The sequence below is a fragment of the Lepus europaeus genome, chromosome 15 (assembly GCF_033115175.1).
Source record: "Lepus europaeus isolate LE1 chromosome 15, mLepTim1.pri, whole genome shotgun sequence".
NCBI classification, from domain to species: Eukaryota; Metazoa; Chordata; class Mammalia; order Lagomorpha; family Leporidae; genus Lepus; species Lepus europaeus.
In genome coordinates, this window is record NC_084841.1 from 72,908,581 (window position 1) to 73,196,938 (window position 288,358).

Here is a 288,358-nt window from a genome sequence, read left to right on the forward strand (position 1 = left end):
GATAATATATGCTAATTAACTACCTGTTTATGCTACCTACATGTGCTGAAATTATGCACTGTACCCTATAAAATGCACAAGGGTTACATGCTAATAAAAATGTGAAAGAAGGTTCAAAGATATATTTCTTTACGAGATTGGTTGGGAGACACAATCTATCCAGTTATTAAAAAAATGGATATGTTCTATTTTAGGGAGAGAAGTTGGACTCTGTATAAATAGATTCAGTGAGAAAAACACATAAATAAAGAAATACAAGCTGATGTCCGGAGCTTAAAGCCAATGACACCTTCTGCTGTGGTGGTAAAGTATTAGATAAAATCAGCCTAAACTCCACTCTGTGTTAAAACTTTCTTCAGTTAGAGGACTGGATAAGCAGAGGATGCAATGAAACTAGATACATTTTAGGTAACAATAATAGAGGGGGGCCTACGTTGCCCCCAAAGAGACAGTGGGAGATTAAGGAAAATAACTGTCAGAGATTTTGAGCTTGGGCTGCCTTCCCAGATGCATTAGCTGGAAGCTGGGTCAGAAGTAGAGCAGCCAAGACTTGAACCAGTGTTGCAAGCAGTGTCTTAACCTGCTGTGCCAAGACACTGGTCCCAAATATCTTCACCTTTGCCTCCTACCTTGCAATGTGGCGTTGCTACAGTAAGATAAAATATGTGGAGACTGGGGATTTGAAATGTTCAGCCTCTGATGTAGAGAACAAGTAAAGTGAAATGAGAGGACATGTCAACACCTAACTTAGTAAATCATGCATAACATCCGTACTGAGAATAAATATTGTTTGGTTCTTTTAAGTCACAGAAGTTAAAGCTGTTTATGGAAAACATTCTTGAAAATGATTGGATAACTAGTGAAAAAGTGCTCCCATTGCCCAAGTGTATGGTGTGGATAATTTCACTCTAGATTTGATTTTCTTATAAGCTCTTTTTTATGCTTCAACATGAGATACAAACTACTTTTCTTTTATTGCTTTACTTAACAGCAGTAGTTAGAGAATTTTTTGAAAAAGAATGTTAAGAATGATAAAAATGTACTGAATAAATGAAAATGGACACAATTCAAACTAAAATACCAAGAAAAGTTAAAAAACAAAATAAGAAGAGGAAGAGAGGATAGGTAAACGTGTATAACAAGTTATGTTCTTGTAAAAACAACTAAACTCCCAGAGCAGCTGGAATCTGACAAAGTGCAAGCAAACAGTTTCCCTCCTTCTGTTCTCTCAAGCTGAGGTGGACTCTAATTTCCTTGCCAATACTTCGCAATTTCCATCCCAAGTTCTTTTGAGAGGTGTCTATTGAAGTCCTTTGACTATTTTTTAAACTGGAATTATTTCTTTTTGGTTATTAAATTTTTTAGGTATCTCTTCACTCTATTGATTTTCCCCTTTGATATGTGGAAGCATTTGAATTTCTGTGTGTGTGTGTGTGTCCCTCTTTCTCTCTCTTTGTAACTCTGTTTTTAAAATAAAAAAAAAGAAAACTAAAAAAAAAGAGGACAGGGTTGGGGCAGCATTATGGCGCAGTGAGCTAACCAGCTGCCTGTGATGCCAGCATCCAATATGAGTACCTGTTTGAGTCCCAGCTGCTCCACTTCTGTTCCAGTGTCCTGCTAATGTGCCTCAGAAAGCGGAAGAAAGTGGCCCAAGTATCTGGGCCCTTGCCACACACCTGGGAGATCCAGATGTAATTCCAGACTCCTGACTTGGAGCACTGGTCATTGTAGCCATTTGGAGAGTGAACCAGTAGATGAAATTAATCCTTCTCCTCCTCCTCCTCCTTCTTCTTCTTCTTCTTCTCTCTCTCTCTCCTTGCAACTCTGCTTTTCAAATAAATAAATAACCTTTTTTAAAGAAAAGAAAATAAGCTTAAGAAGCTTCTGAGTTTGATTCAATGTCATTTGGTTAGTTTTGCTTTTTTTTGCCTGTGCTTTGGGTGTCTTATCTGCAGTCATCACTTACACCAATGTCTTGAAATGTTTCCTCACCTTTTATTCCAGCAAATTCATAGTTTTCATGCCAGTATTATGTTGCTTTACTTAATATAGGATAGTAGTATGCTTTGAAGTCAGGTCTTGTGATGTCTGCAGCTTGATGTTTTTTGCTTAGGATTCTTCTGGCTATTTGGGGTCTTTTGTGAATCCATACAAATTTTAGGATTGGTTTTCTAATTGTGTAAAGAATGCCATTGGCATTTTGATAAAGATTGCACTGAATCTGTAGATTGCTTTAAATGGTATAGACATTTCAATTCTGTTAATTCTTCCAATCCATGAACAAGGAATATTCTTCCATTTTTTTGTGTGTCCTTGATGATTTCTTGGATAAATCCTTGAATACATATTACTTATCATGATTGCATCAAGATGATATAGAAAATCTAAACAGACCCATAATAAGCAACAAGATTAAATGAGTGTTAAAAAGTCTCTAATCAAAGAAAAATTGAGATCCTGATGGCTTTAGTACTGAATTTTACAAAATATTTAAGGAGGAGCAAACTCCAATACTTTCAAACTATTCCAAAATACTGGACAGGATGGAACTCCGCCAAACTGCTTGTAGGAGGCCAGTATCACTCTGATTACCACAACTAAACAAAAACATAACATGAATACTATAGACCTATATTTTTGTTGATCAAGGATGTAAAATTTCTCAACAAAATACTAGCAAATTGAATCCAATATCACATCAAAAAATTATACATCATGGTCATGTGGGATTTATCTCAGAGATACAAGGGTGGCTCAGCATTCATAAATCAATAAATATCATAAATCATGTGAACAAAATGAAGAACAAAAACCATATGGTCAACTCAGTGGTTCTATACAAAGCATTTGATAAGATTCAACACTCACCTCATGATAAAAGCCCTCCACACACTAGGTATAGAAGGAACATACTTCAACATTATAAAGGCTATATCAAAAGTCAATATCATACTGAATGGAGAAAAGCTGAAAGCAGCTCCACTCAGATCTGGAACAAGACAAGGATGTTCACTTTCACTATTCTTATTCAATATAGTATTGGAAGTATTAGCAAGAGGAATTAGGGAGGAGAAAGAAATAATGGGCATCAAAATTGTAAATGAGGAAGTATCCATGTTTATAAATGACATGATGCTGTACATCAACACTCCAGCAAAAAGTTGTTAGAACTGATAAACCAATTCAGTAAGATGCATGTTACAAAATAAACATACAAAAATGCAGCAAAATTTTTATACATCAATAATGAATTCACTGAAACAGAAATTAATAAAGAAATTCCATTTACAATAGCCAGAAAAAAATCAAATATTTAGCAATAAATTTAATCAAAGAAGTGAAATACCTCTGCAATGAAAATTATAAAACCTTGATGAAAATTATTTGATGGTCTAGCCCAACACAGTGGTTGGTCATCAGTTTTCAGTTCAACTATAAAACATATAAATTACACTCATGCCGATCCTTTTTCTCCATTTATTCTCCTTGCTATTTTGGGTTCAAATATACTAGCTTCATTGATTTCCAATTCCTAGGTTAGGTTTTCACCAATAAAACAAGTAATGAGAGTTACAAAAATGTAAAATGTAATAGTAATGTATTTTTATATCACCTAAGATATTGTCAGTTATTTTAAAATGTACATACAGCTTTTTATGTGAAAATCCTTATCCTTCAATCAGCTTGCTTGTTACATATCTAATGAAACTCCAGTTCAGCAAATCAGCCTTGTAGGAGGTAGGTGTAATACTTGACACTTTAATGGAAGAGTGACTTACGATGATTGTAACTGTAGATTTGTAGTTCAGGTATAACTATATGAAAATAATGAAATAAGGGCATTTTAAAAAGAATGCCAGAATTTTCATATCCCATTGAAGGCTAGCCTTTTCTGAGTAGTTAATGTTAAAAAATAAAAAAACATTTTATATACGAAATCTGGGCTCTTGGTTTCTCATGAAAATAAAAGCTAAGAGATAACATCTCTGGGAAAGTATGTCCTCAAAATAGGAGCTAAAGAGAGGCTTATCCTTTTAAAAGAAGAAATGTTCTCCACTTTAGTCTGTGATTACATATTCTGCATATATGTACTATCATCAGGGCGATTTGATTCACTCTGGAAAGCCAGTCATCACACACAAAAAACTAAGCTGGCATTTTGAATGGCCAAGTTAACTAATTTACTTATGTGCTAAGTATTATCTCATCTTATCTCACTGAAACTTTGTTTTGGCCAAAAAATATTCATGGAGTTGAAACTTAGCACCTCGAGGCAGGAGCCTATGAGCAGCATAAAGTTCATTTTGTCTGGACATTTCATCAGGAGGCGACAGTGGAGGTAGAGGTTTCTCCAGCAGCTTTGGTAAAAAGGTAAAGAAGAATCACAGCCCACAGAGCATGTGCAGCAGGAGTGAGAACTAAGAAGCAAATCTTTATTTTAACCTCTGTGATATGAGGATGATGTGTTAACTCTGTGTTATGGTTTACAAATGCCCATGTATCCAGGGCAGTGGGTTAACACCCTGGCCTGAAGCGCCGGCATCCCATATGGGCGCCGGTTCGAGACCCTGCTGCTCTACTTCCGATCCAGGCCTCTGCAATGGCCTGGGAAAGCAGTAGAAGATGGTCCAAGTCCTTGGGCCCTTGCACCCGCGTGGGAGACCCGGAAGAAGCTCCTGGCTCCGGCCGTTGCGGCCAATTGGGGAGTGAACCATCAGATGGAAGGCCTCTTTCTCTCTCTCTCTCTCTCTCTCTCTCTCTGCCTCTTCTCTCTTTCTATAACTCTTTCAAGTAAATAAATAAATTTGAAAAAAAATAAACAAATGCCCATGTATCCCAAAATGCTTATGTTAATGGTGGATAGATTGCTAATAGAGTAGGGGTGAATACTTGATCTAATTATGGCATCTAGGAGGCAGTCATTGGGGTGTGCCCTAGGAGGCAGGTTTCATAGGACGGTTGGTTGTAAAATCTGAGATGGACTTGGTTGCTCTTTTTTTTTGACAGGCAGAGTGGACAGTGAGAGAGACAGAAAGGTCTTCCTTTTTCCGTTGGTTCACCCACCAATGGCCACTGTGGCTGGCATGCTGCGGCCGGCGCACCGCACTGATCTGTAGCCAGGAGCCAGGTGCTTCTTCCAGGTCTCCATGCAGGTGCAGGGCCCAAGCACTTGGGCCATCCTCCACTGCCTTCCTGGGCCACAGCAGAGAGCTGCACTGGAAGAGGGGCAACTGGGACAGAATCCGGCACTCTGACCGGGACTAGAACCCAGTGTGCCGGCGCCGCAGGTGGAGGATTAGCCTCTTGAGCCGTGGCAACGGCTTGTTGCTCTTTTCTTGATTTCTCATTTGCCATGTGATCATCTCTCCATCATCCTTTGGCCCCATCTAATATTTAACCAGTGGAGCTGATTGATCTTGCAATATGAACCTCTAAGCTATAAGCCAAAATATACCATTTCCTTCCTAATAATCTCCTATCAGGCATCTTGGTTAAAGTGTTGAAAATCTGACTTATAGGGGTCGGTGCCATGACGCAGTAGGTTAATCCTCCATCTGCAACATCAGCATCCCATATGGGCACTGGTTTTAGTCCTGGCTACTCGTCTTCCAATCCAGCTCTCTGCTGTGGCCTGGAAAGCAGTAGAAGATGGCCCAAGTCTTTGGGCCCCTGCACCCACGTGGGAGACCGGGTGGATGCACCCGGCTCCTGGCTTCGGATAGGCGCAGCTCCAGCTGTTGTGGCCATTTGCGGAGTGAACCAACAGACGGAAAACCATTCTCTGTCTCTTCCTCTCACTGTCTGTAACTCTACCTCTCAAATAAATTAAATCTTTAAAAAAAAAAAAAGAAAAAGAAGAAGAAGAAAATCTGACTTACACAGAAAATTGGTACCAAGAAGTAAGGGTCATTATTGCTAACTATACCTAAAGATGTGGTGGAGCCTTTGGGAGTAGTTTCTCTGAAAAGGTTAGAAGACTTTGGAGGATCATGGTAGAGAAAGTTTAGAATGATGTTAAGCAATGAGTGTGGAACCATGGCAGACAGAGTTATACTGCAGGCGTGGAGCCCCCTGGTAGTGCAGTGCCTCCCAGAGCCTTGGAAGTGAAGCTGCAATAGACTTCCCAGAGGTAGGAGCACATCGAGACACCCACCAAGAAAACTGAAAGTAGTGTGTGACGGGAAAGTCTGGGACAGCCACCATCAACATGCAGCCTCAGAGAAGAGCTGTACTGGCAGAGAATGAAGCAATTGTGAGGGTTGTGAGGAGCAACAGAGACATGTCACAGGGGCAGAACCATCGACAAAAGGCTGTAATAGTGCAGAGCCAAGCAGAAATGTGGGGTCAGAGTCCCCAAGTGTGCCCAGGATGCAGGACATGTTATATTGAAATTAACGTTTGCCCTGATGATTCATCACCTCATTTTGGTCTTCTTAATTCTCTTTTGCAGTCTTCCACTTTTGGAAGGGATATAAATATCCTTTGTGCTTGTCTCACCATTGTAGCTTAGTAGGATGTAACTTGCTTTTGATTGTATAGAGGCTCACATTGAAGGGAGGTTGTCCTGAGTCTCAGATTAGGCTTAGGCTTTTGAGAAATGCTGGTACATTAAGGTTGGAATTTATTGGGGCCGGCGCCGTGGCTCACTTGGTTAATCCTCCTGCAGCATCAGCATCCCATATGGGCAACAGGTTCTAGTCCTGGTTGCTCCTCTTCCAGTCCAGCTCTCTGCTGTGGCCCAGGAAGGCAGTGGAGGATGGCCCAAGTGCCTGGGCACCTGCACCCGCATGGGAGACCAGGAGGAAGTACCTGGCTCCTGGCTTCAGATCGGTGCATCTCCGGCCATAGCGGCCATTTGGGGGGTGAACCAACGGAAGGAAGACCTTTCTCTCTGTCTCTCTTCCTCACTGTCTAAATTAAAAAAAAAAAAAAATTAAAAAAAAAATGCTAGAGGAATCAGCCCATACAAGACCTTTCAATTCAAAGCCACCTGAAAATGTTTCCAAAAAAAAAAAAAAAAAAAGATTGGAACTTATGAGGATTGACTGAACGCATTTTTGCATTGTGAGCTGGGTGTGCACTTTTGGAAGCCCATCTTTGAGATGGAATGGTATGGTCTTGATAACAGTTTGGGTATCCCTCAAAGATCCACATATTAGGGGATTTGTCCCCAAAGTCTTACGTTAATGGCTTTTTTTTACTTTTATTTTTTGACAGGCAGAGTGGACAGTGAGAGAGAGAGACAAAGAGAAAGGTCTTCCTTTTCTATTGGTTCACCCCCCAATGGCCGCCGTGGCCGGCGCGCTGCAGCCAGTGCACTGCACTGATCCGAAGCCAGGAGCCAGGGGCTTCTCCTGGTCTCCCATGTGGGTGCAGGGCCCAAGCACTCGGGCCATCCTCCACTGCACTCCCAGGCCATGGCAGAGAGCTGGACTGGAAGCGGAACAACCGGGACAGAATCCGGTGCCCCGACCGGGACTAGAACCCAGTGTGCCGGCGCCGCAAGGTGGAGGATTAGCCTATTGAGCCGAGGTGCCAGCACATTAATGGCTTTTAGATTAATGCTGGACTTGGTCTAATTACAATGTCTGGTAGGTGGGCCCAGTGGGAGGTCTTTAGGTCATCAGGGCATGCCCTTGGAAAGAGTTATAAAAGCTGAGTTGGGTCTATCTGCTCCCTCTCACTCTCCTTCCTGGCTCGCTGTGTGATCATCCCTCCACCTTCCTCTAGTTTCATCAGATGCCTAACCTTGGACCACGAACCTCCAACTGTAAACTGAAATAAACCATAATCCAAGATAGCTTCTCTCAGGTGTTTTAAAGTAATAGAAAGCTGATGATCGTACTATGAATGCTGGCCTACCCTGACTGACACACATGTTAAAACTATCTCCCTGAGACCAGGAGAAGCACCTGGCTCCTGGCTTCGGATCAGCGAGATGCGCCGGCCGCAGCGGCCATTGGAGGGTGAACCAATGGCAAAAAGGAAGACCTTTCTCTCTGTCTCTCTCTCTCACTATCCTACTCTGCCTGTCAAAAAAAAACAAAAAACAAAAAACCTATCTCCCTGGTGGTATAAGCAACTGAGTTTGTGATCCATGCTTTTCCAGTAAATTTTCTAACTTTCATTTTGTGAAAATTTGAAGCTCAATGAGGTTAAATCTTTTGTTCAGAAAGTCAGTTTTTGCATACTGGTCTGTGACTCTGAACATGATGCACTTACTTTGACCCTCACTCTTATTTCCTAACATTATTGAAACTTTGAACCTTCTTACTACTTTGGCCATAAATTATGTGTTCAACTAAACTATAAACAAATAAAATGACTGTGAAGTCAACGATTTTGGAAGTATCTAATCAAAGCAGATATCTCACTTTTAAATGGAAGTTGTTAAATATAATATTATTGCCAGATTTTTCTAGCAGTCATGTAAAATTTGTATTTTAATGTATATTGCTATTGTGTTTAGGTTTGTTTTGTAAACCCATGGGACCACTTTAACAGAATTTTAAATTGTATTTATTGTTTTGCACACAATAACATTTATTAGTATTTTAAAAAACCCAAACAAAATAATACATTTGGCTTTCTCCCCTCAAAAAGGGAAATATATCTCAGCAAAGGAAAATTTAATTATTTTTACATACCAGATGGTTCTCAGATTTTATAGTTCTTTAAAATACATCAGCAAAAATAATTAGCATTAAGTGATTAGTACACAGAACAGTTTATAATAATATGGTAAGCAAGAAACAAAAACTGATCAGTAAATACTCCATGTAAAAGTAATTTTCAAAAAGATAAACTATTATAGTATAGTTTATCTCCAACAACTCTGAACCAATTAATACATCACTTCTATACAAAGATATAACAAAATGATTCAATAGTCACTGAACAAAAAATTAAAAATTTTCATAATATGTATAACTTAAATACCCCCCCCCCAATGATTAAAGTGGCTTCTTATTCCTTAAGCATAGAAACTCTGCTCTTCACTGTATAAAGATGAAGTTGTTTCAACCAAAGGCACATTCTTATCTGTAAGAGAAAAAAACAATATCATAAATACTCCATGGGAGCACATTTAAGTACATTTTAACCTAGAAAGACTTGGAAGATAAAGAAGAATATAATTAAAGTACTTAATCTAAAAGAATTGGAATGAAAGACACTAGTAAAATACATGATTATTTTGTCTGCACTAATTATTTCAGATACTATTCAGATACTACAATCTCTTGAATTGTAACTCGAACTTTTTGAAGAATACTTACATATATCTATAATGGGTAATTAACAATTATGTCACATTCATAATGAAGTTATACCCTCACACAATATTTCTAAATTACTTTAATTGACCTAAGAATAGAACATATAGTTGTTTCTACAATTTCCATAAATGCAACTCTTTAACTGATCCTGCTTCTAACCTGTATATACCAGGATTAATTAAACTGCAGGCCTGAAAGTATATTCTATGAATCAGAAAGAGTTTGTATATTTATGATAAAAATAATTTATTTATGCAGAAGACAAACCTCTCAATAAACACATATCATAAAGCAAATTTGGGGGCTGGTGGTGTGGCACAGCAGGTTAACGCCCTGGCCTAAAGTGCCAGCATCCCATGTGGGCGCCGGTTCTAGTCCCGGCTGCTCCACTTCCCATCTAGCTTTCTGCTATGGCCTGGGAAGGCAGTGGAGGATGGCCCAAGTCCTTGGGCCTCTGCACCTGCGTGGGAGGCCCGGAGGAAGCTCCTGGCTCCTGGCTTCAGGTTAGCACAGCTCTGGCCGTTGAGGCCAGTTGGAGAGTGAACCACCAGATGGAAGACCTCTCTCTATTTCTCCTCTCTCTGTGTAACTCTGACTTTAAAATAAATAAATAAAAATTTAAAAAATAAAGCATATTTGCCCCCTCTTTCCTCTTCTTGATAGTTTATGGAAATATGAAGTTGTATTTTCATGATGCACATTGTTATCAAACTTAAATCTAATTATACAAAATTTTTTACTGTTACTTAACCTAAATCTAGGGTTCCAATAAACTTCTGCCACTAAAAACTATGACAATCAAAATCATTTAGTCAAACTAAAAGGATAGCCAAACTGTGCAATTTTCCTAATTTGATAAATCTTACTTTATAATTATCAATAAACAATTAGAACTTCATTGGAGATATCTGAAAATCAGTAACTTTCTTTTATATCTTTTACATCTTCTATTATTATCTGAATTTTTCATAAAGACTTATTTACATAAAGTTACAGAGAGGGAGACAAACAGAGAGGGGGAGACAGACACAGAGAAGGTGGGGGAGAGAGACAGAGTGCATTTTCATCCAATGCTTCACTCTGCAAATGACTACAATGGCTAGGGTTGGGCCACATTGAAACCAGAAGCCAGGAATTCCATCCTGGTCTCCTACAGGGTGTCAGGGGTCCAAGTGTTTGGGCCTTCTTCCAGCATTAACAGGGAGCTGGATTAGAGGTAGAGCAGCCAGGACAAGAAATGACACCCAAATAGGATGCTAGCATTGCAGATGGTAGCTTTACCTGCTATGCCACAAATCTGACCCCCCATACCTATATATTTTTCTAAATACTTGCAAATCAAATAAAACTTCCTCAGTGAAATCACCTGTGTTGCTCTCCCTAACTCAGTTGTTCCTTCTTAGGAATCCCGTATCAGTTTGAAAAAATGTCGGTCATTAATGTGGGAAAAGCCAAAAGTTCCTACTACTTCGAAAGGTAATATTGATGTTCAGAAGGTAGACTGGTAGATGCAAAGTCTTGGAGAGAGAAGCAGGGGGCACTTTGGTAAAAATAGCAAGGACAAAGGTAGAGGCCTCAATCCAAACAGGATAAGCTCTATATCTGCTATGTCCAGCAAAGATGGAGTACCGCAAATACATTCTGTCTGAAGAGTACTGCATTTTAAATCTTATAAGACACACATATTCCATGTTTTAACTTCTCTGAACGTGAGATGGATGGTATCTTACCATTTCTATCAGACAGGCGATTTGTTCTAGCATAGTTGCCATCACCTGCATGAGCATATAGTTGATAAAAGCTCTTTATTACCTGTATTACCATCACTTCAAATGAATCATGAATTATGGTAGGCATTAAAAGGAACAAGTTTAATTGTGTTTATACCTTCAAAATGACTACACTAATAACCATCACCTCGCCAAAGTTACTGTATATAAAGAAGGATATGAAAGACAATTGTGGGGCCAGCGCTGTGGCGTAGAGGGTAAAGTCACCAACTGCAGTGCTGGCATCCCATATTGGCACTGGTTTGAGACCTGGCTGCTCCTCTTCCGATCCAGCTCTCTGCTATGGCCTGGAAAAGCAGTAGAAGATGGCTAAAGCCCTTGGGCCCTTGAACCCGCGTGGGAAACTCAGAAGCTCCTGGCTTCAGATCGGCCAATTGGGGAGTGAACCATCGGATGGAAGGCCTCTCTCTCTCTGCCTCTCCTCTGTGTGTAAGTCTGACTTTCAAAGTAAATAAATAAATCTTTTTTTTTTTTAAAGAAAGAGAATCATAAACTATAATTTGATTATCAGTGAAGCAAATGGGTATCATTGGAACAATAGCATCAACACCACATATTCTTGCCTGGAAAAAAAATAGTCCCTAATGATAAGAAAATACTCCTAAAAAATATTCATAAATGCTGGCGAAGATGTGGGGGAAAAGGTACCAAATACACTGTAGGAGATGGAATGTAAACTAATAAAACCATTATGGATTTACAGTATGGGGATTCCTCAGAAATTTGAAAATAGATCTATATGACCCAGCCATCCCACTCCTGGGAATTTACCCAAACAAAATAAAATCAGCATATGAAAGAGTTGTTTGTACCCCCACGTTTATTGCAGCTTAATTCACAATAGCTGTCATATAGAAACAACCCAGACGTCCATCAACTGATGACTGGATAAGGAAAATGTGGTATCTACTTCAAATGCACAGTCTTATGTGAAAATAAGCATGAGTAGCCACAAAATTTAATGCCTCAATTGCTTCCAAATTATTTAAAATAGGTAAGCATATAGAGGGCCCAGACCATGTAGCAGTGTGTTAAGCCATTGCCTACAACCTTGTCATTCCATATGAGCATCTCTTAGGAGTCCTGACTACTCCACTGCTGATCCAGCTCCCTACTTATGTGCCTGAGCAGGCAGCAGAAGATGGCCCAAGTATTTGGGCTCCTGCACCCACATGGGAGATCCAGATGGAGTTCCAGGCTCTGGGCTTCAGCCAGACCCATCTCAGGCTATTGTGAGTATTTGATGAATGATTCTCTCTGTCTCTCTCTGTCTCCCTCTCCTTCTCCCTGCCTCTCTATAACTCTGTTTTTTCAAGTAAATAAATAAATCTTTAAAAATAAATAAATAAATAAAAGGTATGCATATTGGGCTATGTGTTCTACCTAAATAGTTTAAAACATCAAAAAAAAAAAAAACCCACACTCATTCACTTAATCACCAAATATATATTCAGCTTTTATCAACTGTTAGGAATGTTGCTTGGTTCTTGGGAGGATGGTGGTGACCAAAAGTAAGTAAATAAACAGAAAAATAAAAATATAATGTCTTGATGCCCTATAGGATAACTGCAATTTAAGCTTGAAAATTACTCAGAGAACAAAAAGTCTTGCCTCGAAGGGAAGCCTGAATTCCAGTAGCATGTTGGTCAGTTGTTCTCTGGACATTCTAAAGTCTTTTGTTTTATAAAAGGGGAGGGGGACAAATAGTTTCCAAAAGAAGTCTAAGGGTTGTCTTTTTATGGTAGTTATTAACCTCTTCCATTTCTCACAATTAATGAAGCACATCTAGCTTTTTCTATTTCTTTTTATCCAAACTGTCTCTATCTCAGCTTCTAGTAATCACCAGTCTGTGCTGATGCAGTTTTTTGGTGTTATTTTCGTCATATGAGGGAGACCATGTGCTATTTGTCTTTCTGTGACCATCTTATTTCAGTTAACATGATGAACTTCAGTTCATCTATTTTGCTGCAAATGACAGTACTCCATTTTCAATGAATAATATTCCACTTTGACCTAATCAAAGATGTCAATAGTGGAAGAAGCTGGGTTGGGTGTATATGAGAACTTTTTCTACTACTTTACAAGTTTTGTTTTGTAAATTTAAAACTATTCTGAAATGAAAAGGCTTATTACAAATAAAATGAAACAGATGAACACAGTCTATGATTACAGAGCACAAAAGCCAGGAAACAGCTTGCTGTCCAAATTTATCACTAAGATGATTTGGTAAGGATAAGAATCAGATTCAAGAACCTCTTCTAAGATCATTCAGTCCATCAGTGACAGAAGCTCGAGCAATAACTGAGTCTATGGTCTTATTGAAGTACTCGTTATTTTACTGATGTATTTTGCAGTCATGGAGTGTTTAACAATTAAAATTTAAAAATCAAACCAGAGGTTAGATGCTCAGTTTTCCACCATCTCTCAGAATTCTGACAGTACAAAAATAACTATTCTGGTAATGTCAATGGATTACAATTCCTAATCTTTCCAAAAATAAACAAACAAATAAATATACAAGATATGCTTTGGGTATGCTCTATGTTGTATCTTCTAGTGCTATTGTCTTGGATACTTTCCATTTCTCTGAAAAACTGATCCTTAGGAAAAATAATCTCTGAGAATCCACACCTTCATTCAGGGAACCCCAATCCCAGATATTTTTCTCTCATACATTGACAAATTCAACCCTTAAAAATATTTTGAATAAATAGTGACATACTAAAATCAATATACTATACAGTGTATATTCATTCTCTCTTTCCTGTTTGCTAAGAAAAATAACTTTTTTGTTTTTTTGGTCAGGGAAGCATAATTCTCTTTGGAGGGGACAGTTCTGAGAAAGTTTGATACTGTGATAAAGGGGCAGATGTGATGTGGTTTCTTGCCTCTTACACTCTTGTTGCCTAAAAGAAAATGTGATAGCTGACACTATAGCAGCCATGTAACCAGATTAAGACAAATGTAAGGTAAATTCTGCAAAAATTACATAGATGTGGACTCTGTCATCAAAAGGCACTGAGTTACTATCTGGAGTCAACCACTACAGACATCTCATGATGTGAGAGAACCCCTTGATCCTGTGTAATGCTGGGTTTATTACTACTTATTGTAAAAGACTTCACCCACCCTGCACTTGTCTCAAATCATTGTTTTTCTATGAGACAAAGGAAAAATCCACACATATACACATGAGAAGTATATAGACAAGGGAAGCATATATATTTATTTATGTATATATACATACATGTATTCATAAATTCCATGGAAACTTTACTTTGCTTTCATGCTTCAATAATAACTCTCTTTACACAAAATAAAATGATACAATTTAAAAAGAATGCATTATTTTAAGGATAGCTTAAAGCTAATTCAGAAAGAGAAAATATCAAAATGGGCATAGAGTCATGTACCTCATGCCTATATTTTGTGTATAACAGACTGCATAAACAAGTAGGAGTCTATGGTTAGTGATGTCGTAGCAATCTTGGTTTGTGTGAGTATACTCTAGGTTGTTCTCACAATCATGAAGCTGTCTAAAAATGTTCTTCTCAGACCGTTTCTCCATTGTTAAGCAGTGCATGACTGTATATGCAACTTAAGTTTGAATGGAAAAAAACATTTTTGGGCAATGAATTGTTATTATTTGTTCATTTAATGTAAATGTGCAATTTGTTCATTTAAATAAATATGCAAATATTACACTCTTTTGTTTCCCAGGTCCTTTTAAATATGTAAGATACACTGCCTTTCAATTTTAGATAATCACCAATATTGGGTATATGGAAAAGGTTAATGCCCTAATAATTGTGTTTAGGACTTTTCCTATTTTTACACTTGAGGTCCTGGCCCCAGTGTTGTCCTATAAGTGAACCATGTAGACAATTATATGGCTGGTTATGATCCACTTTCCCCAAACATTCATATCACTACAATCTGCAATCAAACAGAGTGCGATGTAAATTCTGAACCAAGTTACAACCATTTAATTAGATGGGGCAACAAGTATATGAACAGAAACTTGCAATTCTATCCCTATAATAGTTTTCAGATGACAGTATTACTTTGAACCAGGTCAATAAAAACATTTTTGTTCTAAATCTGTGCTGATCACCACAATTGGCACTGGCTACCTTTGACAAGTTAAATTAAAATTTCAATTAGTTAAAATTAAAGAAAAACTAAACATCCAGATATACAGTCATACCAGCCTCATTTCAAATGCTTGAGAGCCATGAATGCTTAGCAGCTATCAGATTAACACACTGTGATATTGATATATCAATTGAACCAGGAAAACTTTCTTTCGTGGCTCCACATCCACAGAAAAGTAAAACATTGAAAAAAAACAGAGAAAAATCCCGTCTGAACATTTTTTTGTTATTTTTTTTTCAACTTTTATTTAATAAATATAAATTTCCAAAGTACAACTTTTGAATTATAGCGGCTTTGCCCCCATAACCTCCCTCCCACCCGCAACCATCCCATCTCCCACTCCCTCTCCCATCCCATTCACATAGATTCATTTTCAATTATCTTTATATACAGAAGATTAACTTAGTATATACTAAGTAAAGATTTCAACAGACGGCACCCACACAGAAACACAAAGTATAGAGTACTGTTTGAGTAGTAGTTTTACCGTTAATTCGCATAGTGCAACACATTAAGGACAGAGATCCTACATGGGGAGTAAGTGCACAGTGACTCCCGTTGTTGATTTAACAATTGACACTCTTATTTATGACGTCAGTAATCACCCAAGGCTCTTGTCATGAGCTGCCAAGGCTATGGAAACCTCTTGAGTTCTCCAACTCTGATCTCATTTAGACAAGGCCATAGTTTAAGCAGAAGTTCTCTCTTCCCTTCAGAGAAAGGTACCGCCTTCTTTGATGGCCCATTCTTTCTACTGGGATCTCACTCACAGAGATCTTTCATTTAGTTTTTTTTTTTTTTTTTTTTTTTTTTTTTTTTTTTTTTTTTTTTGCCAGAGTGTCTTGGCTTTCCATCCCTGAGAAACTCTCATGGGCTTTTAAGCTGGATCCAAATGCCTTAAGGGCTGATTCTGAGGCCAGAGTGTTGTTTAGGACATCTGCCATTCTGAGTCTGCTGTGTATCCCACTTCCCATGTTAAATCATTCTCTCCTTTTTAATTCTATCAGTTATTATTTGCTCTAGTTTTGTTTATATGATCCCTTTGACATTTAATCCTATCATTATGATCAATCATCAGTTATCTGTTTAAATAATGAAAAATGCAACAAAGTTTCTTTTAAGAGGATAAATAAAGTAGAAACTATACTCCTAGTAACACAACACTGGAATCCTAAGATATTACAAATTTCTTTCCAAATCAGGAGTTAGTATGTTAACACATTCCTGTATTCTATTTACTTTGAATAACCTTAGTGTTTATTCTAATAATATGTTACAGCCACCAGTTAACACAGTATTTTAGAAATTATAACTGTTTTAAATAGGTAACTATTTGAATACAATCTTGTTAGGGCTACTGGTTAAACACTTATATCAGATTTGCTTTCTGATTCTGATATGCTCATGATGTTAATGACCAGAAAATACTTTATGGCCAAGTAACATGGAGCACAAAATGCAATGAACACATTCAATGCAATATTAAATTTAACGAAGCAGAATAGAAGAGTCTGAAAAGCATAGTTAGGGTTCCTTATATACTTGATAGAAATCGCTAGAGCAGTCTTTAAGCGACAGAAGTACCAGCTTTTAGAAGTTTTTACCAAGGTATTTAAAATGTCCTCTAGCATATATCATTCTAAAATAATAATTTTACTGTTCAGTAGAAATAACATAATGGAAAAAGGTATTGTTTCCATTGTTCTTTTATGTTATAAAGATCAGTTTTAAACTTGTGCTTTTGAGGTTGGTCACATTTGTCTCCAACATTTCCCATAGAGAAAAGTGAAGGTAATTTTTGGTCAGTCATGTGCTATATCTGATTCCTAATCAATTTTTCTGTCCAAGGGAACTGAAAATTCCACAACAGTTAAGAAGTAGAGATTTGTTTTCAGTTTTATAATTCTTTGGAGTAAAACATTTTGGTAACCGTACATACAAGCTGCCTTTAATATACAATACTAGGATGGTAATATCACATTCAATGGAAATTATACATTAATCAAGTGACTCAAGATTTTTTCTACATACCTTCAAATTTTTCCCATTTGAGTGTACTAACATCAAGGCTAAACATACTAGATATTGGGGTAATGGAGGATAACCTGTCTATATCCATTCTGTCTCAAATAATAATTTTGAACTAATCATGATATGTCTATTTTCTATTCCAGCTTTCACTTTACAGAAGATCCCAAGAGCTATCCTGGCCAATGACATGAAAAAAAAAATAAACATACAAAACAACTATATTTGAGGGCTTCTGGGGGAAAGTTTACTTATTCTTAAGATATGCAGGACAGCAAATCTGACTCTCTTAACTTCCACTGAAAGCAAACACCTGACTGTAATACAGCATAGGAATGAACAAACCTAGGATGATGGGCTGAACGAAGGGAGCCACACAAGAGAGGATCCTGAACCACGAGGTATTAATGTGCTGTTGGCCCTATTCATCACATCCTTGTATAGGAAATAACAAATTTTCTTTAAGAAATTTAGGTTAAACCAGTTTCATATGGTTCAATCTTATACAAAGAAATAGCAAAAAAAAAAAAAAATCACATATCCTCATGACCAAGAATCACTGCTAATATTCTGATGTAGCTAAGGACACATTAAAAATACTACTCAGAAACAGGTGACTACACAAAACTAGTTTTATGAAATTGAAAGCAAGGAAATTCATTTGCCTCTTTGGAAATGACTTTGCTTCCTGTAATTTTATAGACAGAATTTGGAAAATGAAGAGGAACTATTTTTGGAAACATTTAAACAATGAAGACAGGACCAGTGTGAGATGATTAAAAAAATATATAGTATTTATCTTGGAGACTAATAAGATTCTGTACTAAGATTGGAATGGAAGAAAAATCTTATTACTTATATTCTCCATTTTTGGGATCTGCATCTGAAAACTACTAAGAGGAATAGCAAGTCTGGAATGTATGGAGTTTAAATTCTTTTTTTTTTCCTACAAACATGAAGGAAATAAATGTTAAACAAATGCATTGAGAACACAGCAGGAGTGAAGCTACTTGAACTCTCTGAACTTTAGTTTTCCTATCTGCCAAATGAAAGCAGTAGAAGTACTTTGCAAGACTGTTTTGATGATTTCATAGTGCACAGAAATAAGTGAACATTGTGCCCAATGCATGCTATATTAACACAGGTATTTAACAATGGACAGATATTACAATTTCTCCTACTGTAACTGTATCCTTATAGTTGTGTCCTCATTCTACTCAGACCAGAAATTAACACTCCTAGGAAAATATGCACCTTTATTGAGATAGTCCTTTCTACCCTGCTTTTGAGTTATTGAAATATAATCTCATCTGTAGAATACTTTTATTAACTTTTATACACCATGAGTCCAATTTGGGTGAAGAGTTATAACAGGAGAGAAGTAAACAGAATAAAAGTAAAGTGAAATTTAAAAAGATAGGTGGGATATAGCTTAACTAATTTCTTTCTTTCTTTCTTTCTTTCTTTCTTTTTTTTTTTTTTGACAGGCAGAGTAGACAGTGAGAGAGAGAGAGAGAGAGACAGAAAGGTCTTCCTTTTCCGTTGGTTCACCCCTCTATGGCCACTGTGGCCAGGTTCTTATCCTGGTCTCCCATGTGGGTGCAGGGCCCAAACACTTGGGCCATCCTCCACTGCCCTCCCGGGCTACAGCAGTAGAGCTGGCCTGGAAGAGGGGCAACCGGGACAGAATCCGGCACCCCAACCGGGACTAGAACCCAGTGTGCTGGCACCGCAGGCGGAGGATTAGCCTATTGAGCCACGGCGCCGGCCAACTAATTTCAAAATAAAATATTAACCTTAAGAGCAAAATGGTATCATGAGTTTAAAAGTTACATTTCATGCTTAGAGATCTGTGGAATGGCATATTTCTTCATCCTTCAGAATTCAGTTTAACAGTATACATACATATACACACATACTGGCATATCAAAAGTTTGTAGAAAATAGAACAAAAAGAAAAGTATATATCACTGTAAAATATTCTGAAATTCATGCATAGCTTTTGACAATATGAATTTTCCATAAAAGCTGTAAGTACCTTTGTGTATTGTGTGTATTTCATTAATCAAGGGTAATTATCGGTTTGTGGAGAGCTGTCTTAATCACGTATTTAGGAAATTTTCATAGAGCTGGGAAAAGTCACATTCCTTTAAGAAAAAGTACTTTAAACCATCTTCACTACAGTTAATTTGATAGATAAGTATGTCTAACTTAACCAGGTACACTGTTAAAGCGGTTTATTTATTAAATCATTTTGGAGTTTGAGTGGGTTGACAATGTTTTAAAGTACTTCCATAAAATTTATAACACTTCTCAGAAAAAGCTAATCAGGAACATCAAAGGCAGGAAAGGACTCATCCGTTAAGTTTATTTATAAGTCCCAAACTGCAACAGTTCTGTTTCCTGATATTTTCTGATGGCTGACTTTAACTTGCTTTGGTTGACAAAATATTTGGCTAATATAATCAGTACAGGAACATATAACATATGCAACTATAGTCACCAGGGGCTTTGCTGTAAAAACGATTGTAAAACTTCTTGCAACCCTTGCAGGATATTTGTAGCAATCTTGGACAAGGAAGGAAGAGTTATTCATAACAGAAGCAATAGCAAAGAAGAGGCCACATTTCTCAAACCTCCTACTACTTTGCTCTGTATCTTTCTAAAGATTAATGTAGCTATAAGAATGCTTGGTTTTAAGAGTCAACATAATCCAAAAAGGAGCAATAAGCAATAGTTGGAGAAATACTAAAATGGGAAAAAAGTTAGAGATAAAAAGAAGGAAATAAAATAAATAGCAACAGTAAATACTGCTTCTGAATACTTTCAATATGTCAGGCATAACTAACATTACAGCTTTTATTAATAAAAAGCATTCTGGGCAACCCTAATATTTTTCAAGTATTTAATAAGTACATAACAAATATATTCATATATATATATATACACAAACATATACATACTTATATAGAGTTTTAAGTATATAAGTACTTCATTTTATATATATATACATATTTAAATTATCTTGGGACTGGCACTGTGGCATAGTGGGTAAAGCCACCCCCTGCAGTACTGGCATCCCATATGGGTACTAGTTCAAGTCCTGGCTACTCCACTTCCAATCCAGCTCTCTGCTATGGCCTGGGAAAGTAGTAGAAGATGGCCCAAGTCCTTGGGCTCCTGCACGCACGTGGGAGACTTGTAAGAACCTCTTGGCTCTTGTCTTTGGATTGGCCCAGCTCCAGCAATTGCAACCATTTGGGGAGTGAACCAGAGGATGGATGACCTCTCACTTTCTCTCTCTCTCTGCCTCTGCCTCTCTGTAACTTTGCCTTTCAAATAAATAAATAAATCTTATAAAAAAAAGAGAGCACTCATCAATTTTTCAAATATTCAAGGAAAAAATAATACCAGTGTTATATATACATTTAAAAACAAGTGCAAAGGGATCACTTCTCAAACATTTAATCAAAATCAAAATTGACAAAAACACTACAAATAAAATTTAGACAATTATCTATCAATTCATATATGTATGACTATAGATGAAAAAGACCTTAAGAAATCAAAAGTAAATTCAACTCAAAACTGTATACAAAGGATATCACAACAAACTATAATTTATCTCAAGAAAGTTACCTTGCTTTAACATTCAAGAATCAATGAACTCACCATATTAACTGACAACCAGGGAAACACAATCTTTTCAGTACATGCAGAAAAAGGAGTTGACAAAATACAACACTATTCCTGACAAAAACTCAAGTAGAAGTAAGAAGGAAGTTGTGCTAACTAATAACCATGTGTACATAAAATGAAACTGGTAGCTAAAACTGTAATTAATATAGGGCCTAGCCCTATTGATATTAGGAATGAAAATAAACCTATTACAGCAATCAAAACAACTTGGGGATAAGTGTTTAGTGTAGTGCTTAAGAACAACTTGAAACGCCCACATTGCATGTCAGGGTGCCTGGGTCTGAGAGCGGCCTCTGCTTCTGACTCCAGCTTCAAGTGCCCTTGAAGGTAGCAGGTGATGGTGCAAATATTTGGGTCCCTGCCAGCCATTTGGGAGACTGGACTGAGGTCCTGACCCAACGCTCAGCCTGACCCAGCCTCAGCTGTTGCATGCAAACCTTCTGTGAGTGACAAATGAAAAAGAGATCTCTATATGTCCATCTCTATCTTTCAAATAAATACATAAAAAAATTAAAAACCTTAAAAGTTGATTTGTATATAATCAAGATATTTTTAGGTTTTAAAATCAGCTGATTAGCAACCTTAATTCTACCTGCAATCTTAATTCTTCCTTTGTCATGCAGCTGAATGGATTTACAGGTTCTAGGGATTAGACCATAGATATCTAGCTATCTGTCCTGAGAAACCCTTGGTCAAATTCTTCTTTCAGCACCTAAAAAGCTCCTATAATGCAACTTCTATGTAATTATAATTTTTATTCTATTTATTAATAGAAAAAAATGGCATTTGTTATAAAAGTGAGAAATGGGGGGGCTGCCATTGTGGTACAGAGGGTTAAACAGCTGCCTGCCTCACCTGCATCCCATCTAGACATCTGTTCAAGTCCTGGCTACTCAACTTCTACACCAACACCCTGCTAATGCTCCTGGGAAAGCAACAGAAGATGGCCCGAATACTTGGGCCCCTACACCCACATGAGAGACCTGGATGAAGCTCCTAGCTCCTGGCTTCAGCCTGACCCAGACCCAGCCATTGCAGCCATCTGAGGAGTGACCCAGCGGATGGAAGAGCTCTCTCTCTTTCTCTCTCGCCCTCTCTCTCCCCCAATCTGTGTCTTCCTCCCTTTCTGTAACTGCCTTTCAAAAATATAAATGATTAAAAAGTAAATAACTAAATGAGAAATAAGTTAAAATATCAAATACATTGTTCATATAATGCATTTTAATTTCTAACATCAGCATTAAATATTAGTCTTGCCCTCTGAATCAGCTTCAAGTGGAATAATGGTGTGATCACTGTAATAAAATATTTTCCAAGCTAAAGAACACAACAGAAATCAACACACCTACACCTACCCTCTTTGAAACTTCTTGCCAGTAGTAGAAAAGAAATGGGGCCACTTTCTCCAAAGTGAAAGACAGAAAATGGATCTATGTTTGCTTAGATTCTGAAAATAATCACAGCAGAGGTTTAGAATCATTGGGAGTGTGATCTAAGTGATTTTACTTGTTTACAAGAATAGAATGAGAATGAAAAACTGTATAATGGGTCTTTGCTTCTTTGTGTGCTGAAATCTACATCTTTAATGATTATTTTAAAAGAGAAAAGTATACCCTAGAGAAGAACATTATCCCTGGTGTTGATAAGGTTGAAAAACAAAGATGGTGATCCCCAACTCTATTGTCTCAGAGACAATAGTTGTGCTGTGAACCTATGGATATCTACCAGATTCTTAGCTAAATGAGGCTAGCATTTTGTCCACTCTTGTTCCCTATATACCCAGAGATTAGTACATGGGACATATGGCAGATAGTTAATCATTGCTTTTAGTGAAAGAATGAACCCATTAACTTCTGCTTTATTCATAGGGATATCTCAAATACCTTTAATTCCTCATGGTTAGAAACTTACTTCACACCATTTTAGTCCATAACACCACTCCTATGAATATGCCCCCAAATACACTTCCAACTACACAGAAATACACAGCACGAGGTTACTCATTGTGATATTATTTATAATTGCAAAATAATTTTAAAAATGTACCTTCATTAAATTTTGGCACATATCAACCATGGAGTACTAGGCAATGGTTTAAATACATACTTACATACATAAATACCAAGAAATAGCTGTATTAACATATATGGCTTGAATTAAAGGAGATATTAAGCACAACAAAAGCATGTAAGAGCTCATATAGTATGCCATCTTTCATAAGAAATGAAAGAAACAAGAAATGCATTTTCTGTGAAACTTTTACCACAATAACTACTGAAGGATAATAAAAAATGATGAAGTTAATTATCTGCAAAGAGTAAGGTAGGAAGAATGGGGTGAAGGGGATATAAGATACAGTGGTATTTTTCTGAATGGGTGAGTGAGAGACAGAGAGAGAGAGAGATTAAGTTTTACATATGGTATAATTAACTTCTGAAAGACAGCATTTTTCATATTTTAAAAAAGATTAAAAATGAGGAGAAACCTAAAGCTGAAATGAATTAAACTATGTAAAAAACTGTTATGAAAACTCTGAATGAGGAGATAACTTAAACACAGTATCTGATTATATACCTTCATCTTAGACATGATAGAGTTGTGAAAGAAAATTGCAAACTTCCACAAACTCTTTTTAGAAAGTTGATTTATTAATCAAAGCAACCATTTAATAAGCAAGCAGTTCAAAAGCTATTTAGTTCATCATTGCATTGAGTACATAAGTAAAAGCCTGGGATCTCATGATACAGGGAGAACAAAGGATACAATGGGAAAAGGCAGAAAAGAACCCAGTGGGTACAGACTGTAATGGGAAGTGTGAAATGATAATGAAATTGGAGATAACCCCATAAAATCTACACAAAAATGTCGCCCCTTAAAGTTCCCTAGAAGTGCCATCTGGGGTGCCACATATGCTACCGGAATTTGGGGTGCCATACGATTTCACCACGGGCTTATTACTAAATCCCCAATATTAATAAGCCCAAGAGGGTTCTTGTCTAATATTTAGAGAATTCTAAATACCGGCACAGATAAATGAGGCAGCATGGTACGTTTTAGGCTTTTATTTAGTGAGAAAAATGCATAGGAGAGTGAGAGCTTTATCTAAGAGAGAGAGGGGGTAAATCTGGGTTCATTCCAAGAACAAGGAATCAGCCACGTGGACGAGCATCTAGGCCAGGAAGCCTAGGGCACATGGCACAAAGGCCATGCGGCGTGGAGGCACAGGGCTACAGCATGCCCCCTCCTGGCAAGAGGCCAGGGAAGAAGAGAAGGGCTGGGACACACCGTGTCCCAAGCTTATAACCCTGATTGGCTGGTGGGCACCCAGGGGTGGCCAGGCAGGGACATGAGATCACACAGGGGCGTGGCAAAAGCGTGGTCTTCCAGCTCACAAACCTAATCAATTTTAACCTATATGCCTACCTCAATATCTGGAGTGTGTGTGCATATGCAAGCATATGGGTTGATGTAAGTAAATGAAAATAAACATTTTTGGCTGGCGCCACGGCTCAATAGGCTAATCCTCCGCCTGCTGCGCCGGCAGCCTGGGTTCTAGTCCTGGTCAGGGTGCCGGATTCTGTCCTGGTTGCCCCTCTTCCAGGCCAGCTCTCTGCTGTGGCCCGGGAGGGCAGTGGAGGATGGCCCAAGTGCTTGGGCCCTGCACTCGCATGGGAGACAAGGAGAAGCACCTGGCTCCTGCCTTCGGATCAGTGTGGTGTGCCGGCCGCAGCGGCCATTGGGGGGGGGGGTGAACCAATGGAAAAGGAAGACCTTTCTCTGTCTCTCTCTCTGTCCACTCTGCCTGTCAAAAATTTTTTTAAAAAAAACAAAAGAATAAGGCAATTAATCTTTAAAAAAAAAAAAAGAAAATAAACATTTTCACAGACCAGTCTGGTAACGGGTTCAGAAGCAAAGGCACCCATTCTCAAACAGCTTATCTAGTGCCCCTCAAAGGAATCAGGGCTCTTTGGAGAAATGACTGATTTCATAGCCTGGCTACAAAATGAGCCTGGAATATTTTATTAGACTAGAAATTAGGGAAGTGTTTAAAAAAATGGGAGCAAGGCACAAAGGCACAGAAACCCCCTGGAAGAGGCTCCCTTACCCTCACCTGGGACCACTAGAATAAACAAGCACAGCATAAATTATAAACCTTGGAAAAGAGGAAAATCAGGGTGGGCACTGGGCACAGTAGTTAAACCACAGTCTGGGTTTTTTGGCTCCACTTCTGAGTCTAACTCCTGGTTAATACACATCCTGGGGGTCAATATCTGATTTTCAAGTATTTGGGTTCCTATTACCCATGTGGGAAACCCAGACTGGGTTCTTGACTCCTGTCTTGAGCCTGATACACCTCCAGTTTTTGCAGGAATTTGGGGAGTGAACCAAGAGATGAAAGATACTATACCTGTTGGCCTTTGAATTTCTCTATGGAGCTCACTGCTTTTCAAATTAATTTTAAAAATTAAAACAAGGAAAAAAAATCATGATTCTATACTGTTGATAGGTCCACTGATAGATAAACAAAGAAAAAGGGAGAATATCAATGCTGACTAGTAAAACTGAAGTAAACATTGCAGTCAGGAAATAATTATTTTGTAACTATCACAGTGAAGCTCAGATCAGAAAAGAATCACTAAATATTCGGAAAAATTTTGATAAATTGCAGAATATTTCTATGATTTTAAAATTTGTCCTTATCAGTTGTAAAGGGGAAAAAATCAGTAACACTCTGGAGAAATTGGAAAAAATGTTGAACAGGTGCATAAAAAGTACCACTGCCAATGAAGGACAGATGGACACCCTGCATATCCAGATTATGGCATCATTAGGAGACAGTGTGATACATGCAGTATTTCAGCCACGAATGCATAATCTAAATCTAATTATGAAGGAGCATCAGAACATCAGGTAACTCTAAAGCTAGGGAGATGAATATTTCTGTAACCATGCTATGAAAGGGAAAACATGCAAAACAACAAATGTAATGTTAAGACTAATCGTATCTGGGTAAAAATCATAAAGTCTTCTTTGTGCTGTTTTTATCCTTAGAATTTTTCTGTAGCTTTGAAATTATTTTTTTTGACAGGCAGAGTTAGTGTGAGAGACAGAGAGAAAGGTCTTCCTTCCATTGGTTCGCCCCCCAAATGACCGCTACGGTTGGCGCTGCACTGATCTGAAGCCAGGAGCCAGGTGCTTCTCCTGGTCTCCCATGCGGGTGCAGGGCCCAAGCACTTGGGCCATCCTCCACTGCCTTCCCGGGCCACAGCAGAGAGCTGGACTGGAAGAGGAGCAACTGGGACAGAATCCGGCGCCCCAACCAGGACTAGAACCCGGCGCCGCAGGTGTAGGATTAGCCTAGTGAGCTGTGGCGCTGGCCTTGAAATTATTTCTAAACAAAAGATTTTCTCAAAAAGTGAATATAGGGTCTTAGAAGAAAAAAATCAAATGGAAGGGTATATAAGGAAAAATGAAACTTAATATGAACTTCAACCTATCAGTCTCACTTTTTGCCACTAAAAGCTAAACTTCACCAAGGTAAGATTTTTTTTTTTCTTCTGTGGTTGCTCTAATTATATATTCAAGCACCAAGACCAGTGCTTAGTACTTCAATAGCCAACAGATCATTCCTTTATTGCAAGGACGAATGAATAAGTAAACATAGTTAATAATTTGCTGTTTTCTTTATTTTTCTTTCTTTAAAAAAGATTTATTCATTTAATATTTGAAAGGCAGAGTTACAGAAAGGAGAGAGAGAGAGAGAGAGGAGGGAGGGAGGGAGGGAGAGAGAGAAATATGAATGAACATCTTCCATCCACTGATGCACTGGTTCACTTCCCAAACGGCTGCAATGGCCAATGCTGGGCCCGAAGCCTGGAACTTCATCTGGGTCCCCTATGAGGGTGCAGGTACCAAAGGACTTTGGCCATCTTCTGCTGTTTTCTTGGATACATTAGCAGGGAGTTGGATTTGGAAGTGGAACAGCTGGGATTTGAAACACGCCTGTATGGGATGTCTGTGTCACAGGCAGTGACTTAAGCCACAGCTCCACAATGCTGGCCCCAACTGTTTATTTATTAAGAAAACTGAGTCAGACTACTAAAAATTTCAAGATGACTTTATGATCCTACTCTTAAAGCTTGCTTCTCATTACTACCATTTCTCTCTCATACACGCTGGAAACAGAATACTTACATCCTGTTTATAATACCTTCTAAAACCCTTGAATAATCCAAGTCATCCTAGCCACAAACTTCTTTGTCACCCTACTCCTTATCTTGGGCGCCTCCAAACCAGGAAGTCAGAGTATCTACAAAATACAACTTTGGGGGTGGATGTTTGCTGCAGCAGTTAGGTGCTGGTTAAAACACCTGTGTCCCACACTGGAGTCCTGAATTTGAGTCCCAGCTCCAGTTCCCCTTACCAGCTTCCTGCTAATGCAAATACAGATCCTAGGGAGCAGCAGGTGATGGCTCAAGCAGGAGTTCCTGCTACCTATGGGGAAGACCTGGATTGGGTTTCCAGTTCTCAGTTTCAGTCAGGCCTTGCTTTGGCCATTGCAGGCATCTGTGGAAGGAATCAGCAGACAGGAGCACTCTTTCTGTCCCTCTCTAATAATAATAATAATAATAATAATAATAATAATAATGCCCAAAACTTTGTTTCTTGCCTTGAAATTTTCAAAATGAATTTTCACAAATTAGGGAATAACTGATGATTAGTATAGACTAAAATTGTTTCATAATCTATCTTCTTTTTTCATGTTAAAGAAGGTATAATCAACAAATAAAAATTGTATAAAATTACGGTGACTTCCTTAATACATACATATATATATATATATATATATATATATATATATGCTATAAGAAACAATGACCAGGGGTGGCGCAGCAGGTTAAAGCCCTGGCCAGCATCCCATATGGGCACCAGTTCTAGTCCTGGCTGCTCTTCTTCTGATCCAGCTCTCTGCTGTGGCCTGGGAAAGCAGTAGAAGATGGCCCAGGTTCTTGGGCCCCTGCACCTACATGGGAGACCCAGAAGAACCTGACTCCTGCCTTCGGATCAGCGCAACTCCGGCCACTGAGGACATCTGGGAGTGAACCAGCAGATGGAAGACTTCTCTCTCTGTCTCTACCTCTCTCTGTAACTCTTTCAAATAAACAAAATAAATCTAAAAAAAAGAAACAATGACCAGGGGCCAGCGTTGTGGCGGAGCAGCTGCCTGCAGTGGCAGCATCCCATATGGGCGCCGGTTTGAGTACTGGCTGCTCCACTTACGATCCAGCTCTGCGGGCAGTGGCAGATGGCCTAGGTCCTTGGGCCCCTTGGGAGACCTGGAGGAGGCTCCTGGCTCCTGATCAGCACAGCTCCAGCTGCTGTGGCCAGTTGGGGAGTGAACCAGCAGATGGAGGAGCTCCCCCTCTCTCTGCTTCTCCTCTCTGTGTAACACTGACTTTCAAATAAATAAATAAATCTTAAAAAAAAAAAAAAAAACAATGACCACAATAAAGAAGCCCATCATCTCACAGATTTAATATCTTTTCTTTCTCTGATGAGAATGTTTATGATCTATATTCTTAATAAATTTCAAGTCCACAATACAGTATTTTTAACTTTATTCACATTGCTGTACTTTAGGTATATATGTATATTGTGTAGTATGTACTAGTATAGTGTGTGTGTGTGTGTGTGCATTAGCATAGTGTGGAACTAAGACAATAGTTCCTACCAACTGCTGTCTTTGTTCTGTTCTCACCATAGCCCTAATTTTATTATGTTCTATTTTTTTATTATTGAATTCAATAATTTTATAAATTATTTTTTGGTAAGTTGATAGTATTTGTATATCCAATAAACTCTAAATAATAGACCAACTGGCCCCATACAAAATCTAAAAATAAATACCTCAAGAAATATGCAAATCTAAATGTAAAAAACTTTAGAGGACTCCTGAAAGATAGAAGATTTGAATGAATGCATAAACACACCAAGATTTTGGGGGGCTAAATGGTAGATCTACTTTTAGATTTCTGAGGAGCTGCCATACTGTTTTCCATAATGTCTTTGCCAATTTTCATTCCCAAAAACAACATACAAGTGTTCTCTCTCCTAAACATCCAGCATTTGTTGTTTTTTCTTTCTGAGTATTTAATTTTTTTTATAAAGGAGCTATCTAAAAATCTATCTTTTATGTTTTTAATACAGAAATATACAGCACATTATCTATAGTCATCCTGCTATATGCAACAAAACCCCTGAACTTCTTACTCCTAAGTAGCTATAACCTAGTACCTGTAAATCAATCTACACTGATTTCTGATTCCCTTTTTGACCAAAGATTGGTTTGAAAAGTATTATTTTTGTCTCCAGTGTAAATTTTCCTGTTCTCTTGATTTTAATGACTTTTAGCTTTATTTATTTAAGTTCAGAAAGGTACTTGGAATAACTTCATTCTCTTTAAAATTATCAAGACTTGTTTTGTGACTTGACATGTGATCCACTCATGTGTTGACAGGTAGCTGAGTATGGGTATGCTTTTGCTGTTGAATAGAAACTTCTGCTAAACCTAAAAAGTTTTTGTCCTGTTTCTTTTTCGATGTTCTGTCTGGATGTTTATTCATTATTGTAATGGAACACTGAAATCCTTTTATACTTAGTGAAATAAGCTAGACCCAAAAAAGATAAATATCACATGTTTTCTCTGATTTGTGGTAATTATTATTTACAGAGAATCTAAAAAAAAATTACTATATTTCAGTGAAATTGACATCTTTTGATTTGATTATTTTTTATAGTCCTTGCATATAATCCTAATTTTTTAATTTTTTATGTTTTACTTGTTGAACTCTTTATTTAGTGGAGCATTAAGCCTTAGTCTATAAATTAAAAATGTTATCTCAAAAATTAAGAAATATTCATGTTCTTAGAATTGTATCTATAAAGTGCATTAAATCTCTTTATATAATAAAAAGATAATACCTTTTCATAGATTCATTCAGACACTTTTCTTCCTCCAGTTTTTTGCTGGAGGAATTTAATCTATTCATATTTAATTATTGAACATCAGGACTTACTATTGCTCTTTTGTTAAGATTTTCTATTTTTCAGTTTTATCTGTCCCTCTTCCAACCTTCCTTGTTCAGTTGATGTTTTGGTAATGATTTTCTTTATTTTCTTTTTATCTTTTGTGCATTGTATGATAGGTTTTCTTTTATTTGTGGTTAGTTTGAGACTTGCATAAAATATCCCCTAGCCATAACTATTCCTCTATGTTGGTAACAATTTAACTTTAATTGCATTTTAGAAATCTACATTTTAACTCTCTATCCCCCCTCAATTTTGTGTTTTTGAAAGTTTCTTTTTATACTGTATATCCGTCAGCAAAGTTTTACCTTTTAACTTTAAATTAAGGTTTACCTAATTTACACAGAACAATAAAGCATTAAATTATTCCATGTATGTCTATGAATTTACTCTTACCAATGAAATTTTGCTTTCATCTGCCTTCCATTTGATATTTAGGGTGTTTTCATTTCAATTTGAATAATCAGAATTTTTAAGGCATGTCTAATAATCATACTCCCTCAGTTTATTTGTTCTAGAAATACATTATCTTTCCTTCATTTTTAAAGGATAATTTTGCTGAGTATAGCATTCTGGGTGGACAACTGTTTTCTTTGAGTATTTCGAATATAATGCCTCATTATGAAGTTTCTGCTGAAAGATGCACTGGTAGTCTTATGGGGGTTCCCTTTTATACACATCAGTATTTCTTTGTTCTCTTTAAAATTTTATTGTGTCTTTGATCTGAAAATTTGGTTATGTGTTTCCTAATAGTCTTCTTTGGTTTGAATCTATTTGAATTCCTTTGAGATTCATGAATCTGGATGTGTATTTCCCTCTCAAAATTTGAGAAATTTCAGCCATTATTTTTGACTTGATCAAATCTGCAGTTCAAGTTCTCTGTTCAACTTTTCATTTCCTTCATTATATTTGTCAGCTCCAGAATTTGGTCCTTTTTTATGATTTGTATTTCTCCTTAAGCTTCTCATTTTGTTCATTATTTTTTTTCTTGAATTCTTGGCATTGTCTATCTGTCTTATCTTGTAGTCACTGAGTTTCTTTGATAAGTATCTTTATATATGTATGTATGCATGCATGTAAGTCAGAATATTTGTAGACCTAATTCTTTGGGATCAGCTGCTGGGATTATATTGTGTTCTGTTGGTACTGCCATGTTTCCTTGATTTTTTTTTTTATGTCCCTGTTGCTGTAAATTGAAATCTATGCATTTGAAGTAGTCCTCTCCTCTGGGTTTAAGGGACTGGCCTTAATGGCAAAGGACTCTCACTTGAACCTGGGAGTGAGGTGTGGCAGGTTCTGCTCCAGGGCATGCAGTGTCATGGACAACATGCAGCTCTGTCAGTGATAGCTGCTGGGGTTCTCAGTGGTAGAGTCTTCTAGGGTCCTCTTGCTCTCATTCTGTCCTTCACAAGGAGACTATGTTCCATAGGATCCTGCTCAAGGCTGAGCTGTACTACAGTGGAGTAAGAGGCTGATGCAGGTTACATGCCCCCTACATATTTTTATGCCATCATCCTTGTTTTTTGCGCTCCACTGCTTTGCTTTAGCTTTTTTGTCATATTCAGAAGTTCTCCCATAGTTACCTTTTTTTTTTTTTTCTGACAAGCAGAGTGGACAGTGAGAGAGAGAGAAAGGTTGTCCTTTTCCGTTGGTTCACCCCTCAATGGCCACTGCGGCTGGCGTGCTGCGGCCGGCGCAGAGCGCTGATCCGAAGCCCAGAGCCAGGTGCTTCTCCTGGTCTCCCATGCGGGTGCAGGGCCCAAGCACTTGGGCCATCCTCCACTGCACTTCCAGGCCACAGGAGCAACCAGGACAGAATCCGGCACCCTGACCGGGACTACAACCCAGGGTGCCAGCGCCGCAGGCGGAGGATTAGCCTATTGAGCCACGGCGCCGGCCCTCCCATAGTTACTTTAATAGGTAGATTGCTGCTATACCATTGCTTTTATGAGGAGAGATGAGCTGGGACATCTTAGGCTGTTATTTTCCCAATATCACCACCACATGTTCGCCTTCTGACTCCTTCCTTGTTCTGCCTTATGTATCAATCAATTTTCTGTATCCAGAAATCAAAAATGTTATTTATTCTCACAAATATTGATATAGCACCTATTTAATTTCTTTTAGTTCTTTGAATTCTCTATATTCTCTTTGTCCCAGTACTTTGTATCTCTCCTGTCTCCAAACCTTGCCCCTATATTGACTTTCACATTGCTGATTTCTAGTCATCTTTCAGTTCTCAATTTAAACATCACTTCCTAGATCTCCTTGATCACACATTCTTGGTGAAGTGTCCTATGTACCCTCCAAATGTTCTCATACCACCTTATGCTTAATTCTTTCATTACTGGTGTAACTGGGTAGTGTTTAGGTCTCTAATGGCATGTGCAATTTATGAAACATAGGGCACAAAAGAAGAACAAGTAATGGGGGAAGGCCTGTGATGAGTCAGGATATAGAATGAAAGATAGTCATAAGTAATTATATCTCATGGAAACTGCTAGCATTTTTGAACCTACCTGTTCCAATTCTTTTTGGATTCTCCTACCTCCCAATCTCACATATATAAATACACATGTTCACACAACAGATTGTGTTTTAGATAATCTAAGTGGCTTGAATTCCCCAAAGTATCACCTTTCACAACTATTAAAATTTGGGTGGTTGCTTCTGTCTAAAACAATCTTTGTTTGTAATCAGCCATGCTAGAAATATATGGACTGGGGTTCAAATTCAATTCTTCTTTGGTGACAATGCTGAGTTCCTAGATTAATAACTTCCTTTTCTTTCTTTTCTATGTATGTAAATAGGAGATGCCTTAATACAACATCTTTATCAAAAATTTAAATTAGTTATTATAATATACAAGTGATCAGAGTCCACCGCCATCCTGCTAAATAAGCACATTCTTACAGTGAACCCAAGATGAGATACTTTATGTGCTATTCTCCCAGTCAAGCTCAGTTTTCAATTGTTCTCCACATTATTCTTCCTGTAATTTAATACAGAAAGATAAATGTCTGCTACATACAATGCTCTTAAATTCAAATCAGCAATTTCATCTGGCTCACTCCTAAAACACAGTCAACAACTGGTAATATTATACTTACTTAAAGCCATACAAAAGTTATAGGCAATTATTGTTTTTCCAGGGGACAAAATCAAATGTTATAAACTTTTTAATTTATGCATTTTATTCATGTGTGTTTTCACTAAGAAACTGAGTCCCTTAGGAGCAGATACAGCTGTTTTTTCAGGTTGCTTACCAAGGCTTGAATGCTTATAATTGCATAATTGGCATTTCACAATTATTATATTTTATTAAATGAATGAATTACCAGCAATCCTAAAAGCTCCTTTATACATATGTATATATACAAATATATGTACTGAAACTATTTTAAAAATAAATTAAACATATATTCTATAAACATATATCTATATATCTCTATATATGTACATTGCTTTAGCAATAGTGATAATACATTACTTGTATATATATATATGTACACATACACATATATATATATATATCTAATTTAATAACCTAAATATCATTGTTGTTGCTTGTAATCTTAGGATTTCTGTATTGTTTGTATTTATACTTGATAATGGACTCTAATTTTCCTTCATCTAATAATCCCATCCATCCTAACAAGTCTTTCCTTACTGACTAGAATCTTTGTTGCCTCTTTTCCCTGACTCTGTTTACATTGGAATTAATTCTCTACCCATGTAATTATGTTTCTCCAAACCACTTAGAAAAGGTCTTAACACTCAGGGAACATAGATCTGATTGTAAACAATGTAGCTTCATTATCAGACCATATAAACTATCAGCCCTATAATTCTGCTGAGTAATACTGCATGTAAATGCAATAACTCAAATTACAACAACAAAATCTTCACAATACAAGAAAGTCAAGTGTGCTAAACAGTTCACACACACACTCTGACACACACATATGAGTTAATATATATCACAGGGATGAAGAAGTTAAAAAGCAAAGCTGCAGTGAGATCTTCAATGGAGATTTCTTCAGGGGATGGTACTCTATTGTTTACATTTATGTCAGTGCAGTATCATGAATGTAAGGTATTGGATAAGTACAAAGGACTTCATGAAAGAGAATTGGATAAAATCTGCTAGAATAAAAATTGTTTTACTTCTTCAATTTATTTGCCATGCTTTTCTTCTTCCTGATTCGTGTAATTAAACTACTGATCGCTTACCTTCGAGGATGATTAGCATCAAACAATGTGTTATCCTCATCTTCATCATCTTGTTCTAAAGGTGTCAATTCCATGTTTTCTATGTTAGTGTCCAAAACACCATATCTTCTGGTCTTTCGATTTCTTCTCCTCATCCTATAAAAAAGAACAAGTTAATAAATACTTTAATATGATATAAGTGATTGTTAGCTTATTTGCAAATTAAAAATAAACTATCCCTGTGTTCCTGAAAAAGGAGGCACTTAAAACCAGAATGGTTATATTTCAGGAATATAAAAAAACTTACCAACTAAGATCACCTATAATTCTTGAAACAGAACCTATTTCTATATGTTTGTGTGCTATCAATATGTCTTCTTCTGAAATATTTTCTTCTCTGCCAATTGTCCTGGCACCTCTGCTTTCTTTTTTTTTTTTTTTTTTTTTTTTTTTTTTTTTTTTTTTTTTTTTTTTTTATTTTTTTTTTTTTTTATTCTTATGATATTTTTTTTTTTTAACTTTTATTTAATGAATATAAATTTCCAAAGTACAGCTTATGGGTTACAATGGCTTCCCCCCTCCCGTAAATTCCCTCCCGCCCGCAACCCTCCCCTCTCCCGCTCCCTCTCCCCTTCCATTCATGTAAGGATTCATTTTCAATTCTCTTTGTATACAGAAGATCAGCTTAGTATATATTAGGTAAAGTTTTCAACATTTTGCCCATATAGCACTACAAAGTGAAAAAAACTACCATTGGATTACTAATTATAGCATCAAATAGCAATGTACAGCACATTAAAGACAGAGAACCCACATGATTTTTTTTTTTTCAAATTAATTAACTTTCTATGCCATTTCCCCTTCAATACCAGGTTGTTATTTTTTTTTTCATTTCCAATTCTCTTTATATACAGAGGATCACTTCAGTATATCATTAGTAATGAGCTCATCAGTTTGTGCCCACACAGAAACGCAAAGTATAAGGATAAAGTATTACATTCTATATCTAGAGTCAGGACCTAAGCTGATCAGGTCATTGTTTCTTATAGTGTCCATTTCATTTCCGTAGGTTTCCCCTTTGGTGCTCAGTTAGTTGTCGCCGATCAGGGAAAAGAAATGATATTTGTCTCTTTGGGACTGGCTTAAGTTTGGCAAAGTAGCAGGATATAAAATCAATCCACAAAAATCAACAGCCTTTGTATACACAGGCAATGCCAAGGCTGAGGAAGAACTTCTAAAATCAATCCCATTCACAATAGCCACAAAAACAATCAAATACCTTGGAATAAACTTAACCAAGGACGTTAAAGAACTCTATGATGAAAACTACAAAACCTTAAAGAAAGAAATAGAAGAGGATACCAAAAAATGGAGAAATCTTCCATGCTCATGGATTGGAAGAATCAATATCATCAAAATGTCTATTCTCCCAAAAGCAATTTATACATTCAATGCAATACCAATCAAGATACCGAAGACATTCTTCTCAGATCTGGAAAAAATGATACTGAAATTCATATGGAGACACAGAAGACCTCGAATAGCCAAAGCAATCTTGTACAACAAAAACAAAGCCGGAGGCATCACAATACCTGATTTTAGGACATACTACAGGGCAGTTGTTATCAAAACAGCATGGTACTGGTACAGAAACAGATGGATAGACCAATGGAACAGAATAGAAACACCAGAAATCAATCCAAACATCTACAGCCAACTTATATTTGATCAAAGATCCAAAACTAATCCCTGGAATAAGGACAATCTATTCAATAAATGGTGCTGGGAAAACTGGATTTCCATATGCAGAAGCTTAAAGCAAGACCCATACCTTTCACCTTACACAAAAATTCACTCAACGTGGATTAAAGACTTAAATCTACGGCCCGAAACCATCAAATTATTAGAGAGCATTGGAGAAACCCTGCAAGATATAGGTACAGGCAAAGACTTTTTGGAAAAGACCCCAGGAGCACAGGCAGTCAAAACCAAAATTAACATTTGGGATTGCATCAAATTGAGAAGTTTCTGTACTTCGAAAGAAATAATCAGGAAAGTGAAGAGGCAACCGACAGAATGGGAGAAAATATTTGCAAACTATACTACAGATAAAGGGTTGATAACCAGAATCTACAAAGAAATCAAGAAATTCCACAACAACAGAACAAACAACCCACTGAAGAGATGGGCCAAGGACCTCAATAGACACTTTTCAAAAGAAGAAATCCAAATGGCCAACAGACACATGAAAAAATGTTCAAGATCACTAGCAATCAGAGAAATGCAAATCAAAACCACAATGAGGTTTCACCTCACCCCGGTGAGAATGGCTCACATCCAGAAATCTACCAACAATAGATGCTGGAGAGGATGTGGGGAAAAAGGGACACTAACCCACTGTTGGTGGGAATGCAAACTGGTTAAGCCATTATGGAAGTCAGTCTGGAGATTCCTCAGAAACCTGAACATAACCCTACCATACAACCCAGCCATCCCACTCCTTGGAATTTACCCAAAGGAAATTAATTTGGCTAATAAAAAAGCCATCTGCACATTAATGTTTATTGCAGCTCAATTCACAATAGCTAAGACCTGGAACCAACCCAAATGCCCATCAACAGTAGACTGGATAAAGAAATTATGGGACATGTACTCCATAGAATACTATACAGCAGTAAGGAACAATGAAACCCAGTCATTTGAAACAAGATGGAGGGATCTGGAAAACATCATACTGAGTGAATTAAGCCAGCACCTCTGCTTTCTAGCTCTCAAATAGCTTGTACTTTATCGCCACTTGCATTCACATGATGTTTATGTGGGCGTTTATTCAACTGTCTCTTTCACTAAATTCTACTAGGTTAACAACCATGCCTGTTTTATTCACCACTGTAAAACCACTTTTTAGCACACTGTCCTACTGATTAAGATGATTCTTAAATATGTTTGAGGTTCTTAGTGATTTTCAGCTCAGTGATCCAAAACCATGACCCTGAAGTCAAGGCCTGATTTCCTTCCAATACAACAACCTCAATGCTACACATAAGAAAATGTTTCTCACAAACAGATCTATTGGAATTTTTGCAATACATACTAGCCCCTGAGTATAAAGCACTTGGTCTTGGTGACTGAAATTTATAAAATATTACTAAATCAGGACAAAAACTAACATAACCTCCACCAGCCACTAATTATAGATCTATCAATATATCAAGTTAAAGATAAAGAGGAAACAGTGGTTGTAGTCACAGTATTCAAAGTTAGAAAGCTAACCAATGGAAAAGTTAATGCAAAACAGAAATAGCAAAAATGAGGCAGTATGAAGTATAACTAGGTCTTGAAAATTGTTTTTATTTTTTATTTATTTGAGTGGCAGAGAGAGGCACAAAACAGAGAGAGATATCCCCCATCTGCTGGTTCACTCTCTCAACGCCTGCAGTGGCTGGGCCTGACCCAGGAAAAGAAAGGCGCTAGAAATTCAATTCAGGTCTCCCATGCTGTTGACAGGGACCAAATGATTGAGCCATCTCCTGCTGCCTCCCTGGGTATTATTAGGAAGCTGAAAGTGGGAATAGAGCTGAGACTTGAAACCAGGCAGTCAGGTATGAGAGGCAGGTGCCCCAAGTGGCTTTTTAGCTCCTCAGCCATATACCTGCCCCAAATTAGTCTTTTCTTAATAGTGCATCAGAAATAAATTATGTTTAGGTTGTTAAATCAATGTGTATCAATGTGTAAGTATGGGTATATGTGTTTATGTATGCATGTGCACATACCCACAATATTGCTAAGGTTTGCAATCCAATTTAAATGAATATCCTACTTGTGTACATGTATTAATCAATACAAAAATGAGTAAAAAGAAGTGTTGTATATTATTATGTAGAACTTAAACTTGACAAACTCTTACTTAAAACATCCTTGCCCCATCAAAAGACATAGTTAGCAATGGTTTCATGGTCATGACAAGTACTTGACTATAAAAATAACAAATACTATGAAAACATATGTATTACCATATGCAATGATTGTCTCAAGGAAAATCCAAACACTTATACACTATTAAAATAACTGGGCTCCAAAAAGACAAATACCATATGTCCTCCCTGATCTGTTAACTATAGAGTACTTAAAAGGTATTCTATAGAAGTGAAATTGACACTTTGAGATGCAATGAATTTGAACAGCCTTTGTCTAGACAGTTGAGAGATGGGTCTTTGTTTTTTTCTTCATACTATTTGTTGAATTCTTTACTTAGTGTATGGTTAATCTTATGTGTATAAAGTTAATTGAAGGGGCCAGTACTGTGGTGCAACAAGTTAAAACCCAGGTCTGCAGTGCCTACATCTCACATGGGCGCCATTTGGAGTTCTGGCTGCTCTACTTCCGATCCAGCTCTCTGATGATGTATCTGCGAAAGCAGTGGAAGATGGCTCAAGTCCTTGGGTCTCTGTACCCACGTGGGAGACCTGGAAGAAACTACTAGCTCCTGGCTTTAGATCAGCTCAGCTCCGGCCATAGTAGCTATTTGGGGAGTGAACCAGTGGATGGAAGACCTCTCTCTCTCTCCCTCTCTACCTCACTCTGTCACTCTATCTCTCAAATAAATAAAATAAGTCTTTAAAAAAAAGTTAATTGAAAATAGATCTTAGTAAAAAATAAGAATGAGAATAGGAAAGGGAGGAGGAAGAAGGGTGGAAGTGAGGGTGAGAGGGAGGGTAAGGTGGGAAGAATCACTATGTTCCTAAATTTGTATATATGAAATGCATTGAAATGCACGAAGATTATATATCATAAATAAAAGGTTTCTAGGTTAAGAAAAAAGAAAGAAAAGAAAAGAAAAAGGCCAATTCCAAAACTAAAAAGAAAAATGCATATCTTGAAAAACTATAGAGCTTTCAAATTGTTTTTACACCAAAATAATCACATCTTGAAATTCCATTTTCTGTGAGATTTTTCAATATCCCTATATATATATATATATATCACTTTCAATTTTTTTGCAAAAAAATTAACTTCTCACTCTATTTTTCTAAAATAAAATAAAATAGCTGGGTTGATTTAATGACATGTAGTTTAAATGTGAACAAGCATAAGAACAAGTGTAAAAATATAACTCACTAGAAATGTATTGAAATTTTAAATAAAAAGTCAACTTTTATCTTTTGACATGCAGTATATATTATTTTTAAACAAAAGAGTAAAGGAGGCTTTAAAATCCACACAATTTTTACAGACATGGTACTTTCCTTACCAAACAAAAAGTGTTCATTAAGCTCATGACCAAATTCATCTGCTGATAATTACATACATGTAATTATAGATATGTACACTTTTTACTAGACATCATAAATGCATATTGAAATATTAAAACAAACTGTGTTGGCTCATAATTGAAATAAAAATAGTGGCTTTATCTACAAACAGGTAGAGAAGAAGGTATAAAAGCCTGGAAGGGCAAAAGAGAAAGCTAAATGCTTACTTATTAGATTACATTCACTCAAAACATAGCATGCACAGATAAATGATCCTTATCAGATACCTTCTAGGTATTCACGTTAGTACTCAAATAACTGTTCTTATACACATGCAGATTCCTTGATGCTCTTTTATGCTCAGGTTATTTCCACTCCAATGATATGTGCAAGTTATACTATCAACATGAAACTGCTAAAATAAGCTTGATAAAATTTTATGGAACAATGAATGATATCACATAAAATAAACACAATAGGATAAAACTCCATTTCATTTTACTATACGAAAGAGAGAACACTGATCAATGTAATATGCTGTAATTTGCTATATGTACCCAATTTGATTCATATCTCTTCTCCCTTTTGCTTTATTTCAACTGAATGTTTGTAGGCCATGTATTAACTGGAATAATATTATAATATATATTATATAATGTTAATTCCTACAAGTACATTCAAAATTTGAGAAAAACACACATACACTCTCCAGTGATGTTAGACATAATGATAAAGCAGTGTAAATGTTAGCAAATAAACAAATGTACAATTACTGATGCAATTTTTATCGACTATTTTTCAGCAAAACAGTGATAAAAAATGAACTGACCCAATTAGTGACTGAAAATAAATTTGAAGCTAATTTATCATCACTGAATATAAGCAAATAAAAATTAATCAGCTACACTTTAGTATTTTATAACTTTCATCAGGAAACCAATCCAACTGGATACATGGCATATAGTAAATTTTTTTATTCATCTGACATTTCTCTATTTTTAATTACCCAGTACCATAAGTTGATTCATCAGTTGCCAGTCCAAGTTCATTAAGAAACAAGCATCAATTAAAGTATGTTATCGGTTTAACCGTGTCCTCAAAAAACTATATGTTGAGGTCCTAACATCCAGTGCCGCACAAGGCAACCGTGTTTAGAGACAGGGCCTTTACTGCAATAATAAAGCTAACATGAGTTTAGTAAACTGGGTCCCAACCCATTTATGACAGGTGAGCTTCTAAAAAAGGCCAAATTTGGAGACAGACAGACATATGGGCAGAATACTGTGGGCATGCAGACTGTCATCTATAAGCCAAGCTGACGGCCTGAATGGATCCTTTCCACACAGTCCTTAGAAGTAATCAACCCTTCCAGGACTTTGGTTTTGCATGTTGAGACTCCAGAACTGAGACAGTAATTTTCCATTGTTTAACACACTCTGTTTGTGGCAGTTGCTTACAGCAGTTCTAACAGATAAATACACAATGCAAGATTTTTATCAGGGGAAAGGCCTGTGAAGTATAGAAAGGGGATTGCAAAAGAAAGGGTGACTGAATAGGAAGAGCTGGAGCCTGCAGTGAACTTCTGAGTTCGATCAGGAAAATGGCAAGCCCACACGCTGAGGCTGCCCATTAGAGGCACGCCTTATTGGTCAGGATGACCAGGTTGTGCTGCACTCAGCTGTTGGATAGGAACTGTGGTCCTGGCAAGGATGCTGTGATGATTTTACAAGTGCAGCAAGCAGAGGCAGTGGCGCTCTTGAAAGGAGGCCTGATTAGTATATCACTATGGTTGTCCAATCACAACATCCTATGGTATATACTTCCTGATACTGATTGAAGTCTTTAATACTGCACCACACCACTGCTATCAAGGCTTCCTCTCTTTAATCTGATTAGCAGAGGAAGGATGATACTAACATCTCTAACCTCATCCTGCTCTTCACACCACATTCTACCTCTCTTCCTGAACTCTGACAACACAGCTCTCACTTGGTCCCTCACAATGAACATATTCCCCCGGCCATTTACCTCACACCCTCCTAAATCCCACCATGATCTCATTGTGTTAAAGCCTAATCTTCCATCTTCAGCTCAAGTAACACTTCCTTAGGAACACCTTCTCTGATCTACCTACCTAGGGGAAAAGCATTTTTTGAAAGTCACAGTTACAGAGAGAGGAGAGGCAGAGAGAGAGAGGTCTTCCAACTGCTGGTTCACCCCCCCAGTTGGCCGCAATGGCCAAAGCTGTGCCTATCTGAAGCCAGGAGCCCAGAGCTTCCTCCGGGTCTTCCCATGCGGGTGCAGGGGCCCAAGGACTTGGGCCATCTTCTACTGCTTTCCTAGGCCATAGCAGAGAGCTGGATTGGAAGTGGAGCAGCCAGGACAATGACTCAGCGCCCATATGGGATGCCAGCACTGCAGGCGGTGGCTTTACTTGCTATGCCACAGCGTCGGCCCCATGAAAAATCTTTATTATTGGCTTTGGATGCAATCATGTACATCTCTGTTAGTCTTTCTCAAAGGTGCATTTTTATACTTATGTTTAAGTTACTATCTGTCTTCCCTACTCATCCATTAGCTTAATGTGAGCAGGAGCTATATCTGTTCTTTCTCATCACTATATCCGCAACACACAGGTTCTACCCAGTCCAGTAAATTAACTAATATATAAGGATTCAAGATATATTTTGTATTTTGTATAAGATAGACATCTAAAATTTTATATGTAAATCTCCTCTGGAATAAGAGAAGCCTGAAAACATTCTCCCCAGACATACCAGAGTGGAACCTCAGGTAGCTAGCCAACTTTCAAATTATAATGCAGGTCTCTGGAGGTGAGTTATAGCCTTGTGGCTCAGGACAAAGTACTCAAATATTTTAAAAAATTAAACAAGTGCTCATTCCAGGACCTTTATACGATTCTTGTTTAGGGTGATTTAAGGACAGTCGGGTGATTGTCAAGCTCTACCCAAATTAGAACCACTAATATTTAACTTGTCTTCTGTGCTTAGGAGTTGTTCCATGCTGTGCCTTTTAGATATGTAAAATTACCATAATGTAATACATAGTTATCTTTTACTCTAAATAATTGATGTTATTTTTTTTTTCAAAAGCCAAACTGGCATTTTGTTTTAACTTCTTAGCATTCTATATGGAATCATACCCAATGCTAGAGATACACCTGCCTTCCTATAGAGGATAAAATGAGTTTCTTTAAATTTCTTTTTGAATTTCCCAGGGTCATTATGATTATTAGTCCACCTTGATGTAAAGCAATAGTGCCCTCAGGAGCTACTGTAAGCCTTTGTTGGAAGTTCTCTGAATACCATCATTTGAATTCCTTTGGCTTCTTTTCAACATTTTTCTTGGGTCCTTTCTGCTGGTCTGCCAGTTGCCATGCTCCATTACGATCACAACCTTGACCAAGTACAACATTAAACGGAGGGTTCCCTCAGAAGTTTTCCTGCCATGGCTCATCTCTAGTAAAATGTCCACTGCTAACATTCAAAGATCAAAAAAGAAAAGAACAAAAGCATCTTTACCTATGCTTTCGATCTTGCAACATTGCTTTCTTTGCTGGACACCTTTTCTCACCTGTCTCCTTATAATTCAGCACGTATATCAGTACTTTTGCTTAGATTCATCTCTTTCTTCCCAGGAGAAAAAAATTCCAAGCTAAATGTCACATAGCTTGGCTTCAAAGGTCCCTCATGAAAGTGAATAGAATACTGTTTCTTCATCATCTCCTTTTTCTGCTTTCTCCGGATTTTCTAGTCTTTTCTTTTTGGCCCTAAAGCTAGGGATATGAGTCTTGGTAATCCTTCTCCATTCCTAAAAGTTCAGCATGGATTTATCCTTCAACCAACCTCAGAGTATTATCTATAGTACAACACCCCCAAGATTGATCCTACCTAGTCTCAGATGGACTACATGACTAACATTTTCAGTCCCTTGATGATTTCCTTTTTTCTCTCTTACTCTCCAACCACTGAAGTTTGAAACACATATGTATATGATATAAATGTGTATATTTATATATTTCAAATATACACTTACATGTGCACATACATATATACACATATATTTAAAGCCTCTATTTTATGTGAGAAAATTAAACTATAGAAATAGTAATAATATTTTATAACATGCAGGGGAGGCATTGGAAAATATATTATAGGGGCCGGTGCCCTGACACAGTAGGTTAATCCTCCGCCTGCAGCACGGGCATCCTATATGGGCGCCGGTACTCATCCCAGTTGCTCCTCTTCCAATCCAGCTCTCTGCTATGGCCTGGGAAAGCAGTAGAAGATAGCCCAAGTGCTTGGGCCCCTGCACCCATACGGGAGACTGGGAAGATGCACCTGGCTCCTGGTTTCAGATCGGTGCAGCTCTGGCCGGGTCATTGTGGCCATCTGGGGAGTGAACCAATGGAAGGAAGACCATTCTCTCTGTCTCTCCCTCTCACTGTCTGTAATTCTAGCTCTCAAATAAATAAAAAAAATATTTTTTAAAAAAGAAAATATATTATAGTAAAATCTCCTGAAATACATTAAAATTCTAGATAGAAAAATATCCCAATAAAATAGTTACTATTTACAGTATACTCACATATGACAAACTTTGAGCTAAGAAGCTTATAAGCATTACCTAATATAATCCTCACAACAATCCTATAAGGTAACTAACCACATTTTACACATAAAAAGCAAGGTTTGGAGAAATGCAGATTTGGAACTTAAACAGTAGATATCGAATGCCAACATTCAAGCCCTGTCTCTATCTTCTGATTCCAGCATCCTTTAAATATGCACCCTGGCAAGCGTCAGGTGATAACTCTAGTCAAGTTTCTGCCACTCATGTGGGAGACACAGATTGAGCTTCTACCTCCTGGATTCAGCCTGGCCCAAGCCTGGTCTTTGAGGGCATTTGGGGAATACACCAGCCGACGGGAGCGTTCTGTCTCTTGACTGATTTTTAAAACTTTAAGCTGTAATTTATTCTAAAGAATCAAAGTAATTTTAACCAAGGTCATAAAATTAGTTAACACCGTATTCTTGTGAACCCCATCACAATGATCTCACATTACATCAAGCAGATTATTATCTAAGGTTAATCATACAAGGGTATTCAAAAAGCTCATGAAAAATGCATAGTAAAACATACTGTGCATGGACTTTAAATTCTTTTGTACTGAAATAAGTGTTTGGATTTTATTTTTTTCATGAATTTTTTGAAGTCTCCTCATAGTGTATAATTCATTCTTCTATTGTGAAGATAACTTAGGATCTACTTGCATTACTACTTCGCATTAACAAGTATAATTGCCTTGTTCTGATTTGTCCATCTCTTAGTTTTGATCATTGTTAACAGAATCTACTTTTTGATTAGAGACAATGCTCTCTTATTGGCTTAACAGAACCATCATGTTGTTTAGAGAGCAATTGGGCCCAACTCTAAGGAGTACAAAATAGTAATAATTGGTGTAAATCAATCATAACAATATAATTTTCCTTCCACCAGTCATTGTATTGGGGCGAGCAGATGAAGCAGTTTTCATAAATGAGACAGAAGGGGCTATCTCTCATAGTGGGGTTTTGAGAGATTTTCCTCCCTGGTTTTAAAAAAGAAAATAAAAAAGAATATAGGAAGAAAAGGCCTCATTTTAGGCCATCTTTCCTGACTGGGGTACAATTGTTTAAGAACATGCTTAGAGCTGAGATAGCTATCCTATAGATAGACACAGATGGATTAATCCAGAATTCTTGATATTCTCACAAAGACATTGGAGCAAACTTGAACTGCTCAAAGTCTCGATTAGTAAACAACAAAATAGGTTCATATGCTGAAGTCATTTCTAATTGGATATGCTCTTACTTAACAGCTAAAATTATAGCTGTAATTGCATATTCTATTACTGAGGTTTTTTTTTAAGGGTACTTGACATCTTAGCTTCTTTGAGTTTTTCTCTGAGCCTTAATTACATACATGTGCATTTCCTTCCACACTGCCTCTTTATTTTTAAATATTTACTTGAAAGTTAAGAGTTGGAGAAACAGAATGAGAGGAGAGAGAAAGAGATAGTCCATCCCCAGATGGCTGCAGAAGCTGGGGCTGAGTCAGGCTGAAGCCAAGATCCAGGAACTTCTTCTAGGTCTCCCATATGGACAGCAGGGGCCCAACCACTTGGGTCATCCTCCACTGCTTTTCTCAGGCCATTTAGCTGTTTCTGATCTGAAGCCACAGTAGCACATAAAAGTCCAAACTTTTCATAGCTTCATTTTTACTTTTTTTTTCAAACTCATGACATAGTCCCATTTATGCTTCATCTATATTTTTAAACTTTTACATATTTATTCAAGAGGAAGACACACACACAGAGAGAGAGACAGAGAGACAGAGAGACAGAGAGACAGAGAGACAAACAGAGAAAAAGCTCCCATCTGCTTGCTCACTCCCCAAAAGCCTGTAATGCTCAGGGCTGGGCTGGGTGTAGAGCTGAAGCTAGGAGCGGGAAATTCAATCCAAGCCTAAATCCTAGTTGACAGGAAGCCAATGACTTCACCATCACTGCTGTCCCCTGGGATCTTTATTAGCAGTTAGCTGGAGTTAGGAGCCAGAACTGGGCATTAAACCTAAGTACTCTATCCAATGTGGGACATCGGTATCTTAACCAGTAGAACAAATGCCTGCCTGCCTCACCTCCCCATCCTCCCCATCCCCATATAGATCACGATACCTTTTTTTTTTATCATATTTTCCCTCAGAGATTAGGCAGCCCACATTAAAGAATACAACTCTTTTCTAACTGGACTCCTCAAAGGCCAAGGTTTCTAAGAAGTGAAGACAATCAGTGCAGTGTTGCTTTTAGCTAATTTACATATTGGGAAAAGATGGAAATCTGTGTTAGAACAATAACAAGCTGAAAGTATGTCTTTGTAAAAATTAAAAAGAGAGTAAGAATGGAAGGAGAAGGGAGGGTGGGAGCATAGGTGGGAGGGAGGCTAGGGTGGGAAGTATCACTATGCTCCTAAATCTGTATATATGAAATACATGAAATTGTTCACATTATACAAATAAAAAATATAAAAAGAATACACATACATGCTATCCTATAACCTATCATGTTCACTACCTCTAGTCCTTTCTATGAAAAATTTCTCCACCCTTAACTCCCTTAAGTTGGTATTAATGTAAATCATGTTTTCTATCTATCCTGCAAAAATCATAAGTACTCTGATTTTTGTGGCCTTCTGTATACCAGGACTGTCAATTTCTAGGCTGTATCATAACCTACAAAATAGTCTGGTCTCCAGAGATTAAAGTACACTAATTGGAATATCAACTTTAGGAAATCAATACGGAAGAAAATGCCTGCACCCGTATGCACATATGAGCATGAGGCAGTTGGGATGAGTGATGAGGATTAAAGGATTCATGAAGGCCTACAAGGTACAATAAAAGGAATGATGAGTCATAGATCTAAATTTCAAGATAGCAAAAATCTACAGAAGTCAGAAACTCCTTCCCTGGATTCTTGAGCTGTGTGTGGGACAAGGAGACAAAAATCTACTGTGAACCCATGCAACATAATGTCACTGCAGCTTTTCTGATACCTCAAAATTATTCCAATGAATTCCCTTTAAGTTTGCCAAGCTTTTTTTGTTTCAACCAAAACAGTAATTGATACAAGGAGTGATCTAATCTTTAATATTAGATGCACTAAATGGAGGTTTAATATGAAGAGAAGAATAAGATAGGTCATTTCTGTTGAAAAACCTAGTAAGTACTATTTTCCCTACCTGAATGTTTATTTTCTCAGTCTAATTAAGCCAACTTCATTTACCAAAAGTTTGGGTGTAGCACTATGATCAATCCTAAATGAAAAAATGATATTTAAAATAGCCTCTATTCTATAGTTTTTTATCTTCTCTGGTAAATTCACTATACACGGATCTCTAACATATCTGACTGTCATAGCACAATCATAGTGACATTTTGGCAGTCAATCACATGACAAACAACTATTTAAAATATTTCAGTGTATATGAGCAAACATTTTTAGGAAGGCAAGTTTCATCTCTGCAAAGAATATCTATTCTTTGAGAACATGTAGTTGTTAAATGTATTTCCAAGCTTCTGGGTCTATCAATAAACTAAGCACTAAATATAAACTGCCTGGTTGAATGCATGTTGTCAAATCAGGACAATTTACATTTGTTGTAAAAACTCTACATTCAAGGGGATATATGAGGGGCGGCGCGTGGCTCACTTGGTTAATCCTCCGCCTGTGGCGTCGGCATCCCATATTGGAGCTGGGTTCTAGTCCCGATTGCTCCTCCTCCAGTCCAGCTCTCTGCTGTGGCCCGAGGGGGGGGGGGGGGCAGTGGAGGATGGCCCAGGTGCTTAGGCTCCTGCACGAGCATGGGAGACCAGGAAGAAGCACCTGGCTCCTGGCTTCGGATCGTCGCAGCACTGGCTGTAGCAGTCATTTGGGGGTGAACCCACAGAAGAAAGACCTTTCTCTCTGTCCCTCTCTCTATATCTCTACCTGTCAAATAAATTTAAAAAAAGGGGGGGATACATGAGAGAACTTGAAAAAGTTCATGAAAAAGGGGATTATATTTTATTGTTATGTGCAATAGTCTTGAAATCCATATACTGTTTTTTCATATTAGGCATTTTGCATGTATTATGAAAGTAACTTTTACAATAAGATGCTCATACTTTTAATTCTATTTTTACATTACCTTTTTGAATGACCCCTTTATAAACAACTAAAATGGAAGTTCTACACAAGCAAGGCAAGGGCATTCTTATCTTTTGTACTGCTAGTCCTTATAACAAGGGCCAAGTACTAGCACTAATAGGTACTCAATAATAGTTACTGAATTAATGGCAGTGACTACATGTATGGTTAAACAGTCAAAGTATTTCTTGTTTTTGTATAATTTCTATCAATGTCTCACAATTTTAAAACTAGTGCTAAAACATGTCTTCAGGGAGAAAAAAAGTATAATCAATTCCTAAACTCATATTCTTAAGCAACCAGATGGGAGAGATGGTTACCAATCCCAAATTCATAATTCATTAGTGACTTGCTTCAAGAGGAGTTAAGGTAGAAATATATGATCAGATTAAAATAGCATTAAAATATGACTACCCACTGACTATGTCTAGCAAATTAAAAATACATATTTCTCTCTCTTCCTGTTACTCTGCCTTTAATCTTAATAATTAAGATTATAAGATAAATAATCTTAATATATATGTGCATATATATGCAAATATATTTGTATTGGGAAGGGATGTTGGGATCTGAGGTAGGACATAAATTATTTCTGCTTGGCATAGACATGATATTCAATAAATGCTAAGGTTGAGTCACTTTTTAAAATGTAAAATTTGGAGATTTAACATTCAACAAGAAATCTTATGTTTTAAATAGCAACAGGTACTGGGTATATAATACTCATTTTAATTTTCTCCATAAATCTGCTATCTGTTTTTATGTGCAATATCACTTTTCGTTACTTTAAGTAGTCATTGGCATCAGTACGGTGGTTGAGCATTTTAAATAGGTTCAGACAGAGCTGGGTTTGGACAGGTGCTGTATGTGTGCCATTGCACAGATTATTTAAACTTGTTTAGCTTCAACTTCCTCAACTAGAATAACCTTACTAACTTTAAAGGTTTTTGCAAGCATTAAATTAAAAATGCTCATAAAGTATGGAATGCTATATCTGACACCCAAAATAGCGATTACTAACTGCTAGCAATTGGGATGATGAGTAAAATCTGAAGGTAAGGTTTCAGTAAAAAAATGAGTTTCTTTGAAAGACAGCTTATAGCTTTGGGTAGCCATTCAACTGAAATTAATATTGTGTATTTCCTATATACTAAATATTAATAGGGCCTACATTTAAGTTTTTTCAAAGCATCCTGTAATTCTTTATTATTATCTATGTGATTATTTAGTGACTGTTCCTCTGTAACTTCAATGTGTATGTGCCACGGAAGAAGGAATATTTATTTTGCCAAGTACCCAGTACTGGGCTACTGAGCAAATACTGCCTGGACCTGTGTCCCAAATGTCATGTTTATCTCGACCATATCAAATACCTTTTCATCCCCATTCTACAGGAGGGATTCCAAAACTGGACAGGTTAAAGCTTACAAAGATTTGTAAAGCTAAAAAAGTGAATGGGTTCTGATTTAAGCCTTGGTCTCTTAATACAGAACACAATAAAAAACAAAAAAGCAGCAATGACATGCACGACAAAGAATACCCTGCTTTTGGGGCCCACACTGTGGCACAGTAGGTTAAGCCTCTGCCTGTGGCACGTCTTATATGGGTGCTGGTTTGTGTCCTAGATGCTCCTATTCTGATCTAGCTCTCTGCTGATGACCTGGGAAAGCATTAAAGATGGGCCAAGTGCTTTGGCCCCTGCACACACATGGGAAACTGGCTCCTGGCTCCTGGCTTCAGATTGGCACCGCTCTAGCTGTGGTGGCCATTTAGGGAGTGAATGAGTGGATGGAAGACCTCACTCTCTGTCCCTCTCTAACTCTGTTTCTCAAATAAATAAATCATACTGCTAAAAAAAATTTTAAATCAAGGTCCATTATTCACAAAATTATGCCTCAGATTGCTAATATAATGTGCATGCTAAAAAAATAACAAACCTCTAGAGTGATTTCTATTTTTCTAGCCTTATACTATAGAAAGTGTACTAGAGAGGAAGGAAATAAATCAAATCTGAGAATTGAGATCTTTACACTTCTTTGTTCTATCAGTAAGTTGTAATTCTTAAATTTCCAGTCACCACCTAACTATGCAACCATAAGGATAATTATCTAAGAAGGCTCATTCATTAGGAAATCGCTTATTCAGTGCCCATAATAAGTTGTACATAATGTTCAGTGCTGGGAATACAGTATGAAGATAGACAACGGGCCTCTTCTGAAAGATATGAAGTGTTATCTTAGGAAGCCTCCTCTGACTCCACTGTGTTCCAGGCATGTACTTTTCAGTGCCCACAAAGAGGAACTGACTGTTCTTTGGACTATTTCTAGTCTAGACCCTAAGTGGGAGTTATTCCTCGTGCATCTTCATTATGATTGAATTACATTAAAGCAAAAACAATTTAAATGTCTCTTGGATATCAATATGATGAAATTTCACAAGCAAAATATTCTATGTATCACCTCACATTGATTAAGGAAATGATGACTTGGGCTCATTCTGCCCCCTTGGCACAAATAACTAATGCTGATGTGCTGTCATACATACTTTGGAAGTGGGGGCCAAAGTGAGAATTTACCAAAATGAGAATGAAAACCATAATCTGGAAGCGAAAGTATGAGTTCTGAACATTGCCCAGGCATTGTTAGCATCAATCAAGCTTTGGAAGTTCAGCAGCCAACTAAATTTAGGACTTGGATGGCATGGATGTGTGAGATACTGGTTAAAGAATAGCTTTTATTAGCCATAGTTCAGAATTTGGTTGTTCTCATATGCCATGTTACAGAGTCACCCAATAGAATCTGATTAAAAAGATTATGTCCTTCCAAGTTTCACAACAATGAAGAATGAAATCAACAACAACAAACATTTGTATATAATATTATAAACAAGGCAGAGGCAGGGGATGCATTGTGGTGCAGCAGGTTAGGCTGCTGCTTGATACACTAGCATCCCATATCTGAGTGGTGATTTGAGTCCCCGCTGCTCAGCTTCTGATCTAGCTCCTTTCTAATGTACTTGGGATAGCAGGGGAAGATGGCCCATGTATTTAGGTCCTTGCCACCCACATGGAAGATCTGGATAGAGTACCTGGCTCCTGGTTTTGGCCTGGGCCAATCTTGGCTGTTGCCAGAATTTGGGCAGTGAATCAACAGACAGAAGATCTCTCTCTCTTTCTCTGCCTCTCCCTGTCACTCTTCCTTGCAAATAAATAAATAAATACTTAAAAAGAGTTGGAAGCAAAAATAATTGAGGGGCACAGTCTCCCCAAATTATCGTCTTACTCATATATGTAACAAATATAACACTCAGTTTTTCTATGCCTATAACAGCTCCAAAACATTTTTTTTCAATTTCCCCATTAAAAGTGAGTGGACCTACATTTGTTGGTCTTTATGAACCAATAGTATCTTGCTCAAGTAATACTGTTCACGACAGCAGTTCTAGCATTTTGAATTCCTTTACATTCTCGAAAATTATTCAGGATGTCTAAGGAACTTTTATTTGTGTGAATTTTATATATATTCAACATGTTATTTATATGAGAGAAAACACCTAAATGCTTGTTGATCTAAAATAATATTAAATACAGGGTAATATAATATTTTATGAAAAATAGCATAAAAAACAATATGCTGGAAAGAATGGCATTAACTTGGGCTTTTTTCAAATCTGTTCAATATCTACTTGAACTGACAGAAATGTAATAGGAACAGAAAAACAAGTAATTTCCACATTTACTTCTATATTAAATAACTTGCAGTGTGTTTGGTTGAAAGATGTGAAGAAAGCCCAGCTCCATATAGATAGGAACTTGGAGAAAGGGAAAAGCATGTTAATGGCCTTTTCAGATACTCGACAGTATTCTTGTAAACTACACCAAAACTGAACAAGAAGTTTCTTAACTGGCAATGTGACTCTAAGCAGCTATCAATGACCTTTTTATATCTTATAAAGTCGTAAGAGAGCGATTTATTTTGAAAACAATTTGACACTCTTGATGTCATAAACGCGTCTGGAAGCCAGCACCCAGGGGTTCCCTGGACCACGTGCCGGAGACCACTAGTTTACACTGCACTTCTTCATCAGCAGTTTAAAAATCAAATGCTGTCCCTTTTCCATTCCTAAGAATGACTTGTTTAAATGGAAGCACTGCTTAAATCATTGATTTTAACTATATATTTAAAAAAAAAAAAAGGCAACAGAGACTAGGTAGGTAATTATGGGGCGAAAGGTGAATCGCTTTGGAAAACAACAAGCCATTGCAATCCTGAAAATGTTCCCTCTGCGCTTACAGCGCTGGAAACCGCTCAGCAGCTGGTCCCCAACTCCCCTCCTGACCGGCTCCGGCTCACGGGGAGGCCTTGGTTCTGTGTGTGAAGGCTTCCACGGAGCCCCACTGCATAGCTGACAACCCAATCACTTCAAGGGCAGATTAACGGCCAACACTAAGAAACAACGATGGCAAGGCAGGGCTGCTCCTCTTCTAAGCTTTATACAGATAACACAGCCAGGAGGCCCTCTGCATGACTAGCCCAAAGAGAAACTTTGTACTGAGTGGCGACACCGTGCAAAGACGTCTCGAACCAACCACGAAACAGGAACCCTGCCTTTGAGGAGTCTGTAGGCAAGATTTCGGCCAGGTAGGTACCCAGGGACACGAACAGGGTAGCAAGGCGGGGCGCAGCATCGCCAGGGCGAATGGCCGAAACGCAGGGCACCGCAAGAGCACTTCCAGCGCAGGGACTGGGGCGGGCCTCGGGCAAGAGGAAGAGACGCGGGGCGCGGATTCACCCACGAGAAGCTGCGGCCACTACTTGGAGGCTCAAACTTCTCCCAAGGAAACGCCGTCCACCTCACATTCTCGGCCGCAGCCGCCAGCGCAAGCAGGCGGCGGGAAGGCGGCAACGCTGGTCTCGGGGCTCTGCCTCAGGGCAGCCCCGGGGAACCCCACCGAGGCTTCGCCTCACCTGACCGTCCTGACTACGAAGTACACCAGCACCGCGCCGCTCACCACCATCAGCACGGTCAGGGCTCGCTGGGTCATGGGCTTGTCGCCAGGGTTGGGGCTCACGGCGAGGCCGCCCCCCACGGAGCCTTCCCCGGCCTTCCCCGCGGCCTCGTCGGCCACAAGCCCCGCCCCGGGGCTGCTGCCATTGCCGCCTTCGGGGCCCCGCGGCCCGGCGGCCTCAGGCCGAGCTGGGGTGGGGCCCGGCGGCGGCGTGCGCGGCCGCGGCTCCGGAGGCCTGGGGCCCGGCGCGGCCTCGGCCGCCTGCAGCAGCACCGCCGGGGGCCCGCTCAGCGCCGGCAGCAGTAGCAGCAGCAGCAGGACCAGGACAGGGGCCAGGAGGCGCCCGAGACCGCAGCAGCAGCAGTGCGGGGCCTTCATCGTCCCCGGACCGCCCTCTCACCACGCGGGAGCCGCCGGGCCCGCCGCCCGGGCTGCTGGAGGCACCATGGGCGCGAAGGAGACCGAGGCGGGCCGGGCCCTGACAGGTGGCACAGGCGGCGGCGCCGGCAGCTGCTGGGAGAACCGGAAGTTCGTGCATCTCAGAGGCCGCTGCTGCTAGAGACGCTTTCGGTTGCTATCCTGTCAGGGTGGGGCGCGCTCAGTGACGTCAGAGGCGCGGGGCCGACTGCGCACGCGTCCTGGTGGAAGCAGGAAGGTGCAGACTTTGACGTTGGTTTTGGTGCTCTGGCTGAGTAGGAAAAGGAGTGGTTTAAGGTGGGTAACAAAGAAAGCGGACAGACAGGATTGTGTAACGTTTGCAGCAGCTCTGCATGCGGAAGCTGAGAAATAGGAAGTTTATTATTTGAATTCTTTGGTGCAAATCTGCAGGAACAGATTAAGTAAGCAAGATGCTTAAAAGGTTCCGCACAGTCAGCTTAGTTGCGAACTTTAAACAGGCTCTGTTCCTGCCTCCAGGCCCTGGCCCACTTTCCTCAGAGCACTTCCTGTCGAAAATTTAAGTTTCTTACCACAGCCGAGGACCTGAGGGTCCTCTCTCTGCAATGTAATGCAGCTGGGAGACAGTGTCTCCATCTCCTAGTTTCTGGGTGTGTTTAGCGGACAGGGAGATGGGAATCGAACCTCTCCCTGGCGCTGGCTTCAGGTTGTAAAAATCCTCTCCTGTGAAAAAAATAGGAGAAGCTTTACTTTTCCTTTGGATAGAGTCACTTAGCGAGCACAGGTGGCGTATGATCCTGCCATCTCAGCTCCTGAAAGCTCTCCAGATCTTCGTTTACAGCGAGTTGCCCCACTGAGTTCTGGCCTCTCTCCCCTATTGCAGTGGTCTGGAATAAAGCCTTCTCTGAGGTTTAACTCGGGCATCCACAGTAACCCTGACGTGAGCAGGTACTGACAAGCAAACATCTGGGTAGGGACAGAGTTAATGTTTGTTGTTTTTAAAAACCTGTGTATTCAACAAATTGTTTAGATTCCCCCGCTCTTTGCTTAGCTCTGCACCAGTTGGTGAACTGACGGGATGTGGTCTCTGCCTTCATAAAAATTTAGGCTCAAGTGAGGATGAAATTAATTGAACTCAGTTTGAGTTCTGAAGTCTGTTACATTAGAAGGTACAAGATGCAGTTGCCTTTATCCGGTAGTATTGCAGGGACCAGGAATCTTAATGTTAGATTCCAGGGTGAGAAGCCCATTTGTGAAACACCCCTAATGCCAGCTCCCAACTGCCATTTACCGGTAGTAAAGTGCCATTTCTTATTCTTCATTTTCCTTACTCCAAACCTTATTCCAAACCGTATGTGGAGGACAGTTGGTATTTAGTGCCACTGTCTCCCACATCCAGGAAAGTCCAGCACTCAACTCAATAGAAAAGCAAGGAGGGAGGGAACCTACATTCTCTTTCTTCCAAAATCTGATTTTACCGTTGTGTTCTTCATTATGATTAATGACATCATTCTTCTCTGAAAGGCTCAGATAAGAACGGTGTAGTCATTTATTTCCTCTGACTTCTCATCTGAGCAACATTTGCCAGTAACTAGGACATGCAGACTGAGTGAAATCTCAAGAGTCGAACTAATGTTCCTAAATGGTTAGAGCAAGCTAAGGTCTCTTTCTGGAACTGCAATTCCCAACCACTTGAATCAGAATCAGAAGAAGCAATTTATTTTTTTTTTTAAAAGAAAAGTCAAAGTCACTATTCCAGAAATTCTGAGACAGGAGTTTTGGGAGTGGGGACATGAACCACATGTTCATTGGTATCCTCAGGGGATTGGTCCCAGGAACCCATGAAGACACCAAAATCCATGGATTGTAGTTTTTCTTATATAAATGATGTAGTATTTACATGTAATTAAGCACTTCCTCCTATGTACTTTAAATCACCTCGAGATTACTTATAATACCTAAATATCATGTAAATGCTGTGTAAATCAGCACATTGATTGTGACAAGCATACTAATAGAGTTTAATAATTGAAGTAGGTTGAGGGGCAAAGGAGAACTCTTTATTAACTGCCTCAAAATTTTGGTTTGTAAATTGGATATCCTGAAATAAAATGTTCAAAAATAAATAGTTGTTCTATATTTTTTATAGGATAAACCTGTACATGTTTAGTACAGGTGTGATTTTTTCCCAGCTATTTTCCATGCACAGTTGGTTGAATCTTCCAGTGAAGAACCTACAGATAGATTTGGAGGGTAACAGATAGCTGTTCTGTCTCCTGAGGTACTGTATTGCTTAACAAATTGGAATATTGAATGTACATAAAGTTAAGTTATTCAGTGTTAAGTTATTAAAGTTAAGTTATTCAATGCAGGTTTCTTGTTGAAGACTACTTCTATGTATATTTTAAAATCTCTAGTGTTTGATACAACTGTTTTCAAGCCAACTGGTGATGAGGAAATGGATATGTTAATACTATTAGAAAAAATTATACTTAGTTTGACAACTTGTACTGTAATATATGTTTTACTCTCAGAATTGTCACTTTATCTTGCACAAACACAATATAATATCTTGTCCTGGGCAAATTGTTTTTATTTCTATGAGGAACAAGAATATATGATTGTGATTTAATGACTTGCAAACATTAAGGTATTCTTCAAAGAGCACAATAATTTCCACATGTTTTGCCTGCTAAGATCACTATTGTTGAGGGCTGGAAAAATTTACTTATTTCTTATTTGTTATTTCGAAAGATGTCTGAATTTGAAAAGTTTACATTGGCTATAATATGTAAGCAAATATATGCACATGAAAGCAGAAAGTGCTGAGAACCAAGCAGGTTAATATATAGCTCTGGCAAAATAAAAATGATTAGTTGTCACATGTAGGAAACAGAAAAGTGTGAATTCATGGGAACAATGTTAGAGATGTGAATAGGGTGTGACAACTTCTGGATGCAGGTTGTGAGGAACAGGAAAGAGAATCTTAAATTTTATTACAAATAAAAATATCCATAGAGCTTGTTAAAAATGCATATATATGACCCTTCTAATTCATGGTTTCTCTATCTTTGGATTCAGCCATCTACAGATTGAAACTGTTTGGGGCAAAAAATTGCATCTGGTCTGAACATGGACCTTTTTTTGTCCTTACTTCTTAAACAATGTAGTATAATAAGTATTTATATAGTATTTACATTTTGCTAGGAATCAAGCCATGGTTTAGAGAGGATTTAAAGTTTCCTGGAGGATGTGTGTAGGTTATATGTAAATGTTATGCCACTCTATATAAGGTAGTTGAGCATATGCTGATTTTGGTATTTACAGGATGTTCTGGAAACAATACAAGGGGAAACTGTCCAGTTAAGCCCTGGACTGCTGAATAAAACCTGAAGTCTTCAATATTAGATTGAATAACGATGGTGAATATTAATTAAATATCTAAAATGTGCCAGATATCATGCTGTCAAATATGAAGTGATTGTCTTAGTTAATTCTTAAAATCTCTCATAATTATTTTTATTTAACAGTTGAGGAGACTGAGACATGGGGTAATTAATTTGACCAAAACTCATGTGATTAAAAGTAACAGAGCTGGATGTTGAACTCCAATAGTCTAACAGTTGAGACGGGCTATTAATAGCTGTGAGATTTTATTTTCTTAATTAAGCATTTTTCATGGTTTGATTCTAGTTTATTTTCTCAGCCATAAGATTCTCTGTGGAATGCAGCCAATCAATGTTTCCTTTTCACGTGTCTTTGGTCAAGCTAGAGTCAACTGACTTAAGCTGACTTTGGCTGTGCTTAGTTCCAAGCCACAGGTTTAGTTCAAGTTTACTACAGATATCTCTCACATTCTTCTAGGATTAGAGGGATACCTGGGTCAGGACTTTCTAAGGATGTGTTTAGAACTTCCTGGACAGTGAGGGAGAGCTGAAAAGGGATGGAGAAAAGGCATAATGAGGAGCTATGTGTGTATATATCTCTAGCAATGGGAACTGAAACTTGTCCATAAGCCCCACCTAATGCCCTAGACATGCAACTCACAGAACAACTTCTAGATTTCAGGGAACCTGGGGGTTTTGGCATACAATTGGAAATATTCTAATCTCCAACAAAATTGTGTTTATGTTAGCAAGGAGAAAGAACAACATAAAGAGGTTTCCATGTTCAGTTCAATGTACTAGACAACAGAGGTCAAATATTCCCTCGTGTCAACATATCCTTGTTTTTTAATAACGGATGGGGCTCAGCTGTAATGGTCATTCGTAGTCACACCTGATGGAAGGAATCTCATACTCTCATACTTTAAATGGCAGAAAACTTCCATATCAGGTGACCAAAGTCCAAAGGGAAGAGTTCAATGGACCAGAAAAGATAATGTGAAGAGACTGTAAAGCAGGAGGCAAAAACTAAAAAGTATATGAAAAGCCAGAAGCGAAGGAAGAGTTGGAACATCAGAAAGAAATCTAAAAAACAATAGCTCAAAATTCTGAGTAGAAGAATACTATTGGAGTAAACATAGAATAACTAAGAAAGAATAAACATGCATTTTAGGATTAGATATCTGTGAGACAAATTGAGCATCAGCATGAGCTATGGTGCTGGAGGAGAAAGAAATGTGGGAGCCTCACTGTTGCTCATGGTTTGCTTGAGAGCAAAAACCACAGTACTGCTCTAAATTCACTTTCACAAAGCTTAAAATCAAGCCTAACAGGATTTTTAGAGGAAACCAGGTTTAGAGATAGTCTCCCATCAATTTACGGAAATTCAGAAAAGAGATCAACAAAAATTATAATTTTCTCAAGAACAGAGGTAGAAAATGACTCCACAAAAGTAAATAGGATGGTCCATGCGAAACTATGGAACAGTATTACCCTGTTAAAGCCCAGTTTATTATATATGTTTTGAAGGAGAGAAAGAGAGACGGGGGAGAGAGGCCAAGGGAGAGAGAGAATGAGACAACAAAAATATCAAAAAAATCAAGATCAGAGACAAATGACCAAAATAACTAAAAAGGAACACATTTAGTTATATCAGAGTGACACGGAAAGTCATGGACATCAAATTCTAAAATGGAAAAATCTTCAAAGCAGCCAGAAAGAAAAGATGTGTTACATACAGAACAGTAATACAAATGAAGGCACACTTTGTCAGAAAATATGGCCACCAGAAAATATTGCAGTAGCACCTTTAAGGGGCTAAAAGAAAACAAAATGTTATCCATCTTGAATTCTATATCCAGTGGAATTATTCTCCAAAAAATATGGTGAAACAAAGATGTTTTCAGACATGTGAAAGCTGAGGAAATTCATCTCAAGCTGACCACATTACAGGAAGTAACAAACAATATTCTCATGCTGAATGGAAATGCTATAAGATACAAACTTCAATTTGCAACAAGAGGCTAGCAAGTAGATAAGAAAAATCTGTGTATAAACATGAGGACCACTTTTTTTCTTCCCTTCCATTTTGTAAAAATAACAGAATACTTCTCAAAATAATATTACAAGGCCACATTTTCAAGGCAAATTTAATACAATTTAAAATATGGCAGTTACATAAAGGAAGAGACAGAGTTACAGTAAATGAACATGTACTGCTTTCTTGTTTTTAAGAAGGATGGAGGAAGAGAAGGAGAGAGGCGGCGAGTGAGGGAGTGAGAAAACTTTCTTGTTTGCTGATTTGTCTCCCTAACGACAAGACCTGGGTAAGGCAGAAATTAGGAATCAGGAAGTCAGTCCAGGTCTCCCACACGAAAAGCATGAACCCAATTACTTGTGCCATCATTGCTTCTTCCCAGGGTCTGAATTAGGAAGTTGAAATCAGGAGCTGGAGCAGGGGATTGAACCAAGGTACTCTGTGTGCAATGTAGGTGTCTTAAACTCTTGACCAAACACTTATTCTGTATACTGCTTTTCATTTGTGTAATATGACATGATTGGCATGAATTTTCAAATGTTAAGTGAGAAGTAGGATGTTTACAAATAGGACCCTGCTGCCTTACTGCTACTATATTTGTGAAATAGGAAATGTCAGATATGAATTAGAATTTGTGAATTAGGGAAAATCAAAAAACTGGGACTGAAGAAGATTGAAGTGGCACAAATATTGGTTCTAAATAGATTTCTAAAAAGAGAGTTTTTTATTTGAAAGGCAGAGTAAAAGAGGTAGAAAGATAGATAGAAAGAAAGAAATCTTTCATTAGCTGGCTCAATCCCTAAATGGCTGTGATGGTTGCTGCTGGACCAGGTTGAAGCTAGGAGCCTGGAACTTCATCCGGGTCTCCCACATGGATGGCAGGGACCCACGTAGTTGGGCCATCTTCTGCACAATAGCAGGAAGGTGGATTAGAAGCAGAGTAGCTGGGACTTGAACTGGCTCTGCTATGTCACCAAAGTTGCAGGTGACAGCTTAACCTGAAGTGCCACAATACCAGCCCCAGACTTCTTGTTAAATGAAAGAAGAATATCATTAGAGTTACAGTAAGCATTAGCAAATGATGAAAAAAGGTATATCTTTAAAAAAGATATAAATAACTAAAAGTAAACAAAAAATCCTTTTTATACTTTTCAGACAGTGGATCATACAAGTGTCATCTTCCTGTTAAGATTACTGAGTCATTGACTTACTTTATCAATGTTTGGAAATTTGAAGTGTAAAGAAGCAATAATTCTACCATCCTGAAAATTTCAAATATTCCATGTGAGCCTGTAGATATATGTATATTTTACTCATATATTTTAATAGTATATGGTATATATAATTGGTATTCTGTTGTTACATTTTATATCAGAAATGTACTATTTGTCTAAAATATTTTTGTGAAAATATTTTTCACTTTTTTTTAAATTTGAGAGGCACTTCCATCTGCTGGTGCACTCCTCAAGGCATAAAACCTTGGGGCTGGGGCCAGTGCCATGGTATAGTAGGTTAATCCTCCGCCTGCAGCACCAGCATCCCAGATAGGCACTGGTTCTAGTCCCATCTGCTCATCTTCCAATCCAGCTCCCTGCTGTGGCCTGGGAAAATAATAGATGATGACCCAAATCCTTGGGCCCCTGCACCTGTGTTGGAGACCGGGAAGAAGCAACTGGCTTCGGATTGGCACAGCTCCAGCTATTGCAGCCATTTGGGGAGTGAAACAACAGAAGGAACACGTTTTTCTATGTCTTTACCACTCTTTGTAACTGTCTTTCAAATAAATTAAGAAAAAAAAAATCTTTAAAAAAAGGAAAATGCCTGTTAAAGTCCTTTGCTCATTTCTTAACTGGATTGTTTGTTTTGTTGTTGAGTTTCTTCAGCTCTTTATAGATCCTGAATATTCTTATACAATGCATAGTGTGCAAATATTTTCTCCCATTTTGTCAGTTGCCTCCTTGTTGACTGTTTCTTTTACAGTGCAGAAGCTTCTGAGCTTGATGTAATCATATTTGTCAATTTTGGCTTTGATTTCCTGTGCTTTTGGGGTCTTTTCCAAGAAATCTTTGCCTATGCTATGTCTTCCAGCACTTCCCCAATGTTCTCTAATAATCTGATGGTATCCGGTTGTATATTTAGGTCTTTGATCCATTTTGAGTGGATTTTTGTGTAAGGTGTAAGAAGAGGTCTTGCTTCATACTTCTGCACATGGAGATCTAGTTTTCCCAGCAACATTTGTTGAATAGATTGTCTTTGCTCCAGGTACTGATTTTAGCTCCTTTATCAAAGATAATTTGGTTGTAGAGGTGTGGACTGATTTCTGGAGTTTCTATTCTGTTCTGTTGGTCTACCCATCTGTTTTTGGCCAGAACCAGACTGTTTTGTTGATTATAACTGCCCTGTAGTATGTCTTGGAATATGGTATTGCAATGCCTACAGCTTTGTTCTTATTATATAAGATTGCTTTAGCCATTTACAGTCTCTTGTGTTTCCAATTGAATTTCAGCATCACTTTCTCTTCACCTGAGAAGAATGTAACTGGTGTTTTAATTGGAATTGCCTTAAACCTGTAGGTTGCTTTTGGTAGTATGGGCTTTTTGATGACATTGATTATTCTAATCCAGGAAAAAGATTTTTCCAATTTTTTTGGTCTTCTATTTCTATCTTTAACGTTCCATAATTTTTTTTTTTTTTTTGGACAGGCAACGTTAGTGAGAGAGAGAAAGACAGAGAGAAGGGTCTTCCTTCCGTTGGTTCACTCCCCCAAATGGCTGATATGGCCAGCGCGCTGTGCCAATCCGAAGCCAGGAGCCAGGTACTTCCTCCTGGTCTCCCATGAGGGTGCAGGGCCCAAGCACTTGGGCCATCCTCCACTGCCCTCCCGGGCCACAGCAGAGAGCTGGACTGGAAGAGGAACAACCAGAACAGAAACAGCACCCCAAACGGGACTAGAACCCGGAGTGCTGGCGCTGCAGGCAGAGGATTAGCTTAGTGAGCCACGGTGCCAGCCTAACGTTCCATAATTTTTATCATAGTGATCTTTGATATTAATATCTTTGATTAAATTTATCCCAAGGTATTAAAATTTTGTAGGTATTGTGAATGGGATTGATCTTAGAAGTTCTTTTTCAGCCATGGCATTGTCTGTGTATATAAAGGCTATTGACTTGTGAGTGTTAATTTTATATCGTACTACTTTACCAAATCTCCTATGAGTTCCTATAGTCTCTTAGTGGTGTCTTTTAGATCCCTTATATAAAGAATCATGTCATCTGCAATAAGGATAGTTTGACTTCTTCCTTCCCAATTTGTATTCCCTTGATTTCTTTTTCTTGCCTAATGGCTCTAGATAAAATTTCCAGGACTGTATTGAATAGCAGTAATGAAACTGGGCATCCTTGTCTGACTCCAGGTCTTAGTGGGAATGCTTCCAGCTTTATCCCATTCAGTAGGATTGTGTTGAGGAATGTTCCTTCAATACCCAATTTGAGATTTTCATCATGAAAGAATGTTGTATTTTATCAACTGTTTTCTCTATATCTATTGAGATATTCATATTTTTCCCTCGGTTTGTTAATATGATGTGTCACATGTGTTGATTTGTGAATGTTGAGCCATCCTTGCATACCCAGGATAAATCCCACTTGGTCTGGGTAAATGATCTTTCTGATGTGTTGTTGGAATTCATTGACTAGTATTTTGTTGAAGATTTGCTTTTGGGGTTAGGCTGTTTGTGTATCAAACACAGGTAATTTGATGAAAATATGTATCAAATGTTAACAACTTTGGGATAAGTATTGACCATTTCCTCATCTTGGAATGGCAGGAACTGAGTTGATCCAAAGCTGGGAGCAAGGAGCTACTTTGGAGTCTCCCACTTGAGTACAGGGGCCCAAGGACTTGGGCTATCCTCTGCTGCTTTCCCACACAGTAGGGAGCTGGATTGGAAGTAGAGCAGCAGGGACTTGAACCAACACACATATGGGAGGACAACAACACACATAAGCACAGGAGGCTGGGACTTTAATCCTCTGTGCCACAGTGTCAGCCCTTGAACAGGCATTTTTCAAAAGAGGAAATCCAAATGGCCATCAGACACATGAAAAAATGCTCAGGATCACTTGCCATAAGAGAAATGAAAATCAAAACCACAGTGAGGTTTCATCTCACCCCAGTTAGAATGGCTTTCATACAGAAATCAACAAACAACAAATTCTGGTGAGGATGTGGGGAATAAGGTACCCTAGTGCACTGTTGGTAGGAATGTAAACTAGTAAAGCCATTGGGAAAAACAGTATGTAGATACCTCAGAAATCTGCATATAGAACTGCCATATGACCCAGACATCCCAGGGAATTTACCCAAAGAAATGAATTCAGCATATGAAAGGGCTTTTGTACCCCCATGTTATTGCAACTCAATCCATAATAGCTAAGATATGTAAACAACCCAGATGTCCATCAACTGATGACTGAATAAAGAAATTATCTGTATACCATGGAATACTACATAGCAGTAAAAATAAATTAAATCCTGTCATTTGCAAAAAAATGGATGCAACTGGAAACCATTATACTTAGTGAAATAATCCATTCTCAAAAAACAAATGCCATATGTTCTCCCTGATCTGTGGTGAATAACAGAGTACCTAATAGGTAATCTTTGAAGTGGCATTGACACTTTGAGATGTGATGATTTTAAACAGCCGTTTTCTTGACTGTTGAGCAACAATTTTTTTCTTGTGCTACTTGTTGAACTCTTTATTTAGTGTAGGATTAATCTTCTGAGTATAAAGTTAATCAAAAATAGATCTTTGTAAAAAATAAATGGGGGAGGGGGAGCTGGTGCTGTGCCATAGCAGGTAAAGCTGCTGCCTGCAGTGCCAGCATCCCATATGGGCACCAGTTGGAGACCCTCCTGTTCCACTTCCAATCCAGTTCTCTGCTATGGCCTGAGAAAGCAGTAGAAGATGACCCAAGTCCTTGGGCCCCTGCATCCACATGGGAGACCCAGAAGAAGCTCCTGGCTCCTGGCTTTGGATGGGCTCAGCTCCAACCGTTGCAGACAATTGGGGAGTGAATCAGTGGATATAAGACTCTCTCTGTCTCTCTATCTCTCTCTCCCTCTGCCTCTCTATAACTCTGCCTTCAAATAAATAAATAAATATTAAAAAATGGATATAGGAGAGGAAGGAGGAAGAAGGATGGAGTGAATGCAACAGGGTTGGTAGGGTGTGAAGAATCACTATGTTCCTAAATTTGTGTACGTGAAATGCATGAAGTTTGTATACCTTAAATAAAATGTTTCTGGAAAAAAAGACATGGAATCTTTTGTCAAATTGTCTTTTACTTGGGTTCTCAAAATGCATTATGTCTTTCTCTTTGTTGTATCCTTTATGCCAATCTCTTTACAAAATAATTTCTTAGATGCATATGGTGATATCTTAGCTATAAGTCTGATAGCTGACGTAGTTCAATATGCAGACCATGGGAGGCTGTGGTAATGCTCAAACTGACTTCCTGCCACCCATATGGGAGATTTTAATTGAGTTTCCTGTTCCCTGCTTAGGCCCGGAGAGGCATTTTGTGAGCAAACAGTTCTTTCTCTCCTTCTGTCTCCCTCTTGACTCTCAAATAAATTTTGAAAATATAAAAAGAAAATATAGAAACTGCTATTTCCAGTCATTTTTTACACGAATAAAAGATAATTCATTTTTCAAGATAAATCAAATCATTAAAAATCATACTTTAATTAGCAAATAATAAAAAAGTAAAAAATACCATGCATTAAGCTCTTGTAGATCAAATTATAACTATCAGCTACAGAATTAACAGGTGGGCAGTTTAAAGCTTCTGTATAAGTACTGTGGGGACAGGAATTTCCAACTGCCTCTGATATCAAAAAGAAGATCCTGCATGTTATTGGTATTCAAGAATTTTTGGTTAGTTGACAAAACGAATTAGAAAGTAAATTTCCAATTTTGAATTTAGAATACTATTTATAATATTTCTTTTCTTCATGTGTTACAACTCTCTGAGAAATAAAAATGATGAAAAAATACTATGTAAATTCTTCTTGTTAATCAACTTCCATATTTAAATAATAGAAACTAACACTCGAGAGCAGCAAGATGGCGGAATAGGAAGGGAGCATACTGATAGGGAAGACACAGTTTAATAAAAGTGGAGATACTGCAGGGTCAAGAAAGAGTAGGGGAAGAAACAGCAGAGGAAACTCTTCCGGAACTAGTGATTCACAGTGGACCTGCGTGGAGAGCGTGGGAGCCCAGGTTCGGGACATCAGTGGCAGAATCAACACACCAGCGTGGGAACGCGAGGTGAGCTGAACCTCAATAGCCCGAGACACCAGCGGGAAAGTGGAAAGAGGAGACTAGAGGGAGTGAGGCTTGAAACTCCATGGGGAAAAGTTCACCAGGCTAACTAGAAGAGAGAGGGGAAAAAAAAAAAAAAGTGACCGATACGGACACGAGTTTCTCTCTCTCCGCTCACCCCTCAAAGGCTAGCAAGACAAAGAGCAGGCGCCATTTTGAACATACGTCATAAGCAGGGCGACCTCAGGTCTGCACCAGCCCTGAGCCTAACAGAAAAACCTGACTCTGGGGGGAGGGGTGAAACAACAGGAGATTAGGATCTAACTTGGCAACCCACTGGGAGACTGCAAGAGAATTGGAACCCACACTGAGGGCAGCAGAGATTCCCTGTGTGGTCCTTGGGAAAGAGCTTCCAATCTCTGGCTCCTGTGGGTATATCATTTGCCTGCTAACTACCTCCAATTACATTCAGCTGTGTGGAATTACTTCCCTTTTGAATCAAAAAAAAAAAAGAAAGAAAGAAAGAAAGAAAGAAAGAAAGAAAGAAAGAAAGAAAGAAAGAGAGAGATTTACCACGCCTAACCTGGGAGTGTCATCTCAACCCTGAGGAACCAAACAGAGCTCTCAGGCCACACTCATCTCAAGCCTCTAAGGCTCCACCGAAAGCAGGCAGTACACTTAATATAGAGCCATAGTGTAACAAGAAAAAACACCAAGTGAAGAACCAAATATCTCCAACATGCCAAACAACAAACGCAAAAACCAAGGTAACAAGAACAAGGAAGACACTATGATGCCCCCAAATGAAAAAGACACCCCAATTCAAGATTATGAAGATGATGAGATAGAAGAAATGCAAGAAGCGGATCTCAAAAAATTGATAAGAACATTAAGAAGTTCTCAAAAACAAATTCTTGAACTACAGAAATCCTTAATGGACAAGATACAAAATCTCTCTCGTGAGAATGAAATATTAAGGAGGAATCAAAATGAAATGAAACAACTAGTAGAACAAGAAACTGTGATAGTGACAAAAAATCATAATGAAATGAAGAATTCAATAGATCAAATGACAAACACATTAGAGAGCCTTAAAAACAGAATGGGCAAAGCAGAAGAGAGAATATCAGAATTAGAAGACAGAGAACAGGAAAGGAAACAGGCAAACCAAAGAAAAGAAGAAGAAATTAGAAATCTAAAAAATATTGTTGGGAATCTACAGGATACTATTAAAAAACCCAACATTCAGGTTCTAGGAGTTCCTGAAGGCATGGAGAGGAAGAAAGGATTAGAAGGCATTTTCAGTGAGATACTAGCAGAAAATTTCCCAGGTTTGGAGAAGGAAAGTGGCATCTTAGTACAGGAAGCTTATAGAACCCCTAATAAACATGACCAAAAGAGATCCTCACCACGACATGTAATCAAACTCACCACAGTGAAACATAAAGAAAAGATTCTAAAAGGTGCAAGAGAGAAATGTCAGATTACTCTTAGAGGATCTCCAATTCGACTCACAGCAGACTTCTCATCAGAAACCCTACAAGCTAGAAGGGAATGGCGAGACATAGCCCAGGTACTAAGAGAGAAAAACTGCCAGCCCAGAATATTATATCCTGCAAAGCTCTCATTTGTGAATGAAGGTGAAATTAAGACTTTTCATAGCAAACAGAAATTGAAAGAATTTGTTGCCACTCGTCCTGCCCTGCAAAAGATGCTTAAAGATGTGTTACACACAGAAACACAGAAACATGGTCACCAATATGAAAGAAGGTAAAGGAAGGAAACCTCATAGCAAAAGATCATAGGAAGCTCAATTTCTCCTTGACATAGAATTAAACTCTGATGCTCTGTTAAAGCAATGTGTAAAAGTAATCTATTATGTTCTCTTGATGTCTGTTAAATTCTAATTGTTCAAAAACAGCTGAATTTTTATTAAGAGCTATGGGTTATTTAAATATGTGCTTATTTTCAAAGATTTGAATAATCACCTTGTAACAATGATCAAATTTGGTCTATGTTATGTCATGATTTTAAGGTATCTTATTTCAACCAGATTTTTTGCATTTTGAGCCTTCTTGGCATTCTTGACAGGCATTCAAAAAACAAAGTTTCAAACAATCTGGACTCTAAAATTTCCAGAAAATGTTGGACTTTGGTTTTTCCAGTTTGGGCCCAACTGAAAAAATCGAAGGACCTATGTCTCTCATCTTATAGAGACCCCAACTAATCAGGGCATTTGGATTATATTAGAAGTACTGTCAAGATGTGACGTGGTACCAAATTTTAATTTTCTATAATGGAAAATGCTATTAATACAAATGTTTGAGAATTAAAATCTAATGATCTTGTGTTACTAAACATGATAGTTATCTTAATGAGAAAGCCCCAGAGGTCTCTAGGGTTAAATACTTGTAAAATCCTGCAGGTGCTTTCAAAAATGCTGTGAAGTAAGCAAGTGCCTCTTGTTGGTTGATGAGTTTATAATTTTAAACATGGCGACTTAAAGTCTTTTGTCATCCACAGTTATATATGATGTGCTGCTCATAAAGCTAAAGCGTTGTTGGTTCTGTGTTTAGCTGCCTCCTATAGGTTCCTATGGACTTTTTCCAGCCACTTCTATTGTATTCAGTACTTTGGGATGTCTCTGTAAACAGATGAAGCCAATAATGTATTAACAGTACCAACTGAGAGAAAGTATGGTTAACTGAGGTTACTAAAAACAAAAAGCAATTCAAATCAATTGGCAATCTACAAAAAGAGTTAAAGATTTTAAAAGCTATTATTAAAATTGCTATATTGGTCTATTATGTTATGTTATATCTGTGTACATATTGTATGTCCACATGGGAAAATTTTATTAAGAGTTTTATTTTAATTGGCTTATAGATAAGATTGTCCATAAATTTAAGCTGCTAAGATTAATCAAAGATACATTTTAATTTTTGTGACCTGAATCTCTTCATCATATGTTTTATACTTGTTGGTAGAAAGAAACTAAAAACATTCTATATGGTTGTGCTTAAGTTTACTGGTTAAACAAACTACACCGTGTTAGATTTTAAGAGGTGTTTTCAAATACACGATTCTTAAAATTTATAGAAGGCATTGGACCTTCTGGTAAATGTTTTCTTAAGTTGTTATCTAATGGTTGAAACTGTTTGCTAAGTATTCATGTGATATTGCTATTGTCAGCAAGCGATCTAGGACTTGCTCCCTCATTTCTCTATTCTAAGCCCAACTTGTTCTTTCATTTCTCTATTTTCTTCAAGATAGGAAACTAATTCTATTATGAAGGAATCTGTAGGATGCACAATTTAATCTTTAGACCTTATAAAAGAGATGGTTAACATTTTTCTGTAATAGCATAGACAAAATAAGAACTTAAATACTAATCTCATAACTAGATTTACTTCGCCATCAGAGAAGTATACAGTAAGTAGAAAAAAAAACCTCCCTTTCAGACCAAAGGGAAAGAAAGTTTTAAAGTGAGAATATAATTTTCCCCATGGGCATTGTCTACCTTAGAAAAACTACTACAGAACGTGCCTGTGACTATAGACTTGTAGTTCAGGCCACCGAAGATGAGAGATGGGACTTGGGCACTCCCTTGACTTGCATCCTCTGGTCTACTTTAACACAAACCAGGAGGAAAAGAAAGCTCGGCATCAGAAGCAATGGGTGGCAGGCCTATTAATGGCTGATCTGTACAGTGATCTGCCCTCAAGGAGACCCAACAGGCCAGTCCACTGCAGTGGCTTTCAATGTGGTAAGCCTGGGCTTCAGCAGAAGTCAGTTTGTGAAGTGCCCTGACAGCTTTGCCAAGAGTTGGATCACTGGAAATGGACCTGCCCTGGAGTAGAAGGATGCCCAGGTCAGAGCCACAGATCTTATTGGCTCTAAGCTGAAAAGCCCTTCACTCAGCCCAACTTCCAAAGTGACCACTGCAGCTGAGGGATGTCCAAGTAGGGTCAGCAACATTGCAGGCAGAACTGTAAATTTCTTGTTAGAGATGCCACCTGCCTTTACCTGGCCAGCTCTTCTCCCAGGCCAGCTAAGTAATGAAAGTCAACAGAGTGCCTTCCCCTAGGAGGTTCACACCTCCCTTAAGATGTACCCCATGTGAAGAGATAGATAGGTCTGGGCCTCTTACAAGGCCTAAAGCCCACCAGATTATTATCAAGCCCCTTCTGTCAGGTTCTATTTGCCTCTCAATCAGAAAACTTAATTGTAGCTTAGACAGCACCTTTCTTGGCTCCTCTAATAATGACTCTGTCCTTTGTTCTAGACCCTGTCTAGCGCACTTGGGCCTCATTCCTTTGTAATCATAACCTCTACTCTACCACCAATGGCTCTACTCCCAACCTGTGTGTACTGATGGTCCTCTTCCCCACTTAATGCTGTATAATTGTTCAGACCTGGTAAATGCCACTCTTAGGATCATTGGTTACTATCCTCACCCTGTCTTTTATGACCTTGTCTAAATATGATCAGAGTCAGCAAACTTGGAAGGCTTCCATAGCCTTGGCAACTCATGACGAGAGCCTAGGGTGGTTACTGGCACCATAAACTAGAGTGTCAATTTGTTGGTTCAACAACAGGAGCCACTGTGCACTTGCTCCTCATGTGGGATCTCTGTCCTTAATGTGCTGTACATTGTGATTTAATGCTATAACTAGTACTCAAACAGTATGTTTCACTTTGTGTTTCTATGTGGGTGCAAACTAATGAAATCTTTATACTAAATTGATCTTCTATATATAAAGAGAATTGAAAATGAATCTTGATGTGAATGGAAGGTGAGAGGGAGGGGGAGAGGGGAGGATTGCGAGTGGGAGGGAAGTTATGGGATGGGGAAGCCATTGTAATCCATAAGCTGTACACTGGAAATTTATATTTATATTTATATTTTATTAAATAAAAGTTAAAAAAATTAAAAAAAGAAACTAACACTAAACATTGAAATATACTAAATATAATGGGTACTTGTAAAAGGTGAACACCTTAAATTCTGTAGAAGAGAAAAGGGATGGCAACCTATCTATCTGCTCCTTCAGGAATACCCTGGAATTGTTTTAAATCTGTTGGGTGAGGTTAGGGTTAGGGAGAATGGATTAACCTGTTTCTAAAAAAAACATTGATTCAGCTGGCTTGTCCACATACCTAGGCACAGCAGAGTAGACAAAAGACACAGCTCATAAAGCGGTTCAGAATTTTACTCTGCACTGCCTCTGAGTATGCTTCTTGGATTGCTTTACTTAGGTTGCTATTGAAGATGCATACCCTGTACTTGGCTTGCATCCTATCCTAGTGCACTGCAATATCAAGAAAGAGCTCTGTAGATTACAGAAAATGTAACTATTAACTAAAATTTCCTTGTTCCTTGCTGCATCTGTGTGATACATCATTGAATAGAGAAAAAAAGTAAGTTAAAGGAGGCAGATACTGGGAATTCTAATGCTAGCATCTGCATAGTTCCTATGTTTTGTTTAAAAACATCTCTATTCAACATGAATCCCTGGAGGACACTGATAAATATAGCAGTTTTAAAACATACACTGGACATCCTGTTTGTGCAAACTACATATTCTCTCACAGTGAAAGCAAATAAGAGGAAAAGCAAATTCAGTACTTTAAAGGCTTCCTGTTGAATCTGAGGACAAGGAGGTTTAGTAACTAGTTTTCTAAGATGAGCTGAGAACAAAAGGAGGTCAAGGCTTCTCCAAACTTATTTGAAGAGATTCTCACTCCTGACCTAATGTAGACCCAAATATCCTGAAGGATAGAGAAAGAGACTTGATTGAGGGTGGCTGAAGGCCAAGACAAAGAAAAAAACGCAACCCATTTCAAATCTGTATCCTTGCAAGGTTAGATTCAATAAAATGGTTGCAGTACGATGCAAGTTTTTTCCTGATGGTTTTTGGAAAACCTGCTGTGAAAAGGGACTATTAGCAGTGTAATGCCACATTGCCACATACCTAGGTGCTGGGCTGCCAGGTCAGAGAAAACTTACGTGCAGAATTCCTCTTTGGAAAATGAAAGTCATATTGGATGCAAAGTTGAAGCATTTGTTTCACAAAGCATAAATAATCTAAAAAATTTGGTTAAGCGATAGTAGTTACATCTATAATATTCAGATATTACTAGCATTTTCTTAGCCTTAGCTATGTAAAGCTATGCAATATAGTGGTAAATCATACAAATCTATATTATCTGAAGTTAATTACATAAATCAATTTATGGTTTAGCATTATTATATTAAACTTATGATGTAATCTAATAGAAAGGCATCTCCAAGATGGTCTAATTAAACTTTATCAAAATGATTATTTATTGCTTATTAAATGCTGAAAAATTAAACCAAAATGCAATAGCTTAAACTCCACTATTATCACTGAAAAAATTAAATTTATGCTTTCATTTGGTTTTATTGGAAAATGATTCGTTCATATTTATATTTTAATCATTAAGAAAATTAAGATAATATTAATAGAAAAATTATAAGTTTGAATAATTTTACTACCTTTGTGATTTCAGAGCAGTAACTTCAAATGTGAATTTTTCAGCAATCTATAATTTTTCCCTAATTCAGTGAATACTCCATACTGTCAAGCCATTTCCCTAAAATTTTAATTCATTTAAATTTTAATTGAATTTTCATATTATGCTTATTTTCTTAACTGATTCTCCCTGAAAATTGGGAAGATAATTATCAACACCATATTAATTTTCCTTTTAGGAATTAAATTTATATATGTATAATTATATAAATATAAACACATATTTATATTAAGTATAATATATTTAAATGTATTATTTATATAATTATATATTTTATTAATTATAAAATATTTATATATATATGTATATAAAGAGAAAGAGTGAGTGAGAGATCAACTCTAGGACAATCCTTGAGAGTAGGGGCAATAGTACCAGTATCACTTGGGGACTTGTGAGCAATGAAAATTATGAGATGCCAATGCAAGCAATTAAATGAGAAATAATGGAGTTGTACTCAGCAATTTGTGCTTTTAGAAGCACCCTGTGGTTCTGAAGCTTAAGAGCCACTGCAGGTAGAATATTGTTAACTGTGAGAAGAACAGAACAGTATGAAAAGGTTAGTTGTCTCTGTAAATTAAAACTTAGGGTGAAAAATGTTTTCAACCTTGGCTACCCATTATAATTGGCTTGGTAGTTCTAAAAATACTCTGACGCCAAGGCCACAATTCCAATCCACTAAGTGAGACTCTCTGAGGAGCGCGTCTCAGATATATTATAAAGTATCCCAGATTGTTAAAAACTACAGTCAGATTTGGGAATCTATGGGGTGAGCTTTGGAAAGAGTAGAACCCTATAGCAGCTATAAAGATTCTTTGTAAGGATTTCAGTCACCATTTCAGGGACAGCAGATATAAGTATTTTAATCCTCTTCAATAAAGTATGATTAGTGTCTTTAACTTTATTGGCTGTGTAGTGTTATTGTTTTACATATCTATGATGATTATTGATATTAATATCTTTTAGATATTAAAAAGTAAAATATATAATTATTAATTATTAAATTGCAAACAGAAAAATAAGAATATCAATGGAAAGAGATATAGATTCCAGAGATTTACTAAAATAATGAAACTATAGAAACCCTTGAGGGTGATTGATTATTAAACAGATGGTTTTGATAAAATCAACTAATGGGAAGGAGATAACTACACATTTTATAACACATGCACCTAAGTTAAATCCAGATACGTAAAATTAATCTAGTCTTTTTAATGAAAAGTCTGCCACAGGTGAAAATTTATTTCATGATAAGTAATAGTTTTTTTCAAAGAAAAACAGTCTAAATTATAAAAGAAAATACTGGAGCATATTGCCACATGAAATTCATGAGCCAATAAACTTAGTAAAAATGCAAACGTAGAAGATAGCATTTAACATTCATAAATATATGAAGATCTTCTGTATTTACAGCAAAATATTTCAGGATCAAAGATTATAGTCAGCTAACAAATTAGCCACAAGTACCAAAACTATTCTAATCTTGCACGACAGAGTCTGCAGATCAACTTCACTGTCTTTTTTTTTTTTTTTAGATTTATTTATTTGAAAGGCAGAGACAGACAGACAGAGAGAGAGAGAAAGAGAGAGAGAGAAAGAGAGTGAGTCTTCCTTCCACTGGTTTACTCCCAAAATGGCAGCAATGGCTGGAGCTGAACCAATCTGAAGCCAGGAGACAAAAGCCTCTTCTAGGTCTCCCATGCCAGTGCAAGAGCCCAAGGTCTTGGGCCATCTTCTATTGCTTTCCCAGGCCACAGCAGAGATCTGGATTGAAAGTGGAGCAGCCGGGTCTCCAATCCGCGCCCATATGGGATGCCGGCACTGCAGGTGGCAGTTTTGTCTACTATGCCTCAGTGCTGGCCTGGAATACTCTCTTTTGTTAAGCGGCTGTTCATATTTGTTCTTCATTTTTTTTCTGATTTGATTGTATTTCTTATATAGATGTAATAACTATCTATAAATATATTTGGATATTATAGTTGTTGCCTTGGACATTTTACATCCTTGAAACCATTTAAAGTCAAAATAAATGCATGCCTACATTTTTCTCTACTTTATGTTTACAGGAAAGTAAGCAGATATCTGAAGGACAGAACTATGAAAGAAAGATTACCCTGTAAGCAACACAAGCAAGGAACCAAGGAAGCTGGTTCAATGATTTAACATAAACATAATAAAGATATTTCTAATGTAAAAAAGAAACATGAAATATTGAAGAAAAATAAAGCAGAAATAATGAAAATAAAAGCAAATTTGAAGCCTTGTATTCTCCTTTTCCTTGTAAATGCCCTGTAGTGGTTTTGCCAGAGTTTTAATTTTGAATTCTATCGGAAAGTTCATCAGTCATTAATATCTGAATGTATTTATAGAAACCTCTTATATCTCTATAGAGACAGGCAACTGAATCAGAAAAAATGTGAGCAACAAATATGAATAGCATTCTTAACAAAGGAGTGTATCCAAAATGGACAATAAACATATGAAAATATGCTCAACATCAATAGTCATGAAGCAATCATTAAAACAATAACTATATAACACTACACACCCACTGAAATTAAAGACACTAACAATACAGAGGGTTAAAGAGGTATGAAACAAGCAGATTTTTTCATTGTCAATGAAACACTATGAAACTTCTATAGCTGATATAAGTGATGAATATTTGAGTTTACAACATTATCATTAGAAACAATGCAGCAATAGCACTCTGATACCTTCATCTTTATACCACCAGTGAGAATTGCCTCAGAAATTTTCTGTAGGCATTTGTTTCCTTGGCATGCCCTCATGCCCAGATTCAAGTGCCTGGGTGTGAGTCCTGACTCTGGTCCAGATTCCAGATTCCTGCTAATACATACCCTGGGAGGCAGCAGATAATGGCTAAAGTACTTGAGCCTCTGCCACACAAATGGGAGGCCTGGATGGTGTTCTGGACTCTGGACTTCAGCCTGGCGCAGACCTGACTGTTGTGGGCATTTGAGGAATAAACCAGATGATGGGAAATATCTCTCTCTCCCTCTCTCCTTTTCAAAAAAAACAAGTAAATAAATAAAATTATCTGTTTCACTTGAACTTGTAGTAGTTAATATATCTTGAACCTGTAGGAGTTAATAATATCTTGAATATTAAATCTTGTGTTCTATATTTTTAAAATATTTTTCTCATATATTCTTTTAATTTTATTTATAAGATTTTTTTAATATACAAAATTTTTAAGTTTAATGTCCAATCTACTTTCTTTTACAAAATCTTGTCTATAATATGGTTAGAAAAGTCTTCCCCCTGTAAAGAGTTAAAAAAAATTGCATAATACTTTAGTATGTATTTTTCATAAAAATTTTAATTGCCATTTATGTTATTTTTAAGCAAAATGAATTAAAGTATTTATATATAATTCATTTTTTAAAGATCATTTATTTGAAATGCAGAGTTACAAGAGAGAGGGAAATACAGAGAGAGAAAGAGAGAGAGAGAGAGAGATCTTCACTCCTCAAATGACAGCAATGGCCCTAGGCCTGGACTTGGTCGAAACCAGGAGCCAGGAGCTTCTTCTGGGTCTCCCATGTTGGTACAGGGGCCCAAACACTTGGACCACGCTCCCCTGCTTTCCCAGGCACACTAGAAGGGAGCTGAATTGAAGGGTAGCAACCTGGACTCAAATCAGAGCCCATATGGGATATACAAGGCGGTAGCTTTACCCACTACACCACAATGCCGGCCTCACAGATAATTCATTTCTTGTTATGATATGAAGCTGGGATAATCCCCATATTATTCATTAATGAAGTGAAATTCTATCTTTTTTTTTACAAGTTTGCATGTGTGCATAAGACTCTTCATTTGCTTCTTTTGGTCTGTTTGGTCATCATTACTATCTTTTTAAAAAAATCCAACTTTCTCTTAATACTCTACTTTTCAAACTTTTTCTGACTACTCCTCTCATTAACTCATCCAGTTAAGATTTAGAATAAATGTGTTGTCTTTAAAACAAACTACTCAGATAAGTTGATTGAGTCTTTCATATTTTTATGATAGAGAATCTTCTAATTTTAAGAGTAAACTATATATTCTATTAATTTTATATAACTTAGAAAAAGTCTGAAATTTGTTTTCAGATCTTACATAATTCCTGTTTTGTTTATCCTTCTATGTTTTAAGGTTCTTGCTACTATTGTTTATGGAAATATCTTCTATTTTTTCAATCACATTTAGTATAAGTCTATTTATTTTAGTACACTGATACTCTTTCTATAATTTAACTAAAATATCCTCTGACATGTAGTGGTGTTTTTTTTTTCCTGTTATAACATAAAACAGAATTTTTTTGGTAAAGATTTATTTATTTACTTGAAAGAGTTATGTAGAGAGAGAAGGAGAGGCAGAGAGAGAGGTCTTCTATCCAATGGTTCACCCCCTAGTTGACTGAATGGCAGGAGCTGTGCTGATCCAAAGCCAGGAGCCATGAGCTTCCTCTGGGTCTCCCATACAGGTATAGGGACCAAAGGACTTGGGCCATCTATTACTGCTTTCCCAGGCCATTGCAGAGAGCTTGATCGGAAGTGGAGCAGGTGGGACTAGAACCAGTGCCCATATGGGATGCCAGCACTGCAGGCAGCGGCTTTACCTGCTACGCCACAGTGCTGGCCCCATAAAGTAGAAATTTTATTGTATTTTTCCAATTACTATATTTTTTGAAATGATGACAATTTGTTCATGACTTCAATATTTTAATTAATATATTAATTCAATCATGGCTTCCATTAAAACTTCAATGTCTAGTGATGATAATGGAATCTATGTTTTCTTCTTCCTGCTTTTTTTTTCTTAATGAAATTCGTCCTTGTGTTGTATTTGTAAGTACATGGTACATGGGTTGGGTTTTCCTTTAGTTTGGGGAATATGGTTGTATCATAAGTAAATTTCTTTGCTAAATATTGATTCTACTTAAAAAATTTTAACAATCACAAAGATATTTACATATTTTTCCTTTAAATAAATGGTTGCCATATTAGCCTTTTCATACTTCTTAAAATTATACTAACTTTGCTTTTCGTAATAACCAACTTTCCATGACATTTGTATTTGAATATTTTGTTGAGGTAGATATCCTTATATGCCACTGAGTATTTTATACTGAAATTACAGCTTATCTGCTTTTAAGTTATGTCATATTTTTTCCATGAAAACAGTGAGAAAAAGAGGGGAAAAAAAGGCAGAGGCATGAGAAAGAGAGAAGGAGGAGGGGGGGTGAGGAAGAGGAATAGAGACAGAAAAAGTGTGAACCAGCATGAGTCCTTTGTCCTACCATACACCCAATGCATGAGTCCTCTGAAAACAACAGAACACAGGAAATTAAAAAGGTCTATTAAGGTGGATTCATTTCCTGTCTGCTTCTCGTAATGTGGAAGATCTAAGATAGCTTCTTTTTCTATAAATGTACATATTTTTAAATTGAGTCCCTAAATGTCAGTTATTTTTTAAAAAAATAAATTAATTGTCAGCAAGATGGAGAGATAGAGATGATAGAGATAGAGATAGAGGCAGAGAGGGATGGAGAGAGGGAGGGAGAGATAAAGAGAGAGAAAGACACACACAAAGAGCTTCTTTCTGCTGGTCTACTCCCTTTATAGCCACAACAGCTCCAGGTCAGGAAAGAGTGGGGCTGAAACTGGGACCTGGAACTCAGTCCAGATTTCTGATGTGAGTGTCAGGGGCCCAACATACTTGAGCCATAACTGTCACTGCTGTTTGCCACGGTCTACATTAGCAGGAAGCTGGAGTTAAGAACTGGAGCTGGGAATCAAAACCAGGCACTCCAATATAGGATGCAGTTATCCTAACTAGCATCTTCACTACTAGACCCAATGCCTACTTTCAATTTTTTTAATCTGTTGTAATCTGGTAAATATAAAGAGTAATGGGTTGACTGGATTTGACAAGAGAGAACAATATATTATGTTGTTATAAGTGGTTTTCCAAATGTATTTCCAAACATTAAACAGATTTTCAACTTAGAGGCTAATTTCAGAACTAAATTCTCCTGAAAAATATTAATCTGCAGCACTTTTGTAATGAAGATTTTCTATTTTTGTACTGTGTGTATCAGTGTATATCAGAGATCTTCCATCCTCTGGTTCACTCCCCAATTGGCTGCAATGGCAGGAGCTTCTTCCGGGTCTCCCACACGGGTGCAGGGACCCAAGGACTTGGACCATCTTCCATTGCTTTCCTAGGCCATTAGAGAGCTGGATCAAAAGAGGGACAGAACTCCCTTAACAGAAAGTACTACTCCCCAATCCTGGATGTTTTAGTTGTAATAGTGATCAAATGTTTCTAACAGGGATTATTTCCATATACATTGTCACATGGGAAGTCAGACTAAACCTTTCTTCGCGTGGCTTCAGTTCTACAAGCAGTAGTAATGCCATCTGTAGAAGGCAGAGGCAGACCAGAGCTTCAAAAATAGGGGCAAGCATTTGGCCTAGGAGTTAAGTTGTTGGTTAGGACACCCATATCCCACAATGGAGTACCTGAGTTTGATTCCTGCCTCCAACTCTTGACTCCAGCTTCCTGATACTGCAGACCCTACAACATAGTAGTGATGGCTTCCTGCCACTCATGTCGGAGACCTGATTGCATTCTTGATTCCTAGCTCCAGCCTCTGCCCAGCCTTGGCTAATATAGGCATTTTGGGAGTGAACCAGCTAATGGGAATTCTCTAATTTTTTTAAATTACAATTTTGAGTTGTTTTTGTAAGGATGCCAGAGAACCTAGATCACTCATAGACTGCTGGTAGTATATGACTGTAGATCCCCTCTGGAAAACATTCCCAACAGTTTTTCATATAACTTAACATGCATTTAATATACAGCCCAGAACTTAATGCTCTAGGACATTTATCCTTGATAAATGAAAACTTAAAACATCTCAAATGTACATCGAGTGAATGCTTAGATTTTAGCATGCCCATAGTATGAAATCATATGCAATAAAAGACGTAAACTCTAATACATGCAGCAGTTCCCTTGGACTTCAAAGAAGTTAGGCTTAGACCAAAAGAAAAGAGAGAGAGAGAGAGAGAGAGAGAGAGAGAGAGAGGGAGAGAGAGAGAGAGAGAGAGAGAGAGATTGATTGCCAGGCATTAGGGTTGGAGGAAAGCAAATGTAGATTTAAAGGACCCTTATTGTACAACAGTCCTACATCTTGATTACACAAATCTATATGTGACAAAACTGCACTGAACTGTATACACTATATATACACAAATGCATGTAAAATTGGTAAAACCTCAATAATCTCTAAAACTGTACTGATAGCAATTTTCTGGATTTGCTATTGTACTATACCATTGGGAGCAATTGTAATGACTGACCCAATACTCCCTTGTACAGTTTTTTGCAACTCCCACGGATCTATATTTCAAAAATAAAAATGAAATAAAAATGTTAACAGGCAAGAAAGGGAGGGCAGCTGGAACATGAACTGGCACCCTATTTTTTAAATTTGTTTTCTTCTTTTAGGAAAAATTATTTATAGGATATATCTTCTCATTTTCTGTTTTGTATTAGTCATTAAATTACATTTTATTGCTCTGAGTTAGGGGATTTTGCCTTTATAGATATTTGGAAATTTTGCTGACATGTCTTTGTGACAAAAGATAATTAATTTTATAACTAATTTTTATAAGTTTTAAAAGAATATGTACTCATAATATTGTGTAAAAATTCCAGAAATATTGAGGGTGGTATTCAAATTCCTGGTGTCATTTAAAATATTTCCTTAAACTGTTGAACTTGGAGATGAATCAGTTAGTGTGTATTAATATGGATATTTTTAGGGGGAGGTGCTGACAAACAATCTTTTCTGAGGTTCTTCATATATTTTGCTGCTATATTAGAGGGGACATGTGTTTAAAGATCATCAAGTATAAAATGTACAATGTTTTTATTGGATTTTAATTGTTATCATTTTATTTATTCATTCATTCATTTTCAGCTATCCTAATATAAATTAACTATAACTGAATTTACATTTCTTTTTTTTAACAATTAAGGATTTTTTTTAATAAACTCTGTGGTTTGTTTAGTGACAAAAGGCCACAATACAACATGCACAGAAATTGTTAAAATGTTTAAAACTATGATATATGTATGTGTATTTTATATGCCTAACATACTGGAAAAAATATCTTTAGATTGGGGATTATGAGTGACTTTTTTCTTTTTTGACCTTTTAGTATATTCTTTTTTTAACTTTTATTTAATAAATATAAATTTCCAAAATACAACTTTGGGATTATAGTGGCTTTTTCCCCCTATAAACTCCCTCCCACCTGCAACCATCCCATCTCCCGCTCCCTCTCCCATCCCATTCACAAGATTCATTTTCAATTATCTTTATATACAGAAGATCATTTTAGTATATATTAAGTGAAGATTTCAACAGTTTGCACCCACACAGAAACACAAAGTATAAAGTACTGTTTAAATACTAGTTATACCATTAATTTGCATAGTACAATACATTAAGGACAGAGATCCTACATGGGGAGTAAGTGCACAGTGACTCCTGTTGTTGATTTAACAATTGACTCTCTTGTTTATGGTGTCAGTAATCACCCAAAGCTCTTGTCATGAGCTGCCAGGGCTATGGAAGTCTCTTGAGTTCGCCAACTCTGATCTTATTTAGACAAAGTCATAGTCAAAGTGGAAGTTCTCTCCTCCCTTCAGAGAAAGGTACCTCCTTCTTTGATGGCCCATTCTTTCCACTGGGATCTCACTCACAGAGATCTTTCATTTAGGTTTTTTTGTTGTTGTTGTTGTTTTGTTTTGTTTTTTGCCAGAATGTCTTGGCTTTCCATCCCTGAGAAACTCTCATGGGCTTTTAAGCTGGATCCAAATGCCTCAAGGGCTGATTCTGAGGCCAGAGTGCTGTTAGGTGACAACTAACAGCACCTAAAAGGAAACCTGTTGAATTGAAATGGACACTATGAGAAACAATGCCTTGATCAGCTGTTGTCCTGACTATTGAGGAACAACTTACTGCTTTATTCCTTTTACTATTTTTTTTGTTCTACTTAATACTATTGGTTGAACTCTTTAATTAACACACAATTATTCTTAGGTGTTTAAATGTAACTGAAAGTGATCCCTCTTAAATATAAGAGTGGGAATAAAACAGGGAGGAGATGTACAGTTCACACATGCTCAATCGGACTTACCCCAAGGGTAGAGTTAGAAACGTGCCAGGAGATTCCAATTCAATCCCATGAAGGTGGCATGTACCAGTGCCATCTCACTAATCAAAGTGATCAGTTTCAGTTCATAATTGATCATAATGATAGAATTAAGAGTCAAAGGGATCACATAAACAACAGTAGTGTTTGCTAATACTAACTGATAGAATTAAAAAGGAGAGAACAATCCAACATGGGAAGCGGGATACACAGTAGACTCATAGAATGGCAGATGTCCTAAACAGCACTCTGGCCTCAGAATACATTTCTTTTTTAACATGCTTAAAATTTGAAAAGATATATATTTTTTAAGTCTTAGCATTCAATTATCATATAACCTTTTTCCATCTCATTTATCTTGATTTACTTCACACTCCATGGCTTTCTTATGTATTCTTTATGTTATTTATGAATTTTGTTAAAATATGAACATTTTATTCCATCTGTTCCTTTTCATGATTTGAATAGTTTTTGTCACATTTACATTTTCCCAGTGGGGACTTTTAATTTTTGGAAAACATTTTTTTAACTTAGTTTTGAGATATGTGATGCTTTTCTGACCTTCCATCCTTTGCATATAAACCACTTTTCCACCTCTAAAATACTGTAAGATCTATTCTGCAGTATAAGTGATCTGAAAAGTTTCTATGTAGTGCTGTGAATTTTTGCCTATGCCATTGTCATATTGATTGGCTTAGGAGTTACTATGGTTATTCCTACTCATATAGTCTCCCCAGGATCTCAAAAACTTCATCTATGGATATTGAAACTTTTTATTATCTTACTTTGGCTGCAAATCAAAGAATTCAACCAGAGCTTTAATTTGCAAGAAGTGGGGTCTCTAGGGGAAAATGAGGAGGCTTATGAAATGAGTCGTTGACTTTTTCCCTGAAAGCCTATCACTTTGTTTGTGAGACAGACACATGATCAATGATTTGAATCTAAACATACCAGTGATGAATAGAGGTGAGGGAAGCAAATAAGAACAGGAGGAAAGGAACAGGCAAAGGAATCAGGAAGGAGTGAAAGTGACTAGTGGGTTCAGTATTTCTTCCATTTCCTCCTAGTATGTCCTGTTATGAGGTGGGTACATCCCTTTGGCAGTCTTCATGAGTATGACAAAAGCTGTAATATATTCTTTTTAATTTTTTGAATCTTCTTTTAACTTCTCTCATCATTTGTTATGCCTCATCAATACCCTGTCTATCTATCTTTACAAAATGTGCACATTTCACAAAGAAATGTATTTCTATTTTTGGTTACAGGTACAATACCTGTAGACTACATTATATATTAATGCAACCAATAGGAACATGAAAAGTCAGTAAGTCCTGTAGGACATAGAAATAGGTTAGACAATACTGAATGAAATGCTCTGTATAATCTGTTTTCTGCCACTTCCCAACTGCAATTTGGAAAAAATAAATATTACCATCTTTGAGAAAGTTTGAATTACCAAGTTCCACATCTGATATATGAATATATAATATATATCTAAAATGTATGTATATATACACATGCGTCTCTCTCTCTCTCTCTCTCTCTCTATATATATATATATATATATATATATATATATATAATGAAATTCAATGTTTTCCTTCTGTCTATTCAATGGTCAAATATTTACTGTGTATGATTAAGTTTATTTTTACAATACTACTGTGAAAATATCAATCAAAGAACATAGAAAGCCATTAACTGTAAGAGTGTGAAATCATCAAATTTGTTTAATTCTAGATAACTAAAATTATTTTACCCAAATTTTAAAAGACACCAAAATTGTAATTGCATTTTTGGACATTTTTATTATTTTGCCCTTGACATTCCCTAGGCCCAACATTTCTAAATGCCATTCTTTGAGTTAATTTGAAGTGTATAACATTTCACTTACCAATATTGAGCTATAATGATGTGAAAAGTTTCAATGCCATAGTCATGTAATATTTGTTCAATAGCCAGCAATTGCCATTATTAAGAAGTGAAGCACCTACAAGAAGTGCCAGGTCAGTAAGAGAAACAAATCAAAGGGAGATGAAGTGATCTCTAATGAGCAGAGAAAAATCAATGAAGGGAAAAAAATGAACATATCTCTTAAAATGAATGAAGAGAGACTGGCAGGTGTTTGAATTACAGTTGTTCCATGTAAGTAGTTTCTCTGAGCATTATAGCCTAACTATACTTCTTGTTTGCACTAATTGTCTTGATTATGAACCTATTTTAAAATATAATGTGTTCATTATGCTTGGAAACACTTTGAAAAATATTAGTTTTTTTAATTGTATTTAAGGAGGAAAATTTAGCAAAACCTAACTATGTGAATCTTTCTCTGTGTACAATAGTTAAGCCAAGAAATTCCTCCTACCCCAATTCAAGTAGAATAAAACAGACAAGCAAAAACAAACAAACAAACAAACAAAAAAATGTGTGAATTCTCAGCCTAGTGTGTAGTTTAGCTTTGGAGCTAATTTACTGCGATGTTCTACCTTGAACCATATATAAAATTTCTTGGGAAAACATCAAAACAGGATTCATATGCCCTTGAAAAGCAAAATTATTTTATAGGTCCCCAGAAGATAAATGCAAGCCTCAACAAGAATTGATAATGTGGCACCTCAAAGGTGTAGTTACAGCGATCTTCTGTTCAACTGCTTCAATTAAGTAAACTGCATTAACTTCAACTTAAGAATAGATCTTTCTAGAAAACTACTGAAAGAACCTGAGAATACACAAAAGCAGAACACTAAAGATTTGAGGAGGACATTAAGTTCATCTCTTCACTGCTTAAGTACACTACTGCTTTATGTCTCCCAAAGTTGAGAAGGTATCAGGGGAGTATTCAATACCCCTAAGGTACAAAGGAAATCATTTATACATTTATATTGTCACTGTTTTTAATACAGCTTTTCAGGAGGGCAAAGGAAAGAGTTTTTTGTTTTTGTTTTACAAATATCTTTACTAAAGTCTCAAATCTTTGGATCCCAGGTCAAAGGTTCTATGTTATTCAGATGTAAAGGTTCCCCACCCTGTGCCTCAGAATGCTTCTGTGTTCTGTGGGAGGGTTGGTGTATGTGATCCATCAACTAAAGCAGAAGAGGTGGCATGCCACTTTTGAACTTAGGTTATAGGAGATTTAATTTGTTTCCTCTTTCTCATAGGTAAGTCTGTCTAGAAAAAGCCCTACAAATTGAACAGAGAACTAATACTTCTTTTTTTTTAAACCTTTATTTAATGAATATAAATTTCCAAAGTACAGCTTATGAATTATATTGGCTTCCCCCCTCCCATAACTTCCCTCCAACCCGCAACCCTCCCCTTTCCCGCTCCCTCTTCCCTTCCCTTCACATCAAGATTCATTTTCAATTCTCTTTATATACAGAAGATCAGTTCAGTATATATTAAGTAAAGATTTCAACAGTTTGCCCCCACATAGCAACACAAAGTGAAAAAGTACTGTTGGAATACTAGTTATAACATTAAATAACAGTGTACAGCACATTAAAGACAGAGATCCTACATGATATTTTTTAAAAATTAATTAATTTTCTATGCCATTTCCAATTTAACACCAGGTTGTTTTTTTTTCATTTCCAATTATCTTTATATACAGAAGATCAATTCTGCATATACTTAGTAAAGATTTCCTCAGTTTGCACCCACACAGAAACACAAAGTGTAAATATACTGTTTCAGTACTAGTTATAGCATCACTTCACATTAGACAACACATTAAGGACAGATCCCACATGGGATGTAAGTACACAATGACTCCTGTTGCTGACTTAACAATTTGACACTCTTGTTTATGGCGTCAGTAATCTCCCTAGGCTCTAGTCATGAGTTGTCAAGGCTACTTCTTAATAACACCCACATGAGTAAGCTTGGAAACAGTTTGTTCAGCCCCATAAAAGCCATAGCAATAGTCCATCCAAAAGCAAGATGACAGCCTCATGAGAAACTCAAAGCCAGAAACACTTAACTAAGCTGCTTTTGTATTACTGACCCTCAAAACTTTATACTATTCCTAGGCCGGCGCCGTGGCTTAACAGGCTAATCCTCCGCCTTGCGGCGCCAGCACACTGGGTTCTAGTCCCGGTCGGGACGCCGGGTTCTATCCTGGTTGCCCCTCTTCCAGGCCAGCTCTCTGCTATGGCCCGGAAAGGCAGTGGAGGATGGCCCAAGTCCTTGGGCCCTGCACCCGCATGGGAGACCAGGAGAAGCACCTGGCTCCTGGCTTCGGATCAGCGCGATACGCCGGCCGCAGTGGTCATTGGAGGGTGAACCAACAGCAAAGGAAGACCTTTCTCTCTGACCCTCTCTCACTATCCACTCTGCCTGTCAAAAAAAAAAAAAAAAAAAGCTAAGAAGTATTACACTAATTTTGGGGTAATAATATATAATCTGTGCAATTTCTTTCCATCTTCATTGGAACACAACCCTTTTTCTTTGGGAAATAATTGCTTACTAAATAAGTGATGTCAAAATTTCTCATCAAGTGAGATTTATCCATGGGATGAAAGGCGAATTCAGCATATGTAAATCAATAAATGTGATATACCACATTAACAGAATAAAACAATTAAAAATTATAAGACATTTCAATAGATGCAGTTTTATAAAATTCAGCATTGTTTACTGATAAATGCTGAACAAATTAGGTATAGAGGAAGGTATCTCAATGTCATTTATCAGAAATCCACAATTAACATCGTATTCAATGTTGAAAACCCAAAAGTCTTTCCTCTAATAATAGGAATACAGGAATATGATGAGAATATTTATTTTTACATTTCTATTCAATATATTCTTGGAAGTCCTATTCAAAGCAATTAGAAGAAAAAGAAAAGAAAACTCATCCTCACCTGGAAGAAGAAATAAAATTGTCTCTATTTGCAGATGACATAATTTTGTATATAGAAAACCCCAGAACCTCCATCCAACAAAAGCTGGTAGAGCTAATAAAGAAATTCAGTAAAATTATGGGATACAAAATCAAAATATATAGATCTGTTTGTTGTATGAGATAGACATTAAGTCTTTTGGGTAGTATGTTGGCTAGGAAGCCCATGACCCACATCAGAGTAGTTGGGCTTGGCTCCTGTCTCTGCATCCTAATTCCAGCTTCCTGATATTGTAGACCCTGAGAGGTAGCAATACTTACTCAAGAATTTAGGTTTCCATCACCCATGTGGGAGACTTGGATTGAATTCCTGGCTCCTGGCTCCCACACTCCCACTATTGCAAATATAGTGGGAGTGAAGCAAAAGTTGGGAGCATGCTCTCTCCCTTGTGTTTAAAATAAATGTTAAATGCTGAGTAATCTAAAAGAAAGATGTTTACAAAATCAGTTATGTTTCTATACATGAAAAGTGAATAATCTGAAAAAAATAAAGAAAAATCACTTTCTTACAATATTCAAAACAACAAAAAAGTTAGGCATAAATTTAATCAAGGAGCTAAATGATCTGTATGCTAAAAATAATAAAACCTAGGAAAAAGAAATTGAAGAAAACACAATGGTCATGGATTGGAAGGATTAGTGGTGTTGGAGCTGGTGCTGTGGCATAGTAGGCTAAACCTCTGCCTGTGGCACCAGCACCCCATATGAACACTGGTTCATGTCCCAGTTACTCCTCTTCCAATCCAGCTCTCTGCTATGGCCTGGGAAAGCAGTAGAAGATGGCCCAAATGCTTTGACCTCTGCACATGCATGGGAGACCTGGAGGATGTTCCTGGCCCTGGCTTCAGATTGATTCAACTCTGGCCATTGCAGCCATTTGGGGAGTGAACCAGTGCGTGGAAGATCTTTCTGTCTCTCCCTCTACCTGTCTGAAATTTTACCTCTCAAATAAATAAATAAAATCTTTAAAAAAAGAAAAAAAGAACACAAAATATACAGCAGGTATCCATTAAAAAGAAAATAATTAATGTTATTACAATTTCCTTGCAATTTATTGAATCGTTGAAATAATTATACAAAATACTATGACATTTTTTGCAGAAACACAAAAATAATCCTAAAGTCAAACATTGCCACAAAAAAGTCCCCAAAAGCTATAACAGTCTTGAACAAGAACAAATCTGGAGACATCACACTTCCTGATTTTGAAATATATTTAAAATTGTAGTCATAAAAATAGTCTGGTACTGGCATATATATAGACCCATAGACTAGTGGGGAAGGAATCTAGAAACCCCCGAATTAGCTCACACACAGTCAACTAGTATTCAAGTAAGGCACATGAAGTGCAAAATAGGGAAGAGGAAACCATTTTAATAAATGATGTAGAAAATATTGAATATCCACATTCAGAACCATGAAATTGGACCCTTTTACTACACACAAAAGTCAGCTAAAGATGGGTTAGAAATCTCAATGTAATATTTGAAATCACAGAAGAAAATATGAAGAAGAATTTCAATGAAATTGGGAAGTTATTTTTTTGATATGACACTAAAAGCAGAGTTAACTAAAGTCAAGATAAACGATTGAGGCTATATCAAACTAAAAAGCTTCTGCACAAAGAAAAAATCTCCAATTATATGGAATAGGGAAAAATATGTTCCATCTAAGAAGGGATTAATATCCAAAATGTATAAGAAACATATACAACTCATTGCAAAAATTAATAAACTAAAACAAATTAAACATTTATTTAAAAATACATACAAATGACCAACAAGAAATGCAAAGGTGTTCAACATCACTAATATCAGGGAAATGCAAGTCAAAACAACAATGAAATACAAAACCTACTAGTATGACTAAAAAAAAAAAGTCAAAAGCCAAAATAGGGGTGGGTGTTTGACCTAGCAGTTAATATTCCAACTGAGATGCCTGGGTTCAAATCATAACTGCAATCCTGATTCCAGCTTCCTGCAAATATGTACCTTGTGAGGCAGCAGGCAATGACTCGAGTAGTTAAGTTCTGTTACCCACATGGGAAGTCTGGACTGAGTTCCAGGCTCCTGGCTATAGCTTGGCCAATTGAGGGCATCTGGGGAGAAAACTAGTGGATGGGAGCTTCATTATCTGTCTTTGTCTGTATGTCTGTCTTTATATTTCTCTGCTTCTCAAATTTTTAAAAGGCCAAAGTAAATATTGGTGAGAATATGGAGAAAAGGCAATCATGGTTTTTGTTTTTTTAAGATTTATTTATTTATTGGAAAGTCAGAGTTACACAGAGAGAGAAGGAGAGGCAGAGAGAGAGAGAGAGGTCTTCCATCCGCTGGTTCACTCCCTAGTTGGCTGCAATGGTAAGAGCTGCGCAGATCCAAAGCCAGAAGCCAGGAGCTTCTTCTGGGTCTCCCACGTGTGTTCTGGGGCCCAAGGACTTGAACCATCTTCTGCTGCTTTCCCTGGCCATAGCAGAGAGCTGGATCAGAAGTGGAACAGCTGGGACTTGAACCGGTGCCTATATGGAATGCTGACACTGCAGGCTGTGGCTTTACCTGCTACACCACAGTGCTAGCCCCAAGGCAATCCTTAGTTTTTTTGGGGGGGAATATATATTGATATAACCACTACGAAAAACAATATAGTGAAGCTATCCCCTAAAATTAGAAATACAACTACCATATGATACAACAATTCCACTTCTGGGTATATAGTCAAAAGAAATAAAATCAGCATCTGAAAAGCAATTGGTGGGCGGCACTGTGGCTCACTAGGCTAATCCTCCACCTGCAGTGCCGGCACACCGGGTTCTAGTCCTGGTTGGGGTGCCAGATTCTGTCCTGGTTGCTCCTCTTTCAGTCCAGCTTTCTGCTGTGGCCCGGGAAGGCAGTGGAGGATGGCCCAAGTCCTTGGGCCCTGCACCGGCATGGGAGACCAGGAGGAAGCACCTGGCTCCTGGCTTCAGATCGGCGCAGCACACTGGTCCTAGCAGCCATTGGGAACCAATGGAAGGAAGACCTTTCTGTCTGTCTCTCCCTCTGTCTAACTCTGCCTGTCAAAAAAAAAAAAAAAAAAACAACAAAACAAAACAAAAAACATTGGCACTCTCACTTTCATTGTAGCCATATTCACAGGTATCTATCAGTGATAAATGAATAAAAGGAACAGGATTGAGTACTAATTAGTCCTTAAAAGAGGAGGGAATCCTGACATTTGTGGGAACATGAATGACTTTGCAGTAGTATATCATGCTAATTAAAATATCATTTTTTTTTTTTTGACAGGCAGAGTGGACAGTAGAGAGAGACAGAGAGAAAGGTCTTCCTTTTTGCCGTTGGTTCACCCTCCAATGGCCACCGCGGTAGGCGCGCTGCGGCCGGCGCACCGCGCTGTTGCAATGGCAGGAGCCAGGTGCTTATCCTGGTCTCCCATGGGGTGCAGGGCCCAAGAACTTGGGCCATCCTCCACTGCACAGAGAGCTGGCCTGGAAGAGGGGCAACCGGGACAGGATCAGTGCCCCGACCGGGACTAGAACCCGGTGTGCCGGTGCCGCAAGGCGGAGGATTAGCCTACTGAGCCGCGGCGCCGGCTGACATTATTTTGATTTGGATTACATTGAGTCTGTAAATTACTTTTGGTATTATGAACATTTTGATATTAATTCTTCCAACCCATGAACAAGGAAGATTTTTCCGTTTTTTTTGTGTCTTCTATTTCATCTTTACTATTTCGTCATTTTCATTGTAGAGATATTTGACTCCTTGATTCAATTTATGCCTAGATATTTAATTTTTTGTAGCTATTGTGAACAGGATTGATCTTAGAAGTTGTATCTCAGCCATGGTATTGTCTGTGTATAGAAAGATTATTGATTTTTGTGTATTGACTTTATTTCCTGCTACTTTACCAAGCTCTTCTATGTGTTTCAATAGTCTCTTAGTGGAGTTCTTTGGATCCCCTGTATATAGAATCATGTCCTCTGCAAATAGGGGTAGTTTGACTTCTTCCTTCCCGATTTGTATCCCTTTGATTTCTTTTTCTTGCCTAATGGCTCAGCTAAAACTTCTAGGAGTACAATGAGTAGTAGTGGTAAGAGTGGGCATTCGTTGTCTAGTTTGGGATCTTAGAAGAATGCTTCCAACTTTTCCCCATTCAATAAGATGCTAGCTGTGGGTCTCTCAGAAATTGCCTTGATTGTGTTGAGGAATGTTCCTTCAATACTCAATTTGCTTAAGGTTTTCATCATGAAAGGATATTGTATTTTATCAAATGCTTTCTCTGCATTTGATAGTATGAAATAATCATATGGATTTTGTTCTTCATTTTGTTAATGTAATGTTTCACATTTATTGATTTGCATATGTTGAACCATAATTTGAAAATTTTATACCTAAAATCTCAATCAGGTTTACAATTGCAATTCATTATTAGTTTGTTTTATAACAAATTTATTTTTAAATGAAAAATCTTATTTGAGATATAGAGAGATAGGCAGCAAATAAGTGGGTCTTTTTTAAACCCATTCAGCCAGGCTGTATTTTTTAAATGGAGATTTAAGGTCGCATACATACAAGGTTACTATTGATAAGTAACAACTCGGCCCTGCTATTTTTCTGCAAATATTCCTATTGTTTGCTTTGGATTTCCTTTGTATTTTTTCTAAGAGATTTTCTGCCTTCACATTCTTTCATAATGATGACTATCTTTCTGTGTTTCTGTGTATAGTACATCCTTCAACATTTTTTGTAAGTGTCCACGAGTGGAGACAAATTCATTCAATTTCTATTTTTATGGACAGTCTTTATTTCACCTTCATTCATAAAATAGAGCTTTGCAGGTTACAATATCCAGGGCTGACAGTTTTTTTTTTTCTCTGAAGACTTGGACTACAGCTCTCAATTCTCTCCTAGCCAGTAGCTTGCTCTTTTCTTTCTTTCTTTCTTTCTTTCTTTCTTTCTTTCTTTCTTTCTTTCTTTCTTTCTTTCTTTCTTTTTCTTTTCTTTCTTTCTTTCTTTCTTTTTTTCTTTCTTTCTTTCTTTCTTTCTTTCTTTCTTTCTTTCTTTCTTTCTTTCTTTCTTTCTTCCTTCCTTCCTTCCTTCCTTCCTTCCTTCCTTCCTCCCTTCCTCCCTTCCTCCCTTCCTCCCTTCCTCCCTTCCTCTCTCTCTTTGCCTCCCTCCCTCCCTCCCTTCTTGCATGCCTGCCTGCCTGCCTTCCTACCTTCTTTCCTGCCTTCCTTCATTAGAGTTACACAAAGAGGAAAGGCAGAAAGAGAGAGAGATAGGTCTTCCATCCGCTGCTTCACTCCCCAGTTGGCCGCAATGGTCAGAGCTGCACCGATCCAAAGCCAGGAGCCAGGAGCTTCTTCTAGTCTCTCACACAGGTGCAGGGGTCCAAGGACTTGGGCCATCTTCTGCTGATTTCCCAAGCCATAGAAGAGAGCCGTATCTGAAGTAGAGCAGCCTGGACTTGAGCTGGTGCCCTTTTGGGATGCTGGCACTGAAGGTGTCAGCTTTACCCACTACTCCACAGCGCTGGCCCCAGTAACATTTCTGATGAGAAGTTAGCTGCAAGTCTAATTGGAGATCTTCTGGAAGTAATCTGGCATTTCTCTCATGCATGTTTTAGAATCCTTTTCTTATGTTTTATTGTTGAAAATTTGACTACAATGTGTCATGGTGAAGATTTTTTCTGATCATGTCTAAAGGAGATCTGTTTACCCATTGTATTTTTTTTTAATTTTTTTTTTGACAGGCAGAATTAGTGAGAGAGAGAGAGAGATGGAAAGAAAGGTCTTCCTTCCTTGATTCACCCCCCAAATGGCTGCTACGGCTTGCGTACTGCACCAATCCGAAGCCAGGAGCCAGGAGCTAGGTGTTTCCTCCTGGTCTCCCATGCAGGTTCAGGGCCCATGCAGGACTTGGGCCATCCTCCACTGCCTTCCCGGGCCACAGCAGAGAGCTGGACTGGAAGAGGGGCAACCGGGATAGAATCTGGCGCCCCAACCAGGACTAGAACCGGGGTGCCAGCGCTGCAGGTGGAGGATTAGCCTAGGAGCCGTGGTGCCGGCCTACCCTTGTACTTGAATGTCCCATTCTTTCTCCAAATTAAAGAAGTTTTCTGTAATTATTTCACTAAATAGACCTTCTAATTCATTCTGTCTTTCCACATCTTCAGGAACTCATAAGACCTGTGTGCTGAGTCATTAAATAGTATGCCATAAATTTCCAACACTGTTCTTAATTTGTCTAACTTCTTTTTCTTTTTATTGTCTGATTGGAAAATTTCTGAAGATTTGTCTTCCAGCTTGAATACTCTTTCATTTGCTTCACCAAGTCTGTTGTTAAGGCTTTCCACTATATGTTTTATTTGACATATTGAATTCCTCATTTCTAATATTTCAGTTTGATTTCTCTTCAAAATTTCAGTTTCATGGGAAAATTTTTTATCCGTGTCATGTATGGATTTCTTTAACTCGTGAATTTCTTGTCATTGCTTTTGAGTAATCCTATGATGAATCTTTTGAATTATGTTTCAGACATTTCATCAATCTCTTAATCTTTGCATTCTAGTATCAAAGTGTTGTTGGCTTCCTTTGGAGGCATCATGCTGTCTTCTATATTCTTGTTTCTTGAGTTTTTACATTTATTTTTAGTCATCTGTGGAAATACTTGCTGGGTTTTGCCTCTGATGGCTTTTATCTTTGAACTATGCCTCTGTGGCATAGCGAAGTGTCTGCTCTTGCAGTGAAGACCCAGAGGGTGCTGGGTATGCCCAGGAAGCTCTGGTCAGTGCTCCAGGGTGTGGCTAGTATCCAGAGTGACACCCAAGTTGGGCATGGTAGATCTCCTTTTGTTAGCAGGAAGGAGGTCATGATCTCCTCTGTTGGCATAATCACACTCCCTCAGCTCCTTTCTTCCAAGGTGATCAGTGCCTGGATATTAGTCTACAGTGGGTGTAATACTCATCCATGCTACCACATGAACCACAGAAAGGATCTCTGCAGTCCTCAATGTGAGCACGGATCCCGCTGCAATGACCCACCGAGACCATCAGGAAGCTCTGAGTGTGTGGAGCCATACACAGTGCTTGCCCAGAAACCCAGTTATATCCTTCACCCTCTTGTGCAGTCAGAGTTTCCAGTCTCAGCACACAAGGCTCCTATAGTCATGGGGCACACAGGGTCCACTCCTCTCCTCTGGACTGTCTCTTCCACAGAGAGGCAGAGACATTCCCAAAGCCAACTACCTGTGTTGCTTGACCTAGGTGGTTTGAGCCCTGGACTCTGTGATAGTTGAGAGGTTGGGGACATCTCACAATACTACATGGGTCCCCAGCCCCTGTCAATCCTCCCAGCCAGATGCAAAGTCATTGGGGAATGCAGATTTTTCCCTTTGGTAAAATCCTTGAATTACACAGATGTACAAGAGCAGGCTCTATCCGTTTCACCATGGTGGCTTCTCCCCACTAATTGCTGGGTGTGCACAAGAGCCTCTGTAGCTGGTACTGATGTAAGAATGGCTCCTTCTTCCAACCTGCTACCCATGTGCATACCCTAGCTGCCACAACGGCTACTGCTGTCAAGATGGTATCTTGTTCCCACCAGTTGCTAGACACATTCAAGAGCTGGCACAGCTGCTATTTTTGTCCAAAGTGGTCCCACTCTCTCAGCGGATTGACGGCCTCTGTTGTGGGGAGAGGGATGGAGAGAGAGACACGTGCCCTTTTCTTTTCACTGGGTTAGCAGGTACTCTGTGCCCCTTAGGGCTCCAGGCTGGACTCAAAGACAGTGTAGTCCACCAGGTCTCCCTCCAGCTATATCCCCAATGGTCTGTTCTCACCTCACTCTCTAATGCTGGTGCTTCCTCAGGCTCTTGGCTGCTGGGGTTTTGTGTTGGGTCCATGCTTGTTGCTATGCATCCACACATTCCACACTGATCCACAGCACCCCTCTTCCTTCTGTAGAATTTCCCCTGCAGTTTTCTCTCTTATTCTCCCCTGAGAATGTACTTCCTGCACTTTTTAAAATGTTTTCCCCTAGCCTAAAGCAGTATTTCTTTTCCCTATTGTACCATCTTCTAGAATATGTCTTCCCTTTAAGAATTGTATAGATTTATGTTCTGCAATTAAATACATTTGTTGACCATTACTCAAGATACTTTGTCTTCTAACTTTCAATTCTCTGTATAAATTGGAGATAATAATAGTACTAGATTGTTGAAGAGACAAATTGAGTAAATATATCTGAAGTACTGAGATAGTGGTGGGATTTTGTAATTACTGCATACATACTTCTTCCTGCTTTATTCCTTCCCTATCACCCTGGCAATCAGGGATAGTACCAAGGGTATCTCATCCTGCTGTTAGGATCCTCACCTCTAATTTAGAGTTTATTGTCCTTAATTGTAATCTCCTCTAGTCCTATAGTGAACTTCTTATTTCTATAGGCTATTAGCTGAGAACCCCAGATTTGGGGCTCATCTGTTTGCCAGCATCAATCTATTAGACAACATTCAAATTTAAATATAACTCACCTATTCAATAAGAGACTATCTTAAAGTATTTTAAACAAAAAGTAAATATCAGTAATTGCTGGTTGCTCAGTTAGAGGGAAAAAGAAACACTAGTTGCTGTAAGGGCCACAGTAGCAAGTGATCCAAGAGTTACAGAGAAGAAACATAGGCCAAGCTGGTTTAAATGCAGTCTTCTACTTAAGCAAGAAATCCAGAACACCTCCTATCTCTGCCATAGTTATCTTTAGTCATTATGTATATACAATTTGATTTAATGTTTCATTTCTTTTAAAAGATAGCCTTTCATTATTATAAACATGTTTTAATGATTTAATTAAAAAGTGGTAAGGAAGTAAACTTTTAAAAGAAGTACAAAGTCACACAAATCCACATCTCCAGCTTGGAAATAATTCTCCCTAGTGTTTGTCATTCACATATATTATATTTCAACCAGTTTAAAATGCCATCGATGTTAATATGGCCCATTATTTTATGAGTCATAAGATAGAAACAAAAATATATTATCTAAACTATGATATAATACTTACATTCCACATATAATAATTTTTATGTCTTGAAAAGCTTTTTAAACATGTTTGTACAAATATTTTTATCACATGTCACACTTAGAAATATATAAAAAAGGAAAATATATACCAATAAAATTGATTAAGATATTCCAAAAATTGCTAGTGCATGAGATATTGACTGACTTAGATTTTTTTTTTTTTGTCTAAGAGTGGTCAGTGTACATTTCTCCCCCTTAATATCTGCTGCAACAAAATAACAGTGTTTCTTAAAAGAATGTTCTACCATCTTCTCTGAGAAAAATCCAGCTACATATGATACGTATTATGACATTTTTGATGTCTATGCATAGGCAATGATGAGTCAGTTATGTTACCTCATTGATAAAACTGATAATATCAATTCATTATTCATAGATATTAGGACATCAGAAAAGATAAAGAACAGTTAATTTCTAGTCTGGAAATAGAACTGATACATGGAAATTTAATAGCAACAAAGAAATGCAGAACCACTTAGAAAACTGTTAAAGAACTTAAAAAGGCAAATAGAGGTAGGCAAGAAAACCCAGAGCTTAGCTACTTAGTGAAACTGTTCCTATTTTGAGGATGAAAAGAGGAAGGAATGAGACATAGTTATCTGTGCGTATGAGCCAGGCTGCCTGGTAGACACTGGAATTATGTAGAGTTTAGGCAGTAGACTTGGAGAGGCGGGCTTGACGTAGAGTGATGGGAGAGGTGTCACTGCTAGAGATGCCTTCTACAGTCCCAGGAGGAGGAGAGAGATGTCTTACTTCTTACCTCCCCTTCCACAGTATCTTTCTGGTTGGAAGGTAGAGGAAGGTAGTTCAGCAAGAACCCAAAGAAATTTGAATGCCAGGTCAACAGTGCAGGGGAAGAGGGGAAATGGGCCTGAGAGTAAATGTATTAATAGTCAGCATTTTAGAATGGATTAAATGTAGTATTTCTCTGTCACTTTTACTATTTCTGCAATGAATGCGGATGCATGCCATTTTGTTACCCAGCTTTTACATTCACATTCTAGTACTTTTTTTTTTTTTGCTATATAGGGACTGCATTATTTAAATATAGTTATTAGAGACAATCAAAAACTATGTGCATTTTTATGTAACTATAAATTTCCATTAATTTTGTGTTTTCCTTTCTTAACGTAGCTTTTGTTGCCTTCCTTATAAAAATATGTGCCCTCCAGAAATTGGCTTGAATAAAGAAACAAATATGCAAGTTACAATTTTTCTGAGGAGGCCTTTTTTTAGAGTGGAGAGCTTGTGTTTGTATTTAGAGGCATATGAATGTTTCAGTGCATTCTGTAATCCCACATGTACCTACTGATTAGTTATTTGGATGAGTTATCTAAACTTTGAATGCCAGTGTCTTCTGCTACCAAATGGGAGTAACTTCAACTTCTTAATTTATTGTGAAACCATACAAAGTTTACCTGCTGCATAACCTGTGTTCAACACATATTTTCCCATCCCTCCAGCAACAGTCTTAAAGAATTTCATACAATTCCCCGTTCCTTTTTTATTTATAACAAATGACATATTTAAAACTAATTTACTCCCAGTGAGTTTTCACTTTGTTCCTGCGACTGCAATTTAAGAATGTGCTTTGAAGCAAACAGTATGATCAATGTGGTCTACAAAAGAAAGAATGCAATCTACAAAAGTTGTTTTGTTGAAAGCAGCTGAATTGTCAATTCCTGCTGATTTATATTAAAATTCAATGGCAGTTTAACCACTGCCTTATTTTGACATTGATAATGCAGGGCTCCAGACCTGAAAATGTAAAATGATTATTCATTGACTCCATCCATTCATTGACTTCATCCATTCATTCATTAATGTAACAGATATCTAATGCTCACTGATGTCAAGCAGTATACTAACTTCTGGAGATACAATGGAAATAAAAACAAACACAGAAAAATTTCTTACTGATTGTTTCATATACCCTTTATTCCTTTCTATATATCATATTATTTATTATGGGTTTTGGTAGTTCTTGGTCACCATAAGTTTCAGTTCTCTCCTCAAACTTCTTTGTGTATCTGCTCTGCTAATGAGTGTTATACTTTGATGTGTTTCCATGATGGTAGTTATCATTCTTTCACTTCTTATGTAAGCATTTTTTGTATTCACCTGGTGATGATGAATTTCCATAGTTTTTGTTTGCCTGAGACTTTCTTGTTCATTTCTGAAGGGTAGCTGCTGGAAACAGTTTTCTTTGTTGGAAGTTCTTTTTCTTTCAAGTATTTAAATATATCATTTCATTTTCTTAAGTAAATGTTACTCTGTCTTAAGAATATGCACAATTATTGTTAATCAAAATGTGTATAAAGTGAAGAAATGGAAATTATAATTACTGTGACTTGATTTTCACACATTGAATATATGTGGTGATTGTACATTTTACCTCTCAAATATATACAACTAACACAATAAAAATTTAAAAATCATTAGACACTGAACAATGAAGAAAAGAGAGTAAATACAAAGAAAATACTCAGGGCCAGCATTGTAGCATAGTGGGTTAAGCTGCTGCATGTGATGCTGACATCTCATATTGGTGCCTGATCTAATTCTAGCTGCTCCACTTCCAATCCAGCTCCCTTATAATGCACCTTGGAAAGCAGTGGAAGATGGCCCAAGTACCTGGCCCCTGCACCCAAGAGCGAGACCTAGAAGAATCTCATGGCTCCTGTCAACAGCCTCTGCTGTTGCAGCCATCTGAGGACTGAACCAGCAGATGGAACATCTCTCTCTCTCTCTCTCTCTCTCTCTCTCTCTCTCTCTTCCCTCCATTTCTTCCTCTCTCTCTGCCTTTCAAATAAATAAATAAATAAATCATTTTTTTAGAAAAGAGAAAATACTCATGTGGATACACTCACAGGATTCAGTCAATAGGGGTGAGAGAAACTTCTATTAAATAACTACATGGAAGTATAGGCACATATTAATTACAAAAATCTATGAAAAGTAAAATTAAAAAAATACTACTAGAAATCAAAACAGGAACCCTACTTTAACTTGCCAATTAAGAGAAGACTTTTTAAATAAGAGACATTTAATCAGAGATCTGAGAGATTAGTAGAAGTTAATAAGGAAGAGTAGAATAAGACTATGGATGAAAGAACTAACTAATTTACCCATTTTTTTAAAAGTGGGCTTCTACTTCCACTGAATTATGATACTATTAACTTAGTAAATTCCATTTAAAATATTTAGTAAATTCCATTTTGACAATTAGTAATCTGGGATTTTTACTTCAAGTTTTCTGTTTGTGTTAATTTGAAGCACATGTTATTATTGAAAAATGTATTCATAAGTTTGTGAAAATATCTCCAATTTTATATGTTGGACTTTTGTTGCTTGCTTGCCCTTTATCTTGGTGACTTGACTCATTTGTGCTCTACATATATGCACTACTTGGTTAAAAGGAAAAGAAACTGCATTTACAATAGTTTAATAAAAAAAGAATGTAGTGGCCCTTGTATATTAAGGTTTATTTTAAGAAATTAGGCTTTGGATGAAGATAGCAATTAAAATGCTATCACACTGTTTTTAAAAATGATCTCACTTATATAATACTTGAGAAATAAGCTGTTTGGGATCATAATATATACCTCATTGTTGACTTTTATAGAGTAGTACCCATAGTTTAATAACTTTGAAAAATCCAGGTTTGGTAAGGACTTGACTTGCAGCCATTTTTTCATGAACTAGAAACGTGTTCATTACATGGAGAGCATAGAAAGATGTGCATTGTTTTGTATGCAGTTCACTGAGAGTATATTTTCTTAAATTTGAAACCAAGTGAATTTGTTACATAATTACTGTCAGGAAGAATGACTTCAGATTAGCTGTTCCAAAACCAAAGATAACATTTTTTTTTCTTTTTACTTTTTTAAGATTTTTTTTTATGTTTTTGAAAGAGTTAGAGGGAGGAATAGAGAGAGAGAGAGAGAGAGAGAGAGAGAATATTCCATCTATTGGTTCACTCCTCAGATGGCCACAATGACCCAGCATTGGACCAGGTTCAAGTACGGAGCCAGGAGCTTCTTCCCAATCTCCTATGTATGTGGCAGGGACCCAAACATTTCAGTCATTTTTCTCTGCTTTCTCAGGCCACTAGCCAGCAACTAGATCAGAAGTGGAGCATCCAGGATACAAACCAACACCCATATGGGATATGGATGTTGCAGGTGGCGGGTTTAACCAGCTATACCACAATGCTGGCTACAAAAAGGTATCTTTCACCTTTGGTAGATGTGTTTAAAGAATATACTACCTTGGCTGGCGCCGCGGCTCAATAGGCTAATCATCTGCCTTGCGGCGCCGGCACACCGGGTTCTAGCCCTGGTCGGGGCGCCGGATTCTGTCCCTGTTGCCCCTCTTCCTGTCCAGCTCTCTGCTGTGGTCTGGGAGTGCAGTGGAGGATGGCCCAAGTGCTTGGGCCCTGCACCCGCATAGGAGACCGGGAGAAGCGCCTGGCTCCTGGCTTTGGATCGGCACGGTGCGCCGGCCGCAGCGGCCATTGGAGGGTGAACCAACAGCAAAGGAAGACCTTTCTCTCTGTCTCTCTCTCTCTCTCACTGTCCACTCTGCCTGTCAAAAAAAAAAAAAAAGAAAAAAAAGAATATACTACCTTTCATCCATAAATTCACAGCATATCTGAGTTGAAATCTTTAATGTGACCTTGTATTATTAAATATCTGTAGATACCTCACTGAAGAACACACAAATACAAACCCATGCAAGTACACAAATTCACTGCATATTTTCTAGGCTAATTTTTCTTGTTACTGTCTCTTTGGCACGAACTTTAAAGCTTCTATATCTATGGATTCATTTGATGTTGGGACTTTCCGGTGGCCCTGTGGAGACACTAGGGTGAGCTCTCGGAAATTATTTATTGTTCTACCTACGTGCAGAGGAAGAGGTATTCTACTAAGTTAATTGTTTTTTGTATTTATCACATTTATTCACTCTTTTCTGAAGCTCTCTCCCCAATAAAACATTGTTATTTCTGCACCTTTCTTAGCCTGTTAACCCCTGTCTGGCTTGGGTTTGAGCACCAATAAAGAATGCATGCACTAGAGGCTGTTCCAGGTATGCGACCTTAAATTCACTACTGCTCAATGCTACAGGAGCTTTATGGCAATTAATATATATATATATATATATATATATATATATATATATATATGGCTGGCACTGTGGCACAGTGTGTTAAGGCCCCAGCCTGCAGCACCAGCATACCATATGGGTGCCAGTTCTAGTCCCAGCTACTCCTCTTCTGATACAGCTCTCTGCTATGGCCTGAGAAAGCAGTAGAAGAATGGCCCATTCATTTTTCTTGCTTTACTTGGAGTAAAGCAGGATATAACAGCACCTTAAAAATGAATGTGAATTTTTAGATATGCATTTTAATGGCAGTCTATTGTTTTCATCAGGTATTCAAAATGATCTGTAACAAAGAACTGGTTTGCTATGTCACCTGATATCTTCATTTACTTATTTGAAGGGCAGAGAGAAGAGGAGGGGGAGAAGGACTGGGAAGGAGAGAAAGAGAGTGAGAGCAAAGAGAGAGAGAGAGTGAGAGAGAGAGAGAGAGAATGCTCATCTGCTGATTCACATCCCAAATGCATGCAACAGCCAGGATTTGGCAAGGCCAAGGACTAAAGCCTGAAACTGGATCTGGGTCTCCTGTATGGGAGGCAGGGACACAAGAGCTTGAGTCATCACTTGTTGCCTCCTAAGGTGCACATTAATAGGAAGCTGGAATCAGAGGTGGAACTGGAACTTGGATCCAGCCACACTGATACAGGCTGTGGGCATCCCAAACCTTGCCTTAATTGCTACCTAAATTTTCAAATCCCTTACTTGATATTATCAAAGCTATGTTTAGTTGAATGAAAAAGTCTAAAAGGTTTTACACCTGGTCATTGTAACTCGCATAATTATAAATATGCCTATGTAACAATTTAAAACAAAATATCAAATACATTAGTAACAAAAAAACATAAATCATAAAATTTGGTCCAGTGAATATATGTATTTTTGGTGTTTGAATGTTCAAAAAGTATGGCTCTTGAGAAACTGACTGGTCTTTATGTTGTGGAAGCCATAGCTCAAGAAATATTGTATTTCCCTTTTCTTTCTTTACTGTAAGACATTACAGTGCCAAATTGGAGGCTCATTGCTACCTATTCCACTCTAGGGCATACATTTCATGTCACTTTTGAATTTATTCTTTTGTTTCTACTTGTTTACTTTTGCCACAAATTCTTCCCTTCTTCCTGATGTGTATTTTGCTGCCCTATGTATTTTTATAAGCTGCTCTAAATCATTTCAGAAAGCACTGAATGTACAAATATAAATGAATAAGAAAATAAGTAATAATAGTGACTGTGGCAGCATATATATCTTTTTGTTTTATCTGTGGCTTTTTGCATGATTTACAGTTTAAAGTCATTTCACAAATGATTTTTAAATTATAGCATGTTTGTAGTTAACTTGTACTTATTTATTATTGTATTTAAAAAAGCTGCTAATATATACTTAGTAAATATTAAGAGAAAAAGGAACTAATATTGAAAAATGAATTCAGGATTCAGTGTTTTGGTACAGTAGGTTAAACCACTGGCTGGTTTGTCAGTATTCCATTTGAACATCTGTTTGAATCCTGGATGGTCAACTTCCAATCAGGCTTCTTGCTAATGCACCTGGAAAAGCAGCAGAAGATGGTCCATGGGCTTGAGTTTTTGCCATCCTTATAAAAGACCCAGATGGAGGTCCAGGATCCAGGATCCTGGCTTCATTCTGGCCCAGCCCTGGATGTTGTAGCTATTTGGGGAGTCAACAAACAAATGGAAGATCTTCTCCTTTGTGTCTCTCTCACCTTCTCTCCCTGTAACTCTGCTTTTCAAATAAATAAATAAATCCTTCAAAAATGAATTCAAAGCATATGAAGCTCTCCCTTACCTACCCTTGAGGCTTGAAACCACACTTTATCCATATTGCATTTGGCAAAGGCATTTCTTTGCAGCCATTTGTTCAAACAATCTAATGAAATTGAATATGCTACCAAGAATGTGTCTACCCTGCATTCCACTTATAAAAATGCAAACAAGTCTCTGTCTTGGATTTTTAAAAAAATTTTATTAATATAAAGAGAACAGATTTCATAGACACAATTCTGTGAAATACCATAATTCTCTCCCTCCTCCTTCCTTCCTTTCTTTTTTATCCTTTAATTTTTGCACTAATATAATTTCAATGAACTTTATCATCACAGGCTTACTGCACCACTGTCCGTAATGTACAACAAGTAAAAAGCAGAAAGAACACTGTACAGAATAGACAAGGACCATAAGCAGTAATCAAATCATAAGATGCAATTTTTATTCTTGTACATTTTTTGGTATTCTATATTAATTACCACATATCAAAGAAAAGATGTTTGTGTTTTGGAGATTGGCTTCTTTCACTAAGTGCAATGATCTCCAGTTGGATTGGATGTATCTTAGCACATGCCACTGTGCTTTTGTGTGTGTGTGTGTTGTGCACTTGTTTTAACTTCTGTTAAAATTGCAGGGACTTATATAGTCCCATTTTTATTTCATTTAGTTTTAAGCTTGCATTTGTAAAAAGTTAATAAGGATTGCTTTTTTGTTGCTCTTTGATTGACTTTCTCCCCTTATTGCATTGTGGTAGAAAGTACTGATAAGGTGCCAGCGGCGCTGTGGCATAGCAGGTAAAGCTGCTACCTGCAGTGCTGGCATCCCATATGGGTGCCAGTTCAAGTCCTGGCTACTCCACTTCCAATCCAGTTTTCTGCTATGGCGTGGGAAAGCATTAGAAGATGGCCCAAGTCCTTGGGCCCCTGAACCTGCATGGGAGACCCAAAAGAAGTTCCTGGCTCCTGGCTTCGGATTGGAGCAGCTCCAGTAGTTGCAGCCAACTGGGAAGTGAACCAGAGGATGGAAGACCTCTATTTCTTTCTGCCTCTCCTTCTCTCTCTGTGTAACTCTTTCAAACAAATAAATAAATATTTTTTTTAAAAAAAGAAAGTACTGATAAATGGGAAGAGAGTGAAAGAAGAAATTGATTTTTCTCATTATGTTCTCAGTAGAATTCTGCAGTCTACAATTCTGTCTATAAAATAATTATTTGAAGATATATTTTGTAGTGAAATGGAAAGCCCAAATCTTAGGCATAACATCTGTAAGGAACCAACTCTATAGACCTGCTGCAAACTATTTCTTCCCAGTCACTTATTCAGCATTCTGTAATGGAATCACCCCAAGTGTTAGCCACACACACACACACACACACACAAAACAAAACTGAGCATTCTCTTTAGGTTACACAAAACTCCATCAGTGACAGCTTGAGTAAAATTTTAAAAGCACCATTACTTATTTTTTTTTTAATTCCAACTAAAGCTACTACAACTCTTCTCTTTGAGTAGCATTCATGCCTAAGAATGCCTATGTGCTCACACAAATTGGAGAGGTTTTTTTCTGCATCCCATATCTCATTCAAACACAGATTTAGTTCTGTGTCTTCAGCATGGTAAATACTCACTGAATACTTGGAGAATAAATGATACGACCGTTAAGGGGGAAATAAAGGCCCTCTGCACTGTGACTCAGATACATCTGTCAAGGGAAAGAAATTCAGTGCCCAAGCTGCCAAAAACCTGCAGGAACAAAAGAAAATGCCTTGCTGGTAGCTGCTGTTCAGACAGCTGATACGCCCTGATCCTTGTGGAGATTCTGCTCATTGTTGTGCTCAGCTTCTGCCAGGTCTAGGTTGACTCCCACAGTGGTGGAAGCAAATGTGAGCATCACTTTCTGCACAAGTCTGCAGTGGATTGTTAAACTGTAAAGTCTCTACTCTTAATATGCAAGAAGAAAAAAACTGAGATCATCTCTTTAAAAAAAGATTTTATTTTATTTATTTGAAAGTCAAAGTTACAGAGAGAGTGAGAGTGAGAGAGAGAGAGATTTTCCATCCAATGATTCACTCCTCAAAATGACCTTGGCTGGGCCAGGTCAAAGCCAGGAGGCAGGAGCTTCTTTTGGGTCTCTCACGTGGGTGCAGGGGCCCAAGCGCTTGGGCCATCCTCCACTACTTTCCCAGGCCAATTACCAGGGAACTGGATCAGAAGTGAGGCAGCCACGACATGAACTAGCACCCATATGGGATGCTGGTGTCCCAGGTGACAGCTTTACCAGCTATGCCACAGCACCATCCAAGATTATCTTTTAAGATTTATTAACAGATGGAAGACAAACTCCCCAAGTGCTCAGCAGATAGGCAGGAGTAAGTATAACTAAGATGCTTGAAACTGGAAAGTCCATTGGTGTTAGGAGTGAACAAGTGGAGCAATGGTTAATAGAATCTATATTCTAACTTTAGGGAAACTCAGTGTTACTTTGTAAAAATACTCTCTAAGCTAAAATAAGGACAGAACTATGTACTCAGAGAAGTTGAGACAACACAACAAAGATAAAGGATTGTTTCTAGGATCTTCCACTGAATCCTTGTGGAGAATGTTTGGGCATTAAATTCTTTTCTGAAATTATTCATATCTCTGCATTACTATTTTTTCTGTCAGGATCCCACCTGAAAAGGAAAATCAATATTACTGATATGCAATAAGAAATTTACTGTGGAGAATTTCACCTTACATAATTGTAGGAATTGGTCCATGCAGGGGTGTTGCCTGCACATCTTATGGTAGAACTCAAATCTCAAAAGCCAGCAATATCAGTGGGTAGGAAGGAACACTGAATATACAGTATAGGCAAGCAGAGAAAAATTGGAACCTACAAAGCCAAATAGGGCCTCACATCAGTTTCTTACTGTCACATGACCTATAGGAGAAGCTGGTGCTACTGACCATAGAACATAGAATACAAAACTCAAAGTTCATTGTTAACCTAAAGCTCTTCATTTAACATAATCCTGTTAGATTATCTCTAGCACCCATGCACACTCTTCAACTGTCTGCAGAATATTAGACAGTTCTCTGAAAGACTAAACCAAAGATAGCAGATCGCGATCTGGAGTCAACTGCATTATTTATCTTCAAGAAGCAGGGCCTTTTCTGAGGGGACTTTTCAGCTAGAAGTACTTTTTTGAGAGGATGATTCTCAAAACAGTAAAATAGAATTTTCTCTGAACATTTTTTTTAGAATTGCAAGTAGCAGTGGTAACATTAAGAGAATCATTGGCTACATGAAAAGGAGGACTTTTTCCATCCCTACTTCTCCAGAATTAAAGGTGTATCTTGTGACTGTCTCTACAGATGCCACATGGACCAAATTAATCGCCAATCACAGGAAGACTACCTATTCACGGCCATCCAGGTGACCTGCTGTAGCACTCTGCTCTTCAGGCATTTGCCACCAGCTGACACAGTGACTGGCTGAGCATTGCAGCTTTGATGTATATGTAGTAACACTGTTTTCATTCTTGCCCTGGAGAGGAACATTGGCAATTGGCTGTTTAAAAATAACCAATTTAGAATGAAGCAGCCATATGGCTGATTACAATGATGCTTTCCATTTTAGCTTGGTTTTCCTTCAGTTAGAATCTGATACTATACGCACAGCTTCATTAACAACAGAACAAAGCCTGGACACCTCAGTTTTAGCATTCATGCATGTTTATAAATCTTGAATTTTAACAGATAATGTGAAAGACCAAAGATTATATAATTTTGTGTTTTAAAAATTTTGTATTACACAATGTCTTTTTTTCCCTCCCCAGAAAACTTTTATTTAAGGAATACAAGCTTCATGCATTTCATAAATACAACTTTAGGAATATACTGATTCTTACCACCATACCCACCCTCTCACCCACACTCCCACCCCTCTTCCTCCTCCCTCTCCTATTCCCATCTTATTTTTTACTACAATCTATTTTCTTTTTTAATTTTTTTTTTTATTTGACAGGTAGAGTTAGACAGTGAGAGAGACAGAGAGAAAGGTCTTCCTTTTCCATTAGTTCACTCCTCAAATGGCCGCCACGGCCAGCGCTGCACCAATCCAAAGCCAGAAGCCAGGTGATTCTTCCTGGTCTCCCAAATGGGTGCAGGGACCCAAGCACTTGGGCCATCCTCCACAGCAGAGAGCTGGACTGGAAGAGGAGCAACCGGGACTAGAACCCGACACCCAGATGGGACGCCGGCGCCACAGGCGAAGGATTAACCAAGTGAGCCACAGCACCGGCCCCTACTACAATCAATTTTCAATTAACTTTATATACATACATATAACTCTATACTAAGTAATGAGTTCAACAAATAATATGAAAAAAAAAACTGTTCCTTAACAGTTGAGACATTTACATACTCTAAAATTGTGGAAATTTAGAGGGAAATTGAAGGAAAGAATTATTCCATAAGATAGGAATTTATGGCATAACTTACCCAATGCAGGTGAAACTAGAATCAAGTAATCAATATACTACAGGTTCACCCTTTTAGGTTCAGTTAATGTTAATAAGGACACCAAAACATAAATCCATTGTTCACATAAAATAAATGATTTTACCATCCTTTCTCCCCCAAGAACCAGTGTTGTATTTAGTAAGATGCTGTTATCTTTTTCTTGGTGATGTCTCTTCATAAAATAAAAGATGTAGGAATTGGAACAAAAAGAAGAAACCAAGGAACCATAAAATCCATGCCAAATGCTTCCATGATTTTCAATGTTTCAAATTGTTTTTTTAATCAAAATCACAAAAAACATCTTTTCTCAAACATGATTGCCAGAATAAAGCATGTCTACTTGCTATAGTAAATTTTCAATAGGAAAAATTAGTCTTAAAGTTTATCCTGAAAATTTGCCTTTTTGAAAGGCATTGTAATATATTAAAATCTTGGAATATCAAATTTTATTTGTGAGTCATATCATATTAGTTGTGGAAAATGAATTTGGGGTTTATGTTGAATTAGTGTATAATTTCATCCCTAGACATGGATATAATTGAATTTAAAAAACAAAATGTGTGTTTTTGTGCAAAACAAAACTGGGGCAGGGGGATTTTAAAAGATTGAAGAAGCTCTCAGTTACATTTAGAAAGCTCTTTAATGAAAGCTGGTCAGTGACTATGTATTCCAGAGCATATTTGTCAATTATGTTTCACATTGGCGATTTCCTATGGAGGTCCATGGAGAATGATGACCTTGACCCTCCCTGAGAAGCCTTCTGTCAATCGGTCTGGAGTCAGTCAGCCAGTCAACTAATTAGTATATTGTTCTAACGTGGAGCATTTCAGAACTTAAAAGAAATAATCCCACCTCTCATCTAAGCTGTTACAGGGATAAAATAGAGAATCTTCTGATGGTTGAAAATTTTCATGCTGTCCCACAATTTGCCTGATTTAAGTATGTAAATTCAAATACTGTACTTGTCATTATACCCAAACTATTTTGGGTCTGCTTGAACCTAGGCAAGACCACAGCATTAGTGGATAATGCTAGATTCAAAACTTAGTTCAGGCCAGCACCGCAGCTCAATAGGCTAATCCTCCGCCTTGCGGCACTGGCACACCTGGTTCTAGTCCCGGTCCGGGCGCTGGATTCTGTCCCAGTTGCCCCTCTTCCAGGCCAGCTCTCTGCTGTGGCTCGGGAGTACAGCGGAGGATGGCCCAAGTGCTTGGGCCCTGCACCCCATGGGAGACCAGGAGAAGCACCTGGCTCCTGCCATCGGATCTGCGCGGTGCACCGGCCTCAGCACGCTGGCCTCGGCGGCCATTGGAGGGTGAACCAATGGTAAAGGAAGACCTTTCTCTCTGTCTCTCTCTCTCTCACTGTCCACTCTGCCTGTCAAAAAAAAAAAAAAAAAAGAAAAGAAAAGAAAAGAAACAAAACTTAGTTCAGCTGCCAATGCATTGTATTTTTTTTTTTTTTTGTAATCTACTTTTTGGTCCATGGTCTATTTAATTAGAGTATAAACTAAATAAATCATTTATCTTTTGTTTCTGGAATTGTTATCATTTTTTCACTGTATCAATCTATACAACAAATGATTCTCAACAATTTCCCACATCTTTTTGATGTGCTGTCATTTTTCATGTTATTACATCAACCTGATTTTTGTAAGACATTTAATTTTCCTACAATCAAGATTACAAACTATTTATTAGTATCCATCATATACATCATTAAGTTGAGTGAATCATGCTGTAAAATGAGATATGGCTTTTTTTTTTTTTTTTTTGACAGGCAGAGTTAGACAGTGAGAGAGACAGAGAGAAAGGTCTTTCTTCCATTGGTTCACCCCGCAAATGGCCAGCGTGCTGCGTCTATCCGAAGCCAGGAGCCAGGAGCCAGGTATTTCCTCCTAGTCTCCCATGCAGGTGCAGAGCCCAAGCACTTGGGCCATCCTCCACTGCCTTCCCGGGCCACAGCAAAGAGCTGGACTGGAAGAGGAGCAACCACGACTAGAACCCGGGGTGCTGGCGCTGCAGGCGGAGGATTAGCCAAGTGAGCAGCGGCGCAGGCCAAGATATGGCTTATTACAAGTAAAAAGTAAGAAGCACAGAATTATGTTAATCTGTCAAAGAAAGATCATATATTTCCTTGGGAGATTATTAGACCAGTCATAGTAAGATAATAAGCATTTGTTGATTGAGTTTCACAATGCAAATTGTGAAAACATGCATGGTAGAATAACTATAAGTGGTTTTATATGAGAATGTTTTTGGTGAGAACTTACACTTCAGTAATAGTTACATCATCATAATCATCATCATAGTTTTCATCTAAAAAGTGTTCCACTGCATCTTTTCTTTTTTCAAAGATTTATTTATTTATTTGAAAGAGAGTTACAGAGAGATGTAGAGACAGAGAGAGGTCTTCAATCCACTGGTTCATTCCCCAGATGGCTGCAACGGCCAGAGCTGCATTGATCTGAAGCCAGGAGCCTCCTCTGAATCTCCCATATGGGTGTAGGGGCCCAAGGACTCCCAGGCCATAGCAGAGAGCTGGATGGGAAGTGGAGCAGCCGGGAATAGAACCGGCACCCATATGGTATGCCAGCGCTTCAAGCCAGGGCTTTAACCCACTGCACTACAGCGCTGCTTCCCCCTCCCCCCGCCACATTGCATCTTTTAAACTTTTCCAGTGAGCCATCGGATAATTCTGGGATTCATGAGAGTTTTTACAGTAACAAAAATTTTAGCATTTATCTTATTCACGGTGAATTGAACTCAGATTAGGTAGAACTCTCTGAACCCAATCGTGAAGTTAAAAAAAAAAAAAAACTAGAAACAGAATACTTTGAGTCCCCTATGATTTATTGCAGCATGTACAAACAGCAAAGTTTGAGTATAATACTTTGTTATGGCATTTCGTTTTGAGAAATGTACAATCCAAGTTGATACGTGAAATTAATAGAATTCTTGCAATGACATTCAGATTTTGAGGCTGATTTTAGATGAACAGTAAAATTATTAATTATTAATCAGATATTTTTGCAACTTGTGAGATTAATAATCAGTAGGAATTAGTGCCTGGGCTCAGAGTCAGAAAAATGAAAAATGTGGGATCAAATTCTACAGCAACTCTGTGACAGTTTAACATGATGCCAGTGGCAAGAGTTTACACTAAATTTTGCTTTAAAAATGCAACCTTTAGTGTTACTTGACTTTTTCCTCAAGCAAACTAAGATGTGAAATTTAATAATCCCTTTTGACAATTTTATAAAAATGAGCTGCCATGGTTAATTGATGAGGAGTCCCTTCATCTGCCACCTCCAGGCATTTGCTGTGAGTTATTGATACAGAGTTCACAGCCTCTTTCCATCAGATCTTTGACTGCATCTGTGCTATTAACCTCTGGGTTGATCTAAGAGTGGCATCGCCCTGACTAACTGGCTGTCATGTCGCCTGGCAGCTGGGCCGTACATGTTCTCTTTCACTTTCGTTTTGTCTCCCAAGATCATCTGAACAGATAAAGACAAAATGATGTAGCCAATTACCTTGTAATTTCTAGATTGTACAACATTTCTCCTGAAAGAATGCCTGTAGGAAATAAAATTCTGAAATAAATGCATACTTCATTTACTAGAACCATACAGTCAAAAGTCTTTGAGACATAGAGACCTAGGTTCGAATTTCAACCTGAAACCCATGCAACTTTTTGCAAGATAACCTCTCTAGACCTCATTTGTAAAATTGACAAAATGATTTGGGGGTACAGAGTGAATTCTCCTCCGGCACTTGTGCTTCCTGTGTTTCTTTTGCACATGGGTTTTACCTACCAACTTGGATTGATATTTGGAAGTGTTAAAAAATTATAAAATGAATAAATGAATATTTTGCTAGCCACCCTTGCTCCAGGGCCCAAGAAAGACTCTGTATCAGCAAAGGCTAGAAGGTTATTCTACATTAACTTCACAGTGAATCCTTGTATGTCTATCTCTGTTAACTCCCTTACATGCAGACATATTTTAGTAAGGTCCCTGTTCTTCCAGACAGAGGCTGCATAACTTATTCCTAAGGGTGATCTGCTGTACAGATTCTGGCTAATAGGAAAATTCAAATGATGTATTCCACTTGCAGATATATCCTTAACAAACTGTGCTTATGCAACATTTTCTTTTCTTCCAGTTTTCACTGTCTGGGAAATGACCATAGCTAGAAATGGCAATTATCTTGCACTCAGCAAAGTTCTCCCTTGAATCAGCCAGAGTGCACTCTGGAAAACTCCATGAGTGTCTATTTATGTAGTCCTTAAGAGAGAAATAAATCTGAATCTTTTTTTTATGTCAATGTATATTTGGGTCTCCTTGCTTAAGTAGCTTAACTCATAGCTTAGAAATATAAATACCTAAATAATAGTATTTCTGTAAGGACTAAATGCTAGAATGCATCTGAAATGTTTGCATGTGGCACTCAGCAAATATTTATTCTTTAATTGATTGAATTTTCACTTATAGAGTTTTGTCTAAGCAAAGAAGTAATCCAAAAATCAACAGACATATTTAACTTCTAGTGTTCTGATGAAAAAATATGTAATTATTAATTTATTTTAAAAATAATGGCTCCCTTCTGCAGTAGAATGTACAAGGTAAAGTGTTGCCCAGTACTATCTCATTTATCTTCATGTGTGTTTTCCTTTATGCATATTTGAGTGAGTTCATAATGTATATAAAGTCTGTAGCGTTTACGTTGTAGTAGCTGTTTCTCTGGTCTTCTCATGCTCTGTTTTATTTGCAAAATGCAATGCCATTCCAACTCACCTGCTGACCTGCAGTTTCTTTTCAGAAATAGTACCACCTCATCACATTCTTCCCATGTGTTCTGAGGGGGGCGCTGTTAGGATCTTGATTCATTATTCTCAGTCCTTCACGGGCTTGTGAGTATTCCCCTAGGAATTTACTGACAGAGAGATAGTCTTTTCCCTCTGATTCCAATGTCTCATGCACATGAAAATCAAAGTGTTCCTGCAACTCTCTATACTATCACACTAGAAAGAATTATGATAATACTTGATTTATTTGTTATAAATGTACAAGACAAGTTTCATCCTAACTTGTATTGTGATTCACCCTCATGAAACAAAATAATTGTCTTTAATTAAGGTGATGTAAGGTAGGTTTCTTTCACTTGTTATGACAATAATCCTTAATCAGAAAGAATCTTCAATAAAGCAATAGGTTTTGCATTTACTATTCTTGGGAGAAAGTCTTGAATTCTGTGTCAAAGCAAATCTGTGTGCAATGTGTTTCTATTAAAATAGTTGTTTTCTTTTTTTTGACAGGCAGAGTGGACAGTGAGATAAAGAGATAGAGAGAAAGGTCTTCCTTTACCGTTGGTTCACCCTCCAATGGCCGCCGCGGTCGGTTGGCGCGCTGCAGCCGGCGCACCGCGCTGATCCGAAGCCAGGAGCCAGGTGCTTCTCCTGGTCTCCCATGGGGTGCAGGGCCCAAGCACTTGGGCCATCCTCCACTGCACTCCCTGGCCACAGCAGAGAGCTGGCCTGGAAGAGGGGCAACCAGGACAGGATCGGTGCCCCGACCGGGACTAGAACCCGGTGTGCTGGCGCCGCAAGGTGGAGGATTAGCCTAGTGAGCCGCGGCGCCGGCAAAATAGTTGTTTTCTAAGATAAATTCTTTCCTCAATGAGTTTGCTGTTGAGTTGGAAATAGATGATAAGAAAATTACATATTTAGCGGCCAGCGCTGTAGTGCAGTGGGTTAAGCCACTATCTGCATTGCCGGCATCCCATGTGGGCCCCACTTTGAATCCCAGCTGTTTCACTTCTCATCCAGCTCCCTGCTAACGTGCCTGGGAAAGCAATGAGAGGTGGCCCAAGTCCTAGGATTTCTGCATTCAAGAGGGAGACCCAGATGAAGCTTCTAGTTCCTGGCTTCAGCCTATCCCAGCCTTGGCCATTGGGGCCATTTGGGAGTGAACCATCAGTTGGAGGATCTCTCTATCTCTCCCTCTCTCTTTGTCATTCTGATTTTTGAATAACATAAGTAAGTCTTTTTCAAAAAAGAAAAATACATATTTAAGCAACAATAAAAGAATTAATTATATTTTTCATATTTTATTAATTTTTAAAATTTTTTATTTATATAAAGGGAACAAATTATTTCATATATCCAGTTTTAAGAACATAATGGTAAATATCTCTATCTCCCCCAATTTTTTTCCTTCCTTCTCCTTCCTTTCTTATTTTTTTCATGTTTGCAAGGACATACTTTCAATTTATTTTATAATCATAAATTTAACCCTCCACTAAATAAAGAATTCAACAAGTAAGTAGAAAAATTACTGTTCCTCAGGAGTATAGACAATGGCTATAAACAATAATCGAATCTCAAAATGTCAATTTCACTCATGTACATTACTTTTTTGTATTCTGTATATTGGTTAACACAAATCAGGGAAGACATGATATTTGCTTTCTTATTTTACTAAGCATAATGGCCTCCAGTTTCATCTGTTTTGTTGCAAAAGACCAGATTTCATTTTTTATGGCTGAGTAGCATCCCATTGTGTATATATACCACAATTTCTTTCTCCAGTTACAAGCAGGGTATCACATGTAATCTTCCCAAGGGACCTGAGGACTAGGGCAGTAAGAAAAGTGAAGAACATTCTAAGTCACTAAAGGAAGAGTTTTTGCTAAGCCTCTAGGAACTAGTACCTGCAGGAATGTGTTCCGTTTCTCTACAGCTTGAAAGGGGTAAATAGGATCAGGGCCCTGTAGCCAACCCACATCCGTAAGCATGCAACCTGCAGCGCTGTCCTCCTGCTCTTCCAACCCACCCAGCTCTCAGCACCCCTTGCCTCTTTGAATAGCCTTCCTCTTGTAGCTCTCTTGAGACTATTCTCATCAATTTGGCTATACAGTGCCAACACTGGCTAAACACTGATAGTGGTGTCTTCACTCCAAGCAACATAAAATGTCTGGAGGTTGTTTGTGCTGTACAGTGTTCAGTGGAGTATAATGGAGCCTGGCGTGTTCTCTAACCCAGTGGTGGCAGTTTTTGTTTGTTACCCCAAGTCTTAACTGACAGTCCTAGGGAGATGCTCCTGAACCCCAACATAGTTTTCTGGAAGAAAGCATTCATTCCACACCTACTGCAAGCCCTCTCACAGGTGCTGATCTGTTTTCTAGATGCCAGCTGTTCACATATTTTCCTTTAGGGGTTGTACCTGTAACACTCAGTACTTATTATTTTTTGTTTGTTTATATGAAGGGAACACCCACAACTTTTCCTGTTATGAATGAACTGGTTCTTTAAAACCATGGTATAAACACTGGTTGGACTGAGAATATCTATCACCAGACTTTGGAGCAGATACTGTGAACTCTGACTGATTGAGGTTTAGATTTGGCTCCACCAGGGCAGGCATTTTGCCTGCAATTACACACCCCATATCAGAGTTACTTGCGTTTGATACTGGGCTGTGCTACTGACCCCAGTTTCCTGCAAATGTGGACTCTGGGAGGCAGTAGTACTGGGTTAAATAGTTTGGTTTCTGTTATACATCTGGGAGATCTGAATTGAGTTGTTTTCTTTTAACTTCAATGCCAGCTAACTTCTTGTGAGCATTTGGAGAGTGAACCAGCATGAAGGAGCTCTCTGTGTGTGTGTGCGTGTGTCTGTCTGTCTGTCTCTGTACTTTTTGAATAAAATAAAACAAGTGTGACTCTAACAGTTCTTATCACCCAGGTTAAGTTTCTTTTTTTCTATAATTTTTTTTTTTAGTTTCACAGTCTGTGATATTAGACTAGTCAACAACACCTTAAGGAGTTTTGTGACTTAAGAATGGTAATGATCACAGTATGTTTACTAAATGTACTGAAAACATTCAATAAATGGTGATGATTAGCTGTGATAGATAACATTTTAACAAATAAATGTATAAACACCATTCTGTGCCACTTTTCATGCACAAAAAAAATTCAACAAATTAAAATAACCATTGTTTGTGCTTAGCTTGAAAGTTAGTATCCTATGGAGCAGAAAATATAGACATGATTAACTTTTGGCTAAGTTTAAACCAAAGTCATCCAAGATTCTACCCAGCAAATCGTTACTGGGATCTGTCTCTATGTCAAGAGATATGCAATTTTAAGGAATACAAAATCAATTATAGTTTAGTGAGATGATTATAGAACATAGCCTGAATGCAAAAATGAGAACTATTTTACAATAATTCAGACAATGAATAATGAGATAAATATGTGTTATTTCCTTGTCTGGAGAATTACGATTTTTTTAAATTTCTACTTTCATGTATTCAAGTTGTAGTATCTCAGTGTGTAATTGAATGCCTGCAATGTGAAAGGGGAAATCTTTTAATTGCCATCAAGTTCTAGGATATGCATTTTTCACTGGAACAATCATGTTCTCATTAAGCTATTAAGAGAAATATGGTGGGACAGCATTGTGGTACAGAGGATAAAGCCACTGTATGCCATGTCAGAATATCATATGGGTGCCAGTTTGAGGCCCTGCTTCTCCACTTCTGATCCAACTCCCTCCTGATGCACTTGGGAAAGTAGCAGAATGGCCCATGTTCTTGGGCACCTGCAGCCAAGTAGGAGACCTGCATGAAGCTCCTGGCCCCTGGCTCCTGCCTGACCCATCCCTGGCTATTGCAGCCATTCAGGCAGTGAACCAGAAGATATATGTCCATCTCTCTCTCTGCTTCTCTCTTTTTCTGTGAGTGTATGTGTGTGTCTCCCTGTCTCTCTATAACTCCTCCTTTCAAAGAAATAAATAAGTCTTTTTAAAAAGAGAAAGAAATAAGGTATACTGTTAATTCAGTTTGATCATGATTGTTTATCTTAAATAATAATTGGTAGACATTTTCTTGTATATGGATAGTTCTATTGTTTTCTTCCTGTAAATTTATAGTCTCTTTTCTGCCTTTCATACAGTCTCTTAGAGTACTCTACAATTCAAATTTTGAGAGATAATATTTTATGAGATAAAAGATAGTTAATTTTATGTAAATTTTTTACTCTTGATATGTAAGATATAAGGATAAATATAAGTTGGAAATAGGCTTACTTTCTTCTGTGAAAAAGAAAAAACCTACACTCCTTTTTTAAGATTTATTTTATTTTATTTGAAAGGCAGAGTTACAGAGAAAGAGAGAGAGAAAGAAAAAGAGAAGGGGAGAGAGAGAGAGACAGACAGAGATCTTTCATCCACTGGTTCACTCCCCAAGTGGCCACAATGGTCGGTGCTGGGCCTGGCTGAAGCCAGGAGCCAGGAGATTTTTCTGGGTCTCCCACATGGGTATAGGGGCCCAAGTACTTCATCCATCCTCCTCTGCTTTCCCAGGTGCATTAGCAGGGAGCTGGATCAGAAGTGAGTAGCTGGGACTTGAACCTGTGCCCATATGGGATGCCAGCACTGCAGGGAGTGGTTTAACCTGCTGTGCCACAATGCCTGCCCCCCTATACGCCTTTCTTTGAGGCATTTACATTACTTACAGTTGTGTGATTTTCTCTGTTTTGTAGAAACATGTAAGATTTTTTATAAAAGGCTGAATTAGTCTTTTGTTGCCAGTTTTATAATGAAGGAATACCTTCCCCCAGGACCTGAGAATCATCCTTGAAGCATAACCATCAATGCAGATCTTACAGCTCCCCTTATGGGGAGCCTAACCTTGTCTAAGTCCCCAAACCACCTCCTACCATGGAATAGGAATTTAATTTTTCAATTAGGTAAAGCTGATTAATTAACACATAGATTCATTTTATTAGGTGAATTTAAGCTAAACTATGTATGATGAATGGTGATGCTGAGCCTTATATTTGAGTACTAGTTATTGTTCTTCTGCTTGACTAGTTGAAAAGGAGACATTTCTTTCTGAGTTTTTAATCTTTAAGTGGATTTACTGATGCTCCTCACATTGTACATTAATGGTGATTGAATAATAAAACTGTTTCTCAATTCTGCCTTCGTGGAGAGATCTTCTGGATGAGCAGATTTTGTTTGTAATTGTATTAGTAAAAGTGAGCTCATGTATTATTAATAAAACATTCATATATTAAACTGTTATCTGAAAACTGCTAAAATATTTAAAATAAGGTAAATGAAAGTTTTATACATACTTATATGTAAGAGGTTGGGCTATTTGGTATTGTTTTACATGTGGAAAGTGGTAGAGTATCAGCAATGTTTGGTGTTTCAACCTGTATTTTTTTTTTTTAAATCTTGATGTTCCTTTATTGGAGCATGATTCCTAACCAGCACAGTGAGGGATTCACTCCAGACCTGGGCACAACGCACACTCCCCATCCCGACGAGTCTGTCACACTTCGCCTACTGATACATCAAAAGCTTTGGATTATTCCAGGGTGCTCAATAATTCATCTGTGAAAAAAGTGGCATTTAACTTCAGCCCACTCACAGCATTCAAAAGCTTATCCATTTGGGGAGCTTCTCAAAGACGCTCTGTACAAGGGCAGTGGGCATCATCCCACCGGGACAGAAGCAGTACCCCCAGCCTCAACAGGGACCGTTTTACTGACAGTCTCTGCCCTGGGCCCTACTGAAGCACCAGTGAAGACCCGGCAGCGACCGTCTCATCTCCCTTGGCGTCAAGAGCACCAGGTCTGTCTGATGGTGGTGGCAGCTGCTAATATAGTCAAGTAAATAAAAGTCCATTTTAAAAAAACTGCCAATTTGGTAAAAGTCAACAGTACAACATACTCAGAACTCAGCTGAGCAAGATGCTCTCCAAACGATGTGATATTTTAAGAAACCAAAGGCAAGTTGTGCCCATGGTTCCCAGGTATGGGGAGACAATAATACATTAATTCAAACCCCTTTACTGAATCCACATAGCCCTGAGGTCATCCTGCAAAGTGCATATCAAAAAATACACAATTAGGTTGATAAAAGTTTGACAGTAACATTACTTACAAGTCAAACTCAGTTCATCTGTTCTGAGAGAAAACCATCAAATCCTTTGTGTACACATTTAGTTTTATTGTAACAAAGCAACTTGTATACTTTTAATGTTTAAAACTGAGCATCTTTCTTTTCCAGTGAAACAAAAAGAAAATTTAAAAATAAACAGGAACAAAATTACAATAGAGAATGTCAATTCCAAATAAGATGCTACGGGTTCTGCTGATTCTCCCATCGAGTGGCAGGGCTCAAGTATCATTAGGAGAGAATTTTATTTAAAAGTGTCATCTTCAACTGCAAAGATGTCCGTTAAACATCACAAGTAAACATGCCAAAGGAGAAGCCATGTTGTCAAAATGCCCACTTAACCCACCCAAACATCTCAAACCCACCCTTTGCTGACCTTCTATAACCCCATTTTTTTTTTAAACAGGAGAAAGTAGACAGATACATGTTGGTAAATGCTAACTGTCCGTATTCACACAGAGACACAGTGTAATCTCTGAGCCCAATATACAGAGAAAGGAGGAGAAAAGCTAGAATTCTATGCACTACCACACAGGGGCCTGGCACCCTCCAGCTTCCAGCAGAGCCAGGAACAGGAGGGTTTCTTTTTCCCGCAGAGCACGGTGGTGTTGATTCCATACGGTTTTTGTCGAGACAAGAGGGATAAAATGAATTTGGAACAGAAAGGAGTAGAGATTCTTTTCCCATTGTATTTTGCTTCAGGTATTTTCCCCACAATAAGGTGAGAACCATGGTGTAGAGAAAAGAGACCTCAAAAACAGGGAGACTGAGCACAAGAGGGAAAAAATAAAAAGACGGCAATTTGCTCCCAGGGACTGGAGAAAATTAAAAAAAAAAAAAAGTAAAGTTGGAATCCATCAGTGTTTTCTATTAGTCATCTTCTCCTTCATCCTCCTCTCCTTCTTCCCCTTCATCATCATCTTCATCTTCCTCCCCTTCATCCTCGTCGCCTTCCTCATCAATGTCTTCTAAGCCTTCTTCATCATCATCATCATCATCATCATCATCATCATCATCTTCTTCTCCTTCCCCTTCTTCATCATCCATATCAGGAACCAAGTAGTACTGTAATGGATTTGGCCAGATATCATCCTTGATGACCTCTCCTAACTCATCCGCACCTGCGTAAGAATGGTCAGTAAACCAGGTGAAGAAGCTCTCTGGCTCCTCATGCTGCCTCTTCCTGCTGGCTTTGTTCTGCGTTTGACTTGAACGTTTTGTCAAATCCTTTCCAGATTTCCATTTGTCGGTGGACTTTGAAGATGGATCACCACTCTCATTCAGATGAAAGGATTTTCATCAAAATAAAAATCTATTCTGTAACCTGATTTAATATCTTCATATTCTGTCACTTCCACTCTGGTCAGAAATGCAGCGCCTCTTCATCCTCCTCCCCAAGCAGCGCAGACACTTGCAGATGATTGACAAATGTTGTTACCCCAAAATTTGTGATTTTGGCGATCAGTTCTGACCTCTTCTGAAAAAATGTCAACCTGTATTTTGTCAGCATAAAGATTGTGTAGAAGAATCTTTATCACCCTGTTAATACCAACTAATTACCATCAGTAAATTAAGTGGAGACAGTATTACATTTTTATTTATATGTCTTTGTGTGTTTTTTTATTAAACTTTTATTTAATGAATATAAATTTCCAAAGTATAGCTTATGGGTTACAATGGCTTCCCCCCTCCCATAACTTCCCTCCCGCCCGCAACCCTCCCCTTTCCCGCTCCCTTTCCCCTTCCATTCATGTAAAGATTCATTTTCAATTCTCTTTGTATACAGAAGATCAGTTTAGTATATATTAGGTAAAGATTTCAACATTTTGCCCATATAGCAACATAAAGTGATAAAACTACCATTGGATTACTAATTATAGCATTAAATAACAATGTACAGCACATTAAAGACAGAGATCCTACATAATTTTTTTTTTCAAATTAATTAATTTTCTATGCCATTTCCATTTTAACACCAGGTTGTTATTTTTTTTTCATTTCCAATTCTCTTTATATACAGAAGATCACTTCAGTATATAATTAGTAAAGACCTCATCAGTTTGTGCCCACACAGAAATGCAAAGTATAAAAATACTGTTTCAGTACTAGTTATAGCATCACTTCGCTTTAGACGACACATTAGGGACAGATCCCACATGGGGTGTAAGTACACAGTGACTCCTGTTGCTGATTTAACAATTTGACACTCCTGTTCATGGTGTCAGTAATAACCTTGGCTCTAGTCATGAGTTGCCAGGGCTATGGAAGCCTTTAGAGTTCGCTGACTTTGATCTTATTCCAATAGGGTCATAGTCAAAGTGGAAGTTCTCTCCTCCCTTTGGTGAAGGGTACCTCCTTCTTTGATGGCCCTGTCCTTTCCACTGGGATCTCACTCACAGAGATCATTCATTTAGGTCTTTTTTTTTTTTTCCATGATATCTTGGCTTTCCATGCCTGCTATACTCTCATGGGCTCTTCAGCCAGATCTGAATGCCTTGAGGGCTGATTCTGAGGCCAGAGTGTTGTTTAGGACATCTGCCATCCTATGAGTCTGCTGTGTATCCCACTTCCCATGTTGGATCTTTCTCTCCCTTTTTGATTCTATCAGTTAGTATTAGCAGATACTTGTCTTGTTTGTGTGATCTCTTTGACTCTTAGACCTATCAGAGCTATCAATTGTGAGCTGAAATTGATCACTTGGACTAGTGCAATGGCATTGGTACATGCCACCTTGATGGGATTGTGTTGGAATCCCCTGGCACATTTCTAACTCCACCATTTGCGGCCAGTCCGATTGAGCATGTTCCAAATTGTTCATCTCCTCCCTCTCTTTTTCCACTCTTAGATTTAACAGGGATCACTTTTCAGTTAAAATTTAAACACCTAAGAATAATTGTGTGTTAATTACTGAGTTCAACCAATAGTACTAGAACAACAACAACAACAACAAATACTAAAAAGGATAAAGTATTACATTGTACATCTAAAGTCAGGACAGGAGCTGATCAGTTCATTGTTGCTTATAGTGTCCATTTCACTTAACAGGTTTCCCCTTTGGCGCTCAGTTGTCATCGATCAGGGAAAACAAATGATATTTTTCTCTTTGGGACTGGCTTAATTCACTCAGCATGATGTTTTCCAGATTGCTCCATCTTGTTGCAAATGACTGGGTTTCGTTGTTTCTTACTGCTGTATAGTATTCTATGGAGTACATGTCCCATAATTTCTTTATCCAGTCTACTGTTGATGGGCATTTGGGTTGGTTCCAGGTCTTAGCTATTGTGAATTGAGCTGCAATAAACATTAATGTGCAGATGGCTTTTTTATTTGCCAAATTAATTTCCTTTGGGTAAATTCCAAGGAGTGGGATGGTTGGGTTGTATGGTAGGGTTATGTTCAGGTTTCTGAGGAATCTCCAGACAGACTTCCATAGTGGCTTAACTAGTTTGCATTCCCACCAACAGTGGGTTAGTGTCCCTTTTTCCCCACATCCTCTCCAGCATCTGTTGTTGGTAGATTTCTGAATGTGAGCCATTCTCACCGGGGTGAGATGGAACCTCATTGTGGTTTTGATTTGCATTTCTCTGATTGCTAGTGATCTTGAACATTTTTTCATGTGTCTGTTGGCCATTTGGATTTCCTCTTTCGAAAAATGTCTATTGAGGTCCTTGGCCCATCTCTTAAGTGGGTTGTTTGTTTTGTTGTTGTGGATTTTCTTGATTTCTTTGTAGATTCTGGTTATCAATCCTTTATCTGTAGTATAGTTTGCAAATATTTTTTCCCATTCTGTTGGTTGCCTCTTCACTTTCCTGACTGTTTCTTTTGAAGTACAGAAACTTCTCAATTTGATGCAATCCCAAATGTTAATTTTGGTTTTGACTGCCTGTGCTGTTGGAGTATTTTCCAGGAAGTCTTTGCCTGTGCCTATATCTTGCAGGGTTTCTCCAATGCTCTCTAATAATTTGATGGTTTCGGGTCGTAGATTTAAGTCTTTAATCCATGTTGAGTGAATTTTTGTGTAAGGTGATAGGTATGGGTCTTGCTTCAAGCTTCTGCGCGTGGAAATCCAATTTTCCCAGCACCATTTATTGAATAGACTGTCCTTATTCCAGGGATTAGATTTGGATCTTTGGTCAAATATAAGTTGGCTGTAGATGTTTGGATTGATTTCTGGTGTTTCTATTCTGTTCCATTGGTCTATCCATCTGTTTCTGTACCAGTACCATGCTGTTTTGATAACAACTGCCCTGTAGTATGTCCTAAAATCAGGTATTGTGATGCCTCCAGCTTTGTTTTTATTGTACAGGATTGCTTTGGCTATTCGAGGTCTTCTATGTCTCCATATGAATTTCAGCATCATTTTTTCCAGATCTGAGAAGAAGGTCTTCGGGATCTTGATGGGTATTGCATTGAATGTATAAATTGCTTTTGGGAGAATAGACATTTTGATGATATTGATTCTTCCAATCCATGAGCATGGAAGATTTCTCCATTTTTTGGTATCCTCTTCTATTTCTTTCTGTAAGGTTTTGTAGTTTTCATCGTAGAGATCTTTAACGTCTTTGGTTAAGTTTATTCCAAGGTATTTGATTGTTTTTGTAGCTATTGTGAATGGGATTGATTTTAGAAGTTCTTCCTCAGCCGTGGCATTGCCTGTGTATACAAAGGCTGTTGATTTTTGTGCATTGATTTTATATCCTGCTACTTTGCCAAACTCTTCGATGAGTTCCAGCAGTCTCTTAGTAGAGTTCTTTGGGTCCCCTAAATAAAGAATCATATCATCTGCAAAGAGGGATAGTTTGAGTTCGTCCTTCCCGATTTGTATCCCTTTAATTTCTTTTTCTTGCCTAATAGCTCTGGCCAAAACTTCCAGAACTATATTGAATAGCAGTGGTGAGAGAGGGCATCCCTGTCTGGTACCAGATTTCAGTGGAAATGCTTCCAACTTTTCCCCATTCAATAGGATGTTGGCCGTGGGTTTTTCATATATTGCTTTGATTGTATTAAGGAATGTTCCTTCCATACCCAGTTTGCTTAGAGTTTTCATCATGAAAGGGTGTTGTATTTTATCAAATGCTTTCTCTGCGTCTATTGAGAGAATCATATGGTTTTTCTTCTGCAGTCTGTTAATGTAGTTTTTTACGTTGATTGTTTTTGCGAATGTTGAACCATCCCTGCATACCGGGGATGAATCCCACTTGGTCTGGGTGGATGATCTTTCTGATGTGTTGTTGCATTCTATTGGCCAGAATTTTATTGAGTATTTTTGCATCTATGTTCATCAGGGATATTGGTCTGTAATTCTCTTTCAATGTTGCGTCTCTTTCTGGCTTAGGAATTAAGGTGATGCTGGCTTCATAGAAAGAATTTGGGAGGATTCCCTCTTTTTCGATTGCTCTGAATAGTTTGAGAAGAATTGGAGTTAGTTCTTCTCTAAATGTCTGGTAGAACTCAGCAGTGAATCCATCTGGCCCTGGGCTTTTCTTTGTTGGGAGGGCCTTTATTACTGTTTCAATTTCTGTGTCAGTTATGGGTCTGTTTAGGTTTTCTATGTCTTCCTGGCTCAATTTAGGGAGGTTGTATGTGTCCAAGAATCTGTCCATTTCTGATAGATTTCCCTGTTTGCTGGCATACAAGTCCTTGTAGTAATTTCTGATGATTCTTTTTATTTCTGTGGCGTCTGTTGTTACGTTTCCCCTTTCATCTCTGATCCTATTGATTTGGGTCTTTTCTCTTCTTTTTTTAGTTAGTTGGGCCAATGGGGTGTCAATTTTGTTTATTTTTTCAAAAAACCAGCTCCTCGTTTGGCTGATTTTTTGTAATGTTTTTTTTGGATTCAATCCTGTTGATTTCTTCTCTGATTTTAATTATTTCTCTTCTCCTACTGGGTTTGGGTTTGGTTTGCTGCAGATTTTCTAGATCCTTGAGATGACTTGAAAGCTCATCTATTTGGTGCCTTTCCAATTTCTTGATGTAGGCACCTATTGATATAAACTTTCCTCTTAACACTGCTTTTGTTGTATCCCATAGGTTTTGGTATGTTGTGCTGTTATCCTCATTTACTTCCAGAAAATTTTTGATTTCTCTTTTAATTTCTTCTATGACCCATTGTTCATTCAGGAGCATGTTGTTCAATCTCCATGTGTTTGCACGTGCTCTAGGGATTCCTGAGTTGCTAATTTCCAATTTCATTCCTTTGTGGTCTGAGAAGCTGCATGGTATGATTCTAATTCTTTTGAATTTGCTGAGACTTGCTTTATGGCCTAGTATGTGGTCAATCCTAGAGAGGGTTCCATGTACTGCTGAGAAGAATGTAAAGTCCTTAGATGTAGGATGAAATGTTCTGTAGATATCTGTTAGATCCATTTGGGCTATAGTGTCATTTAAATCTACTGTCTCCTTGTTGATCTTCTGTCCTGTTGATCTGTCTATCTCTGAGAGTGGAGTATTGAAGTCCCCCAGTACTATTGTATTGGGGTCTAAGTCTCCCTTTAAGTCCCTTAACAAGTCTTTTAAATAAGCTGGTGCCCTGTAATTAGGTGCATATACATTGATAATCGTTATATCTTCCTGTTGAATGGATCCCTTAATCATTATATAGTGCCCCTCTTTGTCTCTCCTAACAGTTTTTGTGGTAAAGTTTATGTTGTCCGATATTAAGATGGCTAGGCCCGCTCTCTTTTCATTTCTGTTGGCGTGGTATATCTTTTTCCAGCCTTTCACTCTCAGCCTGTATGGATCATTGTTGGATAGATGGGTTTCTTGTAAGCAGCAAAAGGATGGGTTTTGTTCCTTAACCCAATCAGCCAATCGGTGTCTTTTAACTGGACAGTTCAAGCCATTAACATTCAATGTGACTATTGAGAAGGAGTAACTTTGCCCTGCCATTAGCCAAAGATACTTTCTAATATATGGTTTGAGATTCCTGTGATCTTTTGGTGTAAGGTTTCCTACCTTTACCTTCTTTCATATTGGTGACCGTGTTTCTGTGTTTCTGTATGTAACACATCTTTAAGCATCTTTTGCAGGGCTGGACGAGTGGCGACAAATTCTTTCAATGTCTGTTTGCTGTGAAAGGTCTTTATTTCACCTTCATTCATAAATGAGAGCTTTGCAGGATATAATATTCTGGGCTGGCAGTTTTTCTCTCTTAGCACCTGGGCTATGTCTCGCCATTCTCTCCTAGCTTGTAGGGTTTCTGAAGAGAAGTCAGCTGTGAGTCTAATTGGAGATCCTCTGAGAGTAATCTGGCGTTTCTCTCTTGCACATTTTAGGATCTTTTCTTTGTGTTTCACTGTGGTGAGTTTGATTATGACGTGTCGTGGTGAGGATCTCTTTTGGTCATGTTTATTAGGGGTTCTATGAGCTTCCTGTATTAGGATGTCTCTGTCTTTCTCCAAACCTGGGAAATTTTCTGCTAGTATCTCGCTAAAAAGGCCTTCTAATCCTTTCTCTCTCTCCATGCCTTCAGGTACTCCTAGAACCCGAATGTTGGGTTTTTTAAGAGTATCCTGTAGATTCCTGACAGTATTTTATAGATTTCTGATTTCTTCTTCTTTTCTTTGGTTTGCCTGTTTCCTTTCCTGTTCTCTGTCTTCTAAGTCTGATATTCTCTCTTCTGCTTCGCCCATTCTGTTTTTAAGACTCTCTAATGTGTTTGTCATTTGATCTATTGAATTCTTCATTTCATTATGATTTCTCATCACTATCACCATTTCTTGTTCCACTAGTTGTTTCATTTCATTTTGATTCCTCCTTAATATTTCATTTTCATGAGAGAGATTTTCTATCTTGTCCATGAAGGATTTCTGTAGTTCAAGAATTTGTTTTTGAGAACTTCTTAATGTTCTTATCAATTTTTTGAGATCTGCTTCTTGTATTTCTTCAATCTCCTCATCTTCATAATCTTGAATTGGGGTGTCTTTTTCATTTGGGAGTGTCATAGTGTCTTCCTTGTTCTTGTTAGCTTGGTTTTTGCGTTTGTTGTTTGGCATGTTGGAGATATTTGGTTTCTTCACTGTGGTGTTTTTTCTTGTTACACTATGGCTCTATATTAAGTGGACTGTCTGCTTTCAGTGGTGCCTTAGAGGCTTGAGATGAGTGTGGACTGAGAGCTGTGTTTGGTTCCTCAGGGCTGAGGGTGTGTCAAAGATGACATTCCCAGGTTAGGTGTGGTAAATCTCTCTCTTTTTTGATTCAAAAGGGAAGTAATTCTGCACAGCTGAACGTAATTGGAGGTAGTTAGCAGGCGAATGATATACCCACAGGAGCCAGAGATCGGAAGCTCTTTCCCAAGGACCACACAGGGAATCTCTGCTGCCCTCAGTGTGGGCTCCAATTCTCCTGCAATCTCCCACTGGGTTGCCAAGTTAGATGCTAATCTCCTGTTATTTCACCCCTCCCCACAGAGTCAGGTTTTTCTGCTAGGCTCAGGGCTGGTGCAGACCTGAGGTCGCCCTGCTTATGACGTATGTCCAAAATGGTGCCTGCTCTTTGTTTTGCTCGCCTTTGAGAGGTGAGTGGAGAGAGAGAAACTTGTGTCCGTATCGGTCGCTTTTTTTTATTTTTTTCCTCTCTCTCTTCTAGTTAGCCTGGTGAACTTTTCCCCACAAAGTTTCAAGCCTCGTTCCCTCTAGCCTCCTCTTTCCGCGTGCCCGCTGGTGTCTCGGGCTATTGTGGTTCGGCTCACCTCGCGTTCCAGCGCTGGTGCGTTGAGTCTGCTGCTGGTGTCCCGAACTTAGGCTTCCACGCTCTCCACGCAGGTCCACTGTGAATCACTAGTTCCGGAAGAGTTTCCTCTGCTGTTTCATCCCCTACTCTTCCTTGACCCTGCAGTATCTCCACTTATATTAACCTGTCTCTCTCTCCGGACTAATAGTGTGCTCCCTGCCTATTCCGCCATCTTTCTTTGTGTGTTTTTAAATTGCTGGTATTTTTGCTATTTGAAAAAAATAGAAAATATTCAGGTAAAAGGTGCTAATTTATTTTGCTATGTGCAATTTATTGATAAACACAGGGAAGATTTCCTCTTGACTCTCTCCTTACCTCCCCTCCAGACACACGCACACACACACACACACACACGAATATATTGCTACAGAATTATTTGTTATAGAGAAGACAGAAAATGCATCAAAGAATGAATGATTTTAACCAAAGAAGATTTTTGAGGAAAGGTGGAAATTTCACGAAAACAAACTAAAAGTATTTGAGGCTAAGAAAATAGAGGAAGTTTAAGCAAATATCTTTTTTAAAAGCTTTTGTAATAATACACCAGGTAAAGTTTTTTTTTTTTTTAAGTCTTTTTGTATATATGTGCTCCGGGAGGAAAACTACATTTCGGTTAACATAATAGTTGGCAGCAAAGCGGTTGAAGATGTGGGGAGAAATAAGATAATTAAAAGCTGAAAATCACCGAGAAAGCAGAAGGTGGTAATATCCTTGAATTATGACATACAAAGTTCTACTAGCCAAAGCAAAGACCACAGAAGCAGGATTACCGGTAGACCAGTTGTTGGGCAGATTGAGGCGCTCTTGGCTGAAGATGGCCTTTCCATCTCTTTGAAGAGGGTGGATGAGATATGTTTCATCTATCTTTAACGCTGCCGTGCTTCTCTTGCTGAGCCTAATTTCTGCACAAGCAGAGGCAGTACATTCCCTGCTTTCACAGTTCTAACTTTTGGTGTCAATTGTGGGCCCAGCCGCTAATTCTGCAGCATAACTCTTGTACAGGAGTGCTTAGGACAGATTCTTGTCCTTCGTTATCCATTGCCAGATATACTCTTCATGTAAACAGGCCTGGACTTGACCACAAATCATCAGTCTATTTTTTGCTTTTTTTTCTTGTTAAGTTCCTATGTCGGGTCCTTGGTTCCTTTCTTCCATTTGTGCCTGCAGAGGGCTTTAAAAAGGAGACAAATTCTAGATCCCTTTTCTTTCAGAGGCTCCACATCAGTTTTGCTTCAAGGCAGGGAAATGGAAGTCATTCTTAAGTATTTCAAACAAGAAGTGGTTTAGTTTAGATTTCAAAACCATAAGAAGGCAAAGAAAGATAAGGTTAGGGAGGCCAGCCTTCCACTTATAAAATCAAGAAGTGCTTGAACCCAGGAAACCATTGTCCTTGATTTCACTGCCCACTGAACTAAACCAGGTGGTGCTTTGGAACACATCAGGAAGCTACTAGGGAAATCTTGACACTGAGGGCCTGCGGATTGCTAGCTACAGCAATAAGAAACATAATTGTGTTACTTCTTTCATGCCTTCCAAATTTGCACTATTTCTTCTCTTTGGCAAAATATAATTTAGGATTATAGTGGTAAGAATTTTAAAAAAATGTAATTCCCAGTCTCCCAACCCCTATGATAAAAGGAGACTAAAATGGGAGAAAGTGGAGGGAGTTAATAACACAATTCCACATAATACAGGAGAAGATTCTGGATATATATTCTCTGCAGAAGCAAATATTAATTCAAACAAGAATGTAGTAGAGGTCTGTCCGAGTAAGTTAAAGGATGAGGTTGATTTCCTCTTGTTCCAATTATCACAAGTTCCTTAGCAATAGCACCAAGGGCATAGCAAATTAGTACAGGAGACATCTGTAAGATCATCAAGTTGAAAAGGATGCTTCTCTTACTCCCATCAAGAGTAAAAATCAAAATTGGGATAAAGAAAGCACTGTTTTCAAACCATCTTGAAACATTGTATTAAGTATAGTTATGCTTCTTTACCTTTGAAGGTAGCTGTGTAGAGTATAGTTAGTAAAGACAACTTCAAAGAAACTTGAAGATTAAAAACAATTGTAGACAAGACTGCTTTAAGATTTTTAACAGCGATTTTGCAAACTACATAAGTATAAGCAGTAGAAATTTATAAAGTTTGAGCAAGAAGCAAACACTAAAATCACAATATCTTCACTGTAGGGTATTATATTGCATAGATCATAAGGAACCGTTACAGCTGAATTTAGTAGTGAGATTTTTGAAAAGCTGGGGCTACCATAGTAATATCAGAGTGAGCTTTATGAAGCCATGATCAACTCCTTCACTTTTAGGAAATGTCAAGATTTTTTTTTTTATTTCTGGATTTAAATTTGAATGTCTCAGATTTTTTGCCACTTACTTCTACCACAAAAATATTGGCAAGCATATCAAATAATGGTCCTTGCAGGAGCCTCATTTTATCCCTGTTTAGAGAAAAGTATAGATTCTAGGGAGAAGACGGTGGCCATAACAGGGCTGTTAGTTGCTCAAATTGAGATTCATGGAGAAATATAGCAGACTTAAAACTTATCCTTTAGTTTTAAGAGAAACTGAAATTAAAAGGATGTAGTTGGTATTGTTTGAGCTTCTGTCAGTAAAATACAACGTTTAAGAACTCTGAAATATAATACATACAGAATTTAAAACATGGTAAAAGAGGAGTAGACATTGTGGCTCAGCAGGTTAAGTTGGTGCTTGGGATTCCTGTATCCCATATTTGAGTCCAGATTTCTGCTAATACTCTCTGAGAGGCAGCAGTTGATGGCTCAGATAATTGGGCCCCTGCCACCCACATATAGACCAGAATGGAATTCCTAGTTCTTTGCTTGGGCCTGTCCCGGCCCCGGCTGTTACAGGCATTTGGGGAGTCAACCAGCATATGAAAAATACCCCCCGCTTTTCTTTATTTCTCTTTTTTTCCTTCTAAGTAGATGAAAATAAACAAGTAAACCTTTAAGAAAACCATAGGGGTTGGCCTACATTGTGGCATAAAGAGTTAAGCCACTATTTATGACTCTGGCATCCCATATCGGAACCAAGTTCCAGTCCTGGCTGCTCTGCTTCCAATCCACCTCCCTGTTAATGTGACTTGGAGGACAGTGAAAGATGGCTCAATTGCTGGGATTTCTCCTAACCAAGATGGGAGTTCACTGTTCTTGGCTTTGGCCTAGCCCAGCCCTGGCTGTTGTTGCCATTTGGGGAATGAACAAGTGGATGGAAGATCTCTCTCTCTCTCTCTCTCTCTCTTTCTCTCTCTCTCTCAGATGCATGCCCTGCCTTTCAAATAAGTGAAACAAATCATTACAAAAACAGGAATTGTGAAAGAGGCTTTGAGTTTCTCAATTCATTTGTTCTCACAGCTGTGTAAATTTTCTAGCTTTCTTTTTTCTTCTTTAAGAAGCAAGAAAATCTGTTTTTCTAATTTCTAAAATTATAAGGTAAAAGTACCATTCTCAAAAACTAGAATTCCTCTATTAATTTTGTTAAAATATTCTTCCCAAGATTTAACAAATTGGATTGAGACAGATTTAATCTCGTGTATGGGTATGTCCATTACTCACTCTGTTTTTTTTTTTAAACTTTTATTTAATAAATATAAATTTTGAAAGTACAACTTTTGGATTATAGTGGTTTTTTAAAATATCTAGCAGCATTGGTTAATGCTGTTATTTAATTGTTCTAGTGAAACTTTAATTTTTCTTTACAATGAATAAAAGAAAAGGAAACATGCATTATTTTATCTCTCAGGTATAATCATATCAATAAAAAAGATGAGTGACTTGGGGGCCGGCACTGTGGCGTAGTGTGTAAAACTACCACCTGCAGTGCCACCATCCCAAATGAGCACAAGTTCGAGTCCTAGCTGCTCCACTTCTGATCCAGCTCTCTGCTAGGGCCTGGAAAAGCAGTAGAAGATGGCCCAAGTCCTTGGCCCCTGCACCCATGTGAAAGACCCAGAAGAAGCTCCTGGCTCCTGGCTTTGGATTGGCCTAGCTACAGCCATTGCAGCCAATTGGGGAGTGAACCAGTAGGTGGAAGACCTCTCTCTCTGTCTTTCTCTGCTTCTCCTTCTCTCTCTGTGTAACTCTGACTTTCAAAAAGATAAATAAATATTTTAAAAAGAAGTAAATGACTTGAACCAAAATAATGTTTTTAGTTTTATCTAGTGGCAATACATACATCTTTTTGAATTTATTTGTTTGAGAGGCAGGGAACGAGATGGAGGAAAGATAGAGAAAAAGACCTAGTTCTCATCTGTTGGTTCATTCCCCAAATGCCTGCAACAGCCAGGGCTGGGCCAGGCAAAAGCCAAGGACTAGGAGCTTAATCAAATTATCTCAGAATGGTGGCAGGAACCTCATTTCTTGGGTCATTGCTGCTATTTTCCAGGGTCTACAATAGCAGAAATACAGAATTAGGAGTTGAGAAGCAAACTCAGGTACTGAATTGTACTTTGTGAGCATCTTAATTTGTAGGCTAAACGCCTGCTTCCCAGGACACAGTTTTTAAAAACTTTATTTAAAGTATACCAATGTTGAGTATGTCATATATACAGATTTAGGAACACAGTGATAACTCCACATACTACCCTCCCACACTGCCCCCCACGCACACTCCCACCCTTTTTACCCCTCCTGTTTCTATTCCCACTCTTAATTTTTACAAAGATATGCATTTCAGTTTACCTTATACTCATAAGATTAACCCTAGACTAAGTAAACAGTTCAACAAATTGTATGAAGAAGAAAACACTGTTCCTCAACAGTAGAGATAAGGGCTGTACCAATCTTTGAATCTCAAAATGTCAATTTTACTCCAATATATTACATTTTAGTACCACAGATCAGGGAAAACATGCTATTTTGTCTTTTGAGGACTGGCTTATTTAACTATGTATAATGATTTCCAATTCCATCCATTTTGTTGCACACAACAGTATTTCATGTTTTTAAATCGCTGAGTAGTATCAATGGTGTACATTTACAATTTCTTTATCCAGTCTTCAGTTGATGAACATCTACGTTATTTTCATATCTTAGCTATCGTGAATTGAGCTGCAGTAAACATGGGAGTACAGATAACCTTTCTAATACTGATTTCATTTCCTTGAGTAAATTCCCAAGAGTGGGATGGCTGGGTCATATGGTAGGTCTATATACAGATTTGAGAGGTATCTCCATAATCTCTTTCACAATGGCTGTACCAATTTACATTCCCACAAACAGTGGATTAGGGTACCTTTTCTGTTGTTTGTTGATTTCTGTATGAAAGCAATTCTGTCTGGGGTGACATGAAACCTCATTGTGGTTTTGATTTGCATTTCCTTGATGGTTAATGATCCTGAACTTTTTTTTCATGTGTCTGTAGTCATTTGAATTTCCTCTTGAAAAATGCCTGTTTAAGTCCTTTGCCCATCTCTCTCTCTCTCTCTTTTTTAAATTTGACAAATAGAGTTAGACAATGAGAGAGAGAGACAGAGAGAAAGGTCTTCCTTCCATTGGTTCACCCCTCAAATGGCTGCTACGGCCGGAGCTACGCTGATCCGAAGCCAGGAGCCAGTTGCTTCCTGCTGGTCTCCCATGTGAGTGCAGGGCCCAAGCACTTGGGCTGTCCTCCACTGCCTTCCCGGGACACAGCAGAGAGCTGGCCTGGAAGAGGAGCAACCGGGACTAGAACCTGGCGCCCATATGGGATGCCAGCACCACAGATGGAGGATTAACCAAGTGAGCTATGGCGCCGGCCCACCCATCTCTTAACTGCTTTGTTTATTTTATTTTTGTTGAGTTTCTTGAGGTCTTTATAGAGCCTGGATATTAATCCTTTATTAGGTACATAATTTGCAAATATTTTCTCCCATTCTGTCAGTTGCCTCTTCACTTTGTTGAGCATTTCTTTTATAATGTGGAAGCTTCTCAATTTGATGGAATCACATTTGTCATGGGCTTTAATTGTCTGTGCTTCTAGGATCTTTTCCAAAAAGTCTTTGTCTATGCCAATGTCTTGCAGAGTTTCCCCAGTGTTCTCTAGTAATTTGATGGCATTTGGTTGTAGATTTAGGTACTTGATCCATTTTGGGTGGATTTTTTTTAAATGTAAGGCAGGGGTCTTGCTTCATATATTTGCAGGTAGAAATCCAGTTTTCCCAGTACTATTTGTTGAAGAGGCTGTCCTAGCTCCAGGGATTGGTTTTAGCTCTTTTGTCAAGGATAAGTTGGTTGTATGTTTGTGGATTGATTTCTGGAGTTTCTATTCTCTTCATTTGGTCTATACATCTATTTTTTTTCTTTTTGCCACTACCAGGCAGTTTTGATTATAACTACTTGGTAGCATGTCTTGAAATCTGCTATTGTGATACCTCAGGCTATGTTTTTGTTGTATAGGATTGCTTTAGCTATTCATGGTCTTTTGTGTTTCTATATGAATTTTAGCATTTTTTTTCTCAATCTGAGAAGATTTTCATGGGAATTTTGGTTGGGATCGCACTGAATCTGTAAGTTGCTTTTGGTAGTATGGACATTGTGATGACATTAATTCTTCCAATCCACAAACATGGAAGGATCTGTGCAATCCTCAGTGTGATCACGGATTGTGTTGCAATGACCCACCCCAGGCAATCCGGGAGCTCTGAGCGGCAAGTGAAGCAGCTCACTTTGCCCAGAGACCCAGATATACCCTGTGCCCTCTTGTGCAGTCACAGGATTCCCACAGTCTCAGCACACAAGGCTTCCACAAGTTATAGGGTGCAGAAGATCCACTCCATTCCGCTAGTCTGTCCGGTCCACATTCAGGCAGAGATGTTGCCAGAGCCAGCTGCCTGTTGGGTACTCTGCCTAGGCAGTCTGAGCCCTGGGGCCAGTGATATGTTGAGAGGCTGAGGGCATCATAGTCCTGCGTGAGTGCCCAGTCCCCTATCAATCTTCCGAGCCAGTCTCAAAGTCAGTAGGGAAGAAGGATTTTTCCATCTGGTAAAATCTTTGGATCACATGCCTGCATAAGAGACGCCAGCAAATGTTGCCTTCTCTTGCCATTTGCCAGGTGCACGCACCTGAGCTGTTGCTGCCAGACCTGCTGAGAAGGTCATGTCTTGTCTCAGTCAGTTGCTGTGCACCTGTAGAATAGCTTCCAGAGCAGCCTCTTATGCCCAAAATGGCACCTGCCCTCTGTCACCAAGTTGCTGGCTGCTGTTGGGGGTATGAGGTGAGAGAAACATGGCCCCTTTTTTTTGCCAAGTCAGCAAGTACCTTTTCTCCCTAAGTCTCAAGGCTGGACTCATGCCACACTCTCCCCAAGACTGTAGCACCAGTGGCACAGATTGCTGCAGTCTGAGCTCACCTCAGTCTCCAAAGCTGGGGATTTCTCAGGCTCTTAGCTGCTTGGGGTCAGTTGTGTCCCTGTTCAAGCTGCACATCGACACCTTCCACATCGACCCACAGTGTTCCTCTTCCTTCTGTAGAATTTCCATTCGACTGAAGTTTTCCCTCTAACTCCCCAAAGAATGTACCCCACCTTTTTTTGACTCTTTATGCTTAGCCTAGAGCAGTATCATCTTCCCTATTCTGCCATCTTGGATCTCTCATGATGCACTTCTAACAAAACTAGGTAGAATTCATTAAGTTTTTATTTATAGGTTAGAAAACCTGTTACATTGAAATTAAATGTGAACATTTGACAATGTTATAAGGCTTAAGTATGCTCTCTCCCAAGTGGGAGAAAAGACAGCATTTTAAAGTGAGCATTTCCTTTTTTTTAAGGGAATTTATTGGGGGAAACCTGACAGACTGGAGGGAAGGGGCGAGGAAGGAAAAGAGGGAAAAGGAGAGCGTAAGAGAGATAGAGACAGAGGTCAGGAGATGGAAATAGAGGAGAGAGAGAGAGAGAGAGAGGAGAGAGGAGGAAAGCAGAAAGCAGAGAGAAGAGAGAGCAAGCAGAAGAGAGGAGCCAAGAGAGGAGAAGAGGAGTGAAAGAGGAGAGAGAAGAGACAAGAGAGAGGGAGAGGAGAGAGGAGCAGAGAGTGCCCTGTGTTCAGAAACAGGTCCTTTTAAAACTTTGTTGGAGGGCAGGCAGGGAAGCAGGAGCAATGAATTCCATTAGGATGGGGGTGGAGCTTGACACCGGTGGTTGGGCCATGTGGCCACCTGGCTTCCAGCAATGGCGGCCGGGGGGGCTAGAGCCTAGGATGGTGTTAGGGTGTAGATCACACCATAGATAAGACTGCGCCATTTTACTAACACCCCCCCCCCTTTTGTTTTAATAAAGCAGGAGTTGTATGGGATTACATTAGTCCCAAAAGTCCAGGAAGGGTAGAGCTACTTTCTGCTGACATGGGGTGATGAGGCACTCTTTGCTGGCATGAGGCAATGTTTCAAGCCGCTGTCTCCTGTGTGGGGAGTTGAGTATATCCCTGTAGCAGCATTTAGTTGACCACCTGGTTGCTTAAGGCCTTGGTTCATTCCATTATCCCCTGCTGTGAAACACTTAAACAGACACTGTAGTATAAAAGACAGCAACCAATGATCCTAAGCATGACATTAACCAGGTAATGAGAAGATTTCATAGAGGAGAGGAAATGAGGGGGGGGTGGTCTCTGGACCCTTGTGAGAACAGTTTGGTGGAGGTGGTTTAAAGCTGATCCCAACCAAGACTGGGAGAAAGGCCACTTAACTTTTGGGGTCTGTCTGTAGAGAAATTCTGAACGATCATACGACATTAAGTGGAGGAGAGGACCATCAATACACACAGGTTAGTAGAGCCATTGATGTAATAGTAGAAGCTATGATTACAAAGGAATGAGGCCCAACAGGGCTCAATAGAAAGGACAGAGTCATTATTAGAGGGCCTAAGAAATGTGCTGTCTAAGCTACAACTAAGTTTTCTGATTGAGAGGCAAATAGAACCTGACAGAAGGGGTTTGATAATTATCTGGTGGGTGGGGTACATCATCATAACGGAGATGTGAACCTCTTGGGGAAGGCACCCTGTTGACTTCCATTACCTAGCTGGCCTGGAAGGAGAGCTGGCCAGGAAAAGGCAGGTGGCAACAGGAAATTTACAGCTCTGCATGCAATGTTACTGACCCTACTTGGCCATCCCCTCAGCTGCGGTGGTCACCTTGGAAGCTGGGCTGAGTGAAGGGCTTTTCAGCTTAGAGCCAGCAAGATCTGTGGCTCTGACCTGGGTGTCCTTTGACTCCAGTGTAGTCCCATTTCCAGTGACCCAGTTCTTGGCTGGCAGAGCTGCCAGGGCTCTTCACAAGCTGACTTCCTCTGAAGCCCAGGCTTTCCACATTGAAAACCGCTATAGGATTGGCCTATTGGGTCTACTTGAGGGCAGATCACTATATAGAGCTGTCTTCAATAGGCCTGCCACCGATCTTTATATTTCTTCTGATGCCTAACTTTATTTTCTTCCTGGTTTTTGTTAAAGCAGACCAGAGGATGCAAATCAAGGGGATGCTCAAGTCCCATCTCTAATCTTTGTGGCCTAAACTAGAAGTCTATAGTCATAGGCATGTTCTGATAGTGGTTTTTCTGAGGTAGATAATGCCCACGAGGAAAACTATGTTCTCACTTTAAAACTTCCTCTCCCTTTTTTCCTTTGAGTATGGAGGCTTTTCCTGTTTACTGTGTGCATAGCATAATAAGTCTAGCTGTGAAATTATAACTTAAGCTTTCATTTTGGCTATGCTATTACAGAAAATGTTAACCATCCCTTTTATATGATATAAAGATCAAATTGTCCATCTTAGAGAGTCCTTCAGAATAGTTAGTTTCCCACCTCGAAGAGAATAGAGAAATGAGAGAACAAGTCAGACTTAGAATAGAGAAATGAGGGAGCAAATCCTAGGTTGCTTACTGACAATAGCAATATCAAATGAAAACTTAGCAAGCAGATTCAACCATTAGATAACAACTTAGGAAAACATTTACCAGAAGGTCCAATGCCTTCAATAAATTTTAAGAATACATGTACTTGGAAACGTCTTTTAATCTCTAACATGGTGTAGCTTGTTTAACCAGTAATTTCAAGCACAAGCATATAAAATGCTTTTAGTTTCTTTCTACCAACAGATTTAAAACATCTGATATAGAGATTCAAGTCACATGAAACAATATGTATCTTTGATTAATTTTAGCAGTTTAACTTTATGGGCAATCTTTTATCTATAAGCTAATTAAAATAAAACTCTTAAGAAATTTTCCCATGTAGACATACAATATGTATACCGATAAAACATAACTTACAAGATACAACAATAAAGCAGTTTCAGTAATAGCTTTTTAAAATCTAACTCTTTTTGTAAATTACCAATTGATTTGAATTACTTTCTGTTCTTAGTAACCTCAGTTAACCATACTTTCTCTCAGTTGGTACCTGTAATACATTATTGGCTTCATCTGTTTATAGAGTCATCCCAAAGTACTGAATACAATAGAAATGCCTGGAAAAAGTCCATCAGAACCTTTACAAAACTGGGAATGACAAAAGACTTTAAGTTGCCACGATTAAAATTATTTGCTTACTTCACACAGTATTTTCAAAAGCACCTGTAGGATTTCACAAAGCATTTAACTCTTTTAGGCCTCTAGGATTTCTTATTAAAATAACCTTCGTGTAAAGAAATTATGTGATATGTACTCTATAGAATACTATACAGCAGTTAAAAAATGAAATCTGGTCATTTGCAACAAAATGGAGGAATCTGGAAAACATCATGTTGAGTGAAATAGACAGTCCCAAAGGGACAAATATCATATGTACTCCCTGATCAGTGACAACTAACTGTGCACCTAAAAGGAAACCTGCTTAAGTGAAATGGACACTATGAGAAACAATGACTTGATCAGCCCTTGCTCTGACTGTTGAGGAACAACTTACTACTTTATTCCTTTTAGTATTTTTTTGTTCAACATAGTACCATTGGTTGAACTCTTTAATTAACACACAATTCTTTTTAGGTATTTAAATTTAACTGAAAAGTGATCCTTGTTAAATATAAGAGTGGGAATAAAAGAGGGAGGAGATGCACAGCTCGGCACATGCTCACTCGGACTTACCCCTAATTGTAGAGTTAGAAATGTGCCAAGGGATTCCAATTCAAATCCCATCAAGGTGGCATGTACCAATGCCATCTCACTAGTCAAAGTGATCAGTTTCAGTTCACAATTGATCATAATGATATGATTAAGTGTCAAATGGATCAGATAAACAAGACGAGTGTCTGCTAATACTAACTGATAGAATTAAAAAGGAGAGACTAATCCAACATGGGAAGTGGGATACACAGCAGACTCATAGAATGGCAGATGTCCTAAATAGCACTCTGGCCTCAGAATCAGCCCTTAAGGCACTTGTATCTGGCTAAAAAGCCCAAGAGAGTATTCCAGGCATGAAAAGCCAAGACATGTGGCAAAAAAAAAAATGATCTAAATGAAAGTTCTCTGTGTGTGAGATCCCAGTGGAAAGAACGGGCCATCAAAGAAGGAGGTACCTTTCTTTGAAGGGAGAAAGAAACTTCCACTTTGACTATGGCCTTGTATAAATAAGATCGGAGTGAGTTGGAGAACTCAAGAGGCTTCCATAGCCTTGGTAGCTCATGATAAGAGCCTTGGGTGATTACTGACATCATAAATAAAAGTATCAATTGTTGAATCAACAACAGGAGTCACTGTGCACTTACTCCCTATGTAGGATCTCTGTCCTTAATGTGTTGTCCAATGTGAATTAACGGTATAACTACTACTCAATCAGTACTCTATACTTTGTGTTTCTGTGTAGGTGCAGTCTGTTGAAATATTTACTTAGTATATACTAAATTGATCTTCTGTATATAAAGATAATTGAAAATGAATCTTGTTGTGAATGGGATGGGAGAGGGAGTGGGAGATGGGATGGTTGTGGGTGGGAGGGTGGTTATGGGGGGAAAGCCACTATAATCCAAAAGTTGTACTTTGGAAATTTATGTTTATTAAATAAAAGTTAAAAAAAAACCATCATGTCTAGTAACACAAGATCATTTCAGACATTTGCATCAGTACTATTTTATATTACAAAAACTTAAAATTTAGCACCGGTTCACATCTTGACAGTACTTCTAATATAATCCAAATAGCCTGATAAGTAGGTTTCTCTATAAGATGAGAGACATGTCTTTGAAAATTTCAAAGTCTAAATTTTGGAATTTTAGTTTTTTGAATGACTGTCAAGGATGCCAAGAAGGCTCAAAATCCAAAATATCTAGTTGAAATAAGATTCCTTATCATCGTGACATAATATAGACCAAATTTGATCATTGTTACAAGGTGATTATTCAAATGTTTGAAAATAAGCACATATTTAAATAACCCATAGCTCCTAATAAAAACTCAGCTGTTTTAAACAATTAGAATTTAACTGAGACATCAAGAGAACATAATAGATTACTTTACATCATTGCTATAACAGAAAATCAGATTCTAATTCTATGTCAAAGAGAAATAGATTAGTATACTTGTGATGTTTTCCATCTGCCAATGTCCTTGATTTACATTTTGAAATAACCTGTTAAAAATCTCCAAATTAAGATAACATTTTTAAATAAGTAACACATCAAATTTCAGCCTGAGTTACTTTAAGCAGTGTTGAACTATTTTTCATAGTTTATGAAAACATATTCATTAAACCAACCCAAATAGTTTTTCTATAGACTATAGCATGCTGAGTGCCAAAGTTTACATTTAGATGCATTTATCTCATTTGCCTTTATCCAATTTAAATCAGCAGTTACACCTAAGTGACTTAAGAGGCTTATATTATATCTCTTTCTGAGGTCTTCCTAGATTCGAGAAAGAAATTCCTTCAAACTCAGTGTCTAGTTACAGTTGCCTTTTTCCTAAGAACACCTTAGGCCCATGACATCATAGTCAACAGTCAGCCACGTGGGGCTGCTTCTGAAACAAAAGTTCAGACAGCTGCCAGATAGTTCCCAAAGGTGACAATGGGCCAGAGTTCAGGCACCAAGGACAAGACGTGGAGGTGAGAAGACCTGATTTTCCTGTCTGGCTTAAAGTGAGCATTTCTTGATTCAATGAAAGTGGGGAGATTAGAATATCTAAGGAAATGGACTAGTTCATTAGAAATAGTAATGTTTAAAACAGCTAAATTTATGGAAATGAACTTGTCATTTATTTGTTAAAGTGTCATTTGTCCTACAAAATTACCCAAATTCTGGATTTTGCTGATTACTTCTTCATGATGGCAATTTGTTTGTTTCTCCACCCCTGATGTTTCCTATAAAAAGGTATTTAGATTTAGATCTTTAATATCTGGCAATGCTAAGATCAAACAGTGGGTTCTGATGTTAATCTGGTTTAACCATGATAAATTCACAACTGACCTTTCGCATATGGTTTTAGCATTTGTCATTGACAGTTAAGACCATTTTATATAATTCTGTCTAATTATACACGTCCTTTTAATACATTTGCAGACATTTTTCAAAATTATTTCAATTGGCAAGTAATATTTCTATACTTGTATGTATTATGTGGTACAATATAATGTTTAAATAGATGTATACAGATGATCCTTGCTGGGGTTACAACTCAACAAACTCATAACAAGTTGAAAATCTTATAAGCCAACTATTTAACACACTTAACCTACTGAACAAAACTTAGCCTAATCTGTCTTAAACGTGTTAAGAACATTTATATTACTTTCTGGAACATTTGTTTATTTTTATTTATTGGAAAGGCAGAGTGACACAGAGATAGAGTTCTTCCATCTGCTGTTTCACTCCATCAGCCCTATCAGGGTCTCCCACGTAAGTGCCAGTGACCCAGGTACTTGAACTGTCATCTGCTGCTTCCAAGGCCCATCAGCAGGGAGCTAGATCAGGAGTGGAGCAGCTGAGACTTGAACTACCACCTCACTATTGGAAATCATTGTCTCAACTGGGACTTAACCCATCGAGCCACAATGTACCTACCTATTTTCATGGGTTTTCAGTTGGACAGACTAATCTTTTTTTTTTTTTTCTTTTGAAAGGCAGAGTGGACAGTGAGAGAGAGAGAGACAGAGAGAAAGGTCTTCCTTTACCGTTGGTTCACCCTCCAATGGCCACTGTGGCCTGCGCGCTGCAGCCAGCACACCGTGCTGATCCAAAGCCAGGAGCCAGGTGCTTCTCCTGGTCTCCCATGCGGGTGCAGGGCACAAGGACTTGGGCCATCCTCCACTGCACTCCCGGGCCACAGCAGAGAGCTGGCCTGGAAGAGGAGCAACCGGGACAGGATCCAGTGCCCCGACTGGGACTAGAACCCAGTGTGCCGATGCCACAGGCTGAGGATTATCCTATTGAGCTGCAGCACTGGCCAAGAAGTTGTTACAGTCTTTTTTTTTTTTTTTCTTTTGACAGTCAGAGGGTACAGTGAGAGAGAGAGAGAGAAAGGTCTTCCTTTTTCTGTTGGTTCACCCCTCAATAGCCGCTGCAGTCGGCACTCCACGCTGATCTGAGGCCAGGAGCCAGGTGCTTCTCCTGGTCTCCCATGCGGGTGCAGGGCCCAAAGACTTGGGCCATCCTCCACTGCCTTCCCGGGCCACTGCAGAGAGCTGGACTGGAAGATGAGCAACCAGGACAGACTCCGGTGCCCCGGCTGGGACTAGAACCCGGTGTGCCGGCCCCACAGGCTGAGGATTAGCCTATTGAGCTGCAGCACTGGCGTTGGCAAACTAATCTAACACAAAGTCTAAAAATATTTTAATGTTGCATATCTCATATAATTATAAAAGAACTATGTCTAGGGGCTGGCTCTGTAGCATAGCAGGTAAAGCCGCCGCCTGCGATGCCGGCCTGTATGGGCACAGATTTGAGTCCCAGTTTCCAATCCAGCTCTCTGCTATGGCCTGGGAAAGCAGTAGAAGATGGCCCAAGTCCTTGAGCCCCTGCACCCACGTGGGAGACCAAGAAGAAGCTCCTGGCTTTGGATATGCACAGCTCCAGCCATTGCAGCCATCTAGGGGAGTGAACCATTGGATGGAAGACCTCTCTCTGTCTCTCTGCCTCTGCCTCTCTAATTCTGCCTTCCAAATAAAACAAAATCTTTAAAAGAAAAGATTATATGGCCCCATTTGTGTGGCCTCTAATGGAAGGGGTGGATTATGACAAATCAAGGCATCAGAGCTTACCTCAAATAGGAAGTCAGTAGAGACGTGGGTCTCCCATTTCTCTCAGAGGACATGATCTCAATTACCTAGGTACTTCACATCAGCCTCTACCCCTCAAAAGATTCCACTGTTTCCTGATAGTACTACCAGTCCTTTAATCATGGATGTTTGGGGAACACTCAAACCCATACCCAAACAATGGCCTTAAGTTTCTATTTTCTCATTATTGAGTAGTTTGAGCTCCTTTTATTTTTTTGCTTTGTTCCTTATCTATTATAATTTTGGAGTTTTCAATTTAGTCTATGAGTAGCTTTCTTTGCTGTATAAAAGGTTTTAGGTTGACACAATTTCAATTGTCTATTTTTGGTTTTATTGTCTTGTACTTATGGGGTCATATGCTAAAATTCTCAGCCCAAATCAAAGAGCATTTCTTGCAGGCAGCACTGTGGTGTAGTGGGTAAAGCAGCCACCTGCAATGCCAGCATCCCATATGGGTGTCAGTTAGACTCCCTGCTGCTCCACTTCTGATCCAGCTCTCTGATATGGTGTGGGAAAGCAGTAGAAAATGTCCCAAGTCCTTAGGGCCCTGTACTCATGTCGGGGACCTGGAAGAAACTCCAGGCTCCTGGCTTCGGATGGGCCCAACTCCGGCCATTGTGACCTTTTGGGGGAGTAGACCAGCAGAGAGAAGACCTCTCTTTCTTTCTCTCTCTCTCTGCCTCCCACCTCTCTGCCTTTCAAATAAATAAATACGTCTTGGGGCTGGTGCTGTGACGCAGTGGGTTAACACCTTGGCGTGAAGTGCCAGCATCCCATATGGATGTCGGTTCTAGTCCTGGCTGCTCGTCTTCCAATGGAGCTCTCTGCTATGGCCTGGGAAAGCAGTAGAAGATGACCCAAGTCCTTGAGCCCTTGTACCCATGTGGGAGACTAAACTTTGATGACTGAGAATTATTGTTTAGGCAAATTTTAAAAGGTAAGTGGATAAGTCCAGATATCATTTTATTACTGTGATCTTCTTTGTATACTATCATTCAAGATATTTGTGTACCTTGAATTTCGTCATGTTTCACAATCCCTGTGTGTGTGTGTAGCCTTTTTTTTTCTTCCCTTCCTTTTTTTGTTATTGTTGATTCTATATTAGTAGCAGCTTTTATTGGTTAATCATCATAAGCAGGTGCAGCATAAACGTATTCATTGGTAATTTGTTCTTGGGTTCACAGGGTAGTTAAAATCTTACTGAAATGATTGCTGAAATGCTGCTGGGAAGAAACATATTTCTTCTAATGTGTGTGTGTTTCTGTCTGAAGAGGATCACTTATGCAGTGCTTGCACTGCAAGTGCCTTACTTTGCTCGGAGCTCTTCTGATCTGTCTCAGCTAACATATTGGGTGAATGTGAATGCAGATCACAGAAAGTCTAGCAGCCTTAGTTGGTGAATTTGGTTTTTTGTGCTGTTAGTTCTCCCAAAGCTGCAAGGGAAGGAGGATAAGTACTATAAATATTCAATTTTTTTCTTCATGTCTAAATGTTACTTATGAAAACTCATGTTGAGTTATGAATATAAGGAGACATATGGGTAGGAAGAAATGTACCTCTTTAAAACCCTAAGATTTAGCCATTAAAGTTAAAGTTCATTTGCATGTATAGAAATAAACATTCATTTTATTACAAATATAATAAAGGTACACAAACCACCAAAAAAATCCATCGCACTTCAGTGTTATCATTGTAAGGTTTCCGCTTTCATTCTTATTGTTAATTAGAGTCTTCTGTTTTTACACTAACAAAGCATTTTTAAATTTTGCTTAGGTTTTAAAAAAACAAACTCTTAGCTTTGCTCATCATCTCTATTGTTTTTCTTTTTTTTTAAGATTTATTTTATTTACTTGAAAGAGTTACAGACAGAGGTAGAGATAGAGAGGTCTTCCATGTGCTGGGTAACTCCCCAAATGGCTGTAATGGCAGGAGCTGAGCTGATCTGAAGCCAGGAGCCAGGAGCTTCTGTCGGGTCTCCTACTTGGGTACAGGGGCCCAAGGACTTGGGTCATGTTCTACTGCTTTCCCTGACACGTTAGCAGGGAGTTGGATCAGAAGAGGAGGAGCTGGGACTTACAACAGCATCCGTATGGGATGCCAGCACTGCAGACCAGGGCTTTGACCTGATGCGCCACAGTGACACCCCCTCCATATTGTTTTCTTAGTCTGTTAATTTATTTCTGTTCTGATCTTGCATCTATGTATATTCTTTCCTACTGCTAACCCCTCCCCCATTTTTTGGTCTTTTTTCCTCTAGTTTCCTGAGGCGTAATATTAAGTTGTTTATTCAAGATTTTCTTCTCTTTTGATGCAGGCTATAATGCTACATACTGCCCTGTTAGAACTGCTTTTCCTGAGTTCCCTACATTTTGGTATGTTGTATTTTCATTTTCATTTGCCTCATGATTTTTTAAAATTAATTTATTTGACAGGCAGAGTTACAGAAAGACAGAGGAAGAGAGAGAGAGAGAGAGAGTCTTCCATCCAATGGTTTACTCCCCAATTGGCTGGAACTGCCTGAGCTGTGCCTAACCAAAGCCAGGAGCCTGGAGCTTCCTCTGGGTCTCCTACGCAGGAATAGGTGCCCAAGGACTTGAACCATCTTCTACTGCTTTCCCAGGCCATAGCAGAGAGCTGCAATGGAAGTGGAGCAGCTGGGACTCAAATGGGCGCCCATATGGGATGCCGGCACTGCGGGTCGGGGCTTTACCTGCTTACCACAGCGCCAGCCCGGCCCCTCATGATGTATTTTTAAAATTTCTTGGGGCCAGCGCTGTGGCGCAGTGGGTTAACACCCTGGCCTGAAGCACCGGCGTCCCATATGGGTGCCGGTTTGAGACCCTGCTGCTCCACTTCCTATCCAGCTCCCTGCTATGGCCTGGGAAAGCAGAAGATGGCCCAAGTGCTTGGGCCTCTGCACCTGCATGGGAGACCCAGAAGAAGTTCCTGGCTCCTAGCTTCAGATCAGCACAGCTCCGGCCGTTGCTGCCAATTGGGGAGTGAACCAGTGGATGGAAGACCTCTCTCGCTCGCTCTCTCTCTCTCTCTCTCTGCCTCTCCTCTCTTTGTGTAACTCTGACTTTCAAATAAATAAATGAATCTTAAAAAAATTTCTCTTAATTTCTTCTATGATCTAGAGTTATTTAGGAAATTTTTTTAAAATTTTATTTATTTTAAAGGGAGAACTACAGAGAGAGACAGAGAGATCTTCCATCTGCCAGTTCACTTTCCAAATGGCTACAATGTCGGAGCTGGGCTGGTCTGAAATGAGGAGACAGGAGCTTCTTCCATATCTCCTGTGTGTATGTGGCAGGAGCGCAAGGATCTTCCGCTGCTTTCCTAGGCACATCTGCAGGGAGCTGGATCTGAAGTGGAGGAGCTGGGACTTGAACCCGTGCATATTCAGAATGCTGGCATCACAGGCGGTGACTTTACCCACTACACCACAACACTGGCCTCAGGAACATATTATTTAGTTTCTACATAGTTGTGAACTTTGCTTGATTCTTCCCGTTATTATTTCTAGTTTTGTACCATCATGGTATAAAAGAATAGTTGAGGGGATGGCACTATGGCTCACTTGACTAATCCTCCACCTGCAGTGCCGGCATCTCATATGGGCGCCGGGTTCTAGTCCTGGTTGCTCCTCTTCCAGGTCAGCTCTCTGCTGTGACCCGGGAAGGCAGTGGAGGATGGCCCGAGTGCTTGGGCCCCTGCACCCACATAGGAGACCAGGAGGAAGCAACTGGCTCCTGGCTTCGAATCGGCACAGCTCCTGCTGTTCTGGCCATTTGGAGAGTGAACCAACAGAAGGAAAGCCTTTCTGTGTCTCTCTCACTGTCTATAACTCTACCTGTCAAAATAAAATAATAAATAAATAAATAAATAAATAAAAGAATAGTTGATATGATTTCAGTCTTCCTAAATTTGTTAAAACTAGTTTTTTTCTCTTGTTTTTAAGACTTGCTCATTTGAAAAACAGTTAGAGAGAGGGAGAAGGAGAAGGAGAGAGAGAGGGAGAGCACTTCCATCTGTTGGTTCACTCCACCAGTGGCAGCAAGGGCCACAACTGCACCTATCTGAAGACAGAGATGGGGCTTCCACGTGGGTACTGGGGTCCAAGCACTTGGGCCATCCTCCAATGCTTTCCCAGGCACAGTAGCAGGGAGCCTGGAATAGAAGTGGAGCATATGCGATACTGGTGCCACAAGTAGCGGCTTTGCCTGCTATGCCACAGTGCTGGCCCCTTTATGTAGTTTTGTAGCCCAACACATGATGTTAGGATGGGATATTTTACATATATTTATCAGATACATTTGTTCCAAAATGTGGGTCATGTTCTAAATTTCCTTACTAGTTTTCTACCTAGATGACCTGGTTTTTGTTGTTGTTGAAAGTGGAACATGGGAATCCCCCACTAATATTTTGTTAGTGTATTACTCCCTTCGAATCTCTGAATGTTTGCTTTATATATTTAGGTGCTCAGATATTGGCTGCACATAATTATTGTATCCTCTTGATAAATTGGCCATTTAACCACTTCGGTAATGACCTTGTTTTCTTTTTACTTTTTGACCTAAAGTCTATTTTGTGTAAGTATACCTGTTCTGCTCTCTTTTGGTTTTTTCTTCTGTAAAATATATGTTTTCCCTCCCATCACTTTCAGACTGTGAATGTCTTTTATGTAAAATGAGTCTCTTCATAATCTGTAGCTTGTTAACTTACCCAGGCACTCTATCTTTTGAACAAATAATTTAATCAATTAACATTAAAAATGGGTATCAATAGGTAGGGACTTCCTAGTGCCATATTGTTCATTTATTTCTAATTATTTTTAAGAACCTTGACTATTTTTCTTCCTTTGTCATTTAAGAAGTTTTGGTAGTGGTTTTCCTTAAATCTTTTATTTTCATCTCCTTTGTAGGGATTATAGGGTTTTGTCTTGTGGTAACCCTGAGATACACATAACAAATATTGCATTAGGTATATTCAAAAAGTTAATTTGAAAATGAATAGTATATATAAACTGTGCATGCATTTCAAATTTTTTTGAAACTACCTCTTAATTCCATTTTCTATAAACTTTTTAAATTACCTTCATGCTTACAACAAGTGATTTTAACCTAATAACACTTGATTTCCATTCATACACAAATTGGACTTTTACTCTCCTTTACTCCATGTTCTTTTTTGGTCATAATTTACATTTTAATAATTTGTATCCCTTGACAATTGTAAAAGCTGTTGTTTTAATCAACATATCTTTTAACCTCTATACTATACATATGATTTACCAGTAACCATTACTGTCTTAGTGGTTGAATTTAAAAATGTACTTACTTTAACCAAGGAGTTTTGCTTTTTGTACATTTTTATTAGTTCCTTTGTCTTAAGTTTGAAGAACTCCCTTTAGCATTTTTTTTTAAGGCAGGTCTAGTAATGACTCCTTCAAGTTGTATTTATCTAAGAAAGTGTCTCCCTTTACTTTGTGAAAGACAAAATTGCTGGGCAGATGTTTTCAGGTTTTTTTGTTTTGTTTTTTTTACGCTTCTGCATATTTTAACCCACTTTCCGGCCTTCAATGTTTCTCTTCAAAAAGGATCACGTGGTCTTATGGAAGTTTCTTTGTACATAACAAATCGTTTTTTCATTCCTACTTTCACAGTTCTCTCTTTGTCTTTAACATTTGACTATCTGGTTTTGATGTGTTTTGGTGTGGGTTACCTTCAAGTGCAGTGGGATGGAACACATGTGGTTTGCAAATCCATATCTCTTTGTTTCACTTTTATGCTATACATTAAAAGTTGAGACCTTAGTGTACATTGTGTTACTCTTCTGGTACACAGGTGAATCATGAAGCAAATAGGAGCAAAGGGGATGTTTCATCTATGACTAACTCCAAGAACCGGCCTAAGATTGGGCTTGTGCCCTCTTTTCTACCCAACCTCTTTCTAACATTTTGGGCAACTGAGTTTGTGATAATTTATTAAGTGACAATAGAAATTTAATACACCAAATTTCTATATTTTGTGTTTTGTTTTCAGATACTACTAGTGTTGTCACAAAATATTATTGCTATGTTAGAAACAGTCAGACACAATGTAATGTGAATGTCATGTCATATTAAACTTACACTAATTATTCTAATCCCATGTGGATTTATTTGTATTATAGAACCATGTAATACTGGAGAAGATCCTGATCTCAATATTGATATTTAAAAATATTACTAATTAAAAATCACCTGAAAAATATTAAGCAAATAGAAAAGGCAAGATAGGTGAATTATAGAGAGGAGGTTGAGCCATCTAGAGTGCTTGGGAGAGAAGGGACTTACTGTGATATGGGTAGACAATTGTGTCAGTGCTGAGCATTCATTCTGCACTTCTTATCTGCTCCCTGCTAATGCTCCTGGGAAAGCAGAGGGGCTCCTGGCTCCTGGCTTCAGTCTGGCCCAGCCCTAGCCATTGCAGCCTTTTGGACAATGAACCAGCAGGTGAAGGATCTCTCTCTATCTCTGCTTCTGTCTTTAACTCTGCCTAGCAAGTAAATAAAATAAATCATTTTCTAAAGTTATACATACAAAATATTTTCTAAGATTGTTTATTAAGTAGAAATACCTCAATTTAGATATTTGATGTGTTTCATTTTACTTCAAAACTATCTTATTTGACTTACAGTATATCTTATAATATATGACATTTTAAAATCATGGAAATGGGTACTAGATTTTCTTGATAAACGTCTCCTGTTATGTAAACATTTCAAAATGTTTAGTATCTATATATAATTGGTTTATTCATTTTATTTTAATTAACTCACTGACAGTTGCTTAGATTTCTGTATGTTTAATGAACTGTGTCTGTGTGTAAAAATTTAATCCGTAATAGCAGAAACTATTAATCGTCTTGTAATATATTGTGATATGAAGGAATAAACAAATGTGTTCAAACTTGCTTATTGTAAGGGATCCCATTGTGGAAATTAGGTGAGCAGAGGCGTAGGCTCACATGTCCCTCTACATATGCGTGTCTGTAATAGTGATTCGAAAGGGTGCCTGATACTGAAAGACTTTTCACTCATGACTGCAAGCTACATCTTGTTTTCAATTTGAATTGTTTCCAATCATTGTAATATTTTAAGATTCTAAGAATGATACTCCAAAATTCTAATAACTTAAACTTTTATATCATTCTTATTAAGTTTCCTTTTTTCCATGTACTTATAATTTAGATCTTTGTAATCTTTATTCTGTAAGCTAAATTTTAATTTAAACGTATTAGGGAATGTTTACAGACTTATGAACTACTTAGGTTTCAATCAGTTACCTTATTGTCTGTGCTAGTTACAAGCAAAATCAGTAAGAAAAGTATCCACGATCCTTAGAATTGCCACGAGTATTTATGTGAATATTTCATAAACATAAAATTCTTCTAACAAAATGAGATGGTAAATGTGAATAAATTCACTCTGAGGTTTATATCACAAACTTATATATGACAATTAATAATACTATGTATGCCAACATGGAGCAACGATGGCAACCTATTTAAACACAGTCAACAGGGAGATTTCTCTCTCTTTCATGCAAATGATCAAAATATTCTTCCATATGTCAGCTACAATATGGGTCCAAAACTGGGTAATAAAATTGGTGCGATATTCCAAATGAGGATTGCTAAAACCATACACAAATGAGCAATGAAGTTTCTTTTCAGCAAATGTGTATGAAGCTCATCTGACTCGTGGTGGTTGTTTTTTAAAGACAGGTAAAATCCTGTGTTTAATCTGGATGTTTTTATTTTCCATCTTCCTCTTTCCTTCATCCAAATTTATAGTTTCATTATGTTGTGCTATTCTAAATTAAACACAATACATAAAACAAACTTTCCAACAGAGTTATCTCATGAAAATATATTCTTTTAACAGTAGAATGAAGGTGAATAACAGTAACACTCTCGGTTGAATTCCAAAGAGCAAAATATCCCAGAAGCTGTGAATGATTAAAGAATATTTCTATTCATGGCATTCTATGTGATATCATATTACTGTAAATTGCCTAAGGTTGCTTTTGAAAAAAGAAGGAATTGCAATCTTTCATTTTGTAACCACCAAAATATGTCAGGTTTGCTATTTTAAATGGTGAATAGAAGCCATATATAAAGGCAGAAAGATGATGTTGAGTTTGTGTACTTTATATGTAATGACAATTTTAGTCAAGAAAAAGGCCCTGTGTATTTATATCATATAAATGGAGTATTTGTTTCAAAATGAAAAGTATCCTCTCAAGTCATATTTAAAGGAGCAAAGGTTTACAGCCATATGAAGTCACAAGGTTTAAAACAGATGTTTTTCAAAGTTCTCATACAGTTTTATGGTACAGTCATGAATACATTTTCCTGTGTTCTCAGTGTTAGAATTTGTGTTGAGTTGCTCAGTAGAGTGTGACAAAGAACTAAAGATACAAAATAATAGCATGAATTACCTATTTCAATGGAGTCATTTTGAAATTATAGGATTCCAGAATCCATTTAACTATTTCATTTCCTCCTACGCCACTCAATACCAAAACTACCATCTGGGCTTGAGCTAGCCTTTGTTTATCACAGTTTTGTTATTTTTGACAAATGCTTTGCTACTTCTGAGTTCCATTTATTATGTCTGTAAAGTGGGGATAATGCTAGTGTGTCATGGTTGGGAAACAATTATCCACAATTATTATTTTTTTAATGTACGTGCATGGTCTGAGCTTTCTGAGAAGTGCTCTGAAGCTATTTATTTATTTGACAGGAGAGTTAGACCCTGAGAGAGAGAGAGAGAGAGAAAGATCTTCTTTCCGTTGGTTCAACCTCCAAATGGCTGCAATGGCCAGAACTATACCAATCTGAAGCCAGGAACCAGGTGCCCCTTCCTGGTCTCCCATGCGGGTGCAGGGGCTCAAGCACTTGGGCCATCCTCCACTGGCCTCCCAGGCCACAGCAGAGAGCTGGACTGGAAGAGGAGCAACTGGGACTAGAACCCGGTGCCCACATGGGATGCTGCCGCTGCAGGCGGAGATCAACAAAGTGAGCCAAGGTGCCGACCCCTCTGAAGCTATTTTTTTTTCTTTTTTTTTTTTTTTTTTTTGACAGGTAGAGTGGACAGTGAGAGAGAGAGACAGAGACAGAGAGAAAGGTCTTCCTTTGCCATTGGTTCACCCTCCAATGGCCACCACAGCCAGCATGCTGTGGCCGACACACCGTGCTGACCCGAAGGCAGGAGCCAGGTGCTTATCCTGGTCTCCCATGGGGTGCAGGGCCCAAGCACTTGGGCCATCCTCCACTGCACTCCCAGGCCACAGCAGAGAGCTGGACTGGAAGAGGGGCAACCAGGACAGAATCCGGCGACCCGACTGGGACTAGAACCTGGTGTGCCGGCGCTGCTAGGCGGAGGATTAGCCAATTGAGCCGCGGCGCCGGCCATCCCTCTGAAGCTATTTAGACTGATCCCTTAGAGCCTCTTGCTGACATTGCTGCCTTAACAAGCCTGATACCTTCCCCTGCTGTCCCAAGGACAGATTCCTTTGCCTTGCAGCAGGAAGGCCTCTCCAGGCAGAGGAGGGAGGGACAGATGTATCAAAGACTGTTTACACCTCTGACTCACCTAAATCCAAGGTTTCTCTTCGGTGGTGAAACCCCACTGCAAGTCAGAGTAATGTCAGGCTGTCACTTGTCACCCACTGGATGGGAGATTGGGGAATTAGGGTTGAGATGACTGTGCACATATCATGATCTGTTCATGAACCTGGAGAACTTGTATACCCTGTCAGAACAAATATAAATTTGAAGTCTAAACAGCCATTTACCATCTTTCCTTGAGATGAGGACTCAGAATTTGTTCAGCAGCAATGTGTCCACCTCCAGAAGGTAAAGAACATTTGCAGGGTCAGAACAGCCTTAGACAGACCGGCCCCCTTTTCCCATGGTCAATTTAAAGATAGGCCAAACATGGCCGGAGTCACTAAAGGAGTGGACTGCCAAGTCAGTAATATTTCTATGAAATGTTTTGCTCCTGTGTGAGAGTGTCATGTTAAGGGAATCATTTTTCCTGCCCAGTTCTTTGTACTTAGGAACTTGTCCTGTGAGGATGCCGTGAATGAATAAGCAGCAGAAGCGCTGTAAACATTAAGAGGAAGACTGAAGAGGAAAGAAACATGCTGAGAAGTGGAAGGGCAGAGAATGGCAGAGGAGAACGGTGCTGTTGACATTTTTCAGTTGCCAAATGAACCCTGACTCATTCCTCTGAATCTATTTTTGTGTATGCAATAACTACTCCCTACAATCTAAGAAAACCCCTTTTTTAAGTTTTCATTTACTTAGGACTAAAAGCATTCTAAGGCAAGAATCTGCCTGAATGAATTCTTATGAAGATTAAATGAATTGAGAGATAAAGTGACCATAACAATCTAGATGATGCTCAAATAGGAAAAAAAAAAAAGTGGATATATTTTTGCTTCTGCTGCTGATAGTGCAGATGGTGTCAGTCCAACTACTTGTTGGTTTATTGCATAACTAGTTGTAAGAGCTCCCGTTGGGGAAAGTTTGCGAGGGTTTGTGAACAGAGTTTTATTCAAGCACCTGGGCAGATAGGATGGTGTATTAGTCAGACTTGCATAGCTACAAGGAAATGCCCAAGACAAGGCACTTAAGAGGGAAGGAGATTGATTCTGGTTCATGGTTTTAGCGGCTGACAGTCCAAGATCAGTTAGCCCATGGTTTTAGCCATCAAGTGAGAGTGACAGATGGCCAAGGTAGACTGTATGTGTGAAGGAAGGAGCACAGTGAGCCAGAAAAAGAGAGGACCTGTGGGCTCAACTCAAGCCTTTCAAGACAGCCTTCCAGTGAGCTAAGAACCTCCCATTTAGGCCCATCCCTAGACACCATAAATGGTTTAAGTGTCCACTCTCTTAGTACCATTAACTTATTATGAATTTGGGGTTTAACCATCTTCATGAATTTGGGTGCCATAGCCTATTAAACTATAGCAGATGGAATCTATGAGTTAATGATAGGACCATTAGGATAAAGCAAAAATAGGTAAAAATTTAGTTAGAACAAGTATTCTCATAGGGAAATTCTTTATACTCTTAACAATTATGTAGATTTCTGAAGAGCTTTGCTTAGGTGAGTTATCTACATCAATGTTTACTGCATTGTATTTTTTAAATATTTATTTTGAAAAAAACAAAAATAAGTAAATAAAAGAAAGTCAGAGTTACAGAGAGAGGAGAGACAGAGAGGGAGAGAGAGATCCCATCCACAGGTTACTCCCCAAATGGCCATGACAGCTAGGGCTTGGCCAAACTGAAGCCAGGAGCCAGGAGATTCATCCAAGTCTCCCACGTGTGTGGCAGGGGCCCACGCACTTGGGCTATTTTCTGCTGCTTTTCCTAAGCCATTATGATGGAGCTGTTTTGGTAGTGGTGCATCCAGGGCATGACAGCACTCATACGGGTGGCTTGTGTCACCAGTGTCAGCTCTATCTGCTACACCAAAACGTCGGCCCATGCATTATAATTTAAAACGGAGAAAATTTGAAGTACTTGATTACGTAATTTTAACATAATTTCTTTGAAATTATATTTTAACATATCACAATTTTTTTCCAAAATTAAAAAAAGATTGAAGAAAATGGAAGTGTTTATGCTTTATGCATATCACTTGAATGTCTGGATTCCCACATCTACATCTGCAGTCAAAGTGGTTTGCTATGTTAGTTTGATTGAAGCCTTAGGAAGAAGTTTTGGTTTTCTACAGGTATGTAGTTAGAAAAGGGAGGAGTCTTAGAGTCACCTTTTGAAATAATTGTGATATTTTTTAACTACATGATGTATCATTTGATCATTTACGATTTCTTTTTTGAAGTTTATTTATTTTATTTATTTGAAAGTTGAGAGAGACAGAGGAAGAAAGAGAGAGAGACAAAGAGACACACAAAGTAGAAGAGATAAAGGGAGACAGAGGGAGAGAGGGAGCACCTGTCTGCTGGTTCACCTTCAAAATGCCAGCACCAGTCAAGCCTGGAACACGTCAATCCAGGAGCCAGGAACTCAATCCAGGTCTCCTACATGGGTGACAGGGACCCTACCGTTTGGGCTGTTACCTGCTGCTTTCCAGCATGTGCATTGGTGGGAAGCTGAAACAAGTAGCCAGAGGAAGGAATTGACGCTAGGAACTTCAGTATGGGATGCAGGCGTCTCAAGAGACATTTTAACTCTGCCAAAGGGCCAATCCTTATGATTTCTTTAAAATTGATTGCAAGGTACAAACTTAATCCATAAAGACAAATATTTAATATAAATATGATTTGTTAATGTTTTGTGCTTGAATTATTTTCACTCATTCATAATTTGATAGCATCATCTATTGATTATTTGAAAAATATTGGTTGAGTCATGCCTGTCTCGCACATATTGAAATATATCATTACCACATTTGCTATCTTCTCCGATGCTCTCATCAGAATGTTATTTAAATATGCAGAAATTGCCAAGTTCGTGGTGGCAGACATATATTTTCCAAAATTCTAATTTTTGAAAGCTTGAAATTTATCATTTTAATAAATGCTGTCAGTTGTTTTCCTTGAGATGACAGTTTCGCTTCATTAATTTTTGACAGGATGTCTATCAAATCTGTCTGAATAATTATAGTATATCTGTCAGTTGTGTTTTTGGTAAGAATGGAGTTCTACTAAAAAAAATACACACACACCTAATTAGGTTTGCCTACTAATAATTACAAAAGTGCTTTACTCTAGACAGCCATCATACTTAAGAATATATCATAAATGTTTAATGGGCTTTTCCCACTTTTTTATACAGACTTTAAAAAGATACATATATAAAGCTCAAAGTTTAATCAACTTGGGGCCCAGCACTGTGGTGTAGCAGGTTAAGCCACTGCCTGCAGAGCCAGCATCCCATATGGGTGTCAGTTTGAAAGATGGCCCAAGCCCCTGGATCCCTGCCACTCACATCTCACATGGGAGACTTGAAAGAAGCCTATGGCTCCTAGCTCTTGGCTTCAGCCTGACCCAGCCCTGGTCATTGTGGCCATTTGGGAAGTGAATCACTGGATGGAAGATCTCTTTTCTTCTTTGTCTCTTCCTCTCTCTCTCTGTAACTCTGCATTCCAAATAAATAAATGTATCAACAAATTTTTAATTAATCTCTTCACTGCTTTTTTTCAAGGACTGTGCTGTAAAAATTTGGATATTTTATTTTATTGAATTATGAATATTTTAAAAAGAAATACAATGGAAGTTAGAATCATGGCATTATTCAGTGCTGCTTCCTTGGTTCATGTTAAGGTGACAGCAGTTTTGCTGTCATTGCTTTTGCACCATTAATGTGTATGTCAACTCAGTGAAAAGGGTAAATTATCCAGTCATCAGTTGATGGACATTTGGGTTGATTCTATATCTTAGCTATTGTGAATTGAGTTGCAATGAACATGGGAGTACAGATAACTTATAAGATTAACCCTACAGTAAGTAAAGAGTTCAACAAATATTGTGAGGGAAAAACAACACCAAAAAAAAAAAAAAACCCACTTTTCCTCAACAGTAAAGACAAGAGCTATAAACAATCATTAAATCTCAAAAAATGTCAATTATACTTGTATGCATTACATTTTCGATGGAAAACATAGGGCATGTCTTTTGGGGACTGGCTAATTTCTGGTTGCATCCATCTGGTTGCGAAAGACAGGATTTTTGTTTTACCACTGAGTAGTATTCCATGTTGTGTATATTCCACAGAGTATAAAGTAAATTGAAAATAGATCTTTGTAAAAATTAAGAGTGGGAATAGGAGAGAGAGGAGGAAGAAGGGTAGAAGCATGGATGGAGAGGATATGGTGAGAAGAATCACTGTGTTCCTAAATCTGAGTATATTAAATGCATGAAATTTGTATACCTTAAATAAAATTAAAAAATAAAAGGGTAAATTATGTGCTAGCGTGATTGAAAAAATAATATTTACTCAATGACACCTTGAAAAATCTTTAGGGCTGTTTGGAATCCACCTACCACTCCTTGATAATGAGTAAGTCAAGGAACTAAGGGGTAGAGGGACATGTAACAAAGTATCACAAATATCTCTAATTACTGATATATGCTAACAAAAGGAAGGCTTCACAACACCCTCATCAAAAGAAAGAACTTTATTTGGCTTCATGAACCATCCATTGAAATAGCCTCCATTCTTGATCCCAAAGGTAGATATTGTTATGATATGACACTTTGAAAAGTCTTTTTCCATTTGGGTGGGTATTGTTGGAGTGGTTGAGGTTTGTGAATCTTTAGTCATAGACTCATTGTATCTGGGTCTCCTGAGGTAGTTGGTTGGGAAAACCAAGATGCTGTTGGCTTTCTTCCACTTAGCCAGAGTATTTACTGCAGCAGATTAAAGCTACGACTGTGGGGTGGGGGGTGTTCATCTTTTTCTTGTGTTATCATTGCTTTTCAAATTCAGAGTTTGGGTGCCTATTTGTCCTCCACCAAGATTGTTATATTAGAAGCAAGCAGGCTTATTTTTGTATAATTTGCATGTAACACCTGCTATATGAGACAGGGAATAATTCTTGTTGACTCAACTATTTTATCTTGCTTAGTGAGATAAAGTTTAGTAATAGCTAAAGCTAAAACATTTTTGTGGTCAGCAGTTACCGGCTGGTACAAGGTTACTACTTTTATTTACTTATCACAGTACTTTCAGTTCATGAACTGCTGACATTTCCTGTCCTTATCCAAAGCTGTGAAAATCACATGCAAAGCTGTAAGACCTCTGCTTGATATAGCACGGAAGGTTAGGATGCAATTTTAGGGGCTAGAGAATGTACATTTATCCAAAGCATAATGGTCTCCACTGATATATTCCAACATCATTTTTTAAAGATTTTTTTTTTAATTGAAAGGCAAAATGACAGCAAAAATGAGACAGAGAAACACATCTTCTATCCACTGGCTCACCCACAAATGACCGCAATGGCCGGGTCTGTTCCAGGCCAAAACCAGGTGTCAGGAACTCCATGTGGGTCTCCCACGTATTTGGCAGAGACCCATGTACATTGGGCCATCTTCTGCTGTCTTCCCAGGAGCATTAACAGGGAGCTGGATTGGAAGCAGTGTAGCCAAGATTTAAACTGTTGTCTGATATGGGATGCTGCTGTCACAGGAGGTGGCTTAACCTACTGTGTCACAACACCGCCCCTCCAACATGTTTTGTGAATGTTAATAATGTGGTATTAATTTTATGCCGGTTTAAATATTTATTGCATTTTTGCATATCTGTTTTTCCTCTTATCTACTATTATTTAATGCTATCTTATTATACTTTATTGACACTTATAAGCCATTGTGCATTATTTTTAAAGAAGATATCATTTAATAAATACATATACAAAAAGCAAATAAATAAATACAGTGCGATCTCACAATTACTTCTCATACGGTAGTCTCCCCAAATTTTCATTTGAGCTGAACTTTTTCTTTGAATGGGGATTTTCAGTGGCACAAAGTATTTAGGGTTGCATCTCTAATAGCTTAAATATAAAGATTCATGTGCAAGACCATGAGTTTCATGGTTGTGTGTGACCCCTGAAACTAAAACAGAGAGTAGCCTATGGAGGATAATTGATTGGGCAGGCCATGATAATATGAAATAGAACCACAAGGAATCCTCCAGGAAATTAACCCATGGAACGTGAAATTCTAGTCACCATTCACATAAGCTTTTTCTTTCATGTGAGTATAAGCAGAGAACACTAATACGTTTAGACAATTGGTCTCAAGCAATGTATGTTGGAGGTATTGAAAAGGACATATCCCTTTTCTACCAGGGTGCAATTTATGATGCTTTTAAGAATTACATATTTCTTTGGAGATGCAAATATCTGCATATAAGATTCAGAGTTCAGCGGCACTCTCGTTGTGTAAGACTGAATTTTAATTTTAAAAATGCCTCCCAAATGTTGCACAGTTTCAGCAAATTCTGAAGTAATTTTGAACTAAGGATTAGACATCCTTACATTGGGATGTGGCAAGTATGGGCTGCAGCACAGGCAAATATATTTAGCATCCTTTCATGTATTTCTTATGTCCTCCATACTGCTGGTCTCACACAGCTAATGCTTTCTAGAATGTAGTAACTGGAGGATGAAACATAATTTGGGAGAGGAAAAATAGTATCATAAAAAAAAAATCTCTCCAACATGTGTGAAGAGCCTTGTCTAGGTGGTCATTCATAAGGGAAGAACGTATTTGAGGAACTTAGGTACAAATCTGGAAATGTCTGAAGGGTACTGGATCCACACAGAGTGGGGTCTTTGCCTTTGTTCATCTTTCTGGGAACCAGTAAATGAAATGTGATGTTAGCCAAATATGTTTGTTCTTCATTTTTAAGGAATGATACACAGAGAAAAAACTAACCATTTATAAGATATAATGATTATCATATTAATATGGGAATCCAATGATTCTTTCAAATATTTCCCATTATTGCTGCTATTATACAAAATGGCCTAAGATATGTAAGTGAGAGATACAGAATAAATATTTTGTAAATAAGTCATTCCTTTCTAATTATTAGAATAAAACAATTCTCAGGATTTTTCTTGGTACATGCTGCTTTGCTCTTCAAGTAGGATAAGTAGAACTTTCTGACACTATGACAACTTATGCTGTCTTCTGCTTATAGCAGGTAAGGAGAGAAGCTCATTTTTGCTATTTGCTGTATTTCTGTGTAGCACTCCGACTTTATTCTGAACCTGTCTATAATTTGTAGGGAAAAAGTCATGCTACTACCCTCAAAAGTGAATAAAGGAGTGCAGAGCCCAACACGATGTGGTTATTATATCGACCATTCTTTGTCTATAAAATCTGAGTTGAGATTATTTGTGAATAGCCTTACCCGATGACCTTATTGAGATGACTTCCTGGCCAGATCTATGGCATCTGCACACACATAAATGAGGTCCTATATCTGGATACTTCTGACTCTTTGCTGTCTAAATTTCTACTCATCATTATTCTGACTATGCCCCAAATAATACAGGGGCATGTGAATATTTGCAAGAGTGAAATTGCCATTTTCATTTTTATGTATTTTGATGCCTGTAGCTATACCAGAAATATTAACCGAATATTTGCAACAGGAGTTTGAATCATTTTTCGTCAGATTTTTTTAGATGTATTTCAAATGTTATCCCTTCGGTCCTAAAATGGCCTAAGTTTATCACATGTAGGGATATTTGCCCTAATGTTGATAACCATATAGTAGAGTGGACAACAGTTTTGTGATTTCTCTTTCTACTATCCCAAGATAATAGCTACTGGACCTGGTCTTCTGTTAAAAAAAAAAAAAACTGAAAAACTGGAAAAAATATTAAATAGTTTCCAGACATTGCATAATATGTGCCAAGCCTCTGAACACTGACAGAAAGGAGATAATGTGCATTAGCCACATGATTGCTCTGGTTTTCTGCCTGAATGCTTGTTACTGACTACAGTTCAAGGAGGAAAAGCCCAACACTGATCGCACTAAGCAGAAGAATAAAGGCTTGGAGTGTGAGGCTATTGAGGTGGGTGGACTTTTCAGAGAAGAGTATCAAAGAGAAGATACCTCTGTAGAGAAGGGTGTACAGAAATCTGCATGTAAGTTGCCTTGGATCTTTGCTAATTGAACATGTGCAAGTTGAGACTTCCAGAGGCCAGATAAAGAATGACTACTAGAGATAGCACAAGCATTAGGGAGCTATGAGCTAAAAAATCAGCAGCAGTTGCAAAGAACAAACTGTCTGATTCCAACCAGATTCTATAATTTAGTACAATAAGTAGCAGAGAGGCAGATCTTTATGGTAGGTCCAGTCTAGTCTTCAAGTGAATTCTTTCCTTTGTCAAGGAAAACAGCAAATCTCAACAATCAAGATAACATTCATAATGCCCATTATATAGTGAAAAATAAACATGCAGGAAGTAGAGACCCATAATTAGGAGAAATATCAATCAGTAATGAGAATGTCAGAGATATCAGAATTGTCAAATGATTTAACAGCTATTAAAATTAGTTCAAATTTTAAAGCACAACTCAATCATAATGAGGAAAAAGGGAATCTCAATAGAGAAATGAGAACTATTCCAAAAAATGGAAAAGTCTAGAATGGGAAGAACAGATTATCTAAAAAAAAAAAAAAAAAAAAAAAGGAACATGTTATCTTTATACCAGAGTAGACACTTAAGAGGAAAAGAACAGTGAAGCTGAAACAAGTAAAAAGAAACCACGTAAATGGGAAAACAGAAAAATGAATGCTGAAGAAAATTAGAACAAGCTTTATTGACATGTGATACAGTATTAAGAGGTTAATTATATACATAATTGGAGTACCAAAAGGAGGTATGAAAAATTGGGTCAGCAAAAAACAAAAAAAAACAAAAAATAATTGAAGAAATGTTAAACATGTATTGATTAAATATATTCCTAGGTTCATTAAATAAATAAAGGTATAAATCTAAGCATCTTAATTAATTCCAAGAAGAATCAACATCACTGTATAATTATATATTTATAAATGTATATACATATATTTTCTTCCTTTATGAGGTGTCTGCTAAAATCTTTTGCCTAACTGAAAAATTTTTTCTTACTTGATATTTTAGTTTTTTTTAATATAATCTTGATACATATTCTTTTTTTCACACGAAATATGTGATATAAAAATATTTTGTTTCTATCAATGGCTTGTTCTTTTATTATTTTAAGTAATTTTCAAAGAGAAAAATATATTAATGTAAATAAAATTCAGCTTATTTATTTTTATTTTTTTAATATTTATTTATTTATTTGAAAGACAGAGTTAGAGAGAGGCAGAGAGAGAGAGAGAGAGAGAGAGGTTTACTGCCCAAGTGGTTGCAATGGCTAGACCTGAGCAGATCCAAAGCCAGGAGCCAGGATCTTCTGGGTCTCCGACGTGGGTGCAGGGGCCCAAGGACTTGGGCCATTTTCCACTGCTTTCTCAGGCCGTAGCAGGGAGCTGGATCAGAAGTGGAACAGCCAGAACTTGAACGGGCACCCATATGGAATGCTAGCACAGCAGGCAGTGGCTTTACCAATTATGCCACAGCACCAGCTCCATTCTTTTATTTTTTAATGGACCAAAACTGTGCTGTAGTATTTATAAAATTGACTAGTCTGAAGTCACAAGGATGATAAACTTAAGAGTTTACTTATATAATTCATTTTGAGGTATTTTTGTATAAGTTATGAGGAATGTGTTACTTTTTTTCACGTATCTCCATACAATTTTTCAGTACCACTTGAAAAAGACTTTTCTTTCCTGTTTAATGCCAGTGTACCTTTACTAAAAATCAATTTACCACATATTTGTATATCATATATGCTTAACTCTTTTAAATACCTGATATTTTATTAGTTTTCTTCTCAAAATCTAAAAAATGAGCATTGGTAGTTATTCCTTATTTGTTATACCTGAAATTGTGTGCATATATTGCAAACATTTAACCAGTATTTGTTATAGGTAATAGTTTATATCTTAGGGATTTATTTCAGAAGGTCAATTTCTATGTTATTTAAATCAATATACAAGCTTCTTGACAGACTGTCAAGATTCACTTTCTTTAATGGTTCTTTAACAATTACTGGGGACTTTTGCTGTGTTTTATGCTGCTTTTGGTGTTAGAGACTGGATAGAAAGCATAGTATTTTAATTACAGATGGAGAAAAGGGTATAATAGTGACACTGAATTCCAGGTTTATTTACTGTATTAATCTCTGTGTGTATGCTAGGAGGACAGTGAAGTAATATGAATGGTGTGGGTGTGTGCAAAGTGGGAGGTAGGAGACTGCTGCTTCCTTAGCTGCTATGTTGGCCTCATGCCTCATCAGTGTTCATGTTATAGGACTGAGATTTATTCTCTGCTTGCAGTTCTACGTGAGATTAAAAACAATGAATTCACAGTATCAGCAAATAATTTTATCTGGAACATATTTGAATAAAATGTGATCAGAAGCAGTAATGGGCAATGAGAGAATTTTCAAGGTCAATTTTGACTTTAAAATTTAACCTTCCATATACGGTGAAACTGTTGTGAATCTCATGTTAAATAAGTAGCTGGCAAATATAAATAAACAGCTCACAGCCACATATACAAAAATTTTTTTGGCCGATAGGTGAACATTTGAATATTCTAGATAGGAGAAATGTCAGAGAGTAGAGAGCAAATCGACCTGTTCTGTAAGATTGGTTTTATGGGTGGTGAATTTGAAATCGAAGCATTAGATGACTATTAAAGAGCCATTTGACATGGATTTTGAAACTAGGCTAATGGTTTGATTTAGCTGCAGCCAAGGAGTACAGATCAAATGACTGCCACTCAAGGCTCAGAGTCACCACTCTAGGACAAGACATAACCATTTTCAACAGTGCATTAAAACAAATGTCCTATGTATGTTTCTGTATTATTTTTCAATATATTAGGAGGGAGTGCCAACCATTTCAATCTTAACAGTGATTCCACTTTGAAGCACACATTTTACTTTTATACTTTTAACAATCACATATTTAAAGTTAATTAAAATATCTTGAGATTTCATTTTTTTTATTTTTTTTTATTTTTTTATTTTTTTATTTGTCATATATAGTTGCTTACCTAATTGAGTCAGGATTTCACCTATGCTGTGCAACAAAAACAAAACAAAGTTAGATGTTGTGTTCATGTACAATAGCAACTGTCCTTTGATCATCTGTGTTTTCAAAGTTTTTTGTTTATGTAATCATCTTCAATTTTTTCATTGATTGAAATTATAATAAATAGGTTTTTAATTTATTCTAACCAATGGCCACATTTACATGCAGAGTTCATGTAATGTTTATTTAGAAAAAAAATGTTCATTAGTTGTAGGTATTGATTGAAGAGAAAACCTAGAAAAGAGAGGTAGCACTGACAATGGTTAGTAATTCTCTGCCAATTTGTCTAATTTTATACATTTGAATGTGATACAATAATATTAACTTATGTTGTAAAATAGATTTACAAGTTTACATTATTGGTTCTCAATAAATGTGGATTTAGGAGCTGGCATTGTGGTACAGAAGGTTAAGTCTCTGCCTGTGATGCAGGCATCCCACACGAGCACTGGTTCCACTGCAAATCCAGCTCCCTGCTAATGCACCTGGAAAGGCAGCAGAAGATGGCTCAAATATTTTGGCCACTGTCACCCATGTCGGAGATCTAGTTGAAGTTCCCGAGTCCTGGGTCCTGGCTTTGGCCTGGACCAGCCCCAGCTTTTGCAGCTACTTGGTTAATGAACCATAGGATGGAAGCTTTCTCTTCCTCTTTCTCTCTCTCTCTCTCTCTCTCTCTCTCTCTCTCACTGTCTCTTTTCACTCTATCATGCTTTCAAATAAATAAATCTTTTTAAATGAGTGGATACAGAAGACTGTTCCAAAGATGTAAGACAGAAAAATAACAGGCAAGTCTTACAGTGTTTTCCCAATTTAAAAAAGGAGAAATTACAAAGTATATGCATATTGAAAAATTTACCTCATAAAATCCAATTTGTAAATACACAGTTTTATTAACATATTTTTCATTCATCTGAAATATGAATATAATTAACACAAATATGTACTGTTTTGAAAACCCCAGTACAATGTGCCATTGTTTTTCTTCCCATTAAGAAATGATTCTATTTCTTTAGCCCTTTGAATCTGGCTTTAACAAACAGAATTTGGCAGAAAATGTGGTGTGCAACGTCTGAGCCAAAGGGTAAGAAGATCTTGCGCTCTTACAAGGCAGAGCAGATGGGAGGAAGCCCAGCCTACATCTAGTTTCCTGTAAAATAAGACACCCAGGAAAAAGGCTCAGACATCCTGTAGATTACAGCTGAACTTAACCTCAGCCAATCCCTTGTGTGGACGTAGCAGTATGAAGGAGCACAAGTGAAAATAGCAGAGGACTCAAGCAACTGGACCCAACATTTATGAGAACTGGTAAACTGTGATTTTAATATACTATACTTCAGAGTAGCAACTTGTGAAGGGCACTGTGGGCAAGACAGGCTCTTTGTGTTGTCCATGCCACTTAATTCAGATTCACACATGTCATAACCACAACTCTGTGGTTTGATGAATAATTCATTAATGTTCAGCTTTTCTAGGGTATTTGCAATTAGCAGAAAGACTAACGGCTATTCACTCCCTTTCTGTATAAATGCATATTATTTGACATTACTCAGTTTAGGGATCAACTCAATTTTCTGGTAGAAAGAACACATGATTTGAGATATAGGAACCAATTTACAGCATTTTAAGAATAATTCACTAACTGCATGATTGGGTGATTTTGGTCAACTTATTTATCCTTTGCAATCTTTATTTCCTCATTTGGTTAAAAAGAATTTGAAGATTGATAAGTTCTGAGTTTTTGAATATATATTCGTTCTTTTTTTTTTTTTTGCCTGTTTCCAAAGTTATAGCTCTGTAGCTTTCCTTGGAAATTGTTGCCAGTATTTTATTTTTTATTTAACATAATGCATGGTTTAATCTAAATTACAAACAGGTTACTACATAAAAATTTCCAGATGTATTACCAGAGAATATATTGATGATTGGAACAAGTGTCACAACAGGTTACCTGTTTCAATAGTAAATTATAATGGCAGTTTATTCACATTAATATTAATAGAAATATAATCTGAAAATTAAATAAATGAAACTAATATGATTTCTGTGGCACTGAAATCCACTAACTAATGCTGTGAATGAGTAAATAGATGAAGGCAAGAGAAAAGTATAAAGCATTTATTTGCATTTGTGAAATAATAGCATATTAATCGTGTATAGACTTCTGGCTGTAACATTTTTATTCACTTATTGCTGGCATGTTGATCAATCATATTTTGACATACATGATAAGTCACATATGGTAGAAAATAGAATGTGCTAAGATACTTAAATTATACACATGTAAGAAGATTTGTTCACAAATGAATGATACCAGATCTTAATATTGACAATTTGATGAATTATCATATGTCATTCATAAACTCTGATTTTTCTCTGATTTTAGTTATTAAAATGTTTAATGTCATTAAAATGGTTAATGTGTAATTCAATTTGTATGACAAAAAACCAGTTATACATTATATGTAGTATATTTTAAGTTCTCACACATTAGTTTTGAATTTTTATTGGAAAATTCAGAGAATAAAGAACTCTAAAATAATGAAAGTAGCAATTTATGCTGCTTTTGGAACGCAATTATGGTCTCCTTAAACTACTTCTGAATGAATTCTAAAGTGTTATCAATCTAGGATTGTTTTTGTTTTCTTATACCATTTGAGGTATTTGAAGATATTTTAAAATATTTTAAAACTATGGTTGTCAACTAGTGACAAAGGATAATAAATTAAAATAACTTTTTCAAAAAATATATGTCGATTTTTGATAAAAGCAATTGAGATTGATAATAGTAAGGAGTTGAATAGAAACAATTAGTCTCACGATAATGCACTTTTTAAAATAAGGCTCATTTTTCATTTTTCATCTCTTAATTAACTATTTTAGTCATGTGCATCAACTTCAATCTGATTATATTGAAACAGTGGAATTCATTTTTGTATATTCATTGGTATTTCTCATTTAAGTCCTGTCTACAAAAAATAACTGGAGAGAAAATAGAAGTTTACTCTATTAATTCCCTTACACATTTTTCTAATATTCCCAGGTTACTATATGTTTGTAAATTTTTTCTACAAATTTATTTAGTAAAATCAAGATTTCTTCATTGGAAGCCACCGTTTCTAGAGAATTATGAGCATATTTTTCTCTTAATAAGGTTTGCTAATATTTGGGAAACCTTTCTTACATTAGATTAGAAAAATAGATCACTCAGTTTAATCAATAGTTTTCATTCTTAAGGTCAATGAGATTATAGTCAATCAATAATATGGGCTAGATTATAAATCACATGTACATTTAATATATTCCTTTATCAATTATTAAAACCTGATTGGATAGAATAAAAGAGTAGAAAAATCCCTCCAAACCATGGAGAGCATTCATGGGACGTTAGGCAACAGCTCCCTGATTAGGACAGGGCCCACTGCTGTGAGATTCATCACCTAAGAAAGCCCAAAGACTGCTACCCTCAGGCCAGTGTTTACCAATGGAGCTTCTATATTTGCTCCAGCATCAGGTGGAGATCCCCAATCTGGGAGAAGTAGATCCATTATTGCATGGATAACCACTAACTTCAAATGAGTCTAGCACAGTGCATGGTGACAGTGATGGCCAGGCATGATCCAGCTTAGAGGCATTCAGGATGGCAAAGAGGCTGCCTTATCACCCCTCAGTGAACCTTGGGCAGACAGTAGAGGACCACAGTTCTGCGTTTGGGGATTCAGTGACAAGTTGGTAAAACTCAAGAGTTGACAGACCTTAATGGTTCATATTCCTAGGTCAGTATCTGTATTTGGAACTTCTAGATTTGCCCTAGCATCAGGTAGAGGCCTATACCACAATGGGATGAACTTGTTCCGGTATGTATCACTGCCAGCCCCCCAAGGGCTTTGCATAGCACCCCAAGATTGTGCAAGAATGAGTGACAGAAACCCAGGTATGATCCAGCAAGCTATTGGAATTGTGATTTAGGAGTTGATGATGCACTAGAAGAACCCAGCATTGGACATATCATAACAGTCTTTGTCCGTAGGCCAGTGTCTGTGGAAGGAGCCTCTGGGCCTGCTCCAGTGCCAAGTAGATTCCCATGACCCTAGATGAGCATCTTTAAATTTCAGAAAGCATCACTGGTGGCTGGTAGCAACAGCCTTGGGCTGGAAGTACACCTCAGCCGCAGAGAGAACATAGCAGAGAGTGCTTCCATCATATCCATCCTGATCGAGCAATGTGGTATTGGTAGAGGACTAGGCATTGAGACCTATTGCATTCGTAGGAGGAGACTTTTGGAACAGAGCGATCCTTATTTTCCTAATTCATTCTGATCAACACATCAACTGCAGATTTGAGATGATTCTGAGATTGGGCATTTTCTAGAATTGAAGCACTGAAAACACACCAACACTGGATTTGCAGCAAACCTTGACTTAGGGCACCATCTGGTGATGAAGTGGGAGATGTATAGGATCAGAGAAAATAGGCAAAGTGCTTAGAATTCACAGGACAGACACAAATGAAGCCAGATTACTATAGCTGATCTTTTCCTTTCTTCTTTCCTTCCTTCCTTCCTTCCTGCCTTCCTTCCTTCCTTCCTTGCCACAACGGCTGGAGCTGTACCGATTTGAAGCCAGGAGCAAAGAGCTTTTTCTGGGTCTCCCATGTGCGTGCAGGGGTCCAAGGACTTGGGCCATCTTCTACTGCTTTCCCAGGCCATAGCAGAGAGCTGGATCGGAAGTGGGGCAGCCAGACCTCGAACCCGCATCCACATGGGATGCCAGTGCCTCAGGCCAGGGTGTTAACCTGCTGTGTCACAGTTCTGGCCCCCATAGCTACTCTTTCAATTCACAGATTATGTCATACACTAATAAAATAAAAATTTTCAGGAAAGCTTGAGCTCACCTAAAGAAAAAGTAAGGGTCCAGAAACCAACCACTTAGGAAGTGGAACTTTTCATATGCTCAAAAGTAGTCAAAATAGCTGTTTTAAGGAAACCCAACAAACTTCAGGAGAACGCAGAGAAATAATTTAATATTCTAGCAAGAAGCTTCAGAGACAGAAGGAAGTAATAACAAAGAGAATTCTTTCAAAGAGTAAGCTAAGCCAAATAAAAAATATGATAGACATTATTAATAAAATAATACTTTAAAACAAAGGAAGAGTAAGTGAGTTCAAAACAGGCTATCTGAAAACACTGCATGAGAGAAGTATAAAAAAAAAAAAAAGATTTGTTTAAGAGATAACCTCAGTGACTCAAATAGCCAGAGGACAGGATTAAAACACAATGGGATCACCTAAGCTTCAAACAATGATGGCTAACTTATAAAGCACGCATCAATCTCCAGGATTTCTTGATTGAACAGATTCCATTATCTTGATAAAAAGGCCTGATTCTACTTTTTAAAACACTTGAATACAGCATTCAAGTGAATTTATTGTAAGCTGTAGTTTAAAGAAAGCTACAAGGAAAGCCTGTATTGTAAACTAAAGTTTAAAGTTTATAAGCGTGGGCATTTGTCACAGCTGTTAACATGCCTGTATCTCATATCAACCTGAATTCAAGTCACACCTCGGTTTCTAATCTAGCTTCCTACTAATGCACATGCTGGCAGGCAGTAGGTGATTACTTAACTAAGCTTGCCACCCACATGAGATGTTTCCCAGGGTCTTGGGTTTGGTGTGGCCTGACCCCAGATTTTACAGGTATTTGTGGAGTGACCACTGGATGGAAGATCTCTGTCTCTCTGCTTTTCAAATTAAGAGAAAGAAAGCAAAACCAAAATCTTTTCAAAATAAGTGAAGCTTAACTATGAATTAGAGAAAATAATTTCTCAAAACTAGTGAGCCATGGAAGAAGGAGCGTTCTTTTTTGAGGAATACTTTGATAAAGGTGATTTATTTCATTCTCTACATAATGCAACAGAAACAATGATAGGAATTAAACTTCTGTTGAAAAATAAGTCCCTGTTTTTCAGGGACCGAAAAAAAATTAATATTTTAAAGAACTAGTGAAAAAGGAAATTTTCTAACCTATAAATATGCATGCAGAAAAAATATCCGTCAAAAATGAAGTATCATTTTTTTTTTTTTTCGTTTATTTGAGAGACAAAGAGAGAAAAAGCCCTCATCTGCTGGTTCACTCCCCAAATATGTGCAATGGTCTGGTCAAAGCCAGAGCTGAGAACTCAATCTAGGCCTATCACATGGATAGAAGGAACTTGATTATTTGAGCCATCATTGCTTCCTTTCAGGGTCTGCATTCATTGGAAGCCTGAGCTTCATGCCAGAGGGGGACATGATTCCCAGGGATGAGCGCATGAGGAGTAGGCACCTAAACCAGCATGTTAAACACTGGGCCATATGCCTGCCCCATAAAGATATTTTTAGAAAAATACTGAGTCTGTGTTGAGATCCCAGTTGTGAGAAAAGCTAAAGGAAATTCTTCAAATTTTGAAGAATGTAGTATGTGAAAACAAAAAATAAAGGTACTCATATGTTTAGGCAAATATGAGAAATCAATACATGTGCAGAATTATAATATCACTTGGTTAAATGGTGGAGGTCATGTAATTTGGTCTTTGTCACAGGTGAAACATAAAAAGAAATTCAGAGTATGTTTATTGGCATTCAACATTAGAAATTTTATAAGAATATCAAAGGCCAGAGGCCATGAAATTAAAGATAATATAAAATACTTTGGAGAAGACATCCAGGAAAATTTTGAACACCTCATATTCACTGAAACATGTAAATGTATGGTTTTGTCAACAATTTTACTGACAGAATGAAAACTTGTCAGTCATGGGGAAGAAAGGAACACACGGACACAACACTGTCTTTTCCAACTTTATTATTCACACACTGGGGACACACCAGGGGTTTTTATATCATACTACTCATCAGCATGCTCATTGAGGTCACTACACTTATCAGTACCAATATACTTATCAATCTATCCTCTTTAATACACTTATCACTAAACTTAACACTACTATTTAAGGTGACTTAAATGGTTAACTACTTAACTACATAACTTAACCACTTAACTACTTAACTACATCTACCCAATCTTAACAATATCACTTGTCTGCCAGGCGATCAATATTATACCACAAGTCACAACAAACATTATTAAAATAATCTTAAGTACTATCACAATGAACACTACAAGCACAGCAAAAGATTCAATACATAACATTGGTTTGCTACGTATCTAGGCTCGCATCACTGTCACGAATGTGTTTCTCCTGCGGGGAGTGTCCAGTGTTCAGAGTTCATTATCCCAGCAGGGACGGAACTCGGACCAGTCACTTACAGGAGGGAAGTCATGGCAAGGTTATCACTCTGGGCAGTAGGCTCAAGGTTCCAGGCAGATGGCAGGTGAGAAGTTGGAGAGGTCCCCTGCTGAGAGGCCTGGTCCAGCTCTGCCGGCTCTGCGGTCAACTCTAGCAGCAGGCTGATAAGGACTCCAGGCGAGGTGGTAAGGCGGTAAGGTGGCAGCTCCACTTGTCAGACAGCAGCTGGGCAGCAGTGCAGCAGCTCCAGATGGCCTCTTGATCCCGTCGTCACCTTGTGCTGTGTAGCAAAAGCTAGCAGGCTGGCTCTTTGACTCCACGTGCGAGGAAACCCAGAGGTTCGCTCGCACTGGGCCACGCGCACACACATACACACACACTCAGACAGTGCGGTTACAGCTCAGGGACAGCTCTGCAGGTTGGCTTGTGCTACTACCTGCTCTGTGCAGGGTAGCAGGCTGCCACTTCAGCTCCGGATGTGTGGAGATTCAGAGGTTCACACACAGGGGGCCATGATCCCCGAGAGGATGAAGAGTGGTGCAACAGCTCCTTTTTTATCCTCATTTTCGGCAGTTCTCCAGCTTGCCATCCTCCAACTTGTCCAATCAATGCTGGTTCCTCCTTGCTTATGTTTGGTCCCTTCAGCGTGGGTAGGAGGGTATTGTCCATAGCACACTGTTATCGGACTGACCAGAGATGTCTGCTTGGTGTGATTAGGAGTGTCTCCCTCACAGCCATTAGGCATTGCCTCAGCTCCTGACTTATAACTCCACTTTACTTTTATTTTGTGGCTAGTGGTACTTCTTAACTCAATGTTTTACTGTGTTTCCATAGTTCATCTCCTTTTCAGGTAAGCAGTGATCCGTGACTCCTTTTGAGATTCCTGTGGGATTCCCCACGGTGGTCATTTCCTAAAGTCTTTTAAGGCCTGGGCTTTACTAGGGTCTTTGGAATGATTTCTGTCATCATTAGCGAAATAGTTTCATGGTACACCTTAAAATGAAGGACTTGTACTTGTGAAAATTTACCAGAGCCTAACCTGCTGAAAAACAAGAAAGTTTCAAGAAAGGTCAGTTAGAAAGTTTCAAGAAAGGTCAGTTTCTGGGAAACTGCAACTTAGCAGATAACAGGGAATACCAGTTTGGAAACCCCCCCCTTGTGCAATGTACTAAGATAAGTAAAACTGATGTGTACTAAGATAAGTGAAACTGCTGTGTGCTAAGATAAACAAAAACCCCCTTCCCATTTGTATTCACTTGCTTAAGATAATTTTGTGGTTTTTGCCTTTAAATACTGCCTGTAACCCTCGTCCGGCACCTCACTCTCTCAGGAGGGAGGGGTCCGTTTTGCGCAAAACGTAAATAAACCGCCACTTGTGCTTGCATCACTGGTGTCTGGAGTCTGAATTTCTGGGTCCCCAGGGTGCTACCCAGGACCCCGCCAGCTTTGGGTCCTTAAAGAAGTCCACATATTTAACACAGAGAGAATATAGGATAAATGAAATATTATTTCAGGCTTAAAACATGGTAGTATTAGATTTATATTATAAAGACTTTCTGAGCTAACATTTTAAAAAAAATGAAAGAAATTCTGTCATTCATAAAAAAGGAGAACTTTTTTAGAATTATATAATTTCTTGAAGAAAGCATGGTATTGCAAATGTTAGGGTATTTGTGAATAAAATTATCATTTATAAGTTCTATGTAAAATTTTATGGACTTAGGAAGATATGTTCAAGAAATTGTTCATAATAACTCACATATAAATAAGGAGCCAATTTTCAAATGTACTACTATGCATTCATTTTTAGAAGTTATAAAAATAATAGTAAATTAAATTCAAAGAATGGAGCAGGAATTAAATAATTAAAGTGACAGTAGAAACAGTGAGTGATAAAATGACAAGAAGATTATATAGATAAATGCATGCTATTTCATTTATTATTTAAGATAAAACTGCTAGAAGATGATATAGCAGAATATCTTCATGCCTTGGGATAAAGGATAATTTTATAAAGTCCAAAATTTAAAATGTGCTAACAATAAAGGAAAAAATTGGGTTAAAGTAAAAATAAGGGACTGGTATTATGGCATAGTGGGTAAAGCCACTGCCTGTGAGGCCAGCTTCCCATACGGGTGCCTGTTCATGCCCCAGCTGCTCCACTTCCAATCCAGCTCCCTGCCTGAGAAAAGCAGAGGAACATGACCCAAGAGATTGGGCTCCTGCCACCCATATAGGAGACCTAGAAAATACTCCTGACTTCTGGCTTCAGCCTAGCACAGTGGTGGCTGTGTGTGTGTTTGGTGGGTAAACCAGCATGTGGAGGATTTACCTCTCTCTCTCCCTCTTTCCCTCCCTCCCTCCCCATTGCTCTTTCAAGTGGATGAAAATAAATAAATAAATATATTTTTTAAAACATGGGAACAACTCTAATGTCCATCAATCACAGAATGGAAAAATAAATCATGATACAGTCAAGCATTAAACTACAGAATAGGGGACGAATGATTTACAGTTACCTGCAACAACATTAAATCTCATAAACGTAAATAAATTGAGCAAAAAGTCATTCAAAAATAATATTATGCCATTTATATGAAGCTCAATAAAAGATAAAATGCTATAGTATTAGATGTTAAGATAGTAGTTATATTTTTACAGGGGAAGAGTTAAATTCTGGGAGTTCCAGAATCTTGTGAATTCTGGCAATGTTTCAATTCTTGATCTGAGTAGTGGTAACCAGGTATCTGCTTTGTGGTAATTTCTGAAATGTATGTTTATGTTTTGCACAATCTTCTATATTTCTATAATGCTTTAAGAAATAGTAAACAATAACCAAAAATGTAGGAAATACCATTTTATACCTGATAACCACCTGAAAGACCAAGCCTTGTTCAAATCCTCCAAAATATTTAAATGAAATCTTCTCAAGTTAAAAGTAGATTCAAGTTTTCTAGGTAGTATAGTTAGCTATATAGGAGGCATATATACAACAGTACTTCAAAACATTCTGGAAAAAAATGGAATCAAATATAAATATAGGGTACCAGTGCTGTGGCATAATAGGCTAAGCCTTCACTCGCGGCACCTGCATCCCATATGGGTGCCGGTTCAAGTTCGGCTGCTCCTCTTCTGATCCAGCTCTCTGCTAATGTGCCTGGAAAAGCAGTGGAAGATGGCCCAAGTTCTTGGGCCGCTGCACTTGTGTGGGAGACCCAGAGGAAGCTCCTAGCTCCTGGTTTTGGATCGGTGCAGCTCTGGCTATTGCAGCCATTTGGGGAGTGAGCCAGTGGATGAAAGACCTTTCTTTCTGACTCCTCTCTCTGTAATGTTGGCTCTCTAATAAATAAATAAAATCTTTAAAAATATATATAAATTTAACATATGCAAAAATTGAAGTCCTTGCATATGGGGGTCTTCAGTAAGTTCATAGGAAATGTGAATGATGAAAATCAAATAATGTATTTCAAACTTTTTTTTGCACCAAGATAAATTTATCTTTATTTTCATTTTCCAATGAACTTCCTGTAGTACACTTATATATTTTTAATCATTGATATTTTCAGCATGACATAGATTCTCAGAATGAAATCAAGAAAAACAAAGCATAGTACAAATTTTAAGATAATATTCCAAAGTGTATGAATAAACACAATATATGGCTTTTTGGTGAAGACTCTCATTGTAATATACTTGCTAAAAAGAGCTTAGAACCAGAATTTTTTAAAGTTTTTTTGTGATCATACAAATTCTTTCACTGTCTTTTTAATAGTGTATGTGGAATTATATACATATGAAAAAACTCCATGTCTCATTAACTTGTAGGAAAGGAGTAACAAAATACCTCAGAAACTTTATTTCATAAAGAAAATTTCAGAAAGGTAATATAGAGCACATAGCACAATGTAACTCACTTTAACAAAAATGTATTTCTAAATAGAGTCACAGAATCTTAATAGTGAATTATGGTGCCTTCCAGAATATCTTTGAGAGGCTTAAAGAGCCATCATCAAAATTTAAAAATCAAATAAAACTTTCTGATATAATACAATTCTGTTTGTCCTAAGCACCCTTCAACTTCATACTTGAGAGTTCAGATAAACTACCTCAAGACTACTCAGGGATTTATTTCAATGGGGTTTGAAAATTTTAAGCCATACATAAAAATTCTTAAACTGGTATTTTAGCACCAAGTTTTAAAATGAATATTTATCATTCGTACTGCAAGTAAATCCAATACATATGAAATGCTGATGCGCATAGCTACTTAAAAACCCTGCTTCACATTTTTGTATGATGCAGTTTAAAGAATTGTTGATCATGAATGCCATTTTTGGCAAACTCTTTCCCACATAAATGTCATACTTTGAAAAACTATACATAACTGATACCTTCCTCCAACTTCATTCTCACTAATTAGTCTTATAAGACATGCAAAACCTGTTATTTCAACTTTAAAGATAGGGAAAAGACAATGAATTTTAGTGGTAGAATTAGGATCAAAATTCTGTTATCTTTATTCTATTTCTTTTCAGTATGCCTAGGTAGCTCTTCATGATTAAAATGTAATGGAGTAGGACATTTTCAAAGGATTTTGATTTTTTATGTTTCTTTTCTTGCTACTATTTTCTCATGGAAATACTTAGGGTAGCCGTTAGCTATAAATACATTTTCTAAGATTATATAAAATCATATGTAGATAAGAATTTCTCATTTAAGAAATTATAATTTTATGAATTTAATTTTTAAAATATATAAACTTGCATTTTCATTTTAATGTTGAAATATTGAAAACATTTTATTGATCCTTGGAGTGATAATTCTATTGTATTTGTGATTATAAGCAATGAGTTTATTTTTATAGCAGTTAGAATATAACTGAATCACACAATGGCAGAACAAGCCTCCGTGTCACTCTCATGTCATTTCTGGATTAAGGCATCCAGCCCCATTCAGATCATCCTTCCAGCTATGTTACATGATCAGAATTGCAATGTCCTTCATTCTAAATATGCAGTTTGTGTTATTATTGTTATTTTTAGGATATTAGGAAACATTATATTTTTAAATGACATATAATGTTTGTAAATTTATGGGGTACAGTACAATAAGTTAATACATGTACATAATGTATGGTGATCAAAGCATGGCAATCAGAATTTCTATCTTCTCAAACATTTATCATTTCCATGTGTTGGGACCCTTTGAACTCTCCTAGTTATTTTGAAATATATAATCTGTTGTAGACTATAGTAATCCTAGTATGCTGTAGAACACTAAAACTAATTCTTCCTAGCAATGCATTTTACTACCTATTGTCTAATTTCTCTCTGCTTTCTCCCTAGCCTTCTTAGTCTTTATTGATCACTTTTTTTTTCTTCTACAAAATCAACTACTTTAGCTCTTATAAATGAGTGAAATCATGTGGGTATTAGGCTTTATCTGCCTATTATTATTAGATTATTATTGAAATATATTATAATATTAGAATATTATGATATTAGTTATATCCATATGGAAACAAATAACAGGATTTCATTCTTTTTTATGGCTGAAAAATATCTCATTGTGTATCATCTTTTTTTTCCCCAAAGAAACCTTGAATTTAAGGAATACAAATTTCATGCATTTCATAAGTACAACTTTAGGAATATAGTGATTCTTCCCACCATACCTGCCCTCACACCCACTCTCCCACCCCTTCTCCTACTCCCTTTCCCATTCCGCATACCATTCTCCACTAAGATCCATTTTTTATTAACTTTATACACAAAAGACCAACTTTTTACTAAGAGTTCAAAAATTTGCACAATAAAGTGAAAAAACAAACAAAAAAACTGTTCCTCAACAGTAGACAAGGGCTTTTCAAAGTCATTGCATCTTGAAGTTAATTTCACTTCTTTTTATTTTTTTAGAAACTTAATTAACTTTAAAGAAGCACCCAAAAATGATATATGCTTTGCGAGCACTTAGACATAATTATAATACAACTATTTGAAGACAGAGGTCCTTCATGGGAAGTTAGTGCACAGTGACTCCTGTTGTTAATTTAACAATTAACACTATGTATGATGTCAGTGATCACCAACGCTCTTGTCATGAGCTGCCTAGGGTATGGAAGCCTTTTGAATCCACAAAATTCATCAGTATTTAGACAAGGCCATAAGCAAAGTGGGAGCTCTCTCCTCCCTTCAGAGAAAGATCCCTCTTCCTTGGATGATCACTCCTTTCTGCTGGGGTCCTTCATGTAGGACAATTTTTGCCACAGTGTCTTGGATTTTCATGCCTGAAATACTCTCGTGGGCTTTTCAGTGTATCATCCTTAATTTTTAAATAGTACAATATTAATTCAGTTATTGAAATTCTTATGCTATAATATTGATCTAATTTGAAGTTGCTCAATTAATTAAAATAGCTACATTGAGATATAACTCACATAAGATTCATTAATTTAAAATATAGGTCCTTAGTCTGTTCACCTTTCTTCAATGTTCTTTCTTCAGTGTTCTTCAGACTTGATTATTTCCATCAAATGCTGACTCTTCAGTCTGCTCAGATATGCTTTTGAATCCTCTCTGATGAATTTTTCATTTTAATTACTGAAATTTACAGCTACAGAATTTCACTTTGGATTCTTTTTAGATTTTCTGCTTCTCTATCAATAATTAAATTTTGTTTGTAAATTGTTTTCTTGATTTTCTCTATCTCTTCATTTGGTTCTTTGAGAATCATTTACAACAATGTTTTAAAAAATCTAATATATTAGCCATAAAATCTTATTTTAGGGATTTCTTTTGGTGAATTTTTTTTTTGAGTGAACCATAAATTCCTATTCCTCTCTATGCTTTTTCTTTGAGTGGACCATAAATTCCTATTCCTCTCTATGCTTTGAGATCTTGTTTTGTTGAAAACTGGAATTCTGAATCAAATTTGACTACCTCTGGTTATTAGATCCTCCCCCATATTCACCATCAATACTTTGGTTTTGCTGTTGTTGTTTGTTTGTTTATTGATTGGTCTTCTCTGTCCATATGCTGAGGACAAGTGTGGGGTGTAAACTCAATATCTTTTTCAGATTTTTTCTGAACTTTCACTTTTCTTTGTGTGTGTGCATTGACTTTCTAATTTCCCTTTTATATGAGATTACTTTTGAATGTTCTAGTCTTTAATGTCTGACTCTTAAAACAAGAAAAGGAAGAGAGGGTGTCACTGCTTTCAATCTTCTGGAAGTCTCTTCAACCTGAGGAGAGGGTCTCGTAACCATAGATGTGACTCATTGTCTTCATCTCTGTGATGAGAAGCAGCCATTAGTAATGACAGCATAAGTTCATGGTATTTTGAGGATAGGGAAAGTTCTTGTACACCCTGACTCCTAAAAGCTACTCCAGGAACAGATAACATGGAGCTGGGGGTAGAGGGTGAACAATTGCAACTATGATGATTTAAATTGCTCAAAATTAACCATAATTTACTAAATCTTTCTATGGAATTTGCAAGCTTTTTAATAGACTTAAGAGTTCCAAATAGCTACTTCAGAAAGATTCTGCCTGTGCAATGCTTGTATGAATTGGAAAACAGATTCCTATTTCTTCCTACTCAACATCTTTCAGAATCCTAAGTGGAATAATTTGATTTTTCTGTAACATTCTAGAAAGGATATAACAAAAATTTAAAGCTAGTAAGAATAGGTAAATTACACATGAAATTCTTCTTATTTCATTAATTTAAAAAAGGAAATATTGTACTGAAAGATACTAAATCTATGTATGTATATATGTAAGGGGATAAGAGAGAGAGAGGTTCACTCCCAAATGCCCTCAATACTCAGCTGGGGCAGACTGAAGCAGGCAGCTTGCAGCTCAGTTCAGGTTTCCCACAGGTGAAGCAGCAATCCAAGTGTTCGGACCACAGTCTGCGGCTTCCCAGGTTGTGCGTTAGCAGGAAGCTGGAATCTGCATCATATCTGGGACTCAACCCAGGCACTCTGATATGGAATAAGTTAATGTCTACCCTGAAACTATATCTAGATATGCTACCATCACTAGGCTTTAAAACCAGTGACAAAGATAGGTTGAACTTTATTTTATGTCTTAAAAAATTCTTTTACTCATGGGGCCAGCGCTGTGGCACAGTGGGTTAACACCCTGGCCTGAAGCGCCAGCATCCCATATGGGCGCTGGTTTGAGACCCGGCTGCTCCACTTCCTGTCCAGCTCTCTGCTATGGCCTGGGAAAAGCAGTAGAGGATGGCGCAAGTCCTTGGGCCCCTGCACCCACGTAGGAGACCAGGAAGAAGCTCCTGGCTCCTGGCTTTGGACTGGCACAGCTCCAGCCATTGAAGCCATCTGAGGAGTGAACCATCAGTTGGAGGACCTCTCTCTCTCTCTCTCTCTGCCTCTCCTCTCTCTGTGTAACTCTGACTTTCAAATAAATAAATAAATCTTTAAAAAAAAATTCTTTTACTCATGAGAATTGCATTCCTTAGTGTGTGTATTATGCTTAGGTCTTGGGGGGAGGACAGGGAGAAACATCACATAGTTCTAGGTATTTACAGATAAAAATGACTAGAAAATGTTTTATTTAATGATATCTTTGTTTTCAGATGAATCTTTGCTACTTGTTCACTTCATGTTGTTTCTTTCTTGAAAACATCTGCTTACACAAACTTCAAAGTACTCAGATTGTAGAGCCAGGTTTTTTGTTTGTTCTTCCACCAGAAGCCATCTAACAAATATTTCTTTAGTATTTTCTTAATGCCAGAGAATGTTTTAAGTGCTATGACTAAGAAAAATGATAAGTAAAACAAAGTTTTTCTCAAGGAATCTACAGTCTATGATCACTGACAAATTAAAAAAAAGCCAAGTAATTCTACATTGTTTATTGGCCATATCAATAGATACATATTTAATATATAAAATTATGAAAATAATATTGTAATAAAGCTCTACACATCACAGTAAAAACTGATGCAATGTACAAATATAAAAATACAGAGAAGATACAAATGAAGAGAGAGAAATTGGGAAAAATATCTAGGCCACATTGTTGAAGATGATATATGTCCATACAGTAAATAAATATAAAGGATGTGCACATACATAAACATGGGATGAAGAGACAGAGTAGTGTATATAAGTAACTGCTGCTAATTATGTATTGCTGACCTGTGATGTCCAAAGGTCAGAAAATAGCAAGGTTTGAAGAAAAGAGATAATTTAAGAAGCCAAGGCAATAATCCAAGCAAAAGAGCTAAGAGGATCAGAGCTAGGTTAGTGGTAGCAAGCTAGGAAGGTAAAAGTAGATCAACGAGTACTTAAGGAACAGAATATTTTGGATTTGATGATTATTGCAAAATGGAGTATATTTTAAGTACTTTTCCCTTTATTATGGTAGGTGTTATGAAAACAAATATTATCTTTAGCTGTTCATGTGCTAGTCATATTTATGCACTTTGTATCTAAACGTATAGATTATTAGTTACATTTTCCTTATTCAACCAGATATTGTATTGATGAATACACAGAGAGATACAGCTAACAATTACATTAAAATTAAAGATTTTAAATTTAGAATGTTAATTTATTTAACCCCTAAAGTTATTTGGTGTAAAATGGTGCTTCTATGATATGTAAAATGTTCTAAATCATCTGTTCTATTTTGAGTACATGCTTCAAAAATGTCCCACAAACCTCTCTGCTATTAGTCAACCAATGTAAAAGAAAAAAAGTAGCAATTCCTTTCTGGCAGAGAAAAGACATGAATATTTGTTCCTTTTCTTATAAAAACAACATCCCAGCAAGTTTTCTTTCTTTGATGTGCACATTTTTTAATATCTCCATCTGTGTCCACTTCTACAATATAGCTAATTAAATTTTGCTTCCTCATACAGTATAAATGCAGCTGTAGTGTCCTGGTTACTAAAAATGGCTGAAGTAATGTAATTCTTTTTGGAACTCATTGATTACAAACTTCCTCACTGAGATCAGGAAATAGCAACTTTTTCTTGGGGAAAAGAGCAAATAGTTTAGTTTTTAAGAATGTGTACAAAATATTCCATTGTTCAGTAATGGTATCTGCTGGGCTTACTTTTAACAGTCATTACGTTGCTAAAAAAGAAAAGAAAGAATTTATAATTAAGAAATATACAAAGAGGGGCTGGGCACTTGGTATAATGATTGTACTGCTTTGTGGGTCACTCATATCCCACATCAGACTGTCTGGGTTACAGTCTCACTCTACCTCCAATTCCAGCTTTCTGCTAATACACACTCTGAGGGGCAGTAGCAACTGGCTAGGTACTTGGGTCCCTGCCACCCACATGGGATACTTGGATTGAATTTTGGACTCCTGGCTTTGGCATGGCCCAGCCACATGTGTTATCACATTTGGAGAGGGAAAACCAAATGATGGAATGTATCCCTGCTTGTCTGTCTCTACTCTCTCCCTCTGTCTCTCTGTCTTTCTCATAAATGAATGTTTTTAAAGATTGATTTATTTATTTTCAAGGCAGAGTTAGGGGAGGGAGGGAGAGAGAGAGAGAGAGAGAGAGAGAGAGAGAGACTTCCATTTGCTTACTTACTCTCCACAAATGGCCACCATGGTTCAGGGCAGAGCTAGGCCAAATCAGGAGCCAGGAGCTTCATCTAGGTCTCCATATGAGTACAAGGGCCCAGGCACTTGGGCCATCTGCCACTGCTTTCTCAGGTGCATTAGCAAGGATCTGGATCAGAAGTGGAGCAGCCTGAACTAGAACCGATGCCCATATGGGATGCCAGTTTCCCAAGCAATGGCATTGATAACTATGCCACAACACCAGCCCCAGTAAATGTTTGAAATTTTTTTTAAAAAATGCAAAGACAATTTATAGCTTCCTTCTAAAATATATCAAATATCTAGTAATATATATGAACTTTAGATTTTATACACACATGTATACATGTACATATATATGTATACATGGATATTGGGTATAATTGATAAGCATACTTATTGACTATCTGTTGCCACTTAACAAACATCTTTCCCATCTGGCAAGATGGTGGGTGAAAAAGCCCCAGCTCTGAAGCTGGACACTAAGAAGCCACCTCCAGGCAAGAAGGCAGACAACAAGGCAAAGTTAGAAAGAATAACCTCAAAGACAAAAAGCCCAAGAAGGGGTAGCTCCACTGCTGCTGCAGCCCTGTCTTAGGGAGAGGAATGGACAGTAACTCCTGATCTGCTAGGTATTACATCAATGCCATGTATAAGAGGAAGTACTTAGCTCCTAAATAAAAGGAAAATGTTCTTGATACTATCATAAAACTAGTTGGTGGTGACAATAATGATGGCACCATGATGGGTAAGCTTTGTAAAATGCCTAGACATTATCCCATTGAAGATGGGCCTCAAGAGCTGTTGAGCCATGGCAAAAAGCCCTTCCGCCAGCAGCTGAGGAAGCTTCAGGCCAGTGTCACTCCTGGGACCATACTGGAAGCCACAGAAGCAAGACGGTGGTTTTCCTGAAGCAGTTGAGCAGTGATTTGCTACTGGCATCTGGACCTCTTTCTCTCAGTCGGGTTCCTCTGCATAGAGCACACCAGAAATGTGTCATCATCACCTCCACTAACATTGATCTCAGCAGTGTGAAAATCCCCAAACACCTCACTGATGCTTATCTCGGGAAGTAACAGCTATGGAAGCCCAGGCACCAGGAAGGTGAGATCTTCCCCATGGAGAAAGAGAAACTGAAGATTACAAAGCAGTGCAAGGTTGATCAGAAAGCTGTGGACTGGCACATTTTACCAAAAATCAGAGCTATTCCTCAGCTCTAGGGCTACCTGCAACCTCTTCCGGTTCTAACAAATGAAATTTATCCTCACAATCCTCTGAATTTCTTAGGAAGAATCTAATTAAATAACTGATAGAAAACAATACTTAATGATTTTAAACAACTTTTGTTGTTGTTGTTGTTCACAATTGTTTTGCTCATCAGTTAGGATTGAGCTCAGCAAGAAGTCTCAAGATAGTCTAGCCTGGAGCTACTCTTGTTATTAGCTACTCAGTTATTAGCTCCTGGCCAGGTGGACACATATGCTGTAACAGGTTGACTGACTATTGAGTGGGACCATGGGAGTCAGTAGGTTTTAGTCTCTTATCATCTCTTGGGCTAGGCCAGGTATATTCCCATGGAGATTATAGGATTCAAGTATGGGGACAAAGTAGGCTCCAATGCTTAATCATCATTCAAGCCTCTGCTCATGACATGTTTGCTACTCTGAATTTGGCAAAGCAAGTTACATAGCCAAGGGTAAAGTCAGTGTAGGTTGAAACTTTCCAAGGGAGTAGGGATAGAGGGAAACATGAAGACCCTAAAAATTAGTGGTTATCACACTCATAAATGAGTGTACTCTGAAAGTATTCCTCCACCCACTGTCTATCATCTGAGACTGTCTATCATCAAGAGACTAAACAAGTAAGGTCAGCTCTTACATTTAACAATAGAGTCACTGGCATGAATTGAAAGAAAAAATATGGAGAGACAGCATTATATCATATGATCCCTCCATATAGCAATTTTTATTTTATAAACCTGATTAATCTGGAAATCTATGAGATTTTGCTAATTGCAATAGCAGGCAGGCCTTTAGGTAACACCAATGGTTCTAGTATTTTGATCTTCACGCCTTGTATAATCTCCTCCCTCTGATGCATAGGCTATGGCCAACAGGACGTCATTTCATGATTGAATACGTTGTATAAAACTGTCTTGCTAACAATCTATCCCATTACCCTGTTCGTCTTGAATAAGTAAATGGCCATGGTGTGAACTCCTACTGAGGAAGATGTCTTGACAAGGAACTGCAAATGACCTCCAGGGGCTGAAGCTGGCCAGTTAGAATTCAAGGCTCTCTATCATAGCTTGGAAATCAATTCTTTCCCAATTAAGCCTCCAGAAGGAAATGCAACTCTGACTGATATATTGAGTGCAGACTTACAGAAACCTCTACAGAAGATCCAGTTAAACTGTGCCTGCACACAGAAACTCTGAGCTAAGTAATTTTTTTTGACAGGCAGAGTTGGTTCACCCCCAAAATGGCTGTCACGGCCGGCTTGCTGTGCCAATCCAAAGCCAGGAGCCCGGTGCCCCCTCCTAGTCTCCCATGTGGGTGCAGGGCCCAAGCACTTGGGCCACCCTCCAATGCCTTCTCAGGACACAGCAGAGAGCTGGACTGAAAGAGGAGCAACCGGGACTAGAACCCGGGGTGCCAGCACCACAAGTGGAGGATTAACCAAGTGAGCCATGGCACCGGGCAAGCTAAGTAATTTGTAGTAGAGAAATAGAAAACTAATACGAGCAAACCTCCACTTGAGTTAATTTTCACATTGAAAAAATACCTAAATTTGGTTTTGTTGTTTCATTTATGGATTGATTTTTAAATATAAAAATTTTAAACTGGAAGTAGGGGCAAAGGGGTGCAAGAAGGGAAGGTGGGCCAGGCTGAAGCCAGGAGCTGGGAATTCAATCCAGATCTCCCATATGGGTGCTGGAGACAGAGCTACTTAAATCACCACCATTGCCTCCCAAGATGTGCATTAGCAGGAAGCTGGAACTTGAACTCAGGCTCTCTAATATGCAATGAAGCTGTCTCTGCTGGAGTTTTAACTGTTCCACCAAATGCTTGCCTCATGTTTATGAATATTTTTTTACAAAAGCCTATAAAAGAAAAGTTGTTTTGTGATTAAATAGAAATGTATAGATTTCTTGCATTACACATTTTCCAGACTAAGCAAATATCTTTTCATATATTAAACTTCAGATCAAGGAGTAATCCTATTTATTTAGATTTGGGATCAGAGGACTTAATTAACACAGTTTTAAAATTGTTATACCCTTATTGTGTTCAGCATTTAGCTATGACATAGCATATGTAATTATAATCTTATTACATTCCAAATTTGTGGGAAATACTTAGTTGCATTATTATTGCATAAAGTTCTGTGAATTTACAATAACTAATGTCACCACATTAATTTTTGTATTTGAAGCAAAACCATTTTAAATGTATACAAACTTATTCATAATTTTCTGTCAAAGATATGAGTTTGGTTCAAATATCTGAGACCAGTTGAGTGGAAGAAAGATTTGGGTCACTTTTTGCTATTTGGGGAATGAAAGAAAATAAAAAATAATCCTAAGAGTTTATGCAGAGAGATTTTTATAGAAAATATTTGTTCCTTTTAGTTTATCAAAAGATGATTATAAATACATAGTTGTATTTTTTGGCACATAATTAAGGGAAAACTGTTCTTAACTTACTTTATTTTCAGCTTCTATAAGTTGCTCATTTCACTGTTGTATGAAATGAGTACCAGCTGGTGAAAGATCATTTTGATGTGATTTTGACATAAAAGCATTCTGCAATATTGCAATGAATTTTATTAGTAGTAATATTAATGAGTTCTATGTCCAATGAAATTGCAAGGAGAATATTTGGAAGGTCAAAGTAACAGTATTATTTGGATTAATTTTTCAATCATTTTCCAGTTTTTGTTGTTTACCTAGAAGACTCCCTAAGGCAGATCATGGCACAGTGAGTAAGACTGGGTTTCAGTCTGGCCTTTTCTCCTGATTCCAGCTTCCTAATAATGTACAACCTGGGAGGCAGCAGTGGTGATGGTGACGTAAGGAATTGGATCTCTGCCAGCAATATGGGAGACCTGGACTGAGTTGTGTGCTCCTGACTTCAATCTGGCTTAGTCCTGGATGTTGTAGGCATGCAGGGAGAGAACAGGCGAATGGAAGACCTCTCTCTCTCTCTCTCTCTCTCTCTCTTTCAAATAGACAACAATTAAAAAAAAAAAAAAAAAACTTCTGTCTCTGCTTTTTTTACTTTCTTTCCAAAATTAACATATCTGTTTGAAATGAGATTCCAAGGTGGCAGAAGAGGGAATGATGCACTGTGCTAGGGTAGGAGTTGGAGTCCCTAGCTTGCTAAATGCCGGTTCTGCTTCTGTACTCTGGCTGCTTGCTTGCCTGCTATGCTCCCCTGGAATTTATGACCTCCTGCCCGCCACCAGCTCCCCTGAAATTTATGGCCCGATGCTTCCCGCCAGTTCCTCCCCATGCCATCTCCTTTGTGTGGCCTCTGCCACATAACATGTATAACCTTTACATTTAAATGAACCAATGAACATGTTAGGTCCCAATACCTTGCCATATAGAGAATAAGAAGGCACCTTACGTAGGGATGACCTGCACCCTTGTAAGTGTGAGGCTATAAAAACCTCTCTTAAGCAAATGAGGGGGTCTTTTGCCTGTGTACTGCTAAATGGCTGTGTGTGGGTAGGGGGTCCCAGCCGGCTGGTAAGAGATAAACCTCTGCTTTTACATCTGCGACTGTGCCTTGTGCATTGATTGGGAAATTCGGACACAACACTAGGCTAGGGATACACAGTTTAAAAACAAAAAAGGAATATAGGGAATGTACTCTCAGGGGAGCATTAGAGAGAAAGCCACACTGAAATTCTACAAAAGGAAGAGGAATGCTGTGGACTTCTGCAGAAGGTGTTCACTCGCAGCCTGAACACAGACACAACACATGACTGCAGCAGCCAAGAGCCAGAGCAGACAGCAGCTTGGAGATGGAGGTGAGACAAGACTTCAGCAACCTGTGCTGATATAGCCCGAGGGAAAGCGAGGTGAGAGTCCAGACTGGGGCCGGAGGTGCTAGAGGTTACCTGTGGACCTAGTGGAAGTAGAATGGACATGTTTATCTGAGTCCCTCTTCCCCACAACAGTGCCCACTGCCTGGCTGAGAAAGGGGAGCCGGGGGCCATTTTGGGCTTGGGCAGCAGCTCTAGAAGTCTTTGTGAATGCGCACAGCAACTGGCTGAGACAGGATGCCATCTTGGCAGTACTGGAGGCAGTGCCCGGGAGAGGCCAACATACCGCCAGTGGCTCGTGTTTACTCTGGTGATCCAGAGATTCTGGTGGAGGGAAAAGTCCTCAGACTCCAATCTCTTTGAGCCTGACTTGGAGGACTGACAGGTAACTGGCACCCACATAGGACTGTGAGGCAACCCCAGCCTCCTAACATACCACAGGCTCTGGGACTCAAGATGCCTAAACAGAGCTGGCTTGGGGAACTTCTGCCTCTCTTGGACTGGACAGGCTGGCAGGGCAGAGTGGACCCTCTGGACCCTGCAACTTTGGGAGCCTTGTGTGCTGAAACTGCAGGGACTCCGTGGCTACACAAAAGGGTGCCAGGTATAGCCTGGTCTCTGGGCAATCACTGGGTATGGCTCCACATGCTTGGAGCTCCTTGGTTGCGTGGGGTGGGTCATTGCAGCAGGAAGTGTGCTCATAACGAGGACTGCATATCATTTGAGTGGTTCATATGGGGCACAGATGAGTGCTGAACGCCCTGGGGACTAATACCCAGGCATTGCTGAGCTTGGAGGAGAGGAGGTGAGGGGGTGATTGCACAAACAGAGGTGACCATTCTCCTTTTCTATTAACAAGAGAAGAACTATACCACGCTCTGGATACTCGCTCCACCCTGGAGCACTGTCAGAGCTGGCCACACCCAACACAAACCTCTTGGTGATCACTGAAAGTGCAGTCATTCCACTGAGTCCCACCATCATAGTTAAGATAAAAGCCATCGGATGAAAAAAACAAAAATTAACCCTTCAAATGCCTAAAAATAAGTGCAGAAATTCAAGAAAGAAGAATAAGGAAGATACCATGAGCCCCTTGAAAGAACATAACAACATTTCAATATTAGAACATGAAGATGAAGAGATTGTTGAAATGGAAATTTCAAAATTAAGCCCTGTGATGCTATAGAGTAGCAGAAGTTAGTAGGCTTTAAAAGGAACATGTGTTTTAAAGAAAAAAAAATATTTTTGTTGTCTTCCAAAGTTGCTAGGAAGACAAAGCATGGGGAGTAAGGGACAAGTGCTAATGATGACAGCACTGTGCACACAACTCACAGATTTTATTTGGGGATGACAGTCACTCCATGTCGCAGGTAGCTGCAGGACTGAAAACTTCCTTAGTTTAGTTTGAAGATACTGTTTAAATGTTATGTTGCAGAGGTAGGTAAAAAATAGCAAGAATGGAAGAATGCAGATTAGATTGAAACTTCATGGTTTTTCCTCCAAAAGACCATTATGTGTGTGATTTTAAAAATAAGCTGTCTACAAAATAAACACAATGATGAATAATATCAAGTGTTGTGCCTGGAAGGAGCTTTCATGGGTGTGAGTAAGAATGAGCCAATGTCAGTTTGCATTTTTCCAAAGCCTATAGGGCTGATTAAACAGAGGGAAATTCATGATTATATTACATATAGCATTCCACATTGCATTCCACATTTTCATGCATTTTTCTGAGTCATTTACTTGAGGAGCGATTTCAGCAAATGCTAGTATATCTTGTTTCATTTAGGATGCCAAGATGGTGTGACATTTTTGCATTTGAGATAGTATTGGTAGAATAACACAATTCAATACTTGATAAATATCATTTTCTTGGCTGAATTGAATTAAATTTGAGTGTCACAAAATCCATCGCAGAACAAAAAGACAAAAAAGTAGACACATGGTGAATAGAGAGTATTCAGTTTTCAAGACGGAATAATTTGGGGGCAGTGAGCAAGTTCCTAATTCTAATTTCCTGGTAATGCAGCTCCTAGGTGGCAGCAGATGATGGCTGAGGTAATTGGATTCCTGGATTGGTTTCCTGGCTCCAGGATCTTGACTTTAAACTAGATAGGAGCTCTCTTTGTCTGTTTCTCTGTCTTTATGGCACTCAGATCAATATATTTATTAAATTAAAAAGAGATATGCAATCAGTTAAGTCAGTTAAAATGTCATTGTATTCTTTCAAAAATACAAGATCATCAGAGGCATTTGAACAAAACAAACAATAACATTTTTAAGAGGCATTTCTTTTTCCACTCAAAATATTGAATATCAATATGTGGTAAGCTTTTTTTTTTTTTTTTAAACAACCTTCCTAAGGAATGGAACTCAAATCATGAATCTGTGAAATAATTTTAGATATCATAGAATAGGTGAAAGGGAAGAGAATTCAGAAATGAGTGAAGGTTTTCATTGTATAAATGAATAAAATGAGGCCAAGGAAATTCAGCGACTCACTAAAAATTAGTAGCTATAGCAGAGTCAAAACAAGGATTCTGGACATTTGAACTTAACTTTTTCTTCTTAATCTATGTTTTGATACAATAATTATTTCATATTTTTTCTCCTGAAATACTTGGATTTTTCTGGCATTCAGTTTAATACTTATATATCAGGGTATATTTTGAATTATTTTGTGAGCATGTATAAGGAAACCTGTTTTTTATTATTATAGAGCTATGTCTACTATAAATACAGACATGTACAAGTCCAAACATTGTAGGAACCATGGATCTTTAAATCAAATAATGTCTTTAAAGTGATTCATTATAGAAGGTTACTAGTTTTAAGATGTAAACAAAAATATTTATTGAATAGACAAATGACACTATGTGGTTGTATTTGCTCTATTTACTTTTCAAATTATCACACAGTAGTCTACATTCTAGGTAGATAACCCTCATGTATCAAATTAGAACACTTGGTTGATTAGTAACTTAGTACACAATTATATTCAGAATTTCCTGAAAGTTATTCCTGTTAAAAAAAAAAGTTTATAATGGTGTAAAGCTCTGTCCACAACTCTTACTTGTTTTTTGGTGAATTATTTGAGGATTTACACATGATGACCAAACTTTGTTAGACTATTTTTCAATATAATAGTTATTTATTAGTATCAAGAGCAGACTTCAGAAATGTCATAGCAGAGGAAAAAACTGAATTTGATGAAATATGTGTTATAAGAAATAAACACAAGACCTTCTTTCTTCAGAAAAAAAAAATTCAAATAAAAATATCAGGGCCAAAATTTATACAAAATGTGTACATGTTAGTCATCAAATAAGATGGGACATTTAAGTGATTTATTAATCTAATATCAGGGAAGTATTTTGCTAAGTCCTCAATTAACAGGGTAGTAAATGAAAATTAGAGAACACTAAGAGCTATGTACCAGTAAAATGAGGTTTTCCACATGGTTGTTGAAATTCAGTGTGATATTACATGAGAATGTATCGTACACATTTTTATCAGCTTCTTGTTTACTGGGTATTTTTAAAATATTTTATGTATGTATCTCCAAACAGTGGATACTGTCTCCTGTCACCCTTTTAAAAGATGTAGAAAACACTAGTTAGTTTACAAAATGTCTCCAGGCTTCTGTCAATGCTTTATCCACTGCTTGCCTTCCCAAGATGATAAACAGAAATGGCCAGTGAGATGGCCATTTGAGAATTGGACATCCTTCACCATTTGTGGAGGTTTGAAGTGTAAGACGTGCAGAGCCTTCATGCCGTCTTACAACTTTTAAGACAAGTATTTCACATGATTGTTCTATCTCTATAATTTATAGGAATCATCTCACTAGAAGGTGAGTCCAAACCTACCTTTGCCATTTTCTCCCAGTATGAGGTTTTTGGTCCCTGGGGGATGCCCTGGGAGGGTGGGTCGCATGACAGGATTGACTATTTGAGTTCAGGTCTGGCCTAGCTGCTGCCCCCCGCCCCTGCTTCTTGGCTCACCCCGTGGTCACTCATGACCAGCCTCCACAGACACAAACTATGGGGCTGTCTGATCCGGAAATGTGACCCTCAAATTTTAATTTGAAATTGACCTTTCCTTTCCCAAGAAGATACTCTCAGTTATTTTAGTTAAAGTAACAAAAAATGGAGAAGTCTGTAGCTGATATAGGCACTCTCGAGATTTGAAATTTTCTAATTATGGAAAGGGTTTATACAAACATTTGCTAGTCATTTGTCCAGATGTTGGTTTCTTAATAATGAAGATGCTTTTCTTTTAAGCCCGGAAATTCTACTTTCTGTGAATATATTTCTTGGTACTGTCATTCATACACTGTTAGAGGTTAGATGGCTATTTATGTACTGTAAAACTGTAATTCTTACTTATTAAGAAGTATAACACACCCACAGGGGAAAAGTTAAGATAAATATATTCTGAACATTTAAAATGAAAATATCCCACATGACTATTCATGTTATACATGATTCTCTCTTATGTGTTTCTTTATATCATGTATACACCTAGAAATCTGTACTAGTTTGTAAAGCAGAGAGTGGTGAGCAAAACATTCCCTTATAAGTGGTAATCCCTCTCCCCTTCTGTGGAATCTGGGAGGCATTACATCCTTGAAGAGTTATTTCCTGATGACAGTTTGCATTGATTTTCCTCATTTTGACCCAATGTATCTGTTGATTCAATGCATTATTAATTTCCTCAGTGGAATGCTCAATAATTCCCTGTCCTCTGTGCCATGATGTTTCACGTTTTCACAGGCTTTTATCATCATTCTTTTCGTCATTCTTTTGTACAGCTACAGAGACTTCAATTGTTTAAACTTCCTTTGTCAGTCAAACTTCTGCTCTCTTCATCATTCCTGTTATGCTTCCCTGAACTTCGTTCTCAGCTCTTTTATCTGCAGTATTCTGGAACTGATATATCTAAAACCAAGGCTTTAATAGAAAGTAAAAGAATTGTAAGTGTCACAAACCTGGTCTTGGATATAAACAGTCTCTGTTTCTTCTCTACTGTTTTATTCTATAAAGTACAGAAGTATCTCAAGTTTCTTCAGAAACTCTTAGTCAGAGAGAGAATCTGCAGTAATAACAAGGGAATTTCACTTCTCCATTTCTTCCTGGCTGTGGGGTGAGAAATGAGTTCAAGGCTTGGGGACTTTTCTCTTTGGCTCAGAGGCCTGAAGGTGACTAAGACCCCAAATCTTGAACTCAGTGGGTAATTGAAAAGCTGGTTCTTCTTCAAGTAAAATATTAAAATATGGTAGTGTCATTTATTTTATAGCTATCCATTGGAACTTTAACTCCCCAAGCAGTTCTTGGTGTGCAAACAAAGCACAGTTTCTTGAATGATAGAATTAATTTGCAATATGCTAAAACTATAGTCAACATGTACATGAATCATGATGTTTATATTTCAAATAACTTAATTCACCGCATGCAAAGATGTCAATCATGAGCTGAAGCAGACATTGTAAAACTTATTTTAAAATTTTTTTTTCACTTTATTTGATACACTCACATGAACACATACATACACACAGAGACTAGAGAATCTTCCATGTGCTGATTTACTTCTCAAATGCCTACAATAGCCATGGCTAATCCAGGCCAAAGTCATGAGCCCAAAACTCAGTCCGGATCTCCCATGAGGGTTGCAAGGCTATGAGCAATTTGAACCATCAGCTGTAAAGCAGAATTTTATGTACCTTTTCTTCTAATCCAAGAGGAATGACACAACCAGTGTCAATCCTTTTTTTTAAAAAAAAAGATTTATTTATTTTTATTTGAAAGTCAGAGTTACACAGAGAGAGAAGAGGCAGAGAGAGAGAGAGAGGTCTTCCATCCAATGGTTCACTTCCCAATTGGCTGCAACGGCAGGAGCTGCGCCAATTCGAAGCCAGGAGCCAGAAGCCAGGAGCTTCTTCCGGGTCTCCCACGTGGGTGCAGGAACCCAAGGATGTGGGCCATCTTCTACTGCTTTCCCGGGCCATAGCAGAGAGCTAGATCAGAAGAGGAGCAGCTAGGTCTCGAACCAGCGCCCATATGGGATGCTGGCACTTTAAGCCATGGTGTAAACCCACTGCACCACAGCTCCAACCCCATCCATTGTCAATCCTTAAGGTCAGTTATCCATAATTGCTCTTTATACTTGCTCTTTATACAACTCAAGATGTCTGGATAATGATAAATACTTGTTCTGAAAAAAGTAGACCAGCTTCCATTTTGAAACTATAATGTGTAACTATAGCTATAGCTATGCTTTGTAATGCACAAACTTTACAAGTCATATTTAATACACACACACACCCCAAGGGTTAAACAAATTCAGAGCAGGCAGTGCATCAGGTAATTAGGACTAATACGTTGTTTGGAATTAAAGTCAAATTTTTTTAATTGGCACATCTCAGTGGGAATAGAAATACAAACTTGTAATTAGGTGATTGGCCTGATAATCAAAGCCTCATTGACATAGACTGTGCAGAGAAAGTCACTTTTTTGGCATCCGTTTCTCAAACAATTATAGCATGATATGGGAGATGTATTGAATAGCTGTAATAGAATGTTGATGTTGCCTGGAATGAACAAATGTATACAAACTGGGATAATATAAACCAGCTAAGGCTATTTCACAAGTGAATATAGGTCAGAATCAGTATATTTTATTTCAGAGATGAGAAAGAGAGAGAGAGAGAGAGAGAGAGAGAGAGAGAGAGAATAAAGAGACCCTTAGAGACAGACCAAGACCCTTAGATATCACCCTCCAGATCCCCTCAACGGCGGAGGGTATGTCAGGCCAGTGCTTCATCCAGAAACTTCACCCAGGTTTCCACGTGGATGGCAGAAATCCAACCACTGTAGCCATCACCTGTTGCCACCAGGGTGGGCATGATCAGAAAGCTAGAATATGGAGAAGTGGAGCTCAGACTCGAATCCAGGAACTTCCATATGGCAGTATATTCACTGCAAGAGCAAAAAACTGATGCAAGAGTAAGTATTTAAAAAAAGAAAGAAAGAAAAGATCACTGTTATCTGAATGAAATAACCTACTTTATTAATAATTTGTAATCAGTAAAAGACACTAAACTGAAGCCTTTGCCAATTAAGTGGGCCTGATTGGGTTTGCCATTATTAGGAACCCAGAAATTTCAACTCTGATCTAAACTGAGGAGTCCAACCACGTTATTATGGGACATGCAGGTGGAGGCCAATATATGAGAATCCTTCTTTTTAATCAAATGTAACAGCCCATGGGGGAAAGCTCTGAAAGTTAAACATCTATACACAATCAATAACTCACTGTACATTGTTCACATGAATGTTTTATGCCCTTATTTAAAAATACACAATTGCCATTTTCTTCCCCTGAAACCCCTTTTCTGTTTGATTGATGGCAGAAATGAGGACCTCAATAGATAAAGGCCTCAATAGATAAATAGATTTAAAAACTGTGACACAGAAGCCCTAAATCATTCCGTGAACATCATTGAAGCTTTCTGAATTAGGAATTTGTGGTAACATAAAGGAGATCTGGGCTGAAGTTTCTCTTTTTAAGAAAATGAATTGTAACAATTAACAAGAGTTCCCATAAAATCTTAAAGACTATGTTGAGATTTTTAAATATACTATCTCAAGCACTTTAAGAAGCTCATTTGCATTTAATTCCAAAGCTATTTAAGAATTATTTTTAACTTCTGGAAATGCTGTTTGTATATTCTATCTTCTGTTACTATATATAGCTGACTCTGATTGTTATATAAATGTGTATGTGTGTGAGTGTGTTGACTCAAACTACCATTCCTACAAATAAGAAGAGTTCTATGTCTATAAAGAAATTAGATTAGATGAAAACATGGAGGATGAAATTAAAATGTGAGTACAAGTTATTTTCCTTGTCAGATACACTGAAGGGTAATATTATCATTTTCAAGGGACCACAGAGGACTCTCTTCTAAAAAAAAAAAAAAAAAGAAAGCACAGGGAGTATAAAGTCTTATTTATTGTATTTATGTTGCATAGGCAGGTGTTCTGGGTGAGATAGATGCTACCTCAACCCTAATCATTCACATTGACTCTCCAGGCAAGCAAAGACTATTAATATTGTAAAGACTGTTGTTTTATTATGGAAATCGGGCACTAATGCTTTGTATAAAATCCTCTACTTCATTGAAAACAATGGTAATAGATATACTAGTAAAAGGTGCAAATGAACTCGGACTGCAGTTGGGTTAAAAGGTCACCTCAGGAAAAGATAATCCTTTTCTATTAGGGCTCAGACCACTGTGCACTTCACTGAACTACATGGAAGGACACAGTGTCTTATTAGAAGATTAGTTTATATTATGGGCTGACATGAATGGCTTGTAAAGTGTGATTCATGCTCCGAAACAGTGCAGGAAGGATAATTTCTCTTTTGTCTCTCCTGCAGGAATGAAAATAAGCTAGAGACTACATATTGGACTACACAGGTCCAAAAACATGCAAGAGAATCAGGTCGTCCCATGCCCCCATTGTCACACCACACTCATATTTACCATCATAACCCCTTTGATTCTGTACCACATTTGCATAGAAGAGGGAAGAGAAACAGCTGTTTAGTTTGCATGAATCCTTTATTATTTCCAGAATAAGCTATAAAGCACCACGAGATAAGAGAGAAACTGCCATTTAATAGGGTCTGTAAATTTAACCTAAAATTCATATACAGGGTAAGAATAATATTGCCCTTTGTAGAACAATTTAAGAAGTAATCAAGGTCAAATAATATAGGGTTATTAAAATATTTAAACAAATATCGAAATCATATAAAAATACCATGATCCTTGTGATTGATCAGGATATAGTTTGGTAGGCTATCTAGTTATATACATATCATTAACACTTATATAATATTCATCCTACAGATGATCTAGAAGTCAAGAGGAAGAAATTTACAACCTTCCTCCGAGTACAAAAATTTTCCAGGGGCTGGTATTTTGATGTAGTCAGTTCAGCCTCCGCCTGCCCTGCCAGCACCCCTGGGGCGCTGGCTTGTGTCCTGGATGCTCCTCTTCCAACCCAGCTCCCTGTTAATGCACCTGTGAAGGCTGCAGCTGATGGCTCAAGTACGTGGACCCCTGCCACTCATGTGAGGGACCCAGATGGAGCTCCAGGCTTCTGGCTTCGGCCTGGCCCAGCTCTGGCTGTTGCAGGCATTTCGAGAGTGAACCAGCAGATGGAAGATCTCTCTCTGTCTCTGTCTCTTCCCATCTGTAACTCTGACTTTCAAAAACATAACTAAACCATTTAAAAAGTTTCCAAATAGCAAGAGGAATAATAATGATGAGTTGTCAGATTCAAAGTTATTACAAAATTACTTGGGTTATTCTAGAATTACTGTATGAGTAAATGAATAACACTGCAGTAAGTTTTATAAATATAATTTAGATATTAAATAGAATATGCCTTGGTTAAGACAGATAGTATTATTTGTCTTATTATTTCCTACATAGTATATTTTATCACATAATACATATGTTTATAATTCATTAAATAAATAAATCTTAGTGACTTTTTAAGTTTTGTTTTCTAAAATGAAAGGTAGAATGACACAGAGAGAGGCAGAAAAAGAGATCTTTCACCCTTTGTTTCACTCCCCAAATGGCAGCAATGGTACCTGCTGGGCCAGGCCAAAGGCAGGAGCTGGGAACTCCATCCCAGTCTCCCACATGGTTGCAGAGACTCAAGTATTTGGGCCATCTTCTGCTGGTTTCCCAGGCACATTAGCAGGGAGCTGGATTGTAAGTGGAGCATTTGGGACTCAAATTGACACTCCAATATAGGATGCTGACTTTGTAAACAGTGATTTAACCCACTGCACCATAACACTACCCTCTGTCTCCTGCCCCTCATCAAGTTAATCTTAAATCCAAAATTTAAGTGCGTGTAATGGTTAATTTAAGGTGCCAAATAACTGGATTAAGTGATGTTCAGGTGGCTGGTTGTGTCTTGAGCATGTTTCCAGAACAGGTTGGCATTGGAGTCCATCTACAAGGAAGATTCACCCTCACCCAGTCTGGGCAGGTTTCATCCAACTGTCTGAGAACCCAGATAAAACAAATGAGTGGGGCACAGTAGAATTCACTGTCTACTAGAGCTGGGACATCCATCTTTTTCTGATCTTGTACATTACAGCTCTGGGTTCTCTGGCCCTTGGACCTAGAACTGCACTAGTGGCTGCACATGTTCTCAGGCCTTCATCCCGGAAGTAAGAATTACACCATCAGCTTACCTGGTTCTGAGACTTTCAGAGCCATGCCACCAACTTGCTGGTTCTACAGCTTTCACATGGGCTATTGTGGAGCTTCTCAGATACCATAATTGAGTGGTCCAATTCTTCTAATTAATCTCCTCTCGGTATATACCTATATATCTATTCCTGTATCTGTATCTATCATCTATTATATACATATTTATACATATTTATATGTTTGTATATATGTATCTATCAAGTTGATTCTGTGCTCTAGGCAACCTTGACCATTGCAAATTTTATCTTATTAATAGAAATTTCTCTGATCCATCCTCAGACATAACCCTCTGCGTTTCAAACAGATTTTTATTATGCATTCTCCACTAAATTCCAATAATCTATCTACATGTAGCCTCTGTTCATAGATCTTGAACTTATAAAAATAATTGATCCAACACCCTCGTAAAGGAAAGAAACTGTTGGTTATATATGACAAGATCTCTTGAAAGAAAATATGGTAATATGGCAAATTCCCTGAAGAAAACACATTGGAAAGCAATTACCAGCATCAGAAGTAGAAGTTACAGGGCAGAGGTATGGTTTGACCTCTTTTCAAGGAGCTGTAAGCATTCACATGTGCTTTAATGCACATAGTCCTAAGGAGGACTTAGTTAGTTGTCTGGCCCTATTAGTGGGAATGTGTGGTGGAATGAGAAGGCCATGCCAAGATGGCCGCTGGCAAATGAGTGTCAGTTACTCAGGAGTGGCTTCAGAAACCCCCTGGGAAACCTCCTGGGAAACCACCTGGCAACAGAGTCTGCCTGGCAACAGGCTGTGATTGGATGGCTTTGGAAACCACATGGCAAACGGAGCCTGCCTGGCAACACGCTGTGATTGGATGGCTTCAGATACTGCCTGGCAACAGGCTGTGATTGGTTATGGCATAGACCGCCCATTGACCCGATTGGCTGCCATGGCTATATAAGCTGTTATACCAACTGAAATAAACGAGTCTGTGGGCTGCTTGCCTCTGGCCTGCTTTCACCTGACTCCTGGGGTCTGTGTGGTGACTCAGCACCTCTTGCCCCCACCACGATCCTCCTCTCAGAAAGAATTCAACCTCAGCAGGAATGCACACTGAGTTTGTCACTGTGACTAGGAAAAGGCTGCCTGTGTGGTTACAGCACCTTAGAAGGCATAAGGAGTGGCAGATCTTCGCTCTGTGCCTCAAGCAAGAGCTCACAGTTTGCCTGTCATTTACCTCTGACCAACCAGTACAAAACTCTGAATCCCTCCACTTACTGATTTGCCAGTGTTTGAGACACCTCACCAGTCCAGCTCAAGTAAGTGTTATGGGAACACCACATTGTAAGTAGTGTAATCTAAAGAAAAATACAACCATTATCAAAGAGTGAAGAATCTCAAAGTAGAGTCTGCTGAGGCAGCATTGGTGCAAGAAACAGAGGAGAATGTCATAAATATATTAATATGTTCAAATAGAAGATAGAATCTCCTCCTTACAAAACAACCTTTGGGAATCAGAAAATATGATTTCTGAATTGAAAGAAATCAACAAAGTAAGACTACAATCACTGTTGAGGGAGAAATGCTATTAAATGGAAGGAAAAATAAACAGTGTAGAAATTTAGAGTATATTTTCTCAATTGCTGGACTTTGCCAAGTTGTTAAGCAGCTGGTCGGGTATGAAAGGGTTGGAACATTTGATTCCTCAAAAGCACAAGGGTCAGCCATGAAGGCACTACCCTACTGCACATGCCATCGAGGCTCTGGACAGGGAATGAGAGACTGGATGCCTTGGTTCAGAAAGTAGGTTCAAGAGAGGTCATGCATGAAAACTCAAATTTCTCAAAGAAGAGTTAAAAAGATAATGAAGAAATAATGCGGGGGGGAATCCCATCAAAATAAAGTGGAATTGAAAAATCCCACAAAGATGCAGAAAATGCAAGGAAGAAAACACAAATGCAGAGAATTGGAAAATGGAATGTGATGTAGCAAGTTAAGACACTGCTTGGGCCACCCACATCCCATCTGAGAATGCTGATTCAAGTCCTGGCTATTCCAATTCTGATTTAGTTTCTTGCTACTGCATCCTGAGAGGTAACAGATATTGGCTCAAGTGCTTGGACTCCTGCCACCCATTTGGGAGATCCAGATGGAGTTCTTGGTTTCTGGCTTCAGTTAGACCCAAGCCTGGCTGTTGGGGGACATTTGGGGAATGCAGCAGTGGATGGAATCTCTCTCTCTCTCTCTCTCTCTCTCTCTCTCTCTCTGCCTTTCAAGTAGATGAAAATAAATATACTTTTAAAGCAAAGTTCAAGGAAAATGGAATTAAAAGATGTTTATTTGGTGCACAAATTTTTGAAATCCATGTATATGTATTTGACCCTGTGTTTTCCCTTCTGTTAGGTCAATGCCCTGTACAAACATCTTGTATTCTGCAAAGCCATTAATAGCACTTTTTGCCAATTCTCGCATAATTTACTTCCTTCTAGATGTCTCCTAGGTTTATTTCTAACCTCTTTTAAACCAAAGCTATAATCTTCTCTGATATGGACAATGAAGTTGGTATCTGCCTTTAAATGTTATTAGCAATAAAATATCTTGAGTATGGCTACTAAATTAATGTGATAAATTTAAAAATAGGTTGATTTGAAATCACAATATAAAATAAATTAAGTCCCAGGATTCTTTTTTCCATTTATAGTTGAGATTTAAGGTTACCTAATTCCAAAAATACGTCTTCTGTCCTAATTATTTAGGCTTTAGGCCTGGTGTTCAAAATAATTACCTTTCCCTGGCCCTCCAGTTTTCTCTCCTTTCCTTTTTCTATCCGGGATAAGCATCAGGCCAATGAATACAATCACGCTATCTTCATACCTTTAATATCCTCCATTATATCTGAACTCATTGCATTCTAAGGAGGGTATAAGGTAAAACTAAAGTTTTGTCCCTGTTTCTGAAGATTTTGGAAGACAAACATTAGTGATCATTGCTTATGCCTACTTGGTGGCAATGAGGACTAAATGAGCCAATTACTAAGCCTTATGTAACTGCTGAGAGATTGCTACATAATAGTAGCAGAGTCAAGAAACTGTATGTTTCCTTTTAAATGTTTTCTTCCACATTTAAGAAGGTACAAACATATTTAAGAGCATGGAATAAATATGATTACATTTTACATAACCTTTGGAGATGCCCTTTTTTTCCCACTTTATTGTTTGGCTTTCCCGCTTTCAACTTCTATCGTTACCAATTATTGATAACCAATATTCAGTTAACCAACGATTCAAGTCACCACCCTAGAAAGCATTTTTTTTTCATATTCTTCTCCATGGTTGTCTGATGCACACATCCTGCTTTTTCACTCAACTATACCTTGTACAATACTTCATAGCCATTTTTTAATGGCTATGAATATTTAAAGGCAGTGATCCAATATAATTTGTTGATTACTCTGTTAAGGGTCATTCCACTTTTTATATTTTTAGATTTTTGTTTGTCTTTGATCACTGAAAGCAATGCTATAGTTAACAATGTTTTAATCACAACCATACCTCCTAGTGGCTACAAATGCACACACACACCCTCCTATGTATATTGCTCTGTGTTACTTCTATGATAGGCTGTAACAATTCATGTTTCAATCAGCAGTGTATGTGGATGTTTTCCAAAGCACTACTTCCAGGAATAGGGGTTACAAATTTACCATATACATAAAAGATGTCAGCATCATGTAAAAGGTATTGAGTATTTTCTATGTCCTTGGGGCTGAGGTAAAATAGTTAACATGGCCATGGTGATCCCTGCCTTGATAGCACTTACAGGTAAGCAGCAGAGAGAGACACAGAATGACATGATGTAACAATGATAGAAGTGTCATGCCATTAGAAATAAGTAGAAGTGATGCCTTACATGAACTTGGGAATCAAGGAATGTTTGCCTGGAAGCGACACCTAACCCGAGATCTAAAGCATGAGTGCTAAGTACACATGTATAGTGTGGAGGCAAGGATTCCAAGAGGAGGCACCTAGAAAATAGAAGAACCTAAAGAGAGAATTTTCAGTTATCAAAAAATATTCTCAGTGCAGTCTTAGAATTATAAAGGGGGGGCCAGAGCCGTGGCTCACTTGATTAATCCTCCGCCTGTGGCGCTGGCATCCCATATGGGCACCATGTTCTAGTCCCAGTTGCTCCTCTTCCAGTCCAGCTCTCTTCTGTGGCCCAGGAAGGCAGTGGGAGTGCAACCACATGGGAGACCAGGAAGAAGCACCTGTATCCTGGCTTCGGATCGGCACAGCGCCAGCCGTAGCGGCCATTTGGGGAGTGAACCAATGGAAGGAAGACCTTTCTCTCTGTCTCTCTCACTGTCTAAATCTATCTGTCAAATAAGTAAATTAAAAAATTATAAAAAAAAGAATTATAAAGGGAGAAATAGCAAGGAATAAGATGGCAGTGAGAGAGGCATGGGATGATAAAATAGCATTGTTAGTCATGTTGAGAACATTCTGTCACAGCAAGAAGTGACAGATAGTTTAAGAAATGCAAATATGATGGAATATCATATTTTAAGCAACTCTATGTTAAATCCTCCCTGATCTTTGGCCAAGTCACTTGACATTCATTTGGAAATTAATGTCCAATATTTAAATCTGATTTTCTTCCTGGGTTCTCACTTGGCTGAGGGGAATATCATTCTCTTTAGGTATAAGTTATTTAAAATTTTGGTGATAAATCTTTTCTGTTCTGATCTATCTATCCATTCAAAATGTTCATAGTATCATTTAACATTTCACATAATTCTATTTTATTCCATTTATTATTTGTATCATTATGCCACTGGGGAAAAAGAAGCATCAATGTTAGAGGTCATAATGATATAGATTAATTGAAACTCCTAGAGTCTATTCAACAAAGCTACATCTGTTACCGGTTAAAGGACTGAAAAGAAATTCAGTGGGAAGACATATCTACTATAGTTCTTCTCAGTATAAAGCAATTTAAATGTTAGGATAATAAAATTTTATGAGTACTCCCCCCAAGGGCATCCAGTAAGTTATGTTTATTCCTCTCTCCTCACGTGACTGTAGAATCCAAGGGGATGATTTAGATCATATCATTGTGTAAATTGATAAGTACTCTTTAAATATTGTTAATCATCCCTATTAAAATCCTTGTTACAAACAAATTATTTCCTTTTGCTGACAAAGTCAAAGCCAGGTTAACTAAGATCAGTCTCACTAGCAGCAGATTTTTAGATAAATAGATGAGTCACTGTTTTTAAAGTGTCTTATTTTAACACCACAGCACAATTAAAATCTAGCGCCAATAATACTATCTGTATATAAACTAATGGAACTTTCTATTATTTGCCTATGTTGCCTTTTGCACAAAAATACTACACTATGTTTGTTTTTCAAATCTCCTTTTTTACAGATACATCCAAGTTAGAAACCCATACATATAAGCGTACAAAGAACTTAAGTTTTCTCCTTTTACTATATGTTATGTTCAATCATATGTGAGGATCATAGTTTCTCTCCTTCCTATAGATAGATTCAGTCTGTTTCCAGTTCTTTACTAATACAGACAGTGCTGCAACAAGTAGCATCTACAGTTTTCACACATATTGCACACATTCAAGCATATAGGTAGGCTGGATTCTTAAACTGAGATTTCTTGGTCACAGGTATTCACCTTTGAATAAATTTATAAATAACTGCAATCCTTCATAGATATTTTATTTTTATATATTTGTCATTTTTCTATGTGAAATTTAAATTTTATTTCACACATAATGGCTGGCATGAGCCTTGATTCACATTTTGAATATTTTGCACATTCTTTTCAATTAAATAAATGTAACTGTTACATGTATTATTTTAGTACAAGTTGCAATCCTGCCTTGAAAATTTTTCTAAGTTTAGGGAGAAAAAAGAAGACCCAAGAATGTTATAAAACTAAGTGACACATAATAATATCAAGGAAAAAGGGGTTATTGTAGGAATATAATTCTGCCCCAGCTATGAAATCTGACAAAAGCAATAATATTATAATTAATATATCTGTAAAATAATATTGTCATACATTTTATAGCAAAATTTCAGTTAATAAAGCCCTCTCATATTTTTTCTTCCTTATAAAATTTCAGTTTGTTCAAGCATGAACACTAATCGTTTTGCTTTGATTCCTTTGAGAGTAGATTCTATTTTTAATGTTCAGTGGATATTTCTATTTAACTAATGCAATCTTTGGGAATGTATTTCCCTTTTAGAACTTGGAATTTTCGGCTTAGCACTTAGCCAGTGGACATGTGAGACAGCAGTTCTCTGACTCAGAAATTTATCTGGAACAAGAATTATGGTAGCATTAATACAATTGTCCTTGAAAACAATGTGTGCCAAAAGGAAGAAGATGACCATGTAGATCATACCTCTGTTGATGTAGCACTAGCAACTAATTTTGCCCAAGTGTGGTGCCTCAGTGTGGATTCTCCAGAGAAATAGAACCAGCAGGTGAATAAATAAAAGGAGATTTGTTCTGGGAACTGGTCAGGCAGCTATGGAGGTTGAGAAGTCCCACAGTCTTCCATCTGTAAGAGGGAGAATTGGAGCAGCAAGTGGTACAGTTCAGACAGCCTGCACCTGAAAACCTGAGCGCCTTGGAAGCTGTGGTATGAGTCCCAGTTCCAAGGTAAAGGCCTGATAACTGAGATGACTTCAGGTGCACGTCTTGGAGTTGAAGGCCTGGAAACCAGGAGCTCTTTGATCTGAGCGTGAAGAAGATGAATGTTGCAGCTCAAGAAAAGAAAGTGAATTTGTCCTTCCTCTATTTTTGGTTTTACTCCTCAACTGATTGGATGATGCCCACCCACAAGGAGAGCACAGATCCCCTCTACTGAGTCCTTCCAGAACACTCTCACCCACACACGCAGAGATGGTGTTTCACCTGCTCTCCCGGTATCCTTTCAGCCAGTCAAGTTGACAGATAGAATTAATCATGACATGATGCAATGGTACAATACGTGTTTGGGGCATATAGAGTATGGAGTCCTTTACCAGAATGTTCTCTGGACATTTCTGCATTTGCCTATTTCAACATCTTAAGATGCTGATTCTGGTTCAGACTGAGAAATGTCATTTTAGAGTAAATTGCTGCATTAACGATGACCAGTGCAAAAAATTACCAACAAATTTTTAAGATTACTATTTACTAAGAAATGCTATGTTCCATATTTTTTGTTTTATCTCTAATCATATGACAGTCGAGTTCTTCAAATAAAATTTAACTATCTTGCTTCATTTCATATAGATTCATAATAGAAGTAGAATTAAAATTGTGTCATTCTAATCCTTAAACCATTTATTCATTCCATCATGACTGCCCTAGTATGTTTTGACTGAGGTAAGATTCAGTACTACACATGCAAATATATTAGGTTAAATTTCAAAATGAAGTAATTGTATCTGCCATCTGTATTTTAAAACAATTATAAGTGAGGGCATTATCAGTTTGCTTTTTCTTATTGAATAATAAAATGTGCAATTTTCTTTTTTTAACTTTTATTTAATAAATATAAATTTCCAAAGTACAGTTTATGGATTACAATGGCTTTCCCCCCATAACTTCCCTCCCACTCTCATTCCTCCCATCTCCCACTCCCTCTCCCATTCCATTCACATCAAGATTCATTTTCAATTCTCTTTATGTACAGAAGATTGATTTAGTATATATTAAGTAAAGATTTCATCAGTTTGCACCCACACAGAAACACAAAGTGTAAAATACTGCTTCAGTACTACTTATAGCATTACTTCACATTGGACAACACATTAAGGACAGATCCCACATGAGAAGTAAGTACACAGTGACTCCTGTTGTTGACTTAACAATTTGACACTCCTGTTCATGGCGTCAGTAATCTCCCTAGGCTCTAGTTGTGAGTTGCCAAGGCTGTGGAAGCCTTTAGAGTTCGCTGACTTCGATCTTATTCTGACAGGGTCATAGTCAAAGTGGAAGTTTTCTCCTCCCTGCAGAGAAAGGTACCTCTTTCTTTGATGGCCCCGTTCTTTCCACTGGGATCTCACTTGCAGAGATCTTTCATTTAGTTGTTTTTTTTTTTTTTTTTCCCAGAGTGTCCTGGCTTTCCTAAAATACTCTTATGGGCTCTTCAGCCAGATCCAAATGCCTTAAGGGCTGATTCTGAGGCCAGAGTGTTGTTTAGGACATCTGCCATTCTATGAGTCTGCTGTGTATCCCACTTCCCATGTTGGATTGTTCTCTCCCTTTTTTATTCTATCAGTTAGTATTAGCAGACACTAGTCTTGTTTGTGTGATCCTTTTGACTCTTAGCCCTATCAGAGTGATCAACTGTGAACTGAAATTGATCACTTGGATTAATGAGATGGCATTGGTACATGCCACCTTGATGGGATTGTATTGGAATCCCCTGGGACATTTCTAACTCCATCATTTGGGGTAAGTCCGACTGAGCATGTCCCAAATTGTACATCTCCTCCCACTCTTATTCCCACTCTTATATTTAACAGGGATCACTTTTCAGTTAAATTTAAACACCTAAGAATAATTGTGTGTTAATTGAAGAGTTCAACCACTAGTACTAGAACAAAAAAAAATACTAAAAGGGATAAAGTATTACATTGTACATCAACAGTCAGGATAAAGGCTGATCAAGTCACTGTTTCTCATAGTGTCTATTTCACTTCAACAGGTTTCCCCTTTCTTTGATGTGAAAAGTGTTTTTCCTTAGACTTTTTTACAAGGTAGAGTTTGGCATGTAACAGAATTCATTAGGGTGATTTAAATAAAGGTATTTGAACAAGGTAGCAGCATTAGGAAAACAAACAAGGGCTGCTGAGGCATCTAAGGACCAGCAGCAGAGGATCATATTGTACTACTCTTTGAAGAAGAAAGAGTGAAGGGGAGGAAATGTGGGAAGTGGTGCCAGGGATGCAGAGTTGCTTAGTGGGAACAGATGTAGTCACCAACAGAGAAATATTTGAGGTAGTGAAGGGGCAGGGAAGAAGTGTTACAGAGTCTCTCTTTTCATCTCATGCTGACTTTCACTGGCTAGCCCTAATTGTAACTCAGGTGGTCAAGGAGCCCATATGAGTTAGTCTATTGGTCTCAATTTCTTGATGAGTAAAGCAGTGCAAAGATGGGTGGAGAATAGATGAGACATTGTATGCAGAGGAGGAGGAGTCAAACAAAGAATAACCAGGCCAAGCTTTAACATTGATGGTAAAGACGTGCCTAAAATCATTTTCCTGTTTGTTTTAGTTAGTATAAAACTTTCAGATAAAATTATTTATCTGGTTGTAATAATTAAATTTTATCTCAGCTGTCCTCTGTTACTTGTATATACTTCTGCTTTTCTTAATTTGCCTTCTAATTAACTGTTTTTAAAAATATTTATTTATTTATTTGAAATGCAGAGTGACATGGAGTGGGAGAGAGATCTTCCATCCACTAGTTCATTCCCCAAGTGCCTGCAAAAGTCAGGGCTGGGCCAGGTGAGGCCTGGAGCCAAAACTCCATCCAGGTCTTCTATATTGGGGGCAGAGGTCCAAGTACATGGGCCATCTTCATCCGCTTTCCCAGGTGCACTAGAAGGAAGCTGGATGTGAAGCAATATAGCTGATGTTGCAGGTGGTGACTTAACTGGCCATGCCACATAGCCGGCCTCCTAATTTATCATCTTTATGTTGCATTGATTCTAGAAGATGTTGTAAGTGTCCCCTTAGTATATGCAAAACATAACAAAAAACTAATAATGCTATAAAATAAAAATAAATGATAATATAAAATGATATATATAATATAAAACTAATATTTCAGTGTGTTTTACTAAAAGGTTAAATTTTTCACATAATATTACATATTAGTATAAATATATTGAAAATCTTAAATGCTTTTTTATATTTTAGAAAATTAATTAAAAATCTGTAATATTCATACGTGGTAAAATATTCATCATTGTCTTCCTTTATCTATTTCACTAAATGAATGTCATTAGTAAATCTCATTAAAATAAAACCACCAAGCCACCCATTAAATGGAGCATTCGTATGGTCTTGAAGAAAAGACATGCAAAAGACAAACAGACTGATAAATATATCACACAACCCCAGTTTTAACAAATCAGGAAACTGAGATCTGGACTGGTTATACAGTTTTCCTGAGTGTCAGATTTAAGAATATCGCTCAGAACTTTTGTTGGCTTTTCTGTTCCTTTGCCTTAAGTCTAAAAGACTTTTAATATGTAAATAATATTTTTTCTAGTGCTCACTCAATATAAAAATCCATAAACAAGGTCCCAAAGGGTTAAAGGGTATCTCAGATTTACATTCTGCGTTTATAGTTTAATATGGCAAATTCTTAGAATTCTTGTGGAAAATTTTCAAGAAATAAGAGCACAACTCCCTCCCTCCCTCCCATCCTTCCCTCCTCCCTTCCTTTTCTCCTCCCTTCCTTCCTCCCCTCCTTCTTTCATTTTCCCCTTCCTTTCTTCCCTCCTTCCTTCCTTCCTTTCTTTTTGTCTGACTGAGATATTTCCAAGTATTCTTCCTCTAGCTCAGATATTCTTTATTCTACCTCACCAAGTCTGTTGTTTAGGCTTTCCACTATATTTTCTTTTTTTTTTTTTAAGATTTATTTCATTTATTTGAAAGAGTTACAGAGAGAGGTAGAGACAGAGAAAGAGCTCATCCTTCTGCTGGCTCACTCCCCGGATGACCGCAACGACCGGAGCTGTGCTGATCTGAAGCCAGGAGCCAGGAGCTTCCTCTGGATCTCCCACATGGGCGCAGGGGCCCAAGGACCTGGGCCATCTTCTACTGCTTTCCCTGGCCATAGCAGAGAGCTGGATTGGAAGAGGAGCAGCCGAGACTAGAACCGGCACCCATATGGGATGCCGGCGCTTCAGGCCAGGGCTTTAACCCGCTGAGCTACAGCGCCAGCCCCTGTACTATATTTTCTATTTGACATATATTGAATTCTTCATTTCTAATATATCTTTTTGATTTCTTTTCCATATCTTTATCTCTGGGCAAAATTTTCCATCCATATCATGCATGGTTTTCTTTATCAGATGAATTTGTGTCTGTGTGTTTTTGAGTAATCTTATGATCATTCATTTGAATTCATTTTCAGGCATATAAATCTCTTTATCTTCACATTCTAATATTAAATATTGTGTTCCTTTGGGGAGTCATGTTGACTTCCTTGTTCCTGTTTCTTACACTTCTTTGTTTATTTTTAGACATTGTGGAAACATTTTTTGTCTCCTCTGATAGATTATATCTTTGAATTATGCTTCTGTGGCTTAGCAGAGGGTCTGCTCCATCAGTGGATATACAGAGGTGTATGTAGGGGGGACCCAATGAACCTGGTCAGTGCTCAAGGGTGGGGAGAGAGTACACGGTAACACCCAAGCTGGATATGGTAGATCTCCTCTATTGTCAGCAATGGATAGGGTATGATCACATCTGCTAGAGTTATCACAACTTCACCTCCTCTCTTCCAAGGTGATCAATGCCTGCAATTATCCCACAGTGGCTACAACCCCCACCAATACAAAGGAACCACACAAAAGATCTGTGCAGTCCTAAGTGTGAGCGCAAACCTTCCGGAATGACCCATCCCAGGCACTCAGGAAACTTTGCGTCTCTGAAGCCAGACACAGTGATTGCCTAGAGACCCAGCTATGCCCCATACCCTGTTGTACAGTCACAGAATTCCCACAATATAGTGCACAAGGCTCCCACAATCACAAGGTGCAGAGGCTTCACTCAACCCTGTGAGCCTGCCCTGTCCATGGAGAGAGCATAGGTGTTCCCAGAGCCAGCTGCCTATGGGTCCTCCACCTTGTGTTTTTTGGTCCCCAAAGCCTTGGAAGTTTGGTCTCCAGAGCCTATGATAGGGTGGGGGTATGGAAGCACCTCACAGTCCTACATGCATGCCCACTCCCTTGCCAATCCATCAAGCCAGACTCAACGTCAGTGAGGAGTATGGGTTTTTCCCTCTGATAAAATCCCCTGGTTAGCTGTGAGAGAGTCGCCACAGCCTCTACTGTTGTTAAGATGATGCTTTCTCCCTGCTGGTTGCCAGGTGCCCTTGTGGGAGGCTCGGGAGAAAGAAATGTGCTCTGCCTTCATGGGTTAGGTTGGTACCCTGCCTCCCACTAAGGCTGCAGTCCAGACTCAAAGTCAGTGTGGTCTGCAAGGTTCTCACTGAGGCAAAGTCACCAGTGACATGGGTTGCTGCAGGCTGCTCTCACCTCGCTCTCAGAAGCTGGCATCTTCTCTAGCTCCCAGGTGTTGGAGTCACCAGTGGTGTCCCACTCACTGCTGTGTGTTTGTACTGTCTGTGCTGCTCCACGGAATTTCTTCTTTCTGTAGAATTTCCACTTAAAACACCTCTCCAACTCTCCCCTGGGAATTCACTTCCTCTGCTTTTCTTCTGTTAACTTCCCCTGATCATAATTAGCACATCTTTTCCCTATTCAGCCATCTTGGAATCCCCTGAAGTATTTCCTCAATTGCTGTTAACACAGAAATATATCCTCATGACTGCTGCTAATACTAAATAAAGGAAATTGAGAAAATTTATCACTTGGGCAGATATTGCTGCTCAGCTGAAACATTAAAGTCTAGTTCAATTCCCCCCCCCCAAAAAGTTGTGGGAAATGCATTTCTTTCTAATGCTTAGTTCCAAATTTATTTTTCAATGTTTTTGATGTCTTTGATGTTTTTTTCCTCTATTTTAAAAGAATTTTTATTAACATGTACTATCTTCCCATTGTTAGGGGGCACAGTGCTCTGATTTTTAAAAAAAAAAAATGATACATTGGGGCCGGCATTATAGTTATAAGTCTGCTTAAGCTACAGCATACAATACCGGCATCTCATATTATAAGGCCAGTTTGAGTACCAATTGCTCAGCTTCCAATACAGCTTTTGCTAATGCATCTGGAAGAGCGGCAGAAGAAGACCAAAGTAACTGGATCCCTGCCACCTTCATGGGAGACCCCGGTGGAGTTCTGGGTGCCTGTCCCCGGCCTGGCCCCATCCCAGCCATTGCAGCCATTTAGGGAGTGAACCCGTGTATAGAAGATCTCTCTCTCTCTCTCTCTCCCCCTCGCTCCCTGCCTCTCCCTCCCTCCCTTCTCTCCTTCTCTGTCACTCTGCCTTTCAAATAAATGAATAAATCTTCAAAAAAACAAAAAAAAAGACAAATTAACTAAAATATTTCCATTTAGTATTTATATTCTGATCTTTGAAATATTTTGAATAGTTACTATCATTTGATGATATTTTTGAGGGTGTGAATTTAGCAGATGAAAAAAACTATGATCTTAAAGAATTACAAATCAAACTATTTCATTCCAAATATTATAGAAGTTTTGATAAATGAGAATATCTTCCCTCACATATTGGGAATGAGATAATTAAAACAATAAGAAAAATGGCTGAAAGGACAGCAATTTATTTCATTTTAATCCTCAGTCTCTGTCAACTTGTTCATAAAATTCCCACAGCGGCACAATGAAATGATGAAAACAGCTAATATTAACAGTGACAATCAAACATTTATCAGAATTCAGGATGGGTCTACCCTGGGTACAAGACACACAGAGCTACATGCCGCTGTGGGCATGTTGTCTGCTGCTTGTATGAGAGTTAGACCCTTGCCCTACCGTTAAACTAGAGGATATTACCTCCCCAGTTACCTAGCTTCTAGCTTATGGGGTTGGTACAATCTATCCAAAAAAAAAAAAAAAAAAAAAAAAACTAATGTGCCAACTCTGTACCATGGGAGATAATTCTGGTGCTACCTTTATTATTTTATCTGAATACAATAGAAATTAAATATATACTTTCAGATTACCCTATGTGCTAGACATTAGAAAACAACGTTATCTGATTTCATAGAATTTGTAACTTAATAGAAGATACAGATAAGTAAGCAAGTAATTATAATGCTGTTTTGGATGATGTGTTACTAATAAATTAGTAAGACTAAGAGGAGTATCATTCAGGAAGCACCTCACCCACTCTGAAGCTTCACAGAAAAACCAATATCTAAATCTGGATTTTCTCTCATATAACTGGGCAGTCACTGGTTGGAAGTAGAGGAGAGGTAAAATCAGATCTAGAAGGACCTGCAATGTCTCATCAATTGTTCAAACATTAATAACCATATTTAGAATCAAGTTAAGAGTTTAGTTCACAATATTACCATTTGACTAGCAACATAAGAAGCAAGCAAATAAGTAAACAAAGGCAGTAATTCTCAATTTCCATGTATATGAACTCAACGTGAAGAAGAGTTTGATTGTTTGATTGTATTAAGATAAGCACTGTGATCTAGAATTTTAGTTATTTTTTCTCATATCTACTATAACCATATTTTCTGCTTTGCCTGGACCAGCTGGTTGCTCTCAAAAGTGTCCTTTGGACCCAAATATGTGGTCACCTTTATAAAAACCCCCAAATCACCATGATGAAAGCCATATGTGCTCCATTCTGAGTTGAGTCAGAAATCAGGAACTAAATCAAACATTTCAACATGAGAGAATTTTCTATAAAACTATTTTAACTAAATTATCAAAAAATAGTGATTACAGGTAACAACTTAAATTCTTAAGACTGGCTAATCATAGGGAAGAGATTAAAATTTTTATAGTTCAGTAACTTGGAGAAGGCTCCCCAAGAAGATAAATATCAGGTTTGAGAGAAATGGGTGTTAACAAGTAGATACTGATGTCTGTGAGAGTCTGATATGGGGCTGATTCTGTAAGAGGTGTGAAAAAATGTAAATTTGATTCATTTGTCCACTGTGAAATACTGCACACTCACTTGCTGCTCATTTACTGGCACACTGCGGAACGTTTAAATAAAAAAAAATATTTGTATTTGATTTTAAATTGTGACCCTACATAGTTGAAGATATCAGATTACCATCATTAATAGTATTTTTTCTTAAAAACCTGTATTAAAATGCATAATTCAAAAATATATAAAATATTAGATTAGACATTATGGAGCAGGTAAATACTTCTTATAGGTCTCTGAAGACAAATTTATTTGATCAGTTTTTCCCTATATGAAATAATTTAAGTGTATTAGATAGATGCATGTAAGCATTCTGCTTTCACAACATTGAAATTTGCTCTGCTCTGTTTTTATTGCAGATATACATTTTTACACACATAGTATAACTTTAGTAAAGCTGATTGAATTTTCACCTCATTGGCAAGCATGGTCATGTTTCTTCCTTTGCATGTCCTTCAGGCCTCATCAGAGAACAAAGTTCCAAGTGACTTCAAAGGGTTTTCTGCACTCAGAGCAGCTCTATGGGGCATGGAGGAAGAAGAGAAATGAACCGACACCGAAGGTGCAACGAAAGGTAAAACTCAGCATCACCACCGCTCTTGGGCTCAGCAGCAGCTAAATGACTGCACCTGGATATATGATTCTCATAAGTTCACGAAGAAAATGATGGTAGGCATTTAAGGCAGAAAATAAACCCGAGTTCATTCACTGGGGCCAGGAATTATTTTTCCTAAGAAAAGTAGCAAATATTTCATTATTATCGTGGAAATATGCCAGTTTTCATGTTTAGAGAAGGAAATAAATAAATGAAGTATAAAATGCAAAGGCAACATATCAAGCTAGCTCACAGAAGATGCTCAGTCTATGCTGGTTTGATTAAAAACAACAGCCCCCCTCAAGGTCCAACACTGTTTTAATATTTATATTTACAGTGGGATGAGTTCTAGGGTTTATGAAGAATTAAAGGCAAATTGAGAAACATTTAAAAGATGTGCTATATATCCATTTGTACCAGCCTCTTTCTTTTCTGAAAATTGGCTTTGGGAAAGGAAAGAAAGAATAGGAGCAAAATGAAGAATGGACTTAGGTCCTCTGCTTTACAGAGGAAAATAGAAAATGTGACCTAGAGTTTACATGCATTTCAGTGTTAGAAAGAACACAATATCTGACAATGAAGTGATTTATAATTTCATGTAGATGATATATGCAATTGATAACAAATTAACAGAAGCTTGAAATTTCAGAAACTTAATTATTTGAGTAATGTTGATTTGATATTGACTGATTTGAAATTTATTCTCTCCCAATTAAGAAAAAATAGGCTTTTCATCTCTTCCAATTCAAATATTTGCATTTCTGGATTTCTCAGCTCTTCCTTTATTTACCTGAGGGTTCCTTCCTCATCAGTATGTTTAGTGTTCCCACTGAGAATGAAATGGAATTAGGAATCATTCTAAATGCCCTAAAACGAGAACAAGTTTTCCTTCTGCTTTGTAGCTCAATGACTGGATATCTGCTGCCCAGGAATACTTGAGAGCAGTCAATACCTCATTTTTCATGCTCATCCTCTACAAAGTTCCCTGCTAGAATGTCACTTGTTCTGGGATGTGTCTTAACAATATTGACAATGCAGACTGATATTTATATAAATCAATAAGACACACTGAAATTATTATTTCTCCAGTCATTTCTAAAATGATTGTTTATGTAGTAAAATTAGATGGATGTGTTCTCCTAAAACCAGCATGTTCCCAAGATCTTTGTCAGTATCAACTTGCTTTCTCTATGTTGTTTTAGAACCATTCTGTCCATTTTATGTATCCTGCATTCTACTTCTATCCCCATTAACAGGCTCCACGTTAACAAGAGATTTAGATATTATCAGCCTCTGGGAATAAAATTACATGATTAGAAGAAGAGATTTGCAGTGGAGTTCCTCCTTCAGAATATTAACTTTTTGCCTTAATTTCTGGGATGTGCCTCCTGGATATTGCTAAGTGTACAGTGTTCTTTGTCTCTGACCATTTTCCAGATGTCCAGCAACTCAGCTGTGTTCTCATGACAACGGTTGCTGCTAACATCCTCTTCACCCTTCACTATTTTGTATTTAAAAATATGCTTATTTGAACAGCAGAGTGTTGGGGATGTGTATGTGTGTGTGTGTGTTTAGAGAAAGGGAGAGAGAGAGAAAGAGAGAGAGAGGAGAGAGGAGAGAGAGAAAGAGATGGGGCTTTCATCTGGTGGTCCGTTTCCCAAATGCCTGCAACAGCCAGGCCTAAGCCAGGCTAAATCTGGGACCTAGAAACTCTACCTTCATCTCCCATATGAGTGGAGCAGGGAGCCATGTACTTGAACCATCAACTATTGCTATCCCAGGTGCATTATTAGAAGCTGGATCTGAAGTGGCCCAGAACTGTCATAAAGGGTGCAGGTGTCACAAGTGGGCGTTGAGCCCACTGTTCCAGAAAGCTATTCCCTCAACCTTCACTTCTTGAAACTTCCTTCTCCCCAGTTTCTGATCCACTTGCTTGAGAGCATATGCTTTCTTTTTTTTTTTAAAGAGATTATTTTATTTATGTGAAAGAGTTACAGAGAGAGGTAGAGACAGAGCGAGAGGTCTTCCATCCGCTGGTTCACTCCCCAGATGGCCTCAATGGCTGGAGATGCGCCAGTCTGAAGCCAGGAGCCAGGAGCTTCTTCTGGGTCTCCCACATGGGTGCAGGGGCCCAAGGACTTGGGCCATCTTCTACTGCTTCCCCAGGCCATAGCAGAGAGCTGGATCAGAAGAGGAGCAGCCGAGACTAGAACCAGTGCTCATATAGGATGCCAGCGCTTCAGGCCAGGGCTTTAACTCACTGAGCCACAGCACCGGACCCAGAGCATATGCTTTCACAGCTCAGCATTTGACTCAAAATCCAAATCACCAGTTCTGATCCCTCTGGTCTATGTTCCATTATTTCTGCTTGAATAACCTGCTTTCACTGTGAAATTTAGTGCCTGAAACTTTGAAGAGGCAGTGCTAAAAATGCGGCCTAAGGACAACATTTTTGATGAGAGGAGAATTTTAAGTTGAAAACACTAACATTGTTTTCCAGTCTTGTTTTCTAATAAATAAATCCAAGAAAAAAGAAGCGTGCAAAAAGGAGAAACAAAAAAAGGGAAGAAGAAAGGGAGATTTGAAGAAAGGAAAGGAAAAAGAGGCAGAGAAAGAGAAAGAAGGAAGGTGGGAGCAGTGTTGTAATTGTAAGGTCACTGTGAGGAAAAAGGCAACGGCCGTGCAGGTACCTCAACAGCAACAAGAGTCAAACAATCGCATTGGCATGTGTTTTTCAGACGTCCTTTGTTAGCAGTCTTGGCACAATTATTGACAGCATTAGTGGGGTTATCAATACATTCAAAACAGATTAACAAAAACAGCTCCTTCCGCAGAGGCTAGCAAACATTTCAATGATCTATGTCAGAAAACATAGTAGTTTTAAAAACTGGTAGTGCTGGCGTTGTGGCTCACTAGGCTAATCCTCCACCTGTGGCACCAGCACCCTGGGTTCTAGTCCCGGTTGGGGCACGAGATTCTGTTCCGGTTGCTCTTCTTCCAGTCCAGCTCTCTGCTGTGGCCCGAGAGTGTAATGGAGGATGGCCCAGGTCCTTGGGCCCTGCACCTGCATGGGAAACCAGGAGGAAGCACTTGGCTCCTGACTTCGGATCGGTGCAGTGCGCCGGCCGCAGCAGCCACTTAGGAGGTGAACCAACAGAAAAGGAAGACCTTTCTCGCTGTCTCTCTCTCTCACTGTCTAACTCTGCCTGTCAAAAAAAAAAAAAAAAAAAAAAAAAGTTGGTAGTAATATCGGAAATGACCCCCTGAAATCTATATAAAAATGTGGACCCTTAAAGTTCCCCAGAAGTCCCATCTGGGGTGCCACCTATGTTACCGGAATTTGGGGTGCCATACGATATCACCATACACTTATTAATAATTCCCCAATATTAATAAGCCCTAGAGGGTTCTTGCCTAATATTTAGAGAAGAATTCTAAATACCTGCATCAATAAGCAAGGCAGCATGGTACATTTTAGGCTTTTATTTAGTGAAAAAGATGCATAGGAGAGTGAGAGCTTTATCTAAGAGAGAGAGGGGTAAATCTGGTTCCTACCGAGTGCCAGGAACCAGCCACGTGGAGGAAAATCAAGGCCAGAAAGCCTAGGGCAGGTGGCTATAGCCAGCCCTCTCCTGGCAAGAAACCAGGGAAAATAAGAGAGCGGACACACCTTGTCCCGTGTCCCAGGCTTTTAACCCATTTCCAAAAGGGAGTGGTTAATTAACTTGATTGGCTGGTGGGCACCCAGGTGTGGCCAGGTAGGAGCATGAGGTCACACAGGGGCGTGGAGAAGGTGTGGTCTTCCAGCTCACAAATATAATTGATTTTAACCTGAATGCCTGGCTACTTCATTAGCAACTGAAGGAAATCATTGAGGTCATGTGACATAATTAGCAATAGATTTTGGAGGACAAAACCCTCTAGAAACTTGCAGAACTGGGAAGAAACTGAAAGACACGGGTGGAGTGCCTGTAAAATGTGTGGCAATAGAGTGGAAAGGATATCATATTGTAAGACTTGCTGTGTCTCCATATTTGCTTCTTATCCAGTGTACCTTGGGAGACACAAGCTACATGAAATTCTGATAGTTATGTAGTCTTTCTTGGTTTTCTTGCTGTGATGGGACATAGACACTCAGCAGGATTTAATTTCTCTGGGAAGAACAAGTGTCTCAAGTTGTTAATTTATTCATCTAAGTTCCTCACAGTGGGTGATCTTTGCTTCATGTTGTAATGGTTAATATGAGCCATTTCCTCATGGTCTTCATCTAAAATTGCTGTCCTTAACACTGATATTCCTTCTTAACTCCCCCAAGTCTGTATGACACAACCATTTTAGTATTCCAGGCTAAAATTTTTAGAATCAGTTGTGGCTATCTAATGTGAATTTGCGCTCACATGTAGGAAACTCAGGATATGTCAATGTTCTACCTGATAACCATCCTTCCTCTAAGGCAGACAGATGCCAGCCAGGCTTCCTCCTGTCTGATAACTTCAGGGGGAAAACTCAGAAAGGAATTTTTTGTATTTACATCCAAAAAGTCCTTTGTTCCAGGAGGAGAAGAGATGGGAAGACAACTTATCCCCTTAACTAACGCCCCCCCCCCCCCCCCCCCCGCCCCAACCCGGCCTCAATGGGACTGCATGCTCAGCCCTCTGCCTCTCTGCTGAGCTGCCGGCCTGACCTGCCCAGGTGTATTCTCTCTACTCAACCATGTAACCTCGCTCTCCCCCAGTCTGAGTAACTGGGCATTCTCTCTCAGGACCTGTCTGGAGAGGTGCCCATCCGTTCTTACGGATGTCCCTTCCCTAATAAACCTTGCTATTTTGCTTTCCACTACTCTCTGTCTCACTCCTGAATTCTTTCTTGTGCAAAGAACCCTTGCCTTCTCCAGTAACATGTCCACTGCCATTTAATAAGACAACTGCTGTGCAAGCTTCACAGTAGTTGTAGAAATTCTGATGCACAGTTTACAGCCTCTGATGATTGCCTACAACGTTGTCCTTACCGATGTCAAACTCTCTTACAAAGTTTAATCCACGTAGAATTTAATGGAATTCAAATGTCATGGTTTTGTCTTGATTTTGTATAACAAATCTTCAATCTACTTTTCCAAATTTTATTTTCTAATGAAAACCAACTACTGTTAAGCTAAAAACACCTTATGTTTTAGCTCTCAATATCAAAATACTGTCACTACTTTTGAAGCATATTCTCACATTTAGTTTGTTTTTGGTACTGTTATGGGTGAATGGCAGGGTTCTTGTCTTCGTGCAAGAAAGAATTCAGGCATGAGACAGAGAGTAGTGGAAAAGTAAAATAGCAAAGTTTATTAGGGAAGGGACATCCGTAAGAATGGATGGGCACCTCTCCAGACAGGACCTGAGAGAGTGCCCAGTCGCTCGGATGGGGGGTGGGGTGGGGAGCGATGTTACATGGTTGAATGGAAAGATTACACCTGGCCAGACCAGGTGGGCGGCTCAGCAGAGAGGCAGAGGGCTGAGCACGCTGTCCAGTTGAGGCCAGGGGTTTTTAAGGAGATGGGTCTTTGTCTTCACACATCTCCTCCTGAAACAAAGGATTTTATGAATATAAATATTAAGAAGCTCCTATCTGAGTTTTCCCTTGAAGGTATCAGACAGGAGGAAGCCTAGCTGGCGCCATCCTGGGTTCAGAGGAAGGGTGAGCAGGACCCCCTAGACAATGAGGATCCAGAGCAGGGTGTTTGAAATGCAGATACTGGGCTGCATCTGGGAGATTGTGGAAGATTTGTCAGGCAGAAGGGGTGGGGACCCCCACCTGGCAGGTTATCAGGTAGAAGGGGGCAGGGCAGGATGTGAAGGCCAGGCTGCCCCTGAAAAATTATCAGGATGGCTTTGAGATTCAGATGCATATGCTGGACATAGATGTCTTCTCTTTAGGCCTGTTACACACACATAAGCTCATATCTCACTTCCTACCTAACAGTACTATATTGGGAAATGTGCTGATTCTTTTAAAAGACACTGTAACAGGTTAAATTCATTGCATTTAAACCATAGAGAATATTTTTCTTCCTCACTATGCAATCAAACAATTGCTGTTTTATTGACAGGTAAAGAAGGACTTGTGAAAATTGTGAAAATTTACCAGACTAACCTGCTAAAAAACTAGGAAGTTTCAAGAAAGATCAGTTAGAAAGTTTCAAGAAAGGTCAGTTTCTGGGAAACTGCAACTTAGCAGATAACAGGGAATACCAGTTTGGAAACCCCCCCCTTGTGCAATGGTTAAGATAAGTAAAACTGATGTGTACTATAAGATAAGTAGAACTGCTGTATACTAAGATAAGTGAAATTACTGTAAACAAAAACCCCCTTTCTCTTTGTATTCACTTGCTTAAGATAATTTTGTGGTTTTTGCCTTTAAATACTGCCTGTAACCCCTGTCTAGCACCTCACTCTCTCAGGAGGGAGGGGTCCATTTTGCGCAAAATGTAAATAAACCGCCTCTTGTGCTTGCATCGCCAGTGTCCGGAGTCTGAATTTCTGGGTCCCCAGGGTGCTACCAAGGACCCCGCCAGCTTTGGGTCCTTCAGTAATACCTAACATATCAGACACCAAATTCATTATTTTCAGCCAGCCTATTCCTTCTTTCTCAAATACACCAAAGTTCTCAATCAAATAATATACTCTTTCTCTTTCAGATAACTTGATGGATAATGGTCTTCTGTGGAGATTTTAAAATGAGAAATTTCATATATTTATAAAATGTAACTTAGATAGTATAGAGACATGAGAAAATCCCCATTGTTTCCACTGAGCATTAGTTAATGATATCTGGTCTCTAAATGGACATAAGAATCTGTCTCTTTAAGTAGCAGTATGTATACATGAGATTGCCAATTCTACCAAGTGGTGACTGAAAACAAGTAGTTTAACGATATTGGTTCTCTATTCTCTCAGTTGTAAAATCAAGTGTTGAAGCATATCTCAGAGTTCTTTTTAGCTTTGAAACTGCCATCATTAGTCCAGTGGGTGGTGGGAGGTCTATGAGGTTCATTCATTCTATAGCTGAGCAATCATACATACCCAATAAAGGACAAGTTGCACCCCCTCAACCCCCCACCCCCATTTCTTCCCTTTTGTTGAGTGCCTAACCAGACCTTTCTCAACTCCTTGCAATGCAAATGGAAAAGCAGATAAGTTGCACATGGCAGCTATGAAACAGATAAGAGGAAAGTCCCCTGAGGCTTCAAACAGCCCCTAACCTTCCACCAGCTGCCTTCTACCCAGCCACACACACACCTCCTCATCCCCACCCCCACCCCCCCGCCCCCAACCTAGTGGCAAATTCCCTACTTAACTGGATAAAAAAAGTCCCTCACCTGTCTGTTGAGGTTGGCCTCTGTCTCCTTTTTCCATCTCTTCTTTTCTGGGGGTACAAAAGGCCAGAACCCCGAGCTATTCTATACCTAACAATCAATATTCTGATTTCTAGTAATGATACTGTCCACAAATGCTGGTTTATCTTACAAGATTTTTTGCCACCTTGCATCTAAATTTTATATTGCTAAATTGAGAGAATAGTTACTTTAATCATAGTACTCTGAGACCCACTTACACTATTTATTATATAAATACTGAGATTATAATTAGCATTTCTCTTCAATAGCATTTGAATTTTCACTGAATTCAGTCTCCTTTCTACTAGTGTGGAATAGGAGAACCATTTTATTCTCTGAAAATAGAATGCATTTAGAAATGGGGAGAGAAACTGTGCTCCTCTGGCAAGATCCCCCGGGCTAAGATCCCAGCTTCATTTGTCTCCATTGTTTAGTGCTAATTTGGTTCAGCTTTGTTTGCTGCCAGTACAGTGTCATTTGAAATCCAGAAAATACAAAAAGAAATTACACCCTAGTAATTCAATGTATTTGGCACTTGGGAAATTCTAGACTCCTGGAAGCTTGATGAACTATTTCTATTTATGATATAACTAGTGGAAAAATAGCATTTTAATATAAAAATATTGAGTATATATCTGTGACATCTCCCATGTAATGCTAAATGCTATGCGTACCTAACTCAAATTCATAGCTATCATTTTTTTAGTGGAATTCTGAAAAATAAGGAAAATCTGCCAAATCTATGCTTACACAGAAGAAATGATTCTATTTTTATAAGTAGCTATTGAAATTGAAATATATAAGCACATAATTATTTTGGCATGGATTCTACAATAGATTTCCATGGACTACATATAAAAGGATATACTATTAGTAAAATTATCTTCTGCACATAATTGATGTATAAAAAGGAAAAAATTATTATAGTGGTGTTTCCACTAATGAGCTGTTTGGTTTACTACCAGATAAGAATAAGATTCTGTTTGGATCTTTTATTTCAGTTGCATGCAATTTCTTCCAGTGTTGGATTCATTTTTAAAAAGTTTCTTGAAGAATAAACATTTTTTGAAGAAACTCTACCATTTAGATACATTTTTTCTGATACTATATTTGTTCATAATAATGTAATATTAGTACAAAGAGAACACATTCAATGTAGTTCATAGATACAATTCTAAATATACATATATATATATATATATATATATATATATATTCCCTCTCTCTCTTTTTCTCTATTTCTCTCTTCTTTCTATTATTGGAGAAATCGCAGGGTTCTTGTCTTTGCTCAAGAAAGAATTCGGGCATGAGACAGAGAGTAGTGGGAGGTAAAATAGCAAGGTTTATTAGGGAAGGGACATCCGTAAGAATGGATGGGCACCTCTCCAGACAGGACCTGAGAGAGTGCAGTTGCCCGGACTGGGGGTGGGGGAAGGAGCGAGGTTACATGTTGAGTGGAGAGATTACACCTGGCCAGACCAGGTGGGTGGCTCAGCAGAGAGGCAGAGGGCTGAGTGTGCTGTCCAGTTGAGGCCAGGGGTTTTTAAGGAGATGGGTCTTTGTCTTCACACATCTCCTCCTGAAACAAAGGATTTTATGGCTGTAAATATTAAGAAGCTCCTATCTGAGTTTTCCCTTGAAGGTATCAGACAGGAGGAAGCCTAGCTGGCACCATCCTGGGTTTAGAGGAAGGGTGAGCAGGACCCCCTAGACAATGGGGATCCAGAGCAGGGTGTTTGAAATGCAGATACTGGGCTGCATCTGGGAGATTGTGGAAGATTTGTCAGGCAGAAGGGGCAGGGACCTCCACCTGGCAGGTTATCAGGTAGAAGGGGGCAGGGCAGGATGTGAAGGCCAGGCTGCCCCAGAAACATTATCAGGATGGCTTTGAGATTCAGATGCATATGCTGGACATAGATGTCTTCTCTTTAGGCCTGTTACACACACATAAGCTCATAACTGACTTCCTACCTAACACTTCTTTCTTTCTTTCTTTCTTCCTTTCTTCCTTTCTTCCTTTCTTCCTTCCTTTCTTTCTTTCTTTCTTTCTTTCTTCCTTCCTTCCTTCCTTCCTTCCTTCCTTCCTTCCTTCCTTCCTTCCTTCCTTCCTTCCTTCCTTCCTTCCTTTCCATCTTTCTTTCTTTCTTTCCATCTTTCTTTCTTAATAATCTATTTTTAATTAACATTTTGAAGGAGACAGCAATCCCATATGGGTACCAATTCCTGTTCTATCTGCTTCACTTCTGGGCACCAATTCCTGTTCTGTCTACTTCACTTCTGATAGAGCTTCCTGCTAATGCTCTGGGAAAGCAGCCAAAAATGGCCCAAGTGCTTGGGGCCCTTTCTTCACACATGGGAGACCTGGATGAAGCTATTGACTTCTGGCTCCTGGCTTCAGCCTGGCCCAGCTCTGGCCATTGCTGGGAGTAAACCAGCAAATGGAACATCCTCTGTCTCTCTTTCTCTCTTTCTCTCTCTCTCTCTCTCTCTCTCTCTCTCTGTAACTCTGACTTCCCAATAATCAAGTAGATCTTTTTTTAAAAAATAGCATATCCAAGCTATGGAAGATATGAAGACACAAAAGGGAATTTTCATTTTGATCTATTAATTGAACATTATTAGGTGCAAAATACATCATGTTTTCTTAGAACAAAGAAATTTTTAAAATATACATCTTTTAGGAAGTCAGATATGAGCTTATGTGTGTGTGACAAAGGCTTAAAGAGTTGACATCTAGGTGCAGCATATGCATCTCAAAGTCACCCCGATAACCTGCCAGGTGGGGGGTCCCAGCCCTTCCCCTTCTGCCTGATAACCTTCCAGGTGCAGCCCAGTATCTGCACTTCAAACATCCTATGGATCTTCCAGGAGGTCCTGCCCATCCTACCTCTCACTTGGGTCATGCAAGCCAGGCTTCCTCCTGTCTGATAACTTCAGGGGGAAAACTCAGATAAGAGTTTTTCATATTTACATCCAAAAAGCCCTTTGTTCCAGGAGGAGCAGAAGCAGGAAGGCAAGACCCATCCCCTTAAAAACCCCTGGCCTCAACCGGGCTGTGCGCTCAGCCCTCTGCCTCTCTGCTGAGTCGCCAACTTGGCCTGCCCAGGTGTACTCTCTCCACTCAACCATGTAACCTCACCCTCCCCCAGTCTGAGCGACTGGACACTCTCTCTCAGGTTCTGTCTGGAGAGGTGCCCATCTGTTCTTCTGTTCTTATGGATGTCCCTTCCCTAATACCTTGCTATTTTGCTTCCCACTACTCTGTCTCATGCCTGAATGCGTCCTTGTGGGAAGACAAGGACCCTGCCATTCTCCAGTAACATATCCACATTTTAATATGATGTTTTAGATGATTTTACTGACATGGAAAAACAATGGAGGTGAAGATATACTAGTATCCTTGAGGACAGCTGAGGAAGAGATATAGCCCCGAAAGGAGAAATACACAATTTACAGTGGCCCACCCCGATAGAAGTCAATGATAAAATCCATGTATGAAACAGGTTTGGTAATTAATAAGAAAATCAGACACAATCACAAAGAAAATGAGTTAAGAGATCTTACACTGAGATGTTCAAGTTCATCTGGGAGACAAGAAAGAGGATTTTGAATGAAATCAGAGCTGGTCTGCTCACCACACTTCTACAGAGTACCTCAAAACACTGGTTCTCAATGTGTGTTTTGGACTAGCAGCATTGGCATCACATGGGAATTTGTTAGAAACACAGTTATATAGTGCAGCCCAGAATCATTAAATGAGAATTTTACCCACTCCCCAGAAAATTAGTAAACACTCTGACATTTGAGGAGCACTACCTTAGTCTGTGGCTTAGGAACTGACATCAGAACTTGCAATATATCTTTCCATATCAGCAAAGATTCATAGAGAAGTGTAGTAAGTTCCTATTTCAAAAATTCTTTGGTATAGACAAAGTCCATTTTAATGAAAGCACTAAGAATTATAATCCCAACACTATTTTTTAAAAAAAAATTTAGTTAAGGCATACAAATTTCATGTATGTCATATATACAGATTTAGGAACATGCTGATACATCCCACCCTACCCTTCCTCCCACCTATGCTCCCATCCTTCTTCCTCTTTGCTCTCCTATTCCCATTCTTAATTTTTTCAAAGATCTATTTTCAGTTTACTTTATAATAATAAGGTTAACTCTACACTAAGTAAAGAGTTCAACAAATATTATGAAGAAAAAAGCATTGTCCCTCAACAGTAGAGACAAGGGCTGTAAACAATCATCAAATCTCAAAATGTAAATTTCACTCCTATATATTACATTTTAGGTACTCTATTAGTTACCACAGATCTAGGAAAGCATATGGTATCTGTCTTTTGGGGGGCTGGCTTATTTCACTTGATACATTGGTTTTCAGTAGCACCATTTTGTTACAAAATGAGATCTCTTTTTTATGGCTGAGTAGTATTCTACAGTGTTTAATGCCATAATGTCTTTATCTATTCATCAGTTGATGGACATCTGGGTTGATTACATATCTTAGCTATTGTGAATTGAACTGCAATGGACATGGGATACAGTTTCCACTTTCATATGCTGATTTCTTTTTTTGGGTAAATTCCCAGGAGTGGGATTACTGGGACACATGGTATATCTATGTTCAGCTGTCCAAGGTATCTCTATATTATCTTCCACAATGGCTGCACCAGTTTACATTCCACCAACAGTGGATTAGGATACCTTTTCCCCCACATCCTCACCAGCATTTATTATGCTATAGAAATATATATTATAAACCTAATATGTTTTTACTCAGTCTTTTTAAAAAATATTTTATTTATTTATTTGAGAGGTAGAGTTACTGACAGTGAGAAGTAGAGACAGAGAGAGAGGTCCGCCTTCTGCTGGTTACTCCCCAGATGACCTCATTGGCTGGAGCTGCGCCTATCTGAAGCCAGGAGCCAGGAGCTTCTTTGGGGTCTCCTACATGGGTGCAGGGGCCCAAGCAGTTGGGCCATCTTCTACTGCTATCCCAGGTTTATTCAGTCTTAGTTAAAAATAAAGAATATGTCACTTTTTTTATTTGCAAAAATAACATTGCTTTTTAAATGTTTTTATTTATTTGAGGGAGAAAGAGTGAGTGCACTCACCCACTGGTTCAGTCTGCATCTGTTCACAGCAGCCAGTTTGGGAGGGGTAAGCTGGGAGCTCATTCAGGGTTTCCCATATGTGTAGTAGGTACCCTACCTCTTGAATAATCATCACTGCATCCGAGGGTGTGCATTATCAAGAAGCAAGAATCAGGAGCTGGAGCCAAGGATCTAACCCAGTAATTTTGATGCAGGAAGCAGACATCCGAAACTGGCATCCAACTGCTAAGCCAAATGCCCACACCTCAAAATAGAATCTTACTTAGATAAGGCACTAGACCTAGATTTTGTAACACAAAGCCTTTATTGTCCTCACAATTTATAAGAATTAATCCTGGGCCAGTTATAGGCAGCAGGATGGAGGATATTAAAGGAAAGGGGAAAGCCTTTTTTATTTCAATATACTGTTCTGAAGTTATACACACCACTTTCAAATACATTTTATGGCTAGAATTTAATAATATGGCAACATCATGCTATAAAAGAGGCTGCCAGATACAGTCTTTATTTTGAGTAGCCATATGTCTAGCTAATGTTAGGGAGTTATTACCATAAAAAAGGAAGAATAGATTTTAGCCTAAATTTAGCAAAGAATATTAGGTGAGTGAATCCAAATCTCAGTGAGCAGATGACGAAATTATTGTCTAAATAAGCTTATTGCCTTGTAACTCCATTAGAAAATGAGAGTCAGCACTGGACCCTGAAATAGTAGCTGTTTTTCCTGCCTTCTCATAGATTAAATTCAGTACTGAGTAAATTCAAGTGACAGATTTAGAATTGGGATATTAAAATGTTTTTCCATGTAGTTGATGATCAATATGAATGTGAAATTTGGTATTTGTGAAACACAAATTTGTATTTGTATGTTCTGGAAAAATTTTTGAAAACTTTGAGACTAAGCGTTTCTAATACCATGATATAGTATACTTTCCTAGACCTTTTCAAAATAAATAAATACAAGCTAGGTTAATATGCTGATGGAGATGCCAGCATCTCATGAGTGTTGCTTCATGTCCTGGCTACTCCACTTCAGATCCAGTTCCCTGCTAACATGCCTGAGAAAGCATTGTTCAGTGGCACAAGTGCTTCGGTCTCAGCAACCCTTGTGGGAGACCCAGGTGGAGTTCCAAGCTCCTGGATTTGGCCCGGCCCAATCCTGGTCATTGAAGCCATTTGTGGAGTGAAACTGCAGATTAAAGATTCTCTCTCTCTCTCTCTCTCTCTCCCTTCCTCCACCATGTGTTTCTTTTATCTTTCTATCACTTTCTTTCTATCACTCTGCCTTTTAAATGAATAATATATATTTTTAAAAACAAAGAAAAATAGAAATTCTTATTTATATAAAAATTGGTACCTTCTAAATGAAATATGCTAAAAAAAAAGTAAGCTAAAAAATTTTCTAGGGGCTGGCACTGTGGTATATCAGATTTAGCAGCTGTCTGCAGTGCCACCATCCCATATGAGCACCAGTTCAAGTCCCAGCTGCTCCACTTCTGATATAGCTCCCTGCTAATGACCTGGGAAAGCAGTGGTAGATGGCCCAAGTCCTTGGACTCTTGCACCTACATGGGAGACCTGGGACAAGCTCCAGGCCCCTGGTTTTGGCCTGGCCCAGCACTAGCAGTTGTGATCATTTAGGGAGTGAACCAGTAGATGCTTTCATACTCCTCTCTCTCGCTCCCTGTGTCTCTCTTTCTTCCTCCCTTCCTCCCTCCCTCTCTGTATCACTGAAACCCTGCCTCTCAAATAAATATATAAATCATAAAAAATAATTTCTGAAAACCTCACTTAAATATACCATATTAAAATATTATTTTATTAATTATACTTCATGGTCTTATATGCTCCCTTTGCTCCCATCTCTCTCTGTCTCTCAAACACATATTTATTCCTTCAGATTACTAGGTAAGAACTCAGTTTTGGGCAATGGGATGAACATTAGTGCTCTAGAGAATTTCTGTTCCAGCTAGAATAGAACCTACAGAAAACCTCCATTTCTCGCCATTTTCAAGCAGAATTTTTCAGAAATAATGATCTTAGGAAAGATTTTTTCTGGCTTGTTATTGTCTTCTTTGGAGCAGAGAAAAATCTAATCAAAGATGGGCTTGCAGCTGTCTGGAGTATGTTGAATCATCAAACATTTTTCCCAAAGTGCACATTTCACAAATTTGTCATGAGGTTTACAATTCTCATTTTTTTGTCAGTGAATTCTTTGTTTAATTTTTAAGCTCATTTCTTAGGTTAAAGATTATGTCTTTAATATATCACCGCCAAGAATATGTTAAATGCAAAATGTATTGTTATTAATAGAAAATAATCTCTTAAACACAAGAAGTATATCAAATAATATATCAATTCTATTAAAGGAAGGCTAGATATTGACAAGCAGCAATAGAATTCAGAAGGTCCAAGTATGGTACATAATCCAAAGAAGGAAATACTTTATGGGATGGCACATGTATACCTTCGGCCAACATTGAATGGTGATGTTGCTGTCACAAAAGTGAAGGAAACACACAGAGTTAAATGAAAAACCTTGTTTTGTCTAGAGCTTTGTCTGAGAAATTTCCAGGGGAAAGTGGGTAAACTCTTGCTCCTATTATGCAAAATATAACAGTAGTTTAATTTTTCTGCACATCTTTGTGATCCCACCTCTAACCCATGGGTCATTGATTCTTTTGCTTGTTTGTTTAGTTTGTCATTTTAATTTTTAATTACTTTTTAACAGATTCAGTGTGATTTGTAGATTGAATTCTAAGAACATAATGATATTCCCTTTTTCCCTCTCCTCTCTGTCTCCCACCCTGTTTCCTTCTTTTCTTTACTTTTTACTGAGTTTTTGAGATAACACAATTTAAATTTACATTACAGTAAAAAAGGCTTAATACTTCACTGAGAAAGAAGTTTAACAAGTAAAAAAGCAAAAAGATTCTAGTTTGGAGAAACATAGGTAACAGTGATAAACAATAATTGAATGGGAGGGAGGGGTTCCAAGATGGCAGCATAGCAAAAGGGCAGTCTGATCTAGGCTAAGCGAAGTCAATAGAAAAGAAGTGGAGAAAGCACAGTCTCAGGGTTAAGCTACAGGGGAAACTGCAGTGGGAGATCCTCTTAGAGCAGTAGAAATGGCCCAGACTTGTGCAGAAGGTGCAAAAGTGCCCACCCTGGCAAATAGTGAGATCGAAGGTCAAGGACCCACACCACTGTTGATATAGCTGGAGGGAGAGCCTTGTGGACTGCACCGTTTTTGAGTCCAGCCTGGATCCCTCAGGGCAGTGCAGTGACTGCTCACCCAGGGGGCATTATTGGAGGAAAGCAGTGCATCTCTCTCTCCCCTTCTCCCTCTCCATCAGCAACCTGTGGCCAACTGTGGGAGGGCTGCTGCCATTTTTTGGGCATAAGCAAGTAGCAGCTGCTCTAGCTCTTGTACTCACACCCAGCAACTATCAGGGACACTCCACCTAGTCAACAACAGCAGTTCAAAAGCAACAGGTAGGGATGGTCTCCACCTCAGCAGCTGCACCCATCAGCAGCTGGGCAACTGGTGGGGAGGGAGAGCCATCCCTGTGGAAGGGAGGTGCCACCTGTGGGACTCTCCTATGTCTCCAACACAATTGTGAAGCCAGCAGGCTTGTGGCCCATGAGTATTGTACATGCCTGTGGCCCAGAGATTTTACCAGAGAGAAAAACCCATGTTCCTCACTGATTTTGAGTCTGGCTGAGAGGATTGGGCTCACTCCAGTGGGGTGGAACACATACAAACAGCAGCTCTGGGAACACCTCAGTCTTCCTGCTCCACTGCACTGGACAGGCTAGTGGGTGGAGTGGTCCTTCTTGCACTCCTTGACTGAGAGCTCCCTGGGTGCTGACACTGAGAAAATATTGTGACTGTGTGAGAGGAGAAATCACTGAGTGCTGATGTATACTCCCAGAGCTCCTTGATTGCATAGAGCAGCTCACAGCAGAGGGAGCCATGTTCACAGGGATGACTATGAAGATCACATGTGTGGTTCGTACAGTTGTGTGGATGAGTGTTGAACACACTGGAGACTGACACCTGGGCAATCCTCAGCTTGGAGGAGAGAAGAGGAGGGGTTGATCACACCAACAGAGGTGACTATCCCTCTCCATCCTGTTAACCAGAGGAGAGCTACTACACCCAACTTGAGTGTTATCCTGGAAACTTATCCCACCCTAGAGCACTCTCCAGAGCTCCCTGGCCACACCCACCACGCGCTTCTTAGTAATCACTGTTAGTGCAGACATTCCAGTAAGCCACAGAAGCATATCTCAAAGATAAAAGCCATCAGAGGAAAAAAAAATTAATTCTACAAGAAAAAGGAAAACACCATTAACCCCACCCCAAAAAAGAACACAACAACATTTCAACATCAGAATATAAAGATGAAGAGATTGAGGAAATGCCAGAAATGAAAATCAAAAAAACTGATTATATGATTATTCAAACACAATCAGAAGGAAATCCACAAACTAAAGATAACCATACCTGTTATGAATGAAAATTTTCCCATGAAATTGAGATTTTAAAGAGAAATCAAAATGAAATATTAGAAATTAAGAATTCAATAGATCATATTAAAAGTGCAATGAAAAGCTTAACCATAGAGTTGATGAGGCAGAAGAAAGAATATCTGAGCCAAAAGACAAATCTCTGGAAATTTTACAATCAGAGCAAACACAAGAAGAAGAAATTAGAAAACATAAAAACAGAGTTGGAGATATATGATATAGTATCAACTGACCCAACATAATAGTCTTAGGAGCACTTGAAGGTGTTGAAAGAGAGAAGTGACTAGAAGGCCTACTTAGCAAAATAATTATAGAAGACTTCCCTAATTTGGAGAAAGAAAGGAATGACCAAGGAAACACATAAAACTCCTAACAGACATGACCAGAAAAGATGGTCACCATGACACATTGTAGTCAAACTTTCCACAGTAATGCATAAAGAAAAAATTCTAAAATGTTCTTGAGAGAAACGTCAGATTACTTTCAGAGGATCTCCAATTAGATGCATAGCTGACTTCTCATCAGAAACCGTACAAGCTAGAAGACAATGGCAAGATCTAGTTCAAATTTTAAGAGGAAAAAAAAACACTTTTCAATCCAGAATGTTTTATTCTGCAAAGCACTCACTTATGAATGAAGGTGAAATAAAGACCTTCTATAACAAACAGAAATTGAAAGAATTCGTCACCACTCATTCAGCCTTACAAAAGATGTTAAAGGATGCGTGACACAGAAAGAAAGCAATCATTATGAAAAAATGTGAAGGCACAAAATCCCCTAGAGAAAGTAAAAAGAAGGGGAGGGTTGCGGGCGGGAGGGAAGTTATGGGAGGGGGGAAGCCATTGTAACCCATAAGCTATACTTTGGAAATTTATATTCATTAAATAAAAGTTTAATAAAAAAAAGAAATACAAAGCATATGATAGGATAGGATAGGAATATTCACAGAAAAATGGTAGGGCCATATAGTTACTTATCAATAGTTACCTTGAACATAAATGGCCTCAACGTTCCAGTTAAAACGTATAGACTGGCAGAATGGATTAAAAAACAAGACCCATCTATTTGCTGCCTACAAGAAATACACATTACCAACAAAGATACACATAGGCTGAAAGTGAAAGCATAGAAAAAGTTATTCCATGCTAATGGAAAGAAAAAAAGGGCAGGTATAGCCATTCTAATATCAGAAAAAAAATAGACTTTTATACAAAAACTGTTAAAAGAGACAGAGAAGGACACTATATAATGAATAAGGAATCAATACAACAGGAAGATGTGACTATAATAAATGTATACACACTCAATTACAGGCCACCTGGATATTTAAATAAAACTGTTAATAGAACTAAATGGAGATTTAGATTCCAATACAGTAGTAACATAGACTTCAACACCCCACTTTCATCACTGGATAGATCAACCAGACAGAAATCAACAAAGAAACAACAGAGCTAATTGACACTATGGACCAAATCGACCTAATTGATATCAACAGAGATTTTCACCCCACAGTTGCAGAATATACATTTTTAGCAGTGCACAGAGCTTTCTCTAGGATAGGCCATATACTAGGCCATAAAGCAAATCTCAGCAAATTAAAAAAAATCAAAATCATACCATGCACCTTCTCTGATCACAATGAACTGAAGCTTGAAATCAACAACTCAAGAATCTCATGGAGACTGAAAAACATACTCCTAAATGAATAGTAGCTCATAGAAGAAATCAAAGGAGAAATAAAAAAATTCTAGAAATGAATGAAAATAACAATATGTCATATCAAAATCTATAAAGAGCTCAAGAAACTCAACAACAATAAAACAAATAACCTAGTTAAGAAATGGACAAAGGACCTGAACAGATATTTTTCTAGAGAGGAAATCCAAATGGCCAACAGACACTTGTGAAAATACTCAGGATGGCTAGCTGTCATTGAAATGAAAACCACAATGAAGTTTCACCTCACTCCTGTTAGAATGGTGCTCATACAGAAATCAACATACAACAAATGCTGGCACGGATATGGGGTAAAGGGTACCCTAATCCACTCTTGATAAGGAATATAAGGTGGTACAGCCATTGCAAAAGACAGTATTAAGACACTTCAGAAAGCTGACTATAGGCCTACCACATGACCCAGCCATCTCACTCCTGAGAATGTATCCAAAGGAAATGTAATCAGCATGTCAAAGAGTGATCTGTAGCCCATGTTCATTTAAGCTCAATTTACAATAGCTAAGATATGGAATCAACCCAGATATCCATAAACTGAAGACTGTATAAAGAAATTATGGTCTTTATACACTATGGAATACTACACAGCAATAAAAATAAAAGAGAAGTCCTGTCATTTGCAATATAAAATGGATGCAACGGAAACCATTATACCTAATGAAATAAGCTATTTGTCACAAAAAGACAAATACTATATGATCTATCTGATCTATGGTAACTAACATAATACCTAAAATGTAATCTATAGGAGTGAAACTGACACTATGAGATGAGATGAGATGATTTTGAACAGCTCTTGACATGGATTGTTGTGGAACAATTTATTTCTTGTTTGTTTCTGTTCTTTTTTTTATATCATTTGGGGAACTCTTTACTTATTGTAGGGTTAATCTTGTAGGTATAAAATTAACTGAAAACTGACCTTTGTGAAAAATAATAATGGGAAAGGGAGAAGAAGGTGGAAGAAGGGTTGCAGTGTGATTGGGAGGAAGGGGTGGAGGAAGAATCGCCATGTTTCCCAAGTTTGTATTTATTAAATGCATGAAGTTTGTATTCCATAAATAAAATTTTCAAAAAAAAAAAAAAGAAAGAAAAAGGGATTCTGAGAAATGAAACAGAAAGGTGTTAGCACATTTTTCATAGTGATTTTCAGAGAAAAGTATATGACGAACCCCTTCCAGAAAACTGGTTTAAGGGAGAGGACATTTGTTTTATTCTGTGGTGATGGTATTATTTATGTCTCAGAATTTGAGAAAACTTGAACACATATTTCTGTAATAGTTATTCATCAAAGTGTCTTTAAAATACAATTTTATGTATATATAAAATTCTCAGAAGAGTAACTATATATATATATATATATATATATACTTTTGAAATGTCATATACATAACCTAGCTCAGAGATTGCTAATATTTTATCTAATTTGGATTTACTCCATAAAACTCAACCTGAAAATCCTGCTTTCAAAAATAAATATAAATGTGAATTTTAAAAAAACAATAATTGAGTATAAGAAATTACCATTTCTGGCCGGCGCCGTGGCTCACTAGGCTAATCTTCCGCCTTGCGGCGCCGGCACACCGGGTTCTAGTCCCGGTCGGGGCACCGGATTCTGTCCCGGTTGCCCCTCTTCCAGGCCAGCTCTCTGCTGTGGCCAGGGAGTGCAGTAGAGGATGGCCCAAGTACTTGGGTCCTGCACCCCATGGGAAACCAGGATAAGCACCTGGCTCCTGCCATCAGACCAGCGCGGTGCGCCGGCCGCAGCGCGCCAGCCGCGGCGGCCATTGGAGGGTGAACCAACGGCAAAGGAAGACCTTTCTCTCTCTCTCTCTCTCACTGTCCACTCTGCCTGTCAAAAAAAAAAAAAAAAAAGAAAAGAAAGAAAGAAGAAATGACCATTTCACCCCATAGAGTGTATTTTATTTTATTGCTTTTAAAGACTTATTTATTTATTTGAAAGGCAGAGTTACACAGAGAAGGAGAGGCAGAGAGAGAGGTCTCCCATCTGCTGGTTCACTCCCCAATTGGCTGCAATGGTTAGAGCTGCGCCGATCCAAAGTCAGGAGCCAGGAGCTTCTTCTGAGTCTCCCACGCAGGTGCAGGGGCTGAAAGACTTGGGCTATCTTCCACTACTTTCCCAGGCCATAGCAGAGAGCTGGATTGGAAGTGAAGCAGCTGAATCTCCAACTGGTGCCCATATTGGATGCCGGCACTACAGGCGGTGACTTTACCTGCTGCACCACAGAGCTGGCCCCATAGAGTATATTTTAAAGCAATCACAGATGATTAAAACTACAGTAGTACAGCATTCTTAACCATAACCATGGATCTGACAATATTGATACATGCAAACCTTTCTTTTTTCTTTTTTTTAGTGGTGTGTGTACGTGTCTGTTTGTGTGTTTGTTTAAAATTTAGCTCCCACACATAAGAACATGTGATATTTGCCTTTCTGACTTCAACACCCCACTGGTATCAATATACAAATTCTTCTCATCAACACATGGAATATTTTCTTGTATAGACCAGATACTAGCTCACAAATCAAGTCTAAGCAAATTTTAAAAGGTTGAAATTGGTGCCTGTACTGTGTCGTAGTGGATAAAGCTGCCACCTGCAGTGCTGGCATCCCATATGAGCACTGGTTCTAGTCCCGGTTGCTCCACTTCCTAGCCAGCCTACTAATGTGTCTGAGAAAGCAGCAGAAGATGGTCCAGGAGTTTAGTCCCTGCTGCCCATGTGGGAGACCTGGAAGAAGCTCCTGACTCCTTGCTTTGGATCAACCTGGCTCCCACCATTGCAGCCTTTTGGGGAATAAACTGTGGATCAAAAAATTATCTGTCTCTCCCCCTCTTCCTCTGTAACTCTCTCTCTCTATAACTCTTTCAAATAAATTAATAGATTTTAAAAAAGATTGAAATCACAGTATGTATCTTCTCAGACTATGAAGGAATAAAAGTGCAAATCAATAACAAGAATAATAGAAAATTGATAAAAACTTGGAAATTAAACAACATACTACTTAATTATCAATAGGTCATTGAATAAATTAGAAATGTCATTAAAAACTTTCATGAAATAAATGAAAATTAATACAAAACACATCAAAGCCTGTGGGACATAGCAAAAGCAGTATTAAGAGGGAGGTTTATAGCATGAAGTGCTTATATAAAAAAAGAGAAATATCTTCTAAGAAGACCTAATGGTGCATCTTGAAGACTTGGAAAAACAAGAACAAACCAAACTCAAAATCAATACCAGGTGAGAGCAGAAATAAATGCAGTTGAAACTAAAAGAAAAATCAATGAAACAAAAAGTTGTTTTTTTGAGAAGATAAAGAGATAAACCTCAAGCCAAACTAGCAAAGAAAAAAAAGAGGCAAGAGTCAAACAAATAAAAATTGCAGATGAAAAACGACACTGGTGAAACACAAATGATGATAAGAAACTACTGTAAAGAACTATGTACTGAAAAACTGGAAAATCTCAAAAGAATGGATAAATTCATGGACTCATGTAACCTACCAAGATTAAATCAAGAAGATATAAACAACCCAAGCAGATTCATAACAAGCAATGAGATTGAAGCACTAATCAAAGTCTTCCATCAAGGAAAAGTCCAGGCCCTGATCGCTTTACTACTGAATTTACTTTATTTACTACTGAATTCCAGAAAGCATTCCAAGAGGAAATAACTCCAATATTCTTCATACTATTCCAAAATATTTTACAAGATGGAATCCGGCCAAACTCTTTTTATGAGGTCAGCATTACTTTGATACCAAAAGAAAACAAATACGTGACATGGATCATGGATTCTAACTCATGAAACAAATATAGTTTTTAAAACTGTGATTTTGGATGGATGTTTAAGGTAGCACTAGATTTCCTTGGATTTATGAGGGAAAAAATAGCAAACACATGTTTGCTTCATTTCAGTATTATATTGAAATGAAAAAAAATATTTGAATGACTTTTTGTCCAGTAAGTTAGAAGACTGGATTTGATAGTTCTCAAAATCTTATGACTTATCTATCACCAGTATAGTTCTAGGACTTGGGAAATTCATTTTATTTATTGAAACTGTTTCCTTATTTTATAAAATGAAGTCTCAGCATGTAATCTTAGAGACCCATCCAGCTTTTACAAAATGTATATTCATGATATGAGTATATAACATTAATATGAAGTTTCAGTTTACTCAGTAACGTGTAGGTTTTCTTTAAAATCTTTCATAATGCAAAAATAATGATATTTTTTACAGGATATTGCAAATTAGGCACATTTAAGTCCACTTAAAGAAAATATATGTAACTAAGAAAAAAATGATGTCTCTTGTAAGACCACACAACTCTATAAAAGAAAAACATTTAGAGCTATATGGGACAAAATTCAAATCTTAAAATTTTCACGTTTGCTCTTGCAAGGTAATGAAGTCAAATATAACAGAACCACTTGTTCAGGATGGGCTCTGGAATCCAAGGACTTGTCACCAGATCCAGGTTGTGTTCTTATAAATTCTTCGGCCATGAGAATATTCATTTAGTTCTTTGTGCTTAACTTTTAATCTGGTATAAAATGTGCATTACGAGAATGGAATGATTTACTGTATATACAGTGCTTAATGGGGTGCTTATTTGTTACTATCTCTGCTTTATTTCTCAATGCTAAACTACTAGCACACTATTTCAAAAGAAGAACAGATATTTGTCATTCACAAGAAATATTGAGCCCTACTATAGATTCTCAGACAAATCAGTTAAGATTCTTTTTTATAGATGGTGTTTCTGAAGCGATTTCAAAAGTATAAAACCTATATTAGAGAACCCATTGTGCTGGTATTCGGGGACAAGAGATAATAGATTGAGTTTTGTTAGGGAATACGTCTTAAAATGCAATTTTTAGTTTGCAGATATGAAAAGACAAGGTCATTGAAACTCTGGGCCTAGAAAAACTGAAATATATTCTCAATGTCACTTGAGGGAGAGACAATGTCACGAACCTGGTAACAGACTGGACCAAGGAGAGAGCTGTCCAGGAGAAATCCTGCATGGCAAAGGATCGCCAGGACACCTCAGTGTCAGTAGTGGTCATGTTCAGTTTAGCATTACATTATGATCTGTCCTCTATTATCTAATGCCTTTTTTTTAGAGAGATTTGTTTATTTTTTTAAGGGTGGAGTTACAGAGAGGCAGAGGAAGAGAGAAAGAGATCTTCAATCTGCTAGTTCACTCCCCAAACCACCACACTAGAGCTAGGCTGATCCAAAGCCAGGAGACTGGAGCTTCTTCCAGGTCTCCCAGGCGGGTGCAGGGACCCAAGGACTTGGGCCATCTTCTACTGCTTTCCCAGAACATAGCAGAGAACTGGAAAGGAAATGGAGCAGCTGGGACTTGAACTAGCTTTACCTGCTACCCCACAGCACCAGCCCCTAACATCTTTACCATGTGGGAAAAGACTGTTACACTCAACAAACTTGTTAGTTGATGCTTGAGGACAAAAAGACAGACTATGCCATCAAATCCCATGCCCTCCATTCTGTTCTTAAGAGGGCAGTGGAAGCACACATAAGCGTGCTGTAAGGGTGAAGGTGCCATTACCCCAGCAGTTGAGCTTTGAACCAGAGGAAATGATACGGAACAAGAATTGGTAGATAGCGTTAAAAATATAAACCTTCCTACCACTCTCCTCAGTCAGCACATTCAAACTGAAACCTAGAGAAATATTCAGGGGATTTGAAGACTTGGGTATTTTAATTTATGAATAAAGAATAATTTTAACTATGTACCTGAAGGACATATAAGTTCTTATGGGAAAATGCAAAAATCTCTAACAAATGTAATGTCTTCAGTAAAACAAACTACTTCTAATACCATATTTTAATAACATCTGAAGTGGGTGTTGTGATGCAGTGGGTTAAGCCACCATTTGAGATACCTGAATCTCAGAGCAGAGTGTCCGGGATAGGGGATGGAGTCTCACCTGTACTTCAGCTACAGCTGCCTGCTATTGTGCACCCTGGGAAGCGTCAGGTGATGATTCAAGAATTTGAATGCCTGCCATCCATGTAGGAGACCCTGATGGAGTTCTGGCTCTTGGCTTCTACCTGGCCCACCCCTGGCTTTGTGGGTACTTGGGAAGTGAACTAGTGGATACAAGATAGTGTGGTCTCCCTTTCTCTCTCTCTTTATATCTCTCTCTTCTCTTCTTCTCTACCTTTCAAATATTCAAATAAATAAACCAGTAAAAGAAAAAGGAAACAGAAAAGCATATATTCTTTGAGATAAAGCTCCATGAAAGCTAGTGTTCTGTTTTATTTACTACTGTGACCCTGGTACTAGAACATTGCCTAATACAAAGTAGATAATCAACAAATATCTGTAAATAAGTGAGTGAATGAATTCTTTATAATCTTCACAAGTAAACAATTTGTTTTTGTAGTTTGTCAGAATATTTTTGATAATGTAATAGAATTTATATTGTAGTGCTTAACTGCTTTCTTTTTCTTTTTTTTTTTTTTAACAGGCAGAGTGGATAGTGAGAGAGAGAGAGAGAGAAAGAGAGAGAGAGAAAGGTCTTTCTTTTTGCAGTTGGTTCACCCTCCAATGGCCGCCACAGCCGGCGCATCGCGCTGATCAGAAGTCAAGAGCCAGGTGCTTCTCCTGGTCTCCCATGCGGGTGCAGGGCCCGAGGACTTGGGCCATCCTCCACTGCACTCCCGGGCCACAGCAGAGAGCTGGCCTGGAAGAGGGGCAACCGGGACAGAATCCGGCGCCCCGATTGGGACTAGAATCCGGTGTGCCGGCGCTGCAGGCAGAGGATTAGCCTATTGAGCCAAGGGGCCAGCCAACTGCTTTAAAATATTGAATTTTGCAAATACTTTTCAATATATGTCAGCCTATATTTAGGATGTGCAGATTTATCTCTTTGCAAATGTCATTACTTTTAAATCTATGTGTAATTAAATCACAGTAAAAATTGAGAGTATAATTGTTAAAGAATATGAGCAAGAATGTATACAAGTGATTTCTAAGTGAAGAATATTTTGTAAAGGAAATAATTCAATTTTACTTTTTTGTGTTTGCCTGAACATTTTAATGTTATTATAGGCTCCACAATGAGTATTTGCACTGTTTCTTTTTCTCCTGGGAGACATGTTTCTTCCATAGTTGACTGAGCAGAAATTTAAAAGCTTTATCAGAAAGCAACTACAAAATATGGATTCTTTTTGGGAAACTAGGCTGCATTTCCTCTTTGAAGCCCAGCCAGGTTTAGTTAATGCTAAGGAGATGGGACAATGCTTCTGCTGCTCACACATACAGCATTTGCCACAAGCCAGGAAGGAAAGCCTCACATTGGCAGCAGTGGAACTCAGCCTGGCATTTCCAGTTCTGTTGCTGTCAGCTGAGCGGTACAGACCCAAGGGAAAGGGGATGGCAGAATAGCTATTGCTGTCTCTTCCTAGGGCCAGGATTTTGAAGTATAACCAGGAAGAAGTTTTCTTTTCCATTTATATGCACACTCATAATGGGGCTCAAGGAAATGAAGTGCACAAATGCAAATTAAGATTTTGTTTTTAATGTGAAGTTGCTTGATATCAGTTTCTTCTCTTCCGACAGATGGATTCTTTTTGACAGATGATTATGAAACTGTGCCTTTCATGCCTGTCTACATGAAATGTATTCTATAAACACGTTGAAGCATTGTGCTCCTTTGAGTCTGCAGTGTTTGAGGCTGTATTAGCATCGCGATGACTAGGACTACAGGATTCAAAAGTGTCTGGGAGTGGAACCTGGGGAATGACTTGTGTGATTGCTTCGGTTCTGCCGTGGGCCTTGATAGATAATAAGGTGGCTCCCTTGAAATTTGACACAGAGCATTTCATGCCCAAGGAAAAGAAATGAACTCACAGATAACAGGGGGAAATCCCAAGCAACTTCAAATGTGTGTTTTAACAGATATTGGAAAATGAATGCATTTGGAAAGTAATGTTCAGAAAATTTAAAATTCATGACAAAAGCTCACAGGGATTCTTCTGCCTCTCAAGTTTTAATTATCAGGGTCACACTTCCTCTTGACTTAATAGCTTTTCAATGATTACCTTAATACTTTGAATACAAAGAGATTTCACCCCTAAAATTTCTGTGATTAAGATAAGAGCTAACTCAGTTGTATTTTCACAACCCAAGCTTTAGCAGAAAATTACCATGGGTACATGCACACAGATCTGTATTTCAAGATAGAAAATCAGATTGCTTCAACTGATCCAGAGGTAATTCATATGAGCTAACCAGAAAATTAGCCCACAAGCCTCTAGTATTCTTGACTTCTATTACTACGTAATTACATCATCTTTAATAGTAAAGCTAGTAGAACAGGATTAGTAATTAATTTATTCAATAAATATGCACTAAGCCTTGCATACTGAAGATTGCTCTAAGTGAAAGAAATATAGCAAAAAATCAGGCAAATAATTTTCCATATTTTATAGTACTTGTGTTCAATTCATGGTGGGAGTAGGTATATATAGTGTATAAGCACTTAAAGAAATGTTTACAAATATAATAAGGTAGTTTTGAGAATGTAATGACACCTTGGACTGGGAATTCTTATGATACTGCACTTAAGTGAGTAATAGTTGAACATAAACCATTTCTGGATTTATGTGAAGATAATTCCACGAGGAAGAGAGAGGAAACACTATATTGTGAGAATTCTGGGGCACCAATGGTCATTGCTCTGAAAGAATGCAGAATACGGTGGCTTGCAGAGGTATTTTATTTTGCTCCTGACTTTGTGGATGAGGAACAGTGCAAGGGCTTTGTTGTGTGCACATCTGTCCTCTGTGTACTATAAGTGTGAGTGACTCAACTACAGCTGGAGGGGGAATTACTCGCAAATCTGATGGACTGAAACTGGTTAATAACCAGGAGCCTAGCTAGGGGTCTTGGTTTGCGGCCTCAATTCTTTCCAATGTGTATTTCTCCATACGCTTGTTTCAGCCTCCTTAGTGCACGACAGCTGGCATCCAGGAGTGAATGTTCCAAGAGATAGGAACTGAAAGTTTCCAACCTCTTGATCCTTTAGTTCTGCCATACTCAATGTAGTCAGAATCCACAGATTCAAGGAAAGACCATATGGACTCTAAATCCAATGAGAGATGTGTAAAAAATGTATGATCACATTTAATCTATCACAGTCAATATGTGGCCAAAATTTATTTACATTATTCCCACACAAAAAATACTCTCTTACAAGAGTCCAGAGGTTTCTTTGCAAACTGGTATCACTTTCAAGCTCAGAATAGAGGACTTAAAAGTCAAAATCAGGTTTAGGAGTTGAGGAAACTTTTCTTATAGAATAGAAAGTTGATATTGACTTCTGGCTAAGAGCTTAGCCAGGCTAGTCCTCTCTGTGAGGCTGCCCTGGCTTCCTCACAAGATGGTGGCTGACTTCCAAAAGTGAATGGTTCATAAAACATGGAAGTGGAACCATCAGTCTCTAAAGGCCTGGAGTCAGAAACAGGCATAGCAGAACTTCAGTATGTTCTATAAGTGAAGACTTATAGAGACTACTCACTTGATGGGAGGAGTATCAGTGAATTTGTGTTCAGTTTGCACATTAAGTATATTCACAGGAAGATGAAATACCTGGGAAGTAGACCATACAGTCATTTGTATACTTCAAATTTAAAATCAAATCCTTTTAAGAGTTCCAAATGTGGGTCAGCACTGTGGCGCAGCGGGTTAAAGCCCTGGCCTGAAGCACTAGCATCCCATATGTGCGCCGGTTTTAGTCCTAGCTTCTCCTCTTCCAATGGAGCTCTCTGCTATAGCCTGGGAAAGCAGTAGAAGATGGCCCAAGTCCTTGGGCCCCTGCACCTGCGTGGGAGACCCGGAAGAAGCTCCTGACTCCTGGCTTCGGATCGGTGCAGCTCTGACCATGCAGCCATCTGGGGAGTGAACCAGTGGAAGGAAGACCTCTCTCTCTGTTTCTACCTCTTTCTGTAACTCTGACTTTCAAATAAAGAAAATAAACCTTTTTAAAAAAGAAAAATAATAAGTATTCCAAATGTAGGTACTATTCTCAATGGCATACTTGAAGACAGCTTCAGTAGATATCTATAGACATAAAATTACTTTAGAGCTAAGTCATTTCAGGGTGTCAGTCAAGCAAATAGGCAGTACAAACACAGAAGAGGAAATGCACTGAATCAACATTGTGAGGAGCAAGAGAGAGAACAAGACTTCAGTATGGGGGTTGTCATCATAGCACAGGGACTTAAACCACCACCTGCAATGCCAGCAGCTCATGTGTGCACCAGTCTGAGACCTGGCTGCTCCACCTCCTGTACAGCTCCCTGCTACTGTGCCCAGGAAAGCAGTGGAAGATGGCCTAAGTACTTGGGCCCCTGCCACTCACATACAAGAACAAGACCCAGATGAAACTTCTATCTCCTGGCCCAGCCCTGGCTCTTTGTGACCATTTGGGGAGTGAACTAACAGACGGAATCTCTCTCTCTCTCTGTCTCTCTCTCTCTCTCTCTCTCTCTCTCTCCGTGTGTGTGTGTGTGTGTCCCTCCTCTCTGTAACTCTGCTTTTTCAATTAAATAAATAAAATCTTCTTTAAAAAGAGTTCAGTACTTAGATGAAAGCAGAAATTAGAGGCATCCAACTTAAGAATTCACTGGGAGGTGAGTAAGGAGTAGACCACAGATTGAGCTAAAAATTCATTTAGCGGCTAGGTTTAAGTGCAACACATTGGGAAGGAACAACAAAGGAGAACAGATATCATGAAAATCTAGTTCATTTTCCTGAGCAAGGCTGTACTGCCAGCTTCCTAATACTACCTACTCATTCCACCATGAATGATTACTTAGGCCTCTTTGAAAAATTGGGCAGAAAGAAACAATGAATGGTTTTCTTCCCATAAACATTCAAAGTAGAATAATTGTGTATTATTTGGAGTGGAACACTTATTCGAATAGTTGATGGAAAAGATAGATTACCAAACTCTAAAATATTTACAAGTACTTTGGGGATCCAATGGGAAACTGATTTGTTACTTTGAAGGGTATGCTTTATAGTTTTTATGGCATCTCACTCCCTCACAGTCCTTTTCATGCACTTAGAAATATAAGACTGGGAAGAAGAAACTCAAGCACTAATCACAGTGAATAGCACAATCTATTCTTGAAAATGGCCATGGCCAGAATGATTATAATTGCCTCTCCTTTGCAAGTGCAGAGAAGGATCAGCATGGCTCTAACTCCTACTCGTCCTTCAAGACAACCGCTTTTCTTTCCATTTGAAATTTTTCCGTGATGTTTTAAGCTGAGTTACAGCTGTGCTCCAATAATCACCTTGTGTTCACTATAATGCTTTCTGCAGCATAAATAAGAATTATGCTTGCTTCCCTCAATATTATAAATTACTAGTAGAGTAACTCTGTCATAGGTATGCTCTATTCAGCATGGTAGTACCAGATAAAAATAGCTCTTGTTTAGATTTAAATATAAGATATTTAAACTTAAATAAAATTAATTTCTTCAGTTGCACCAGCCACATCTTTGATGCACAATAGCCGTGTGTGGCTTGTAGCATACAGTTTGGAAGGCATAGCTAAAGAACATATCCATTATCACAATAATTTTATTAGACAGTGCCTCTCAAGATTTTTTAAAACTTTTTTAAGTAAAGGAAAATATCTGTGACTCAACATTATTACAGTAACTTTATTTCTGGTAGAAAATGGGGAGAAGAGATATAACACATATATAATTGTGAAAATATCTATAAATATATATGAAGTATTGAGCTTCAGTTTTCTTGGCATGGCATTGTAAAGAAATATAAACAAAATATACTCAATATAAATTAACTCACAAAATGTATATTGAAACTTGGAGTGCTAAATAAAACATTCCACTTCACAGAAATGGTTAATGACTATATGCAGCTGTAAATTCTATTAGAGTCAAAGGTTTTTGGATAGTCTGGCTTAGTTAGTCCCTGTGATAAACTCTAGAACTCTTTCATCGGCAATACTATTGATCCATTCATGGTCCACACTATGGGAAATAAGTGGGTAAAAAAATAATCTAAGAATCAGTAGAGTAATCCCAGTTAAAAATAACAGAGGGGGCCGGCGCAATGGCTTAACAGGCTAATCCTCCACCTTGCGGCGCCAGCACACCGGGTTCTAGTCCCAGTTGGGGCACCGGATTCTATCCCGGTTGCCCCTCTTCCAGGCCAGCTCTCTTCTAAGGCCTGGGAAGGCAGTGGAGGATGGCCCAAGTCCTTGGGCCCTGCACCCGCATGGGAGACCAGGAGAAGCACCTGGCTCCTGGCTTCAGATCAGCGAGATGTGCCAGCCGCAGCAGCCATTGGAGGGTGAACCAATGGCAAAAAGGAAGACCTTTCTCTCTCTCTCTCTCTCTCTCTCTCTCTCACTATCCACTCTGCCTGTCCAAAAAAAAAAAAAAAAAAAAAAAGAGGGAATAAGAGAGGGAGGAGGTAGTCTATAACTGCAAAGCAGTATAATTCTACATACAGTCCTACAGACTTACTTTTTAGGGTATAGCCTAAAAACTTGTCATGGCTCACTAAACCCATATAAAACCAGTGGTATAAATGACAACCGTTAAAATGATCATATTAAATGTTAAAGTATACATAAAGATAGGTTTAAGTATAAAATTGATCATATAAATAACATCAAGTGCCTGGTAATAATAATAGAATTAAAAAGGAAGGAAAGTCCAATATGGGAAGCAGCCCACACAGCAGACTCCAAGAATGACACTCGCTGTAAATAACACTCTGACCTCAGAATCAACCCTTAAGGCTTCTTGCTCTGGTTGAAAGACCTGCAAGAGTATTTCAGGCACGGAAAGCCAAGACTCTGTGGCAAAAAAATATCCTACACGGAGGATCTCTGTGAGACTTCAGTGGAAAGAAAGGGTCATCAAAGAAGGATGTACTCTTTTCTGAAGGGAGGAGAGAACATCCACTTTGCTTATGGCCGTGTCCAAATACTAATGGAGTCTATGGTCACAAAAGGTTTCCATAGCCTTGGCAACCCATGGCAAAAGCCTCAGGTGATCACTGACATCATAAATAAGAGTGTTATTAAATGAACAACAGAAGTCACTGTGCAGTTACTCCTCATGTAGGACCTCCATCCTTAATGAGTTGTTCTATGAGAATCAACTGCAAATCTTGTTCTTATTCTTCTGTATATAAAATCAAACTAAGAATGAATGATAACGAAGAAGGAGATGGGAGAGAGAGAGGGAGGTTGGATGGAAGTTGGGGTTGGAGGGCGGGTATGGAGGAAAGGACCACTATATTCCTAAAGTTGTATATATGAAATAATGCATTCATTAAATAAAAACTTTTAAAAAATCAATACTATGCCAAAGCTTAACACACAGTGAAGGATAGCTTGATATTTAAACATATTCTAACAATTAGCTTGAGTGATAGAATGCTTTCATGAGGCAGAGAGATGATGACATAACAAAAACTGGGCTTAGAGTTACAAAAACATGAAGCTTTTCAGACACAAAGCTATCTCAATTATACTAAACAGACAGCTACAAATCAGTAACTAAGGGGAAAAATTTTCTAGTGGTCTTATTTTTAGCTGTTTGGAAAAATTACAGAAATGATATTTTAAGTTGTTTTCCTCATTGACCCACATAAATAAGACAGTGATGATAAAACTGTTGAAGGAGTATGCTCATTAGTCCTCAGTGCAACTTGTGTTCTTACTCAGTGGCTTTGAGATTTATGCATTTAGCTTGTTCAGCTATAAAAGAATCACAGACTCTCAATTCTAAATGAAAGAGGGGAGAGGAAACTCCTAAGCTTTCAAAAATGTGAGAAAGAAAATTAAGTATTGACTGAAGAGTGAAATTTTTAATTGGATGGTAAAAGTTAATTCCTTGTGGAATAGAAAATGAGACAATATCTCAAAATGGTTTCAGATACATGACCATTTATTCTTAGTATTTCCCACTATGGGTTGTCATGTGTAGTAGGGTAAATCTTTCATTTTCCTTATGCAGGTTCTCCTGTTTTGCATGCTTTCTTTTGTAAATAGTCTGAGGAGAGTATACCTCTGGTTAAATATGTACAGAGCAACTATCTCCACGTTTTGTAACCATACAAGCAAAATATTGCTTTTGCTTGCATTTGATGGACACTCATACATTGAAGTCTTTATTTTGCTTCATATATTTTCAACTCTTACTGTCTTTTCCTTCTTCATAGCTTGGCTGTTTGACTAGGTCTTCTTTTCTCTCTACCTACATAAACTTTAGGCTCTCCCAACGGAGCTACAAATTAGTCTTTAGCCATATTTTTTAATTTTCTTCCTTTATAAGGCAACCTGATGTGAGCATTTGGGTGCTGGTATAATTATTTGAAGATCCTCAGTGTAGAAAAGAAAAATTGATACAATGTCATTTGTCCTAATGTAAAAGCCAAGGCCTAACTTTGGGGAACAACAATATTCATAATGGAACAGAAATAAGATATTCTCTACCATTCTTTGTACCAAGAGTATTCTATGTTAAAACTTTATGCAATCTTAAAAATTTGACTATGCCTAAGTATTAGTAAAATCTATAATTAGACCACTATTCACAAGGTTATTTGTGTAAAATACTTCATTCTCAAGTTCCAAATGTTGGAATTTGACCAACTTTAGTTCCTTACAACATACTGCTGAAACAGAATTAAAATCTGCAAGCATTATAATCATCATGATAAATTTTAATTGGCCTTCATCATCAACTCTGATTTTGTACACAGATGAAATAATTCTAGTATACACTTTGCATGTCATTAATAATGGTTTTCTTCTGCATCCTGGCCTCACCAAAATTTTGTTAAGTTCATCTTCTATCACAGCAAATTTGAGAGCACATGCAACTAGATATTTGGATGGTGAACAGTTATCTTTCAGAAATACAGGTTTTTATTTATTGTAAGTAGATCTAAGTTGAAACTTGAGAAAAGCCCAGTAGCTCTTTGAGTCTTCTTCAAATTCCAGTTGCAATATTTCTGAAGTACAAATATAATGTGAGTGTATCGCTACTACACTTACAAGCCCCCATATCTTAGCACCCCTAACAGAAATTTTAACTTACTCCCCATGGTTTACAGGTTTCAAACACACTGTCCAGCCTTATCTCCCTCTGTCCTCTGCCACTCATCCTGTGCTCATAGTAAGATAACCTGCCATCCTCTAAATCACCACCCTGTCTTTATTTAGGTCTTGGCATGTATGTTCTTCTCATTGCCTTGACATCTCATTCACCTCATCCTTTGCCCACCCTAAATACCTAGATTCTGTTCTTTGAATTGATTTCCATCATTGGCTCAGCTGTTTTACCCTCTGTGTTGAACTCTCTGACAGACACCCTGTCCTCCCTACAACAATCAATTCATTGGTATCTCTTTAATGGAACTAGGATGGTTAGAGAGGAAAGAAAGGGATGTTATCTTGATACAAAATAAAAATCCATCATTATTATATCTGGGTAAAGCACAATTCCGATTATATATGTCTATCATGACTTATTCTACTAGAAAAGTTGTCATCACATTATCTTTATGGTGGATTTAGGGTTATCTTGTCTACATACTCTTCCTAAAATATCTTGCTGTCCAAGGTCACAGAATGTGGTCAGCGCACAGTCTCCATTTTTAATTTCTTGTGAATTTGTCTTTACTATAGAAAGTCACCCAGTGGTGAGTCCTCACATAACTTGGGCATCCTGTCTAGTGACTGTATGTGTATAGCTATAAGGACCAAGCTATTACTTAAAAACTGTACACTAAGGAAAGGGGAATAATCAGGTTTGAAGACTGAAGCATATGGGTTCAGTGTGAGAAGATGTCTTTGCATGACATATTAGTGTCCACCAGGAGGCATTCACCCCAGAATAGTCTCTACATAGCCAAGGGGACAAAATGGACAATCGGGTGATCCCAGCTTATGTCTGTCATTGGCTCTCCAATCAATGCCAATGCAATAAACATATACATGATGCGGCCATGGTGATGGTTATGGAGACTATACATGAACCAATTAATATACACTCCACTAAGTCCAATCTACCAAGAGCCAGCCTCAAGTAAAATGCTGAGTTTCTGACAGAGACATTTTCTCCCAGAGAAGAGGTGGCCACTTTAGTGTCAAGTTGACTATATGCTTCCCCTTGTATCAAGGAAGGGCCAGTGAATCAATAGAATAGCAGACTCAAATTCTGGGCATAAATCCACTTGTTGTCCTCAGCATCTTAGCCAGCACTATTATTTGTAGGTTGACTGAATGTTTAAATGACTGATACTAGATCCCACATAACATCATCACGTCAGACAAAGTGATCCAGTTTATACAATGGAGTTCTAGGAAAGAAGCCCTCATTTACTGCCATTGTCATTCTGCCAGCACGATAGAGTATTATAAAGGTCTGCTGAAGACCCAAAAGGAGAAACAGCCTGTCAGCAGTATGTGCATGCTTCAACCATTGAGTGTCATTTGTCAGTATTCAGTGCACGCAGTGAATGTTCCCTTGGCTCTGCTATTGTAAAAAGAGGGAAGAATATATGACTCCAGTATCCCAAAATAAAAATCAGAGTCACTCCCTTACTTTCACTCCAGCAATTCACTAGGTGATGCAATGATGGGTTGGATACCTGAGATTTATAAAGGGAATATTTTCCCAGGCAACAACACTACAAAAGTCCCAGAAATTGAATACCAAAACTACCATCTATGCACTTTCAGCTCCTGTGTTCATGGATCAACAATCAAGATTTGGAGGCATTGTACTTATAGAGGTAATTGACTTTGATCACCAGGATGATCAATAGGATAGTGAAGGATATTTGTGGAAAACTCATCTTATTCAGTTGAGTACCTTTTTATACGTCCCTTGCTTAATTTTTACTTTATATGGACAATTACAATTAACGCTGACAGAGAATGTCATGCTGATTGGGGCCTCAATATCTTATGGGATGTTCCATAAGATAAACCACCAAAACAAGCAAATATAGTAGATTAGGGTACAGAGATGCGTGAATGTGTAAAAGATATTTTAAGTAATTAGGGGAAAGGACTATTTAAAATAAAGCCACGTGTTTATAGCAACTCAACTCGCAATAGCTAAGATATGGAATCAACCCAGATGTCTGTCAACTGATGGCTAGATACAGGAATTGTGTTATGTATACACAATGGAATACTGTTCAGCTATCAGAAAGGATATAATCCTGTCTTTTGTATTAAAGTACAAAAATATATAATGTATATGAGTAAAATTGACACTTTGAGCTTTAATTATTGTTTATAGCCCTTGTCTATATTCTGAAGGAACAGTGGCTTTTCTACTTACTACTTGTTGAATTCTTTATTTGGTTGATGGTTAAGCTTGTGACTATGAAGAAAAATGAAAGTATGTCATTGTAAAAATTAAAAGAAAATAAGAAAAGAAGGAGGGAGAGTTGGAATGAGGGAAGGGGAAGGAGAGGGCATGGTGGAAAGTATCATTATGCTTTTAAACTGTATTTATGGGGACAGGTTAAAGCCGCCACCTGCAGTGCCAGTATCCCATATGGGCGCCAGTTCATGTCCCAGCTGCTCTACTTCTGATCCAGCTCTCTACTATGGCCTGGGAAAGCAGTAGAAGATGGCCCAAGTCCTTGGGCCCCTGCACTCGCATGGCAGAACTGGAAGAAACTCCTGGCTCCTGGCTTCGGATCAACTCAGCTCTGACCGTTGCAGTCGTTTGGAGAGTGAACCAATGGAATGGAAGACCTCTCTCTCTCTCTTTCTCTCTTTCTTTCTGGTTCTGTCTTTCTCTGTAACTCTGTATTTCAAATAAATAAAATAATTCGTTAAAAAAAAACCTGTATATATGGGGGCTAGTGCTGTGGCATAGTGGGTAAAGCTTCCGCCTGCAGTGTGGGCATCCCATATGGGTGCCGATTCAAGTTCTGGCTGTTCCACTTCTGATCCAGTTCTCTGCTGTGGCCTGGGGAAATAACAGAAGATGTCCCAAGTACCTGGGCTCCTGCACACGTGTGGGAGAGCTGGAAGAAGCTCCTGGCTCCTGGCTTTGGATCAGCTCAGCTCCAGCCATTGCAGCCATCTGGGGGTTGAACAGCAGATGAAAGATCTCTCTCTCTCTCTCTCTCTCTCGCTCTCGCTCTCACTCTCACTCTCGCTCTCTCTCTTTGCCTCTGCCTCTCTTTAACTCTGCCTTTCAAATAAATAAACACATCTTTAAAAACTGTATATATGAAATACAAAAAAAAAAAGTTATTGCAAAAATTGAAGGAAAGGAGAAAGGTAGTTTAAGGGAGGGAGAATGGGAGGGAAATATGGCCATCTTCTTAGAATTGTATATACGAAATACATTAAATCTGTTATCTTCACACTAAAAATAATTAAAATAAGATAAAATGATAAGATCACTTTAAATTTCTGATTTGATTTTTACTAAGATTTCTTATTCTAACATGTAGGATATCACAACAATTAAATTAGCATCTTTTATCACTGTCAGCAAACCCAAATGCTTTGAATTTGAATTTTTTAATGTAATTCTGCATGATATAGCTTACTATAGCAAAATTTCTTCATAGTAGAGAAAGACAAGTGTTGTCACTCTTTGATAACTTATGACAAATTTATGGTAAAACAAGATTTACACATTTTTCAACAAGATCTCTTGGAAAAAGTGCTTTTAAAAATGTACGAGGAATATCAGTGCTAAAATATCCTGCTGTGTTTAGAAAACAGAAGACAAATTCATTTAAGTGAATAAAAGTTTTCAAATACTAGTTTTTTTTATAATTCTATAATAAAAGATATTTTAATTTAAAAATAGACACTGTGTTGGAATTTATATTTAATCATTTAATAGAATAAGACATGGGTTTCTAAGCTAAAATATCAAAATGCTAATTAAAAAAAAAAACAGTTACTGCAAAAATGGCTTAACCAAAGAACAAATACACTATAATTATAAGAAATGACAGCTATCTCAATTTATTGCGGTTTCTATAGAATAAAATTTATTTTTTCTTTTTATTTAAAAGGCGAGAAACAGAGAAAGAGAGAGAGAGAGAGAGAGAGAGAGAGAGAGAGGTTTTCTATTCACTGATTCTCCTTAAGTTCACAATAGCCAGGGCTGGGTCAGGGCAAAACCATGAACCCAGAACTTGATCTGTGTCTCCTATGTGGGTAGCAGGGATACAAATACTTGAGCAATCACTGTCGCCTTCCTTGGTATACTTTGGCAGGAAGCTGAATCAGAAGTGGAAGAGCCAGGACTGAAATGGTACTTCAAGATTAGAAGTGTGTATCCCAAGCTGCAACTTAAGCTCTGCCACACACTCACCCAAGAAGTATCTTTTGGAGCACAGACTACGTATTCCCAGGATGGAGGTATTTTAGAAGTAAAAAGCACAATCTTTACCCTTAGGAACTCTATATTTAAGTATGATGTCTATACAGTATCCTGGGAAGGCACAGTTTTTGTGTGAAAGAACACAAGGGATCGAATCTGCACAGCCAATTCCTAGAAATAACACTAGGGGCAAATAACTAATTTTTTTCTGGGATCAGGGTCTTCTCCTGAATAAATGGGGAATAAAACTGCATACATTTGAATATCTTTGTTGTGTTTTTTTTCTCAGCTTCTTAAATAGGTTTCTCTGTGTCAAATTACAACACACAGAAGTAGGTTTGTTTCTTACACATCCTTGGTCCTTTACTTTGTCTCTCTTCACATTTGTGTGGGCAAATTCCACCCACTCACAGTAGTAGTAAAGACTATGAACATCAATGTTAAGTCATCAGGCTGCATGTTTCCTCTGAGTTTCTAACTTTCCTGCTGGACATGTTCACTGGGTGATTCCACAGCCGCCTCGACAAAGCCCATCATTCAGTTCCCAGCCTTTTGTCTCCATTGCACCAATATCATGGCCATCACTTTCCCAGGACAATCTCCCCAAATCAGATTTTATCCCCAGCAGTTTCTGTACTCTAGCTCTTCCTTCACTGTCCTCATCCACACACTTTCATGGAATATCCAAATGCCCTCCTACAGCTTTTCACCTAAGTAAACTGGAAATCAAATAGTCAGTTGTCTGAGTCATAATTTTCAATATGCCCCACATCCAGGAATACATTTATATCCCCATTATTTTGTCAGATAGAGGTTTATATAAGTTGGCGCCTGCTGACATCAGTAGCTCAAGACACATATCTCTCTTTTGCAGTCTGATAATATATCCTTATGGTATTGCTTTGATTTGTATCAAAACCATACTGATTCATGCCTGAGCCTGTTCCTTCTAGTTGAGATACCCAGGGATTCGATGAAAATTTCTAGTTTCAGGAGACCTCTCTGAGGCTCTAGCTTGAGCTTAGTTATTCTCCTTTTAGCATCTATCACATTTAAAATATTTACTTATATACCTGCTGTCACTCCAATCCTACACATGCATGTTTACAGTACTCAACAGGCAGTTATCATCCTCTTATGTGTCCATTGAGCATACAGCAAAGCACCTCTCAGTAATTGGTAGCACTGGGCACTCTAACAAGTTGTTGGCATTAGAGGTTTTATTCAATGCCATTTCCATTGCTTCCTCTCAAAAATAACTCCGATAAATATATAATTTGAATGAATACATTTGTTTACTAGGCAAAAGTAGCCTGTTGATAAATCACTTATCCCCAACCTTCAAACACAATATAACCTATATACTTTGGAGATAGAATTTGTTAACCACTAAATATGAATTATAATTATTTATGCTAAAGCAAAAATGCTTCAAATAAGATAAAGTTGCATTTTTAAGAGGCCAGCTGCTTTTATCATAATTATTATTACACTGAGAATTGCCATTGCTTGAAATTGCGAATTGTTTCTAATCATGTTTTTAAAGGCAAAGAACAGGCACTATACACAACAGAAAGACGTTTTCCCACTCATAACACTTACCCATTCAGATGACATTTATGAAGATGTTCCCTTGTTCATAATTTAAATGCTGGCCTACTGCCATAAAAATCCCCCAGCATATAGATAAGAAAATAACAGCACAGTGGAAGAAAGTGGAGAGTTTAATAGCCTTAAAAATTCTGAACTTAAATTATTTCCTTCTCTGCTTGTGGTTTATTTTTGGATAATCACATTTCACTTTAGGAAATATTAATAAGCATCTGTTGAGATAATAGTAAGTAAAATGCATAGATTCATAATGTTTGAATCAAAACATATTTTGTTTCAATGTGATGGTGTAAACATGAGAATAAAATACCATCTATTCTCTTTTTTAGTTACTTTCTAATGTCTCATCAAAGGGAATTTTTCAAAGCCTTAATACTTTCTAATGGGTCATTTCATTCTATTAAGTAAAATCATCCATACACTTATAGGACACTTTCCGACCCTGCTGTGATTTCCTTAAATATCCCTAAATGAATTCACAACTTGCACTAAGCCCATCTCAGCTATTCTGAGGTAGGCACTTATTACAGGACCAGGCTCTACTTAGGATGTGATTCATGTACCTGAGGACCCCAATTATAAGAAGATGTCAGCTAGCATCTCCAAACCAATTACTTGGAAAAAGGGAATAGCATAATTTTAACAGCAGGAGAGAAGAAAAAGAGGAAGTAATTATTATGGTCCTAGACTGCTTGTCTTGGTTATAAAGAACAATCTGTTAGCTGCTGTGTGATGGTGTGTCATGTTTACTTCATTGCTAATGGGAAGATGTTAATATATCTGAATTCTTGCCAAGGAACACAATCCTAGTGATATTGAAACAAATGTCGATTGGTCAACATTAATGACGCCATTGAAGGCACAATTACTTGATTTCAAAAAAGAACTAATTAGAGTTGATGATAAAAATCATCAAAATGTTTATGTATATAGATAATTGTATTCATTTTATACAGAAAATATTAAAATAATTAAACATTTGGATACAGCATTCGTCAATAGCAATGCTTTTTTTTTTTTTTTTGGCTGATGTATTTATTCATTTGGGAGGTAGAGCTACAGAGAGAGGGAGAGACAGAGAGAAAGGTCTTCCATCCACTGGTTCACTCCCCAAATGGCTGCAGCGGCCAGTGCTGGGCTGATCCTAAGCCAGGAGCCACAGCTTCTTCCAGGTCTCTCACAGGGTGCAGGGGCACAACTGCTTGGGCCATTTCCTCCGCTTTCCCAGGCCATCAGCAGAGAGCTAGATTGGAAGAGAAGCAGCCAGGACATGAACTGGCACCCATATGGGATGTCGGCACTGCAGGCAAAGGCTTAACCTAGTATGCCACAGCGCCGACCCCCAATAGGAATGCTTTTCAAAATCTAGGTTGACATTACAAATGAGGATTAGGCCAGTTGTTTTAAAAGGCAGTATACTCTAACAAGGAACAATCTCAAACTTACATCATTTCTGAAAAATGAAATGATATGATTTAAAATGTCAGGCTTTAGATGTATGAACAAGTTTCCATAATCCATCATCCAAAATAACCTGTGTTATTTAGGAACTTTGTGAAGGCAGACAAGCTAAAATCATGTTTCATAAATGAAAGGGTTTACACTAAAGTGTTTGTCAAGAGTACAAAATGATTTTAAAAGATGTGCATGTGAGCTGTTGCTTTTTGTTTAGTGCTGCCAAAATGCCTTCATATTTTCAAGCTGTGCTCCAATTTCCACTGAAATCACCTCGCCAGTTAAAATTCAAGGGACTGGGGGGGCTGGTGCCGTGGCTCACTTTGTTGGTCCTCCCCTGCGGTGCCAGCATCCCATGTGGGCACTGGGTTCTAGTCCCGGTTGCTCCTCTTCTGGTCCAGCTTTCTGCTGTGGCCCAGGAGAGCAGTGGAGGATGGCCCAAGTGCTTGGGCCACTGCACCCACATGGGAGACCAGGAAGAGGTGCCTGGCTCCTGGCTTCGGATTGGCATAGCTCCAGCCATGGAGGCCATTTAGGGGGTGAACCAATGGAGGGAGGACCTTTCTCTCTGTCTCTCTCAGTAACTCTATCTGTCAAATAAAAAAAAAAAAATTTCATGGGATTGGCTCTGTGGTGTAGTGGGATGCAATTCTGGCATCCCCTATGGATGCAGGTTTGATTTCCAGCTGCTCACTTCCAATCCAGCTCCCTGCTAATGTGTCTGGATAAGCAATGGAAGATGGCCCAAGTGCTTGAGTCCCTGCACCCAGGTGGGAGACTTGGATGAAGTTCCTGGCTCCTGGCTTCCATCTGGTCCAGCTCTGGCCATTGCAACCATTTGGGGAGTGAACCAGAAGATGGAAGAGCTCTCTCTCTCTATGTCCCTCTCCCTCTGAAACTCTGCCATTCAAAATAATAAAAATAAATAAATAAATCTTAAAAAGAAAAAGAAAATTCAGGGAAATCTACATAAACTGTCTATAAAAGAAAAAGATTATGTGTGTGTGTGTGTATATATATATATACACACATACACTTTCAAGAGAACTCCAGAAGGTTAGTGGAAGATGCATTTTATGATGAAAGTATACACAAATTTCAAAAACTTTTTGCAGTACAGTAAATATACTTTTTAATTCTGCTTTTCCATGGAAATTTTTGATGTATTCTCATATATGATTGGATTTCATTTTAGATATCTCCATGGCTTTTGCATTTTTAAAAGGCTCCAATAATTTACTACTTCTGAAATTTGGCAAAATCCATATATTTTAAAAATGAAAACCCTACGTATAAACAGATACCAACATGCATTACTTCTCAGTGGGATCTTTCTTTGCCATTCTATCTAAAATGCACCCCCTTTATAGAGCCCTCCTTTCTTGCTTCCTAATTTTCTTCTTAGCGCTTTGTGATTGGTGGAAAAATACATATCTTACCTATGTATCTTATTTATTTTCTGGCCTCTCATAAAGAACAAAATTCAATGGAGCAAAAACCTTTATCTGCTAATTCACTGCTGAATTTCCATGACCAAAAATAGGACACATAATTGGAGGGTACTCAATAAGTCCTAAGTGAAAGAATGAATATAGATAATTTTGTTTATCAATTTATTCAGAATTACATACATGTGCATGCTAATATATACATATGTATTGCATAGATTTTCAGTTCCCTACTTCTGTCTTTTCTGGTTGCCATTCAAAGAAGGAGAAACATGATATAAAAAGGGAAAAAAATTTCAAAATTTCATGAAGTATGCTATTTATCTAGATTACTGCTATTTTAGGTAATGTGACAAAGTCAAAAGTGTATTCTATGAGACTAGTTGAAAAGTAATTATTGAAAGAAACATTGTAAGAGTACATGAATTTGGTATAATTATGATTCTAAACATAAGTATGATTGCCACCTATGGATAGAGTTGAATTTTAACAATTCATTTCATACCTGTTACAACCTTTGAAAACTAAGGAGTTTTCCTTGATGTGTGCACTGTTTGAGTCCTGCTGAGGAAGAATGTGTATCAAAAAAAAAAAAATGCTAGACTCCGGGGTGTTTGCCCTTTCTCAGAGTCCTGTTAAAATTAAACCATGAAATTGCTTGATTCACAAATACCATTTATCTGTTAACAAAATTAAAATGTTATGATGAGTAATCTGAAGTCAGAGTCACAGGGTGACCTTTATATGTGGATATGAAAAAAGATGATGCATGATTTTCTGTCCTTGCTAGAGCATGGTATTTGAAAAGTTTAGTGAAAAATTAAGAACCTACTACATATAAGACACTGTGATAAACCCTAGGGAAGCATACAGAAATGAACACCATATGGTATCTCCCCAATAATAACACAACACCATCCATAACACTTGTCATTTATTGAGCACCTATCATATGTCAGAGACTAGATAAAGCTCATTGTTTTCACACATACTTGAGTTTCTTGCATACTCCTCTGGGCAATGTATTATAATAATCATTTTACAAAGGAAGAAACTGACATTCAGAGAGGTTATTTGTTCCAAAATTATTAGAGAATATTCCTCTTTTTATGAGAACTGCTTAATTCCCTTAATTTCTGTTACACCTGTTAGGTAAGACATGGTCTTTTCTCAAATGCGATTTGTTGGACAAGAAATAGTCATTGGCATCCATCCAGGGTATTAGTATTCTCTTAGGGATGTGAAGCTGGATTGATAGGGTCCAAATAATTCATTTGCCTAGAATATGAAAATTACTTGAAATAATCTCAGGATCTTTCGGATGACACTTCATTTGCAAAGAGAAGCAGAAAGCGCAAATCTATAAAGAGAAGAATGAAGCAAGAATTTAAAGCAAAGAGGTAATCAGCCTTCTGCAAGGATTTGTCAAGGAAAGGTGCCTTTAATTTCTTGGACATTTTCCTCTTTTAAGAAATATCTGCAACTCAACAATCATCTGAAACCACATAGTAGTAATTGCTAGAATGCCAATTAAGCATTCAGTCTAGTGTTCGATTGATCTATATGCAATTACTGGTGATTTTAATAAGGACTTGTTATATTTAGCAATCATATTCTTTTTTCACTTTGTTGAAACATGTCTGTGATTGCTAATTTTCTTTTTATTTGATTTATTTTGCTTATTTCAAAGATAGAGTTACAGAGAGAGAAAGGGAGAAAGAAACAAAAGAGAGATCTTCCGTCTACTGGTTCACTCCCCAAACGGTCATAACTGCCAAAGATGGGACAGACTGAAATCAGGAGCCAGGAACTTCTTCCAAGGGTTCCATGTGGGTAGGGGGCTCCAAGGACTTGGGCCATCCTCTGCTGCTTTCCCAGGTGCATTAGCAGGGAGCTAGATCAGAAGTGGAGCAGCCAGAACTGGAACCGGTACCCACGTGGAATGCCAGTATCCCAGGTGGTGGCTTTACCTGCTACACTACAATGCTGTACCCGCTAGTTTATTTTTTTTTATTTTTGCCATAAAGAGGCATTCAGGTACAATAAGCAGATCATTGAATTTTGTATTTAGTTCTTTCTTCTACAGTATAAGTTTAATATGCCATTTTTGAGTCAACACTGTCATCATGTGTAACTTAGTCGTTACAAAAACTCAGTGTTATAAAACTTACTTGTTTTACACATATATATATATATATATATATACACACATATTTGGAAGGGCCATTTTTATTGACTAGAAAATTAAATGGAAAAATATATTTTAGGTTTCAGTTATACTGAAGACATAATCTCATAATACATGGTGGAGAAATGCAACTGAAATTCTATCACTGGGGTCCAGAATTGTGTTGCGAAAGGCTAAGCAGCTGCTTGTGTCATCTGCATCACATCTTGGAGTGTAGGTTCGAGTCCTGTGTGCCTGGCAAAACCACAGGAGATGTCCCAAGTACTCACTTCCTAGCCACCCATGAGGGAGCTTTGGATAGAGTTCTGGGCTCCTGGCTTTGGCCTGGATCAGCCCTTGCTGTTGTGGCCATTTGGGGAGTGAACCAGCAGATGGAAGATTCATTCTCTCTCTCTCTCTCTCTCTCTCTCCCTCTCTCTCTCTCTCTTTCTACCACTCTGCCTTTCAAAATAAATAAGTAAACCTTTTTTTTAAATATTATCATTACTTCTTACTATCTATTGCTACTTCAATTTATATTAACACTCTTACTAAAACTATTATTACTATTTTAGTTAACATTCACACAATACTCTGTACCAATTCTTACAGAAATTAACTCAGATCTCTGGCATAAAATCAGACAGCAATAGTTTAGGCAGTTGTATCTTGAATTAGTTCCATATTGTCTTTGAGTTCAGCAAGTTATCGAAATGATTTAAGAAAAATGTTCCTGATGAATAAAATTTTAGAAGTCTTAAAATATGGAAATGAGATTATATAGATGAACATGCTTCCAGAAATATAACATTTAATCATTTTGTTATTTGTACTGTACTATAAGTATCTACCATTAAGATTAAAATGGTAAAGAAATATACACTCCTGATAATTGGGAAATTCAAAACTAATCATATAAATTATATTACAAAAATATATATTATATTACAAAAATTTCTTCTGCTTCAGTCTTCCTTCATGGTTATTTTTCATTCATTAGAGTAGCCAGGCAATAATTATGGCCATATGTTAAATAATTATTTTCATTTTAATATGTTTTACATATGTGATAGCACTTTTGAATCTTCATTTCGATCATTCTGTTCAAAGTTGACATTTGGTGTTATGGATGCCCAAGTTTCTTCAATATGTTCCACATCTATTCACATGAAAAGAGCACTCTGTTCTGTAATTAATGGTGTAGTATACTTTTAAATAAGGATTTTATCAGCCCATAAAACTAATGACAGAGTCGCCCAAATGACCAGTTGGCATCATTAAATTTACCAACTATAGCACTATCATCAATTCCAATTAAATCCAAGTATATCTCTCACCAACATGTAAACACATTTTCTAATTGGAAAGGACCATCATGAGTAAATTCATTGGTGCCAAGTTGGCCATTTGACTGATTTAGTGGAAAATCCTCTGGCTTTGAAGGTGTTCCTTTTTTTTTTATTCCTCACTTTTGTTGTGATTGGTAATATCCATACAACAAAGTTTGCTGGAGAAACTGATATTAGCCTCAACTAAAACACATTGCATTTGGCAGTGACCATAGGTACTTCCATAGAGGGTGTGTTAGCATAGCAGCTGAACTGATGTTAAGAATCCCCAGATGGAGATACTAGATAGTTCTTAGCAAGTTATAATATGATAGGATAGGATAAGTGACATAATTAGGAGTTTGATTGGAAATTGAACCTAGAAAAATGACTTTTCCCCGTGATGTATAAAAAAGTTTGAATGGCCACCTGACAATGTCTTATTTTCTTAATTTACTCTCAGCAGCTGGAATGCTGTTACATGAACAATCCACAGAGGGCAGTCAGTGACAGTGTCCATCTCATTGTTGAAGCACAGAAAGGAATACCAATAAAAATAATAGCACCTGATGTTTATTGAGCTAATAATGCTGCAGAGTCTAGAATAAAAAACTTTTCACATATTGTATAGTTCATTGTTCAACTCTCGGAAAAATGTAATCAACCAAGATTTTGGACAGAAACCAGAATATAATCTTAGATATATGAAGTGAGGGGGAATAGGTTACATGTAAAGAAGCAGATTTTTCCCACGTTAGAGGTTGGGTTCGGGATGCCCTGCAGAACTGACTGCCACTGGAAGCAAAACCTACCTCAAAAGTGTCACCAACCACTCTGCCAGTCACCTGCCTTCAACAAGCTCCAAACTGGGGCGTCTCACACAGTTCTCTCTGCAGCTTCACTGGCCAGGGAAAACAGTCAAGGCTGGAAGATCGTCTCTGCAGTGTTTCTGCATTCCAAATCTCAGAGAAGCCTGTTTACTTGATAGTTGCTTTTTGTAATGTGCTTCATTCAGAACTTTGACTTCAAGGAAATCAACACAATACTGTTTTTTAGACTCATTCACAAAGGAAGAAAGTAGAAGATGCTAAGGTGCCAACAAGTAGTCATCACAGTCTTTACCATTCCTATGTCCAGTCAGGAAATTGTGAGCCAGACAGTTTAAGGCACTTGCTCGTAATCAGAGTCACCTGGAGGCAAGCAGGGATTCAAATCCCAATGTTTCCGTCTGCATATGGTGGGATATACGCTAGAAAGCACAAGTGAACATGTCAGAATTTCAAGGGTTCATTTCAGCAGTGGAGAGTTATCTTCCTCATTCTGGTGTGGTCACACCATGAAGTGTTTAGTTCAGAGTGATGGAAAACAAACAAATATGTTAAACAAAATGTTCATTGTTACACTTCTCAGAAGCGGCATGCATTATTTTCTCTCCTATTTCATAAAATAAAGCAAATCCTTAGGCCATATCTCAGTTCATCGGGATAGGGTTGACAGTGTTCTTTAGAAGGAGAACCAAATAGTTGTGAATGAAATAGTCTTACATAGCAGATTGGTCTGACTTCAAATCTGACACTCTCATCTATGGAAATTTTTGTGTTGTCTCCTAAAGACACCGTGAAAAGAAAATCCAGGGTAGTGGAAGTGTTGCTTTCCTAGACAGACACCCATATTACTAATAGATAACCCCATTCTATGCTCAAACTTTTGCTTTGAGGTGCTGCCAGCAGCTAAATTTCCTTATTTAAGTGCCAGTTCTTTTCTCACAAGATCTCTTGAGACAATCAGAGCAAAAAGATGGGTAGATAAGGATGAATTGCTTTCAGAGAAATGAAGGTGTTCATCTTTTGAGGATATTACCTCTAGCCATATGGAATATTGCCTTTGGGGACCTTTCCATATGTAGATGTTAAAAATTAGTGACTCTGTATTTAGAATAGTTAGTATAAGATGCTTGGAAGAGAGGGGTGGGATGACAGAGGACCCCCAAAACAAAGTGGGATGGAAGTAGCAAGTTCTAGTGTTCAACAACACAGTAAAGTGAGTACAGTTCACAACAATGTGTTATATATTCTATGAAGAACTGGAGGAGACAAACTGGTAGGCTAACAAAGTGATCATATCCCCAACTGAAAATATTTTGATGGATTTCAACCTCTTTCTGACAAATATAAAATTTATTTCTTTCAGTTTACTTTCTTTCTTTTAGTTTATTTCTTTTACTTATTTTAGCTTATTTATTCTTTTAGTTTATTTCTTCTATTTTCTTTATTTCTTTTAGTTTAATGAGCTCCAGTTCTCTCCATTTGTTACAATAGTCAGAATCTTACTCTTTTTTATGGCTGAGCAATATTCTATTGTGTATGTGTATGTTGAAGAGACTGTTCTTCTTTTAGGGAATGATTTTAGCCCATTTGCCAAAGATTAGTTAGTTGAAGATACTTGGATTAATTTCTGGAGTTTCTATTTTGTTCCATTGGTCTACATGTCTATTTTTATGATAGTCCCAGGCTGTTTTGACTATAGCAGCTATGTAATATGTCTTGAAATCTAGTATTATTTTTATGGATTTATTTATTTGAAAAGTAGAGTGACACAGAAAGAGGGAAAGACAGAGAAAAAAAAAAAGAGAGAGAGATCTTCCATCTGCTGATTCACTTCCCAAATAGCTGCGATGGCCAAGGCTAGGCCAGGCTGAAGTCATGAGCAAAGAACTCCATCTAGGTCTCCCATGCAGGTAGCAGGGGCCAAGCACTTATGACATCTTCTGCTGCTTTCCTAGGGGGCATCAGCAGGTAACTGGATTGGAAACAGAACATCTGGGACTGGAACTGGTACTGTTATATGGAATGCTTGCATTGCAATTGACATCTTAGCTCACTGTAGCACAATGCTGGCCCCTGGGCTGAGAAATTTTTATATGGATGAAAACACTTTTTATAACAACATTATGATTTAGTTACTCTTTCTATTGCCATTTTGAAGAGGGAAATTTATCATTTAAAGAGCACGAAGCTCAAGGTCATGGTCAGTGTGCATTAGAGCAGGAATCTGAATCCAATCAGTCTCATATTAGGGCACTTAGCATTAACTGTGAGACCAAACCACATTCTTTCTGCCTGAAGAAAGAGAAATTGTATGATGCAAATCTGAAACATTTTATTTTATGAAAGCTTTAATCATGAAAATTTATTGTTTATTCAAAGATGCGAACTTGATTAATTCTGAAGAAATGATGGATAATGGCATCTATACAGACAGAGCAAAAGAAGAAAACAATTATTTGCCTAATATGGGAAAAGAAAACAAAATAATACCACAAAGACAATTAATGGTTTTGTAATTTGCTGTGTCATTCATTGTTCTACAAATTTCAGCATATATTATTTCCTGTAATCTTTCCAACAAAACTATTGATTGGATGATGATTAAATTGACGCTGAGACAAACAGAATGTTTCAGAGATGAGAGGGGAATTATATTTATATAACACTAATTTTCAAAATAGTGATAATTCATAAGCATTCCACTATGCCATTTATGAATCTGTAAGACCTTTTATGTGGAGCTTAAAAGGACTAGATGATTTTACTTTGTAACCAGAATGTCAGAGAAAATATTTTATAGGATAGACTCACAAAGTGAGTCATAATAGTTTATCTCCAAAAGTCAACATTTTTCTCATTTAACTTGCAAATACACGAGATAGTCATCTTAGATAATACAGTATTGAAGCAAGTAACTTATATTTTAGTAATGCAATTATATATATATAGTATAAATATATATATATTTATATATATATAAATGTTATATATTTTTGAAATGGAAATGTGGTAGTAACTTCCCCAAATGAAATCAAACTATTAGATCATTGAATTGCTTTCGGAACATTGTATGGTAATGTCAAAATGTTCTAGAAGCTTTTTAGATTAATTTCATTTAATTGGAGTTAAAATTTTAATTCCTGATTATATGATATATAGCAGCAGTAACACAGAAAGATTTATGTTGTTTTATAGAATATACTTCCAGGATCTAATTTTAGAATTAAAAAGGGAGATCAGCCATGTTTGTACTGAAAACATTTTAGAAAAAATATTGACAATATGTGGCTCCAGGGGCGTAACTTGATCATTGACACACAATATGTGGCTATAGCTATTCAGATATTTTGCAGCTTAATTGAAGTTTCAACAAATACACATTTTCCTAGTCTTCAACATCTTCCGAATCTTCTTTCAGACTAAACATCATTACTGTTCCATTTTATTATTTTTAAAATCTTTATTTATTGATTTTCATCTACATGAAAGGCAGAGCAACATCTTCCATCTGATAGTTTACTCCCCAAAGGCCCAAAATTGCCAGTGCTGCACCAGGGCAAAGCCAGGAGCCAGGAACTCCTTCTGTGTCTCCCAGTTGAATGGCAAGGGCACATTGGCCGGCGCTGTGGCTCAATAGGCTAATCCTCCGCCTTGCGGCACCGGCACACCAGGTTCTAGTCCCGGTTGCCCCTCTTCCAGGCCAGCTCTCTGCTGTGGCCAGGGAGTGCAGTGGAGGATGGCCCAAGTGCTTGGGCCCTGCACCCCATGGGAGACCAGGAGAAGCACCTGGCTCCTGCAATCGGATCAGCGCAGTGCGCCGGCCTTACGCCAGCTGTGGCGGCCATTGGAGGGTGAACCAATGGCAAAGGAAGACCTTTCTCTCTGTCTCTCTCTCTCTCACTGTCCACTCTGCCTGTCAAAAAAAAAAAAAAAAAAAGAATGGCAAGGGCACAAGCAATTTACCCATCATCTGCTGCTGTCCAGGATGTATCAGGAGGAACCTGGATCAGAAACACGTAGCCAGTACTTGTGTCAGGTACTTGTAAGTGCTGTTAGAGTCAGACCCTTCTCCCAGAAGCCTAATCCTTATTCTTAAAAATAGCTATCATAGGCATCAAAAACTTTTCATGCTTTCCTTTCTAAATGGACTCTGAGTGATTGATGGGATAACTTTGCTTTATATAAAGACCGTCACATGCAAATGCCTCCATTAGACTGGCAGGAAGTGGCAACACAAATCAATGAAATGACTAGGTGGCGGAGAATGTTGGAGTAAGGGGAGTGATTGTGCGATCATAGCAAACTTAAGTTTTTTAAAGATTCACTTATTTATTTGAAAGGCAGAGTTAGAGAGATAAGGAAAGACAGAGAGACAGAGAGAGAGAGAAAGAGAGAGAGAGAGAGGATATCTCCCACCTGCTAGTTCACTCCCCAAATTGCTGTCATGACCAGGGCTGGGTTAGGCTGAAGCCAGGGGTCAGGAGCTTCACTCAGGTGTCCTCTGTGGGTACAGGGTTTAAGTATTCAGGCCATCTTCTGCTGCTTCCCCAGGTGCATTAGCAGGGAGCTGGAAGGGAAGTGGAGCAGCTGAGACTCCAACCAGCACCAATATGCATTGCCAGTATTTTAGGCAGCATCTTAACCTGCTACACCACAATGCCAGCCCCAAGTTTAAGGGTTAATTCTTTTTTAAAAAGATTGATTTTTATTTTACTTGTATGGCAAAGTCACAGAGAGAGAGAATAGGAGAGGGAGATAACAGAGAGAAAGAGAGGTCTTCCATCTGCTGGCTCACTCCCCAAATGACCACCACAGCCAGAGCTGGGCCAGCCAAAGCCAGTACCAGGAGCTTCATTCTGGTGTTCCACCTTGGTGCAGGAGCCCAAGGACTATGGCTACCTGCAGCTGCTTTCCCAGGTGCATTAACAGGGAGCTGGTTTGGAAGTGGAGCAGGCAGGACTCAAATCAGCGTAGGCCATGGTTTAACCCAGTAAGCCACAACACCAGCCCCAAGCATTAATTACTTATTAAAAATAAGGCACCAGCATTCTATTCTTGTCCATTTTGAAACTTAGGGATGTTGAAAATTCACATTATCTGAGAACTTGTGATTTTTCTAATATTGAGCAGAACTCACATAATATGCTTGCTGTCACTGCCAAATTAAATTGACAATTTGGAAGCTTAGAAGATAGAAAGAGAAGAAGGAGATAAAATAATTTTCTTATTTCATCATGCTAGTATTAACTGCTAATCTAAATACACTTATTAAGAAATTTGAATATGACTTTTTTTTCCAAGAAATGATTGTAGATTAATACCTGGATATTTTTTTAAAAGATTATTTATTTATTTGAAAGACTAAGTGATGGAGAGAGAGGTTGAGAGACTGATCTTTCATCAGCCAGTGTACTTCCCAAAGGATCACAATAGCCAGGTCTTGTCCAGGCCTCAGCCAGGAGTCCAGAGCTCCATCTAAGGCTCCCACATGGTTGACAGGATCCTAAGCACTTTAATCATCTTCTGCTGCCTTCTCATTCACAATAACAAGGAGCTGGATTGGAAGCAGAGCAGCCTGGACTCTAACCAGCACTGAGATATGGAGTGTCAGTGTCTCAAGCAGCTACCTAACCTGCTGTGCCACAATGCTGGCCTCACTCCTGGGCATTCTGAAGGATTAATGCCATTGAATTCCATTGTCATTTTTTTTCCAGCACTGAATCGTTCTTTGGGAATAATTGAGGGGGGAAAATGGTCTCTGAGAAGACTCCTAATTTAAGGAGGGGTTTAGGATGTACTTTGAAAGACAGGCTCCAAATAAAGTATAAACCCTTGTAACTTGTTTTGTCTAATTAGAAGAGCAAGTTGGGCATGTCATCTGCTTCACTGACAAAGGATAAGCACATTTATTTAGCCAGAGTATTACAAAGGACTACAGCCTGTAGATATGTGGGTTTTTTTTTTCTCATGAAGTGAAATAATTACCTCAGAGAACTATGAAAGAATCTGAGTATTAGGTGTCTTCATATGTAATCACAGAATGGCAAGAAATCAAAATATTTAAAGTTGGGCAAGATGGCGGAATAGGCAGGGAGCACACTTAGTCCGGGGGGAAAGAAAGTTTAATATAAGTGGAGATACTGCAGGGTCAAGGAAGAGTAGGGGATGAAACAGCAGAGGAAACTCTTCCGGAACTAGTGATTCACAGTGGACCTGCGTGGAGAGCGTGGGAGCCCAAGTTCGGGACACCAGTGGCAGACTCAACGCACCAGCGCTGGAACGCGAGGTGAGCCGAACCTCCATAGCCCGAGATACCAGCAGGCAAGCGGAAAGAGGAGGCTAGAGGGAACGAGGCTTGAAACTCCGTGGGGAAAAGTTCACCAGGCTAACTAGAAGAGAGAGAAAAAAAATAAAAAAAGTGACCGATACGGACACGAGTTTCTCTCTCTCCACTCACCCCTCAAAGGCGAGCAAGACAGAGCAGGCGCCATTTTGGACATACGTCATAAGCAGGGCGACCTCAGGTCTGCACCAGCCCTGAGCCTAGCAGAAAAACCTGACTCTGGGGGGAGGGGTGAAATAACAGGAGATTAGCATCTAACTTGGCAACCCAGTGGGAGACTGCAGGAGAATTGGAGCCCACACTGAGGGCAGCAGAGATTCCCTGTGTGGTCCTTGGGAAAGAGCTTCCGATCTCTGGCTCCTGTGGGTATATCATTTGCCTGCTAACTACCTCCAATTACGTTCAGCTGTGTGGAATTACTTCCCTTTTAAATCAAAAAAAGAAAGAGAGATTTACCACACCTAACCTGGGAGTGTCATCCTTGACACACCCTCAACCCTGAGGAACCAAACACAGCTCTCAGTCCACACTCATCTCAAGCCTCTAAGGCTCCACTGAAAGCAGACAGTCCACTTAATCTAGAGCCATAGTGTAACAAGAAAAAACACCATAGTGAAGAAACCAAATATCTCCAACATGCCAAACAACAAACGCAAAAACCAAGCTAACAAGAACAAGGAAGAAACTATGACGCCCCCAAATGAAAAAGACACCCCAATTCAAGATTATGAAGATGATGAGATCGAAGAAATGCAAGAAGCAGATCTCAAAAAATTGATAAGAACATTAAGAAGTTCTCAAAAACAAATTCTTGAACTACAGAAATCCTTCATGGACAAGATAGAAAATCTCTCTCGTGAAAGTGAAATATTAAGGAGGAATCAAAATGAAATGAAACAACTAGTGGAACAAGAAACTCTCTGATAGTGACTAGAAATCATAATGAAATGAAGAGTTCAATAGATCAAATGACAAACACATTAGAGAGCCTTAAAAACAGAATGGGTGAAGCAGAAGAGAGAATATCAGACTTAGAAGACAGAGAACAGGAAAGGAAACAATCAAATCAAAGAAAAGAAGAAGAAATTAGAAATCTAAAAAATATTGTCGGGAATCTACAGGATACTATTAAAAAACCCAACATTCGGGTTCTAGGAGTTCCTGAAGGCATGGAGAGGGAGAAAGGATTAGAAGGCATTTTTCAGTGAGATACTAGCAGAAAATTTCCCAGGTTTGGAGAAGGACAGAGGCATCTTAGTACAGGAAGCTTATAGAACCCCTAATAAACATGACCAAAAGAGATCCTCACCACGACATGTTGTAATCAAACTCACCACAGTGAAACATAAAGAAAAGATCCTAAAAGGTGCAAGAGAGAAACGTCAGATCACTCTTAGAGGATCTCCAATTAGACTCACAGCAGACTTCTCATCAGAAACCCTACAAGCTAGAAGGGAATGGCGAGACATAGCCCAGGTACTAAGAGAGAAAAACTGCCAGCCCAGAATACTATATCCTGCAAAGCTCTCATTTGTGAATGAAGGTGAAATTAAGACTTTTCATAGCAAACAGAAACTGAAAGAATTTGTTGCTACTCATCCTGCCCTGCAAAAGATGCTTAAAGATGTGTTACACACAGAAACACAGAAACATGGTCACCAATATGAAAGAAGGTAAAGGAAGGAAACCTCACAGCAAAAGATCACAGGAAGCTCAATTTCTCTTTGACAAAATATTTAAAGTTATGCTACAAAGACGATCACACTTCCATTTTAAAGGCCGCGTTCCTGATATTAACAATAAAATTACTGCATTTAGTCAGGCTTTTGAAATTTGACTTTTCTTCATGCACGGTATATTGTGTCAAGAAAAAAATTAAAAAAAAAAAAAAAACTAAAACCACAAAGAAAGCAAGCCAAGAGACAAGGGAGAAAAGGAATAGATAATTCAAAAGATGGAATAGAGATTAAAGTAATTCATTTTTTTAATGTTTGTGAGCTAATATGTGTTAAGTACCTATTTTGACAGGCAGAGTTAGACAGTGAGAGAGAAAGAGAGAGAGACAGAGAGAAAGGTCTTCCTTTTCCGTTGGCTCACCCCTCTCCCCCCGAGTGGCCGCTACGGCCAGCGCGTTGCGCCGATCTCAAGCCAGGAACCAGGTGCTTCCTCCTGGTCTCCCATGCGAGTTCAGGGCCCAAGGACCTGGGCCATCCTCCACTGCACTCCTGGGCCACAGCAGAGAGCTGGACTGGAAGAGGAGCAACCGGGACAGAACCAGCGCCCCAAACAGGACTAGAACCTGGGGTATCGGCACCGCAGGTGGAGGATTAGCCTAGTGAGCGTGGTGACAGCGAAAACCTATTCTTTAGCAAGCAGACTGTTTGGCATAACTAAATATTATTCTATGTAATTTCTAATTATGGAAATGACTACAGTATGAGTAATAGGGTAAACTTTAGACAATAATGAATTTCTTAACATTGTTCAAGTTGTGGAGAGTACTTGGGATCCTCTTCTCAAAGCAGTGTGTGTTTACATAGAACTTGGTCTTTCCGATCACTTTCTCTAGATAGGAAACTGACACATATTTCAATGGGAAGAAAAATACAAACTCCTGTATTAGTAGGAATAAAATTTACTGTATAGCCATTAAGCAAAACTTATTGGTTGTAGAATCTTCTAAAAACAAATCATTAACCATTAGTACATGGAATTCAAATTTTCTTTCGGTAGAACACAAAGAGCTCTCACATACACAGAAACCAAGAATGTTTCTTTGTGTGTCTGTGTATGATACATCCAGTGTCACTGTTTAATACTAATGCATATTATTTACTGAACATGCACTGAAGATGCCTTGAGAACACTGCATGACTTGTTACTCCTTTGAGGCCACTTGGACCTGGATTTAGCTTCTTACTTAGCTGACATATGAAACGGTAAAAATTCTCAGGGCTAGGGCAACTGACAAACTTAAAGATTTTAAAATGCAGTTAAAGTTTTATATTAATGAAATCTTTATTTTTTATAAGTTCAACTGTAATTAGATGCTAGAAATGGAATGTTAGTGTGGCATTTATTAAATTAGATTTGAGTGCACTACCCTTTCGTGTTATTAAAAGATGAAGTACAATAATTCAGAAATTGTCAGATGGTAAAATGTTTTCTTTTCTTGTTTTGAAATGGGATTAAGTACTTTCTATATTAATTAATAAAAAATGTAATTCACATTATTGAATTCTAAAGACAGCATACATATAGAATCATAAAGCAATCAAAAACATATATACACATGTCTTTTCAAGGTACAGTGGATATTAAATTGGACATTGTTTTGCTTATCACAAATGGGCTGATAAAAGCACCCCAGTTGGGGGCCAGTGCTGTGGCACAGCGGGTAAAGCTGCTGCACAGCACTGACAACCCATATGGGAACAGATTCATATCTTGGTTGCTCTACCTCTGATCCAGTTCTCTGCTATGGCTTGGGAAAGCAGTGGAAGATGGCCCAAATGCTTGGGCCCTGCACCTGTGTGGGAGACCCAGAGAAGGCTCTTGGCTCCTGGTTTCTGATCGGCCCAGCTCCAACCATTGCAACCATTTGGGGAGTGAACCAGCAGATGAAAGATCTCTCTGCTTCTGCCTCTGTATAACTCTACCTTCTAATGAATAAGAAAGAAAAGAGAGAAGAAGGAAGGAAGGAAAGAAGGAAGGAAGGAAGGAAGGAAGGAGGGAGGGAGGGAGGGAGGGAGGGAGGGAGGAAGGAAGGAAGGAGGGAGGGAGGAAGAAGGGAGGGAGGGAGGGAAGGAAGGAAGGAAAGAAGGAAGGAAGAAGGGAGGGAGGGAGGGAGGGAGGGGGGAAAGCATCCCAGTTAAAGTCTATATGTTTACCTGGAAATGTGTCACTGTTTAAATATGTGACATGTACAAGCCTGAAAACACAGTTGGCAGTGATAGTCATAGCACCTACAGCAAAGTGTTCTCTGAAGTTTTTACTTTTGTATTTCTATCAGTAAACCGAGCACGCTTTTATAAGCAAACATGCATACCCACACCACACACACACACACACACAGAGTTAGTTCTGAGAAAAACAGGGGCAAGTCTATTCAAAAGGGAACTGGGTCGCTATTAGTACCAAAATGAGATCTGTTAGCAGTAAGAGTTCATATTGCAAAGCTGAGGATCCTGATTGGAACTGTGAGTTGTTATTTATCAACCAACAATCTGTAACATAGGTAGAGTAGGCATCTATTTTATAGATAAGAAAGCTGAGTCAACAGAAAATCAACATCTCATCCAAAAACAAACATTGTTTTATGGATGGACTCTGCATTCCCAGCCCAAAGATTCCTTTTTTTTTTTTTTAAGGTTTATTTATTTATTAGAAAAACCCAGTGACAGAGATCGATCTTTCATCTGTTAGTTCGCTTGCCAAATGGCCACAATGGCTGGGTATGAGTCAGGCTGAAGCCAGGAGACTGGAAATGCTTGCAGATCTTGCATGTGAGTGGCAGGGGCCCAAGAATTTGGAACATCTTCTGTTGCTTTCCCAGGTGCATTAGCAGGGAGAAGATCAGAAGTGGAGCAGCCAGGACTTTAACTCACCCTTGTATGGGATGCCTGCATGGCAGATGACAGCTTAACCCGCTGAGCCACAGTGTCAGAACCCTAACATTCTGTCTACCACATTATGTTTTACATCAACAGATATGATGATAACCAGATTATGAAACTACATTCCTGTTCAATAATTATAAGAATGCAAAATGTATAGGAGATAATACATTTTTTCCTTTGGCTATGATGAATGATATTGGCTTCTATTTGGTGACTGTTTACAGCTATTGTCTCTTCTGTTGAAGAACAGTGTTTTTTCTTTTTTTCTTCATACTATTTGTTGAACTCTTTCACTTTGTGTAGGGTTAACTTTATGATCATTAAGTAAACTAAACGCAGACCTTGTAGAAATTAAGAGTGGGAATGAGAGAGGGAGGAGGAAGAAAGGTTGGGATGTGGGTGGGAGGGAGGGTGTTCCTAAAATATATGAAACTTTTATACCTTAAATAAAATTAAAAAATCAATTATGCAGGAGAAAAAATATACTGGCTTGTATAACAATGACTTCAATTTGTAATGATTTCACCTCACTAGTCATGATTTAACTTATTGCTCTAGCATAATAAAACACACACGTAAATATTGTATAAAATTAAGTTAAAATAAATTACTCTTTATCTGGGTTATCCTGAGCTGGTTTAATTGTCTTTATTAACAAAGATAATTTGTAATAATTGTTAAGGATGAATGTGTGTTGCCTAATTTTTCATCATGAACATTTAACCAGTGCTTTAGTTTAATATTTTGATGTAATGATAAAAATAAATCAGGACAAATGTGTAATTATGTTATAAATGTGCAAATAATAAAAATTAAAATAATAGATAGTTTGAAAAACTATATTTTAAAAATATATGACTGACCCCTTGAGGAATTTTTGCTTTAAGTATATGCTTAATTATACACTCAGAAATGACAGAAAGCAAATCAATAGGAAAATGACAAAAGAACAACCTACCAGTTACATAAAAATCCAGACAAGTAATAGGAGTGAGGTGAGAAATAGGATAAGAAATCAACTGTTTCCTCCTTGTTAATCTAATCCACATTTGGGTGGGAGAGGAAGGGAGAGCACAGCAGAAAGTCATTTTGCTTGTGAGTGAAAGTAAATATAAAAGACTTCATCCTTTAATATTGTGAATTTTAAGTAGTATAATTAATTCAAACTCTGGCCAATCCTCCTACCGTAAAATTTTCAATTGGTTTTTGAAAATAGAATTTATTGGCAAGTTGAGTTCAACTGAAACATCTCTTATAATGGAAAAAAATACATTCTCCTACCACAATAGTGGAGAGCCATTGTATATTACAGAATATCTTCTTTTTCCCTACCAGGTCTAGACTACATAGTAAAAGACGTCTTAAAAATATAAACTGTAGTAGACTATGCTAAATGCAAAATTGAGTTTTTCCCCAAAGTTATGATAACACCATACAAAAATCTGCATAAGCAGAGTATTCTGTTAACATAGCTCATGAGTTTTTCTAAACTCTTTCTGAAATGCATACATAGATATATATGCCTTTTCAATTTATTCTAAGACACTGTTTGCTTATTCTTATTTTTGTATATCAGTTACTTTCTATTATTCTCTTTTTAAATAAGATATTCAATATCACACATTTATTTTGTACTCAAAAATCCTCTTCTCAATGAACCTGTTGCCAACTCTTAGAAGCCATTATGATCTTCATGTTTATCTAATACTACAGCATACTTCTGTGTTAGCTATAACCCACTGATGCTGTGTAAAGTTGAAGTGTTATTTCCTCAACACGCAACTTCCAAATGCGAATGTTAGCCATTGGACAACTCTGGACTAGAGGTGTTTAAAAAGTTCATGGAAAGTGTGCAGTATGAATAAACTATGCAAAGAGTTCAGGATTTGTTTGGCATTATAATCAACTATTCTTTTAATTCCATTTTTCCACATTTTTTTTGAAATACCTCTTACCTGGATCAGCTTCTGGAGGTTCAATTTCCAGTTTTCAACATTGAAGATCCAGGTTTCAAGCTTTCTTTTTTTTTTTTTTCTATTTTTTATCTTCTTTTGCTTGTTAATTAATATAATCAAGTGATTGTCTTTGCCAATCAAAGTTTTTCAAGCCTGGATAAATTAAATGGGCATTGCTTATAGGGTGGGCATTGGGACACACCAGGTTATGCAGCTGCCTGCATCACCTCCACCCAGCATTGGACTGCGGATTTGAGTCCTGACTATAATGTTTCCAATCCAGCACCCTGACAATGATGCATCACGAAAGAACCTGCCTCTTTATAGGGGACTCACATGGAGTTTGTGACTCCTTGCTTCAGTCTGGCCCCGCCTGTGTTATTGCAGCAATTTGGGCAGTGAACCAGTAGATGAAAGACCTTTCTCCCTCTCCCTCTTCCGCTCTCCATCACTCAGCTTTTCTTTCTTTTTTTTTTTAAATTAAACTTTTATTTAATGAATATAAATTTCCAAAGTACAGCTTATGGGTTACAATGGCTTCCCCCTCCCAAAACTTCCCTCCCACCCGCAACCCTCCCCTTTCCCGCTCCCTCTCCCCTTCCAATCACATCATGATTCATTTTCAATTCTCTTTATATACAAAAGATCAGTTTAGTATATATTAGGTAATGATTTCAACAGTTTGCCGCCATACAGCAACACATAGTAAAAAAAAAAAATACTGTTGGAGTACTAGTTATAGCATTAAATAAGAGTGTACAGCACATTAAAGACAGAGATCCTACATAATATTTTTTTTAAAAAATTAATTAATTTTCTATGCCATTTCCAATTTAACACCAGGGATTTTTTTTTTCGTTTCCAATTATCTTTATATACAGAAGATCGATTCAGTATATAATTAGTAAAGATCACATCAGTTTGTACCCACGCAGAAACACAAAGTGTAAAAATTACTGTTTCAGTACTAGTTATAGCATCACTGCACATTAGATAACACATTAAGGACAGATCCCACATGGGATGTAAGTACACAGTGACTCCTGTTGCTGACTTAACAATTTGACACTCCTGTTCATGGCGTCAGTAATCTCCCTAGGCTCTAGTCATGAGTTGCCATGGCTATGGAAGCCTTTAGAGTTCGCTGACTTTGATCTTATTCCGATAGGGTCATAGTCAAAGTGGAAGTTCTCTCCTCCCTTCAGAGAAAGGTACTTCCTTCTTCATCACTCAGCTTTTCAAAGAAATAAATACATTTTTTAAAAAAGAATTACTCTGTAAGAAATGTTGAAACATGGACAAATATAGAAATATGACTGCTACAAATATAAGTATATACTGAGAACATTCAAATATGTCTACTGAGAACAGTGAATTTTCTTTAAAATATGCTATAAAATCATTGCTGATATCGTGCTGTGTCACGATGTGAATTATTTTCCATGGTATAACTTCCAAGGATTCCTCAATTTTTCTCATTGATTCCTTTTTGTTTGTACATTGCCTGTATTATGACACATACAGCATATTGAGCAAACGGTGTTGTGTATTATAACTCCAAAATATTTCACATTTTAAAAATAACCTTGCAAAATAATTCACACAGGATATTAGAAATTAGAGACATTTCTGATGTTGCCTTAAGACACATGTTTATCTTCATCCACATCTCCAACTAGAAATATAATTTTGTTTGTATTAAGCTGTATGTGACTTTTGTTAGTGTTACATAATTTTGAAAAGAATTCTGTTGTTAAACAAAGGATCATCTATTGAATCACTTAACTGCATGCTTTATGATCCAAGTTTTAAATGGGCAGTGATAATGAAAAATGTGTTGGAATGACAAAGTATTTTGAAAAATAATTTCTTTAAGGCCGGCGCTGTGGCTTAACAGGCTAATCCTCCACCTTGCGGCGCCGGCACACCAGGTTCTAGTCCCGGTTGGGGCGCCGGATTCTATCCCGGTTGCCCCTCTTCCAGGCCAGCTCTCTGCTATGGCCCGGGAAGGCAGTGGAGGATGGCCCAAGTCCTTGGGCCCTGCACCCGCATGGGAGACCAGGAGAAGCACCTGGCTCCTGGCTTCGGATCAGCGAGATGCGCCGGCTGCAGCGGCCATTGGAGGGTGAACCAACGGCAAAAAGGAAGACCTTTCTCTCTGTCTCTCTCTCTCTTACTGTCCACTCTGCCTGTCAAAAAAAAAAAAAAAAAAAAAGAAAAAGAAAAATAATTTCTTTAAAAGATAGATCGATGATTTGGATGAGGCAATCATCTCAAAGTTCAACAATTCAATGTGGCTGATATAATAAGTAACAAATGATGAAGGAAGATGATACAGTGATAAATGGTAATGTGTTGGGAAGTTTAAAAGACAAAAGAATATAACCAGATTTCCCCAAAGTTTTGAGTTTTGTCCATATAGGTGTTTTATTGGGTATCTTTAAAATATATTGAACTATTATTCTGATAAAAGGGCCTGCTATTTACTTAAGACAGCTCTTTGAGAGTAGGAAACATAAGGGCTGACATCTAATAGCCATTCATCAAGTTCTAATGTGACAATCATTAAAACAGACTTACTTTGTGTTATACGTTATTCAATGATTCAATTATTTCCAATTACTGAAGGCTGTCAGGCAACCAATCAAACGTATTCAAACACATGGCTTATTTTATCCATAGTAATTTCAACTCAAAGTCTAAATTAACAGTAACATGTATTTGCTCAGATTCTACACAAAGTAATAGAATACATTGTATATATAATACTAAAGACAGAATAACTTTCTATGATAATCTGGCATATTTGATAATGCACTAGTAGATTTGTTACCATCAAATATTTGTTGCCTTCAAAATATTGGCAAAATATAAAATGCCTTTGGTGTTAAGGGAATGAGGGGGTATTGGTTTCAGGTTGAAATTCTGTTTCCCACCCTGTATATGATAAGAAAAAGCCCATTTAGGTAAAATTCATTTACCCTATCCCCCTCTATGGTTTATTAGGGTGGAGGGTGTGTTTTTTTTTTAATTATTTAGTTGAAAGTCAGAGCTACAGAGAGAGGGAGAAAGAGAGAGAGACACAGAGAGATCTTCCATCTGCTGGTTCACTCTCCATATGGACACAATAAGCCAGCGCTGGGCCATGCCCAAGCCAGGAGCCAGGAGCTTCTCCCAGGTCTTCTACATTGGTGGCAGAGGCACAAACATTAGGGTCATCTTCTACTGCTTTCCCAGGTCATTTGCAGGGAGATGGGTTGCAAGCAGAACAGCCAGGACACAAATAAATGGGTGTCCATATGAGATGCCAGCATTGCAGGCTGTGGCTTTACCCACTACATCACAACACGGGCCCCTGAGATGTATTTTTTTAAACCAAAGTTCTATAAGAGAATCTATATTCATACTGGATGAACACACCTGTAAGCATACACTTGGATCCGTGGTTGAAAAATAAAAGCAGGGGCGCAGTTTGTTAAACTGCCGCCTGTGATGCCAGCATCTCATATGAGCACCAATTTGAGTCCCAGCTGCTCCGTTTCCACCACAGCTGGCTCACTGTGCCTGGGAAAGTAGCAGCAGATGGCATAAGTGTTTGGGTCCCTGCCACCCACCTACAAGACCCAAATGGAGTTCCAGGCTCCTGGCTTCCATTGTGGCCATTTGGAAAGTGAAACAGTTGAATGATCTCCCTCTCTCCCCACCTCTGTCTCTCCTGCTATCTCTCTGTAACTCTGCCTTTCAAATAAAGGAATCTTAAAAAAAAAAAAAAAGCAAAACAACAAGGCAAAAAGCTGAGATTAAATTCTAGCATGTTTTCCAATTGGAAGCTCAGTCAGATGCTAATATAAACTTATCAGAGATAAATCAGACACTTTCAGTCAGATATGTCAAATATTGGAAATATATTTTTATCTATAGCTGTCTTTAATTTCTGGCATTAACCATGGTGCAACCCCATCATTGAACAAATTATTTTGAGATCCTTTCCTTAGGACCCAAAGATAATGAACAACATCTGAAAGTGTAAATTAATTAATTATAGAAAGAATGGTAATTAATTTTTATTAATGAAATATTAACTTGGAAAGCATTTGGTAAAGTCTATACCTGCTGATTATGTCTGAAAGTCTGTATTTCTTCACAGATTAGATTTATTAAAGATATTAGTTTTGTAATGGATTTATAACTTATATAGGAAGATCATCAATTTGCTTCAAATAAAATAATCTCCAATTCAGTTATTTTGAATACAATAATTAAAACTATGTAACGTATTTCCCTCATTATATTAGCCAAATTTATTCCTGTTGTATTTCTGTCCATATGCCAACAAATCAGCTTCATATTCCTGAGCCCTATCTCGTAAACTATGTTAGCCTTGAATGTGTCAGCACAAGATGAATAACAGATTCCATAGGAAGATGCTTTTCTTTAGAGAAAAGGCAAATGTGCATGCATTTTTAGATGCTGTACTGACAAACTGCACACTTTCAATTGTAAAATTTGAAAGTTTTACAGATGCATACACCCAAGAAGACGTCACCCCAATGATGGTGAGCAATACATCCATCTTCCTGAGTTTTCAAGGTCCTTTGCAATCTCTGCACCCCGTTTCTCTACCAGCCACATCTCAGGGACAGCTGGTCTACTTTCTGTCTTACAATTTAATCTGTATTTACTAGAACTCTATGTAAATGAAATCACACAGCATATATGCTTTTTGTATGATTTATTTCATTTAGGAAAATTATTTTGACCTTCAGCCATGTTATAGTATATAATCATCAATCTTGTTGCTAAATGATTGAATCAGTATGCAGCAATGTATTGATTGTATTGGAGTTTCTTTCAGTTGCTGGCTATTATAAAGGAACCCACTATGAAAATTTATGCATTAACCTTTTTGCAGACACATTCTTTAATATATGAGGGGCTAACTACGTAGTATAACAATGGTTGAATCAATGGATAGATATATTTTTAATTCTTTAAGAAACTGCCAGTATTTTTTAAAGTGACTATGCCGTTGTATTTTCCCACTAATAGTGTATAAGTATTCTAGTTCCTCTACATCTCTATTTTTTCACATCTTCAACAACAATTATAGCTGTCCTTTACTTAATTTTAGCACTTTAATATCTCACTGCAGTTTTAGTTTCCATTTGTCTAATGCCTAATAATGTTAATCATAATTTTATAATTTTAAGCACAATTTATGATTCAGATTATCTTTTGGTGAATTGTCCATTCACATATTTTGTTGAATTTTTTAAATTTGGTTTTCTTTACTTTTTTAAGATTTATTTATTAATTTGAAAGGCAGAGTTACAGAGAGGCAGAGGGAGAGAGAGAGAGACAGAGAGGGAGAGGAAAGACAGAGAGAGAGAGAAAGAGAGAGAGAGAGAGAGGTCTTCCATCTGCTGGTTCACTCCCCAAAAATGACTGCAACAGCCAGAGATGGGTTGATCCAAATCCAGGAGCCATGAGCATCTTCTGGGTTTCCCACATGAGTACAGGGGCCCCAGGACTTGGTTCACCTTTCACTGCTTTCCCAGCCAATAGCATAGAGCTGGATCAGAAGAGGAGCAACTGGGGTACAAACCGGCACCCATATGGTATGCTGCCGCTGCAGTTAGAAACTTAGTCCACTATGCCACTATGCTGGCCTGCAATTATTTCTTTCAAAAATTCAGACAACTTCTCTAACCATAAAAAGTTATTTACTCAAAATCTTAGACAATATTACAATTTAATGGTTAAAAAAACTTACTACTTTCTCATGAAGATCCAAAAATAGAAAGGTTTTATGTGTCAGCATGTCTGCTCAACATTGCATTGAAGAATCTAGCCAGGGCAGTAAGGTAGGGAAAAAAAATAAAAATAAAAATAAATAAATAAATAAAAAGCACCCAGAGTGGGAGGCAGAAGTAAAGCCATCTTTATTAATACATGATATGATCATCTATGTGTAAACATGGTATAATCTATAAAAACTGCAATAACCAATAAATGACCTTCATAAATTACAGGACATAAAATAAATGTACACAATCAAATTATACTTGTATGTAATAGCAACAAATAATCAAAAGCTGAAATTTAAAAATAATGCTATTTATAACTTCTTCAAACAATAAAAATTAATGGCAAATATGGCAAACAATGTAAAGGATTACAAACTACAAACATTACTGAGTTACAATGAAAATGACCTAAAAATAGACAGCAATACCACGTATCTTGGATCAGAAAAGTTATTATAATTAAGACATCAGTTTTCTTTTTTTTTAAGATTTATTTTATTTATTTGAAAGACATAGTTATAGAAAGAGGTAGAGACAGAGAGAGAGGTCTTCCATCTACTGGTTCTCTCCCCAGATGGCTGCAGCTGGGCTAATCTGAAGCCAGGAGCCAGGAGCTTCTTCCGGGTCTCCCATGCAGGTGCAGGGGCCCAAGGACTTGGGCCATCTTCTACTGCTTCCCCAGGCCAGAGAGCTGGATCAGAAGAGGAGTAGCCAGGACTAGAACCGGCTCCCATATGGGATGCTGGCGCTTCAGGCCAGGCCTTTAACCCGTTGTGCTACAGTGCTGGCCCCAAGACATCAATTTTCAAATCATCAGTGAATTCAATGAGTATACTCTGTTCCAAAAAAAATTAATCCATGTTTTGGTAGAAATGATTAAGCCAATTCTAAAATTATATGGAAAAGCAAATGACACAGAACTGGGAAATATTTTTCCAGACGAAGAACAAATTTGAGAGACTAGGAATTTAAGACCTACAGCTACTTACCATAATTAATTATGATAGATTAATTTATCTTGAAGATTATACATTAAATTCAACTCTTATTTGTTGGAATATAATTAGAAACATGAGACCATACAAACTAAAAGTAAGGAAAATTACCTTAGGATAGATCACTGATTACATGAATAATTTGTTTCTTCTAATCTCTAAGTAGTAACCAAGTGGCTGAAAATTTTATTGAGTAAATATTTCTATACATTTATGTGCAATTGTCCCTTGGTACGCATGAGAGAGTGGTCCCACTACTCCTCATGTATAAACAGTGGGCATTTAGCTGAGAGGTTATGATGCTAATGTCCCATACTGGAGTACCTGATTCTGGTTCAGGATTTCAGCTTCTTGCTAAGCAGACACTAGAGGGCAGTGGTGATGGCTCAAGAAATTGGGTTCCTGCCTCCCTTGGGGACATCTCGATTGACTTCTGGCTTCAGGCTTTGACCCTGTCTCAGCCACTGTGGACATTTGGGGAGTGAATTAGCAAATGAGAGCTCTGTTTCTCTCTCTCTCTCTCTCTCTCTCTCTCTCTCTCTCTCTCTCTGTCTTTACCTTTGAAATAAATTTTTAAAAAATAAAGAAAGGGGGGCCAGCTCTGTGGTGTAGTAGGTGAGACTGCTGCCTCTAGCGCCCGCATTCCATATGGGTATCATTTCGAATCCTGGCTGCTCCACTTCTGATCCAGCTAGACCCGGAAGAAGCTCCTGCCTCCTGGATTAGATCACCCCAACTCTGGCCATTGCAGCCATTTGGGGAGTGAAGCAGAGGATGGAAGACCTTTCTCAGTCTCTCCCCCTCTCTGTCTGTAACTCTACATCTCAAATAAATAAGTCTGAAAAAATGAGAAATAAATGTTGGATTTTGTCCAATATTATTTTATTTTAGATACTAAAGAGTTATGTACTTAGTAGATAAACTTTTTTAAGACTATAAATCTTTCAATTAAATAGCTTCTGGAAGAATTAAGGAAATTGGGGAAAATTGTCAAAAATAGTGCTAACGAGTCTGAATGATATTTTTGTGTTGATGAATCAAGTCATGACCCCATCCCTCACCCCTTATTCCCTAGCCCCACTGTTCTATCTATTCAAAGAGTCAATGGTGAGTTTGAAGTGATTGGAGAACAGTTGTTCAGTAGTTTAGCAGTGGTAACGTTTTTTCAAAACATTTTGAGCTCAAGACTGAGAATGTTTGTTAGTTTGTTTTCTAAGTGAGAAGACTACTTTCCAACACCATGATTGATTACTGAATGGACCCAGAAATTATTTACATTACAGACTTGAGTTGCTAATGAATTCAGCATTATTTTAGAAGGTGAAATAGAACCTATAAGAAAACTTCTATGGCTATAAAAGCATTTACATGACAACGTTATTTGAATCACAAGAAATCTCAATTTGTTTTATTACTTTCCACATTGTCACACAAATCAATCAGGTACTACTTTTAGGAACTTGTTGCAAACTACAAAGAGATTTTCATATTTCAGAATCCTTTTGGTTGTGTAATTGAAGTGCTTTTACATAACTTTCAATTGTGGAAAAATAATGAGAAATATAGTTGCATGCCAAAATATATTGAGAAAGGAACCTAACATAGATGTCAATAAATAATTTTTGTTAAGAGACAATACTTGAAAAACAGAGTTACAAAAGTGGAAGGGGAAGACAGAGTCTTCTACCCACTGGTTCACTCCCCAACAGCCGGAGCTGAGCCTGTTTGAAGCCAGGAGCCAGGACAGATTCCTCAGGTTCTCCCATGTTGGCACAGGGACCCAAGCACTTGGGTCATTGTCTGCTGCCTTCCCAGGTGTATCAGCAGGGAGCTGGATGCAAAGTGGAGCAGCCAAGACTCAAACTGGTGCCCAAGTGGGATTCAGGCAGCGGCTTTACCTCCTACACCATGGTGTAAGCCCATTTGTTCTTTGATTTTAAAATCAACTAAATATTGGATCTAGGGTTAGACAATGGGATATAATTATTGCTGGTTGTGAGCTAGGCATTGGAATTTTCTGTTTTAATAAAAGTATGAGTTTCTTTTTTTATTTTCATGTACATTCACAAATATCAATTTTTTCTTGAAAACAGATATTAATTCACAAAATGAGGGATTCAGGACAATGAACATAATGTGAGGAAAGAAGAGTATATTATTGTTTATGTAGTATGATTCAATGAAGCAATATTTATAACTAAATGCCCAATTATGATATGCTATCCACACTTTTTACACTCTCTATATATAAACTTCCACAAATAATAGAAAACATGTGATATTTGTCTTTTTGAGCTGTTTATTAATTAATTTTTATAACTAATTTAATATTTACAAGACAAAAATTGAATGGCAGGACTACAAGTTCACATATAGTCCCTTAGTATTTCATTTTAGTATCTTTGTCACAATTAATGAACCACATTCAGTTTCCCTTATTTTTTATACGAACTTCTTTCATTCTTCCCACTCCTCCCAGCTTCTAGTAATATACATTCTATATTGTTATTGTTGTGTGTGTTTTTATTTTAACTCCCACATATAAAAGAGAACATGTGGTATTTGTCTTTTTGTATCTAGCTTATTTCACTCATAGTATCCTTATGTACCAAACATTTTGCTACAAATTATAGATTTAAGTTTTTTAATATATGAATACTATTACCAGATATGTGTATATATATATATATATATATATGTATGTATGTATGTGTGTGTGTATTCTTTATACATTCATTGGATGACAGACACCATGGTTAATTCCATATTTTGGTTATTGTGAACAGTGCTATGACAAACATGGTGGAACAGGTATCTCTTTTATACAATGAGTTTTTGATTCTAAATGCTCTTGAAGACTTAGAGAACTTCCATGAGCCCACCTCCTAAACACTGCAATTTAATCAAGTATCCACCAGTGCTTGTGACTTTGGGACTAAATGTCTACATGAGTTTGGGAGCCAAATCCTATTCAAGCCATGGTAGAATGGTAAGCTCTGTGGTAAGAATGAACTTCCTGTGTGCAAAATCATGAAGAAGGAAATCAATTATTATTATTATTATTATTATTATTTGTACTAATTTTGCTCCTGCACCTCAAATGCAAAATAGCCACAGTGTGTAAATGATTAAATAAGGTTTAAAAAGACATTAAAATTGTATATATATGTTTAGGAAAAAAATGAGTATTTTTGGCTTTAGTACTGTCTTCTGTTTCAAGCATCCTCTAGAAGGTCTTGTAACAATCTGCTAAATATACCTGTGTCAGACAAGTGAGGACTACTATAATTCAGTTTGGGTTATTATTAGAATTAATGGTTAACATAGGCCATAAATCATGACATGAATGAAACTTTCTAAAAAAATTTCATATAAATTAATTGATAATTTAAAAATTGAATTATGAAATATATCCAAGAAAGAGCTTGAGGAATATTTACTTATAAACCAATTAACACAGTGATACAGAATCAAGGATTAGCTAGTAGACCTTAAATGACTAAAAGCAAGTACAAACTTTGTCCCATGCAATTGAAATTCTGTCAAATTTACTACTGAGAATATTAAGACACTTTTTGCAATATAGAATGTGATTTTTAAACCAAAGCCTATATTAACTTAAGAAACTTGATTACATTTGCTATGTAAAACTGCTTGCTGGTTATGACGGTTATATAAAATGTAAATTGAAAAATTTTAGTTATTTGTTACAAATAGCTTTTTTAAATAACATACATTTTCTTACTAACCTTAGGAAAATTGTTCCAACTATTATGCACTCATCTGTCTGGGTAGAATTCACTGTATCACTGTATAAACTGTCAAATTCTTTAGCAATTAAGGATCTATCTAGAGCAATACGCCTAGAGGCTTTTTTACATGTCAAGTTGTGTTTATAACAATTTCATTTTCAAAAACATAACTCTTTTCTTTAAAAGATCTGTATTTTAAATCATCTCTGTGAATCTTTCCAATGAACAGAAATGTTTATAATCTAGTCTGCAGCATATTTACTAAATGCATGACTTAATCACAATTCTTATTCTCATACTTTATCCAAAATAGGCAACATCTGAGTACAATTCTTGTGGCTCAACAAAAAAGATGTTTTTGTTTGACTTTTTTTTTCTTCAGTTATTCAGGTAACAACAAGCCAAGCATTTGCACACACCAGGAATTCCAGGTCTCTTTCCAAGAAAATAATTGCTACCTCTGTTCTTTTAACATTTAAAATAAATTATTTATTTTCCACTATCTGAACATGATTTGTGTTACAATGTCTGGCTCAGAGTTACCTCATTCATGGAATTTTGTTTTACTGTGCAGTCCATACTAATTTCTCTCTTAATTAAACCTAATAAAAGTTTCAAGCTCTAAAATCATTTTATTTTAATCTCTTTGCTTGCTATCTAAGTTTATAAATTTATATTTTGATTCTGTAATTGGTTTTCTTGTTTATGAACAGAGAAGGGGCAAGTTGGGCAATAAAATAAAGAGGGAGAAAAATAATTTCCGATGAATTGAGAACCTCATTTAACATAGGGTAGGCATTTGATGTAACTGTCAACCTGGCCCTTGGGATGCCCATATCCCATTTCAGAGTGCCTAGGTTTCAATCCTGGTTGTACTCCTGATCCCAGCTTCCTGATAAGGCCCATCCTGAAAGATTGTGGGTGAGTGCTCAAGTAGTTGGGTCCCTGCTACACGTATGGGAGACTCAGATGTATTTTCTGGCTTCTGACTTCAATATGACCTAGTCATAGCCGTTGTGCATTTGGGCAGTGAAACATTGGATGAGAAAACTCTCTCTCTCTCTCTCTCTCTCTCTTTCTGTTTATCAAACAAATATAATTTAAAAAGAGAAAACAAAAATTAGTTAAAACCATTATGCCTTGTTTTCCTCATTTGTCAAATGTTGATAAGTGGACTCATTAGGATTTTGATAAGTATTGCATACCTTTTTTTTTTTTTTTTCTTTGACAGGCAGAGTAGACAGTGAGAGAGAGAGAGAGAGAAAGGTCTTTCTTTTTGCCGTTGGTTCACCCTCCAATGGCCGCTGCGGCCAGCGCATCTCGCTGATCCGAAGCCAGGAGCCAGGCGCTTCTCCTGGTCTCCCATGCGGGTGCACGGCCCAAGCACTTGGGCCATCCTCCACTGCCTTCCCGGGCCATAGCAGAGAGCTGGCCTGGAAGAGGGGCAACCGGGATAGAATCCGGCGCCCCAACCGGGACTAGAACCCGGTGTGCCGGCCCCACAGGCTGAGGATTAGCCTGTTAAGCCACAGCGCTGGCCAAGTATTGCATACCTTAACATCTAGCTAATTTTACAAAGGATGACAGCTTATTAATAGCTTACATAACCAATAGGAACAAAAACTCAAGTGTATTTTGATTCTGCCTTTCCTTTGCGAAAGAAATGGGGGTTGAGCTATCAGTGAGGAGCAGATTGTTATACAGAATTTGCCAAGCCAGCTGTGGAATGATGATTTGCAGAATCATGGTTATCTAATCCTGCTTATTTAGAATGGTGATATTGAAGATGTCATCACATTAAACACTCGTGAATAGATAAAAGCTATTTGAAGGGGCCAGTGCTGTGGCGTAGCGGGTTAAAGCCCTAGCCTGAAGCACTGGCATCCCATATGGGTGCCTGTTCTAGTTCTGGCTGCTCCTCTTCTGATCCAGCTCTCTGCTATAGCCTGGGAAAGCAGTAGAAGATGGCTCAAGTACTTGGGCCCCTGCACCCACGTGTGAGACCTGGAAGAAGCTCCTGGCTCCTGGCTTCAGATGGGTGCAGCTCTGGCTGTTTCAGCCATCTGGGGAGTGAACCAGTGTATGGAAGACCTCCCTCTCTGTCTCTACCTCTCTCTGTAACTCTGTCTTTCAAATAAAGAAAATAAATCTTTTTAAAAAAAAAGCTATCTGAAATACATTCTGTGTGATCTATAGTTGGCCCTCCCTAGCTATGGATTCCATAACCATAGATTCAATTGTGGATCATATTTGAAAGAAATTACATTTGTACTGAACAGGTACATCGGTTTTTTCATATCATTGTTCCTTAAACAATACAGGATGACAACTCTTTGCATGCATTTTCATTGTATTAAATATTATAAGTAATCTAGAGGTAATTTAAGGTATATGGGAGGATTTCATTGGTTAAATAAAAGTATTGCAGTATTTTACCTAACAAATTCAAGTATCCATCGATCTTGGTATCTGGAACAAGGGTTTTAGTTATGTCCTTTGATGTCTTCAGAAGCACCAACAACTCTGGCATACATTTAGTCAGTAAATCTTCTTTTGCCAGCTGTATTTTTGTCTCTGATTTTACTTACTATAGTTCCCAGCAAAGTACTTGGCTTGTAACAAGAACCTGGAGTGATCACTTGGCTTAGTAGTTAAAATGCTGGTTAGCATGCCTGCATCCCACATTTCAATGTCTGAGTCTGACTCTTGCGTTTCGGTTTCTATTTCTTCTTCCTGCTAATGCAGAGGCTGGGAGACAGCAGCGAATACTCAATAATCTTCCATACAGGAGACCTGGATTGAATTCTGGCCTAGCTTTGGCCCTCTAGCCATCGCAGATAGTGGAGGGTTGAACTAGCAGACAGGAGCACACTTTTCTCATGCCTGTCGAATAAACAAATGAATTTGAAAAAAGAATTTAACAACAGAAAATTGAGTTAATTGATCAGTTTATTTACTTTCAAATCCCTTGCTGGAACAAGCAGTGATATCTTCATTTTTAATCTGTCATTAAGAACTATCCTCGAATGTGACAAAAGTTAATAACATAATAGTGAAATACACAATTTCACTTGTTATGAACTTCAAGACAGATCCTTCCTAGTTAGAGCAACTAAAGTTCTTCCAGTTAGCATTAATGTCAAGGAATTTTTAAAAAATGTATGATTGTCATATCCTGCAATTTCTCCCCATGCAGTCTCTTAATCACTAGGCACACTAATGAGCACCTACTCTATTAATCGCTGAACTGTTAAATTTCCTCCAATGTCAGGTTGAAGGCAAGACTGACAGTATCTAATTATTATGTCTTCTGTCAAATATTCAGATGACCATCATTCAGCATAAAGCCTCTAAGTAACCGAATTTCAGCATTGTTCTTGCACTTCTTTTATATGAGGTTTATATTGCTATTTTTCAAAGTACAAAATGGCTCTGAGTATCCCAAATTGAACTTGGACTATGTCTTTTGACTTCAAAGGACTATATCCATTTTGTTGATAGAAATAAAAAAAAAAGATTAATGATCCATTTTTCTTTGGCAAGAGCAGCAGATTGCATTATAATAGAGAAATTCAATCAGGCTAGAAATGTCAGTGTTTGGTTGAGAAATATTTGAGAACTTGAAGGTATATGGATCAAGCATTTAAAATATATGTGTTGACAACATAGAAAAATTCAATTGTTTTAAGAATTACTTGATGGACAACTTATTTTTACATCAGCTATTAGGCTAGACATACTTTTCATGAGCTTCTTAAAAACCACACAAATTTCCAAAATGTGTTCTGTGAAAATCTTTCCCTAATCACTGACATTTAAAACAATGTTTGAATATAAACTTATATATGAGTGTTGTATTTTAATGTTTTCAGGTACAGAAAATTCTAACAAATTATTCAATCAGTTTCTTAAGTGATACCTTAGTGATCTGAAAGAATTAACAGCTTCCTGAGCACAATTTTTTCCTGTTAGATTTTGGCATATCTTAGCTCTCAAACAAAAGAACTAGAAATAATCAACTTAGGGTAGAATTTTTTTAAATTTAAAGTTAATGAATCTATGTTTTCCTCACATAAATGGAACCAGAATTAATCTCAATGGTTAATCCAAAATGATTACTGAAATCATTTAACCTAATAATCTCTTTAAAAATAAGGTTGAAGAAGTCATATATTTCCAGATAACTATGCTAATACTATGCCTACTTCAATCATTTTTGAAAACAATCTGTAACTGATTCCATACCTACTTTGTCCCCACCCCATCACTACAACCCTTCTAATCAACAGCCGAATTGCCTCTTAGGAAGAAAAAAACAGTTTTCGTTGTCATGAAGTATAATCAAGTTCTCTGTGTGCTGTCACGGTCCTGTTATGAAGCTGGACCCTCCGGGAAGCAGCCTGATGAGTGTTTCATACTATGTGTGTACAATGCATGTTTCTTAATACACAATGATCAGACAGGGGCCCGAACTGCAGTGACTGTGACATCCTCAGTATTAACCTTAACTGTAGACTCGCCATCGGAAAGCATGAGTCTGCAGGAATGGGACTGCCCATCACACCTTTACCTTAGCCAACAAGACAAATCCAGCTCCTTGTTTTGCAAGGATGGATATGGTTGTTTAAAGATCCTGACATAACCTGCATAAATCTGTCTCATTTCTCTGGAGAAAGATGAGGAGCAGGGCTTGAAATGTGGCAACAAACGCTGGTAACGACAAGCATAGATGTTTTTCACTTGTCTTAAAGGCTTGGAACTATAGTGTCAAAGGCTTTTGTTGCTTACCAGGCTATGAGCTGGAGAAAAGCTGTCTAGAAATCTTTGAATATGAAAGTATGCTTTCAAAAATGCAGGTGATCCTGTATATATATGCAATTTCAACTCTAATAACAATAATCATTATCTACCCTGTATTAGTAATTACGCTAGAGAATATCTAACTTAATCCTCATATAGAAGTCTATTAGGGAGCTATTTTTAATTCATTTTACATTACAGGAAACTGGGACACAGACAGGTAAGTTCAGGTTCACAAGATGGAAGCTGGCATTTGAACCTCTCCGTGTCTGGTTCCAAAGCCTGTGTCTTTAACCTCTGCTCTGCCTGGGCATTCCTTGTCTTGACATGCAAGCATCTGGCCTAGGTGGAAGGCTGGGTAAAAGAGTGATTCCAAGAAAAGAAATCCATCTTCTTACCGCATCCCATTTGGAATCTAAAAGTTTAAGCAAAAACCTTTGCCCAGAAAGTCTATCATGTGAACTTTACTTTTTAACAATTGAAGCACCCCATTTCTTTGTCACAGTTCTCTACTGGAACATAGAAAATGTATGGGCACTTTTTTTCTGTGATGTTTACAAATGTTTTCCAAAACCTGGAGATAAACTATGCTAAATAAATGTATAGTCCTATGTTATTATCTCATGTTCCTTAATATAATCGCCTAAAAATCAAAATAAATTTTGAAAGACTAATCTAGCATGGCTGAACAGAATGTAAACATTAGACAGTGTTAGACAAAAATAAAAAATTTATAAATATTCTATTTCTAAAATTAAAAAGAAAATCAAAATGTGCTTAAAGCTCACAGCAAACTAAACAGAATAGGAAAATTAATATAGAAATGTGCAGGAAAAGTAATATGTAAATAAAATAATATATTATGTGTTTTTGAAAACTAAAAGCCATTTCCATTAAATTCCACAATTAAAAAGAATTATTTTAAATCATTATTCTTTAATTGATCTAAAATTTTGATATAGTATAGAAGTTCTAGAAATATCAATTAAAATTTGCCAACCAAAATTAAACGTATATGAAAATTTCAGTCAGATCCATATTCACATTCTTTGAAGAAACAGGTTATCCTATACAGCAAGAATTTTTTTAAAAGACTTTATTTATTTATTTGAGAGGCAGAGTTACAGACAGAAGGAGAGGCAGAGAGAGAGGTCTCTCATCTGCTGGTTCATTCCCCAAATGGCTATAACAGTGGGAGCTGAGCTTATCCAAAGCCAGGAGCCAGAAGCTTTTTCTAAGTCTCACATGCCTGTGCAGGGGCCCAAGAACTTAGGCCATCCTCCACTGCTTTCCCAGGCCATCAGTAAGGGGCTGGATTGGAAGTGGAGCAGCTGAGACTCAAACCAGTGCCCCATGGGATGCCAGTGCTCAACATACTATGCCACAGCTGGCCACAACTGGTTTTCTGACTGATTAACTTCCCCTTTTTAACTTGTAGAAAATATATTTTAGGTGGACTTAATTATTTTAAGATAAAATAATTAAAATACACCCAAATTAATTTTATCTCCAAATGGGGAAATCAACTCTAAGCATGAAAACAAGACAGCAAGTAGTAGAGACTGATAGACGGGAATATAAAAATTTAGGATTTTTAATGTCAAAACATGCCAAAAACAAAATTACAAAGCACAGCTCCTGCTGTCCATGAGCTTGCACTGCCTTGGGTTTTCAGACTAAGTCAGGCCTGAAAGATCCACAAACTGACAAAGGCAGGTTGAAGGGGCTGGACTGATTTTAACACAGCAGCTTTTGACACTTTTTAACAATGCAGCATCGCTCTCAAAATGCAAGTCACTATATCCACAGCAGGTGCATACCTTATGCTATCCAACAGCCAAAATTCTTAAAAGAAACATCTCAAGTGGCATCTACCACTGTTAATTAGAGGATCCAATCAATAAACAACTACAATCACCTAATCCCTTCTTTGATTCCCTACTGGAACGATTACACCTACTAGTCCAGTATGGAATATGTTGAAAGGAATCTCCAACATTCAATGTCAGTCTTGAAGAATTTTATTTTGCTTTACTAATTTAATGTTGATGTGCTCTAAACAAGCTTAATATGTCAAGGGCTCTCTGTGTTCCTGAGTGCTGAGTTACTTTCTCTGATCTTTTGGATTTGA

At 38.0% G+C, this 288,358-nt stretch overlaps 1 protein-coding gene, 1 long non-coding RNA gene and 2 pseudogenes across 4 annotated transcripts; 2 read left to right on the forward strand and 2 right to left on the reverse strand.

The window, feature by feature from the left end:
• Positions 1 to 8,503: 8,503 nt before the first annotated feature.
• FAM174A (family with sequence similarity 174 member A) lies at positions 8,504 to 53,644 on the reverse strand. 2 transcript variants are annotated; one of them, XM_062212359.1, is made up of 3 exons: positions 53,215 to 53,644; positions 34,271 to 34,405; positions 8,504 to 9,042 (listed from the first exon to the last, which is right to left on the reverse strand). In XM_062212359.1, exons 1-3 carry the CDS (start codon positions 53,631 to 53,633, stop codon positions 9,039 to 9,041), a joined length of 558 nt encoding a protein of 185 aa, XP_062068343.1. In that variant the 5' UTR covers positions 53,634 to 53,644; the 3' UTR covers positions 8,504 to 9,038. The 2 variants fall into 2 exon arrangements, with proteins under 2 accessions (XP_062068343.1, XP_062068344.1); XM_062212360.1 differs by lacking the exon at positions 8,504 to 9,042 and having other exon boundaries at positions 34,267 to 34,405.
• Positions 53,645 to 53,655: 11 nt separating this feature from the next.
• Positions 53,656 to 217,069, forward strand: LOC133774558 (uncharacterized). Of its 2 annotated transcripts, XR_009868088.1 has the most exons (4): positions 53,656 to 53,969; positions 55,801 to 55,932; positions 210,777 to 210,891; positions 217,007 to 217,069. It is a non-coding gene; the product is annotated as an uncharacterized LOC133774558 (long non-coding RNA). The 2 variants fall into 2 exon arrangements; XR_009868087.1 differs by lacking the exons at positions 210,777 to 210,891; positions 217,007 to 217,069 and adding an exon at positions 74,025 to 74,182.
• On the reverse strand, positions 118,423 to 133,435 carry LOC133774696 (protein SET-like; annotated as a pseudogene).
• LOC133774697 (large ribosomal subunit protein eL6-like) lies at positions 180,593 to 181,445 on the forward strand (annotated as a pseudogene).
• Positions 217,070 to 288,358: the final 71,289 nt, after the last annotated feature.

Coding starts and splice junctions, on each gene's coding strand:
- FAM174A (XM_062212359.1), bottom strand. CDS start 53,633: ATGAAGGCCCCGCACTGCTGCTGCTGCGGTCTCGGGCGCCTCCTGGCC. Junction 34,406..53,214: donor TTCGTAGTCAGGACGGTCAG/GTGAGGCGAAGC, acceptor TCTTTTTTATAG/GATGAGGAGAAGAAATCGAA.